A 267145-nucleotide genomic window follows, 5' to 3' on the forward strand; every position below is an offset into this window, starting at 1 on the left:
GGAACGAAATCCATTTAGATCGGAATGAGTCGAAGGCCTACTAGGCACCAGGCGCTGTGCGCCCCTGGCCTCCCTCTGCCCGGCGCTGTGTGGCTTTCGCGACAGGGCCCGCCGAGCACACCAGCCCCGTTCGCGGTGCCCCGGGCAGAGACTCGCGCCCGGCTCACCTGTTCCCGGGGGCGAGCTGCGTCCATCCCTCCCAGGACCTGCACCGCACGGGCTCCCTCTGCGTTCCTCTTTTACTTTTCCTGCCTCCGCTGGGATCGGTAAGTGACATTTTGTAGGGGGGGAGGCGGGGAGAAGGGCGGGGAAGGGGCCCGGCGGGGAGGGGCATCGGAGCGCTGTCGCCGAGTGTCGCGCCGCCCCCTGCACCCCGCGCCGGGGTGTGGGCGCGGCGCAGCGCGCGGCAGAGGGCCGGGCGCGTGGGGACGCGGGAGTGCGGGGTTCTCGGCTAGCCGCGCGGCGCCGGAGCTCGCTGGCCGCCTGAGCTCGGCCCGGAGCTCGGGGCACAGAGCCGCCGCCACCCGCCCCTGTGCGCGCCCGGCCATGGAGCCCTCGCACAAAGACGCCGAGACGGCGGCGGCGGCGGCGGCGGTGGCTGCGGCGGACCCCCGCGCCGCGTCCTCGTCCAGCGGGGTGGTGGTGCAGGTCCGCGAGAAGAAGGGCCCCCTGCGCGCCGCCATCCCCTACATGCCCTTCCCGGTGGCCGTCATCTGCCTCTTCCTCAACACCTTCGTGCCGGGATTGGGTAAGACGCGGCGGCGCTCGCGACCCCTGCGCCCCGGGGCCCCGCCGCGGAGGGCACGGGGGACGCCCTCGGGTGGCGCCCGCGCGCGCCGCGGCCCGCGCTCCCAGCGCCCCCAGGCGTGTGGCCGAGGCGTGCGGAGTGGGCGCCCGGGGGGAGGCGCTGCTCGGGGCTCCCTGACCCGCCCTTCATCTCCTCCCACCTGTGAGCGCGGTGGTCCGGCCCCAAGAGCCGGAACTTTGCCGGGGACCCCGGGGCCAGCGGGCGGCTCCACCGGCCCCCGCGAGGCTCCGCTCCAGACGCCCCGGAATCCTGCCCCTCGCGCGCCCTCCCAGGAGCCCCTTTCTTCTAGGGGCTGGGGGCCCAGCCAGGGGAGCGCGGCGGCGCGGAGCTCCCGGGCGTTAGAGAGGTCCGCCGAGCTCGGGAAGAGGGGCACCAGCCGGGCTTCGGAGACACCCCGCGAGCCCGCCTGCCTTCGCGGGGTGCGGACCGTGCGGGGGCGAGTGTCCTCCGCCTCCTTCCGGGGTGTCCGCGATTCCGCCAGCACACGGGGGAGGGGGGACGGTCTCCTCAGTTTGAATGCCTCTGGGTTTGGACCGCTCTCGGCCAGAGGTGACCCCATAGCTCCCTTCGGTTCTCAAGAAAGTGGGGAGCGCGCCGATGTAATTCTGTGTGGGACTCTGGCTGCCCGGAGGGGGCCCTGTTGCTTCCAGTGTCCCAAATTTTAAGAGTCCCATTACAGAGGCAGGGGTGCCCAAGGTTGCAGAGAGAAGTTTCCCTGATCCTCCCTCTCCTGACCCAGCCCCAAATCTCTGTCTGCGCGCCCTCCCCCAACTCCCGGCTTGCTTGCTTGCTTGGCACCCGCTGTTCTTGCCGGGAGGCCCCCCCGCACCCCAAGTGCGTGCGGGACTAGAGCGGTAGCCACCTCTGTGCCCTCCCCAGGAGAGAGCCTGCCCCCGCGCCAGCCAGTTGCCAGCGCCTGGCTCCAGGTTCTCGAGAACAGAGGTCAGCTGGAAGCCGTTTGCTGATTTACTATGGCCTTTCTCACGGCCTCGCGCTTAGCCGGCTCCCTGGGGCGCTGCGTGGCCGGGGTAGCGAAGGTCACGCCCATCCACGCGGGACGCGTTCACTTTCCTTCGGTGCTTGCTTCTGCTTGTGCCCTGGGCGGCTGCGGGGGCCGGGCCTGCAGATCTGTCTGAGCCGGAAGTTAGGTGGGCGGCAGCCGTGCTCCCCTCTGGCGGCGAGTCCAGCAGCCTGCCCCCTCCGCCCCCTCCCCCACCCCGGGGCCGTGTCACCAGGCCGGCTGTCCTCACAATTAGACGCCGCGGGGACAGCTAGCTGTTGTTAGTTTGCGTCAGAAATTCCCACCTGCTGGAGTACGAACGCCCCGCCTAGTCTCTCTGGGGACCTGAAGATCAAGGTCGGGGATGGGTCTTCATATCGGTTTTTTAAAAAAGCGAAGTAAAAGGCACCTTGAATGGTCTTTTGTAGAATCAGATGCATTGCGTTCCCATTTGGGAGGGGTCGCCCCAAGTTGCTGGGTGAGGGGATACCCCCCACGGCAGACCTATGCAGGAGGCAACAACTAGCTGCCCACCTCCACGCTGTACTGGCTTTCCCAGCCCTCTCCTCCTTGGGTTATGCCCCTGCCCCCGACATCCAGCTCTTTCTTCCCTCTTTGCACCTCTCTTTGTTAGATCAGAATCCTATGGGATTTTTCTAGGAAACCTTTCTGAGAAGCCAGGAGAAAATAAAGGGTAAATTAGCAAATGCAAAAGTAGTAAAACAGGTGAGCCAAGGGTGTACAGTTTTCTGAATTTTCAAGGACCGAATCCAGGCATTTTTTTTTTTCGTTTTATTTTGCTTGTCATTGTCTGGTTGGCAGGCACACAGCCCCCCCACCTCCATTCTGTACTCCCAGGGAGGGACTCCTGATCCTGGGTGGTGTTTCTCACCTGTAAGTCAAGGATGCCTGTCACTCTGGGCTGTGGAGGGGACGGAATGAAATGCTAGAAAGCTCAGCAGTTGGGCGAAGAGGCAGTGCTCCAGGGAGGGTGGGTTCCTCTTGTCCCTGGCCCTTCTGCCGGGCTGAGCACTGCCTCCCACCACTGGGTGTGCTGGTCGCTCTCCTGGACCTTGGCTTTGAGTCCTTGTGGATCTCTCTGCAGTGGAGCCCAGGGTGACAATGCAGGCCAGGCAAAACTTGCAGGTGTGTTTTGTTTTGTTGGTTTTTGTTGTTGTTGTTGTTGTTGGTTTTTTGTTTTATTTGTTCTCCATGAGCGGTATGAGTGGTCTCAGTACCTGGAAATCATCTTCTTGGCCTAGATCCCGTCTGTCAGGCTCTGCCAGGTCCTTGTGGCTTATCTGAAGCTCCCATGAAAACTGAATATTGATGTCAGGCTTTGCCCTTTGATGAAATGCAGCTTTTTTTCAATACATGTGCTCTCATTCATTCAACCAGCACAGAGCAACCACTACCTACCAGGCGCCGGGGCGTGAGGATGAGTAAGTCGGTCCAGGTGTCAGAGACGATTGGGAACATGGAGGCAAACTTTGTTTGGATTTGATAAAAGCTGTCAAGGCAGCAAGAACAGAGTGTTTGAGCACAGTTACTTCTTCCTAGAGGGACGTGAGGTCCAGAGAAAGCCTCCCAGAGGTGTCGGAGTAGGTGAGACCCTGCCCAGGGAGTCAGTCGCAGGGCCCCAAGCCCTTGCTATCCTCACTTTACTCCCTCTCTTCGAAAAACGGGTCAGACTTTTGGCCCCAAGATCGGTTCTTTTTTCTGGAAACTTGCTCCTCTGCAAGTCTTTTCCACATCTGCAAATCAAATGGGACAGAGTGGATGGGGTGGGGGGCGGCTGGAGGCAGGCGTGTGTTTCCTCTGACAGGTGTCTCAGGGTCATCTAGCGTGAGAAGCCCAGTTCTTACAATCCCTGGGGACTTGTCGATGTAAGTGACAGACAGTACTGTCACTCTGTTGAGGATGTTTCCTCTCCTGGGATTTCTCATTTATGGTCACTCTGACTCCTCATTGGAACAATACAAAAGAGACTTTAAAAACGGACGACAGTTGGGGTGCCTGGGTGGCTCAGTTGGTTAAGCATTCGACTCTTGGTTTCCTGGACTCAGGTCATGATCTCAGGGTCTTGAGATGGGCTTCTCTCTCCCTCTCCCTTTATCCCTCCCCCTGCCCGTGTGCACAGTGTACATATACTCTCTTTCAAACAAATCAGCAAATAAATCTTTAAAAGCACGGGTGGTGGTGAATAGTGTGGCCCTCCACGTCGTCTCACTCAGTGACACACTGTTGATACAGACCATGGTCAGTAACTTCACAGTCCAAAAAACAGGGCTTTTATAAGTTTATACACAATTCTTCACATATGTGATGAAAGTTAATTGTTATGCCCCAGAATGGCTGCAAAGTTTGTCTGTTGGGTTACAGACAAAATTATACTTTCATTCTTAAAAATTTTATCTTTATTGATTGACTTGGTGCAATGAAAATGTTGGTGACTCAGATGGCGACAGGGAAGTGATGGGGGGAGAGCTTCCCTTGACCGTTACCCATTCCTGCAGAATAATGTTAGCCGTAAATCGACTGTTGGATATTTATAAATATTTAGTCTATCTCTAATATACTGCCTACCCTTTGACACCCAACTAAAGTCTTGCTTCCATAGCAAAAGCATCATGGGATGGCTCAGTTGCTGTCTTTCCTCTAGCCCCGAGGCTCAAACTGCTGATGATTATTGCCCTATCTTGTGGCATCTATTGCTGACTTTTTTTTTTATTGTTTCAAGAGTTTATTTTTTGCCTCTGTAAATGTAAGTTCCTTGAAAACAGCAACCATTTTAAATTTCTCCTTGATATAGTATAGTATATGTGAATGAACATTGACCAGAATTATACTCCTGGAATAGGCATTGGAGATCATCTGGTCCAATGCCTTTATTTTATACGTAAGTGCGGTGCTCCCGAGTGTGCAAGGACCAAGGAAATTTACATCCTATTCAACCTTTTTAAGGAAGTTATTTAAGTATGCATTTCAGTAAAACCAGAGAGTAAACTAAGAGAGAAGATACGAGATCCAGGAAACAAGGGATCCAATTCAGGGCAGCCATGAAAATCAAGAATAAAATCATTCAGCAGGCCTAAGAGCAGTCAGTCTTCTTTAGAGTGGGAAGACGAAGGCCCCAGGAAAGACTTTTCTGAGAATGGTGTGAGAAGGGAACATTCCATAGAGCTGAGTATTATGCCAGAAATTAAACCTTTGATTTAAAAAAAAAAAAAAGGAAGGCAATTAGGAACAACAGCAGAGACAAAAGGCTCAATTAGATCAGAAGGTCAACAGACTTCAAAAAAGAAGAATAAAAATATTCCAAACAATAAATGGAATGAGAAAGGATTTGGAAGGTATTGGGGATATGGTGTAGAAAACATATGTTTCTTCCACCAACAATAAAAAAAAGGGAGGTAATGAGCAATTTCAGGGAGACCAAAAATTTTTCAGGGAAGGCATAGCTCAAATATGAAGCAGATCAAAATGTGGCCTGATATGGAGCAAATGCTGGAATATAAAAAAGGCTCTTTGAGGCGCAGAGAGTCTGTGTCATTGGAATGTGGTGCACAGTATGGGCTCTTAGCACCTCTTCGACTCCGCAGCAAAGAATATTTGCTTAGTCATAATAACATAAATGCTGCTCAGTGGTTTTCAGCTTTTAAAAGTAACCACAGACAAGGCGCTGAAGACTGCTTAATAATAGCTATAAAGGAAGATGTAAAGTTTTTCCATCTTGACAACATAAAAGGAAAACTATAGCTCGTAGAAGTTGGCAGGTAGATTGTGATAGCTTATTATTCTCTATTATTCACTGTCCTCCCTGAAAAGAGGATGGCACGTCCATGCCTGACGCTATGTGGCTTGCCATCCTTCTTGGGGAATGGAGATCCTTCCTTCCCTGCGCACTGATAACAGGCTTGGCCACGTGACTTGCTTTGGCCAGTTGGATGTGAGTGGCAGTGACCTAGGCCATGACGGAGCAGACACTTTAAGGGGCCTTGTGAGGTTCTGGCGTTGGTCTTCTCATGCTCTCATGAGAGTGGCAGGTCTCAGAGGGGGGCCGCTCTTCAGGCTGCTTCCCAGAATCAAAAGGGCATCAGAAACAGGGCACAGCACATCATAGGAATAAGAAATAAGCGTGAGTTGCCAAGATCTTGCAGCAGCTGGCATCGTTACCACCCTAGGGCGCCCTACAAAGCTGACTGACGCAGAGAGGATAGGGTAGAGGTGTGACTACTCTCCCTGTATAAAGTGGGGGGCGGTGTCAAGAGATGCTGTCAGTAGTTGGTAGACTGAGAAATAAAGGGTACCAGGGTGATCAGTGGATGAACCGAAATAGGGCTATGTTGGGACAGTGGGACAATCGTGGGACGATGACATACTGGGAGAATATTGGAACAAGAGCAGCGGGAAGTTGAGGGCTGATGTCAGTCAGCTAATCTTATATACCATAGCAGAAAGTCAATGCCTAATGTTGATAAAACATGAAAAAGCAATATAAGTATACTCCGGAGGTTGAAAAACATCAGAAGAATTCCCACTCTTTCTGACATCACCGTTGTTTCTTTGCCAACTGGTTCAGTCCCAGCAGTGTACGTCCGTGCTGACATTGTCCCCCCCACCCTTTTAAAAATAGCCTGTTCTGATCTTCCACCCCCTCCCACCACTGCTCTTTCCCTGCTCCCCCTACAGTACAGTTCCCTGCAGGAATTCCTGGATTGGCTGCCACCAATCCCGCTCCTCTCACTTTCTCTTGAACCCATTGTGGTCATTTTGCGTCCGTGGTCCGTCACTCACCTGAATTGTACTTTGCAGGATCCCAAGCTCCTCTGGGTTGCTAAATTCCGTGGCCAGGTCTCTATCTCCTTCTCCTGGAGCACTCTGTAGCGCCAGACACAGTCCCCACGCCCTCCTTGAAACACTCTCTTCCTCTGGCTTCTGGAACACTTCCCTCTCTTGGTTTTCTCTGTACCTCACAGCTCCTTCTCCGTCTCCCTTGCTCATCTTGGCAGCCTCCAAACTTGGGGATCCCTGGGGCACTTGGGGCTCTCAATCTTGGCCTTCTCTTTGACCTTGCTCTTCTTCCCGCCTACGCCGGCTCCTTTGATAGTGTCTCCTGGCTTTTAGTTGCATCTTTAGAATGACCACTCCCAAAGCCAGATCTCCAACTCGGACCTCCCCCTGGACTCCAGAGTCTTATATCCAACTGACTTCCCCACATCTCCAATTGGAAGCCACAAGGCATCCGACACTAAGTCATCTAAAACCAAGCTCCTGCTGTTCTTCCCCAGACCTGCTTCTCCCTTCTTTCCCCCCGCCCCTTGCAGCAAATGGCATCCATCCAGGAGCTCAGGCATAAACCCGGACTCATCCTTGACTCCTCTTTTTCTCACACCCCACGCCCAATCTGTCAGGAAACGCTCTTGGCTCTGCTTTCAAAATCTATTCAGTGTCTGACCACTTCTTACCACACTGCTTCTGCCTTGCTGGTCCAAGCCCCATCTTCTCCTGAATGGTTGCCATGGCCTCGTAACTGGTCTGCTCACCTTTATTGATGTTCCTAGTGGTCTCTCTTCAACATGGCCACCAGGGCTATCCTTTGAAATCACGAGTGAGTCAGATCTGGTCATTTTTTGAACTGGAAACCCTCCAACGGCTCAGCTCTGCTTCACCCAGAGCCAAAGCTCAAGGTTTTATCATAACCCACAAGGGCCTGGGCCAGAACTTTCCCAAAGAAAGGTAACATGAGCCACAGGTACAAGCTAAAATTTTCTGGTACCTATATCATAAAACTCTAAAAGGAACAGGTGAAATTAACTTTACCTAGTATATTTTATTTAACTCAATATCCCCAATAAATTTATCATCCAATGCATGTCAATCACAATTGTTAAGGACATGTTTAATATTTCTTTTTTACATACCATGTGTTCAAAGTCTTACAGCACATCTCAGTTTGGACCAGCCCCGTACCAGGGCCCGCAGCTCCAGAGCGTCCTCTGTCCACCGTCCTTCGGATTCACCTCCCGCTGCTCTCCCTCTTGCTCACTCTGTTCCAGCCCCATTGGCCTCTTTGCCATTCCTCGGATATTTTATTTTATTTGTTTATTTTTTAAGATTTTATTTGTTTACTTAAGGAAGAAAGAGAGAGCAGAGAGAGAGAACACACACGAGAGGTGGGGAGAGGCAGAGGGGGAGGGAGAAGCCGACTCCCCATCGAGCATGGATCCTGATGTGGGACTTGATCCCGGGACCCCAGGATCATGACCCAAGCCGAAGGCAGACACTTAACCAATTGAGCCACCCAGATGCCCCCATTTTAAGAGCCACCTTCGCACCTGTTCCTTCTGCCTGGCGGACTTGTCCCACAGATATCTATGTGGCTCACACATTCAGGACCTGCTACAATGCCGCGGTGTCACGGCGTTTTTTGTGTCAAGAAAGCCCACACGGCTGTTTTGTGGGTGCTGGGTCCCTCTTAACGTGCACCGCAGACAGAATGGCTTAAGCAACGGGAATTTATCTTCATGCTTCTGTAGACTGGACTGGCTTCTCCTGAGGCCTCTCTGCCTGGCTTATAGATGGCTGTCCTCTCCCTGTCTTCACTCTGTGCGTGCACATGTCTGTGTCCTAATTTCCCCTTCTTTTAAGGACACAATTCGTCCTGGGTTAGGGTCCACCCAAAGACCTCATTTTAACTTAATCACCTTTTTAAAGGTCGAATCTCCAGGCCCACCCAGAGACTCAGCTGGTTGGGTATTTGACTCTTGGTTTCTTCCACTCAGGTCATTATCTCGGGGTCATGAGATCAAGCCTCATGTCGGGCTCTCTGCTCAGGAGGGAGTCTGCTTGAGGTTCTCTCCCTCTGCCCTCCCCACCCAAATAAATAAAAGAATCTTAAAAAAAAAAAAAAAAAGATCTTATCTCCAAATACAGTCACAGTCTTTAGAGCTGGGGGTGAGGATTTCAGTCTGTGGTTTTGAGGGGACGCAGTTCAGTCCAGACACCTTCCTAGATGATCTTACTTAAGACGGCAGCTCTCCCCTTCCTCCCCACTCCTCCTCCCCCCACACGCCCTACCTTTCCCTACTTCCTTTTCCTCGAGAGCACTGTCGCTGTCAAACATAGTGTATATTTAACTAATTTTCTCTATTGTCTGTTTTTTGTTTGTTTGGCTGGTTTGGGTCTGTTTGTTCATCGCTGTATCTCTGCACCCTAGAACAGAGCCTCGTTCATGACGGGGGTTCCATAAATAGAAGTGCTTGCCTTCGGGAAAGCTGGACTCGGCAGGGAGAGCTCTGAGTATAGGGAACTGTTGCTTTCCCCTAAAAGCCCTTTTTCCCCTATTTGATTTTTAATTTATTTTTATTTTTATTTTTTTTAAGATTTTATTTATTTATTTGACAGAGAGAGAGATCACAAGTAGGCAGAGAGGCAGGCAGAGAGAGAGGAGGAAGCAGGCTCCCTGCGGAGCAGAGAGCCCGACGCGGGGCTCGATCCCAGGACCCTGAGATCATGACCCGAGCTGAAGGCAGCGGCTCAATCCACTGAGCCACCCAGGCGCCCCCCTATTTGATTTTTTAAAAACTGTGTATTACTTGTTTTTTTGTGGGAGGAGGGCTGGGATAAGAATCAATGCCACGGAAAGAGAAGGGGCTTTTATGTGTCACTGATAGGAATGTAAATTGGGACATCTTTTCTGGAAACCAGTTTGGCTTGATACTTTACGTATCAAGAGTCTTCAAATGTTCATACCCTTTAAGTCAGTAATTCCACTTGCAGGAACTCATCCTAAGAAAACAGTCAAAAACAGGCACAGAAAGTTAGGCATAAAGATATGCCACGGAGACTTATTTATAACATTGAAAATTATAAACAAACCTGGGCGCCTGGCTGGCTCAGTGGGCAGAGCGGGCGACTCTCCATCTCGGGGTCATGAGTTCGAGCCCCACGTGAGGCATAGAGATGACTATAAAAACGGTATTATAAACAAACCCAGATGACAACAGTAGAAGGATGGTAGAATGTTATTCACCCATTGAAATGGTGTTTACAAAGACTTTCTGATAAGGAACAGCAAGATGTAGGAGGAAATGAGAAAAACATAGTTTGAAATTGTGTGGTCTGTAGGATTTCACATCTTTTGCATTTTCTGGATTCTAGGGCACCTCTTTCCCCCAGGTGTGGATGTTTCTGAATGTGAAACTGCTATCAAGAGAAATGGTTTCTTTCTTTTTTTACTTTCTTTCCTAAGAAGCTGTCGCTGCATTCATGGTGTGTTTCCTGATCAGTGCAATCTCTTTAAAAATTTATTTTTAAATTATTATTATTATTACTTTAATAAAGATTTTATGTATTTATTTGACAGAGAGAGAGATCACAAACAGGCAGAGAGGCAGGCAGAGAGAGAGGAGGAAGCAGGCTCCCTGCGGAGCAGAGAGCCCAGATGGCTCCATCCCAGGACCCTGAGAACACGACCTGGGCTGAAGGCAGAGGCTTAACCTACTGAGCCACCCCGGCGCCCCTGATCAGTGCAATCTTAAAATCAAGCATGTACAAGATAGAAGACAGAGGGGTAGATAAATCCAGGGGACCCTGGGATGTTTACAGGTGGGGAGCGCCTGGGGGCTATTTTCTTCTTTATGCTTTTACGCATTTCCCGAATTTTCTAAAACGAACACAAAGAGTATTACTTTTGTAATTGGAAAAATGGAACCGGCGTTGTCTTCAGTGAACCTCCTTCCCGTAGGGCTCTGATGGTCTAATGCAAGTACGGACGTGTTCTCACAACGGTGACGTGCTGGGAGATGCCTGAGGCAGTGGGGTTCCTGCAGGATCATTAATAATCAGTGTCCACAGGGCGCCGTGTCAGGGGTGGCAACGGGGTCAGCACGTTGCCACTCTCAGAAGCCGAGTGACACCTGCTCGTACGTCTCCCGTGGGATGTGTCCTGCCGTGGCTTGGGCCAGGGGTGACCGGGTCACGTTCAGTAACAACAGCAGCATCCCTGTTTGCTCTGAGATGTTTTGCAAAGGATCAAGCTGCTGGAAGTGGTCAGCCAGCGGGTGCTACTAGGGAAGTCCGCGTTTCCAGTGAGTGTCACCGAGCGCTGAGCCAAGGAGAGTGACTTCCGAGCGCCTCTGGCAGGGCTGACCGGCTGACAGAGGGTGCGCTGTAGTAAATGGGTGTGTGAGTGTGGAGGAAGGGCCCCCCTCATGTGGTCACAGTGGTGAGGGAATGCTTTCCACCAGAACTGGCTGGCTGGGAAGTGAGCAATGGGCTGGACAGAACGACCTGGACGGCAGGGAACGGAGTAACATTTCCAGCAGTGGGTGAAGCCCCAAGTGTCATGGAAGCTGCGGGCAGTCTCCGAGTTGGCTCTGGTTCTCAAGAGCACAGAACTCTGAGCAGGTCCCCTCACCTATCTGAGCCTCTGTGTCTCGGATGGGAGCTAAGGACTCGTGCTTGGCCACCTCACAAGGTCATTGTGTTCTCTTAACCACTAGTTAGCATCGGCCGAATGTTCTTTGTTCCCAAGGTCGTTTCTAGGGGTGTTCTCTCAGTGCCCCCCCCCGCAGGGTGGGCAGGAGCCCCGGAAGCACTTCCTGGTCCCTCAGAGCCGAGATCTGGCTCACACGTCCTACATGCTGGGGGTGCCTCCCAAACCCAGGGCCCGAAGCCCCCCTCACTGCTGGGCTAGAGGCGGTGCGAGCAGGGACCAGTGAGGAGTGTGTGCATGTGTGTGCGTGTGTGTGTAGGTGTGTTGCACACACAAATGCTCTCCCAGGCTTTACCTTTACCTCCCGAGGCCCATGTGGGTGGCGCAGATCCTTGAGACCCTACCACTGGGGCCAGGCCTGTGCATTGGGCCTATAGTGTGGGAGCTTCCTGAGAGAATGGGGTGCGGGGACTCCGTGCCCCAGGCTGAGCCGAACTTACTGGGAACGGAGTTTCTAAGGGGACGCTAAGATGAAGGTGTGGGGACCATATTTTCTTACTCAAATGGCAGAACATAGGGATATACTGGGCATTTATTGAAATTCATTGGAGAGGCTGTTTTCTTGGCAGGAGGGGCTGACAGGAGACCAGGGCTGTTCTGGAAGCTGGACTGTGGGGCAGGCCCGGCCTGGGCGCTCTGAGGGAGCCGAGCTCCCCATGGGCTTTGGTCGTTGTTGACTGGGAAGCCTAACTCCTATGCCAGGAATAATGTGGTATTTGTGGAGAACAGCCTGTCCCAAGACTCCGCAAAGGAAATGGCCCAGCTCTCCCGGGGCCAGGGAGCTTCAGGGCAGTTCCAGTCTCCGCATTTTCCCCAAGAGGGCCCTCCTGCCACCCATGCCAATTGTCGTGGGTGCCTATTTGCTGTAATTGCCACTTGTCGAATTAAATGTGTGTGCGGGCCTTGCAGCGATCTGAGGAGGGACCGTGGCCTGGGGACCCATCAGCCTTTCCCATCACTGCCGTCGCACAACCAGTAGGCCGCCCTCGCTGTCGGGTGTGAACAGGACTTGCATGTGTCCCGTTCTGTGGTTTTTGGCGCTTTGACCGTCCTTTGTGCCTCCCCCGGCCCCGTCCTCCAGTCTTACTCCTGACTACCTTCTTGCAGATCCTGGGACGTGTGCCGTGACAAGAACACGTGAGTACAGGTGCCTTCAAGGAAGCTTCTGGCCTTGGTGCCTGGGGGCGGGGGTGCAGGAGCCTGTGTCTGGGTGGGCTGGACGCACGCATGCAGGCCGCCTGGAGGCTCCTGAAGGTGAGAAGCATCTGGAAGCCAGGAAGGAAGACAGACAGCGAGGCACCAGCACAGAAGCCAAACCCTGGGGGCTTTCCCAGGTGCAGAGACACCCTCCCTATGGGGACAGGCCGGCTCTGGCCGGGCCTGTGCATGTGACAGGTGTCCCCCTCGGGCCTGGCTGCAGGAGCCATGCGATGGACGCGGGCCCTCCCGGGTCATAGGGCAGTCAGTGTGGCCGGGGCTCAACGTTTCTGGGCCAACAGGGTCTTTGTCCCCAGATGACAGCTTTGCTCGCATCTCAGCTCTGACTGTTTGCTCTGCTGCGAAGCCTTCGGCAGCTCCCCGCTATCCACAGGCCCAGTTCCTACTCTACGCCGGGCCCTCGGGACCCAGGGAACTTTCCCTGCTCTCCCCCATGGTGTCCCTGTGCCTGGGACTGCCTCCCCCCATCGGGGGTAGCACCTGCCCGGCCGTCAAAGCCCACAAGGGATGGCCTCCTGACCCCTCTGTGAGGTGAGTCCCCCTTCCAGGACCGTCGGACCACTCAGGACGTTCCCCTTGCTCCCCGGAAATTCTGGGTCTTCTGTTGTTTTAATCTTTTATGAATATATATATTTTAAGTTTTATTTATTTAAGTCCTCTCTACACTGCATGTGGAGCTCAAACTCACAACCCCGAGATCAAGAGTCGCGCGCTCCTCTGACTGAGCTGGCCGGTGCCCCTCTGTCGTCTTAGTCTTACATGAACTGTTTGCTTGAGGGTCGGGGCCGTGCGTGACCTACCCTCTGCCTCGCCGGGTGCCTAGCACCCCCGTTGCATGCAAGCCAAGCTAAATACTTAGTGATTTCCGGTTGTAGAGGTGGAGTCCTTGTTCCTTGAACCTAGTGAACCCAAACCCAAGGGATGCAGGCTTTCGTGTCACTCTTCAGACTTCCCAGCTCAGAGGGAAGTGGGGGGCAGGGTTCTCAGGACTGTAGCTGGGATGGTGGGGGCTGTCTCTGAGGAGTTCTTGGGGTCCCGGCCACTCCAGGGAGGGACGTGGGGCAGAAGATGTTGGCTGCCCCCTCGCTGGGACGAGCACCTGCTCTGTGGGGAATTCACTGGGACAGTCATGAGCTTGCTGAGAAGAGCCGGGCCACCACCCGTCCCTTCAAGTGGTGTAGCTAATGGCTGAGAAGTTGTGGGGGGCAGGGACTGTGGAGATGATCAATCCCAGTAAACCGTTTTGATCAAGACTGGTTCTTGATCAAAATGGAATAGCCATCACATTAAGTCTGGGGGAAATTCTGATGGGGAGCAGGATATTTGCATGGTCTTAAAGTGCCTCCATAGAAGGTTTGTGACTTGCAAAGGGAAAAATCACGCAGTATCCTGACTGAGTAAACAGAATAACATGGCCTGGACCTTGAAAACATTACACCAGAGGAGGGAAGCCGGTCATGAAAGACCCCGCACCGCACGACTGCATTTATGTGGACAGAGGCGGAGAGCAGCTTGGCCGAGGAGTGTGGCTGGGAGCACAAGGGAGGGACTGCTGATGTCTAGGGGGGTTCTTCTGGGGTGGCGAAAATGTCCGGAAACTGGTTGTACTTGGTTGCACACATTATTAAATGGGTAAATGCTATGGGATGTGAATGATAATCCCAGTGAAGCAGTTTAAAGGTTGGCATCTCCGAGGTAGGACAGATGGACATTGCGTGGGATCTCCTGGGAGGAACACAGCATCCCAATCCAGGATGCATGGCCCAAGTCTATGAGGGAGGAACCAGAGGAGCCAGACTGAGGAGCAGTCCACAAAGTACCTGGCCGGTGTCCTTGAAAAGCATCATTGTCACGAAAGATTAAAAGAAGACTACACAAACTTGAAAACCAAATTGCAAAGCATAATCTTGGATTGGCTCCTATACTGGAGGAAAAAAGAATCCCAAGAAAGACATTGTTGAGACAGTTGGCAAAATTGGAATATGGGCTGTCGATTAGATAAATATCGTATCCATGTTATGATTTCCTGAAATCCGTCACGGTGCTATGGATAGGTAAAAACACAATTTTGTTGCTAGAAACACACCGAAGTGTTAAGAGGTGGAGAGCCGTGATGGACACAGCCTATTTACACAGGGTTCAGAAAAAATAAATAATAATATGGAAGAAAGAGAGGCGCCTGGGTGGCTCAGTCCGTTAAGCATCTGCCTTCGGCTCAGGTCATGATCTCAGGGTCCTGGGATCAAGCCCCACTTCGGGCTCTCTGCCCAGCAGGGAGCCTGCTTTCCTCCCTCTCTCTCTGCCTGCCTGTCTGCCTACTTGTGATCTCTCTCTGTCAAATAAATAAATAAAATCTTTAAAAAAAATAATAGGGAAGAAAGAGAATGACACGTGTAGCAAAGTATTAAGAATTGGTAATCTGCATAAAAGGTAGACAGGAGTTCCTGTATTATTTGTGAAAACTTTTCTGCAAGTGTGGAAGTATTTGAAAACAAAAATTATAAAATTATATAGTTAAAAGCCAGATACACTCAGACGTCTCAGACGTAGCGATTACAGCTAAATCCAAAGAACTGTAAGTTTTTTCTTATCAGTGAAGTTATGCTAGTTCTCACAAACTCTGGCCATTGGGGGCCACAGGGACAGAGTCGTGATGAGGTGGCATTGGTGTGCAGGGGCTGCAGGGCCCAGACCCCCAGAAGAGACTTTCCCCGGGACTCCTACCACTTAAACCCCAAGGTCACATAGAAGTTTACTGCAGCCCTTTGGGCACATGAGCGGTTCCTCTGGCCCATCAGTGCAGGCTCAGGTCTAACCGGGAAATAAGTTTCTGCCCCTCCTGGGAGATACAGTGAGCCCATAGCAAGCCTCCCTTGCCATGTCTGGTTGGGCCTAGACCCGCCGCCCATGCAGCCTGCCTCTGGGGTCGACCAGGAATCCAACGTTGCAGCTGGAGCTGGAACAGATCCCAGTGGTACAGATCTCTTTTGGAGAAGTCTTGTTTCTTGGTTATTCCTGTTCGACTTCTCCCTTTAGAGTCCAAGAATCATTTGTGGACCTCAAAGAAACCAACCTCAAACCAACCGCCAGCGAGCACGTCATGCCGTCACTCCAGGAGAGCATGGGAGAGCCCCTCCCTGGCCTTGGCTGCTCCCGGGGGACCTGTGGTTGAAATGCAAGTGGAATCCTTCCAGAAATCACTCTGTGGCCTGATTCAGAGGTGAAAAAAACCAAAAACAAACCCAAAACCATAACCATCTTAGGCCCCCAGAACTGGGGTTTTTAGAGGTTCAGAAAGGGGCCCGTGGAGGATGCACCGAGGCTCGCAGGTTGGGTGAGGCCAGGTTCAGTCAGTCCTGGTCTCACTGCCCGGAGTTGGACTCCGAGTCTGATACCTCCTGAGAAGAGGGGCCTCAGTGCTTGGGAATCGATGTGAACTGAAGGAAAAGCAGAGAAAAGCCACGGCTTTGGCAGGGACCCGATCGCTCGCGCCCTCTCTCGCATGGGACTGTTGTATGTCTTATCTTTCCTGCTAGCTCTCACTCTAGCCCGTGCAGCTGATGCGGAGGGGTGTTCTCGATCTCCCTGTATGGATTCTCAGGCATGCTTGGAGACTGACCAGAGCGGTCCTCGAAGGCAGACCAGGGGAAGACAGCGGTGAGCACCTGGGTCTCCCCAGTGCTGTTTCCATGTTTCATGTTCTGCTTGCGGTTCCCCACACCCCACCCCCAGCCATCAGGGGATCGGCATCAGCAGCAGTAGTGATTCTTAACACAAGTCTGAAGATCGTTAACCCCGACTGGAGGAGAGTGGCTGGAGTGTGCTTGGAAACCAAGTGTCTGTTCTTGTGAATCATCTGGTCTACCTGCTGCTCTCATTTTCGCTTTTCCCGTTCATCCTGTGGGTTGGTCTTTTCTCTCGGATGACACCTTCTCTGTGTGTCTTCCCCAACTGTTGGTCCAGTGCAGAGAGCACAGCAGGGTCCCAGCATACCTGCCGACTGATAATGAGCCTGGAAGGAGAGCGTGGGCTTCGCTGGGCTGAGAGCCGCTCTCCCGGCTTCTCTTCTGGCTCTGCCTCGTGGGCCGCCGTGGGCTCATGGGGCTCCCGTCCCTGTCTGGGCCCCGGTGTGTACCTGTGTGAAGCAGGGGTGCTTACCAGTCCTGCCTCCTTGTGTTGAGGTTATCAAAGACCAGGGCCGTAGGCACCCCCTACCTTTAAGTCAGGAGGTGAATGGAGGCTCCGCTCCAGGCCCTTGTCCAGCTGGCCCTGGCTGATGTCATGCTTTTAGGCTCTGAGGAGTGAGCCTTTCACTCTCCCCATGCCGCCCCCCGCCCCTAGACCTCTGTCAAAGCAACAGACCCTTCGTTAAGAGCCTGGGTCAAGCCGAGTTCCTGCCGGGACCCCTCTGGGTGCAGAGCTGGTTATTGTCAGCCCTCCCTTATGGGCCTGGGGGATCCCAACTCACAGGCTTGGCACCATGACTGTCCCCCACGCTCCATTTCCCTATAGAAGTTGGTTCTAGTGCAGTCTTCCTCCCGGAGGCTCTGGAACAGCTAGTACAGGGAACCAGAGCCTCCTGCAGGGTGAGGAGTGTGGGCGTCCAGCTTCCAAATGGCTCTCGTGCTTGTGACACGCCATGTTCCCGAGTGGGCTGGGGGCCGGGGCTGCGTGGGACTCCTCAGGCCCCCAGCGGGGGGTCCTCTTCCATGCGTCCTGTACCGTTTTCACGCTCTTGCCTCGCAATCACCCACGGCGCAGCGCTTGGTTCATGAAGCTGCAGGCTGACCTCGCCTCACAGGGAAGCCAGGCTCTGGAAGGTTCGCCGTCCTGGGAGTGCTCACGCCTCCTCGGCCTGGGCACCCCCCTTCTCTTGCCTTTCCCTCTGGACCACCACCCACTCTGCCCGCCCCCTTCCCCACGGTCTGCAGACATCCAGCTTGGAGGACTCGCTCCCCATCCATCAGGGATACTCGTGGCTCTGTCTCCAGCGTGATGATCATTTGGGAAGAGGGACCATCTGGCCACTGCTGGCACCGGGCGCGGCTACCCCTCTTTCCCTTCCTGAGATAAGCAGCAGTCACGGCAAGCCAATTACCACCTCTGTCCAGCATACATCCAGCTCCCTAAGACCCAGCGTTTTGCTTCTCGCCCCCTCTCCCCGCTTCCCTTCTGCTACCCACCCACCCCTTCGGAGCCTGGGACCTGGCAAAGAATGAAGCCCTCATTGCGTGGTTTGCTTTTTCTTCCTCTTTGCACAGAAAGAAACCCCAGTGTTCGGGTTGCTAAGGCCCCCAGTGATTCCTCGTTATGGAGAGTCCTCAAAACACACCTGTTACGTGTTAAGTCTTCACAAAAGACACCAAAAATGAGCGCACCGTCTCCCTGCAAGGAGCCCGCTTGCTAGCCACACCAGTTACGTTTTTCAAAAGCAGAGAGGTTCGAGTTGGGTTCTTCTGAATCTGGTTCTCTTCCCCCTCCTGTGTGACTTGTGTGCAGACTTCTGAGAAGCAGGTTTTATAATAGAGACTCAGCTGGGCTAAATCACAGTGGCAGAACCTTATGCAATGGCTAAAAACCTATGAGTTAAAAATGGAATAGTCTTGCGGAGTGGGGAAGGTAATAATATCAGGGATGTGAAAATAGAAAGTAAAAAATTAGTATTTCAGCAGCGCAGGTCTCTTACCCACATTTTTTTTCTGCACCCGGAGAGCTTGGTGTCATTTTCCAGAATAAATCCAAAGTGTGAGCTCTCACTAGAAAAATAAAACTTAGTTTTCACAGGTTCAACCCTCCATCCCCAGCGAATCCGGGGTCGAGAGCCCTTTCTCCTGACTTCTGGCCCTGAAGCCACAAGACACGTTTTGTGTTGGTTAGAATCTGTATGTTCACTAATGCTCATAGAGGAACAGATTTCAGATTTTTTATAAGTGGGTTTTGTTAATTTGCTATTTTAAAAATACTTGTGAGACCTTTACAGTTGCCATGGTGATGTAATTTCCATAAACATGATTTTTTTTTTTTTGTGGAGATTTTTTGCACATTGAAGGCTGAGGTTGATACGCAGTGTTGGGGGGGGGAAGTAGGTGGTGAATTTGGCAGGCATCCCATTGCTGCCTCCCTCAAATGCTGCAAGTCTGATCTCAGGGATCCAAGTCATGGCAGAGACCTAGACCCCTAATCACCACACCTGACACCTGAGGCTTCTGGGGGAGGGGGCCTGGTCTGGGGAGAAGGGGGCCAGCTGCCAGGTGGTGGGTCACGGGCACCTGCGTGGCCCATCAGTGGTCCAGCCCATGCCAGAGCGACCTGCACTCTCTCACCAAGCCTTGGAGAACCCGACCTTGGAGCTGCCCGAGGGGTAGTGGAGAGCCTGGAGATTCTTTCCCTTTGAACCAGAGTCATAAAAAAAAAAAAAAATCCATTTTAATTCACAATACCGCTAAAATGCTGAAGGTTTGCAATGGGAAATGAAAATGTGAAAAAATTTTAACTCTTAAGCAAGACAAGAAGACATCGAATAAGAAAGCATTGTTTGGTGCTCTAGAAGGCCAGTATTTGAGAAAAAGCAGGTGTAATCAGAAGAAGAGTTAGATGGTCCTAGTGGTCCCAAATTTCTTATCAATAAGACTAGACATTTGCTATGGCTCACGGAGAGGTTTCACATTAAACTTTATTTCTCAGAGAATGGAATATACAGAGAGATCAAGGGAGAAGCAGAACAAATAAGAGAGAAATTTGTAGTAACTAAGAACGTTTGGGGAGAGAAATGGCCAGAAAAAGGAATTGCAGGAGGAAGTGTGTCCGCCTGAGATGCCAGAACAGAGACTCCACTGTGTCGGGCCGGGCACTGGATGCCAGGCGCTGCCTGACTGAGCTGAGGGTTTGAATCATACGGAATCATGAATCATAAGGAATTATGAATTACTAGAAAGCCATTGTGTTGACTGTTTTTATTTAGGTAGTACCGTAAATTCGTACAGGGCCACCCAGAAGGGAATGTGCCAGACTCTCGGTGTGGTGGGTACCCATCTCCATCTCTGGAAAGCTGAACCGCAGTGTCCGGGAGAGGTTGGCTGTGTGCGTGTCAGCTGGATGCCCGGAATGTGCACTGAACGAGGGCACGTTCGGAAGTGTGCCAGGAAGGCTGCGCGATGCACAGTAGGCCCATGGACTGGCCCATCTGGAGAAGTGTGGCTGCATGGCAGCTGTCATCTTTGGGTTTATTTAGTGTGTCTCGTAAAAGGGGGAAGACGTGAACCCGGAGCGTGGGCTGACATTCTGTGCCTCTGGAGTAGTGGGGCTTGGGGTGGGGCCCCCTTGGAGGGGCAGGGGGTTCCGGGCCGTGCCCTACTGCGGACTCTGGGAGGTGAGCTGGCGCCTGCGCTGTGGGGTGTAGGTGGCTAGTGGGCCTGGATGGGAGAACGTGCTGCACAGCGGGCTCCCCAGGTGTTTTTGTTTGCCCTGAACTTGCCCGCAGGAATTTGGCATGGCACACTGCCGGGAAGTGGCTCACCATCCCAGCCAGAGTGGGGCTCAGCACCGCGCTGCACCAGCCTCTTCTGTAACACACACGTAATGTAAAGGGTTTTTTTTTTTTTTAATGCCTCAGTAGCAGGCAGCTTGGCTCTCGGCTATGGCTGGTGGGCGGTGAGGAGGAGAGGGAAGGCTCCTGCTGTGGTGGGAATGCAGCATCCCAGGACTGGTGCAGGGATAGGGGGGCTGGCGGTGGCCACCCCCCCCCTCGTTGGGTCCAGGGGTGGGGGTGGGGGGAGAGTTTTGCCCTCAGGGCGTGACCATCCAAGTTGCTCTGTGATGCTCCAGGATGCAGAGAGGCCAGGACCAGCCCCCGCTCCCCTCGTCTGGAGTGGGAAGATGTCATCCTTGGGGAGGAAACAGTGAGCAGAAGTACAGCCCCCTATCGCGCTGCCCAGAGGAGGGAACGTGGTGGGGAGAGGTCTCCTGTGGGTCCTTGAGCACAAAGGACTTTTGATGATGGGGAGCCAGGGACCCAGTGCTTCTCTGAATCCTGGTGACTCCTTGCTGGATAGAACTCACTTATTTTGCTGGGGGAATTCCTCCTAGATCCCACTCTACCACGGGAGAGCTGTGTGACCTTGGGCAAGTTACTTAAGCTCTCTGTGCCTCAGTTTCTTCATCTGCAAAACGGGGGCAATCCCAGGACCCGGCTCCCAGGGCTCCTGAAGATTAAAAGGGTTGTTACGTGGAAACGGCTTGGAATAGTGCCTGGAGCATAGTGAGGGTTACATGTCTTTTCCCAGCTCCAAAGGCATTGATTTTCGTCTCTCTCCTCTCCCCCACAGCGCAGTCTCCGGTAACCACATTCCACTCTTGTCACTGTGAGTTTGGCGCTTTTTTGATCACACACGTGAGATCACGCAGCATGTGTCTTACTGTGTCTGGCTTATATCATGTAGCCTCAAACCCTCAAGCTTCATTCATGTCGCAAATGGCAGAGTTTCATTCTGATTTTGAGGCAGAATAATATCGCACTGTGTGCACATGACATATTCTTTGTTCGTCCATTGACGGACAATTAGCTTGGCTAGGAGGCTGCACGGAATGGGGGGGCAGGTGTCTCTCTGAGACCGTGATTTCATTCCCTGTGGTTCTCTTTTTTGAGGACCCTCTGCGCTGTTTCCCAGAGCAGCTGCACCAGATTGCATTCCCACTGACAGCGCACCAGGGTCCCCTTCCTCCACGTCCTTGCCGCAACTGTCGTCTCCACTGGTTTTAGTGATGGCCATTCCGACAGGTATAAGGGGAGAGCTCCTTGAGGCTTTGGTTTACTTTTCCCTGGTGATTGGTGATGTCTCTGTACCTGTTGGCCACTTGTGCGTCTTCTCCGGAGAAATGTCCGTTCAGGTCCTCTGCCCATGTTTTATTTATTTATTTTTTTTCTGATTAAATACTATTCTTGTCTGAGAACATGTGTTGGGGTGGGGAAGCCTGGGGCCCTCCAGGGAGAGGAGCTGTGACCAGATTTGGTCTAAAGCATGTTTAACTTGGAACCACTCTGCAGAGAATGGCGAACCCAGGGGTTCCTAGAAATGCGGAAAGGACAGGACAGCCCAGGACAGGGCTGTGGCTCGCTGGTCCCTTGAGATGTGTCCACCTGTCAGAGCCCCTTTTGCCTACTCTGCCTGAGCAGTGGGCCTTCTGGGCCCCCCCTTTCCCAAGTACTCTCCCTGCTCAGAGTCTGTAGGTCGCCGTGGCCAGGACGGTGGCCCCCTTTCTGCCCACGGCTGTCACCCCGCGCTTTGACAGTTGCTCCTCTGGGTAATTAGAGCAGTTTGTCGGGTTTTCCTTGAGGCTCCAAATGAGACCTTTGGAGAACAATGGCGAGTTTAACCTAAGTGGCCCAAGAACAGGCAGAACGGAGCTGAGTGCGGAGGAATGTGCTTTTATGAGCTGTGTGTTTAAAGATCCATCTGGGATTTGTTTCTTAGCAACGGGGCTCATCTGGAGCACGCCGGCAGTGTCAGAACACCCAGCAATGCCCACAAGCACCACAGAAAATACAATAAAAATCTGGAGAGTAGGAGAGAAGATCTAAGCGGAGTGTCTCCAGCAGGAGAAAAAAACTCAGAATCTGAGCCGATGTCGTCGACACAAGTGTAGACCAGAGTGGTCTCGAGGGTGGGTGGATGGGAGGTTCCTAACCTACCTGCTAAGCCACCTGCCTCCGAGGGGCTCCCTTCCTCTCTGATCCGCATCTCACAGGGGCTCCTCCCCGGTCACGCCACCTTCTCTCCCTGGCACCCGGAACCTCCAAATGGCCTTCTAGGGTCTGAACTGGAGGAGTGGCTGGTTGGAGCCCCAGAGGCGATATCAGAGAGACCCAAATCTGGGGGCACCTGGGTGGCTCAATCGGTGAAACGTCCCACTCTTGATTGCAGTACTGGACAAGATCTCAGGGTCGTGGGATCGGGCCCCACGTCAGGCTCCACGCTCAGCGGGCAGTCTGCTTGTCCCTCTCCCTCTGCTCTTCCCGGGCTCACTCACTCGCTCTTGCTCTCTCTCAAATAAATAAATAAAATCTTAAAAAAAAAAACCAAACCCACCCAAATCCAGAGGTTCCGAACCTTGTTTTGGTGCCGTTAGACCCTTTAGCTGTCTGGGAAAGGCCCGACCCCTTCTCAGATTAGTAGATTCTTCATAATGCATTTTGAATGCCTCTAATATGGAGACTCACAAAGGAAACCAAAGATACTGAGAAATAATCTTCAAAATTATCAATAATTATTTTTAAAAGCTCCAGATTTTTATACTGAAACACTGTGCTTCTACTGTTAACATGTCAGATGGGAAGATGCAGCCGCGGGTCGAATCAGTGTCGTGACTTCGGGTAGAGATTCGTGCCTGTGATATTTTGGGAAATCTCCCCAGCCACACTGGGGTACGGGAGTATCTGTGATTTCTGTTAATGATGACGACCAGGCTCTACTCATATTCTAGCGGCTGTTGTCTTAATCTGTAATGAAAGGAAATGCGAACGCTGAGTTAGAGGTTAGTGTTTATGTACAGACGCGAAGCCCTTCACTCCCAGCTCATGGATGCCCGGAGGGTTGTGGACCCCGGGTCCACCCCAGAGAAGCTCTTCCCTCATGTGTCCTCCTGCTCCCCTCGTCTGTGTCCCCGAGGTCTGTTAACAAAGTTGCTTAAAAACCTGCATGGGGCATCTGGGTGGCTCAGTGGGTTAAAGCCTCTGCCTTTGGCTCGGTTCATGATCCCAGAGTCCTGGGATCGAGCCTCGCATCGGGCTCTCTGCTCGGCAGGGAGCCTGCTTCCCCCTCTCTGTCTGCCTGCCTCCCCGCCTACTTGTGATCTCTCTCCGTCAAATAAATAAATAAAATATTAAAAAAAAACAACAACCCTGCGTTGTCAGGGGGCACCTGGGTGGCTCAGTGGGTGGGGCGTCCGGCTCTGGTTCTCAGGTCCATGAGTTCAAGCCCTGCGTTGGGCATGGAGCCTGCTTAAAAAAACAAAAAACAAAACAAAAAAGTCCCCAAACCCTGTGTTATCAGAGCTGCTCTGTGGGCGTGGAGGGACAGACAGGCAGGACAGAGAGGCAGTGAGATGCTACTGAACAAACACAGCCAGTAACTAGCTGCTCCAGGGCACAGCAGTGCTGGGGCCGCTGGGAGGACCCGGCAGCACGGTCACCTTCCTCCACGGAGGGCCATTCACAGCACCCACGGATGTCCAGGGACAAGGTCACTGAAATGGCATTTAATCTTGGAAAAGAGTTTCTCGGGAAACACGAGCAGGGCCTTTCTTCCATCTGTTTTTCTCCTAACGTCCACTCTGTTCACTTAACAGCGTATAGCAGGTGTTTCATGAAGTTCCTTGGATGCGGTGGGCCCTTGGCGAGCTCTGGGCCCCCTGTGCTGTCCTCATGAAGCAGGGCTTCCATGGAAGCTGGGAGACCCGAGGTGGGGAGGTTACCCGTCCAGTGTGGCCAAGTGCTGGGCAGATGGGGAGATGGGAGGCAGAGCGGGTCAGGGAGCTTCATAGTATAAGGGTACAGGGGGCACCTGCGGAGGGCAGGCCTGCAGGGTTAGGGCACCCCAGCATTCCCACGGGTGTCTGCCACTAGGTAAGGTTCTTGTGAACCAGGTGCCCCGGCTGCCTGGCCCAGGGCACAGCCACCTGCAGGCTGCTGGGACAGCCCCTGACCCAAACCTTAAGTGTCCAGGTGCTCCCCTCCCTTCACTGAGTGGGAAGGTCACGGAACCCACGGTGTCACTTCTGCCACAATGGCGTTCTTCCATTTCACAGGACCAGGGTCACAAAACCTGAGAGCTGGAAGGGTTCTTGGGGAATGTGCCATCCAGGTGTCTGGTTTTACCGACATGGACCCCAAGGCTCGGGGGCAAGAGGGACTCTCCCAGGTCACAGGGCAGCATCAGAGCCAAGGTGAGAGCCAGCCGTGGGAGGGGACCACACCTTCCCCATCTTGCTCTGCCCCCACTCCCCAGGAAGCCAGCTGGAGGTTGTGCAGGTTCCCGGGTGGCATCATTTGCTTTATGTGCAACTTGCTGGGTTAGTCCAGCAACCACAACGGTTATCTGGGCAGTTCTGATACCGGTGGTCTGGAGGCCCCCACGGGTTAGTGAGCACATGCTGCCGCTTTCCCACACCAGGGCAGCAGCCCACCATCCCTGGCTCACCCTGTCTCACCTCGGCAGGTCACGTAATATCTTTGTGCCTCGGAACCTGATGCTAACAGTACCCACTTCACAGGCTTGTTGTCACATGAGGGTTAATACATACAGAGCTCTGGGAACAGACGGTGGTGGGCGATCATCTTTTTATTAGAAGATCAGGAAGCCAGCTCCACCGGCTGTATTGCTTCACTGAATGTATTGCTTCACTGACCTGGTGGATTTCAGGCCTTGCTGGATCCAGGCACTCAGGGATGTACTCAGGACTCAGTTTCTCTTCCCAGCTCTTGGACCATCTTCCTCTCCCCTATATTGTTTGAATTCTAGGTGGGCTGTTTCCACGTGGTGACTTCCGGGTACCCTGTGGTAACTCTGTCCTTTAAACTAGCAATTCCAGTGGAGAGAGGGCTTTCGCCCAGTTGGTCCAGTGAAACTTCTGGAACTGACCGGGCTTGAGTCGTGTGCCATCTCTGAGCTGGTCACTGTGGACCGGAGTGCTTGGATTGATCAGGCCTGTGGCATGAGCCCACCTTAGGAGTTAGGGGCCAAGGTCGGTCCTCCCCAAATTCTGTGGCTGGAGAGTGAGGGACAGGCAGACCCTGAAGGAAGCTACAGGTGTTGTTTCCAGAGTAAGGGAGACTGAGTGAAGTCAGCAGAAAGAACAGGTGACCAGACAGGGCAAAGGTCGTGGTGACCACACAGAAACACACATCTCGGGGAGCCGAAGGTGGGGAGCTTACTGTTGCCAGGAAGGGACATGGTGTTGGAGACATTTGTTCCTGACACAGTCCCAAGGCAGTCCTGAGGGGTTTTCTTGGGGAGCTACTCACGTCGCTTAATAGACTTGGGCCCATGAGTCTGGTTCCCGTCCCCGTCTCTACCCTGTGTGAGCAGCGGGCACCTTTCTGAGGGCAAAGGGGTGGGCCCTTGTGGAATTCCTTATCGACCAATCTAACGGTCCCTGGGGTGGATCTGGGCTGTGGCGGTGATAGGATTCCTGCACCCCAGAGAGGGTGGGAGTCAGGCTCCGGCACTGAGCCAACCAGGGAAACGGAACAGGGCTCAGGGCTAGGGATCGGGGCCCAAAGCCAAGGGCCTCACAAGCTCCCAGGGCAAGTTCTGTCCCATACTCGTGGGGGACAAGCAGACGGAGCAGGTGTGGATTGCTGCCCCCTTCCTTCTCATAACCGAGAGTTATGGAAAGTGTCCCTGATTAGCAGGGTGCAGGGCACAGGTGTGAGTTGTGTGGCTGGATCCCCATGTGCCTGGCCCCGTTGCAGGTGCTCTGTGGATGTTAACCCACTGGGTCATCACATCCGGCCTGTTGCTGGGGGCTGAACTGTGTCCCTCTGCAAATCCACACGTGGAGGCCTTCGCTCTCGAGGTCTGTATTTGGAGCCAGGGCTTTTGGGAGGTCAAGTGTAATGCGGTCCTAAGTATGGGGCTCTGATGTGATGGGATTTGTGCCCTTATAAGAAGAGACACCAGGAGCGCCTGGGTGGACAGTCAGCTGAGCATCCACCTCTTGGTTTCAGCTAAGGTCGTGATCTCATGGTCATGAGATCAAGCCCCGTGTGGGCTCTAGGATCAGCTCGGAGTCTGACCAAGATTCTCTCTCCCTCTGCCTTCCCTTCCACATGCTCTCTCTCTCAAACAAACAAACACATTTTTTGTTGTTTTTTTTTTTTGTTTTTTAAAGATTTTTATTTTTATTTGTCAGAGAGAGAGAGAAGTAGACAGAGGGAGAAGCAGGCTCCCTGCTGAGCAAGGAGCCCGATGTGGGACTTGGGGATTGTGAACTGAGCCGAAGGCAGCTGCCCAACCGACTGAGCCACTCAGGTGTCCCCAAATAAATACATGTTTAAAAAAGGAGAGACCCCAGAGATCTTGCTCAGAGCTCCTGCTCTGCTGGATGAGAACACAGAAGGTGTCTGCAAACCACGAGGAGGGCTCTCACCAGAAACCACAGCGGTTGGCGCCCTGGTCGCCGGCTTCCAGCTTCCAGAACCGCAAGCTATGGATGTCTGTTGTTCAAGCTGCCCTGTCTGTGGTGCTGGGTTCTGGCAGCACGAGTGGACACCTGTGAGGCAGGTCTTCGTGACTTCAGCCCTGTCGAGCGGGAGGAGAACCGGAGACGCTAAGTCCCTGATGGACCTGGTCCAGGCAGGAGGGGGTGGAGCCAGTGGACATAGCCTGGCAGCTGCCCCCCATCCCCCGGGCTGCCTCCTCCCCGCCCTGCATGAGGCAGCCACCTCCCGGGGTTTAGGCTTTGCAAGCAGAGCACCTGCAAGGCCTGGCACAGAGCAAGCCCGCAGAGACAGCGAGCTTTGTCGCTCAGCTCCACTGCACATGTAAGATAGGACACAAAGTGAAGGAGGGCTCAGTTAGAACCGCCCCCCACCAGCTGGAGGCAGAGAGCACCTACAAAGACAGACTGGCCTGGCCTGGCCAGGTTCTCCAGGTGGGTGATGTCAGAGGCGAGCGGAACACAGGTGAGCCGGTCCCCACCCCTGGTGGCTAGGCCCGGCTGCTATCTGGTGCTGGGGAGCTCCGTGGGTGTGGTGACACTCAGTGGGAGGAGCCAGGTGGCAGCAGGGAAGTGGGGGGGTGGCTGGGGGAAAATGCATGGGCCAGCCCCTGCCTGGACCGTGGCTGCTGGAGGAGGATGTGGGGGTGCTCCTGGGGGTCCAGCAGAGGACGAGATTTCATGGCACCACCTCCAAGAGGAAGAAATAGTCATTTCCACGTGAACTGTGCACCTTAAGCAACCATCCTCCTTTTTCAGCTGGCACTGGGTGGTGGGAGCCCACAGCCACTAGGCTTGCTACCAGAATATCAAAGGGAACCACACTCTGAACACAAATTGAGCCCGTCTCACTGCAGTCTTGCCCTAATAGGAAATGTCTGCTGGTGAGCTTCTCCCCAGAGTCTGCCTTGGCATCTGGCCCAGGGCCGAGTCCTGCCCGCCCCAGCTCCAGGGTGTGCTGCCCGGGATTGCAAAGCCCCAGAACTAAGTCTTCCTGCACCTAATGAACCCTGTTCTGAGAAATCTGTGGGCTGCGGCGGTGGCTCTGTCTGGCCCTGTCATTCCCTCCCTGGCTCAGCAATCAGGCGAGCACCAGGAGGAGCACTCCGTTCCCAGTGCCTCCCTGGCAGGGGGATGGATGGCTTGTCCTGACAGCAGGGCTCAGAAGGACCTCATTAAAGGTGGGGGACGCACTGTCTCCTGGAGCCGCTGGCCGGGGTGGCCGCAGAGTACAGTTAGAGGGACAGGGCTGGCCCTGTCCCTGCCCAGGGTGCCCACCCCCAGGCAGCCAGGAGCCCAGATTTGGCCTGCACACCCTCTGTTCCTATGCATTAGACCTCCTTAACCAGTTTGGCGTGCTGGTCAGGGAGGAGAAGGGGACTCTGTCATGACTCCAGAAGCTGCGGGAGAAGGGAGTTCAGTCGTGGGGAGATGGTGCGTGAGCAAGGCTCCCGCTGGCTGCTGCGTGGGGTGTGATCGTCGGGTCCAGACCTGCCTCTCCCTAAGGTTCCCGGTCACCGCTGAGTCAGCGGACGTCCCCAGGGGACGTTTCTTACTGTGAAGTACGTAATGAGAAACATACCGAGGTCAACATTTTCCAGTGCCCAACTCATGGCCTCGAGCACAGTACTGTGCGTTCATCATAGGGTGACTCTGAGCATCTGGTTTCCTGGGAGGCAGGAGGAGTGGGGGGATCTGCTTCCGGTTAAGCACCCGGGGGCGGGCACTAGGCGGAAGGTCGGCATGCTCTGCCCCACGCTGGCTTGGCCACGTGTCTCAAAACCGCACCTCTTGTGAGCGACGGGTGCAGACGCGGACGGGGGACCCAGTGATCATTCATGCTCAGAGGAAGGCCATGGGGAGAGGCTCTCTCTCTCCTTGTCCATCTGGATCGAGCCTCCCGGGCCTGCCACAGCCACCGGGGCACCAGCCTGAACTGAAAGCCCGTGCCCAGTGTCTGTAGCAGAGACCCAGAGAGCCCTGGCCCTTGGTGACCTGGTGATCTGCTTCCCGAGCCTGCTTCGGAATAATTCCGGACCTTTCATCGCTGGAGTTCATAAGCGCTTCGTCCCCGTTCAGCTAGTTTGGGTCGGCTTTGTGTCACTTCCAGCCCAAAGCAGCCTAAGAGAGAGCGTCTGTAAGTGTCACAGTCTTCCTTTCTGGGTCTTTGAGTTGTCTTTGGAAACAATGCATAGAAACAGGGGCAGTTTACGGGTCACAACAACAACACACACCTGTTATTCATTGTAAACACAGATAACGTGGCACAAATGACCATTTTTGTTTGATTCATCAACCAGTTACACTGAATATAGACACTGCTGTTCCTGGGACCTGGGGAAGGGGGAGGGGCGGTGTGCTGCATTCAGGAATGGCAGGTGCCTCTGTCCCCCTGCACCTGCTTTTCTGAGCCCCGTGGTGGTGGCCCAGGCTCGTCAGCAGGTGACGTGCCGAGTCTGAAATGCAGGGAGGGCCTGACTCCTCGCTAATCTCCCCTTTCGAGAGGAAGCTGGTGATGCTGGAGGTTTCAGCAGCTCCCCAGCCTCCAGAATCCCTGGACGCCCATCCCTACCAGCGATGCACAAGTCAAGGAACGTAAGGGAGAACAGAACTGCCTTTGAACGCCGTCGCCCTTGAAGGGGTGACTCACAAGTGGAATCGGTTCACATGTATGAGATGCACATTCATGGAGATGCTCTCGTCCCACATCTCTTGGTCCCAGCGGGGCTGCTGCTGCTCAGAGCAAGCCGAGCGCCCTCCGGACCTCTGCTATCTCGGTCAGCAGCTCCTAAGGATGAAAAGGCTAAATGGTTCCAAAAACGCACCCAAGGAGGGTGAAATTCACTTCTGGAAATGGCCAGAGACTTTTGCAGGCACAAGTCTGGAGAACAAAGTGGCGATCAAGCCGACTAATCGGACTTCTGTCCGGGGGGACCTGCGACCCCACCTCAAGTCGGCTTACTGATGTAGGTCCTGGGGCTGCCGTGCTGGGTTCGAGTTCTGCCCGCACCGCCTGAGGGGCTGCCGTCTGTGCGAAGGGGGTTCTGGTATCTTCGGTGATTTCTGGCATGTCACTGTGGGGGGCCAGTGATTTGGCCCCAAAGCCTCGGGGAACTCCCCTGATTTGTGCTCAGGTCTGTTCATGAGGGTCTGGGCACATGGTCCTCATGTTGTTTGTAGCCCTTCTGCACAGAGCTTTGGTGTCCTATTGTTAGGCTGTCTGTGTCCTGAGGGCTTCTGTCCCTTCTCGTCCCCGTCCCAGACCCAGCCAGGCCTCTGGGAGGGGGAAGAAGCTACTTGCCCAACGGTGCTGCCCCAGAGAAGCAGGGTCGTGCCCAGTCCAAGCATCCCATGCACTGGATTCTGTGGGACACCAACAGGAAGAACACCAGTAAGAATGACCCTGGACGCGGGGTGCTCTGAGAGGGGGAGAGATGGCTGAGGTCCTGCGTGTACGGCCGGGAGCCAGGACCGTGGCTCCGCGTTCCTCCACCACACGTCCCAAGGTCAGAAGGCGTGCAGGCAGCCTGCTGGTCTTGGCAGAACCTCAGCTCGTCCCTCACCTGCAGGGACTGGGAAGGGCAGATTGGTCTCCTTGGCCTGAGTGACCATCGGCTTCTCAGTGAGGGTGGGCCTCGAGGGTATCTGTACCTGTACCTGCTGCCCGCAGGAGGGGAGGCAGGTGGGGGGTGGCGCGGGAGCTCAGGGAGCGCATTGCCCACCGGGTACCACCATGTGACGCCCGAGAAGAGGGCAGCTCGTGCAGACCTGTAGACGCGCGGATCTTCCGGCCTCAGCCGATGCTCTGGCAATCTGGTCCTTAGAGAAGCCTCACCAAAGGCCTGCGTCCCCTGGTGCCTGGGATAGGGGGGAGGAGGGATGCAAACCCAATGTCTAGCGCAGTAGCAGCTGGCGTGCACACTTCCACAGGGCAAGCGGTACTGTTCTGAGCACTGCACACCCCCTAACGCTCAGGCCAACACAGAGAGCTGGAGGTTATTGCTCTCATTCTCAGCAGACCAAACCAAGCACAGAGAGGTTAAGTGACTTGTCCGAGGCCACACAGGACTCTGATAACGTGGCAGGGCGGGCTCAAACCCGAGCAGTCCGTGTTCAGAGTGGGTGTTCCTCTGGGCTGGACTGCCCCAGGAGACTCGTAGCTGGTGCAGAGTGTTGGCTACCTTCTTGGAACCACCCTCCACCAGGAATTGTCTTCATGCTGGTCCCACGAAGGGATTCTAGGAAATTAAGATTCATTAGGTGCTTGAATATCTTTGATGTGCCAGTTCTTCTTGTAGGCAGCTGGCGAGGGGCGCTTGGAGAGGAACAGATAAGGCTTGTGCGCTGGGGAGAGCAGATCGGCACATAGCTCGAAGGGATGATCTGAGCTGCCGGCTACTGGACTCCTAGCTGGAGCGCTTGGGCCACCAGCGACCAGCGTGTGCAGCGGGAGGGAGTATCAGAAGGGAGGATGGGGAGGATGGGGAGGATTGGGAGCCAGCCGGTGGGCAGGGAGAAGAGGAAACCAGCAACTTTGGCTGGGAATTGGTGGCGGGGTAGAAAGTGGGCCCTTGGGGAGGAATTGGGCTGATGGCTCACCGGCCCACCACCCCGCTAGGTGAGTCCTTCCTGTACCAGCCAGGCCTGGTTCCTTGGGTCTCTGAGAGGCTACAGTGGCCCAGAGCCTTGACCTGGACTTATGAGTGTGTGTGTCCCCCCACCCCCCGAAGCTGCCAGGATTTCTCTGGGATTCCACTGAAATCCCTCTGTTTTCCATTTCTAACTGCTGCCCACCCAGCCGCTCTCTTCTCCTCCCCCCACTTTCACATCTTCCCCGACGGGCATTGCTGCCCCAACCCCCTCCTGTGGCCCTTGGCCTAGTGCCCCCGCAGCCTCATTGGCCCCATGTCTACAGCTTCCTCCGGGAAGCTGTGGTCCCAGGGGCCTTGCCCTGGCCGGGGTCAGGTCCAAGCCGCCTGGATCTGGGGATGGAAGGCCTCTGTCGGGATAGTTGGTCATGATTCTGGGTCCTTTCCTGATGTAAATTTCTTGTTAAAAAGTAGGTTTATCAGATCTGTTCTGTTGTTTGTTTGTTAGGAAATCAGCAAGTGAATCTTTTTTTTTTTTAGATTTTATTTATTTAACAGAGAGAGATCACAAGTAGTCATAGAGGCAGGCAGAGAGAGGGGGTGGGGAAGCAGGTTCCCTGCTTAGCAGAGAGCCTGATGTGGGGCTCGATCTAAGGACCCTGAGATCATGACCTGAGCTGAAGGCAGAGGCTTAACCCACTCAGCCACCCAGGCGCCCTCAGCAAGTGAATCTTAAAAGGCTACCCCAGGCATGGCCCAGGGGACCCCTCTGGGGAAAGCCAGATCAGGTTTGTTCGGACCTTATTTTCTGGAAGGGTTCTCCAGGCGCAGTGTGGGTGCACCCGCAGAATCCCCAGTCCTCAGCTTCTCCTTCCCCCTTCCCGGCAGCCAGAGGTTTGGGGAAATGGGCCCTGTTGGTGCCTCAGTTGGCGTTGCTCCCCAAAACTTTGTGGCTTAAAATCACGATTGTCCATGGAGAAGTGCCTCCCCAACCCCAAAGAACACCGTAAAGCAGTTCCTCCTCTGTGGCTTGTTAGTCCAGCACCATGCCTCCAGAAGGGTCTTCAGGGACCCCCTATCCTTCTGCACAGCATGTGGTCCATGCAGTCTGCTGCACCCCAGCCAGTCTGTTGCCGCTTGAGGGCAGGAGGCTGGATGGGGGCGGGCAAGAAGACACCGGCTCTGTGTCCAGAAGTCACAGTGGCCCAGCATCCCTGTCCCAGGCTCTGGCTGGCGGTTGCGAGGGTCAAAGGCCATCTCCTGTGTGGCCCGGCAGCCCTGTGTTGGGAACATCGGATGCTTCCAGGACCCTTGCTTCCCTCTGTGAAGCGTGGCGTGCTCCCATGGCATGAGTGGCCACGGAAGGCCCACTTGGAGAAAGTCGTCCCAAGCCTGATCCTGCGAGCCGCCACAGGAAGCTGTCCCTGGCCCGGGAATGTGCGCTCTACCCTACTCTTCACCCCTCCACCCCCGGCACGGCGCGCCTCAGGGAAGGAGCAGGTGCCTGCCAGGCATGTGGGGAGTCCCCGACCAGACAGAGAGCAGCTGAGCACGAGCCTCACGGGCCTCCTGCCGCTCTCCCAGCTTCTTCCCTACTCCTTTGGGAGGCCTGATACCAGGGTGATGGGGCCACCCCCTCTGCCGCTGCCATCACGGGAGTCCTTTTCTGGCCTCAGCCTCCTCCCGGTCGCGTGGCCTCCAGCAGGTTGAGCTCAGACCGTCTGTGCAGACGAGACCCTGGCTTTTTCTGCTTGTTGGGGAAGGATGCCATCTGACTGTGGTCTTCTTGGAAGGTCAGAGACCTCTGCCACAGCCCTGGCATGGTCACATAGCATCATCCGTTTCCTCTCTCCTGTGACTGCTATGTGGCCTTTTCCGTGGCCACTGGGATGCCCTTGCTGGACTTGGCCCTTGACAGGTACCTGAAACTGTTTTAATGGAAGAGAGCACCTTGCTTTGAAACGAAAAGGACCAGCCGCCTGCAGCTCTGCCCGGCAAAGCAATTCTCACACACTCCCGTGCTTGCCCACAAACTTAGGAAGTGCTTGCCTGTCTTGCTGCGTGGCCCTCATTATCACTATTTTTCTGGCCATACAACGCCGTGGCATACGGGTAGGCACCGGGCCTTGGGCTCCATGAGGCCGACAGAGTGAAAACAGCATCATGGGCCCCAAACCACAATGATGACAGGCTTCGCTGGGATCTTTAGCTCATCTGACCCCCTGAATCCCTCCTTATCTCCAGGCTCTGCTCAGGCATCACCCCCTGGGGAAGACTTTCCGGACAGGGCTGCGACCCCCCTCGTGCACCCACGTAACCCTTGCTGAAGGCGCACTGTTTCTCAGGGCTACATGCACGATGTCAGTCTCAGGCCTGCCCCATGAGGCAGGCCGCAGATGGGGAAACTGAGGTCTAGACGAGTCCTGTCACTGGGCAAGGCCTCATGATGTTCCAACGCCAGGGCCCCCTTTTGCAAGCGCGGCAATATCCCCTCTCTGCCCCTCTCTCTCGGGGACTGCCCACAAGGCTTCGTGTTCCTTGGCCAACTCATCCCTCACTGCTCTGTGAGGTCCCTGAGGACTGGAATGCTGCCTTTTTGTTCCCAGTTCTTGGCATCCAGCAGGTGCCTCTTAAATGCCCCTGAACCCGAGGGAACCCGAATGGATGGAATGACTCAGAGGAGATTGTCAGGAAGAGCAGCTTTGTGCCCAGGAAGGCAGGTTTGGGCGGGTAAGGTCACAGTGGCTCCTCGCACAGGCTCAGTGCTGAGGACACAGTAGGCACGTCATAAATGACAGATGTGACTTGGAGGCTTGAATGATAGACGGAGGCTCAGCCATGAGCCCACGGGTCTTGGCCAAGCCCCCGTGGATAAAAAGCTCCCACGAAGGCCACGGGTGGCTGCAGGACCCGGGGATCCCTGCTTTCAGAGCCGCCTGTGGGTTCTTCATGTGGCAGGTTCCCCTGGCGTGGACCTCCAGGCGCCTGTGACCTTGGACCGAGCCCCTCTCTGTTTTCAATCTCAGTGTCTGCCCATCCATGGAAATTTCATCTTGTCAGGCTGCAGATTCTGAGCAGACGGGAACGTGTTATATCCCCTCCAACGCCTGTCCTCGGGCTGCCCTTGCCCACCTTCCACCTGACTGACCAGCCATTACTCCAGTCCTGCTAGAGAGTAGGGAGGACACAGCCCAGCCACCAAGGGCCTCAGCGCTCTTGTCCCTGCGCAGCCCCTTCTCCATGCCCTCCCCCTCTGGCATTTACACCCAGAATCTGCTGTGACCCAGCTCGGAGGTGGGGAACAGAGAATTCCATGCGTTAAATTTCTGCTCAGGTGCAACACCCTGGGGAGAGATCGGGGGGCCTCCCCGGGCGCCCTGAAAGAGACCTGAGTGTCCAGTTCTGCTGTGCATCGATATGGAGGTGTCAGCCACGGTGGAGAGCAGGGGAGCTTTGCCAACAAAGCACGGGGAAGCTGATGCAACCCAGGGCTATTAAAATTAATTATCAGCTCCCGTCAACCTAGCCTCCAGCAGGATAATCAGCCTGGTATCGCAGTGGTGGCTCGGAGAAGGACAGAGGGAGCTGGGTTCATGTTCTCTGTCCCCTGTAAGAAGGACGACAGACTGGTCTGCGGTAGCCAAGGGGGGGTCTGTGTGTTACTGCCTTTATGCCACAGGGCCTTTGCATTTGGGGATGCAAGGCCCACCCCCATGGCTACCATAGCCACTGAGGACTGTCATCCGCTGGGTCTCACCTTTAAGCCCCTGAGCCATCTGAAGGCTTCTGCCTGCATCCATTCCCCGAGCCCCTCAGTGTTCGCTGAGGCCCAGCGAAGCCTAGGCATCCGTGCCCCAAGCTGGTGCTTTCTGCCTCCGGGGTGGAAGGGGAGGGCCCTGGGCATGGAGTAGCCGCTGAGGCTACGGGCTGGGAGGCTCTTTCCCGCTGCCCTCCCCTTCCTCCCTGTGGAGGGGCGCAGGGCCCATTTTGCCACCCGCCATGAATTGTCTTCTTTGGAACCTGTGTTTGGAGAGAGTGAAGTCATTGTAAACTCACTTCCCCGTCTCGGAGTGATCAGAGATGGGTAGAACGGTCAGTAGTTGCCGCTGACCACAAGGGACAGCCTGGTCACCGCAGGGCAATGATGTCCTTCCAGCATGTGACCTCATTGAGGAGTGTGCTGTCGGGTTGTGGGAGACCGTCCACACACCCTTTTACCACCAGTCCAGCAGAGACAGGTCGAAGGCACGGGCAGATTCAGTCTCAGGAACTTTCAGTGTGGTCAGGAGGACAGGAGACCAGAACTGGCCGTGTTTTGCCCTCCGTTCCCCTGTCTCCGCTTTGCTAGTTTCCCATCGGGCAGATCGTGAGGCGCAGGCCAGTGCTGGGTCCACAGAACGCTTCCTGCCCCAGGACAAAGCCGTCCCCACTGACCTTCGCAGCCTTGAACCCTGGCAACCGTCCTTTGGCTCCCTTCACCCTTCACGACCCGCACTGGACTGCTCAATGCCCCTGCCTCTCTGCTTTGCCCGCCTTGACACTTGCTTGCACTCAGCTCTGCCTATGAAACGGGCAACGCCTTCCTACAGCGCATGCGAACGCGGGTGCCCCGGTCCTCCCTGTCCTGCCCCTTCCCAAGACCAGCCTCCAGGTGTGTGCGTGATGGAAGGACATGCAGAGAGCCCTGCGGAGGCCCGAGGCCTCATCTCCCGCAGCTCACACGGCCTCACCGAGGCCAGTATGCTTATGTTCAAACCACCCTTCACTTTCATCCAGAATCATGTGTGAACTTGTTGTCCTTCCCGCCTCCGGGGGAATTAGCTGACGTGATGACAAGCTGGGTGTCTAACGTGGTGCGTTAGAGTCTCAGGAAGCTGGTACCCGGCTTCTTATGCCCTCCAAGTTCTGAGATTTGGAACGTCTGAGGGCTGAGTGTGACCCGTGGGTGACCTTCTGTTCATTTCGTTCTGGCCTGGACTGGACGGCGGTCGGCCACGAGACCTCTGTCCTAAGGTGTAGTGTCTCCTCCCAAATCGGCTGTGAAATTGGGGTGAGCTGTCCTGCACATCTCCCCTGAGTTTCCTGAGGCTCAAGGTCAGGGTCTGCCCGAAAGCTGCACCACAGCCCTCCCTGGGAGTTGACGGAGAGTGTGCAGGTGACGAGCAGCGCGTTGGAGGGACAGCAGAGCCCGCTGCCTGCATCTGGGGGGCCATACCCCTCGAGACCCCAGTTCCAAACCTCGCACCTTCCACAGCTCCCAGAGGAGTCATGCGAGAAGCTGACCAGCTGGGGGCTTGTGAAGGAGGTTTCCAGAACCCCAGCCCTACCCACCCCCACTCTGCGCTCTGTCCCAATGGGGCAGAGCGGCCCCTCCTGCTGGGAGACCAGCAGGTGCTCCAGGGCGGTTTTCCTATTCTAGGGCAGGAGCTCCAGGGGGTAGAGGTGGACGGATCCTTGCCCTCCCCACTGCCTGTCCCTGGGGCCCGAGCCCTGAGCTCCTTGGGGATGCTGCCGGCCCAGCCACCTCAGGGGAGCCGTGGTGGCCAGAAGGGGTTTGTTCCAAAGCCCACGGGCATCTTTGCTGTGAGTCTGTGTGTGTGTTGTGTGGGGGGGTCCTCCTCAGGCCCTTCTTCTGTGGCATCACACAGGACGTGTGTGCGAGGCTTACGTCCGCGTCAAAGCTCCCGGTGCTGGAGTCCGTGCTGGTGTCACCCGCCTCGTGCCCGGTGGTGGTGGCCTGGCCTTGCTCTTCCCCCCGGAGAAGTATGCCCTGGGCCCAGTCCCCTGCCCCCGGCCTCTGCTCCGCGGGATGATCTCCCCGACCCAGCCCTGCGCAGTGGGGGTCGCCGTTGGGCAGCTCGAAGGGCCAGAATGGCACCTGGGGCTCCTGAGAAGGGGTGTGCCTCTGGTTCTGTATCTCTGAAGCCCCCTCCCCTTAAACCAGACGGTATGTGAGAGTCGGATGGGGTGAGCTTTCTTGCTTTAAACCAGGAATTCCTGGGTTGATCCCCGTGCCTTTGGGGGTCGAGGTGGGGCCTGAGACCTGCATTTTTAGAAACCCCAGTTCATCCTGATGCACAGATTGGTTTGGAAAATGGCGGTAAGCACCCTGCCCCGCCCATCAGATCCTCATCCTCCGGAGGCTGGGACTCCCTTCCCGCCACCCCCCCCCCCCAACTCAGTGACTTCCCAGCAGGTGTCCTGGCTTATGCTTATCGCATGTACTTTTTTTTTTTTTGAAAGTCGTCCTCACCCTTGTCCTGGAATCCACACACCTCATTGTCTCCCAAACCTCTGACCTCCTCCTTCCACCTTGGCACCCTTTCAGAACTCCTGCTGAGGCCACTCCTGGCCTGATGCAGTCAGGCTCCCACCCCCGTCCCTGCCACTGGCTGTCTCTGCAGAAGGGGTCAGTCCCCCGTCCCTGCCACTGGCTGTCTGCAGAAGGGGTCAGTCCCTGGCTTCTCTTCCCTGAGTCGGCCTCCTGTGTCTGGGACCACAAGCCTCACCCCTCTGACCTGTTCCTGCACCCTCGCGCCCTCGTCCCTTATACCCTCTCTGTCCTTGCTTACCCAAAGATCTTGATGTCCCCCTGGCTCTGGCCTTGACCTTTCTTCCTTGAATTCTGTGCCCTCCCGGGTGATTTCCATAGCCTGCAGCCCACCCTCCCAAGTTCCCATTCACGCTCTCCTGGCCCATGATCCCTGGGTTCCCCCCATTTCTTGGCTCTACCTTTAGGGTGTCGTGGGGGAAACCAGGAGCCCCCAGCTGTCAGGGCCCCCTTCCCCCACCTTCTGCGTCCTGCAGCTGGCCGCCCAGTCCTGGGGACCCTACCTGCTCTAACCATTTGTTCTAAAATTAAAATCCGACCGTGCAATTTCCCCATTGAATCCCTTCCCAGGAGCTGCCGTCACCTGGAGAGGGAAGCCTGACTCCATAGCAAGGCCCTTGGGGCCTTTCCGGTGTGACCATGGCCCACCTTGGCCCCATTCTTTTAATTTGTGAAGGTAGTTTATTTTCCTTTATTATATATGGATTAATTTGTTAGAGAGGAGGAGGGGCAGAAGGAGAGAGAGAATCCTGAGCAGGCTCCATATGCAGCTTCGAGCCCGATGCGGGACTCGATCTCACGACCCTGGAATCAGAACCTGAGCCAAAATCAAGTCAGATGCTTCACCGACGGAGCCACCTGCCCACCCCAATTTATTATTATTACTATTTTTTTTCCTCGCTCCTCTCTATGTGCCCAGCTGCCCTGTGCCACCCTCTGGGCCCCCAGACAGACTCGCTGGGTCGTGTCTGGGATCCTCTCCCTTTCTTTCTTCCCTGGACCATCTCTGTCTGCTTCCAGACCTTTCCCCACCATCACGTACTCTTCTGTGAAATTCTCCCCGAAACAACCAAACAGAATTTGTCACTGTTCCTTCCGTGACCCTGGGATGCCCGCTGGAGCCAAGCTCCCGAGCTGGGGGTGCCTCCCCCGCCACCGCCTGACCGGGCTCTGTCCTGGACTTGGCGTGGGCACAGGGTTGGTGCTCAGCGGGGGTAAATTAGAACTAACACGGGGCTGGCCAGGGCTCTTTATTTAGCCGGTAAGACTCATTTGTAACAATTAACACCTCTTCACATGCAAATGTGCTAAAATCATTCTTTAAATTTACTGCTGAAAAAATTAAAATGATTGTTTTTATAGTATAAACCCATGTACTCAGGCCTTACTTTCTATGGCACGTGTAATCTTATACAGCAAAAGGGACCCGTTACCAGCATTTCCTACTTAGTGAAATTATTGATCCTAATTAATAATTAATTGATGATTAGTTTATCGAAGTGAATGCGGCTGCTGGTAACATCTGTACATATACATGTTGTACACATCACTCAGCGTACGAGGTGCTCGTGTTTCTGTGTGCGTCCCAGAGTTACCCTGAGCATGTCCATGTGTGTGAAGGAAAGGGGTGACCAGAAGTCCCCCCAACTCACACCTGTAAGTGTGCCCCCCTTTCTTTCCCTCCCTCCCTCCTTCCCTCCCTCCCTTCGTTTTCTTTCTTTCTCTCTCTCCCTTCCTTCCTTCCTCCCTAATTTCCTTCCCTTCCCTTTCCTTCCTTCTTTCTTTTCCTTCCTTCCCTCCCTCCCTTCCTTCCTTTTTTTCTTCCTTCCCTCTCTTCCCTTCCTTCCAAAGATTTTATGTATTTGAGGGACATTGAGCGGGAGGGAGAGGGAGAGAGAATCTGAAGCAGACTCTGCTGAGCTCCGAGCCCGATGTGGGGCTCGATCCCATGACAGTGAGATCACAACCTGAGCTGAAACAGTCAGACGCTCAACCAACTGAGCCACCCAGGCACCCCGAGTTTGTCTCCTCTTTCAAACACACCGTGGACAGGCCCGTCTCCTCCCAGCAGACGGGCCTGGGTCTTTGCTGGCATCGCCATGTTGCAAGGCGCCATGTGTCCGCAGAGCGGCTGGTGTGCCGAGCTGTCCTCTCCCCTCCACAGGCGGACAGGTGCATGTAGACGCCCGGCGCCCTCTATTCAGTTTGGGGATTCTGGTGAGGGTCCGTCTTTTGACAGGAGACGGACCAGATGGCTTTGTAACTGAGAGCTCGGAGCTCAGGGACGGAGTTTCTCAGGCCCCCAGTGTCCGTCTACACTGCAGGCCGAGCCGTAGCCTTACCCGCAGAGATGGGCAATTCACGTGGTTCAGCCGAATGGACGCGGGAAGGCAGGCTGGCGTTCGGCCACAGGTCGGGGCCCCGCGGCTCCACGGCCTCCCAAGGACGACTCTGGCCGGAGGAGGTGGAGGTCCTCAGGGGTCTTTTGAAAGTCATGAAGGATGATGTTTCTTTACTTACGTATTTCATTTTTTTTTATTGTGGTAACATGCGCGTAACAAGAAATGGGCGCGAGGTCCACTCGCACTGTCCTGCCGCCACCTTCAACATCCATCTCCAGAATAATTCTGTCTTGCAAAACAGAAACTCTGTCCCCATGAAACTCTAGGTCCCCATCCCCCCCTCCAGCCCCTGGCCATCACCCTCCTACTCTCTGTCCCTATGAATGCGACCCCTCGGGCACCTCGCATAGACGGAATCATGAAGTATCGTTTTTGTGACTAGCTTCTTTCCCTTGGCATGATGTCCTTAAGGGTCATCCTGGCAGTAGCAGGGGTCAGGATCTCCTTCCTTTTTTGGGTTCAAGAACATTCCGGTGTGTGTATACACCATCTTTTGTTCATCCTCTCATCCACCTGTTGGCACTCGGGGTGCTCTCGTGCTTCAGCCGTTAGGAACGACACTGCTGTGAACGTGGGGCTTGCCGAGGCTCTGCTTTCCATTCTCTTGGGTACGGACCCGGAAGTGAGACTGCTGGGCTAGCTGGGATTCTATTTTTGAGTTTTTGAGGACCCTCCATACATTCTCCACAGCAGCTGAACTAATTTTCCTTGTTTTTTAGTGCAAGGGTCCAATATCCTGGCAGAAAAGCGTTCAGGCTGCTACACTGGACAGATCTGCCTCTACACCAAGGCCCGGCAGTGCGGCCCCATCATTTAGCCTCGCTCAGTCTGGGGCCGCCCAGCTCGTCACATGCTTTTTTAGTTTCTCCTTTTTAATGGTGTCAATCCTTGTGCACCTCATTTCCCACCACGCACGAGATCAGCAGAGGCGAAGGACGGAGGCACACACTTCCCCGGGGGCCCCAAGTCTCCTGTTTCCTCCCGTGGCCTCTCCCAAGCCCTGAGTCCACATCCCCTTGTTCCCCAGCTGCTGCTGGCTCATCCCTGACCCTTCCAACCCACTCGGCACACTGCTGACACCTGGCGTCACTTCTGTCACGTCTCTCTCTGGCTCCAAACACTGCCAGAGCTCCATTTCCCCCAGCTTAGGGGCGTGCACCTTCTCTGGGCATTCAGAGCCCCTGGCTAGTGCCCCAGCAGCCTGCCACCCCTGCCCAGGTCACTGGTCCTTCCCCCACAGCAACCTCCCTCTCCCCAGGGATGGAGGCTAGGTTCAAATACCAGCTCCATCATGCCCCCCTCTGCAAACCGGGGCACGCCTTGAGCCCCCTTCCTTCTCTGTCAGTGGGGATAAGGAGCTTCCTCACTCATCTAGGGGTTCCGCAGGGCAGGGACCGAGTCAGGCGTCTGGATGAGCCGCCAAGAGACCCCAGCCAGCCACAGCCCCCAGGAAGGAGGGTCCAGCCCTGCTCTGCGCCGCTGGCCGGGCTGTCCGTGGGTGTGAGAGGAGAACCACCTTTGGCTCCCAAGTCTCCCCACACTGTGCCAGTAACACGGAGGGGCCGCTTCCTCCGTGGTTCTCACACTTGAGTGGGCATTTGCATGGAGGGAGGAACTTTCCTAGAAATACAGATTCTCGCCCCCCACCCTTCCCGCCTGGTGATCTAAATTTGGATTAGGTGGCACTTGGGCATCTGCATTGTTTTCAGCTTTCCTGAGAAATCGTTGAGACCCATTGTGGTGAGAGGTAGAGGCGTGCAGCGTGATGGTTTGGCTGACGTCTGCTGTGAAGTGATCAGCACGGGAGGCTCTGCTAACATCCCGTTGCTCCTACAGATACGACACAAGGACACAAAGCCCTTGTCTCCATGTGGCGAGAACTCGGGATTTTACCGTCCCTCCAGTCCCACAGCAGGGTCGGCTGCGAGACACCCCCCAGTGCTTCTTTCCCTTGCACATGGGGTTTGGACCCTCTGACTCCCTCCTCCAGCTCTCCCACCCCCCTATAACCACACGTCTGATCTCTTTTCCTGAGTTTGTTGTTTTTGTTTGAGATCCCACGTATCAGTGAGATCCTGCAGTGTTTGCCTTTCTCCGTCTGGCTTATCTCACTTAGGGAGATGAAGGCATCATGTTGTCACGAGTGGTAGGGTTTCCTCGGTTTTTATGGCTGAATAATATTCCATTGTGCACACATGCACCACGATGTCTCTATCCATCCCTCCATCTGTAGACATGTCTTGGCTACTGTAAATAATGCTGCAGTGAACTTGGGGAACGGATATCTCTTTGAATTAATGTTTTCATTTTCCCCAGAATGGGATTGCTGGACCATATGGTCGTGTGTGTTTCATTTTTTGAGGACCCTTCATACTGTAAATGACTGCACCTATTTATAATCCCAGCAGCAGAGCACAAGGGTTCCTTTTCCTCTGCATCCTCGCCAACACTGGGTATCTCTCGTCTGTGTCTTTTGATCGTGACCATTCTGACGGGTGGGAGGTAACATCTCAGTTGTGGTTTTGATTGACATTTCCCTGATGATCAGTGATGTTGAGCATCTTCTTATGTGCCTGTTGGCCGTCTGGTGTCTTCTGTTCCGGCCCTTTGCCCATGTTTTAATTGGGTGGTTTTTCTGCTACTGAGTCTGATGTGTTCGCTCTGTATTTTGGAGATTAACCCGTTATCAAACGCAGGGTTTGCAGGTGTTTTCTCCCATTCCACGGGTTGTCTTTTCACTCTGTGGATGGTTTCCTTTGCTCTGCAGAAGGTTGTTCCACGTATTTATTTTTTGCTTCAGTTGCTTGAACTTTAGGTGTCACATCCGAGAAACCATCACCAGGACCCACGTCAGGGGAGTTTTGTGTCTGTGTTTCCTTCCAGGAATTCTGTGGTTTCACGTTTTACATTTAAGTCTTTGATCCATGTCGGGTTAATTTTTGTGCGTGGTGTTAGGTAGGGGTCCAGCTCCATTGCTTCCCATGTGAATATCCAGTTATCCCGGCACCACTGATCAAGAGACCATCTTCTCTCCTATTCAGCATCCTTGTCAAAGACTAGTTGACTGCACATCCCTGGGTTTATTTCCAGGCTCTCAGTTCTGTCCCACTGGTCTGTTTTTTTGCCAATACAATATTCATTTGCTTATTGTAGCTCTCTGTATATCTTTTAAAAATTATTTATTTGAGAGAGAGAGAGATCGAACGCACACAGGAGCTCTTCTGGGCAGACAGGGCTGTCTCATCCCTTGTCTGGGTGGGGGTAGGAGGCTGCTCCGGGCAACTCTCACTTCCCCAGACTCTCCATTTGGGAGGGACCAGGAGCTACCTTCAGCTTTGGCTGGGAATTCATCTCCCTGCCTCTGTGGACCAGGGAGACCTTCCACAGCAGGCACAGGCTTTGCCCTGGGGGTAATCAGCTTGCCTGCCTGCCTGCCTTCGCACATGTTCCTTCCTGCCCTCTGGTCACACGTGGCTGGGAGACCCTCTCTGGGAGACCGTCCCTGGGTGTCTGGTGTCTGACCCAGAGCGATTAGAATGGGGAGCCAGTGGCCTAGAGGGTGAGAACCTGTAAAGGAGGTGGTTGGGGGTGGGCTCTGGACTGGGGGGGGGGGTCAAGTGCTAGCTCTAGGGACAGTCTGTCCGGGAGCAGCACGGGAGACCGGTACGGACGGTGGGGACACCGACTAGCTTTTCTGCGGGGTGGCCACAGGGCTCAGAGCCCACGGAGGAGAGAGCCTGGCTCTAGGAAGATGTCAGTAAGTGCAGCACTGCAGGGATCTGGGAAGTCCTACTGGCTAAGGGACCTGGACACACATGCTACGTCGCTTTGCGGCTTGTGCCTATTCAGCAAATCTTGGGCCCCCTGCCCTCCCCTTGCAGGTCTGGGGTGTCTAGGGGAACCCCGTCAGAGATGGGTCTCTAAACACGGGCACCGGCCTGCGCCTTCTCCACCTTGCAGGAACCTGGGGTCTTTGCTCCTGTCCCTTTGCAATTAGCGAGTGTGCTGGGGGCCACTTCCTGAATTCGCCTCCGTGGGTGGCTTCCGTGTCACCCCAGGGACTCTGGTTCCTACCTCCCAGCTGCTAGACCTTTACAGCTTTTGCCACACAAGGTGGATGTCCTTCCCCCAGGCTGTTCACTGTCCTCACAGGGGGCTGCACCGTGGCTCCCTCGTGGCAGGGATGGCTTATCATGGCCCCAGGACTGTGCTGGGCCCCAGGACTGTGCTGGGCCCCAGGACTGTGCTGGGCCTGGGCCCACACATCCCAGGGCTGGTGCCTTGGCTCCCCCAGCGTGGGGACCAGAGGCGAGCCAGGTCTGAGTGGGAAGGAGTTGGACACGGGCCACCCCTCTCCTAGCTCTCCGGGGGTGGGGTTGGATAGTGGGGCCCCCCGGCTGGCCGGGAGCATACATGTGGCTGTTCCCCCCAGTGCACTCAGAAGGCTGTCCCCTCCGGCCTCTCACAGGCACGTTTGTCTCGGCCTTCGCGGTGCTGTGCGGAGCCCGCACTGACCTCCCGGACAGGCACGTATGCTGTGTCTTCTGGCTCAACATCGCAGCGGCCCTCATCCAGACCCTCACGGCCATCGTCATGGTGGGCTGGATCATGAGCATCTTCTGGGGCATGGACATGGTCATCCTCGCCAGTGAGTAGCCACCCGTGCGTCAGGGGCTGGGCTGGAGGAGGGGCAGGTGCTGGATGATCCGGGCCGTGTGGTCCTGCCAGGGGTAGCACCTTGCCGGGAGCTCTGCTCCTCCCCGGGGTCGGGCGCTCAGGAGGGCACACCTGTGTGCTGGTTACCAGAGTCTGCAGCTGCCTGGCAGAGGGGACCCTTCCCCTCTCCCTGACCTTGACCCCCCGCATGCCCAGCCCCATGCCTGCAGGAAGTCCTGAGCCCAAGGGTGTGAACGAGACAGGATAAAGCTTCTGATCAGCTCAAATACCTTGGGCATCCTCCTTGTCGAGGGAACAGCCCCGGATCACCCTGGGTAGCCGGGGTGCGGCCCGTGTGCCTGGTGGCCCCAGTTTCCAGAAAGAAGGAGAACCCACAAGGCCTCCCTGCCCACGGGAAGCCCTGTAACTGTGGGTTGTTGTGTTGTTGTGTTTGGTTTTTATAGCCAGACAGCACGGTTTTTCTCCTTCCTTTGACCTAAGTGTGGCTCCTTCTTGAGGGGACCTTCGCCCATCATTTAGCACAAACTTGAGTCAGACACAAAACTGTTTTGAGAAAGTGCCTAACGTTACAGAGCTCACCGGGCAGACATAACATCTGTGAAGTAACCTCGAGCTCTTAGAGCAGACACTGCACGTGGCCGGCATTTTCACACGTTCTGTCCACGCCGCCATGGACTCCCATGGACAGATACCGCATCCCCTCAGGCACCGTGTTGCCCTCTCTCCACGCTCCAGGCACCTCGTGGTGTCCTGTGCACCAAACCCCTCCTGGGCTGGCCTGTCATTGCCAGAGGGTGGGACAGAAGAGGCAGGATGGGAGTTATGGGCAATGAGCTAGAACGATCCAGAATGACCTGTAGCTGACTCCCTCTGGGTACAGGGTCCTCAGAGGAGGCAGGGCACACATAGCTGCCAGGGTCAGGCCAGGCCTCCGGTCAGTGACCAGTCAAGCCACAGGCCAGAAAAAAATGCAGGCCCCAGAGCCCAACTGGGGTCCTCTGGAGCCAGTTGATTGGGTAGACTGGCCACCTGGAAGCAGGGCATCCAGGAACAGAGGTCCGGGAGGCAGTGGCAGACCCTGGGAGGTAGGGACCAGCCAGAGGAACAGGAGGGGACCAGCAGGCCTGGCCAGGAGCTCCGGGGGTGGGTGGGCTGGCCCCGCGGAGGGCTAGGCTGCAGAGGGCTGCTCTCAGGGCAGGCACAGGGAGGCTCTCAGGGAGGACTGGGACCCTCGGAGGGGAGCAGGAGAAGAGTCAGAGACTCAGGCAGGCCTGCTATGGGCGCCTCACCCTGTGCCCGGGACCAGGGACTGCAGAGCCCGAGGCTTCCCCAGGGGCCTGTGCGATGGCCCGCTACCTCCTGACCCTTTCCCATTTGGGGCCTGGGAGCTTTGCTGTGGGACACGTGCTCGGCCGTAGTCAGAAGGCCTGACTCCGAACAAGGACTGACCCCTTTGACGGCTTCCTCCCGCGTGACCCCGGTGTCTGGCCAGGCACTTGGGCACCTGACGGAGGAGACTTTCCTCTCAAGTGGAACGCACCTGCGTCACCCAGCCCCCTTTCAGTGAATGGGCGCCTTGTTCCTAGAGCTTTCTGGTTGTTTTTATCTTGGTCTCCCTTAAAACCCAGGGGTTTTAAACACCACAGGGTCTGTATCTTAGAGATATCTGGAAGGGCCCCCCGATCAGGTCCTAGACTAGGAAGTGTGGACCCCGACAAGCAAGATGGGGCCTCTTCCTCTCTTTGCATCACCCCAGACAGTGGGCTCAGCTAGAAAGCCTGGCCCTGTGGTTGGTTCTGAGAGTGTAGCCAGGATGCTTGGTGTGAGAAGCCGGGTTCCCACCCTGCCCCAGGGCCCCGGGCCCTCACTATGGCCACTCAGCTTCTTGGATGTCTGCACGCTGGCTCCGAGGATGCTGGTTTTTTGCACCAGACTTTTCAGACTTGGCTGCAGGAGAAAACCCACTAAACCTCACCCTTGCCCATCGGCTGTGCCGCCTGCCGGACTCAGCCACCTATCTCGGCAGGGATGACTTGTTCCAGAAAATAAACCTGCCCTGGAAGGATGTGTAATCACTGCTCTTGAGAGGCGGCTGCAGGCTGGGGTGGCTCCGAGGGACGGTGGAGCACGCACGTGACTTTGCCAGGAGGTCCTACAAGGGACTCGTCTATCCTAACCGATAGTTGGATGGGGGCCATTCTTTCTGGTTCCACTCCAGCCCCTTGCTGCAAAAATGAAGGAAACCTCTCAGCTGGAACAGTAGAGGATGATTTAAAAAAATTTTTTTACTTACTTATTTGAGAGAGAGACAGACAGAGAGCACAAGCAGAGGGAGTGGCAGGCAGAGGGAGAGGGAGAAGCAGACTTCCCACTGAGCAGGGGGCTCTAGCCCAGGACCCCAGGATCATGACCTGAACGGAAGGCAGACACTTAACGACTGAGCCCCCCAGGCACCCCGAGGATGACCTTTGAGACAGCACTGGCCAGGGGGTCATCAACACATACACCGTCCAGAAGAGGGCGATCAGGGAATTCCAGACCTAAGCAGACGTTAAAGTCCTGGGACACAAGCAAGCCACTCTGTTGATAATAAAAACGAGCCCACCACAGTCTGTCCTGGTCGAGGGTAGAGAAATATGGGGTAGTTCCCCACGCTCTCAGCCCCATGTCCACCCCAACACGACACCGTCTGCTCACCCATCTGCGTGTTCTCCACACGGGACTTCGGCGCGTCTGCCAGTCCATCGGGGTATCTGCAGAAAGAAATCTGTTTGCCCCTGTCTGTCCCCAGCCATTAGGTTATATGTACAGGACTCCTGTCTCTATACGGGGTGACCACACAGAGCCCGGCTGGGGCCAGGAGGGAGAATCTCGACCTCCCGAGCATGTCCCGCAGCCATCCCCCTGAGGGTGCACCTAGCACACTGAGCCCCTTGGGGCCCGCGGCCGGCTTCTCCAGGCAGGTGGGGGTGAGCCCAGATCGAGGGTCAGCAGGTGGCCCCAGGGGAAGAGTGGGCTCCGCTGAGTTGTGGGGCTGCAGGCTGTGAGCCTGGGGTGGGGAGAGCTCTGGCCACATGCCCCTGCCCCAGCACCCACCTGCCGGTCCCTGGAGCCCCGGCAGAGTGCTTACGCATCCTGATGCTTTTTAGGCTTCCACCAGTCCCTCTGGTCTCTGTTTTCACCCTGTTTTCTTTTTCTCTTTTCCTCCTCTCCCTCCTGCGGCCTCACATCTCTGTGTTGCCCCCAAGTTTCCCAAGGTGAGTCTGCTGGTGGGCGCGGGGGCCCCCAGCCTGGGCTGCCGCCCCCCTGCGTGCCACCCCCCCCACGTTCACCCCAGCAGGCCGCTGGGCTTTTGTCTTGTTTTCGGTTTTTATCTATTTTCATTTATTTTTGTGCTTCTGTATATCCTCTTGGTGTTTTTGTTTGGTGGGATTTCTAGCTGCAGTGTGGAAAGTGTTGAAACGTAGACAGAAGTCTGGGGCCTAGCACCCTGAGCCCCTCGGGGCCTGTAGTGGCTTCAACAACACACGATCACTCCCGTGTCATCTGTGACGTCATCTTTTTTCTGCATTTCCCGCACATGATTTAGACTTAAAATTGGTGAATAACTTGGTAAATAATGAGAGAAAACAACCGTTAGGTCCTCAGAAACTCCTCTGGGGCTAAGTTGCCAGCTCTCAGTGGGGTGGGAGGCATTTCGCCAATCCCAAACTCATAACTTCATCCCTAAATGTTTCAGTGGCTCAGTTTCCCCAGTGGTCTTGTGACGGTCAACAGTGTTTTAAAGGCTCGGAGTCCTCGGTCATGTTTGTCTGTGTCCCAGACGTCCGGCTGATTGAACAGACACATGGTGACGGTGTTCTGTGTCCTGTCTTGCTGTTTGCCTTTCCGTCCTCCTTTCTGTCCGCACGTTCCAGGTGCCTGGCACTCGGGGATGGAGGCCCACCCGGCAGTCTCCTGGGCAGTGGTTTCGGGGCATGTTGATCACCGTTCCCCCCACCCCCCATCCCTGATGCCCTCCTGTCCCATAACCCCACTAAACCCAAAGTTCCACAGTTCTCCCTGCATCTTTCTGTTCCGGTTAAAAAGCCCATGCCCTCCAGAAAAGGTGGACCCTGAGTATAGCAGCCATTCACACCTTAGTGTGAATAAGATTTCATGACCCTATTGCAGTTTACAGGCACCTCCTGGAGAAATCCTGTAGGAAGTGCGCATCTCATTGTCTCTCCTCTGCTTCTTCCCCACAGGCTACAAGGAGCAGGGCATCCCACAGCAGCTGTGAGTCCGAAGGCACTGCCAAGAATTCCAGGGTGGTCCCATGAGGGCTGCGCCAGGCTGCGGCGGGCACCGGGACCTCACGTGCTCTTCTGCCAGCTCCCAGGGTTGGAGTGGAAGAGGGGGATTTAAAAAACATTATTTATTTTGAAAACGCATCTGCTGTCCTTGGCAGGCTGTGAGGCTGCCAGCCCCTCACCCTGCTCCAGAAAGACACAGGCCCCCAGAGCATCTCAGGTGGGGCGGAGGGTGGGGAGTGGTGGGCAGGATCGTGGACAGGGAGGCTGGGATGCTCGGCTTGCCCCTGCCCTGCATGGCTCCCTGCCCCCTACCAGGGTGCCCCAGAGCTGCCGGGCAGGGGCAGGATTCAGTGGACCCTTCCTCTGTGTCCCCAGCCCCTATCTGAGTGTTTGGTTTCCCTGGGGCCGTGCCAGGGCAGGAGTGAGCCAGGGCAGGAGTGAGCCTGGTGTGGAAAGGCCTGCTGTGCCCTCCGCCATCCCAGGGCTGCCTGGGGACGGGTCCCCAAAAGTCTCTCCTGGCCCTGCGCTCCCGTACTGCAGTCTACCATTCACTACCGTTCACTACTACCCCGCCTCCTCGCCACTGAAATCTCTGGGCCTGGGTGCGTTTTGACCTTTGTTTCCCTAGAAGGCGGCTGGCAACTCCATCCCTGGGCAAAATGGCTTGCCAGGTGTGCAGACACAGGCTCCCCAGTGCAGGTGTGGAGAGCACGGGCCTGCTGAGCCTTCACATTATACAGAATGCCACGCCTGGTCCATAATCCTCCTAAAATCCTTGGGGCTGGATGGGTCTCCAAGTTCAGAAAACGTGTATCTGAGACAGAGTAAGACCCATTTACCAGGCGTTTCCTAACACCTCCGCAGTCCGGGTCACCTCCCGACCGCCAAGCGCATGACTGGTTTTGCAGAGAACCCTGTGAAAAGTCAGACTAATTGGGATTAATAAAAACCATGAATAGCCTCAGCTTGCTTGGTTCAGGTCAGATCTTGGCCTAAATAAGTTACGGAAGAAAACTTAGCATTCGAGAGCTTTTGGGGATTTAGAATTGAAAAAAAAATTGTCTGGGGTGGTGGACTTGTTTCTGAAAATCCCTCTTGCAGGGCCTGGGACTCCTGCTGGGGTCATACAGAGATTCCTCCCTTTGCAAAGGAATGGTGGGGGCCTTCACAGCGCCTGCCTGCATGGTTGTTGGGGAGTTGGACCCTGGTGCGGGAGGGACTCACGGGAGGTGTTGGGGCCACTGCAGGTTGGGAATTGCTCTGAAGTGAAGCGAGAGGCCATCCAAAGTCACGGTGGATGTCTACACGTCTGTTTTCATTTGCTTCCTAACGTGGGAATGGCAAAACTGGGGGACTGGCCCAAAGCTGTTTACAGCACCCCTTAGACTCCCCGGGGGAGGGCTTTTCTTGTCTGTCAGAGACTCAGAGTGTGGCCAGGGCTGGCGAGGTGCCCTGACTGGCCTTTTCCCATCGCTGGATGGGTGTGCTTTTGGGGAGCCTGCCACTGGACAGGCCTCCTTGCTCCCCAAGCCCACTCACCTCCCCCGCTGGGCTTTCTGATTCTCATCCTGCCAGGGACGTGGGCCTTGGGCTCCCTGTGGGTTAGACAGCTCTCGGCCACCTTGGAGATCCAAATCCCCTGCCTGGAGCTCAGCTGCACTCTCTGAACAGCTGGCTGTGTCTTTCTTCCTGCCCCCCTTCCCTCCCGACCCCAGCTAGGCCTCTGCTGCTGCTGCTGCTTCTTTTGTGTTTGGAATCCGGTGCGTTTTCAAGGCGTGGGACCTGCTTTGGTTTCATCCAGAAAGCCAGAGCCTTTTAGAGTAAGAAGATGGCATCCCCTGGGCCCGGTAGACAGCAGGTGGCTGCTGGTGGTGCCCCGGGAGGCTGGTCCTTGTGGGAGCCTCCCCTGTAGCCAGGTTGGAGGAGCAGCACCCCGCTGCCCTCAGCCCCCACATGCTCGAAGGGACGACAGGGAGGGACCATGGGCCTCGGGCGCAGCCCCCGGGTTGGAAGCAAGGATCTTGAATTCCCCGCTTGGGACAGGGTGGCTGCTGAGGGGGACAGAAGAGAGAGCAACTTACGGGGCGTGCTTAGTGGTGATCCAGACCCGGGTGGGGGTTTCTTGAGTGAAACCCGGTGTGGGATGGGTAATACAGGGGTTTGTGGGCTCGGAAGGACGGCTCCCCTCGGCTGCCAGCTGCTTCCGAACTCAAGGGGAAGTCAGCCTCCGGAGGAAGCCCTTCCTGTGGAGCTGATGTGTGCGAGGTTGGGGGCACCCCGTCCTCTGAACCCCCAGTCTGTGAGAACAGCCACGTGGGGGAGCGGCTCGAGACAGCAGCTCTCTACATGAGACTGTGGCCTTGGTGTCACCGGCTGAGACGAGGGACAGGGGAGGTGAGGAAGGGCCCTGCAGAAGTGTGCCTTCCCTCTGCCGCCCCTGAACCACATGTCAGCCCCGACGACAAGGACAGCCTCCAGGTGTTGGGCCCTTGCCAGGCTCGCAGTGGCTCCTTGGCTATGACCCTTACCAACAATCCTGGCAGGGGGGACGTGAGTACTCAGAACTTCCAGAGGGCAGGGCTGAGGCGTTGGGAGAGCAAGGCCCCCGAACACACAGCTCACAGCCTGTGGCAAAGCCTTGCTGCAGAGGGGATGGGGCCTCTGGGCCAGAGGGGCCTCTGGATGGCCTTGCCCACGCGGGAGTAGCAGGTGACGGGAAAAGCCTCCTCAGCAAGGACTGGACGGCTCCACCACACGCCATCCTGGGAGGCCTGCCAACCCACAGCCCAGAGCAGCGGCTGGAGCGGGAGCGGACGGAGGAGTGCTCCTAGCCCTCTGAACCCCCACGTCCCAGAGGCTTGGCTGGGACTTCAGCCTTGTGCAGACGCCACAAGGACCGAGGAGCAGTGGGGAGCACGGGAACTCAAGAGGGTCGAGGAAGCCACATGATCCGAATTTCCCCAGGAAGGACAGGGACCTCAGGAAAACCGAGCACTGAGCCCCGAGGCCCCAGAGAAGGCCTTCCAGAGTGCTGAGGCGCTGGAGGAGGAAGCCCAGGGTCCACGGGGTGGTCCTTCCGTGCCAGCCCAGCTTTTTAAACCGCCCCCAAAATCTACTATGTTTTGTTTAGTGAACCCCATCCCTGCGCAGATGGGGGCGAGGTTGTGAAGGCCACTTGGGGGGTGGGGCGGGGCCAGCATGGGGCGGGGCCGATGTGGGGCCCCATCCTGCCCCCAGCCCAGAGGCCTTCCTGACCTGGAAGGTTTTCTCCGGTGGTGACGCGGGTTGTCTGGGCCTATGGAATTGGCTTAGGGAGGACTGACCTTAATGTGTCCCCTGGTTGGTGGCGCAGGCCCTTGTTGGTTCCTGTGGTTGGTTGGTTTGGGAGGCTTTCAACAGAAGGACTGGAGGCAGATGGGCATGCTCAGAGGTTCCCCAGCCGCGTTGACTGTCCCCCGAGACTGGGACCTCGTAGGGGCAGGGGCGCCGTGGGAGCTGCTCCCCATGAACCCGCCCGAGGCTGAACGGAGCCAGGGCTCCTTCTACTCAGGGGTCCCCCAGGCTGGCACCGGGTAGTTCTTGCAAGCGGGGCCCTGTGTTCCTTTGTGTGTGCAGCAAGCACTCAGCAGCCCTGCTTCGGCCTGAGGGGGGCTCCCAGGGGGCAGCGCTGGGGCCGCCTCACCTGCCCTTCCCGCCCGCGTAGGTGGAACAGCAAGGTGAGTGGAGGCAGGAGGCTGCTGTGTGAGGACAGGAGGCCGGGCTGTGGGAGGGGAGGCTGGGGGCTGCCTGAGCCGGTGGGTGTTGGTTGGGGTCCCGCGAGTCTCACCTGTTGGGCTCTGAGAACTTGCGAACGTCCGCGGGATCACGGAGGCATGCAAGCGCGGTGCCACTCGCCAATCTGCCCTAATCTAATCCCTGCGCTGATGGGGAGCCCCGCGCCCCAAACACTAGGACGAGTTCCAGCTCAGTGCTGTCTCTCCTCCTGTCTTGTGCCTCAGCTGGGCCATCTGTACGCCAGGCAGCCAATGCCGGTCCCATTTCTGTCAGAGCAGAGGCCTTGGAGGATGGCCCCAGGGCCCCGCAGAGGCAGAGGCTGAGGCCGAGGCCACAGGCCCCATGGACTGGGAAATGGCCACGCCGGAGCCAGGACTCTTTCTAGTGACAGACACTGCGCTCTCTCCCCTCCCGATCCTGTCACACCGGCAGGCGGATGACAGGGCCGTCTTTGCAGGTATCCTGAGTTTCCAGTACAAGTTATCTCTCTGGACTTAATCCCCAGTTCTGTCCCTGCCTGTCTGGATTTGCCACATGCCAGTCACACCTAGGCCAGGCCACTGGCACCCTAGGCAGGCAGAAGCACAGACAGATACACACTCCCTTACACATGTGTGTGTACTACCCCCCACCCCCGCCCCCAGCGCATGTTCACAGCCCCTCCAGCCGCTGGGTGAGGGCAGGACTCAGGGTTGGGACCCTGACATCCACAGAGGGTCCCCTCACACCGCCCAGGAGCCGTCCCTCCAGCGTGGACCCTGGCAGGTGGCACTTGTCCTCATCACCCAACACAGGGCCCAGATACACACAGTTCCCTTGATCCCAAAGGGCCCCTGTGCCTGGAGCCCTTCCTCCCACGGTCCATGGCTCCACATCCCCAGCCACCAAACCTGGCTGGCCTTCGTGGGAGGAATGACATGGGTCTCCCAGAGAGGAGGGGACCATGATCCCTTTCTGGGCTCTTCTGTGGCTGCAGATAGTCCTCCCCACCGTCCCCACCGTCCCCCCCCCCCGCCCCCCGCCCTGGCCTCAGGATATGAAGCAGTGAGGAGAGACAGGCAAGGTCACACCCACCCCACTTTCTGGGTGAGCATCTGGCTGGTGTCCCAACCAGGGAGCGGTCGGCGGTGGCCATAAGTGGCCAGGGCGTGCCATAGGAACACTTGGCTGGCCCTTTGCACGGGCTAAGGTACACGTGCCGTTGTAAATGGTGCCAAATTTTTGAAAACAAAGTACATGGGAAAAAAAAAAAACACTGATTCTGTGCATATTAGCTGAATTTATATTTGGATGAGTGTTGTGCTGTGATTTATAGTTTTTGATACGTGAGCGACTTTGGGTCTCTCTTCCTCCTGTTGAAAGAATCGCTGTCCATTTCTCTTGTTCTCTGCCAAGACCCTCTCCCAAACCTCCCAGGGCTTCCTCATTTTACCTCTGTCCAGAACCATGGGGGCCGCCCCCCACCCCCCGCCGCTGCTCCTGGAATCCTCGCCGGCCAAGGGGTTCTTCAGCCCATCCCAATGACTGGAGCCTCCCTCGGTTATACAAGAGGAAGAAATTCTCCAGCTGGGAACCTAGAGAAGTTTCCAGACTTGCAGTCTGGGGCCCAGGCCAGTCTGTGGCTTGGCCTTCCCCGCACCCTCAGAACCCAGCCCCCACCAGTCCTCCCCTCCCGACTGCCACTGCCCAGGTCCTCACAGTCCCTGGAGGTGCAGGTCAGGGTCCTGACCTCCCCGGTGCCCCACCAGCTTCAGAAGAACCCGCTCAAGCCCCGTGGTCATCCGTGTAATGGGAAACAGCATGCATGACCGTCTAAACCTGTGTGTACATATCTCCACGTACATATTTATATTCCGATTATAAATATACAAAGCATGGCATCTCGTTGGCATTCCAAGTTTGTGTTTTTTTAAATCCTGGAAATACGGCTTTAGGAACTTTTTCTTCCTTTCCCTCTTTTCTATGTAATAAACATTCATGTGACCTTTCCGGTGGCTTCTCAAAGCCCCCGCGTGCTCTTTTTTCCAGCTGGTTGGACCTTGACTTACGCCCTCTCTCTTGACATCTGCTTGTACAGGGTCTCAGCACGAAGGATGTCCTTCCCCGGGGTCTCCTGGGGACCCCACATTCGGCGATCAGATCCCTCTGCCGGTGCAAATCTGCCCACTCAGGCATTAGCCCCCCTGCCCCCGCCGGGTTTACCAGGAAGGCGGGGCAGAGTCTCCCTTCCAGCTCCACTGTGGACCAGCTGGGAGGGAAGCATGTGGAAGCCTTAGGACACAGTTAGGAGGACTTGCAAGGAGCAGATTGGCCATAACTGGCGGAGCTGATGGGAGCTGGGAGGGAGGTGCGGGGCTCGGTCCTCGGCCTGGCTGGCATTTGCTAACGGGCCAGGACCCGCAGAGTTTGTGGAATGTGTGGATGAAGACAGTGGCTAGATCAGATGAGCACAGGGGAGCTGAGAGCTCCTGACAGGAGGCGGTAATCCAACCAGATGAAATCTGTGAGCTGAGGAGATAGCCGCCCTGGGCCGTCCTCACGCCAGCGAGTCAGGGGCGCACTATGCCGCGTTCTAGAAGCCTCAGTCTGCAGAGAGGCACACCCCAGGGGGCCCTTCCTTGATCCAGAGACTCAGATCATGGTGGGAATGCTGTCTGACAAGGAATGCTTTCCGCAGGTTGTGTGGCCACAGAAGTGCCCCTTCCGGGGGGTGGGGGGCTGTTGGGCATCTAATCCCCAGAACCCCAGGCTCAGCGACAGGCTCGGGCCTGCCTGTCTCCTCCTGCGGGAGAGGTGCCGGGAGGGCCGCAGTTGGGTCCGTGGACCGGCCATGGCCTTCAGAGAAGACCCTCCAGCCGGGTGGCTGAAGGCTTCTAACACAGTGACAGAAGCCAGGGGTTACTGAGGAGAAGAGGGGAGCCCCAGAGAAAGGGGAGACAGCATGAGGGCCACTCGTGTGAAAGGGGTGCAGGTTCACAGCTCAGGGCGTCCGGATAGCCTGGGCCCAGGGCCCCTCAAGACAGACCTGCAGGCCCAGCAGGCCCTGTAGGGAGGGAGGGCCTCCAGAAGCTGGCTCTGTGGGGAGTTACCGGACCAGCAGGAGCCTGCAGCTGTCTTTCCCGGCAGAGCCGTGGGGATATTCAGGCAAAGAAACTTTCAAAACTAGGTGTGTCATTGGTGGAGGAAGTAAGCCCTTCGAGAACACTGGGATGCTGTCCATATCTCCTGAGGTTCTGGGTCAGGAAGGGGAGACCAGAGGGCAGGGCCTGGGGGTCTTGCCTCTGCTTTTGGCTTTGGTTTTGGGAAACCTCAAAACATATCCGGGATCTTTCGAAGAAGCAGAGGTAGGATGAGTGAGTGGATTTTGTCACCAAGAAATCAGTGTCACTGCGTTGAGCACCGGGGGTCCCCAGGATCTGCACCTGCTCTCACCCCCCCATTCAAATCCTGGCCCAGCTCAAGAACAGCACCCCTGGGGTACCCTCTCACCCCGGGGAGAGACAGACTGCTCTCACTTGCTCTACCCTCCACCCCTCTGCTCTGCTGGGGGGACGCCACCTGTCGCTCAACTCACCCCAACCCAGTCCAGCCAGTAGCTCGTCCGGCTCACTGAGTGAGCCTGCGAAGATGGACAGCATTCCTGAGACCTTGAGGATTGTCCTCCTCGGTCCTGGGGCTGTAGTTTATAAGCCTGAAGGTACCTCTAGCCAAGGTTCCTGCCTCTTGGAGACATAAGACAAGATACCAGCGTGCAGAGAGGTAGAGAAGGTCTCAGTCCTGCTTCCCCGAGGCCATTCTTCACCTTGCCCCTCCCACCACAAGCCCTCTGTGCTCCCCCCTTCCTATCTGCAAACTGGTTTAAAGGGAACTGCTCTTGCTAATAACAAAAAGCCCTAAAGCAATCTTTGCACATGACAAACATACCCACATGGGCACGCACCAGACCTGGGCACACGCACACTTGCTATCCACAGGTGACCCGTGAGGGACTGGGCCCTTAGACATTGCCAGCTTTCCTCCCCAGTCCTGGCCTCCCACCTTCCCTCTCCACCTGCCCCCTCCTGTAATGGGGCACAGTATTTAAAGAAAAAATTGTAGGGGCACCCGGCTGGCTCGGTTGGTGGCTCTTCATCTCCGGGTTGTGAGTTTGGGCCCTGCGATGACTTAAAAATAAACAAAACTTAAAAAAAAAAAAAAGAAAAAATTACATACATGCACAACGATGCAAATTAAAACTTTTTTTTTTCCATATAAAGAGTTCCAGAACAGGTTAGCACACATGTAGAAATCCTTTCTCCTCCCATTGCCCTGATGGCAGGCGTGGATGCCCAAGGAACATGCAGGGACAGTTGGGACCCCTGGAGCACGCTGGGAGTTGCTCTCTGGTTAGAACATTAGGAAGTCCCAGGACCAAGACAGAGCGTCCACTCTGAGCCCATGCCAAAACCGAACCCCGAGGTTGGCGTCGCAAAGCCCTTGGGGGTTTTTCCACCATCCTTGCCCCTTGGGGGGTCCTGCTGCCCAGCCCTGCTGGGCTGCCCACCAAGCAAGGCCCATGCTCCAAGTCTCTTCACAGAGGGAACCGGGGTTCTCAGACACGAAGCGTTCCCCCAGACGGTGCCAGGTCCTAGAATAGCTTTATTTCCCTTGTGCCACCTGGCCCTGCTCCAGGCACACTTCGCCGCACAGGAAAGGTGGAATTAGGAGCGGTCAGTTGCTAAATGAACACACCTGCCCCCTTCTCCCTAAAATGGAAACTATTTTCTGCAGAGTCCTCTCTGTACCTACTATAGAAACAGGATTTGTTTCCATTGGCTTCCTGCCAGTCCGAAGTGTTGGTTACTTAGCCATGCAAATAAGCGTGAGCTAACAGGCCTATGGGCTCAAAGAATTTTAGGTCTCAGAGAAGCCAGCCAGATAGAGAGAGAACATTTGGAAGAAGATGAACAGCCAAGCCTCAGGAAAGGTGGTGGAATTGGAGGCTGGACAGGTTTCCAAAACATCTCGCAATTTCATAGAGCTTTGCCCTGGCTTCCTTGTGAGACCCCAGGGGCGTCCTTCAATGGGGCCTCGTAGGGCCCCAGGTCATTCGGGGGCAGGGCTGGCAGCCCGCACGTGAGCTGCACCTTGCAGAGATGGGGAAAGCTGCGTGCGGGGCCTCAGTGCTGCCATGGCTCGGGGTCACCAACCTGCAAAGATTTCCCAGGGCCTGGAGCCGTGGAAATTGGGGTGGCTTGTGCTGTGGAGGGGGGCCACCCCGAGCGTTCAGTCAGAATCCATCTCAGCGTCTCTCTCCAGCCGACAGGAGTCTGGATTGGAGACTCCTGTGCCGGTGGAGAAGGGGACACCCTCCAGCCCGAGACTCGCCTCCCCAGATTGCTTTCAGATTCACTCCTTGCCAAGCATGCGCCCTCTCTATTCTCCTCCAGACCCAGGTGGTCCCCTGGATTTTGCAGAATTCGATTTGGTGAACTTGAGCTAGTAAATGTATCTTTTCCGCCACAATAGCCATATGTATTCATTAAAACTTTTGGAAGATTAAAAAAAGGAGTTGAAATAAAAGTGTATTGGCTGAAAATTACTTTCTAAATGGACGGCGGCTCGTCTGACGAACTACAAAATCTCAGGAGCATGGCGCCCCCTACCGTCTACCTTTTCTGTGAAATCCTCCACCATCTCCCAGGTAAATGGTCACAGATTTCCGTGAAAGTCCCCCAAGACTGGGGCTCCCCACCTTATTCCTCTGCTGGACGTGAAGAACTCTCAGAGACACGTTGCCTGGGCCATGCCCTACTTTACAGCCACTTGTACTTGTTAGTCTCTGCAGATCTCGCCAGAACTCAGGACGGAGGGTAAGACAGGGGTGCGGGAGGTGCTCTCTGTCCCCCTCAGGACAATCAGCCCTTCTGCCATCCACCTCCCCTTCTCTTCTGCTCAGGAAACACCTGTGGCCCTTCCCACCACCACTCAGGAGGCCTGGCCTCCAGACGTGTCCTGTTCTGATGGAGGAATCCCAGCATACACGTTTTGGTTGTCAAGGAGTGTGTGTGTCTGTGTGTGTAGGGGTGCACGTGGAGGGTCAGCACCCCGCACACTGGGGATGAGGAAAGGGGCCCGAGAGCTGAGCAGGAGTGTGGGAGGATATGGGGAGAACACTGCAGTGGCCGGGCCCCGCTCCTTCCGTACATAGGCACGGAGTTCTGATCCGAAAGTATGCCCGTAGAGAATGTTTGAAGACACAGAAAACAGTAACTAAGAGAGAAAGGAAAACAGCTCGCAGGACTCTGAAGTCGACTCTGTCACGGAATGGGGTACTGTGAGCACTGTCCCATGCGGGCTCCTGGGGACTCGCTCTGGGACTCCAGGCTGCCCATCTGGCCGCCCCCAATGTTCCCGTGGGGCTGTCCCCTCTAGCCGGCTGGCAGTTGGGAGCTGAGCTGTCCTGCCCCAGTGCCTGCCCCAGTCCCCGCCCCAGCCTACAGCGGCTCAGACTGGGTGTCCCCAGGTGTCCCTCCCCCCCATACAGCCACAGTCAGCACAGAGGGGCACCCACAAACCCCTTCACACCCTTGCAGCCCACGGCCCGACCTTGTGCTCTCTGGCCAAGTGTCCTCACTGGGTCTCACCCTCCCCCAGGCCACTGGCTGCCAGGGGGTTCCCCCGACATGCCACCTACTCGTGCCCTGCTGGGAGAGCCTTTGAGGATAGCTGCATGCCCCACCCTGGCGCCCTGGCCTGTGGCGGGGGGGCCCTGTCCACCGCTCCAGCCTCACATCCACAGGGACCCCTCACGGAGCCTCCTCTGATCACCTGTGGCGATGGCAAACCCTGCGTCCTACTGGTGCCTGCAGCATGTGATTCCCTCCATCCCCCAGCCCTTCTGGATAATTCTGGATAAATTGACCTTGGGGGACACCTACTCTGCAAAGCCTCTCTGAAGGGTCCTCGTCCCTCTTGGGGGTCAGGTGCCCTGCCCTGTGCTGCCACCCCCAACGTGACCCTCTTCCCAGCGCTGGGCACAAGCCCACTCACTTGTCCACCCATGCCAGCCTCACACTGGGGCTCTGATCCCGACTCTGGTTCTGCCAGCAGCATGACCTTGCTCACGTCTCTGAATTTACACCACACGGGGAATGGCACTAACCATATGCACACCCGCCAGTGGTGAGGGTTGGGAGGTACGGTATGTGCGCTGGCCGTCGGGGACTCTGATGTCATTGCCAAGGCCACTGTGTCCCTGCAGGACCGAGACACCACAGGCTGGGGGGAGCCAGGAAGGTGAGGGAACTTCTGGGGGATGTTCTGGGGCATTTCTGGGGGCCTGGACAAGGCCACCAAGCAACCTGTTCCGTGAATGAGCTCCCGCCCCTTTTCCTTTCCTCCCGGAAGGCTGTCCTGCTCAAGGCTGTCCAGAAGGGGGCCCTTTCCCCCACAGCCCCACAGCCGCCTCCGTGGGCGGCGGGCCTGACTTCCCTTCAGCACGTGTGCTCAGAAAGCATGACTAAAATTGGGCACTTGTTTTCCATTGAAGTAAAACAGGGCTGCTGCCGACAGCAAATTGTCCCAGCGAGATACTGTTTGCCCATGATTTGCAGAAACTATTTTTAAAATAACCCAAATACGTGTCGCCACATTGAAAACCACAGAACTGAGTGATGCACTCCCCCCACCCCCACACCCCCAAACCGCTTTACTCATTCACAAGTTTGGAAGGTTCGGGATGGAAGGTGGAGCTGGAAACAGTCTGCCATGTTAGTGCGCAACAGGGGTGGGCGCTGCCTTGTGTCCTGTGTGCCCCCCCTCCCCCCCCCCCCGCCCACCGCCACCCCATTCCCGTGCAGTGGGACTGTGTCTGGAGCAGAGCTGGCCACGTGAGGGTGTAGTGGAGCATCCTGCTCAGACGGGTAGGGGCCCCTGCATGAGCTGGCCATGGCAGAGCTCGCCCTTGGCCTTGGGCAACCAGTGGGAAGCCTGGAAGGGGCCCTCCCCAGAAACCAACCTGCCAGACCTTGAGCTTGGACATCCAGCTTCCAGAACTGTGAGAAAATAAATTTGTGCTGGGGGAAGTGCTTCCCATCTCATGTTTTTATTGTCAGTCTTATATCAGACTAGTTTTTTTCTTGTTGGAAAAAACCCAGAAGCCTTCACATCCAGCTGAAGTGTGAAATCTCTCTTCTTGCTGAATTTTCTGCTCCCGCCTCCCTGCTCAGGCCCATCTGTGCCTGGCGCACGAACCACCAGGGGCTGGCCTCGGCTGTGGTGGCAAAGAGAGAAAGGACATGCACATGTGTGTTGGTGTCTGTGAGAAGAGAAGGCAGCTTCTGTCTTTCCGTGGAAGGGTATGTGAGCTGGCCTGCAAACTGGCAGTTCTTGGGGGGTGTCAGGAGACAATAATGACTCTGCATGTCTGTGTGCAAGGGTCTCTGGGGGAAGGGAGGCTGCGGGGGGCTGTGCTCGCTTACCGGGTCACCTGAAGTCTAGAATAGACAGCGCTTCCCAGAGAGCTCCTGAGCCAGGCCACCACACCCCCAGCTCAAATCTCTGGGGCTGGTGGAATTCCAGGTCCTGCCTGTTGTGGGGACAAGAGCCAAAGCCTGGGCTCTGCAGCTCAGCCCTCACTCCCCTGAGGGCCATGCTCAGGACCAGCATGGCCTGGGCCTTGTCAGTTTTCTAGTCCCCGGGACTCATGGCTTGACCACAGGCCACTCCCAAAATGCTGCCATGCAGCCATGTGCCCACACCAACCCTGCTGCTCGGTGGGGAGACTCAGTTGCCTGGGGTCATGGAAAGGGCTTGAGTCTGTCGCTTACCAGCTGTGTGTTCTTTTTTTTTTTTTTTTTTAAGATTTTATTTATTTATTTGAAAGACAGAAATTACAAGTAGGCGGAGAGGCAGGCAGAGAGAGAGAGGAGGAAGCAAGCTCCCTGCTGAGCAGAAAGCCCGATGTGGGGCTCAATCCCAGGACCCTGGGATCATGACCTGAGCCGAAGGCAGAGGCTTTAACCCACTGAGCCACCCAGGCACCCCCCAGCTGTGTGTTCTTAAATAAGTTCCTCACCCTCTCTGTGTCTCTGCTTCCTCATGTACAAATGGGGTTAAACCAGCTCCAGAGTTCTTATAAAGATTGCACTAACAGTCATGAATCCCCTAGCATGGTGCCAGTTGGGGAGTCATTCTTTCCATGGCTGCGGTAGGCGTGAGGTAGGGATTGGAGGACTTTCCCGTAAAAGGGCAGACAGTGAGTATTTCAGGCCTTGCGTCCACGGGATGCCTGGGGCACCTACTCAGCTCTGACGTTGTGGTGTGAAAGCAGCTGTAGACTGTACATAAAAAATGTGCATGGCTGTTTCCAATAAAGATTTATTTACAAAAATAGTGGGCCATAGTTCTAAGGTGATGCCTTTCAGAAGTCTGGATCGTTAAGGGAGGGGGAAAAGGGGGACAGCTGCCAGGCTGGCCTCCGATGACAGAGACGCCCTTGCAGGGAGGGGGTTGGGGTGCGTTCCCCTACCAGGAAGGGCTGTGACAAACTAAGCATTCTTTTTTTTTTTTTTTAAGATTTTATTTATTTGACAGAGAGAGAGAGAGAGAGAGCACAAGCAGGCAGAGTGGCAGGCAGAGGGAGAAGCAGGCTCCCCACCAAGCAAGGAGCCTGATGCGGGACTTGATCCCAGGACCCCGGGGTCATGACCTGAGCCGAAGAAAGCTGCTTGACTGACTGAGCCACCCAGGTGTCCCAAACCAAGCATTCTTAAGTCAGGCCTGCCTACCACCTGGGGATCTATCCAGGGGCTGGTGGGGGAAGGGGGTGTCCAGGAGTCCCTGAATTCCTATATAACTTTGTGTGTATGCTTATGGGCATTTTTCTGGGAAAAAGGTTCATCGCTTCCTTTAAATTACCTGAGGAATATCATATCTATGATCTTCAAAGGTGAGAAACCACTGTGTCAAGCCAAGTGACTCCCCAGACTTCAGTGAAGACCCTCAGTGACCTTGGGGCCCTGCCACGGCTCAGAGGCAGGCTTGGGTCTCCTGGCTCCCCTCCCCTACCCCAGCAGGCTTCCCACCAACCGCCGGTTTTCAAGCTGGTTCTGGGAGGCTTTCCTGGGGGTCCCTGGTCTGGAGACAGCCCGGGCATGCCCCTGCCAACCCTGGGCAGAACTGCAGGGAGCTTCCTTATTTCCAGTTTCTCGTCCCTCCCCAGACCTTGCAGGTTGATGGGATCCCAGCTTCCTGCCCAACTGGGTAAGGGGGTGAGATCATCAGTCAGGGAAGTGCAAGGGACAGAATGGAGGACTGGCCAGCAGGGGCAGGATGGGCACTGCCCTCTGGTGTTTAGTGGAAAAGCCTGGTCAACCTTGGTTCCCAGAGCACCCCAGACCGGAGGAGCCCAGCAAAGGCCTGTGTTGTTCTCATGGTCAGGGCCTTGGCTGCTGCCCTCACCATCACCGCGCTGACCCACACGGGCACCCGAGTGGCAGTGCTGCCCGCCTGAGATGAGGTCCTGTGGACAGGGTAGCCAGTGGGAGGCAGAGCTGGGGGCGCTGGGAGAGTGGCTTACGCTTGCTGACCCTGCTCCTTGCTTTGTCCCAACCTTGTTCCACAAACCACCTTCCACCCCCACCATGCCGGGCCCCTTGGGATCATTTTCCCTGATAAAAGTCAGCTTTTACCTGGTTTCTAGGGAACCCAGGTTGAGCTGGTTGGTGCCAGAGGAGACCTGGAAAAGCAATAGGGTGACTGGCCATCAGGTTTCCTAGGGCTCGGGATGGTCCTAGCACAACTGCTCACCGTAGAGAGTAGAACCTTGGAGTGGGAGTTGGAAGTAAAAGGGTGGTATCCCCATACCCACGGCTCTCCTCTGACATTAATGGGAATGAGGTGCCATGGGAGGGGAGGTGTGGGCTAGCCTGTGGTCCCTGTGGCATCTTGTCTATGACTTAGCTCTGGAAGGGATTGCATTTCCCACTACAGCCGCAAGGGGCAGTCTTCTCGGGTCTGTGCAGTGCTGCTGCCCAAAATGCCACCGGAGATGCAACCAGGGCCCTCTGTTTACGGAGTCCATGAAATAAGAGTTTTGACCCCAGTTTCCTTCCCAGAGAGCCCAGTAGGTCCACAGAGCCGCCTATGGTTGGTGCCCTGGTTCCCAGGAGCATCACTGGTCTGGGTTTACCTGATGGGGCACAGACCTTCGATCCTCACCCGAGGAGAACAGACTGACACTTTCTAGGGATCCTGGTGAGAACCGCCACCACAGAGGGAGAGGAGCCCCACTCCCTCCCCTGCCCTGCTGGAGTGCCTTGTCCCCCCACCCCCACCCCAGACTACTGGGGGACCCGTGGGCGGCATACCCTGAGCTCTCCCTGGGCCAGCAGGCAGCCTGGCCGGGGGAGTTTGTCCAAAGCAAGCAGAAAGTCCTAAGACGCCATTAAGTGAGCGAGGACAACTCTTCCTCCCACAGTGAATGTCCACGTGCCCTGGCAATGCCCAGGCTCCCCTCCACCCCTCCGCCACGGCCTGGGGTCCTTTCTCTAGGGCTAGACCTCTGGGGATGTGGGGTCCACTCCAGGTTGGCAGGAGGAGGGGTGCAGAAGCTGAGAGGGCCTGGATGCCCCTGGTCCCACTGCTGACCGTGCTGGAGGAGACCAGGCTGCGAAGTCCTGGTTCAGGAAGAGAGGCAGGCCTGGGACACAGGTGTGCGGGGTTTCACATTGGAGGGGCTGGGGTGGGGGGCGGCGATCACCAAGCCCTGGGGTGGGGGGGCCGCAGAGGACAGAGCTGTGAGTAGAAGGGGGACTGGCGCTCACACCTTCCAGCAAGCATTTGCGGGGTGCTCTGCTGACCAGTCAGGGCAATGACAAGGTCTAGAGTAAGACCCAGAGGAGGGACGGCCGCAGGGGGCACAGGACCCAGGGGCCAGGGAGCCCACACCAGCCGTGAGTCTTTCTGCAGAAGGAAGGGCATCCCCGCACCCAACTGCCGTGGTCGCCGACGGTGCTCGAGGTCCCCGTCAGCAGGCATTGTCTAAGCACTTGTCTTGGGCCCGGCGAGACGCTGAAGAAACACCAAGTCCCTAGGGGTAAGCCCCCGCCTTCAGGGTGACATCCCTCTGGTGTGGAGAGTCTAAACCCCTTGGGTGGCTGCGAACACTGAGGAGGTGCGGGTGGGACCATCACTGTGGGAGACGGTGGCTGGGGTGTCTCGCTCTTGCCCCGGGCCCTCATCCCTCTCCAAGGGGCCAACATTGGAGCCAAGACTGTACTTTTTTCTGTTCAGGTTCTCCAGGAAGCAACCTGGAGGAGAGGCTTATTTCCTACTGCTTTCTGAAAGCAAGCAGCCCTTGCAATGAGAAGTGACAGGGGAGGTCAGGGAGGGCCAAGCCCCGTGCTGAGAGCCTGGGACCCAGGCAGGGCAAAGACAGGACAGGCTCTCTGCCTGAGAATGCTCGCCCAGCAGGAGCAAGTCAGAATCGGGTCTGCAACCAGGCAAAGTCTGGATCCAAATCTCTGCTCCCCATTTATTGCCCAGGTCCCTTGTTTGGCCTCAGTTTCCCCCTCTGCAAAGCAGACTGCAGAGCAATGTTGGTGGAGTGAACTGGGATCAAAGGGGACCACAGAGGCGAGGAGCCAGCCCCCTACCTTGCACAGAGCTCGTCTCCGCGTGCAATGGCCTCCCCGTGCCCCCTTGGGCGGCAGGGTGGGAGACGATCCTTTCTTGTGGTCATTCTGTGTCCTGAGTGACTGACTACATAGAGGTTTTGTGGACAAGGCTGAAAAAAATGGACCTGAAGCCTGTTTTAAAATCATTTGCAGATCGAAACGTTACCCAATCTGAGCCCCATTCCTGGGGGGATTCTTGGGGCCCCAGCGCGATCTTCCAGTTTCCAAAGAGCTCAGTCCCCCACCCACCCCGAGGCGCTCCTCCAGGGCTCTGGGCAGAAAGGACCGCAAGGAGGCCGGTACTGTGGTCTCTCGGGCCTTTATTCAGGAAGGTACAGAGCGACGCGGTCTGTTCGACTGGCACTGCGCTGGTGGGTGGTTTGTAACAGTTTTCTCCAAGGTGTCGCGGAGAAAGGGGTGCAGAGGGAAGGAGAACCCTCTGGGGAGTCGTCTCCTCTAGGAGAAAGGCACTGGGGGTGGGCAGAGAATCCTTGGCCTCTTCCCAAGCTGGCGGCTTGGGTTCTCTACACATGGGGGAGGTGTAGGGGACGGGGTGGACTGGATGCGGGCAAACTCAAAGCTAGATACAGCGAACAGGCGAAAGAGTCCATGGGCGGGGAGGAGGGGGGGCAGTGCTGTGTCCGGGCTCTTTCCACCGAGTGGGAAAAGAAGTTCAGGAAGAAGGCACAGCTTTAAATGACACACAGAATCCAGCCTCCCAGTCTTAGTGTTTTGTGCAATTAAAAAAAACTGGAAAAAATAAATATAACTTAAAAACTTCTTACACGACACTAAAGGCAAGAGAAACCTTCCACGAACACGTGAAGCATGCTGCTCTCCGAGAACCCGCACCCCCTCCCCGGGGGCACCGCGAGGACCGGGAGGGAAGGCCGCTCGTGCACCTGTGCGCATGCGCACGCGCCTTGCTCGGCCCGCCCTCCCACCACCTGCGTGGCCAGGATCCGAGGTGTCCCCGTGGGGACCAGGGCTGGGCAGGGCAGGGAAGGGTTCTCGGAAATTCCACTCAGGATCCATCTACTCCTTTAGGACAAGGAGGAGGCAGGGAAGGGGGCACGCCAGTTGGAGAGAAGCGGTGAGGGAGAGGAGAGCTACCTAGTACATACAGAACCCCAAGCCCTAAGGAAGAGAATAACACCACAAAGATACCACTTTCGCTGATAGAACATGCCCCAAAGCAACCTGTAGCCGACTTATCAGCAGTGCAGACCTCCTCTGATAAACACATCCCTTGCTTTTCAGAACGTTGTTCGCAAACAACTGGTGCCTGTTTAAAGTGCTTGGAAATTTTGTTCTCTTAAGTAGTTCAAGTTGGTCCCCTGCACTTCCTGTTCAGAGCATTCATTTGCTTTAGCACACTTTCTACACAGATCGAGGGCGACTTCTGGCCAGCCCAAAGTGCTGGGATCTGGAATCTGGAGGTCTGAATGGACGATGTCCCTCCCCCAGCAGACTGCCAAGGCACAGACCACCAGGCCCCTTCTGAGCCACAGGTGACTCCAGCTCCAGAGTGGTGCTCCTGCCTTCAGAGGGTCACATGCTGTCACGGGACCTCCTGCACTCAGCTGGGCGGGGGTGTGACCTTTAGCATACCCCACATAGGAGCTCACCACTGTTTTCAACAAAAGCCAGGAAGTTTAAAAGGGATTTCCTTTTTTAAAAAAATCTGTACTTAACATCCTCCTGCTACGCGCCCTCCGCCCCCACCAACCGTCACTCACCCAGCACGAAAAGGGGAAATGCTGGTGTCCTAGGGGGAGGTTGGAGGTCCCTCCAGAGACCCTGGGGTGACAGGGGGCAGCCCAGGAAACTTCTGGACTGGTCCCTCTGGAGGAACTGACCCCAGCACCTGCAGCCTGTCAGAACTCAATTCTGGGCCCCCCTGCACCTCCACGGGCGAAGGAGGTCACCTGGGGAGCGCAGCTCTGCATGGCCAGAGAGCTGATAGTTTTGTTCTTAGAAAGTCAGGCCAGTTTTACATTCTTCTCCATAAGAGAGACGTAACTTGCTTGAAAGTTAAAACACAGTTTAGGGGCTCCCCAGTCATGTTCAAGCAACCTGGAGACTCCAGGGAGAGATGCCACTCCCCGTCTCCCATCCCCTATGCTGGGGGTTGCCCGCACCACATTTGGGAAATGTGGGTCTAACCCCTTCAGGCACTAAGAGTTACTTTAGTGGGGAGAGGAGGCCAGTAAGCCAGGAACCTGCTTCCTCCCTTCCCAGCGCTGCCCCAGAGCCTGCCTGAACCTTCTGGGGGCCTGATGTCATGAAAGAAGCCCAGGGAGATGGTGGGGGTGTTTTTGTGAAGGGATGTACAGGGAGTGTGCTCTGTAGGTTCTGTCTTCTCCCTCCGGGGCTGGTTGTGTCCCAGCCCACCCCACCTGGGGCCCCTGACCTTGCCACTGCAAGGCAGGGAGCTGGAGGCACAAGTGGCTCTGGGGGGTTAGGGGACATCCCTGGAAGCTCAGGTGTGTGGAGGGTCCTCCGAACTCAGAGGGTGAGAATCAGATGGAAGAATACAGCTCCTGCCTGCCCCCTCCTGCGAAGGCCTGGGTCGGAGAACATCTCCTGACTCCCAGGTCAGGCCCAAAGCTGGAGGGTTTCAATACCAGATGGGTGGGGTGCCTATAGAAGGCCAACACCGTCTGTGTGCACCCCTGGGCTGCTAATGGCCGACACGCAGTTCCCAGTGGCTTGGTGCCCCAAGACCAGCAGCTCACAGCCAGGCACCTGCCCAAGCCCAGATTCTTACAACGCGCCCCCCCCCCCCCCCCAATCCCGGCCCCCAGCAGGGGGAGGATGGAACACACACAGGCTGAGCCTGGCAATGGCACTGACCGCACTGGCCACCAGGGGGCAGCAGGCCCCCGCAGGTGACCCATCTAGAGGCTGCAGCTGGCTCCTGGGTTAGTAACCACCAGTGAGTGCCACGGCTACCTGAGTCGGCTTCCAGACCTCAACCCACCAGAGCTGCCCTCCAGGCTGCCGAGCCTGGGTCTGGGCATTCCTCTTCTGCTGGGAGATCCTACGCACAGACAGATGTGGAAACCCCAGCTCCAAGCCCTTTATGAGGAAAGTGACCAGAAAATCTCTCATCTGCTCTTGGAACTCTCCATCTCGTCTCTACAAAGTGTCTTGTAGTGCAGTTCGGGAGGGTCGGCTCTGGGGCTCACACCCTGATAGACGCAAAGGGAAATGAAAGGAGAAAGGAAGCGGAGGAGTAGGAAGGGAGGGGGTGGCGATGCGGGTGCCGTGGGGCCTCAGGCGAGTGGATCGTCCTGGCACATTTCCGTCAGGATGTCGATGAGGTTGTTCAGGCCCGAGAGGTAGCCGTCCTCCCGGTTCCCCTCTTGCCAAGGCACGTTGTGCTGCAGGGTCTGGCCCTCAGGCAGGGGCGTGGTTTTCCCGAAGTCAATCATCCACACCTTGGCCTGCTCCTTCTGGTCATGGATGAAGAGAAGCGAGCTGCCGATGACCTGGGGGGAGAGGGCAGTGAACGGGGAGCGGGGGGTGGGGGGCAGCACTGGAGCCCCCAGAGCTCGCCCCCTGCAGCCAGAGTGCTGAGGAGCCCAGAGCTCGAAGCTCCATCCCACCCGGCAGAGCCCACCCAGGGTGGTGGAGAAGGGGGCAAAGGACGTCGGCCACCAGGACAGCCACCACCTTCCGTGTGGGCGGCGTCAGGGAGGACCTCTGGGGTGGCAGACCCTCGCCCCCACTATTCAGACCACGGCTAAAGCTTGGGGTCTCACCCTGTAATTCCTACCTCCCGATGGACCTGCCCAGTGCACACACAGCCCCCCAGGAAGGTGGCAGGGAGGCCCAGCAGGGCCTCTGGGGCTTGTCTCTGCTATGGCCCTACTCCGACAACCCTGGGCACCAAGGAGCCCTACCCTGCCCCCCCCCCCACCGCCTCTCCCCTGCCCTCCCTCTGGGCCAGGTCAGAGCAATTGCATGGAGTAAGGCACTTTCCCAAATACAAATCCATCCCCCACACCTTCCCCCAGGTCACTGTGTGGGGCCCAAGGAAGTAAGAGGGTGTGGGTAGAGGGTACGGGGTCCTTATAGCTCCCAGGACCAGGGTGGTGCAGTGCGGTCCCTCGGCCCAGTGGGCAGGTCCTGGGGTTCCGAGGTCCATGCATGGCCCGTGCCCTCTGGAGCAGGCAGGCAGGCTGAGGGGAAGGGAGGCTCCAGTGGGGCCACACAAAGACCTTTTACCGAGCTGGGGATCCACAGGTCCTGGGCGGGGCAGAGGACTTGCACACCCGGGGCCTCAGTGTGAAGGAGGGGAGGAAAGGGCAACTCGGGGAGAGCTAGGCCAGGGGCAGCTGCTCAGGGCAGAGCCCACCCTGTCTGCCCTCTGGGCACCCCAGTCCCTCCTCACGGGCAGTCCTACCCAGGCACCTGCCAGAGCCACCACGTGGGACAGGTGCACCCTGACCGAAGGACAAGTTAGGGATAAAATCGCAGGGCAAGCTGGGCTGTGTGCTCAGAAGCAGGGCCAGCCGTGTCACCTGCATCAAGATGCTGTGAGGCCTGGCAGGGCCTGCCCACCGTCCGGCCCCCAGGAAGCACCCACTGCCCGGGGTCCTGGGACCACCCATGTCCTGTTCCACCTGCTGCCCCCTGCTGCCTTCTCTATGGGGCGGGCTCAGGCTCAGGCTCAGGCTCAAGCTGAGGCTCCCTCCGTACAAGACCCAGAGAAGGGCTGCTTTCTGGAAGGAGATGCAAGGCTGTGGAGAGAGTGGGGTGCGTCTTCCCCATGGCAGTAACCGTTTCCGGGGAGTGGCGTGCATAGGCGTGTGCATGTGCACATGTGGGCATGCACACTCCAGGGGCCGGAGGCCTGGGATCTCTGACCCCACGATCCTGCAGACCCCCCAGGGAACCCTGTCTCGGGTGTCTGGGTTCCCTGGCTGCTGCCCCCGCAGACACGCAGACGTGGAAGCAGGAACAGGTGGAAAGTTCCAGCCAGGCTCCCAGGGTGGTGCCCAAAGATCTCTGGTGGTGATGGGTGGCTGCTCCGGCAGCTCCGGGGGCTTTGCCCTGAGACCTGGGGGCCTCTGCGATGGAAGTCTCGGGAGCCAGGAGGGGCAGGAAGCAGTGGGATGATGGATGACCACGGCCCTGAGGCAGGACAGCCCTGCGTGGTCTGTCCAGGGAGCCGGGGCAGACACATGTGGACGGGGCTCCTGCTGGCAGCGAGTGGCCTGATCCCGGGCAGCCTGCCTCTCTGGCTGCATGGTCCTAATATTTGCCCTCGGGTTTCCAGAACAAGCAGGCCCATGAGCATGGGAGGTGTGCTCAGCACTCAGATGGGCAGGCCCAAAGGTTGTAGCTACAACCCAGAGAAGGGAAGCCCGGTATTTACCTCGTGGCATTTGAAGAAGGGAGAAACTTCTAGAGTGGCCCGAATGTCTTTCAGCCTGTCCCGGTAGGCGATCTGGGGACAGAAAATGGCCAGAGTTCTAAACAGTTGGGGGTGAGGTGGCTTTTTGCCAGGTGTCAGAGCGGAAGGGACCTTCCGCCCTGAGCATTTATTCCAACCCCAGGCCCAGGCGAGGCGGGCAGCCCGACTCCTGGTGCCACGCTTTGTCCATCCCACACTCCTGTGCGAGCAGGAGGCCCCTGCTGAGCCGTGCAGCCCCTACGAGCTCTCACACAGTAGTGACATTCATTCTGGAAGGCCAGTAGTGTGGAGGCAGCCTCCAAACAGCCCGGCCACCATGGGGACTTCCAGAACACAAACCTCGTGCCGGTGACCTTCCGAAGGGAGAGTGGGGAGCCGCGCACATCTGCCAGGGGCCTCTCCGTGCAGCCCTTGGATGGAGACAGAGCTGCGCCGGCCCCTGGGGTGCCTGCCGTCCCCAGGGACTGCGGGGAAGCCTGATGTGTGCAGACTCCCACATCCCTCGACGCCCTCCAGCAGAATGCCCAGGCTTGGCACCACCAAGAGTGGGGCATGCGCTCTGTGGCAGGCAAACAGGGGCCTCGGGCCGTGGAGGAGCTCGGGGATGCACCCCATGCCCGAAGCCTCCTTGCCAGGGGCTCAGGGAAGCCTATCTGGTCTGCAAAGGAGGGAGGGAGACCCTCGAGTCCAGCCAGCTCGGAGTCTGCTCAGAGATAATGCTGTCCAGGTCCACCCCTGCTCAGAAGGAACCTATCCCCGGAGACTCCAGGGCCCATGTCCCCTAAGCGCCTGGGTCTGTCCCAGGGCACCTTTCCCGTGGGGTGCGGATGTTCAGTACACCCTACTTCTGCCTGGAGGGTCAAGGTCCTAACCCCGGAGGTCAGAGCCATGTGTCTAGCTTGTCTACTACTGCAGTGGCCTGCACGTGAGTTCCCACTCTGTGTTCTTCTAGCTGGGCCTTTGACCCTCTCAGTCCCTCACCTGTGAAGTGGGGACGAGAAAGTCTCCCCACCTCAGGGGACTGCCCTGCGGACCTGGTGAGCCCACAATGGTTGGCAGGCACTGAGACTATAGTGACAGCAATCCTTTCATGGGAGGGACCCGTCCCCAGCGCCATGAGGGAATGGCAAGGGAGAGACTGAGCCCACCGAGTGCCTCCAGTGACCCTCAAATGGGGCTGGCAACTGAGTCAACTTCCTCTGTACCTGCCCAGCGGGAGTTTGGGGCCGGCGTGTGGGCCTGGCGGTCCGGCTCGGTCCAGGGCTAGGCCAGCCTAGGGGGGCATGGGTGGTTCCTGTGTGGCCAACCCCTCCCGGGGTGGGGGGACTGACTTACCAGGATGTTGCGGTTCCCCTTTGTGAACTCTCGGAAGGCCTCGGTGACCTGCTCCCTCGTTTTGGTCTTCTTGAAGTCCCGGTTCACGGAGCCGTCCTCTTTCTGAGAAGGACAAGGACGCCCCCCAGGGGTATCAGCAGAGGGCCCGGAGGCTGGCAGGGTGCTCACCCACCTGGCAGCTCAAGGATGCCAGGCAGTTCACGGGGCTATGGAGACCCCATGGTGCCCAGGTGCTGGGGAGGGAGGCAGGCGCCCGCACTATCGCAGGGTCAGTGGAGGCCTGGGGTGTGCAGACTAGGAATGGAGGGGTGGGGCCGTGGGCAGCAGAGGCTGGATGAGAAGGACGGGTCTCCACTTCACTCGGGGCTTTGCCCTTGGAACCCGAGTGCCCGCGGGTCCCTGCTGTCCCTACAGAAGACAGGGGCTCCCAACCCCAAAGTCAGCTAAGTTCCCTTTGTAATGTGAGATCCTTTATCGCAGGTTCCCTGGAGGCCAAGATGCTGTCTCTGCTCCCTGGCCACCCCGGACAAGAGATGGCTCCCTCTTCTTAGCCTGGCGCTCTGTCTGTTCCAGGCTGTTCCAGTGACGTGCATGGAGCTTAGCTCCCCCAGGAGGAGCTCTGCTCTTGGGAACAAAGGCTGAGGAAGGATGGCTCCATGTGGAGTCACCACACTTGGGGGTCTGTGCACCATCAGGCCGGTTAGTGCAAAGTGGTCGCCTCGGAAAGGTTAAGCAGGACGCTGGGGCAGAGGGACAGCCAGCCAGGTGGACGGCCCGTCTCTGGGGGACCCTTTCCTGGAGCAGGGGAGGGGTGAGGCAGGGGAGGTGTTGGTGGGGACGCTGGCCGGACAGTGACCAGAGGTCGAACATCCAGCTGGAGAGGGAGAGATGAGGGATCGGGGGGTCGTTTCACACAAATAAGGAGAGAAAAATGAGCACTACGGGGAGGGGGATGAGCATGAAATTTGTAGCCAGTCTGAGGGCTGGTTGCAGAAAGGAAAGAAAATGCTTCTTTCAGAGGACAGGGGAAGGGCGAGTGGCTTTCTCACCCCAGAGCGGTGCCCAGGGGACCGTCTGCAGAGGTGCTCTCTGCCGTCAGGGGCTGGCGGGCTGGGGGCTTCCAGCCAGCCAACCCTGACACTGGAGCCCAGAGTGGGCCGAGGGTGGAAACCCAGCAGGGCAGTGGGGACCACGACCTGTGCACTCGCGACCCCACGGGGGCACACTGGAGCCGCTATCCCCTCCTCAGCTGGGCGCCTGCGGGCCTCACCTTGATGCCCTCGATCCTAAAGCCGAGGGTGGCCGTGGAGCTGATAGTCTCCCTCCACTGCATGTACCGCGGCTTGGTCACAGCCCGCTGGGCCTTCTCCTCCTCGGTCGGGGCGTCGGGGTCCACCTCGATCATCTTCTGGTACATGTCCTTGCGGAGGCTGGGCTTCTTCCGGGCCTTGGTGAGCTCCTCCTCCAGGTATGTCCTGCATGGTGAGGGGGTGATGAGGACCGCCGGCCGGACCGCAGCTCCAGCCTCACCCAAGGGCAGCTCTCAGCTTAGCCCAGGCAGGTTGCCAGAGGGGCACACACGCACTCAGGCTGGGAGACCGGGGCTGCCTAGGGAACGGGGTACCCCATGCCAGCCTCAATGGGGAAGCCTGGAGGAACCCAAGGTCCCGCCCTTCTAGGAAGGGTTTAGACGTCCTTGGCTCTCTCACCCCGCTCCTGAGTACGAAGGCCAGGCCAGAAGGTGGCCTCTGAAAGGCCCACAGTGGGGGAGGGGGAAGCCCAGGGGGAAGCACATGGCCGGTCCGGGGAGCCTGGGGGCCCCATGGCCAGTGTTCTATCGCAGACGTACTGGCTCAGCCTGCCTCGCCCACCCGTGCCCCCTCACACCGGAGCCCTCAGCCCGATGGGCCCCAGAAAACGTGGCCAACGCCTGCACACTGCCCTGCCCTCCACCTGTGCGGGCTGGGCCTGCGGGCTCAACTGGCAGGGGTCCCCGGAACCTGGTGGGATAATGGCAGCGGGGACAGGACTGGCTGAATCCCTCCCCCACCTTCGCCAGACGGAGGTGGACAGTCACCCCCACTGCACACGTAGGCGTACGCAGACGCACCCCTGCTCCCCAACCACACCCCTCTTCCCCGCCCCTGGCTCCATGGCTGCGCTGAGCTGCTGTGAGGGAGGTTTTCTGCGTGGGCCCCTTGTGGGTGGGGGTTGCCCACAAGGTGGGCGGCTGTGACCGAGGTCTGGCTCCCCCACCCCTGGGCGTCCCAGGCCCTGCTCAGCCACTGCCCGTCACATCTGCTCTGAGCGGGACCAGAACGGATGGCACATCCACTCGTGAGGTCTTTGAAGGACAAGGTTTCAGAAACCACTGTATCAGATACAAGAAAAGATCAAGTCCCCGGTGTGAACACGGGCCGGTCATTAAATGGCCTTCTGTTGTGCACACAGCCCATACGTGCACTCTCTCACACACACGCATGTGTGCACACTCACACCCACGCATACACACCCCACACACTCACACCCACTCACCCACACACTCACATGTGCACACTCACCTGCCCACCCATGCGTGCACTCACACCCCTCATGTGCACAGACCCCCATGCACACCTCCTTTTATGCACACCCTCATGCATGCACGCTCACCCCCCACCATGCAGGCAAACACACCCCCACGCACACCCTCCTTGCACACACACTCACATATCCCCGTGTATGCACACTCCGCTGGGCCTGCAGGGCCGGGCCAGTGATGTGTGGAGTCCCACTGGCCTATGTGTGGCCGTGTGTGCGTGCTGAGTGGCTGGAGCGGGCTAGGCATCCCCAGTGCTCCTGAGTGTCCTGTGGGGGCCTGCGGGGTGTGGGGGGGGCTCTACTTCTGAGAAGAGCTTTTATTAGTTCCTCAAGTGGGAAGCGGCCTCAGCTCTCAGTCTCCTCTGACTGGGGCTTTCCCCAAAGCAGACCCCATAGTCCCCCCAGGGTGGAATTGCTCACCCTCCGGCAGAGGAAATGGTTAGCAGCTGGACAGAGGGGCTCATGCTCCCTGACACTGGCCCCAGGGGAAGGCGACACTTCCATCTTACAGGGGGAAAAGAGGCCTGCTGCAGGGGGGACCCAACCATATGGAGGCCAGGACACCCCTCGGAAAGGCAGTGAGTCGTGGGGAACCCACAGCTTCCATGTTAAGGCCACCAATGGCTTCAAAAGCTATGGACGGTCCCAGTCTCCACCTGCCAGCCCCTGACTCGGATGTCAGAAGGGCGCTTCTGACTCTGCCTGGCAGGCCACACAACACACAGGACCACAGGGTCGCATCTGAGAAAACTCGCCAGAGCCACATGAGCCTATGTCCAGGTGGAACCCCAGCCCCACGAGGCCCCTGGTTTAGGACACTGCAGGGGCCCATGTCACCTGCTCCTTAGGCCCCCACCATGGCCAAGGCTGCCTTTGCTGATCAGCCAGCCCGCTTCTTCCCTGCAGCAAGTCTCCGCCTCTCAGGCCAGGGACTCAGGCCTCTTCCCTCTGGCAAGAACGGGCCACACTTTGGGAGTGGCCACAGACTGCTGGTCTTAGGGGAGGTGATGAGGTCAAGGATTCTGGATGGACAGAGCTGGGGAGGCAGCGCAGTCCCCGCAGAGACACAGGGCACCAAGGAGCCTGGTTTGGACATGCTGCCCTGCCTGCCCCTGCTGGGTCCCCTTCCCCTGTGGCATCAGTGACTCCTGCTCAGACTGGGCCATGACCCTGCCTTTGAGAGCAGGAATGCAGAGGGGCCCATCCCTGGCACCGTGAAGCAGGGAGGAAAAGCCGAGGCGGGACCCCTTCTGCCGAGATCCACCCCTCCCCTCCACGCGGACTCCGCTCCCACACCACGGCCTCCGCCTCGGGGCCGCCAATGGGGGACTAAGGGGACAGAAGGCAGCCTCAGGTGGAGAGGGCCCCTGTCCCCAGCAGCTTCCCGGGGAACAGACAGGTCCACAGGGCAGCCTTTCGGGACCCACTAGCCGCAGGTTCTTCCCTCAGGCTGTCCTTTTTTTGGCCACGGATGGAGTGAACTCATCAGAATATTTATGCGTCTTCCCTGGAGGGGGCCCATCCTGGTGTACGCTGGGAGGGCCTTCCTGGGACAGAATAAGACTCTGGGGGAAGAGCAGTGGCCACGTGGTGGTTGGAGGGACACTTTGTTTCCCCCCGTGGGCCAGAGCGGTGAGGGCCTCGGACAGAGGGAGGGAGGGAGGGTGGTCAGGGAAATGGAAGAGCGGAGTGGGTCCTGGACCTCTCCTGCCTTGGTCCCTGCCTGGGGACCACACAGAAGGAATGCAGGGTCTGACTTGTTGACAGTCCCAGGAAGGGTGAGGAGGGAAGGGAAATGGGGCTTCTTCCCTGGCCCCGGTCTCTATCACACGCAGACAGACACACCCGTCTTTTGCATTCTCCCCTTGTAAGAAATACATCTGCTTCCACCACCCAAAGCAAACACGGGCCCCAGCCCAGACCTGCTTCCCAGGGCCCAGTCAGGCTCCCGGACACCATGTAGCCACAGCCCTGCTTGCAGGACAGAAGGAGCCGCTCCGGGACTCCTGGGACAGAATGGTCCAAGTCTGAGAGGGACGAGGACACCATGCAGTCAAGACAGGGCCCAGGCAGCTGACGGCATGGTCTCGGGCCCTCTCTGCTCCTGGCTGCTCCTCTTGTCTCCTTCCCTCCCGAGTCCTCCCCTGGCTTGTCTCCCTGGGCAGACGCCAGGGCTTGGACCTGATTCCATGCACAGGCCCACGCGCCCCCTTGCAGCTTCTTACGTGGGGCCCCTGGAGCACTCCATGTCTGCCAAGGGAGCAGCTTCTGGGCTCCCCTTATACTCGAAGGGCAGGCGCATGTCTCTGCTGGCAAGCCAGCACGTTCCAATAACGGGCTCTCCCTACCCCCGCGTGTGGGCGCAGGAGTCACCAAGAAGGGCCTCTACCCCGGCCTCCCTATGCGGCCGCCCCCTTGCTACTCCGAGCAGCACCCCCCCCACCCCTGCTGCCCAGAGAGGCAGGCAGTTCTCTCTGCCTTCCCCAGGGTAGCTCAGCATGGAGCTGACCCATTCCCGGCCCCACAGCTATTGGCTCCAGAAAGGGGAGGAGGCTCTGAGGGGCAAAGCCAGGGTCCCATCCCCTCTGCACGCCATGTGACAGGGCCGGGGCAGGGATGGGTTCCCGTGGTCCCCGCGGACCGCAAGCCTGCCCCGCACATGCTGGGCTCACCTGACACCCATTTTGCAGTCCATCACGCAGGGCGAGTCGAAGGCGGCCAGCAGGTCGTCCATCTGGTTGTAGCGCTCTCCGTCCTTCACCACGTCCCCGTGGTAGGCGGGCACGAAGGGCTTTAGCACGTCGGCCATCAGCCGGTCTAGGCAGCGCTGTTCACACTCGCAGTGCTTCTTCAGAATCCTGCCGTTGGCTGCCGCCTTGAAGCTCCCTGTGGTGTGAGGGAGGAGACCCTTGGTTCCTGGCTCCCCACCCCCAGCCCACAGCCCCCTCAGGGAGGTCTCCTGGGGCTGCCCCCAGGGTCCCCGCTTGTAGACCTAGCCTTTCCGGGGGCGTGGACGCAGGTCCCGGCGGCCAGCCACACTGACTGCCAAGCAGGGCTGGTTCCCGGCTCCCCTGACCGCAGGCTCCTTGTCAGAAGAGGACCCCGGCGCGTGCCCCTGGAGGGCCCGCATCGTACCTCTGGTGTTCCCGTGACCACCCCCAGCCCATTGTTGGTCCTGCTTCTTGGGTGATGAAGCCGCCTCTGGTCTCAGGACGGAAGTCCTGGGAAGGCCGGCTTCAGTCTTGGGACAGGGACACTGGCTGAGAAGCGGGGGTCCGAGGCACTGCCCACCTGCGCAGTGCTCCTCAGTCACACTGTCAAGGAGTGTTTATTTAGGAAGGTGTCTGTCCAAGCACCTGGGGCTGGGCCCAGGTGTTGGGGACATAAAGGAAATGTCAGATCCCGTGCTGGTCTGTGGTCATGAAGGTCAAGTCTGGGGCAGCTGCCAAAACCTCCCCAGAGGACAATGCTCACCAAAGGCCCCCACCTGTGGACTGGCTGGCTCTTGGGCTCTGGGGTGACAAGTCCCTCCTCCCTGGTGGCTGGCAGGTGCCCTGGCCAGCTACACCTAGGACCCTCCTTTGTTTGTGGGGTGACCTGCCTGCACCTTCCCCACCTACAGGATGTGGGACAGAGACTGTGTTTCTGAGAACATTGTGACCCCAAGACTAAGGTGATTTGGGCATACAGTAGGCACTCAATGAAGCGCTCGGTGTGGCCTCTTTGTCCAAGCTGATGCAGGAGTGGTTGAGCTGCAGGACTGATGATGCCACAGGTTTTATTGATGCGTTCAGGCGGAGGACAGGCAGAGGGGGAGAGAAAGCCCGAAGATGACAGGGACAGAGGAAGGGGGGACGTGCATGTGTTTTGGGAAGGGGTGGCACGGGCTCTGGAGGGGGCAGCTGTCCCCAGGGCAGGGCTCAGGCCACACCCAGCAAGTCTGGCTGAGAATGCAGACTCTGGGTGCCTCCCAGGGGAGCTGGGTGTCCGGCAGGAAAGCTGTGGGGGGGAGGGGCATGCTGCTACCTGCGTGTCCTGCCAGCTGGATCCAAGGGTACTTCTTCTTGAAAGACATGACAAAGGGAGACCAGTGAACCATGTTTTTTATTTTCCTCCATGATTTGCTCTAGAAACAAGCACAGAAAAGTCTCCATTAGAAAGGGAACGAGTACTTTCCGGTTAGGATGAATTCAAAGCAAGGTAACTCGCTGCCAGTGGCCCCCAGAGGAGAAGTGGCACAACCTCGGGGCAGGTGCCCTTGGCGGCTCCGAGGACCTCACCTCTGTCACCCATGTGGTGTGTGCATCGTCAGAGAGAGCCTGGCAAGGCCTGCTACCCAGCAGAAGGCCCAGATGCAAGGGCACCTTTAGGGCAAGGGGTGACAGGTGCAGCGTGGGAGCAGGAGGACACATGTCCCCAGTCCAGCACCAACCCCCACTCCCTTCCACTTCTCCAGCAGGGGACAAACCCACCTTGTACCCTACCCTCCCTGCTCCTCTGGGGCCTCAGGCTCCTCCTCTGCCTAGTGGGGGGGGCAGCGGTCCCCCAGGCTCCTTGCACGGCTGGACCCTCCAGGACTCCGGGAAATGGCCTCGGCATCCCAGCAGGCAGAGGAGAGAGGGCTGTGTCAGCTCACACGGTACCTGTGGGTGCGGCAGCAGAGGCACTGTTTGCCTGCAACGGAGCTGAAGGGAGACTTTGCAGAGGGTCCCTGGGGAGAGCACCCTGCACCCCATGGCCGGGACACAGAGGGGCGAGTGTGCCTGCAAGTCCCTGCTCTTCAACGTACTTCTCCTTCTTGGGTGTCTCTCAGGTAGAACCTGCGTGTGCATGCACGCGTGCGTGTGTGTGTGTGTGCACGCCCGTGGGCAAGGAGCCGAGGGGCTCCTTGCACAAAAAGGAGAACTGACACTGATTTAGTGCCTTATTTTACTCTGCAAGAAGCATGCGGGGCCATCACTGTCCGGTCCACGGGTAGAACCGAACCCTGGGAGGTCAGTGATGAATGAAGCCGGCCCGCAAACCTCCATCTCACATGCCCGCCTCACAAAAGTCCTGTTCTGCCCCAGCAATCCATGTTTCTCCAGAAACACACAGCCCTGCGTTCACTTTGGGACAGAATCTGAGATAGAGTGGGGAAGACCACGGGAGCCAAGCACAGGCGTCCCTAGAGGATGCTGGGAACCTGCGCTGAACAGTGCCACAGGTCCCTGAGAAAGTGGGTCCCCAGCCAGCAAGACCACAGCACGAAGCTACGGGGGCTCCGGGGCTCCGCGCAGGGGCAGGAGAAGCTAGGAGCTCTGTGGCAGGGGCTGGGGGCGAGGAGGAGGACCCCCGCCTTGGCTGGGGGGACCCTGAAAATGAAATGTCCTGGTTCCCTGCCCCACAGCCGCCAGCTGTCACCCTGAGGACGGGGGCCGCATCCCTGCAGAGGCTGCAGGGTGGCCAAGGTGGATTCAAGGTTACATCAGCCGCGCCGGGGTTTTCTCTCTTTGCTGAGACTCAGCTGCTTCTGTCATCAGGCTTTCAAGTGAAAATCTGTTTAAGGAGAAGAATTCCTCCTTACTGAATCTGCCAGACACCCTCACCCCACCACCAAGACCTAGTCTATTCTTACGCCACGCCATGTGACAAAAGGGCCGGGCCTCCCCTGGCAAGGCTGATCTTCTAGATCCTTCTGATGGAGATCACCAAAGAAGGCTAAGGGAGGCAGAGGCGTGACTTATCTCAGCACCCAGAAGGCGGCACAGACAGCGCAGTGTGGGGGGGCAACGATGGAAAAACCTCCTTACCAGAGAGGAACCGGGCGGTGGCCTGATGGGCCCGTGGGGGAGACGCTGAGGTCGGCGCCAAGCCAGAGCACACAGCCAGCCACCATGCAGGGGACAGGGGTGTGACAGGTGCAGCGTGGGAGCAGGAGGACACGTGTCCCCCGTCTAAGGCTGACCTACCCCATGCCACTTTCCCACCAAGGGACAACTAAACCCACCCTGCGCCACCCCTCCCTGCCCCTCTGGGGCCTTAGAGTCCTCCTCTGCCTACTGAGGGAGGGGCGGCTGGACCCTCAAGGGCTGGCGTCCCCCACAGGCAGTATGGCACCTCGCATTATATCTGTAGGTGAAGTGGTGACAGACAACCCAGGGAGGACGGGTCCCATGGCTAGCGAGGGGCACGCCAAGATGGGTGGGTGCTGGGAAGGAAGGCCTTCGTGGAGGCTGTGACCGACAGAGGCAGGGTGGGGACAGACCTGCGGGAGAAGGCTCCTGCAGGCCCGTGGGCTGGAACCTGGGTCCGGAACAGCTGGGTCCAGCAGGGGCCGAGGGTGAGCGGCCGACACCAGCTCTGGAGACTGGGCCGGGAAGCTTGGAGCAGGGCAGCATGGTGGTGCAGGGGAGGTGGGTGGACCCGGGCCCAAATCCTGGCTTCGTCCCCTCCTCACTGACCGCCCTTGGACAAGCTCCTGACCTTCCTCACGACCCGCCCCCCCGACCTATCAGATGGGACCAGCACGTGGGTTCCCCTGATAGCAGGAGCAAAAGCCAGTCCATGAGGATGGGGTATGTGTGGGAGAGTCTGAGCCAGAGAGGAGGGGGCATTCGGGGCAGGGGGTCCTCAACAGTTCATGCTGAGCTCTTCTGCTCAGGCTCCTTCCCGGCATGAGGAAGCGTGCCTCTCCCATGAAAAGGGCCAAGGCCATGAGAGTCCTCCCATGCCGAGTCTGCCCAGGGCGGTCAAGGGCGGTGGAACATTCTTGCTTGTGGGTTTGCATGCCGGGGGCACCCAGGCGGTGCCGAATGCGACTAGCACCACCCAGAGAAAGCACGGGCAGGTGGCATTTGGGCCGGGAAAGGACTGTGCAGGTCACAGCTGTGGGAGCGCCGGGAGATGGCAGGAATCGGCCCACCCCTGACCCACTGGGGGGGGGTTCCCCAAGATGGGTCCCCTGGGCGGTCAAGGAGCCCCTCTGCTCAGGGTGAGTCTTTGGAGCCTCCTTTAGCAGAAGAGCCCAGAGCCTTCAGGAGACACACTGTGCCTGGGCACCCAAACCCCAGATACGTCCCAGATCTGACCGGGACTGGAGGGCTGCACTTGGGATGCTACTGGGAGCCCTTCACAGGAAAGGAAGAACCATGCAAGGCCCTCCCCGCAGAGCAGGTGCAGTGCCCCAGGGCAGGCTTTCGCCTGGATTTTGCGGCCAGCCGACCCAAGTGAGCTCTCTCAGGTAATGGTGCCGGTTTACCGAGGGGGATGATACCCCGTGACACAGATCCCTCGCGGACCAACCCCCCGGGGTCAAATAAGCATGATCTGGGTTTTGCTCTGTTTCCTGCATGAGTGCAGGGGAGCTGCTGCAGGCTGGACCTCACTCGGGGAGAGCTGGGGCCTCGCTCTATGCTCCGGCTGCAATTTAGGAGGAAAGGACCCCAAATCAGGAGGACAAGGGAGGGAAGAGGCCTGGAGATGTCTGATGTTTGGAAATCATTCCAGGGAGTTCCATCCCCTCGCACCTGACGGGCCAGGGAGAGTAAACGGGTCAGAGAATGTGGCGCAATTTGTAGGGGGAGGAAAAACCCTGAAAACAGACACCCACCCTCTTGGTGCCTGAGCCTGGCCCAGCCCAGCCCAGACGAGCCTTCTGCACCACAGCCAGCCCGTCCCAGCAGCTCAGACTTCGGGCACCCTGCATCACCGGCCGGCGGGAACCGGGATGTCTGGCACATGCGAAGCTGCTCTCTAGAGGTGGGGCCCACGTGGGGAGGACGCCTTCATTCAGCCTCCAAGTGCACAGGCTGCCCTAGCCCCAGAAGTGCCCGGAGCAGCCCAGAGCCCCCAAGCGCCCAGGGAGGACATGGTCCCCTAGCCAGCAGGGCCACAGGTCCCTGGCCCCAGCCTAGGGGAGGCAGCCTGTCTAGCATCTAATGCAAGCCTCCCCGGTAGGCTTGTGGCTCCTGGGGAAACGCCATTCTCTGACTACTCCCCCAGAGGTCCCACTTACGCCGCAGGAGAGCACTGCCTCTGAAAGATGGAAGGGCTAACCAGATCACCTCGGAGTCTGGCCTTTGTCTTCCGCGAAGCAGACAAGGAGGATGGAGCAAGGAGGGGAGGAGGGGGCAGGAACCCAGAGCAGGACTGGGTGGGGGGGAGGAGCCAGGCCACCCACACAGGACTAAGGACATGACATATGGAATTCCTTGTCTAGAACTTCGTAAGACTGTCAACATGGGGATGGCAGAGCCCGAAGCAAGCGTGGGGCCCCTTCAAGGTGCTTTGTGGCCACCCAGCTCTCCCACTGGGGAAGCTGTCTCTGCCTCCTGTGGGGGCCAGCTGCTCGGCCCGTCGGCGGGAGCAGGTGACCTGCTCGCCCTTGGCTTTTGACCATGGGCTGCTCTTCAGTGCTGGGGGGAGGGGAGGGCTCCACTGTACATGCCTGAGACTCTCTTTGGGGGCTCACAGCAGCCCCCCCGGAAAGGCCTGGCACAAGGGGCGAGGATGGTTACCAGTCAGCACTCCATTCATTCCCTCCTGCCTGTTCTTTGGGTCTGGCCTTGCTCTGTCCTCCTTGGTGGCCTCCTTCTCATGTGCTGGGAGGAGAGCGGACCTCATGGAGGTGTTCAAGCCCAGTGCCCAGCCTCCCTCACAGGAGCTGTCCAGGCCGGGGCCCTCTCGGGCCTGCTCCTCACAGCCAGCAACTGGGGTGGGGTGGGGAGAAAGGGGGTGCCACTGGAGGCAGACACTCCTTTTTCCAAGGACGGCTCGCGGGCTGCAGGACGTTCAGGCGGCCGGCACCCCCCAACCCCCATCCCTCTGTGGAAGTATGAGCGGCCGTTCACTAAATGTACTCTCCCCGGCCAGGGAGATCCTGCAGGCGAGCGGGGCTCCACACACTTCTCCCCACCCACCCACAGAAACCTGCAAGGGTGTCGGTCTCTGCCCTCAGGACTTCTCCCCAAGAATGACGGCGGAGGACTCCGCTAACCCAGCACAGATCGGACCCCCCTTGCCCTGGAAGCCTGCCCTCTGGGTGTTTCCAGAAGGCCCTCCCTGCGCACGCATGCACACCAGCTCTTAACTGGATGAGGGTGAGCCTCCTGAGAGACAGACCCCTGGCTCCTGGCCCCACCAGGCTTTCCCTTGCAGGGGGGTCCCTGAGCGGACACCCTGGTCAGCCTGGACTGCAGGCTGAGCCAAGCCCCACACGATTCCAGAGGAGGGAGACCAAATCTGATAGCACGCGAGAGGCTGGGTCTGCCCCCTCGGGCAGTGGTCAGAGCCCCCCGATGCCAACTGAGGTTCCCAGGTAGCTGTGGACCTTCCAGCCGCGGGAGCGAGCAAGCGTTTGAACCTGGGCCGTTTGCCCCCATCAGTGTTCTCATCTGCAAAGTGGGCTCGAGAACATGACATGTGCCCTGCCTGCCCACACAGGGTGGCGGGGAAGACCAAGGACGTGATAATACAGGTGTGCAGGTGCTCATGGGACAAGACAACCTCAGGCGTTCATTTTGCTTTTTCTTCTGTATCTTTTTTTTTTTTTTTTTTTGTAATTGAACTAGTTTTCACTCCAAGGCACAGCAGACGGGCAAGAACCCAGCTGGGCACTTCCAGCGGGTCAAATTGTTGCCAGGGGGCAAGGAGAGAAGCTAACTGTGACTCACTGCTCGAGAAGCTTCCCCCTGGGTACTCCCGGCCTGGGAGCTCCCAGCCTCAGGGGACAGCAGGAGCCGGCCAAGCCCAGGCACCGACACGAGGTTCTGGGTCAGAAAATCAGCAAAGCTGCCAAATCACCCCATTTCACATATGTAGAGTTCTGCCAGGTGCCCCAAAGTACAGCATTTGGGGGGTAAGCAGTGAGATTGCTGCGCATGTTTCATTTTCTAACAAAAAGGGTTTTATGGACTTTGTTAACTTTTTCCCACCGAATTGGTTCCCCCAATTTTCTGCTTTTTCCTCCAGCACTTCCCTTTTTATAGAAATAGTCTGGCCCATTGGCTAACTTTTCTTTTTAGATAATTATACAGAGTCTCCATTTGTTTTTGCTCTAAGGGTAAGATAGACGAGGAGAAATCTTGAAGACGTCAGAAAAGGGGCTCTTCTCTGGACCCTGGGATTCTCCAAGACAACACTCCCGGAGACTGGGGGTTGGGGCGTATGTGTGGGTGCACGCGTGTTAGCGAGCGGTCCTAACCCAGCCGGGCACATCACTGATGTCTCCTCCCTCACCACACTGACCCAGCCATGTCTGTTCTGTGCTGAAGGATAGGTGTTCAGAGAGGTTAAGGAACTTGCCCAAGGTCACACAGCTTCCTGGTTCCTGCCATTTAATTCAGAGGATTTTGTTTTGTTCCAGCCAACAGGCTAACTAGCACCCACCCCGTCCTCTCTGCCTGTTCTGGGCCTATCAGCTACTCCCCCAATTAACACAGCCTCAGACCAACAGCGAAGACTCTCGTCCCCAGAGCGACCTTGCAGACAGGCCCACTGGGCCTCATTCTGAGTGCATTCCCAGCACCACCTCCCTGACACACACTTAGGGAAGGCCTGCTTCACAAAGTCCTGAGAAGGGAGGGTGAGAGACCACCCCCACCCCACCAGGGAAGGGCCCTCTCTGCCTCAGTGCCTTTGTTCTGCTCTTGCAAAAGTCTGAGCAAAAGTCACTGAGGTGTCCATGTTTGGAAGAATGCTTTCTTTCTTCCTTCTTCTTTTGGTCTCTCTGAAACAGCAGTTGGGGTTTCCCTGGTGATCCTTCCCTCCTGCGCTGGGGAAAAGCCCGCACTGCTCCCAGGCCCAGGCCAGCCAACTTTGTTCATTGTATTCGCCCTGGCAGAGCCTCGGAGCAGGCAGCTGGCATGCCTGGGCAGGTAGGGGCCCTGGCCCGACGGCTCTCTCCTGGAGCCCCGCTTAGAAACCTGGCTGGGGCCCAAGTGAAAGCCATCCCCTCCAGCGGTGAGCTGTGTGCCTGCGGGTGGAGGGGGGTTGGTGAGGGAAGATCTTCCAAAACCAAGACCCTGAGCGTTGGAAAAATTAAGCCCAAGGACTTGGCAGGGCAGGTAGCACCAGCTAAAAATAAGAGTCCAGGCTTTAAGGCCAACCGCCATCCCCCACGTTAACAAACAAGAAAATTCCCCTAAAAACCAAACGCAAAAAGACTTGCAAAAAGACCTGAGGAAAGTTTTCTTTTATTCCCTCCTCCTCATGTGACCTGACGTTCTCCGGGCTAGGGGGTCAGAACACCTTCCCTGAGGTCATGGCGGGGTATGGCTCTTCCCGCCTGTCCTTCAGAGAAGCCGGCGATGGAGGGTGGATTAAGTACCCGGAGTGCGGAATGGGCGGCCGGACAGCAAGGACAGGCAGCCCTCTCTAGCCCCCCAGGCCTGCCACCTCGGCCGTTGCAAGGTGTGAGAGGTGGGAGCTGGCCCAGGGTTCTCCTGCTGAGGGTTGCTGAGCCCAGGCTCTGGGGTGGAGGGCCTGGTCGGGACCTCCAGCTCCTGCTTTAGAGTAGACGCTCCTGATGGGAGCTTGGCCCTGCTGACCCGTGTGCGGGGGCCTGCCCTGGCCACTCAGGGCCTTCCAGCACATTCTGGCCGAAGCCAGGAGAACCCTCAATGGCTGCCCAGCTCTGCGCCCCTGGTGAGCTCCCTCCTTCCCGTGGCAACGAGAGGCCCACTTTCTGGGCCCAGACTGGCACACAGGAGTCCTCGTCAGGGTGACTCTCCCAGATCTCAGCCAGGGGGCTGCCCTGGCCCAGCCAGCGAATGCCCCCTGCTGCCACAGGAGGGAGCGGGCCCCCAGGGACACATGGCCAGTCCCAGAAGCCTTTCTAGCCTCACATCTACACTCCTGCTCTCTGGCCCTCTCCCACCCTCTCTCATCCACTTGCTGGGGCCTGGAATTTTCCCAGAAGCATCTCCACATGGGATTTGGAAGAGCGCCCCCCTCCCCTTCACTCAGGTCAGTCCACCCGGCAAAGAAAGCTCTCCTAACAGTGCACATTCCAGACCCGCCCTCCTCCCCAGCTCCTAGCTTTGCAGGAGCTGGCATCCCAGGGACCTGCAATCTTGCCAACTCAGCCTTGGTTGGCTAGCCAGGGATGGAGGTACCCTTCGCTCAAAATGGAAATGTTCCTAACACTCCCTACCCGGCAGGGCCCATAAAGGCTCCATCTCTGGTCTGGAAGGTCACTAACTTGGCTCCTCCTTTCTCCTCCCTCCTGGGCTTCATCCTCTTAAGAACTAAAAATAATAATGGAGGGCTAGAGGAGACACAGAGGAGTGGGGAGAAGTGGGGGAGGGAGGGAGGAGGACACACAGAGGGAGACAGAGGAGGGAGGGAGGGGTAGAGGGAAACCTCTGAACGCACAGAGGCCTAGTGCACCTCTCACACCAGGAGCCAGGGGGCCTCCAGGCTGCGGGACCTTGGGGGCTGGGAACCAACAATAGGAGGAAACTGGGAGAGGCCAGGCCAGGAAGGGCCCTGGGGTGGGGGAGGGCAGCCTCCAGCAGCTGACCTCCCAGTGGACAAAGCTCACAGGACAGAAGAGCTCAGCTTTTCCTCTGGGAAAGGGCACCCAGGGCTCTGCCCAGCTGGCGGGGGGGGGGGGGGGGGGCACACCCCTGTGACACGCACCAGGGCCCTGCCCTCCCTCAGCCTCACCCGCCCTTCCCCAGAGACCTTATTTTCACTTTGGTAAAACGCAAAGACACAAAGCCCATTTACAGAGGGTGGAAATTTCCTGAAGTTCCTCGTGGCTCAGCAAGGAAGAGTAGGGCTACACAGCACCCCCCTCCCTGTGCCCCCTGGGGGAGCAGTTCCTCACGGTGGGGGGGCCAGCCTGGCCCCACATACCTGTTCCCACTTCTTCCCTGGCCTGGGTGCGCTGGAGGGCCTCAACCCCTCCCTCCCAGCTCCGGGAGACCAAGTGCAAGGCCCAGCAGGCCGCCCCCACGGCATGTGCACTGCGCCAGGAAAGGAATAAGCAGCTAATAGGTACTGAGTACGAGGGCCAGACGCCAGGCTCGGTAAGCGTCATGGAGGTGGGACACCAGTGCCTCGACGCACTGCACAGGGACTCTTGTTCCTGGGTGGGGACACAGCTTGTTCAGGTTCCACAGCAGGTGAGTGGCAAAGACAGGATCAGAACCCAGGCATCCTGGCTCCAGGGTCTGCGACCTCCCAGCTGCATGGAGCCAGGAGGAGACGCTGACATTCCTGGCTGGTGGCATCGGGTGGATCAGCAGCCTCTTGCCAGCTCAGGTGCAGAACAGGAAGCCCATCTGCCTGGCAGGACGGTTTTTAGGATGAGATGCCCCACGCGTAGCACAGGCCCCAGACCCAGCGTCCAGTAACCTAGTGATGTGATGACAGCATGCCTCCACGGGTCGGGTCTGGTCTCTGAGCCCCACAGGGGGTACCTCTCGGGGGGGGGGGGGGGGGGATAACACAACGGCAGGGGCTCCGTGCTGGCTCAGCAGACGTGAGCCGCACGGCCTGGGCCCTTCTCTTCTATCCCGCAGCATAGGCCTTTGGATCCCACCTCCCATGAGGGACATGCAGAGGGTGAAGGCCACGGCCGGCAGGAAGTGGGTCCCCACAACGGTCCCATTCCCTGCCTCAAAATGAACCCTGGGGGAGCTTGGGCCGGCCTTCGACAGACTTTCTGGAAGTTCAGAAGGCCCGGGAGCTGCTCCTTTGGAAGCCTGGTGCTGGAGACAGCAGGTGAGAGGCGGCCTGGCCTTCGAGCCACCAGCCTGTGTCCCCAGCGGACACTCTGCTCCCCGCCCTCCCTCCCCCAGGGACTATGGTCTAAAAGAAGTCTCTTTGCTCCTTCTGGAAGCCTCCACTAGGCAACAGAGCTCAGCTGCCCGTTTTTGTCCCGAACAGGGGTATGACATTTAGATGGCCAGGAGAATGCAGGGAGGTTTCTGTACAATGTTGAAGGATCTAAAAGGTCATCGTCTGTCCCTGCAGTCTCAGAAGTACAGTGCTGCTACCAACAGAGTCCTCCTGGCTTAGCGGCTCTCACACTCTCGGGAATTTGGAGATACCCTGAGATCGAAACTCTCTGGGTTATGAATCAGACACCACTAGACAGAGCAGAAGCTTTCCTCAACCTTCAGCTTGCTAAAAGGTGATCTCACTGGGGGCGCCTGTGGGGGCTCAGTAGGTTAAGTGTCTGCCTTCGGCTCAGGTTGTGATCCTGCAGTCCTGGGATCGAGCCCCACGTCGGGCTCCCTGCTCAGTGGGGGAGCCTGCTTCTCCCTGTCCCTCCGCTCGTGTTCTCTCTCTCTCTCTCAAATAAACATATAACATCTTTAAAGGTTGCCCTCTCTGGGCCAAGAATGTTCACAGACACAATACTGAGCTTCTAAGTAGCTTCTGAGCATCCAGAAAGTGCTCATAAGAGATTGGCAAAGGGGCTTAGTCTGGGCTAACTCCGAAGCCAGATTTTGGGAACGCCCACGTAAGGAATTTCTAACACGGAAACTTTTCAGGAAGAGCGCGAATACCACACGAGAACTTCCATGCAGGATCAAATATCGAGCTGTATTTAGGAAGTATTTCCAAGCAAGCAAGATGCGTTGGTACAATTCATATTTCTGACAGAGCCCACGGATTTGCCGGGGGTTAAGTGGTGGTCAGCAAACTGGAATGTGGGCTCGCAGAGATGATGGTCAGAAACCCAGAGCTTGTTTCCAAAGCAGCACCCAGCCCTGGATCCCTCCTTGAGTCCCCCAGCCTCCTGCTCCCTCCCGGAGCCCATCAGGACAGAGCTGGGCTCCTTGGAGCCACAGTGCATCTGTTCACGCATTCGTCACTGCAGCCACAGGAAACAGGTTGCTGAAAAGACGCAGCAGCGAACCCCCAAGTATGAGCCAGACTCATCAGCTCTCAGAACACGGCTGTCCCCCGGGTCATCTTGACGTCTGTGCTGGTACGCATGATTTTCATAAACAGACTGACTCATCGCCCTTCCCCATGTGTCTCTGTCAACTGGGCCCCGAGTGCTTACTGAGCACTTCCCCGGCAACCCGAGTCTGCGGGGAGAGGCAGGGAGTCCCCGGCCTCCCAGTGCCAGAGAAGCCCGAGCTCCAATCGTCCAATCGGAGGACAGACTTGGGAGGTCCTGCCTCCAATCCCTCCCCTGGAGGCCTGCATGGGCCAACAGCAGGGCGGGGGGCGGGGGGGGGGGCTCCCACCCTCCCCAAGCAGGGACACCCACAGCAGTTGGCTTCACTTTTTGCTTTAAGCTACAGTAAGTTTGCGTTTAGTTTATATGGAGATATAGCAGCTCGGATGGGTTTTCCCAAAGCTGCGGGGGCTCCTGCGTTCTCCCCCTGCATTACAGAGCAGAGGGCCAAGAAACACAGCCCTTGTACCCTAAGCTACACGACAGCCGCCTGCAGAAAGTTTCTATTTCTCTCAGATTCCTCTCTCCTTCCTCCTGACTTGCGGGCAATAAAGCATGATTTCAGAGACGTGAGTGGGTCATCTGAAACATCAATTCTGGAAGGCCAGAGGCTGATGACCAGGCTCTGAGTAAGTCCTTCCTGCCGAGGACTTTGGCCCCGAGCCCGAGGGGCTAGAGAGGCGCTTGGAGGACAGGCTGCTCCGGTCAGACGGGGTGCAGCCGCCCCATGCACCGGCCACAGGCAAGAGGCGGGAGCTGAGCAAGCGCAGAGAGCAACCCCGGTGTGACCCGCACCTGCCCTCCGCCGGGCGTCACGCGTGTCCTGGAGGAAGTCAGAGAGAGTGGCCTCCATGAGGTGGGAAATCTGAGCCACCAGGAAGGACTCTGTCCCACAGAGAGGGACTCCGGAGGCTCACCGGGGCCACAGACCTCTGGCAGGCTTGGCCCCTCAGAGGCCTCTGGGGATGGCCCACATTTAGGAACTGTGACATCGCTTCTAGGGAACAGGACCAGCTGGCTGGCTTCTTCCCCTTAACTTTCAAGGCTATTATTAGGGCACATCTGTCTCTGAGCGAGGTCACTAAGGAAAAACCCAATTTAAAAAAATATTTTCAAGCGGTCGTCATTTCAATCTTGGGAAAAGGAAGCAAGGCACTAAACCAGCGAAGAACCCCAGAATTCAGGGTGACCCAGGAGGAGAATGGAGAGTATGTGGCCTGGGAATGTGGGGGGCTGGGCTCTCTACGGAGCTCTTGGCCAGCAGGTCGTGAACGGACCGGCATCTTTGCAAACTCTTTCCTCCTTCCCTACCCAAGCCAGGTCCTCTCCTTGCCCCGCCTCGGGGAGTCGGGTCAAGTTCCCCTCAACCCTCAGTCAGACCCAGAGTACAGCCATTTAGCGACACGTGACCACATGATGTGGTCCAGAGATGCTAGCCAGTAATCATTTTCTTTGGCAACAATTTTTTTTTTAAATTAGTTGCTGACACACACAAATGAGGACATTTCACACAAAAACCCAGATCTCCAACCGTCTGCGCGATACATGGCCTACTGTCCTGTGGAGCATCCCTTACGAGCTAGACCTCAGAGGACACCTTGAGATGGGTCACCAGACCCTTTTCCCACGTTAGCACCTGCCCAGCGCCTGACAGCAGGTGCATCGACCCACTGGATTTAAAGGCAAAGAGGAAGGAGACGAGCCGGGGATGGTCTCAGGACCTCTGCTGGTCCTAAGTAGTCCATTCACCCGTCCTGTGAGTGTGGACAGACCCGTGACCCACGGCACTGAGCTCTGTTTCTCCATCTGCACAAAGAGAGGAAACGCACAGCACTGTCCATGCCTCAGACCTCACGGAGGATGACGCAGGAAAGCAAGGGGACACTCCGAACACCTGACTGTACCATATGCAAGGTAGGACACTGGCCATTCGGGGCTAAAGGATCCAAGAATAATGCCCGAGGAAAACTGGCCTCTCTGGTTAGAGGAGTCTGGGGAGAGGTGAGCGGGACAGTGGAAGCCCACGACGCAGCTCAGTGGTCACCGAAGGGAGCTGAAATAGAAGCCGGGACTTCTGAGCCACCCGAGCGTGCCACCACGGTTGGGACTTCATTGTCTGCTCGCCAGAGAAGTGGAACAACACTGAGTCACGGCTGAGCAGCGCAGGCCCTCACTGGCCTCTGCCCCCCCATCGGTAAGAGCAGAATTTAGAACCGGGGCGCCGGCCACTGGGGACTGCCAGCCGCGGCCCGGCCTGGGACGGGAGACATGATAGGGTCGAATTGGGCCGGGGAAGCCCCGCGTTACATCTTGGCCATAAAACTCGACACTCAATGCCAAGGGCAAACCGGAGGGTTCCATGCTTCTGAGTATCCATAGCCCAGCAGCCAATGCCACGGTTGACCCACGCCGCCAGGCAGGCTCTCTACACTTCAGCCTCGAAAACTTTCTAGAATTTAAATCTCAGCATGTCAATTCCTGCTTTAAACCTTTGCAGGTGGGGCGCCTGGGGGGCTCCGTTGGTAAAGCGTCTGCCTTTGGTTCAGGTTGTGATCCCTGGGTCCTGGGATCCAGTCCTACATTGGGGGGGGGGTCCCTGATCAGCGGGGAGCCTGCTTCTCCCCCTGCCTCTGCCTGCCTCTCTTGCTCTCTATCTCTCGTGAATAAACAAACAAACCAACCTTTGCTGGCTTCCCGAAAGCCTTCAGGATAAAGATCAGACTTCTACGGATGATCCCAGAGGGCTCTTGCCTGCCCTTCCAGGCACACCCCCCAACCCCCCGCCCATACTGAAGAAAAACCACCTGTTTGCCGAGACATATCAGACATTTAATGCTTCTGAGCCTTCTGGGCTGTTTGCTCTGGCAGAGATGCCTCACGGAACGTGCCCAGAGAAGAACTCTTCATCCTTCAAAACCCCACCCAGGCATCACCTCCTCCTTGCGCTTTCCTCAGACCTCACATCCTTTAGCCTGGTGCAGAAGCAAAGGGACCATATCCCCTCCATGGCCTCTGTGCCCCAGACCTCGCATGTCTGTGTGCTTCCCGTCCCAGAGTAGATTCACGTGACCGGGTTGTACCTCCGTGTCCTCTCCAGTGGAGGGAACCTGCCTTCATGGCATCAAACAGCTAGTCCACCCGAATCCCTTGGCCCCTGCACACTGCTTTCTTGGGCTCAGGAATCAACCAGTGCCTAGTAACTAAACCGCTGGGAGTCCCCCCCAGACTCACCCTGGTTGGGAAGGCAGAAGAGGAGACTCACCAGAATCCCCAGCCCAACCCCAGAGTCTGACTTAAGGTTGGGGGGATGGGGTGAGGAGGGTGTTCCTGAGCCAGGGAAGGAAGGTTCACTTTCGCCCGGAGGTTAAGAGCTTGAGGCAGTGGCCTCCAAGAGCCAGCACTTCTCTACTCTGTAGAGAGTGGGCAGCAGGGAGGAACGGGGCTTGGGCACACCAGGAAGACAGAGCCCCCCAAAAGGCATCCAGGGAGATACTCTGCATATCAGAGCAAGAAGCAGCTGGAGTTCGCACCCCCGTGCACCCAGACCACGGCTGAGCAGTCAAGACTCAGGTCTCCCCATACCCAGGCTCACGTTGGCCCCACAAACAGGCCACCTCCTTTCATGAGCCCTCCCTCCGGAGCTGCTGTGCCCTTTCCCTGCCCCAGGTCCCCAGCCCTCTCCTGACAGAAGCAGGCCCTGGGACTCTCTCCTGAAACCCCAGATCTGGTGGCTCAGCTGCCTCCTCTTTGCACTTTGCTGGCTGGGATGATTTGCACCCATTCAAATCCCGTAACGTGTACGGTATGGGGTTCCATGCTGTGTCCTGGGGAGCCACAGTCCGCGGGGCTGAGTAACTATACAAGAGGGTCAGGATCGTCAGTGACCTTACAGAGGCCCAGACATTGGGCCACAGAGACTTAGTTTCTTTGGGAGACGGGAACTAGATTAAGGAAGCCTTTGGGAAAAGGTGGTACTTAAGCTACACTGTGAAAGGGGAGGAAGAGGAGCGCGTACGTGCGTGCGTGCATGCGTGTGTGCGTGTGTGTGTGTGTAGTGGGGCAGGATTTTGGGCCTGGGGAAAAAAGCTTGAGCAAAAAAACAGAGAAACAAAAAAGGCCCATATAGAACAGCTCAGCTCAGCACCAAGCCCAAGGCCGTTAACCTCAGAGGCAAGCAGTAAAGAGAGCAAACAAAACTATAATGAAATGTTATCACCAGGAGCCGGCAACTGTGGACGAACACACGCCCACCTGCCTTCCCTTCCCGTCCCCCGAGCCTCCTGATTCTCTACATCTGCTGCATTAACTGTCTTATTTTAATAATACGTGTAAGTTTCAAATTCCCAGCTGTGTTAGCTATCCTTAATCACACCCACGCCACTCCCCAGAAGGTCCTTCAGGAGCTCTCAGGTGTGAAGTCAGCGTACACGGAGACTCCGTGCTTCAGGGCAAAGTCACAGGATTCGGAATCTGTCACAGGGGGCGCCCCACTCAGCACGGCTGGCATCCCCTCCAAAGTCCCCTCCGGAACGTCCAGAGCAGGCCAGAAATCGATGGTGGGAGCACAGAAAACAGACTGGGGCTCCCCTCTCTCTGGCCTGTTGGTCAAGGACACTCTTGCAGCTTTAGGGACGTTTAAAATTTCTCATCAGCAGCAATGTTGTATCAATCCCGGAGAAACAGAGGCAAGGACAGTAAGACAAGTTCCGGATTTACTGGGAAAGGGGCAATTGGCGAATTTCTGTCACGTTCATCTTCATGTTTAAGATGTCTTCTCTTTGTATTTCCCCTGCTTCCGTGGAAGGAAACTATTTAAAATTAAAATCAATAAGACATGCTCTGCAGTCCACTATAAAGGAAGACAGTCTGGCAAACCAGCTCTGTCCACCAAAGATGAACGGGCAGAGGAGATCAGGTCTTAGGAAGTCTGACAGATGTATTGGAGACTCAAAACAGAAAATATGCTTCCCACAGACCCATATATAAGCATGATTTCTCCCTCTCTCCTAAACATGCATTATGTATTTAACAAGTATTACACTAGGTGATGTAGGAAGTGTGGAATCACTATATTATATGCCCCCAAATAATATAAGCCTCTATATTAACTAGACTGGAATTACAATAAAATTCAATTAAAAAAATAACAAGTACTAAAAAAAAAAAAAAAAAAAAGGGACGCCTGGGTGGCTCAGTTGGTTGGACGACTGCCTTCGGCTCAGGTCATGATCCCGGACTTCCAGGATCGAGTCCCGCATCGGGCTCCCAGCTCCACAGGGAGTCTGCTTCTCCCTCTGACCTTCTCCTTGCTCGTGCTGTCTCTCACTGTCTCTCTCTCTCAAATAAATAAATAAATCTTAAAAAAAAAAATAACAAGTACTAGATCCATTACTACCCTCCCCCACCATATACAGTTGTTTTGTTTTTACCAGCATGATTAAATATACAAAATTCAACAGGAGAAAATTTCACTGTCTGCAATCCTTTTCTGGCCATCTTCATTATGTGATCTCTTGATTATTGCTGAAAATAATTTTGTCTTCCAAGAGAGAAGAGTGTTAGAAAAATCATCCACGCCAAGTGCCAGGTATGCAGGATAATACCACTGGTTCAGCATCCCGGACGAGGTGTCAGGTGGAGAACAGAAGGTGAGGCTTCGGGAAAGAAAACCCAGCCAATTTCCTAAACTGACAGCCGGGCTAGTCTCTAGGTAAATGGGCAGAAACGAGGGAGCACAGTACTAGAGCTTTCTCGGACTATCTAAAATGTAAAACTTCTAAAGATCAAAGGCAGGAAAAGCCAAATCAACTGGAGAAAGTATTTTATAAAATTTATTACTGTAGGAGGGTTAATATCTTTTGCACATAACTCAAGCGAATGGGTGAAAAAACCCCTCAGATGCCAAGAGATAAACTTGGCAACCTACACATAGTGAAAACAACGATGTGTTCTTTCCCTGTGAAATTAGCAAGAAACCAGAAAAATAGTAACAGGAGGGCTCGGGGGAGGAGGACACACAGGAATGGGCCAATACCTGCTGGTGACCCTCAGGAGGAAGCAGCCCAGGGATGTGTGTCGAAGGCCATCAAAATCCCCAAACCCTTCATGAGCTATTTTCCCTCTGGAAATCTACTTAAGGAACTATGGAAAAAGTTACAAGCACCAAGATGTTAACGATGCCATTGTTTATTTCACAATAGCATTGAAAATAGCCTGACGCCAACAATAGAGGAATGATCAAGTAAATCTCGGGCACATCCTTGGTCTGATCATTAAAGTCCTTAGCCTTAGAAAGACACATGGAAAAGTCTGCATAATATTCAGTGGGGAGAGGGGCGGGGAGAGTGGGAGGAAGCAGGATAGGCCATAAAACACGTACATAGTTAATTTTTTAAAAAGATTTTATTTTTAAGTCACCCAACACGGGGCTCAAACTCACAACCGTGAGACCAAGAGTCAGCACGCTCCACTGACTGAACCGGCCAGGCATGCCGGGCACCCCATCGGGGACATGCTTTTAAAAGGCTGGGAGGAGACATACCAATTTGTAAGAATAGCTATATTCGTGTGCATGTCTGCATACTATGTTTATACTAAGTTTGACAAAACTATTTGGTCTCTGGCTCTGATTTTTAAGCTATTTATTGTACTATACTGCACATAAATGGGTAAGCACCCTCAAATCTTTTTGAATTAAGACGGACTATATATTGACCGATTAATTAGTAATCAACAGAATCGTTATGTTTAGTTATGATGATAGGATTACAATGATAGACACCCTACATTGTCTGTACATCCGAAACATCTATAACATGGTTAGTTTCCTTTATACAATTCACGGAATATACATCCAAAAAAACAAAAACAAAAAAAAAAACAACAACAGGTGACGTGAATAAATTCCTGCCCCCTCCTAAATGTCCCTTCATCTGAGGGAGAAGCAGGGCTTTCTTCCCCTTTGTGCAGGTTCCATGAGGTCAGGACAGGACGCTGTTCCCGGAATGGAACTCCGCAATTCTAGGAGCCCAGGAACCTGAGCGGAGGGGGTAACAAAGCTGGCTTTGTCATGTGATGGCCGTCCCACTGTTCACAGAGCACCTGCAGGCCCCGGAGGGCTGAAAGGAATATGCAGAACCCTCCCACCGAGAAGACAAAACTGTGAGCTCCTCCAGGGCAGAGCCGGTGGGATTCATCCTTGTCCCCAGCTGCAAACACGGGGCAAGAGAGAGCTCAGTAAACGTATCTGCTAAGGGATCGCTGTCCTCACTGCTGGACCGAAGTACAGTGGGCACAGCAAAGTCCCTGACAGTCCTCCGCAGAAGGACAGACAAACATGGTCCATCATGGGGCAGCAAGCATTTCAAAGAGTCTCAGCTTTTCCCGATCAAGGGATTTTCCCGAACCCTATGCATGGGTGCGAATCTCTGCAAGGCCGTCTGGAGCCCTTGACACAGCCATAGGGCAACACGAAAGGCACTTCGTGTACACGATACGTGGCATATGTTTCGAATCTCTTGTCCTTTCCGCTCCATCCACTCTATCCGCACCAAGTAAGAGGCACGACAAGCCCGTGTACAATTTTGATTTCCAGCTCAGCTAGAGTTGTAGGGAGCTCCAGCTTCATCTGCCCAGCGAGCTCTGCCAGGCAGACTTAGAGACCTGCTTTTCTACTGTTCTGTTTAATGATGTGTACAGCTGAGGCACAGACACAAAGAGGGGCTTTACTTCCCGTTCTGGCTCAGTTATGGTGTCAGTCATGGTGTCAGGTGGAGAACAGAAGGGGAGGGGAAGGAAAACCCAGCCAATCTCCCAAGATGACCGCTGGGCTAATGTCCTGGGGCCACAGTCTCTACGTAAAAGAAATGAGGGAGCACAGAGTCAGAGGTGGGATCTCCACATGTGGCTCAGCTCCACTGCTCCCTCCAGCTCACTGGCCAGCCCCCCAAAGCCAGGGGCCCTCAGTTCTGGGCCACAAGAAGTTTGTCGTGTTGGAATCCAGGTTTTCAAAGGCTCTGAGCAACACGGTGGGGGGCTGGTGGTGGGGGGAGATTCAGAAATTCTTGTGACCCAAACCAGCCCTTATAAATAGGTCTTTAAAGCAATAAGGTATTTTTAAAAGATACCTAAAATTAACAGCCTCTCTTGCAACCTTTTTACTCCTCCTGACCCCCCACCCCACCCCGGCTTGGCTTTCAGTTTCTTTAGAATCCCTGTTTGCTTCCTTCTCCTCATTACCTGACCACCAAGTCCCGCTCTGCTCCCCTTGCTGCTTCCAGAAAACCCGCTGCAGTGTCCCCAGCGGGTCATGCCCAGGAGCCCACCGCGTCAGTGCTCAGTGGTTCATCCACATGCCTCTGGCCCCCCCACTCCCCCCCACCCCCAGTGAATGACTCGGTAGTCCGACTGACTTGACTCCAACCCAGCTCCCCGCCAAAATGAAGCAGGTTGACAAGACACCTTGGTGAAAACTGCACCTGTCCTCATTTCCAAGGGGGCACTGCAGGGTACCCTGAAGTCTTTTTTTTTTTAAGATTTTATTTATTTGACACACAGAGAGAGAGATCACAAGTAGGCAGAGCAGCAGGCAGAGAGAGAGAGGGGGAAGCAGGCTCCCCACGGAGCAGAGAGCCCGATACGGGACTCGATTCAGGACCCTGAGATCATGACCTGAGCTGAAGGCAGAGGCTTAACCCACTGAGCCACCCAGGCACCCCTACCCTGAAGTCTTTAAACCACAGAGACACAAGCCTGGTCCTTCAGAACCGTGTGTGTGTGTGTGTATGTGTGTGCGCACTTAAAGACAAGAGAAAAAAAAAGGAACCCAGTGAGGCACTCAGAAGGGAATACTCAGCTGTAGCCGGTGTTTACCACGTTCCACTGGGTGCTGAGGAGGATGTGGTTACTGTAACCCCAGGAGGGGAAACGCTCACTTGAAACAGGAAAATGGAACTCTTACAATTTTCCACTAGCGGCGTGCAAGAAGCCACCACACTTGGAAATGCTTGCACAAACACTCCCCAGAGCCAAGTGCCCAAGACTCAGTGCAATTACCCCCAAACCCCAAAGCACAGGGCAGGACCTGGACACAGCTCTGCTCTTTTCTCTTTTCCAGAGACATCTCAGCCCTTGGGAAAATGCTTAGCGTTGTTCCCCTCAGCCCGAGCCAGCGGAGGGGCCGCGAGCCTCTGGAAGGAAGGGTCAGAGGACCCAGGCTGGAGTCCCAGCCCAGCCATTTACTAGCTGTGGAAATTACTCAACCTTCCTGCTTCTGGGTTTTGACTTCCTCTCTACGAACGGTGATATTGTTAACCGCTCAGCTCACATCCTCGGTTGTTGTGAGAGTCATATGGAGGAATAAGGCATACGGTCGGGGGGTTCCAGAAAGCTTTCTCGAGGGCTGGCCTCTGGCTCCCCGCTCATCCCTCAGCTCCGTCTCCGCTGGACTGCTTCCCCAGCTCAGCCTGCTGAGCCTTCTTCATAATTCAGCCCACAGTTCTGCAGAACGGCCAGCCGCCTATAGCGTGTGCTCAGCGGAGTGTGAGCACGACCAGCGAGCAGCGGGGAGCACTCAGTGACACGGGCCCCCCGCTCCCACATGCTCTCCAATCCCAAGACCAACCAGCCTTCCCCTTCAATGACTAATTTGCCTGCTCGGAGGGTCAGGCCGGCTCTAGCTCTGAGTCATAGTTTCCATTTATTAAAATGAACATCTGGCTGCCTCCCTAATGCCTTGTGTACACAGGCTTCTGGCCCGCGCTCACCTGCGAGGCAGTCTGATGTCTAAGGCCATGGGGACAGTGTAATCACGGCCGCCCAGTGCTCTGACTCTGGCCCCTGACCCCGCATGACCTTGAGCAGCCTGCTCACCCTTCCCAGACCTTGGCTTCCTCATCTGTAACACAGGGATGACAACCAGACGGGCCCCGTCCGACTCCCAAGGTTACGGTCACAACCACAGGAGGAGGACCCAGCTGTGAAAATGCTTTGTAAGCCACAGACAAGGGCCAGGTGCCGGGTATCTTGCAAAAGTGCCTTAAGAATCAGCCCGGAACCTGAAGATATTTTAATCCATTCACGAATGGAGGTCCAACCTTGATTTAAAAAAAAAAATTAAGTTAGCCGCCCAGAGGCATTCTTAAACAATTTCTAAGTAAGTTTATCCAATCGAGTCACAAAAACAAGAGTGCTAAGTGCGCTTTCAGACTTTTTTTTAAATAGGGAAATTGTAATTCTTCCACTTTTCTTCCACTCATTTCTGTTAGAGTCTTGAAAAGGACGGATCGAGGCGTACTGTGTTGTGTTGTAGGTAGAGCTGAAATAAATGTGGTCTCGCAAGTCCTCTCTGTTTGCACTTTTTTGCCAGGAGCACCTCGGCAGCTCCTTGGCCGAATCTGCAAACCCTCCTTTCCTGGCCCCGGGGAGGGGGGGGGCGCTTTGGAAGCCCAGAGCTCTGTGTTCCTGAAGTCTCGAGGCCAAAGGCATCCCCATCATCCTTTCAGGAGGGTGTTACCCCGGGGGAGGGAGAGCAGGAGTTTCCAGGACACACAAAGGCCTATTCTGCTCACAAAGGATATTTACCAAGTCAGTCCCACAAGAGTTTGCCAGGATCCCGGTGCAAGAGCAGAACTGGGACGGCCTTCTGATTCACGGCCTGGCAGGTCTACCCTTGTCTATTATTAGCAGCCTAGGCAAGATGCCACCGGGCTGGGGAGAGACCTTTGTGTCAAGGTAGAGAAGGCAAGAAGAGGTATGTGTGCAGGAGAGAAGCAGGAGGAGCTGTCTGATGTTTCCTCCAGAGAGGGAGGAAGGGGGAGAAAGTGGGGTGGGGTGGGGCTTCCAGTAGTCACTCCTTTCTTCTCTAACCTCATTTGAACCTCAGACAAGCCCCCCCTCCCCCAGGACCAGAAACCCTGGAACTCAGCCCCACATCGCCAGTGGCTCGAGGAGGCCAAGGCGTGGGCTCCCACTGTGCCTTCTGGGCCCGGCTCCTCACGCGGTCGCCCGCCTGTCCACCCCGCTGGGCTCTGGCCCGCCCCGAGTCATTAGGAGGGAGGAGTAATGAGAAACAGTGGGAATGCCAAAGGAGCCCCTCCACACGGGGCAAAATCCAACCTACTACAGCCCAAATGTGCACCCCCACATTGCCACCGCCATTTACAGAGCACCTGCTAGGTACGCTGTCCTCTCTCCTTCACAGAAGGGGAGATATCATCCTCGAGTTACAGATGCGAAAACAATCCTGGGGCAGCTCAGCTGCCCAGGAAGAGAATGCGGCTGGCGGGGATTAAGAGGGACAGGGTGGAGGAGAGGGTGATTAGCGTCACCTGCGTACATGTCCCCGCGGGGTATCCCACGTGTGCACCTGCTAGCCCAGGCGTGTACAGGCATTACTCGAATACTTGGGAAAACATCAAATGAATTAAAAAAAAAAAAAAGACATGCTGCCAGTCAAGGGGTGGGTGTCTGTTTTTAAACGGATGGGTCCACCTCTACGCCTGTCCAAAGCGACATGGGGCATGGAAGCTGACAAAGGTTATTTAACTAACATTCTTCATACAAAAAATCTTGCAGAAGAACCAATCCCCCAGTAACCATTACTCAGCATGACAAAAACAGCCGCTAGAAAACAAAACTGAGAGAAATAAAATGAAAGTCTGCCATCACGTGGACTTTGGCCTGTGCATAGAAACCGATGCGTTGGTGCAAGACCCCAGACTCCCACTCCAGAGGGAGGAAAGTACAAGCCGTGGGCGGATGCCTGTGGAGAAGGGAAGGGGCCAAGCCCTCGTGGGAAACCAGCTAGCCGGGTTTCCTGGTTAGAACATGCAGACCTCAGGCGGGCTTGTGCCATCCATTTCCCCGTCTATAGAATGAGCTTGGGACACTGTGAGACCCCATTAGATGGTTTCTAGTTGTTTCTTTTCTTAAAATCAGTATCTGTCTATTCCAAAATGAGCTAGGCCGAGCTGAGGCTTTGGTCAGGTTTTCACATGGTCTCCACACCTCACAGTGCCCTGCTTCCAAGCTGCTATCCAGAAGGTTTCCCATGTGACCCGTGAGGTCTCCCAGGAAGTGATAACGAAGGAGTCAATCCTCCCAGCAAGAGACAGATGGCAGGCTCAGAGTGGATGCTGGAGAGAAGGGCATACCAGGGGGCAAGTCCCAGGGGGAAGTAATATTGACAGACCAACAATTTGGAAAGGTGGCTGCCCAGAGGACAGACCAGCAGGAGCGGGCCCACAGGCAGGCCAAGGTTCTAGGCCAACTTCTTCAGGGATCCCTCCATGTGTCCCAAAGAACTGGGTGCTTCTTCAAGACAGAGCCCTCTGCCTCTCCATGCATTGACTTGCTGGTGTTTCCGACTAACAGGGAAGGGGGCTGCCGGGGTAAGGGGGTCAGCATCTATTTAGAATTTTACAAGATGTCGCTTTGTTGCCATTTGTAAAAAGAGTTTAGAATGTACCAAAATTCCAAATAAAACTGTCCCTTTGTAATGTAACCTCTCCCCTTCTCTGCCTTGCTTATTATAAATTTCCAATCAGAAGGGGTGGTCTTATTCTGTACTCTTGGAGTTGGGGGAAGAGCCTGGCTTTGGGGAAGAGCCCGGGTTCCTCTGGGTCCCAGGTCTGCAGCCAATTCCGCACCCCCTAGCAAGTAATGTCACTTCTGAGCGTCAGTCCACAAAACGGAAGGATTAACCACATTAGCTCACAAATAATGGCTGGCCCAGAAATTCCGTGGTTTGGGATAGTCTCAAAAAAGGCTAAATTGTGGGGACTGACCCGCATTCAGATTTTGCTTCCCTTTTGAAGTGGTTTTTAGGGAGAAAGTGGATCGGAGAATGGAGCTTTTCTTCCTTATCAGAACGACACAAAAGAGTATACTTAAAACTGCATTTTGACATGAAGAATTTTTTCAGTGCTTAGAAAAAATGTCTAACAGAGAGTATAGGTGATTATTATTTCTTTATGGTTTTCTGGATTTATCCAATTATCTACAGTGGACATACAACGTGTTTTGAACAAACTCACGAGTTATTGTGTTAAATCATATTTTGCTGCGGAGAGAATGAAGGAGAGGCTGATTTCTGATTTCCGAAATCCCTGTCTTCATCAGTGTCAGGTGTTCGTGCTCCAACCAGAGGAGGGTTCATCGAATCGATGGCGGAGGTGAAAGGGACGTGCGGGAACCCCCAGATCTTGGTGCTTCCCACTGAGCTAGACACCTGGGCCCCGCGTCTGCGCCTGGGACCCGCTGACTCCGGGTACCCACCACCTCCTGGCCTACGCAGGTGTCTGGAGGCATCAGGACCCAGCTGGAGGGCCGCATTCCGAGCAGGGAGGACGCCCAGCCCCGCCCGCCACCTTTCCCCGAAGCGGGGCGGGGCGAAGCACGAGGAGCATTGCAGAGCTCAGGAAGGCGGGACGAAGCTGCGAACAGGGGGCGTAGCAAGTTCGGGGAGGCGTGGCGCGGCGCCGGGGGCGTGGCGAAGGACGGAGCGGAGAGTGAGGGGCGGGGCCCGCATCCTCGCGACCCCTGAGAGAGTGCTCTGCTTCTTGAGATGTAAGTGGCATTTCTTGAAATCTGAGAGGCAGCACCGACGTTTTAAATCCCTTTTGGCAGAGGTGGAACGAAGGTAGGAAAGCCTGAGGGCAGCCGAGTCCCGGCAGGAGGTACAGAAACTCTCCCTCGAAGAGACAGATGGTGGTTTTAGGGTCCTTGTCCAGGAATAGCAGGTGAGCGCGCTCCTGCAGACTGGACTTCACCATGAGCCACTGTGCTAAGTTACCCACGATTCTTTGGCGTTCAAAAGGAAGCAAGATCTCACACTTTGGGGCGGGAGGACAAAGGGGGCCCAGGCCCTTGAGCAACGACGTTGGTAAAGCGGCCAGCACCGTGCTAGGAACTCTCCCGAACAGGCTCAGCTTGGTTGAGATGCAGTCAAGCCCAAGAAAAGGCAGATGGAGGGAACCACTGTCCAAGAGGCATTTTTAGTGCCTTCTCTCCCTTGAGGATTCACGCTGCCCTCCTACCTTGAAACCTACTGGGCACCAGAGCTAGCCTGTCGGTGGGAGAAACAGAGAGGGAAGACGCTGCTCCTCGTGCTGGGTGAATGCAAGACCTCACCGCACCCACAACACACACACACACGTGTACACACACACACACCCCTTGCAAGTAGGCTAAGTGGGCATGTTCCTCCATAGCCTCAAGAAAAAATCCCCAGACAGAAAGTGGTCAGCCCAGGACTGAAGGTCTTGGACCTGTCACCAGAATTCGCCCAGGATGGCAGGATGATTTCATGCCTTGGTGGCCTCACAACTGAGCACCTTGATCCGAAAACTGACTGTCTGACTCCTCTCCCCACGTTAGACCAGGGGTCTAGTGAGAAGGTCTCCCATGGGCTGTTGCTGGTTCCCCGGCAGAAGCTGGCTGGTTTCTTCCCAGCCTGAGGATCGCGCTCTGGTCTAGACAGGGGCTTCTGCTGCTCAGGGGCACTCATTCACCATGGGGCTGGCTAGCACGTTTCCTACAGCAGCGCATATTGAAAATGGGAAGGAAAGGAAGGGGCAGGAATGCCCGTTGTGTTGGGCACACACGGTGTGCCTGGCACTGTGCCAGAGCTTGAATCCAAGCTGTCTTTACACCCCCATGGACAAGAGCGCAGAGCTGAAGTGTAGAAATGGATAAATCTGCAGCAAAGATCCAACCGAGGCCTCTGCCTGATGTCAAGCAGCCGTCCCCCAACTGCCTGCACCATGCAGAGGAACTCCACCATCAAGGTGAAAGATTTGATTTAAAAATTACGCAGGCTTTTATTTTAAAAACCAATTTGCATAGCTTTGCATTGTGTGCATATGGATCCGTGCTTTGTCCTTTCCCACCTGCAATATTTAAATGCCACAGCCTAGGCACTGAAAAAGGGTCAAGTGAGCACAGGGCTATTCGCAGACCATTTTTTGGCAAGCCTGCAGAACTCAGCTCTCTTGACGATACCTCACGTCCCTCTTCAAAACAACTGTCCGTATCCTAGCCTCTGTTGCCCAGGCCCGGGCTGGGAGTTCAGATGCCGCTTGGAAACTCACAGGAAGAAAGACACCATCAAATAAGAACTCATTGCAGAGCTATCTGGAAACAGTTTGTAGCCAGGTAGGCGGGCCACCCAGAAGGCTGGCTGAAGCCTCCCAGGCAGGTGCCATCATCTTCGTTACTGAAAGGAGCCACAGGAACACCACCAGCTAGAGACGGGCGGGTGCGCGCAGCAGTCTGGAACCTCCGCTACACACGAACGTCACCTGTGGGCTTTCCGACCGCTGCTCCCTGGGTCCCGCTCTCAGATATTCTCACTTAAGTGGTGGGGACTGCAATCTGGTGTAGGATTGGTGAAGGCCCCCACACTTCCACCCTTCCCAAGGTCCCACATATTTCCTAGGGGAGCATCACTGGGCTGGTGTTTGGTCACAGTGGCCCCAAAAGAACCAGGAAAAAGTGAGTAAACATTCAACAAGCCACGCAGGGTTCTTGAGAGCAGAGGAAGCCCCGAGGGACTGCTGTTGATTGGCAGTGACAGGCAAGGTAGCAAGGAAGAGCAAAGAAAAGTTTTTGGAGCCAAGGAAAGAGAAGTTTGAATCCCAGCTGTAGCACCTGGCCCCGTGTGTGACTGAGGCCAAGCTGCTGAAAGGTTCTGAGCCTTACTTTCTTCATCTGTAAAATGGGGACAATAAGATATCCCTCACGGGACTGTTTGAAGAACTAGCCATCCCAGGATGCTGCCTGGCACGTACTAGGTCCTTGGTGGATGCCGCCAAGGACTGTGAACAACCACATGCACTGGGGCTTAGCCCATGTTTGGTCTGAAGAGGAGGGAGGCCGAGGGCTACTGTGCCCTTTGGAGGGGACCCTGGGAGGGAGGGAGAGTCACACTTCCTTGGGGAGGAGCTGTGCAAACAACAGAAAGTCAGACGTGGTGTGGGAGATGGGCAGGGCAGGAATTCAGCCTGCACAACACTCCAGATGTGGTTCCCCACCCCCAGTCCCCTTTCCACGTCCAAAATCAGCCTCGGGAGGAGGTGCAGACTTAGAGGGAGAGTCCAAGTGCTTTCGGCCACAGCTCTACCTCCCAATGTGGGTGGTAATTAGACAGGATTGTGTCACCCCAAACAGCTCTGCCCAAGACAGGTCTGTCCACCCTGGGACTCACGCCCACACTCTCCCTTCCACTCAGCCCTAAGAGGCTCTGCTGGCAGCCTGGGCCCAGAGGGGCAGACACCACACGGCAGTCTGGCCCCTGTTCCCTACGAACACGGACAAATCTGGTGATAGAGCCAGAACTTGGGAATCTGTGACAGGTGTCCCAAGGCAGAGAGGATGGGGAATCCCAACTCTGGAACAGCAGCTCCGCGTTGGTGCTCCGAGCAGCCCCAGCACAAAAGACCCAGATGCCAATGTGTGACTCTTTCTCCTTTTCCTTCCTCTCTGTTCTCCTTTCACAGTGGTAGGCTTAGGGGATGCTCAAAAGAACCCAGTGAGGCAGGTGACGGCAGGGGCCGAGATGTCCCGACTCACGAATAAAAACACAGAGGCTCAGCAGATCTCCTGACTTGCTCAGGGTCACTGAATTCTCTGGAAGCAAAATGGGACTCGAATCCATATCTGCATGCCAAGAACTCATTGCTCTCCACCATGCTATGGCCCCTTGCCCTCTGCCCATTTCTCCCTTGCTTGTTGTGTGGTTTCCAAACTGGGAAATGGGGGGAAAGAGGGAGAGGTGACTGGTTGGATTCTCAGTTCTAAAAGTGTGCACCTGGGTCACACATCATTCCCTCTTTTCTGTGGCTCTCACTTACCCTCATAGGAGAAATGGCAAGCCACCTGGTCAGGGCCAGGGTGTAGGAGGACTACAGTTCAACCATCAAGCTCCTCACAAAGTCTATGCCCCCAAGGGCAGCTTTCATTTGAGCAACCTTCTTGCTGGAGGGTTTATACATCGCTGGTCCAAAGTGGAAAATGTTCCATTCCAGCCCCAGAAGGCACGGGGATCCTGTTGATACTCTGTGGTGTGCTGAAAAACCACCTGGCTTTCTGGTCTCTGGGAAATTTCTGAAAGAATAAAGGGACCCAGAGAGAGGTAGCCAGTCCTCACCTTTGGCAAAAGGTACTGGAGCCAGGGCTCTTAGGAACAGGACCAAGTGGAATGAAGGAGAACCAGCATTAGTGTTTCCCAGGAAGGGAACGTGGACGGAGAACAGCATCCCCCCGCATCTCCCCAAGGAAGTCATGGTGACAGAAAGTCCTGCTCATCTGTTGCCAGGTGCTGTGTGGCAGGCCTGCCTGGCACAAGGCTTCCGGGAGGCGGTGAGCCCCAGCCACGGAGCAGAACAGCCAGCCTGGAGACCCCCGTCCTCTCTCCGAAGCCTGTATGGACTGCCTGCATTTGGAGTCACAAAGCAGCCCACTGGCCAGCGAGCAGGGGAGGGGATGACAAAACGGAGCCAGTTCAGGTTTCCTACAGATTCAATCCGTACAAACCCGAAATCATTCCCGTCCCAGAACCGGGATCTGCATGAGCCCACCTCGGACAGAGAGTCCTTCTAGCCACAGAGGAAGCTGGAAGCTATCCTCCCCCGGGGACACAAGTGAATGCGGGAGGATGTTTGAAGAGCCTCATGCTCTTAAAAGGACATTGTCATAGGGCATTTCTTGTGCTCTTCCTGGAGCTTTCAGAAGGCAGGCATGGACCCAGAGAGAAGAAGACCCTGGCGCAGCTGTGGGGTCAGAGTCCAGAGGCCCCAGGGCTCCCGTGCCACCCACCAGGTCGCCCCACCTCCCGCCCTCCACCCCTACACGCGGAGGTGGGTGCAGAGGCAGCGCTGGAAGATAGGACTCAGCACCAGTCCTTCAATGGGAGCAGCGTCGTAAGAGGCGCACCCCCAAGTCCCTGTCCTCAGTGATCACCTCTCTATGCCTAGATTTGTTGATGTCACCTTCCAAACCTGACGTGTCCCCTTGTCATCCACAGGACATTTTCGTTTCCCAGGAGTGCTGCCCTCCAAAGTCCATTCGCGCTGTGCTCCATTCAGGACACCCGCTCTGGTCTGCCGGCCCCGGCTCCCCACCCCCTCCCCACGGCTACCCCACATCCCACTCACCACTTCCCGGTCCCGCCACATTGCCTTGGCTTTGGGCTGTGCGGTCTTTCCACCTGGAATCGTATTTCCTTCCCTGTCCAGCCACAGGAGTTCAAGCCCACACTGAACCCCCGGCTCGACTATCCCAGCTTCTGGGACACAGTCTGGGATGGCTGCTGGGGAGCCTCCCAGCCTGCCCAGGGCAGGAGTCACCCCTCCCTGACAGAGCCACACCGCCCTGCCCCTGCCACTCCCGGGGCCCCACCATCTGATTGCAGAGCTCCCCAATGGCTACACCCCCAGCTCCTCCACGGCAGGTCCTGGGGCTCGCTCGGCTGGAACGTTTAGCATGTGCAAAGTATTTAGATCACTGTCTGTAAAATGAACCAACGAAAAGTCAAAACACACTGCAGAAGCTAAAAAAAAAAAAAAAAAAAAAAAATCCCCTTCTGGCCATGAGGCTCTAGATCCGGGGAGTGGGGGCTTGCTTCTGAGCACAAGGAGCGCGAGGGGCTGGCAGGCAGCACGGGGGATGAGGTTCTCCCCAGGCAGATGAGCGCGGGGTGACGGGGGGCTGAGGATGGTGTTGGCAGTGGGCGAGGAGTGAGACGAGGATGGAGAGGCACCAGCGCCCCATGGGCAAGGCTGCTGCTTCGGGCCGAGGGAGCAGTCCGGCCATGTGCTCCAGGAGGCCCACGCGCACCCCTCACCAGAGAAATTCTGGAAAAACCAAGGGAGAGCCAGGCCACAGGCATCCTGACCGGTTTTGTCTGCGGGGATGGGGAGGCAGCAGAGACGGGCGACCAGGGGCCCAGTGTTCTCAGAAGCACCTGCCCTGGGATCAGCAGTGGACTCTGCCGGCTGAAGGTCTCCAATTCTCCAGCTGCTTGCAGAGTGTAATGTCATCTCCAGGCACCAGTGGTAGTGACTAGAAAGGGGGTCATGGTGAGTTATTCAGAGAAGGGGAAAATCCCTCCAGGTTCACAGAGACACAGTTACTGAACTCAGGGCCCCTAGAGCATCTCCGAGCCGGAGCTGGGGGTCCACTTCAGGCTCCAGGGAACTGGGGACAGATTCTCAAGGCTCAGCCCATCCAGGCCTCCTTCAGCTTGGCGCAGAAACACAGAGCTTCCGCACCGCCCCTCCTCACCCTCTGAGAGGCCCAAGCCTCCTCCAGCCTGCGGTGTGACGTGCCCTCCGCCCCAGCACAGACCGACGCCAACGTTAAACCTCGTTAAACGCATTGGCCAGGGAACTCTCCCAACCTCCCAATGCGAAAAGGCCATCTCCAGGGCGTGCGCCTTCTAACTAGCATTCCTTCTTGAAATGTAGCAGGTAGCTAGGCCCGGTGTCAGAAGAAGCCATCCCAAAGGGCCTGGATGTGTGTCCAGCCCTCCCGAGGCTTGTCCTGGGGGGTGCTGGTGGCAGGCGTACACGGCGACGCCTGTCTGCTGTGTGCCACAACAAGGTCCCCCTGAAGCAGCCAGCCTCGGGCTGGGGTGCCAGAGTGTGAACCCGCAGGGAGCAGGAAGGCTTGGATGCAAAAAGGAATGACCTAAAAAAGGAATCTCTCCGTAGCGTCATTTGCACGTGGGCTGAAGTTAAGCTCAGTGCAGAGCAAACCACACTCTGCTCCAGAAGGGAAGGCAGAAACCAGGGCAGGGTGCTGCCCCAGGCTTAGGCCACGGGCTGCAGAACCATGAGCTCTCTGTGAAGAGTGCTCATTCGGGTCCACGAGCATATAGCTCCCATTCTTGGATAAAAACAGACCTTTTACCCCATGCCCACACGGGGCTGCCAGAAGTGGACAGAAGAGAGGGGCCAGGAGGGCCTGGGGTCTCCTCCGCCACCAGCCCATCACTCCCAGCTGCCGGGTTTTTGTTCTCCCACTCAGCCACCAGCCTAGGGAGCAGACTGCCTGGCAGGCCTGGAACAGCTTTATGCGTGGAAGCCGCTGGCGCACGAGTGAGCTCAGAGTTCCCCGAAGATGCAGCCCCAGCAGATCCATGCACCCGGGGGGCCTGGACAGCTTGCCAGTCACTCCTCAGCTTCAAGGACCCCCTGTGTGTGGCCTCTGCTCAAGGCAATGCAGACCGAGGTCACAAGACAGTCCCCGCACCAGCCTGGGGCACTCACTGACTCCCACAGGCATCTGGGGACAAGGGAGAGTGGTCCCATGAAGCAGATGTCTGCCAGGACCAGCAGGACGTTTGTGCAATGACCTTTCCCCACCTCGTGTAACAAGAAACAGCAGAAAGCCCCCAACACCCTAAGCTTTCCCTTGGATAAACAGACCTAAAGTGGAGCCGTACCAGGTCTGGCCCAAGTCCAAGGCCAGGAAGGAAAAACACAGGCTCAGTGCTTCGGAGAGTCTTAAACTCTTCTAACAGCTCTAGGCAGTGAATCAGGGCCCCTCTGAAATGGCCACTGTAACAAAGACTCCTGCAGCCCTTGGGGGATCCCAGGCAAGAACGCACCCCCTGTCTGTGACAGGTGCACTGCGGTACAGAGCTACTCCTGGAAATCCCAGGTTCTGCCAGCCTAGTCCCACCTGTTTGCGATCCTCTGTAAGAGAAAGAGAAGAGCCCCCCTCCTTTGCCATATTTGATATAAGATGGTAATAAGCCACAAAGGGAAAAGAGGAATGCTCTTCCTCAGCAACCCAGTGCTAATGAAGCCCCCCACCAAGGGCAGCTGCCAGGGGGCCATGGTGCCACATGGGCCACGGAGCTGGTGTCCTGTTCCTTGTGCTGTAGCGCCCGTCCTGCCTAGGCTGGAGCTTTTAGGCAGGAACATCTCCCCTGCCTTTCCAGCTGATGTTCAGAAACCCACCCACAGGCCTCATCCTTGTCCTTCTCTCTGCCTGAGCCGCAGACTACCCACAGAGGCTGGGGTGATCCACCGGTCCAATCACAGACACACGCCCTCGAGTGGGCTGGGGGTGGGGTCCGGAAGGAAAGGTCTGAATGTGCTTTGCTTCCGCGAGCAACCATTAAATCCCCCCCATACCCAAGGCCTCCCTACTTCAGGGACATGTGCATTCCAGGCCCTGGCTCACGACCCCTGACCCCCCATTCTGCGCTCCCACCTCCTCGGGGCATGTTTCTGTGACTCGATCCAAACAGCCCTCTCCGAGCAGAGAGGTTTTGCTCTGTGAAGATTCCTAAAGCCATCGGGATAGGTTTTCTTGCCAAGACATCTGACAACTGGCCTATTTTTAAAGTTCCAACCAATAATCTTTTTAAAAACACAGCCAAGGAGACAACGACCAAAAAAGTAATGGGGCCAAGATGAGGTTTCTGTTTTCCAAACAAGCCAGAGTCTACCCATCTGAATATATAATAGTTTCCTCAAAGTGGGCCCCTTCAGAGGTCTTGCCCTCCGTCCACGGAGCTGTGTTTGCTCAATACAGGTTTGCAAAGTCCTGTAGAATAGCCTTTGGTTGGCACAGAGCCTTGAGCATAATGTTCCCAAGTGTTCAAGAGGCAGCCCTACTGGGGCGCCTGGGTGGCTCAGTGGGTTAAAGCCTCTGCCTTCGGCTCAGGTCATGATCTCAGGGTCCTGGGATCGAGTCCCGCATCGGGCTCTCTGCTCCGCAGGGAGCCTGCTTCCTCCTCTCTCTCTCTGCCTGCCTCTCTGCCTAGTTGTGATTTCTCTCTGTCAAATAAAAAAAAAAAAAAAAAAAAAGAGGCAGCCCTACTGTGTGCTGGGTTCCCTTTAAGCCCCGGTGGTCCAGAGTTCAACTGAACATGACCTTTCCCAGCAACGTGCTCCGGGCAGAGAAGGGAGGAGGAAAGAAACACTGGATTGGGCAGAGAAGGGAGGAGGAAAGAAACACTGGATTTTTTGAATATGCACTGATTGGCCTGTGGGCTTTCAATGCGTTGCTTTTGATACGCAGATGCACAAACGTCCTCTTCAACACAGAGGCTGAGAGGCCAAGGGGCTGAGCACTTAGCCAGAGTCACCCAAGTTGGAAATGACAGGGCTAGAGCTGGCCCGGGCTGCCGCCCCACCCTCAGCTGCCCACCTCAGCCGCCTTCCCGCCGATTGGATCAGGGGGGCTCTACCCACCTCTGGGACCCCGGGTAGGAGCGTTCCACGTGTGTGTCCTACTCTGAGTCTGACATCCAAGTGACTCCTGTTTACCCTTTCGTCAAGAGCCTTTCGCAAGCCAGGCGGCAGGCAGAGCTTCTCCAGGTACGAAACAGGCCTCTTCTGCCCTATTCACATCAACGTCGACAGATATGCCCCCAAACACATCTGCACGTACCTCACTTAGTCCTAAAGGAGATCGGCCGCCGAGACCAGTTCTTTTAGGAGCTGGAAGGCAGGAGCAGCCCAGGTGTCCTCGCATGGAAGAGGGGTGACCCGAGGGGTCCCACCCACACCCCAGAATATTACTCAGTCTCCAGGAGGAAGGAAGGGCCACTACTGCCACAACACGGGGGAACCTCGAGGCCTTTGGGCCAAAAGCAGTATAACCCATTGTAAAAATAGATCCCGCGTGATCCCACCGTGGGAGGCACGTGGAGTCAGTCACAGCGTCAGGAAGCAGAATGGTGGTTCTCGGCGGGGGAGGGAAGGGTGGCTGTTTCCCCTGGGGCTAGGGTTTCTGTGGGGGGAGACGACAAGGTCCTTGAGGTTGATGGTGGTCTGGGTTACACAATGGTGCGAACGCATGCAGTGCCACGGAAGCGCAGGTTAAAATGGCTAAAATGGTTAATTTTTTTTTTTTAAAGAATGTATTTATTTGACAGAGAGATAGAGAGCACAAGCAGGCAGAGTGGCAGGTAGAGAGAGAGGGAGACGCAGGCTCTCCACTGAGCAGGAGCCCGACGCGGGACTTGATCCCAGCACTCTGGGATCATGACCTGAGCTGAAGGCAGCCACTCAACCGACTGAGCCACCCAGGCGCCCTAAAACGGTTAATTTTAGGTTACGTATATTTTACGGTTATTAAAACCTAGCTTCTCTTTGGGGGGAAGGATGCATGTTCATGCCCCCAGAGTTACGGCAGACATTTTTGTAAGATCGATTTCATCTACTCTCTTCCCAGCCTCAGGCCATAAGCCCTCTGATGACCTTCAGAGGACCTTCAGGACCTGCAGGCTGTGGCTGGGCGGGTCTGGGGAGGGCTTGGTATGGGTGTGCTAAAACCAGCCCCAGGAAACCCCCAAGTGCTCGCGAATGCCTCAGCCTGGGCCTGAATCGAAGGCAGGAAGGGGAGGGCTTAGACTAGCAGACCGCCCCCCCACCCCCCCCACAAAGCAGCACCTTGCCTGGCGCCTTTGGCCTGATGCAGAGCAGAGCCAAGAATTCTAATGGAGGAGGATGAACAGACACCTGCTCACCTGAAGGCCAGTGTCTTCCGGAAAACTGCTCTCGAGAATGACTCAACATATAATAACTCCGTCACGCCAAGTGCCCTGTCTACACTGCCCCCTCTCTCCCCACCACGTCATTGTACTGAATGAGTTCAAGTTTCAAGGACCCCAAACCAAAAACAAAGCATGGAGCAGCGGGGGGGCCGCCCTAGCTCTCAGGGGCCCCCATCCTGAAGGCCTAGCTCCCCCTCCCCCACCGCCGGCCTCCGCAGCGCTAAGGTTCTGGGCTCTGGGGTATCATCAAAGCCCCAGTGGGTGACTAACCAAGAGCCAATGGGGAGCAGTAACAGCCCTGGGGAGACGAGGGTAAAAGGCCTGCAAGGGGATTAGTGCTCATTGAGGACCTACTGTGCGCAAGGCGCTATACCTTTACTCCTCACGGAGCCTTCACACCCTGGGATTGTCACATTTTTAAGAAGAAATTCAGCAGTATGCTACTGGGCAGAGAGCTAGGATCCCCCATGAGTCACCTGACCCCGAAATTTACACTCTTTCTAGGATGCTCAGTGGCCTCTCAGAATGAGCTGTTCTGGGGGTTTTTTGTTTGTTTGTTGTTTTGTTTTGTTGGTTTGGGGTTTTTTTGGGGGGTGGGGAATCCTGCTTGCTGGGCTCCCAAAGTTCTCCAAATTTTCCACAGACTGCGACCCAGACCAGTTTTCCATCTGGGTAAAAAGAACATGATCATGGCAGGGCTACGTCCCATCACGTGCGGTGGTGAGAAGAGATCTTACAAACACAAGTCCCAAAACCTCTTTAAATAAATAAGAAAGTGGAAATCACTTTTATAGGGGTAAGCTTCAGCAGAAAGCACTCTGGCTCCCCAGCCTGGAATCCTTAACATAAACCAGTGCAGATCCTCCCTGCCCTGCACCCAGCGGCCGAGGCTGGGTCGGCTTCTCCGAAGCCTGCGACCTCTGGCCTCGTCCAGGGCTCCCTGCGCTGGCCGTGTCTGCTTGCAGCCTCCTCAAACGGCCTCCTGGCTTACCCTCAGGAAAGAGAGCTGGAAATGCCTGTCGTTTAAGAGATTTATCCTTGACTTTATCCTTGACTATAGAGTTACCGAAGCCCAAAGTAGCCACGGAAATCTTTAGGTTTCAGGAATATGTTAACTTCTTTTTTTTTTTTTTTTAAAGATTTTATTTATTTGACAGACAAAGATCACAAGTAGGCAGAAAGGGAGAGAGAGGGAGGCAGGCTCCCTGCTGAGCAGAGAGCCCGACGCGGGGCTCGATCCCAGGACCCTGGGATCATGACCTGAGCTGAAGGCAGAGGCTCAACCCACTGAGCCACCCAGGTGCCCCATATGTTAACTTCTTTAATCGGAGGGAAGGAAAGGAAAGAAGGAGGAAGGGAAGGACGGAGGGAGGGAAGGAGGGAAGGGAGGAAGAAGGGAGAGAAGGAAGAAAGGAAGGAGGGGAGGAAGGAGGCAGAGAGGGAAGGAGGGAGAGAGGGAAGGAAAGAAGGAAGGAAACAGTCTCCATGCAAAAACCCTGTTTTATGTATTTTTATCAACATGAACACTCTTTTTCATGTCTCCTTTCCTCTTTTCCCAACGAGCATCAACAATCAGTAGACAATCCAGTCTCCACAGCTGGCTCCTGAGTCCACAGCTCTGGTCTTGACCCGGGCTGGGGCGGGGGAGCACAGCAGCAAAATCCCTGATGAGCTGATCCAGGCCCACCTGTCACAGCGCCTGGCTGGCTGCGGAACAAAGCAGCATCTAGTCCTGATTTGGGCGCCACTTCTGTGTGGGGACCTTGGAGCCCGTTGCAGTGACACCCCGCATCAGACTCTTCTGGGGACCTTCGGGGGCGGACAGCCCCAAGCCCTGTTTGCTCAGAAGGGGACTGAATGGGTGCTGGGCGTGGAGGTGGGAGATGCTGAGACTGGACAGCCTCAGGCTCCTGGGGCTCCTCCACCAACCCCCCACCCAGGGGCCTCACCTGAGCACACTGGGAGTGCAGAGATGACCCACGCTGAGAGGCACGGTGGCAGAGTTTAATTTCTGCACTCGAGAACCACTTCCTATGTAGGTCTAGAGACCTCTGCCTGCTCTCACCTGGCCTTTCACCGGGACCCACTGTAAGCAGGGATATCGCGAGATGCCTGTTATGCACCCCCAACACACACTCATGCACACTCATGCGCGCGCGCACACACACACACACACACACACACACACACACACACACACAGAAACTGGTAACCGAAATCTCGCAAACCAGGACATCGCACTGCTCTGTGCAAAGCGCCCTGAGAGGTCCATTCTGCGCCCCTGCATGATCGCCCACTGGCTATGTCCACAGGATTCTGACCCCACTACAGGGTCACGATCTGTGGTTTCACCACTGCTGCGAAGGCTCCTGCAGGCAGTCCCACCTTTCCGAGCTAACCTCGTGGACTGACAGCATGGGTCAGACCGAACGTACCCATCAGGGGGTTGGTTTCTAGCCCATTCCCCGGTTCTGGACAACCCCTACTTCCCCATAGAGCCCCACACTGGTGCTCTGAGAATTCACACCATCTGGAGGCCCTGTCCCCGTGGGTTCCCCTGGCACACACGGCTTGCTTTGTCTTCAAGCGCAGCCATGAAAGACCTCAACTGTGTGTTCCCAGAACCATTGACAGCAGCCTTTAAGACAGTGTGGAGGATGGGAGAAGGGTCAGAAAACTAAAGACAGGTAAATATTTGTCTCCTGCTTTTTGCTACATTGGACTCTGGAAGTTTCTGCTGGTTGGATTATAGAACAAGTGATTTGTGAACATTTACAGGGAAAAGCAGAAGTCACTGACAGTCTAAATGGGTTCAGTAAGGAAACGTCTCAACAAATCAACCTCATTTCTTCTCCTGCAGCAAGCTATAAAACCAGAGAGAATACCACGGGGAACGTGTTTGGATCTCGAGTTGCACGAGAAAACAGACATGATTCCTCATCGGAGTGGGGCTGCACAGTTTTGAAAGAATCTTAGCTACACTCTGGAGGTAGCTGATCCCAGACCGTTCGTTATGAGCCTTGCGGAATGCTTCTTGGAGGATCCCAGAAGGTTTCTTGCTGAGTCTAATCCTGGTCAACCTCTCTGTTGCTGACTCCTCTGACGGGTGAATGAACAGCTGAAGTACTGATTGGGGTGGAGAGCCTTTGATCATGACTGATATGAGGCCTCCACAGTTCTACCAAGGCCATTTGTGTAGCTCACCTCATTCCAGCCTCCCAAGGCAGACGGCCATGTCTCATCAAACTCAGGATCTCTCAGCGTCTGCCAGGTTGACATTCTGCAGGGAGGATTTCTTTGCTCCTCCGCCTACTGTAAAACGTTAGCATAGCTACACCCCTTGCCTCGCCCCACGAAATGCCAGCAGCGCTCCCCTTACAGCTGTGATGGAAAAAGAGGTCTCCAGACATTGTCAAATGCCCTGGGTGGGGGGCAAAATTACCCTGGTTGAAACCCAAGGGCTTGGTCGAGGTCCAGAGTTAAAAAGGTGCTGGGCCATTTTCTGAATCCAAGGCTCCCTTCTTCCTACGCTCTCAAAAAAGCTGGGAGGAACGATGAATAAGACGAATCGTAGAAACCAAGACTCACAATGATCTTGACTGAAGTGCCAGGCCAACATCAATAAGAAAAGAGCCCAAAGGTGCTGGTGTGGCAGCAGTTAGGGACGGCAGACTGCAGGGGAAGGGACGGGGGTCAGCCTCCAGCTCATGGGCAGCAGTCCTGGCATCTCCCTCCACCCCCAACCCAGCCCCTCCTTGCCCACGGCAGCCAACCCCCAGACACTTACATACCCCTCACTTCCCCTGGAGAGCCTGCCTCTGCCCCAGCCTTGCCCCGCCCTTTTGAGGAGGCCGCTGGGCAGTAAACTGGCAGACAGATGGCAGGAAGGAAGAGAGGCGACAGGGAGGGAGGGGTCTGGGGAGAAGCGTGGGCGGGGAGTGGAGAACCCCAGGCAGGGCCCACAACAGGGGGTGAGGCCCACAGGCACCCCAGGGAGGGTAAGGACGAAGTAAGGAAGAAGGCAGGGCAGAGGAAATGCAAAGGGGCCCAGACCAGGAAGAGGGGGACAGAAGGAAACAGAGCAGGGGGAGGGCTGGTCTCACCCCAGCCCCTGATTCTCATTCCCACCTATAGTGTTGCCCTCTCCCCTGCTCGTCCGGCTCCTCCTCCAGAGCAACCGCTGAGCCCGATACCCACCCAGGAACGTCCCACCTGGGAGCCTTTGGAATCCAATACACTTGGTTAAAATCCTGGCTCTACCTGTTAGTGGGATTTGGAGCCAATTATTTAATCTCTCAGAGCCCTAGTTTCCGTTTCTAGGAATGGAATACAATAATACCACCTTCCTAGTTCTGCTCATGGGATTAAATGAGAATTAGATCTGCTCTGGGCAAGTGTGCGCTGGTAGCATCAGTTACGACCGGAGGCCCCGGTGGGCCAACTGGGACCATGTGTCACTACCCTGAAAGCCAGTCCCCGCCTGGGACAAGGTGAAGGCTCAGAGAACGCAGGCCAGGCCCGGACTGTCTCTTCTCTTTCCCGAGGACACCATTTTCTCATTGGGAGCATACACTGCTACCATGTCTCAGGGTCCCTTTGGTGACAAAGGGGCCATTACAGATTCAGGGCCGGCAACGGCAATGAGAAAAATCCACAACACGAAAGGTTAACATCCGGTGAGGGCCCTGAAGAGTTTCTAAGTATTTGTCACACCGACTAAGGTCACAGAATCTCAGAGCTGAGACACCACAGAAACGAGGTGGCCTGGGCCTCCCCAGGAGGACTGAGTACTGTGGGTAGCTTCCCCACCTCCTTTGGGGGGGCTGGACACCCAGCCTGTGCCCTGTCCCCTGTGCCCACTCCCAGGAAGATATCCCAGGCATGGATCACACTCAGTGGTGCCAGTCTCCTACAGGAAGGATGGGGACAATGTCCCCAATTAAAGAGAGGACATATCCTGATGTTCGTTCACCCAGGCCTCCTGGGAACAAACCATACACTAAACAAACTGGTTCGCTCGAATTTGGAGGTGTTATTGTATGAGGGCAACTAAATACGGCCCATCAGACCAGAAGACCCAGGCAAATGCAACTCAAAGCTGGTAGGTCCAGGAACAAACCCAGTGAATTCGGGCTGCGTGCCCGTCACAACTTACTTAACCTTTTGGGATCTGTTTCCTGGTCTGATGGATGACGGAGATCGACGCAAGGCATGATGCATTTAGTCTTTGGCCAACAGTCAACAAACATGAGGTGTCTTTCCTCATGTTTGAGCATGCAATTTCCTCATGTTTGAGCAGCAAATCTGAAAACATCCCAAGTACACAGTGCAGAAAACATGAGAAAGAGCACGTCCCCCTTTCAGGCAAGTGAGCGCTGCAAAGGAGAGCTGGGTAGCTAGGGAAATGGTTTCCTCCTCTCGCCACCCCTCATCCTGAAGTCAGGTGGGTGGAATCCCTCTGCACCTGATTACCCAACTCAGCAAACCAGGGCTGCCATGAACACACCTGGAACCAGCCCATGCCCTGTGCCAGGGTGCTGAGCAAGGGCCAGGGGGGCGGTCTCCCGGGTGACCTCACACAGCCCTGGGGGGTTAGGACAGAAAGGTGACAGGCTCCCCACGCTGAGAACTCAAGAGGGAGAGTAACCCCCAAAACCAAGCCCCAAAGGGATGGCAGAATTTGCCAATATGGCCAGCCCCTGCTACGCGCTCCCCTGCAAAAGTGCCTTCCCTGCACCCACGAGAGCTAAAGCATCTCTCCAGAGATTGCTCCAGGGGAGGGTTCTCTGGCTCTCTGTCAGGGCAAGCAAGAAGTGCCTTCACCCCTGGCTGCGGAGGGGTCTCCGAGAGGCAGGAGTCCCCTCTCGGGGCAGCCCCAGGGGCGGGGCTCGGGAACGATGCTCTGCAGACCGATGCTCTGCAGACCGCGCACCCGTGACGCTAGCCAGGGACAGGCCAGCTCTGTGGGCTGAAAGCAACTTTGGGTTTGTCTGCACGATCGGCTGCTCAAATGGTGTTTTCTGTCCCCTAAATGTCACGGGGGTAACTGTCAAGGAGCCAGAGGGCCCATCTGCCTTGCCCACCAGCCAGAGCCCCCAGCATGGTGCCTGGCATATGGCGGGCAGCTGGGACATCTTGGCTGATGCAAAAGCTGAGAAAGGTCCTAGGCTCCTTAGGGCCCTTAAAGCAGTTACAGCTCCTTTCTGGAGTGAACACAGCTGACCCGAGGGCCCAGGGCACAGGGGACGAGAGCCTCCGCTAAACGCACGTGGGCTCACCTTGGCAGGGCCACCAGGTGGGAAGGTGCGTACCTCTGCATTTCCTTCTGCCTCTCCTGGATTCAGAGCGGGACCCAGCTAGACCTCGCCCGGAAAAGACAAGAGGCCTAGGGGACAGGCACTGCTCCCTCACAGGTGAATGGGTCATTACCAATCCATCAGCAGCTGGAGAAGAATGGCAAAGCAAGACTCTTCCTCCGGGAGGCCCAGCCCGCGAAGGAGCCACTGACTGAGGTCAGAGCAGGAAGAGGAAAAGCATCGTCGGCCGGCGGTTTTGGAAAGCAGCATCCCCGATGAGGCAGGCTTTCACTGCTCAGCTCTGGACCTGGCTTCTGCTCCGTCCTGCTGACTCAGGACTCACTCATCTGCCGACGGTCCGCAGCCAGAGCCCCAGGCTGCTGCCTTGTCCAGTCTGTCGCCCTTACTTGCTTCAGATGAAGAAGTCTAAGTTTGGCAGCCCAGGGAAGAGTTGGAAAGCCAGCATCAATCTGAAGTCGTCCGAAAGCTGCACTGGGAAAGGCCTAGGGAAGAGCGGACGGCCAGGAGCACTGCCTCCTGGTCTCCTCCGGCTCCGTGACCTCGGCACGGCCCTCCGGCCTCCTCTCCCTCCCACCATCCCCTATAAGGAACAGCCTTGGCTTTCTTCTTTTTAAAAAGACTTTATTTGAGAGAGAAAGAGAGAGAGAGAATGAGCAGGGGGGAGCAGAGGGAGAGGGAGAAGCAGGCTCCTTGCCGAGCAGGGAGCCCGCTGCAGAACTTGATCCCAGAATCCTGATCATGACCTGAGCTAAAGGCAAATGCTTCACCACCTGAGCCCCCCAGTCACCCCCACCCCTGGCTTTCTAACATGCTGATAGTAAGGACCCAAGAGACCAGGAGGGCAGGAAAATGTCAGCCAAAAGGCATGTACCCACGGGGCCATCTGTTGAGCAGTGTCCTGGTCAGAGTGGCAGGAGGGCACAACAGGACATTGGGAACAGGACCTGAGGTTCCCGGCACAGCCAGGGCCCTCGTGCACCACTGATGATGCCCACTCCAGAATCTAACAGTCTGCCCTAGGAGCTACGGTAGGGCACAGCACTTAAGGGCCCAGACTATGGCGCCAGGTGGCCCGTGTTCACGTTCTAGAATTTTCTCACACTTGAGAAGCTACTCAACCTGCCTCTGTTTCCTCACTTGCAAAAGAGCTATGTGAACAATGCTTCCCTCACAAGGCCTTTGTGAGGACTGCAGAAGCTACAATGTTTGAGCACTTAGCATGCTGCCCAGCATGTAATGGGCACTCAACAGTTAGCCGTTCTCATCTGTCAGCTCGGAGAGATGCCCTTGCTGGGAGACTCCCCACGGCACCTAGTGCAGCACAGCCTCGTTCGTGTAAAAACAAAACAATCAGTACCACTACCACGTGGGCGAGGCACTTTATACAGACCCAAGGCAGGACAGATTATCACAGAAGATGAGTATCTTGCCTAAAATGGTATTAGTAACTGCCCAGGCCAAGATTGAAACTCGGCCTCAGACTACAGAGCCTGACTCTTCTTCCCATCGGCTAACCTGTCCTGCCTGCTGAACACAACCTCCTCTGCACAGGGCGAGAGGGGGCCCATACAGCAGCCAAGCAAGAGAGAACGAACACAAAAGGAGAAGCTGAGGGGCGTCAGAAGAAATTCACTATCCTCTACAGGTCTGTGTCTTTCTTTGAACCTAGGTTTGTCACCTGCAGCTTCCCCATTGCCCCTGGGTGTTTTTTTTTATTTTTATTTTTTTAATTTTTAAAGATTGTATTTATTTATTTGAGAGAGAGAGATCACAAGTAGGCAAAGCAGCAGGCAGAGAGAGTGGGAAGCAAGCTCCCTGCTGAGCAGAGAGCCCGGTGTGGGGCTCCATCCCAGGACCCTGAGATCATGACCTTAGCCGAAGGCAGAGGGTTAACACACTGAGCCACCCAGGTGCGCTCCCCCCAACCCGGTTTTTAGATCACACAGGGCATCACAGGGTTGCACACAGCACCTTTGAGAAGACACAGTGAGGGAAACCACGGGACAGCGGGGCAGTGGGAAACCGGGATTGTGGATGTAGAAGGGGATAAGCCTTCTCGAGAAGCCCCAGCGGATTCGTCACGTGAACACACCTCCAAGAACCTCATACGTTCTTGGCACTCGGATCGGAAGCCAGTCTGTGCAGGCCTGCGAGGCTTCCTGCTAGATCTGCCCAACTCCCGATGCTGGAAGAAGGATCATTTCTGCCAACAGAAAGGACCAGCCCAACAGGACTCCTACCAGGCTCTGAATGCTCTACGGTCTTACTAGTGGCTCTACTTCAAAAAGTTGACTTTTCCCATTTTCTCCAAGGACCTCAGGTCTTAAGCTCCACAGATGTGGGTAGACTCGCTCAGTATAGGGTCCGTGTGGCCAGGATTAGTAGGGCTAGGGAGCCTTGCCAAAGCCCGCTGCTGGCTGGGCCTGAAACAAGCTCACCACAGGGGCCCTCCTGGACTCACCCGGTTGGGATGACAGGGCTCAATGTCACAACCCACTAAACCCTGCCACCCGACCTCACAGCATCAGCACTGAACACTCCTGAGCTCTGTTGAACAGTCAGTGCCAAATAGCCATTTCCGATCACCTCACCAACTGCTCCTTTTATCAGAAATCTTCCTCCCCCCTCTCCTCTAACACTCCCTGCACACCCAGCGAGGCTCAGAAAAGGCCGGAAATATCTGGGAGCAGAAGGAAACAAGAACACCGCACCTGGTGTACGTTTGGAAACTACTTCCAAACAGAAAGACCCAGGCGATGGGCCCCCCACTGCACCGCAGTGAGGCACCCCCAGAACCACCTTGACCTTCTCAGGGCCTCACGATCCGTCCCGCAAACAGGGAGGGCACCTGGCGTCGCCAGCCACACTCACAGGGAGACCACAGCCCAAGGGCCATCAGCGGACTCCCGGAAACCCAAGCGCTGCATTGGGGCCTGGGCAGGTGCCGGTGAAGCCCCCTGAGCGGGACCCTGCCCTCGGGAAGACTGGACAGGGGGCCTCGAGGAGGCTGGGTCACCGCAGCCAACGGGGAGCACATTTCGGGGGCGCATTTTCCTGTGACTGGCCCTTACCCCAGCCCCCGGTCTCAAGAGACCAGGTCTGGAACGACCTTACTCCTTTCTAACCACTCCCCGCGGAGCCCGCGTAGGGAGACGCTGAGAGGCCGTGTCCCTGCGAGAGGTGGTTTAATGTCACGACAGTAAAATCCCGCAGCCAAACATGCCCTGTTTCAGCAACTTCCACAGTGAGGTGTGACACAGAGCCGAGGGCTGAGCGGGCACGTCTGAGCCACGGGGAGCGGCCGCGAGGACGCCCTTAAGGGGCCGTCCCAAGTAGGGGCAGGTGCGAGCAGAACCCCCCGCCCGGCCTGCACCGCAGCCCCTGCCTCAGAGCAGCGGCCCTGCGGCCCTGCAGCCCTCCGCGGGTCGGGGTTTCCGGAGTCGGGGGACCCGGGCCAACCAGCGCCCTCAGGGCCTTCCGACCCGCGCGGTCCCCGCCCCTCCCCTTTCCCGCCACCCACGCGCGGAAGCCCAGCCCGCGCGGCGCCGCCTCCCGTCATGCTCGGCTGCGGGGGCGCGCGCCCGCGTGGTCACGTGACGGCCGCCGGCCGGCCGGTGGCGCGCGGTCACGTGACGGGCCTGGCCGCCGCCCCCTCCGGGGTCTGGGGGGCCGCGCAACAGTTTGTAGTGTGCCGCATAGATGTCTGTGGGGTCCCTGCCGTCGGTGGGCTAGTAGCCCCCTCGTTTCAGGCCATGTGGGCCGAATTACTCAACGAGTCCCCGGGTCCTTCCCAGTGCCTCTGAGTCCCGGGGCAGTGCGGGTGGTGGGTCCCGCTGCGAGCCCCAGTGAGGCCAGAGACGCGCACCCACAACCCTGATCCTGTCTCTTCGGGTCACACTGCCCTGCAACGGCCTTGGGCTGCAGATTTGCGTTGTGGGGGGTAGGAATAAGGCTTGCTCACTGCCTGTCCCGACCCCTCCCACACCCCCCATGATCTTGGGAGAAGCCCAGCTTAGGCTGAAGTCAACATTCTTTGCCGTGTAAAAAAAGAAGCCGGGAAACGAATGAGTAGAATAAACATTAACAGCACAAGCACCTCAGAAAAATCTGTTCAGCGTGCTCCAAGATACCAATGACCAATTATTAACTCCGCATACGTTAATTCTTTTAAAGATGATTGTGTCATCTGGGCTAGCCACACCCCAAGAGCCAGCAGAACTGGTCCAAGTGGTGCTCATATCCTTAGATGAGTGAAGCTGGAGGAAAAAACCCTGCTAGTTTTTTCCCCCCTGGGTCATTATGAAAATGTGAATGAAATTCATCTTCCTGGGAGGTTTTCTGGAGAAATGCAACATTGTGTCACTCTGGAGAAACAGAAAGGCTGTGACAAATGTCCTGGAGGCAAACAACAGGACCCGGGACAGAGTTCACACTGGCTTGAAACAAAACAGTGCATCCTTCTGGCAACCTTAACCTCCAGTCTTTTTTTTCAGAGACCGTTGGCTACTTAAACGTTCCCTCATGGATAGTCAGCAGCACAGTGTCCAGGCCAGTGTGAGGGCCTCGGCCTTTGCAGGCCACACGGGACAACTTGAGACTTATAGTTTCAACCTCACTTGAAACCTGGAGTTGGAATACATTTTCTTAAAGTTGACTCCTTTCGCACCGTGACCCAAACGTCTCATCAAACTTAGAGTCGGGAAGGAGAGCTACCAAGCAAGATTGTTTGCAGGGCTCTTAAAAAGAACCACAGCCTGACTCCTGCTTTGTCCAAAGTGTTCCATGTTCAGAGAAACAGCACACCACCAGTCACTATGGTAAAAGCAGACCCACAGGCTCCCTGCACACAGCAGAATCGATCCAAAATTTCACAGAAGATTGAGCAGCGAAGTCCTCTACTTCTCAGCCCACCTTTTACAGAAACCTGGCAGTGAGAGGGAGGGAAGAGATTTCACAAACAGAAAATTGGGGCTCACAACTCTGATTTTCTCCCCCTGCCTTCCCTGTCCTGTCAACTTCCTGAGTGAAATCCAAATATTCCGAAGCACGTCTGTGCCGATATGCGCACATCCCTCCGGCCTCCGACCAAAAAGACCTGTATCTGTGACTGCCTCCATCCCTATTCCAAGAGGCTGGGCTGGCCAGCATCCTCCAGCAACTGTGAAACGAGGCTGTGAGGTTTCTCTTGACCTTGAGAACAGATCTTTGAGTCGTCCTTGCAACTCCCTCTCAAACAGATCATTTCAGGAATTTGTAAAGTCCCTGGAATTGAAGCAAAGCCTCTTAACCAAGCCCAGAAGTGCTGGGAAAGCACTTTGATCAACCAGAAGAGATTTTCCGCCCTCTCTCCCAACTCCTGAGCACCGGTTCACTCACAAAACATCACCCTACTGGCCTGCTCTTATCTGGGTAGATGTTCCCCCTCCCCCTTTCTGTGACTCCAAGGTCAAAAAGCATTCACAAGCACCCCTCCCCCCGCCCCTACCCTCCCTGCCCCACAAACCCGAAAGATTTCAATTGTTTCAGTCAGAGGGGTTGCAAAATTTTAAAAAGTCAGGTTCAGGGATACAACGCACTATCACAAAGTTAAACTCAACCCTGAAAAATAACAAACAGCTAACAAATGACAAATACCTGATAGTGAAACCCTTTGGGGGCTGGACAGCTATTTCCTCCAAGTAAATACCAGTAGCTTCCTTTCCCCCGTTTCCATCCCTAGGTTCCTTGACTGGAAATTTTCTACAGCTTGCTGAAAGGGAGCTCAGAGATCAACAAGTCTTTGGGTTCTAAGCCCACGGACTGTAGCTGGAGTTGAGATGGGCTTTCAGCCACAGATGTCCTAAAAGAGCCCGCAGAATGGTCTGTGAAGTATGCATTTCTCTAGCGGGGAGGGTACACCACTCAACCACTTTCCAAAATGACACAAGAGCCGAAGGGGGTTTAAAACCACTGACCTGGTCTAGCTCTTGGGTTTCACAGAGGAGCCCCAGAAAGCTCCGTGGAGGGCTCCAGGTGACCGAGCAAATTATATGTCATCTCTAACGCTGGTGGGGGCCCGTGGGAGGAGGAGGACACCACAGGAGCCAACAGGCCTTTTCCCTTACTAATTACAAGGATTCCAAGAAGTTTCCAGCCGCCACTCTGTCTGGCTTTCAGGACCTGGGTGTGTCGGTCGCTGCCCTGCTGCCAAGGTGTGCAGATGGCCAGGAGACTGGGGGTGGCTGGATGTGGCCACGAGCCCACTAGCTGACAGCCAGGCACCTGCTTAGAGCCTGGTGCTTCCTGGGAATTCAAAAAGAGTTTTTTTTTTTTTTTTTTTTTTTTTTTTTTTTTCAGAAAACCTCTTCTGAGGGCAAGGCCCAGTCCAGTCCTCTAAGAACCCATCCCAAAGGTTGGTCCCTCAAAGACTAGCGTGTCCCTGCTTTCAGGCCAGCATCATTAAGACCAATTTCACAAGGGGCAAAAAAAGGTCTATCAGAGTTAAGTCAGAACGGAAACATGGCCACCAATAAAGCAAGATTTTAAGAGCAAACCACAGAACAGAAAAATATTTGTAAACAGCAGTCGAGAGCTTGCTCTATAAAAATGCTAGCAACTCACACCGTCGCTACCGGAGGGCAGTGGCTTGGTGGGAAGCCCCAGGAGTTTACACAGGAATTACAAGGCCGTCATTGCATGGAAGCATGGAGAGTCCCACTTGAAAACTTCAGAATTACACAAACTCGAAGGGACAATCAGACAGCAGCAGATACAGAGAAAGCCAGTGGTGCTGGAAGAATGACTTTGCGAATGGGCCCGTCGTTGGTCCAGTCTTTCTGGGGAGGATGGGGACACCAGGAGGCGGCTGCTCGTTGTTCCTGGGCACTAAGGACAACATCCCCAAGCGGAACACTTCTCAAGGAAGCAACCATGGGGAGAAGAGAAAGGTAACGTTTACTAAAATGCTAGTGGCTGCCCATGGCAACAGAGGACGTAACTGCAGCAGCAGAGGTTCAAGCCCCGGCTTGGCAATCAGACGGCACCTAGTTTCTGGATGCTCGTTTGCCTCCTCTGAAAACAGGCAGCTACAAGATCAGGAAAAGTAATCCATAGAAAACACTCAGAGCTGTGCCTGGCACATAAGTACTTGGTAAAAATTTGGTGCTGGGGTGCCCGGGGGGCTCAGTTGGTGAAGGGTTTGCCTTTGGCTCAGTTTGTGGTCCCAGGGTCCTAAGATCGAGCCCCACTTTGGGCTCCCTGCTCAGCGGGGGAGTCTGCTTCTCTCCCTCTCCCTCTGCGTGCACTCTCTCTCTCAAATAAATAAAATCTTAAAATAATAATTAAATAAAAAGAACGGAGGGGGGACAAAAATCAGTGCAACCCTCAGTCCTTTCTAGGACAAGGAGGGGGACGGAGGGAGGGATCTGATTTTGTTTGGGCGCTTCTATCTCCCCCAAGGGAACTCAGAAAATGTGTGTCCTGAGCTCCTGCTAAGTGCTAATGGTCTTAAATCATTCTCCTGCCTGAGGCTGACTCGGGCACAGCAAGACACAGGGATACCTGCCAGGGCATGCTCTGGGAAAGATGCTGAGACACAAGGAAGGGCCATCCCCTCCTCTTCCTCCACGGGATGGTCCAGTGTCCACACGGTCTAGACCAGTGGCGGCTGTCCTGCGAGCCCAAGAGCAGCTGAGGCAAAGGACATGGTCCCCTGAGTGACTCTGAGCAGCCCCGAATTACGCAGCACTGGGGTTGGGGGGGAACCTCTGCTGGGACTTACTCATGAAGGTGTAATAACACGTTTGCTTTGTTGTTCAAGATGGCAGAGTGGCGGTTTTCTGTTCTGTGCAGCTGGGTGCATCTTCACAAATAAGGCGGGGGTCCTAAGTGAGCCCCTCCAGTCTCTGGGCCTCACGAGTTCTGCCAGGACCCATCATCAGGTCCCATCCTGGGGGACAGCTGAGGGGCAGTGGAAGAAGGAAAGGCACCGTATGTCCCCACTATACCGGCCTAAGGACGACCTTGGATGGTATGGCGAGCCAGTAACAGCAATGGGCAGCAGGTCCCCGGACATCTGGCCCCCTCATAGGGCACCTCCTGACCCCCAGCCCTCCCAGTTCTGGAGTCCTCCATTTCACGAAGGCTGTGACAACCGCCCTTCAGAACGGGCTGCCGGGGAGAGCACGGGACACCCGGGGGAGTCTGAATTGAAGATGAACGATGAGGCCCTTCTGGGTACAAATGTGTCCCCTGTGGGAGGCTTTTGTGCCTCTGCTCCAGCTGTCACTCTCTGCCAGGTACCTGCCTAGGGATGAAGGCCCCCCTCGGCATCCAAGCTGCCCTGGGCCTGTGTAGCCTCGTGGGGTCTCCAATGTGTCAGAAGGGCTGGGATGAATTTGATAGCAATAAATAAGAAGTGGTTGATGCTGGAATTGAGAATGGGGGGTGGGCGTCCTTGGGACCCTGGCAGGTTAGGGAACCATGCACAGTGGCCCCTGACATCCAGTGTCCCCCAAGGTCTTAGATGAAGCAGAAGACCTGATGTTACCCTGACCTTACCCTGTCTACATGTGAAGCCCCCAAGACTGCCCACGAGCCACAAAACACGGCACTGGGGTTGGGGGTCCCTCACCCTCACCTGTCCCCCGACTGGGCTCAGTCTTTCTCCATGGTCCCCCAGGCAAAGGACAGGGTCTGTGTCATCTGCCTTGTATGGCACTATCCACCTGCTCACCAACAACCCCTGAATGGAGCTTGCCTGAGAGCCCAGCCTCGTTTCCTAGAACCTTGCTTTATGGTCCTGTCTGGGCTTCTTCTGGCATCCTGTGCCTCACCAGCCCCAGCCCACAGCTGGTCCACAGCAAGTACCTGCGAAGAAGCAGCTCACCGGCTACGGAAGATTCATGACCAACTGGCCCCCAAATGCAGCCAAGTCCTGGCGAAGGACAAATTTCCCTGCTCCCTGGCCACTGGCTCATAGGCTCCTGGAGAAGATGCTGTGCCAACAGGTGTGGCCAGGAAGGCGGCTGGGGCTGTCAGAACAGAAGGGACCCTCCTGTGGCGATCCCTTGTCGTCTCTTGCCTTTGTTCTGTCCAGAGACACAGGGAAAACTAACCAGACGCTGCAGGTGTGAACGAGCTCCAGGCGGAGCGAAAATGCAGGAAAGAGCAGGCGAGAGGGCCACGAGGGGCCGTCAAATAGAAATCTCTCTTCTGCAGGTTCTCACTCACCCTAATAGTGTTGCTCCTTTGCTATTTGATGCTTCTGGGTGAATGCAGACTCTCAAGGGACCCAGGGGCCTTACCCCATCCGGGACCCTGGCCAGGGGCAGGGCATCTCCCGCTTTCCGGCTGGAAACCTGGAGCGGGAATGACTGGAGGCTCAGGCTGTGGCTCTACCAGCCTGGGGTGGGGTCGGCCAGCATGTCTCACGTGGGACACCAGCAGCAGGGACTCCGGAAGCTCTCACCCGGGCCCCTGGTGAGGCAGCAGCAGCCGCTGGGCCAGCTGGGGCCCGAGCCCAGGGGCCTCCTTCCTGCTCCCCCCCGTGCCACTGGACTTCATTTACGAAACACACGTTCAGAGAATTATTAAGACTTTCAAGGAACGCCTGAGTGGCTCAGTGGGTTAAGCATCTGCCTTCGGCTCAGGTCATGATCTCTGGGTCCTGGGATGGAGCCCCACATTGGGCTCCCTGCTCAGTGGGGAGTCTGCTTCTCCCTCTGCTCCTGCTCCTTCTCCACCCTGTTTGTGCACTCTCTCTCTCCCTCTGACAAATAAATAAAAGAATCTTTAAAAAGAAAAAAAAAAAAAAAGAATTTCAAGACAGTGACCACACAGCATTAAACCCCAAATGTTTGGCCCTGGACGAGAGGGGCCCACATTGTGCTGGTCACACAGCAGGGAAACAGCCCAGATGTGACCTTGCTCATTAGGAAAGAAAGGAAGGAAAAGAAAGAAAAGGAAGGAAAGAAAGAAAACCAGCCCAAAACATTCTCCGGTGAACTGGTGGTGCTCCATTGCATAAAAAAATCAGGCCAACACTCTGTCCCAGGTGATAAGACATTGCTCAGTCTGACCTCGCCCACCTCCCCCCCCCCACCCCTTCAGGTCTCTCCACTCTGCCTGCTATCCCGCCAACGTAAAGACTTCCTCGCTATGGCTGTTAACCAGAAACTGCCTGCCCAGCCTGAGAGGGCGTCTGCAAATTCAGGGAGGGGGGCACAGTGATGACGCACAGGTGCTGGGCAGCCCCAGTACACAGCTCTCCTGCACCAAATGCCAACAACACCCCACTTGGGAAAACTGCATGAGAAACACTGACGCTTCACAGAGACCTACCCATGGGGATCTCCCCTTGCTTCTCAGGGAGGTGACAGAAATCTTTCAGGACTACCGTCCATCTTCTCTTCCAGCGCTGAGCTGAACCTACCCGGGTCTCTGCCACACGCCCCTTCCAACGCCTACCCCAGAGGCGAGAAGGGGAAGGTAGGGCTTCACCGTAGTCTCGGGCCACTCTGTCCCCATAGATCAGTTACCGGGAGTTTCCTCGTGGGAGGGTGGTGTTTTTCTAGAAAGTAGTGCCCCTCCCTCTTCCCAAGCAAGCCATGCGACGGGCCTTCCTGGGGGGTGGGAGGGATGTTCAGTCTCAAGTGCCCCCTGGCATGGCCCCGGGGGCCTGGGAGAAGGGCTTCAGGAAATTTCTGCGGTGATGTACAGTAAGCCGGCAGGGTGGAAATGTAGCAAGAGTGAGATAGTCGTCGTGGTTTTATATTTAGTACCTGTGTCTTCCGGAGACCTCAAAGCCCGGGGTAAGAGCAGGGTGAACAACCTTCCTGCCACCCCGGGGGTGGGCAAGGCTTGGGAGGCAGCCCTTCTCAGAGCCTGATGCTGGAAACTGGGGGGCCCTGGTGAGGTCCACAGCAGTCAGGATCCCTGCTCTCCCAGCTGCCATGGGCACAGTCCCAGCCCCAGGGGAAGTGAAGGGCAGGCGAGTGCTCGAGGCGGCCCCATGCAAAGTGGGCAGTGGGGAAAGAAGGTGAAGGAAGCCGAGCCACAATGCCACTTTGGGGACCTTCTTGACAGAAACAAATTCCCAGAGCGGGCACATTTGCAAGCAGTTCCTGCTCAGCTGAAGCTGTGTGCCCATTTTGCAGCTGAGAAAGCAAAGGTGTGCAAGGGACAGTGGTCTCGGTGGAGGGAGCACTGGTTTAGGAGGAGAAGCAGCTGGTCTCACTCTGGCTGCCCTGGCCCTGCATTCAGCCGTCACCTGTGCCCTTCAGCCCACCCATCTGTTCAGGTTCCTTCCCATTTTCCATTACCCGGTCCTGCTCAGCCTTTGGAACCTTCTAGAAGGACAAGATCGCTTTGCCGCCCTCAGAGTGAGAGAAGAACAGTACAGACTGGGGGTGTGGAAAATGCCAGGGAGCCGCGGCATCCTGGGTGCCCTGGGGTCCCCGATGGAGGAGGGTAGCTCACACAACCTGCTTGGGGCAGCAATCAACAAACCACAGGGAGGTCCGCTGCATACCTTTTCACCTCAGCCCTTCCCTGGGGGACACAGGCATCCACATCTAGGCCCACCCCCTACACACACGTATGCACATACCACGTGCACGGTCCAGCAAGCCCCACTGCGGGGAGACTCTGGACCCAGCTGGCTGCTCCAGGCTCCTCCCGTCTCTGGAATGCCCCTAACCTTCCAATTCCCAGACAGTGGCTTCCTAATTTCGTCTCCCTTTGAATCAAGGCCTGTGCCCACCCCCACCCCCACTTCTGTCCACCTCACTTGCCCTAGCTCCCTACACACCGTGGAGAAAACCGGTTCAGAAATTGAGTGGAAACCAGGTTTAGAGAGAGCGGGTCACTGTGGAGGGACATAGCCAACAGCTGGTATTTTTAGTTCTATTTTTCTAAGACTTCTGTGCCCCCTATCAAGGGGTGTCAAGGCCTGTGTCTTTCCCACAGGTTTCCGGTTTTATCCCATTTTAGATCCACCACAGCCAGGCTCTGTCTCTATCTCCACACTCCAGGGCCTGGGACCGAGTCACGGTCTGAATGAGTTTCCAAAGAGGAAGACGCTTCCTGGTTTTATAAGGAATTTGTTCAGGCCTTCTGAAAGCATCCTGAAGGGCGTCGGTGACGTCTGCTCACACCCAGTGTGTTCCAATATCTCAAAACAGCCCGTAAATTTATGGTTCACAAAGGACGCCATCTTGCTCAACCCTTGGCTGGGGTTGAAAGCCATTCTGTTTCCTACAGTAACAGCCAGGGAAAGCATCTGGGGTCTAAGTAACCACGGATGTCCTGATCCACGACTCCCTCCTTACAGACACAGCCCACTGCATCCAGGCCCTGTTTATTTGAACACTTTCTCCCACGCCCAACATCGTAACTCTAAGAACGAGGGCTCACGACCTGGTCCTAACCCATGAGGACCTCTTTGACTTATTTGGAAAATCAAACTGTTTTGGAATCCTGATGGTCCACTTTTCTCTTTTTGCTCAGCAGTTTGTCACTGAGCCTGGCAACAGGCCATTCATTCTTTGAAGCCAAGCTGGGAGTCTCTCAGAGCCAGGGCAAGTGGCCCACACTCCCATGGCTCAGGTACAGGCTTTGTACATCAGGGCTGTCCCCCCAGATATTTCTAGTTCTTCTCCTGGACACATGGTAGGACTCGATGCCCCCGTCCCCTTCAAGTTAAGTGAGGACACAACACTTGCTTGCCCAACACAATATGAGCAGAAGAGGGGCACCTGGGTGGCTCAGTTGGTTAAGCGTCTGCTTTCGGCTCAGGTCATGATCTCAGGGTCCTGGGATCGAGTCCTGTTTAGGCTCCCTGCTCAGTGGGGAGTTTGCTTTTCCCTCTGCCTCCCCCACCCCAGATCATGCTTTCTCTCTGTCTCTCAAATAAATGACTAAAATCCTTAAAAAAAAAAAAAAAAGGAAAGAAAAAAATATGAGCAGAAGAAATGTGCCACTTCTCTGAGCTGAAGCTCTCCGAGGCAGCACGTGAATCCCCATCTTCTCGCTCTCTCTGCTACAGCGACCAGCACTGCTCTGGATGGGGCTGCACCATCAGCTTGAGGCGCAGCCTGAGAATGCAGCTGACCCAGACCAGGCATGCAGTATGAGCCAGAAGTAAACCCCTATTGTTGGCAACCACTGACTGTGGGGCTGTTTCTCACTGCAGCAGAGCCTCGCCTGTCCTGACCGACACAGACCTGTGGCTGGAAGAATTCTCTAGCTGCTGGGAACTGGTTCATGGCTTGAAAGGAGGGAATGAGAAAACAACAAGAGGAGGGAAGTGGAGGGTCCACAGCAAACTACCTGCCATTCCATAAAACTGCCTTGTCTGTCCCGGTTTCGTGCCTGTGGAGGGGTCGGTCCTTTTACTCCGCAGAGAGTTCCCCTTTCTCTGCCCCAGTGAACTCTACCAAAATTCCATACAAACAGCAACTAGTCTGCCATTTCTCTTCCTGGCATCCCTGGAGAGAGAGGCCTCTGTCCTCTGTTTCCGGCAGCACCCTGGATGGGGTCCCTGGCTGGAGTCACCCCTCTGCACGCATGGACATGGTCCTGCAGCACCTGCCCCTGGAAGGCAGTATAGACTGCTCGTTATGGGACAAGCTCTAGAACCCCGGCTTTCGACCCATGACAATCTGCCCCTTGGGGCACCTCTGTCAATGTGTGGAGACACCTCTGGTTACCGCAATCAGGGGCAGAGGCTGCTGCTGAGGGAGGCCGTTAAACACCCTGCGGTGTGCAGAACAGCTCCCCCAAACCAAAACCTGTCTGGCCCCAAATGTCCACAGGCCACATTTGAGAAACTCTTTGTTACAGTTAAAAGGCCTGAGTTTGGGTTCTATTTGTTCTATTGCTGTGATTTTCGACATTTGCTTAACCCCTTGCTCAGCGCCTACCCGTCAGAGAGGCACCAGAGACGTGAGCTGTTGCAATCTGCCTCCTCCCCGAGCTGAGATTCCCAGGAGGCAGGAACTACCCTCCACTCACACACAGATCCCTACCTGCCTCCATAACCCAGATTCAGCCAGCACCCAGTACAGGTCCGTGGACTGTTCGAGTCAAGAGCTGACCCTTTCCTCAAAGCTGCCTGGTTGCAAGTTGTGGATAAAACCTTCCTCCTGGTCCCCAGAAGACCACGTCTGTACATTTAGCAAAAGCTCTGCTGGCTTGAGCATCCAGTATCTTCTAGTTCACTGCAAAGGACAAAGGCAATTTACAGTAACTCCCAGTTAACCAGAATATTTAAGAAATGAGACCGGCACACTCCACCCCGGAAGACTGCAGGTTCACGGGAAATAAATTTTATGACTGTGATGTTATCTACAGAAGTGACTTGAATCAGAATGAACGACTCCCCAAGCGCCGTAATGCATTTTATTTATTTGACCTCAAACCAAACAAAAATATCAAATCTTAATTCGAACCAGGACTGTAACAAGGGTGTTTTTTTCTTCCTCAAGACTATCGAACAAGTTCAAACCAGAATGAAACCTAGGCTTTCAGAAAGTACCAAACCAGAAAAAGATTCTGAACCAAACCATCATGTGATTCAGCTGCTTCTTTGATCTTGGGCCCCATCAAATGACTGCTGTGATGTGCCGGAATGTTCTAGTAGGCCACAGGGACTGGGTGGAAAGCCTGTGATCACCTACCTACATGAGACCATCTCCCCCACCCTGGCTCAGGGCCTCCTATAAAACTCCTCGCTTGTTCTCCACAAATCCCCTAAGCCCATGTGGAAAACAATTCCTTCTTTGGGACAGAGTGTCTGTACCAATTCACTGAAGGAGGGTTTGCAAATATTAGACTTCATTAGACCAAGGAAGAAACAGCCACGCCTTCTTGTTTTTTAGGAGTCACTAAAGGGACGATGAAGGATGAGCATTTCACACACCCCAGGTCTTTCTCAAGGCAGAAAAGCAAAGGCAAATACGTTCTCAAAGCAGACGAGACCACCCCCCCTCCACCCTGCTTCCCCATGGAGACGGAGACGGAACCTTCTAGCAGGCCCTCAAGCTGGCAGCCGCCCCATTAACACTCCAGGCCACTTCCTGCAGCCCCTCCCAGGTGGGAGGCGGAAGGCAGAAAACCAGCAACACAGCCCATCAGCCCAGAGTGCTGGGCTGTGACTCCGTGCTGGTTCCACAGGGGAATAGGGACTTCACTCACCACTGTTAGGAGCCGTTTGAAAGGATACATGCACTTTTTCTTTTCTGTTTCATGAGTATAAAAAGGGAAGCATTTCTGGGACCTTCAGCACGACTGTGTTGCAAAACTAAACCCCAAGGGCAGGCCAAGCTGAAGAGACCCAAGGGGAAGCTTAGAGGGGAGGCTGAGCCTCAGCCCCACGTTCTCTCCTCAGGGAGGCCGGGAGAGAGACCCGCAGGTGCCAGGGAGATGCTCCTTGCTGGTGCCTGCTGTTGCTTTGCTTCAGTGAAACAACCCCAGGGGTGGGGGCTGATCCTGAGCCCTGGGGCGGTGAGATGATGGTGTGAATGGGGGCCACTCAGAGGGGAGGCTGCTGGGGGTCACCACTCTGTTCTGAGGTCAGAGAAGTTGGGGGCAGGACAGGACCTTGGGGGTGACCACGTGCCCTCCCTGGGGTGGGAAGAGGCACAGCTCCCTCGACGGGGTGGGTGCAGGTGACGAAGGCACAAGGCTTTGCACACCCTGTCCGTGTTCTGCAGCATCTCTGGGGAATTTTTTTTTTTTTAGCCAGATCATTTCACCGAAGAGGATGTACCGGTGGCAGATATGCACACGAGAGGACGTTAGCCATCGGGGAGAAACCCATTAAAACCACAGGGAGGTAGCCCCACGCAGCTTCGGAGCAGCTAAAGTAGAAAACCATAGCCGCTGCATGCTGGCGTGATGCAGGGAACCCAGATCGCTGACACATGGTCGCTGGGAACTGCCGAGGCGTGGTCACTCTGGAAATGGTCTGGCAAACTCTTAAAAAACTGAGTAAGTTCGTGACGACCATATGGCCCAGCAGGTGCACTCATGGGCACCTATCACAGAGAAGCGAATGCCTACAGCCGCATAGGACCCTGGACGCGCATGTCCGTAATGGCCACACGGCGCACGCAGCACAGAGTCCCTTCCTAAGAGGGACGGTTGTGTCAGTGTCTCGGAGGAGCGTGGGGCGAGGCTGAGCCATCCTGGGGCACGGTGCTCACTCTGCTGGGGCCGGACTTGGCCCATGGTGGCCGCTCGCCACTCCTCAGACACCTTCTCCGTGCTCACAGAGGCCACCATCCCATGGTGACGCTGCAGCTCCCCAGTGTAAGTGCAGCCACGGCATCTGGAAGCTCACAACCTCAGACGCAGCTCTGCCCACCGAAGCCACGCTCTTCCGGCCGGGGAGGAACCCGGGGACGGCCACCTATGGCAGCGCCGGACCGCCTGTCCTGCCTACTGGCCCCGCTGGAACAGACCTTCTCTTCTTTGGTCGCCCCGTGTCTCCTAACAGAAGTGAAGTCCGCAGGCGGGAAGCGCCACGTGATGCTGCCTGTTCCAGCTTACGACAGGTGTTCACCTGTGTCAGTGAGAAGGATCTGGAATGCTGGGGTGCCCCGCCCCCGCTCCTCCATCAGGGGTCACTGCCTGGCTCTTGGCTTCTCTGCTTCCCTCCCCACCGGGCCTGGGAGCTCTAAGGCCGCTCCAGAAGCTCCCTTTTGCGGCCGTTCCATCAACTGAGTCTGTGTTTCTTGCACAAAGGCCCATTCATTGAAAAGGAAAAGAATCCTCTCTTAGTTTCACCTCTGAGAATAGAAAATTGATCTTGAACCAGACTGAATCATGACTCCAGGGCAGCGACGCGAAAGCCAACTCTCTCGCCCCACAGATGGAGTCTGTCCAAGGCACAGGCGACTGGACGTCCTCAGCCACCCATCTCTAAGGCTTCTGCTCAGACCTGTCCGTCTCCCTCCACACCTGACACAGCCAAGCCCCGATCCCCCTCCAGCCCAGGGCCCAGATCTGAACCGCGCCCTCCCCGTGCACTGGGCACCAGCCTCCTCTGTCCTTCTGGTGACAGACCACAGGTGGCAGGGAGGAAGAGCTGGGGGCCGAGGCCTGCCACTTACTAGCTGTGCTGGAGATCCGCAGTCCACTTGCCGTGGGAGAAGGAAAATAGAGACCTTATAGAAATTCAAATGAAGCAATTTATAGACCGAGCCTGGCACAGAACCGATAGGCCAGGAGTCATTGCTGCTCTTATTTTATTATTACTGTGTCCCTCAAGACAGCTCAGCACTTTTAACCACAGTCAGTTTACAATGAATTTGTAATAATGTTGTCACTCCCAGTGAATTTCCCAAGAAGTACCGAGAGCCACATTGCCTCCATCCTGTCCTTCATGGAGCCGTTTTTTTTTTTTTTTTAAAGTAGGCTCACGCCCAGCACGGAGCCCGACAAGAGGCTTGAACTCACGACCCTGAGATCAAGGCCTGAATCGAGATCAAGAGTCAGATGCTCCACAGAGCCACCCAGGAGCCCCAAAGTGACTGACTTTTTGAAACCTCTGTTGAGGACTCCCATTCTCTTCTCTAACACCTGGTCATGGGGTCACAGTGAACTATTTCCTGAGGTTCTTAAAAATCCTCTTTCCGAAGTCAGTGTCACGTGTCCCCAGAGGCCAGGCGGGAACACTCAGGGCACTTCCCTGTGGGCTAACCCATACAGACCCCAGGGCTCTCAGCTCTCTCCTGGGTGAGCCTCTCTTGCCTCCCCCCGCCCCTCCCTGCCCTGGGGATGTGGCCTTGGAGGCCACCGGAGGCAAAGGGGAAACCGAGGCCTGCAGTGGGGCAGGAGGTGGCTCTCCCAAGGTAGCAGAATCACTTTCGATGTGCCGTGTGAGACCGCAAGGCAAGCAGGGTCCCAGACGCTGCTCCATAAGGCTTCAGGCTGTGATGGAAATTAATTACGACGCCGTGTACATTTCCAGGTCGGGGCAATAAGGGAGCTACTATCCTGCACGCAGGCTCTGAGGTCAAGGCTGCCACAGGCTAACAAGCTCTTTCAGTGGTTCCATTCCTCCCAGACACCGGCCTCTGGATCCCTGCAAAAGCCAGGAATCTGGGGCTGGGGGAAGATGTAAGCCAGGCCAGAGACCCATTGTTCCAGAAGGGGACACAGTGCCTCTCGAAGGAGCTGACGGTTGAGTGCCTGGACACTGCCCAGAGGACTCACGGCCATCTTGGAACACATGGAGGTTCATGGGACCAACAGCAGGCAGGAAAGACGGGGATCCCAAGGGTTAGCCCAGCAGGCTGCCCACCCCACGCTATAGCCATGGGGGAAGGAAGGCTTTCCACATCCTGCGTTCAGTGTGGAGTGAAGCAAAAGCCCGTGTTCAGCAGGAGGGGTCCCTGGGACAGTGTCCATGCCTGGCCAAGGGACGGCCCATGCTACTCTGTGGGACCTGTCACCACAGAGCCCCAGCTCCCAGCAGAGCCCACACAGGGTCCCCCAGGCTTTGCCGGGGCTCCGACATGAGCTGGTACACTCAGGGTCTGTCCACCTGACCCCTCTACGCCACCATCTGCCACCCCAGCCCCAAGGAGCAGTCCAGCAGGCTCCGCACAGATCAGCCCGGACAACGGCCAAGAGCAGCCGTGTGACTTAGGAGGTGCCAGGAAGGCTGTCCTCCGCTCCCGTCGCAGGAGGGAGGCATAGTGCAGAGGGGCCACGAGACCCGCCAGCCTGGTCCTCAAGGCCTCAGAGGGGTCCATGGCAAAAGAAAGAGCCCACTGTGGCAAGCAGGTGCCCACCCCACTGGCAGAGAAGACACAGGGGAGGCCAAGTAAATCACTTTTGTTCAGAGACCTCCCAGGCCCCAGGAGCCGCAGCTGTACAGAGCAGGGGACAGAATAAAGAGAGACTGGTCCCAGGGGAGTAACCTGACACCCCCTGCCAGCAGCTGAATGCAGTGGGTTGTTTTTTCAACTTCAAGTTCTGAGCCCCTGAAAACAAAGCCAGGCCTCTCCCCCAGTGGAGAAATCTCTCTGGGAAAGTAAATCCCAATGCGTTTTGTCATCCTGCAGGAGCTGTACCTGGGATGGGGTTGGGTCCCCCCCACCTTAGCAGAGGTGACCCCCACCTACGCCTGCCCAATGCCGGGCCCACAGGCCGCACCTGTCACCGCATCTTCTCAACAAGCCATGAAGGCGCAGAGAAGTGAAGCACCCCCAGGGACAGACTCTGGGACTGAAGGAGGGTGTGAATTTGGATCTGCAGGCTCTCCTGCCCCTGCGTTCTATTTCTGTGCTCACCAGAGCAGCCCTCCCCACAACCTGACGGTGGTACTGTCCATCCCACCTTACAGACATTGAAATGGAGGGGCAGAAAGGAAGGCATTTCTCTTGGGTCACAAAGCTCACACTCAAGGCTCACACTCAAACCCGGGACTCTGCCCTGAGGCAACACTGGGGCTCCCCACGCCCCAGCCTGCCCCAGGGCCCTTGCTTAGATTCAAGTTCAGTAAACACAGACGTCCCTCCTTGCCAAGCTTTCCTGATCATGTTCCTCTGGTCAGTTGGGGTGGGGGTGGGTGGTCTCCTGAGGCCCCCTTCAAGGCACATTACCAGGTACTGCATTGGTCTTTGTGGAGTTCAGGGCAGGGTGTTAAGGCTTGGGGAGGGGGTGCAGGGGGCGTGTTCCCTCTTCCTTCCCAACCTCCTAGAACCTTTGGATCCAGAACAGTCCCTATGCTTGGTGCTCCTAACAGAGGTAGCAGCCTTCTCAAGGTATCACCCAGACTCCCTCTCCAGGGGCCAGTGCCCAAATTCAGGACCCTTCACGTGGCTGCTCAGCACACACAGAAGCCCCCTGCATGGGTCACACACCAACACCGACTCTACGTATTAGCTCCTCTTTAATGAACGTGCTCATATTCATGGCCACACACCTTGTTCTTGAGTTTCACAACTCTCAAGTTTATTGTTGGCATCGGCTCTGCCTCCCAGGTCAGGACCCCAGGGACAGGCAGAGCATCCACCAGGCCATTCTCTTCAGCACAGGTGTCTGCAGACAGAGCCCGAATGTGGCTGCCCAACCTCTGCACAGCTGGGACAAATGTCTGCTTCTCGGTATGGGTGGCCCCCTGTGTGCCCAGGTTTCCAGGTCTAGCCCAGGACCCAGCCATACTTAGGAAATGCCCAGTTCCTATCTGCTAATTATTGCATCTGCTCGAAAAATTCTAGCTTTTGCTGGATTCCCTCCTTTCACTTTCCAGAACACAGAAGAGAAAACCACTGCATGGTACTGGAAAAAAAATCGATGCCGCCGTTATGTACCCTCCAGCTCTAGACAGAGCACAGTTGCCTCTCAGTTATGCAGGAGCTCAGAGCCTGCAGATTCAGTGTGGGGAACACTGGGGAACACTGACCCCTGCCTCGCAGCCCCCTCCGCACCCACTCCGGCTTCTCGAACTTACATCCCATCTGCACCCCACCTGTGCACGGGACAGTGAGGCCCAGGGCAGGAAGCTTCTTCCGCCGTCCACTGTGGCCGAGATCCTGGCACAAGCAACGTCTTGGGTCAGTCACACCGACGTGGGGCATCTTGCACGCACATAGTGCCTGACCTTATACATCCTCTTTTGGGAAAGCGTTCAAAGCAGTGTCCTGGTGCTCACGATTAAAACTAGTTTAGGCGGGAGAGAATCCTCCTCTCTCAGAATGCTCTCCCTTGAGACTCGCAAAGACTACCTGAAGTAGGAAGGCTTTATCAATATACCCATTTCACAGATGAAGATCCCGCAGCCCAAAGAGGGCCAGTGTGGATCTGAGAGGCGCTGGCTCTTCTAGCACCCTGCACCCCCGAAGTGTGCCCAACAGTTTCCAGAGGAGGCCCTGCGCCGGCCACCTGCCGAATGACCTGGAATGAGCCAAGTGCTCGATGCTAATGAGCTAATGACCACTGTGATGGAGGTAGGGGAGGTGGAGGAGGCGAAGATACCAACTATATGGCATTCAAAACGTCTTAGACTAAAGTACCAACTACAGGGACCCTGGGGGCTCCCCTGGTTCAACTTCTGCCTTCGGCTCAGGTCACGATCTCAGGGTCCTGGGATGGAGCCCCGCATCGGGCTCCCTGCTCAGCGGGGAGCCTGCTTCTCCCTCTGCCCCTCCTCCCTCATGTGCGCGCGCCATGTGTGCGCTCTCTCTCAAATAAATAAAAATCTTAAAATAAAATACCAACTACAGGGCATTCGGACTGTCCTCCACATTAGCCATTTCTGTATCTGTGAGGATTTTCCAACAGTTTCTCAAACCCCAACCCCCCGGCAGCCCCATTTCCTACCCTCGGCTCAGCAGCCTGGGTGTGAGGCTTGGCGGTCCCAACAAGACGTCCTAGCCATTTCTCAAGCTACCAGCTGCGGTTGGATTTTCCACTTGACATTGTTAAGAGATCAAACTGTCTCTGACATTGTCATACACAGGCCTTTTCAGTTTCCTGCTGGCAGATTCAGGTTAGATAAGCATTTTAAGCATTAGAGAAGTGATACTCCCAAGTTCCTCTCCCTACCCCAACCGGGGCCCCCGTCTCCCCATCGTGAAGAGGTGCACTGTATTAGATCTGCTCTTTGGGGAGTGAACCTGTAAAAACACAACACAACCGGACACGCCCACGCATAGCAGAGGCTTAGACAAAGGCCAGCTCCCAGGCAACTCTGGAGGAAGCCCTTCACGGGAGATCCTGCAGACTCACACACTTGACGACTCAGTCATCAATTGCCATAGAGAAAAAGAAAACAAATTGAGCTGAGCCTGGAAAGAATGTCCGTGAACTTGGAAAAGCACTTGCTGGAAACTGCCTTGGGGGGGTGCAGTGACCTCCCCCTGGAACTGCCCAGGCCCCACCAGCTGGCAGCCTACCAAGAGAGACTGCAGATCTTGCTGGGGAATGGCCAGCCACCATATCCCTGCCCGCAGAGTAGGAAAGTGGTAAGCGCCAATCACAGAGGAGGTATTACAGCTTCTCCCTGGAAAACAGGACCATCGATTTATTTGTTCTGATTGGAAGTAGTGGGGGTGGGGGTGTGTGTGTGCAGAAGGCAGAGGACCCTTTAAAAGGGGTGAAGAAAGTAAACTGCTCTCGGAGCCCCCAATGCTGAAGGCACAAGTCTCTCATCCCTGCTCTCTGATGCACCGAAATCAACTTTACAAACGTGGGCAAAGGGAGAGCCCGTGGGAGGAGCTCCCCGGGCCTCGGTGGGGGTGTGTGTGTGCACCCCACGCCAATAACACACCTAAACACCTCTAAATTGGGCCGCCCCTAATCTTAGTCACCAGGTCAACGGAAATAATCTCCAGTCCTCTGTTCGAGACACTGTATCATTTCATTTTCCCTTTCCACCCGAACCTTACCACAAAAGTAAAATGCTAGATGAACAGGATAACTGTGACCTTCACGAGGGAGGCTCTTCTTGAGTTGAAAATTCTCCACCACCAGCCCAGGCCGGGTGAGGAGTTTTCCGACAGATTCCGAGGTGGGGTGGGGGTTACAGTCTATCTCCCCCCGCCCCATTAAGCTATACGTAAAGATGAACTGCAGAGGCTCGTTCTACATGCTTTCTGGTTCCTTGTAAAACTTAGCTGTTTTAGTGCAAAAGAGAAGCGAACGTTTCAGGAAATAAAAAATGTGTAGTATTGACAAGAGCCCTGCAGAGGAACCTTCTACAGAATGGCCCTCCACGAAGTGACATCAAGTCAATGAAACGCCCAAGTAAAGCTCAGCAGAGGGGAAAGATCTGACTTCTAACACCCAGCCCTGAATGGAACTGTCGAGAAACATGCCCGACCAGTTAGTCGGTCAAAGGCCTGCGTGCTGACTTAGGACAAGTCGCTCCTGGTCGGAGAAGGCTGCTGGGTCTGCTTTCCCGTGAGAGCACGGGCGTGGTCTCCCCCTGGAAATGCCCTGCAACGGGTGCGCATGTGGCGGAGCTGTTTGCCTGGTGTTCCCTGGATACTCCGCCCCTAGCGGACTCCCATCCTCGAGACCGAACCAGGGGCACCCACCCTAGGAACCAGAGATGGAAGGGGCAGCCGGCCTTGTGCCTGATGTCCCACAACATCCACTGCCTGTGATGGCTTCACAGCTGGCCCGGGGAATCCAGTTTTTGAGAAACTGATTGTATTCCAGCCTTTTTGGCTGCGGGAGAATCGTTTCCCAGGACTGGACTGGGACTCAAGCAACCCGAGGACTGCTAAAGAGCGTTTCTTGCAAGGGGCCCGGGGGATTTTCCAGGCAGACCTTGCCTCGCCAGTGCAAGCCCACCTCCACGACACCTACTGAGCCTCTCCCACGGACCAGGAGAGGTGCTGGGCACTCAGTGGCCCGTGAGGGCACACCTGCTCTTTCTACCTCCCGTGGGACCTGCAGGCCAGGGGCAGACGGGCACCGTCACCCCCAAGCCAGCGAGGTCACAAGGAGAAACCGTGAGCTGGCCTTCCTTGTTCTTTTTTCCCTTTCTTTGTTCTCCACCTTCTAGATGGTTCAGCATCTCCTTGGTGGGTAGATAAGGCAGCAGAGAGATATGGTCACTCATTCACTCATTCCTCCCTCCCCTTGACTAACCTTTCAAAAGCATGAGCTGTGTTTAAAGCCAAGGACGCTCTCCCAGGCGGAGTAAGGAGCTTATCCACTGATAAAGTTTTTCCGCGAAAAGAAGAATTGTAAACATGGGTCTTGTCACTGTATTGAACCTTCTCTGGCCTTGCGTTCCTTGTCTACAAAACGTGGGTGTTGGAGGAAATGAGCTTTAAAGCCTCTCCCAGACCCAACTTTGTATTACGCCAACTACATACACTGTAGAAAAGTTCTTGCTATTTTTTTAATAAGAACAGAGCCTTGGCTTATTAATGGGATCATATATATGCATGGTGTCTTTCACCGAGGAGACCCGAGTCGTCTTTATTTATATTTTTCACACGTTTTATCCATCTATTTGAGAATGAGAGATAGCATAAGCAGGGAGAAGGATCAGAGGGAGAGGGAGAAGCAGGCTCCCTGCTGAGCAGGGAGCCTGACCCGGGACTTGATCCCAGGACCCTGAGATCATAACCTGAGCCACACTAGACCAATGGAGCTACCCAGATGCCCCTATGTGAACTGTCCTTAAAATAATAGTTGTCTCCTGAAAAATAGCATGACCAGGGTTCCGGGAGGCCTGCAGTGGGACTCAAGGTTGGCATCAGAACTGTAGCAAGTTACGTGTGACTGGAAGGTCCTGGGACCAAGACAGTGGGTTCTTCGGACCACTGTGGGGTCTCCACCACCAGGTGCACTGGGGACACTGGTCTGAGGGACAGCTACGATGCTGGGTGCTCCTGCTCCCTGTGCGGAGACCACTGATAGCGCCAATGACCTCGACTCTCCAGTCAACAGTACCCCGACCCCGGAGAGGGCACACGCGGTCTCGGGAGAACAGGACATACAAAATCTCAACCACACAGTTGTTCAAACAGCAGTTGGCGCTCTACATGGCTTTCATAGGATGCAAGAGTTCACCTTTCGGTTGTGTTTGATTTCCTCAACAGTGTGCTCCCCGATTTGTGAAAAATACATCTTTCCCTGGGGCCAATTCTACCTGGCCAGGAAAAAATCCCTGCAATGCACACTCTGTCCTGGGTTTGAGGGTCGGCGTGCACGACCTGCCATGCTCAGATTCTGTCTCTTGTCAAAACTAGAGAACCTTCCACCCCGAAGGTGTGGCCACGACACAGGCTAGGAGTTCCTGAGTTAATTCGGAATCAGTTGCCTGCTGATTACCAGAAGTCTACGCAGTTTTCTCTACCAAGATCTAAAAGTCTTTCCATCAATTACTTTAAGATTCTGCCTTTAGCTAACTGCGTTGAAACCTGCCAAAATAAAGTAAGCGTTTTGAAATGTGATGTAACAAAGAACCCGTATTCTGGCAAAGGGAGGCAGATCGATTAATGGGTTGTAAGTAAAAGCACAAAATTAAATGTGCCCAGTTTGGGCCTCGGGTCTGAGAGGTTGCATGTTCCGACACCATGACGGGGACTTCACAATGCTGGGTTTTACTTCAAGTCTAGAATTTTACAACCACTGAGCTAAACAGACCTCCCCGAGATCATCTTCACGCAATACACACATTTTAAAAAGAGGAAACTGAGTCACAGAGGTTGTCCTTGGGTCTCTGTGCCTCTGAGTCTTGTTTTCCTTATCCCTAAACAGAGCAGGAGAATGTCTAAATCTCACCTAGACGGCTCAGGGTCCTCCCAGATGGCAAAAGTGAGGAGGCTGTGTCGGAAAGATCCTCTTCACGGACCGAGAGAAAAAAAGTGGGCCCTGGGGCACCTGGGTGGCTCAGTGGTTTCAGCCTCTGCCTTCGGCTCAGGTCATGGTCTCAGGGTCCTGGGATCGAGCCCCGCATCGAGCTCTCTGCTCAGTGGGGAGCCTGTTTCTCCCTCTCTCTCTGCCTGCCTCTCTGCCTACTTGTGACCTCTCTCTCTGTCAAATAAATAAATAAAATATTTAAAAAAAAAAAGTGGGCCCTGTCTCAAGCAAACAGCATGTATAACCTGAACCCCAAACCCCACCGGTCCAAGACTTCGAGATTCTCATCCAGAAAAGAATTCTCTGTTTAAATGCTCTCACCATGACGTCCATTTTTTGGTACATAACCCTCGAAGGCTTTTACATTTTCATTTGGTTTACCCAAAACAAGTGTTATACTTTTCAAAACCACATAAAACCGTTTTAACTTTTTTAAAAAAATTCTTCTTAAGTAGGCTCCACACCCAATGTAGGGCTCAAATTAATGACCCTGAGATCAAGAGTCATGTGCCCCATGGACAGAGCCTGCCAGGCACCCCCACGTAAAACCATTTTAAACTGTTTGAATTTTTTACTGCATGTATGAGTTAGTTTTTCACACACACACATACACACACACCACGAAACAAACACAGAACTGGTCACTATTTTTTTTTTTAAAGCAAAGGAAATGAAATTCCAAGGGCCCCTAAGAAATCGTAAGTACCAAGAAGGCCAGAATTCTGTATGATACTTCTTTATGGATTCCCCCAGGGAAGTAGGCCAGCATTTTGTTTTAGCCTCTGTACACATAACCGATAATGCAATTTTGAAGTAAATCAATAAAATCTATTTTTTAGGTAAGATGCATGCATATTTTAACAGACCCTTGACGCCTGGTGTTCCCAAGGCCCGCATACTCTTAATAGAGTGACAGAGGGAAGGCAAGAAGTGCTGATGGGATTTTTAGCTTCTTCAAGAATGACAAGCAAGAACACCAGCCTTACTCAAGTGCAATTCACTTCTATTCAGACTGCAGAGAGCAGTAAGTGTGAAGGTGTTTGAATTTAAGCCCCAGACGTAAGGCGTGCAATACAGTTGCTTCCGAGTGAATTTCGAACGTGTGAGCCTTTATAAACAGACAGGTGCAAAGCCTTGGAGCACTCGACTTCAGGGCCGGGCCTGTGTCAGGCTCATCAGGAGCAGAAAGCCGGAGGCACGGTGCGTGTGCGTGAGACTTCTGCACAGCTCTTGCATGTGGAAGCGGCGGGGTGGGATCGGGAGAGACCAGCCTTCCAACCACATTCCCTCCTGGTAAAAAAGCCACGGCTCATTTGCATCATCTAAATGGCTAAGTGATTTTCAGCGTGCAATCCCAAACAACTTCCTTTGCATTTTGTTTTTAACCACAGGGAGGGCTTCTGAATTCCGGTCCAAGGGCTGTGGGGCTTCCACCAGCGAGGAGCGGCAGGGGGACCCGAAAGCCGGGAGAGTGAACAAAGCAGCCTGTTTCAGGCTTCCCTGGGCTGTCACCTCTGCCCGCACAGTATCACCCACAGTCACTTCTCTGCGGGAGGAAAAAACGAGCTGCACAAGGCACAAAAGGTTTAACTCTGGGGAAAGGCAGGGCAGAAAAAAAAGAAAAAGAAAAAAAAAATCTCAGTGTGCGACTGAGGGCCAGGGATTGGTTGCATGCCTGGAAGGCTGAATGTGCAATTTCAAATCGGTAGGCGTGAGTGGGTGTGCAAGCGTGTGTGAGGGTGAGTGTGTGAGTGTGAGCACTTGAGTGCGAGCATTGTGAGTGCAAACACGTAAGAGTGAATGACTGTGAGTGATCGTGTATGAGCACGAACCCCAGGATGTGTGAGTGTGAGAATCTGAGTATGCACGTGAGCATGTGAGGCTTGTGAGCATGAACACGAGGGGGCAAGGTTGAATGCGACTGTGTGAGCAGGTAAGTGTGTCTAAGCGGTGTGAGCGTGAGCGGTGAAGGTGTGAGTGTGAGCACAAACAGGGGGAGTTGTGAGTGAGCACATGTGAGTGAAACAGCTGAGGGCATGTGTGAGTATAAGCATGTGTGAGCACGTGGAAGCATGACTGGGTGAGGGCATGTGTGTATGAGCGGGTGTGAGCGCGAACACGTGGGGGTGTGTGAGGGTGAGCACATGTGACTGTGGAACGGCTGAGGGTGTGTGAGTTTAAGCATGTGTGAGCACGTGGAAGCGTGACTGGGTGAGGGCATGTGCGTGTGAGCACGAACATGTGGGGCGTGTGTGAGGGTGAGCATGTGTGAGTGTGGAACGGCTGAGGGTATGTGTGAGCTCTGAGTGTGAACACGTGGGGGCACGTGTGCGTGTAAGCACGTGTGAGCACGGAGTGACTGAGGGTGTGTGCGTGTGAGCACGTGTGGGTGTGAACAGGCTGAGGACATGTGTGTGAACGCTGTGAGCATGAATGCGTGAGGGCGTGTGTGCATGTGAGCACTTGTGAGATTGAACGTGTGGGGGCACGTGTGAGTGTGAGCACGTGTGAGCCATGTGCGCATGAGCCAGTGAGGCCGCGCGTACCTGCAGCGCAGCCGCACGCACAGGAGCAGCCGGGTTGGAGAAGAGCAAGTGCGGCGGCAGGGGCGACCCTCAGCACCCCGCGCGGGTTGGTCTACAGAGCGCGCCGCGGCGTGCAGCCAGAAGACCGAGTCAATCAAGATGTCAGGCCTTCTGTAGACCAAATATCATTATCAGGTAATCAAGGGATTTTTGACCCAATGAGCAGAAGTTTTGGTGTCACAGATAAGGCTCCACTATAACAAGCTGTACAAGAAAAAGAAAACTTGGCTTATCATGCAAGCACTCAACCAACAGCCGAAAAGTCCCTAGGATCCCATAATTTCCACTTGGTTACCCACCCTTCCCCCACGCGCGCACCCCCTCTGCCTCACGTGACTCAGAGTGAAGCTGCCCGGGATTTTTCCCTGGCTCTACTCTGAGGGTGTTTGAAAACCTGTGTAAAGGGGCGAGGGAGAGTGGACAACAGGCAGGCCTCATTTCTTTGTTATTTTTATTTATTTTTAAACAAGGAGCTTGAACGCAGGACCCTGAGATCAGGACCTGAGCTGAGATCCAGAGCCAGAGGTTTCACCCGCTGAGCCCCCCAGGTGCCCCGCAGCCCTCATTTCTACCCGCAGACCTGAGAACATCGCTCAGCCATCTGGCCTCTCAATTGGCATCCCTCCAGCAAATGAAAAAAGAAAAAAAAAAAAAACCCAGCACCTGTCCTTATTGATCTCCCCTTTAACTGACTTCCAGACAACAGCCCTTTTCAAAGGTTGGGACACAGAAGCTGCTTTGAGAGACAGCCAATAGGAGCTGCTAATCCACCCCTAGAAAAGCCGAATGGAAAGCTGGAGAACGAGTTAAAGCCACTTGGCCGTGCCAGTGACGCGCCAGGGATTTAAAAGCAAACGGGATGAGTAGAACCGGGGACTGCCCTCTTCAGCAGGCCTGTAATTGTGGGCACGAAGGCAGAGAGACGTGAGCCACACCTGCATCTAGAAGCATGTCCATCCCATCCCAGGTGCACCGTTCCTCCCCCCACGCCGGTATGCCTGTGCCCACAGCCCTATCCCGTCACAAAACACCAGACTGATCAGGGCCAGATTTTGCATACACATTTGCCTCCCCTTCATCAGCAGAAAACAGAGTCTCATGAACAGGAATGCTCAGTGTTCAAAATTCAGACTGTGATTACTAAAGTGAGAGTCCGAGAGGGACAGGCTTTGAGGTCCAAAATACCTTCGAGAAGGATGCTAAGTAGAAACGTAAAGTTCTGAGCAGCTGCGGTTGGAGTTACTGCGGTAAGACGCATAGTATTTGATACTCAAGATGAAGTCAGAAGGCTACTTGCTGCAGTAAAATGCAGACTTTCCCCCAGCGTAGCACCAGAACCCCTCCCCTTGCACACTGAACTAGGAAATTCCCCGTACTCTGGAAAAGTAAGAGAAAGTCCAGACCTTTTCAGAAGTGTTAGCTTCAGCTCTTAACGTCTTCCGTAAGACACTCTGATTCTCCTAAGAGTGAAAACAGCTTGGGACTGAGATTAACTATGTAACAGAAATAAACTCCCATCTCCTGCCAGGGCCAGAGCAAGATGTCAGTATGACCAATCAAAACAAATGTGGCTCACGTGGCTGGGCTAGGGGTCCTGGGATCAAGCCCCATGTGCTATTCCCTGCTCAGTGGGAAGTCTGCTTCTCTCTCTCCCTCTGCTCCTACCTACCCCCTCCCCGCTCGTGTGCGTGCTCTCTCTCCCTTTCTCTCTCAAATAAAGAAAAAGTCTTAAAACAAATGCACTTGAAAACATACCTGGAATTACCTACACCAGCCAGCAAGCAGTTGCATCGGGAACTCTAGCTTGGGCAATATAACCAAATGTAACATTCTATTATTTTTGAAAACTGCATAACTCAAAGCATGGTTTTGTTTTAATTCATACCATCAAACTGTATCTAAGTTACACGGATCCCACAAATATCGTGCTGTCCTGTTCACCCAGGACACCCGGCCCCAGCACAGCCCCAGGATTTGGAGCCTGTCATAGAATCCCATGGCTTGTTTTCTTGGCCCATGAGTAGAAGCCGAGGTAATTCCATGACCTTGTCAGTCTTCTTCTGCCCCAAGGTATCACAGAATTGTATTTCACCTGATCAAAAGCTATACTCAGTAGCTCTGTTCATTATCTCCGGGGACTCGGGGAATTTCTGGTAACGTTCATGAACGTTGTCTCCCTGAGAAAGGAGTGGTGACCTGCCAGAAATGTACCTTAAATATTGTTTTTTAAGATGTACATAGAAGTCGCAAGTGAAGTGACTGACTCACTGTCCGAGCTACCGAATACACGGCCAGGGCTAGACCACCTCCCCAGCAAACACACCAGGAGAGGATGGTGAAGTTATGACCGGCCCAGGGCCCTGATTGGAGTCTTCGTGACTCAGGAGAGAGTAACACAACAGGGGCGTGCAAACGAGTTGACAGAAAATCTCAGAACGAAACTTACCACTCTGGGCTTCTGCTGGTCCAAGGTATGCAGGAAGGCAGAGTTGGGGTCCAAGCAGCGCTCGGGGTCACTGGAGATGTCCTCCTCCGAGTCTTCATAGGAGGAGGAGAAGCCGGTGGAGGAGGCAGATGAAGAGGACAGTTTCCTCAGGGGCAGGCTACCCTGAGGGCTCCCCTGGGCCTCCTCCAAGTTCCCGTCCTCCTGGGCACCCATGTCTGTGATGATGACAGCTGGTATACTGCTGGGGCTGCAGGCCTCTCTCGGGGAGGTCTTATCCTTCTGATCTGGGGAGAGCAGCTCCAGGCTGGGGTGGGCAGCTCTGTCCCGCTGGGGGCTTCCCCAAGTGCCCTCCGACTGCACCCCTGTGCCACACGTCCAGGCCAGCTGGGCTGCCTCCATGGGGCCCAGCCAAGCCCCAGAGCTCCCAGGCTGCACCCCCAGCCTGTCCGCAGGAAGGCACGGTGGTTCTTTCCGCTCTTTCACGGCTTCCCAGGAAGGCGAAGTCTCCAGCATTCCCCCAGAGGGAATTCCTGCCTTCACTTCCTGTGTCCCTGGTTGTGCTAAGCAACTGCCCCCAAGCAAGCCTTGCATTGTCAGAGACCCTTCATCCACTCCTCTGGAGCTCGGTGGAGGCTCCCTGACCATGGGGGCCCCACCCTGGGTCACCTCTGGCTTTACGGAGCCCAGGTCTAGAGGTAACCTGACCCGGTTGGGGCCCTCAGAAAGCTCCGAGCTTTGCGGATTCACAGTCCTGTCCTCTGGCCTTCTGTCTTCAGGCACCCCAGGGCCCCCCAGGCCACCAGGCAGATCTCCTTTCCCCACCTTCCCAGGGGTCTCTCCGTTTTGGGGCCCTTCCCTCTCTGGGACTGGGCTTGTCTCGCTGCCCAGAAGCTGCCCCTGTCTCTGCACCAGAGATTCCGGGGGGTACACACCACCGAGTTCTCGGGCCCTCTCAGGCCCCTCAGTGAGGTCAGGGTCGTGTGGATGGTGTGGCCCACTGGATGTGGCTCTCGCTGTCCCCTCTGTGGCTATCCCTAAGTTCACGTGGATCAGCCCCAGTGGGGAAGCTTGGCAGCTGCGCGTTTGGGAAGGCAGAGAGATGGTCTTGTCGATTTCCACAGCTCTGGGCAAGCAGTGGGGTCTGGCAGGGGTCCCCTTCTCCATTCTTGCAGAAGCCGCTGCACCTTGAGCCCCTGGTCCTGACCGGACGGCGGGGCCCGGGAAAGGTGCCACCCCCTCGTCGCCCTCTGAGAGGCACAGGCCCAGCGCCCTTCCTCTCCGGCGGGAGGAGCCGGCCTCTGCAGTCTCTGGACATTGCTCCCCCCACGACTTTGTCCTCCGTTCCTCACTCTGAGCCAGGGTCCTCCCTGGGGGCTGACTGCTGCTGCGGAGGGGGCAGGGAGAGGGAGAACGAGCCCTGCCCAGGCGCGGGCTGCGGGGCACTTGGACGGCGGAGCTCTGAGCCTGGATGTGCGCTTCGAACATATCCACTTTCTGGTTCACCTGCACATTCTGCAACTCGCGCTGTAGGATTCGCAGCTTCCTCTGGGTCTCCTCCGGCCCCGGAGGGGAGTGGGATCCTGCGGTCACCACCTGCTGCCGGTCCCCTCGAGCGCTGCCCGCCCAACTCGGGCTGCCCACGCTGCTGCTGCCGCCGCCGCTCAGCCTGCGCCGGCCGCCCCGCCAGCCCCCGGGGCTCCCGGGCTCCTCCGGAGACAACGACTCGGCGGGGGGAAAGAGGAAAGAGGCGCCTCTCCCGGGGCTGAAAACGCTGCCGGGGCTCAGCGCGGCCCTCCCCGGCGGCGGGGGCGTCTCGCTGCTGCTGGGCCGGGGGCCGCCGCTCTTCACCTGCTCGGCGCTATTCATGATCACCAGGCTGTTGAGGGCATAGCAGTACACAGCCATAGTACTGGGTCCGCCGCGCTGCCCGCCGCCGCGGCTCCCGAGCGGACTCCGCCGCCGGAGCCTCCTCCTCGCGCGGCTCCCGGCTCAGCCCCGGAGGCCCGGCGGCCGCGGCTGGGCGCGCCGAGGCGGTGGCATGGCCTGGGCTGCGGGCGGGGGGGCAACACCGAGGGCTCAGCCCCGGCCCAAAGCTCCATACACGACAGCGCCGCTGTGGAGACACAAGGAGGAGAGTCAGGACCCCGGAGGGCGGGGGAGGGGGGCGGTCGAGGAGGGGTGCCGGGGGTGGGGGGGAGTGGCGGGAGTAGGGGCGGGGCGGCCCGCTCGCGGACGCCGGGTCTGTCGGGGGTCCGGGGCCACTGGACCTCTCAGGACCGGAGTACGCTGCTCGGCGCGGACACCAGCGCAGCGGCGGGTGTGCGTTTCCCGTGTGCGCTCCCACCCCTCACCCCCAGGGTGTGATGCGCTTGGAGGTCCCTGCAGAGTCCAAAATCTAAGACTCCTCTTAAAGCCACGCGGCGGGCGGGGGCCCACGTACGGCTACTTGGTTCCTAAGTGTGCTGCGTGCGGGCGCGGCTGACTCGGATGTCCCCGAGGGTGCGGACACCGCATCCACCGTCTGCGAGTCTGCTCCGGCCGAGCAAACCCTGCTCTAAAGGGGAGGAAGGGCAGCCCGCCCCTGAGGCGCAGCATCTGCCGCTCCACCCTCTCTGGTCTCAGGGACCCTGGCGGGGGAAACCTGAGCGGGACCTGCCTCCCCAGCCGCTACCTGCGCGGGGCTGCGGGAGGACGCCTGCGCGCCGGCCGTTTACCTCCCCGTCCCGAGCTCGGGGTGGGTCCCTTGGCCTACCGAGGCCTGGGCGCGCGGCGGGGCCGCAGCCGAGGGATTTTTCAGCACTGGCCTTGTCGCCTGTCCCCAAACAAGTGTGTTTTGTGAGTGTGGGCGCGCCTGCGCGCGCCCGGAGCCGAGGCGCTGCACGTCCCCTGTACCGGAACCAGTATTCGTCGCCCTGTCGTCGCCCCCCGCGGAGGCGTGTGTGTGTGTGTGAGCGCGTACGGGGAGCCAAGCCTCCGCACCCCCTGTGCCCGAAGATGCGGATGCCTCTGAGGCACCAGGGGGCCCGCGCGCCTGCCGCCCGGCTCGGCACCCCGCCCCGGCCCGCGCTCCGAACGCCGGGCGCTGCGGCCGAGGGCCGGGCTTGTCCGCATCCTAGGCAGCCTCGCCCGGCGCCAGGCCAGCGGCTTTGCCGCCCGAGCCGGGGACGCCCGGCGCTCGCACGGAAGGCGGCGGGGCCGGCGGCCCGGAAGGCGAGCCGGTGGGACGCCCCGAACCCGTCCCTCCTCCCCTCCCCACGCCTCGGCTCCCGCCGCCCTCCCGGCTCACACTCCGTCCGCTTCCCCGCTTCCCACCTCTGCGTCTTTCTAGAACCCGGAACGCCCAGGTTGGCTCCGCGGCAGGGGAGGGGAGGGAGGGCTTGGAGGCGAGAGCAGTAAAAAAGCCGCCAAACTTACCTGCAATTTCTCAGCTGCCCGGACCCAAGCAGACTATATGGCCCAGGGACGCAGACCTCGTAAGAACAAGATGGCTTGAAAAGTGAAAAAGCTCAGGATCGACCTCCCCAGCGAGCTCTGGAAGACAAAAAAGGGGAGCGCGAACGCTGGGGGAGAGCTCCCGGGCTGGGGCCGGCGATCGCGCGGAGGCTCCGCCGGCCGGCCCCGCACGCCCTTCAGCGCCGTGCAGACACTACCCCTGTCAGTGTCTGCTCTGGCTACTTCAGTGTTTGTTCAATGTGCGATTTAAAAAAAAAAAAAAAAAAAATGGGGGGTGGGGTGGGGTGGGGTGGGGAGTAGGGAGGCGGGAGGAGGGAGAAAGGCGGGGGCTTGGGGGAGGAAAGCAGGAAGGAAGTTGTGAGCCCGTCTGGGGTTGAACTCAGCGGAACAAGTTTTTCTTTTCTTTCTTTCTTTTTTTTTTTTTCTATTGCTTGGCAAGACCGAGAAAGGGAAACACTTAAAAAAAAAAAAAAGTTTCCATTGTTAGCTAACAACAACAAAAAAAAGCCTTTTGACTTCTGCGGGTTAAAAGATATACGATCCATTTTCCACCCTTTCCCCGAGCCTTGCTGATGTCTTGCTTATTTTTGAAAAATGTTTTTAATAAAGTTTTGAGTGTGCATTTAGACAAAGCAAATCGTAGGGACGTTTTTAGCATTGAAGACTAGCTCAAATCCGATATCAATGTGATGTGTGTTCTCACACATATGCAAATTCAAAAAAGGTAGTTTGTGGGCACCCCCCCAACTCTGCAGATTTTAAATATGCATCACATAGTATTTTGGAAGATTGTTGGGCTGTGAGCTGTTGATGGTTTTGCAGAGCAATTACTAGTCGTAGAAACATGCCTGGACTTTGCAGGCTTCTCTTTTACTAAAGGTGCACAGCAAATGGGACGCTGACATAGTTTTGCATGTAATGCTCAGTTATTTTAAGAAAAAGGATAGTCCCGAAGCTAAGAAAGCCTGAGACGCTTTGCTCAGTCTCTTCTAGCTGGATCAGTTTTGAGAGCCATCAGCAAAAAAAAAAAAAAAAAGGGGGGGGGGGAGATAGGTGCATCAGTCAGGAATCCCAGGTGGGGAAGCCCAGCCCATTTGAGCTCTGGTGCCACTGGTGTGTTTTTCATAATTCCCTAAATCCTAAACCACAGCATTTAGTACAAAGAGGGAAAACACAGCTGCCAGGCTCAGGAGATTTAAAAATCTAGAACCCGAATTGGTCCTTATATTTCTATTAGCTAAAATTTAGATGGAAACTTTGACTTTGTTTGTAGCAAATGCCTCTCTTGCCTGTTTATGGAACAATACCGTTCCAGTGAGCAAAACAGCCTGCAGCTCAATCAGGGAAAGACTCGTGTCAAATCTGAAACCAAGAGATATTTTAGCTAAGAGCTTCTGGGAATCAGACGCTTCGAGTCCTTTCTAATTTTTTTCCAAATACGCCATGAAAGTATGGAGCCTTGTTACTCTCCCACCCACAGCTGGGCTAAATAAAAGGAACCTAGACTGTATTCAGGTGTTGACTTGGGATCTGGGCAGTTGCTAAGGCAGTGGTGCCAGGCCAACCCTTGACCCTAATTTGGTTCCATAGTGGCTAGTTCCTAAAGGATCTGCTAGTTCCCAGGAGACCCATTCTATGGGCTTGGTTCCTGACTATTCTACAAGAAGCAAACACCATGTCCAGTGTCATGGTGGAAGCAACAGGAGGACCAAGCAGTGCGCACTGTGAACGTGGAAATTTAGCTTCCCAGTCCCTGGGAAATCTCACTGTCACCTCACCGCTAGATATCATCAGTCTTTCCCAGAACTGAGAAATTCGGGCTTCCAGGACCTACAATTAGCCTGAAGAATTTTTGCTTGAGAGGGAGCCAACAGCTGGTCAGAGGTGGCACGCAGAAGGAATTCCTGCTTTGGGCTGGAGGTAGAGCCAAACAACAATTCTTCCGGTCCAAAATTCTAACTGTGCTACCAAGAGCATGAGGGACTGGGGAAAAGATGGAGCAAAACGCGTATCTGGAAGTCAGCATGGCTGGCTTGCTTCCCACAGCAGAATCTGGTTGTCTTCCACGATTTTAAATGAACGTAGGGGAGAAAAAAAACATACAGCAAGTCTTAGAAGTCACGCACTGTTCACATTGTAATCTTCAGAACAACCCTATGAGCTAGATACTATGATTATCCTTATTTTACACCTGAAGGAAGTAAGGCACAGTAATCTCATCCCACCCCCACCCCCCGCCAAATCCCATAGCTGGCAAGTTGCAAAGGCTTGAGTTCAAACCTGTGCAGTCGGGATCTAGCATCCGTGCTTGTGACTAATTTCTCCATATTCTGTACTAAAGACCCACCATTGTAGATATCGTTAGGGAAAGTTTGCCTAGCTGTCTGGGGTTTCCATCTTCCCACGTTTGAAATGGAATTTTATTTATTTATTTATTTGCATTCTTACTTATTTGTTTTATTTATTTATTTATTTATTTTATTAACATACAATGTATTATTTGTTTCAGGGGTACAGAAATGGAATTTTAGTATATGCGCTGCCGAAGTGAGCACCAGAAATGGAATTTTAAAAATCATAGCCATGAAACTAAGAACAGAAAGGCAATTTCATCAGTTTGACAAAGGGCATCTATGACAAAAACCTACAGCTAGCATATACTTAGTGGCGAAAGGCTGAACTGGCTTCATAGGACCAGGAGCAGGTAAGGGTGTCCATGCTTGCCGCTCCTATTCAGTACGGTACTGGGAGCCCTCTTCAGAGCAGTTAGATGAGAAACAGAAATAAAAGGCTTCAGATTGGAAAGAAAGAAGCAATATTCTAGGTACAGTTCATAACGATTGTCTATGCAGAAAATCCTATGGAGTCCACCCCAAAGCTTTAGGTGAGGTTAGCAAGTGTATTGGTTTTCTGGGGCTGTGGTAACAAAGTACCAGGGCCCGAGTGGTATAAACAAAGAAATGTACTGGTTCACAATCCTGGAAGCAAGAAGTCTGAATGAGGGTGGTGGCAAGTCTGGCTTCTTCTGAGGCCTCCATCCTTGGCCATCCTCTCTGTGTGTCCATGTCCCACTCTCCACTTCTGATGAGGCTGCCAGTCATATTGGATTAGGGCCCACTCAATTTTAACTAAATTACCTCTTTAAAGACCCTACCTCCAAATACAGAGACATTCTGAGGTACTAGGAATTAGAAGGTCAACACATTTTTTAAAAATTTCATTTATTTATTTGACAGAGAGATAGCACAAGGAGGCAGACCGGCAGGCAGAGGGAAAGGGAGAAGCAGGCTCTCCTCTGAGCAGGAAGCCTGACATGGGGCTCGACCCCAGGATCCTGGGATCATGACCTGAGCTGAAGGCAGTTGCTTAACCGACTGCGCCACCCAGGCATGCCGGGATGCATTAATTTCAACACATAAATTTTGAGGGCATATAATTCACCCAATAACAGCCAGGTTGCGGGATATAAGATCAATAGGTCAAAATCAATTGTAGGTCTATAGATTAGCTATGAATGATCAGAAATCAAAATTTAAAAGAATAATATTTATAATAGCTTCAGGAACTATGAAATACACAGGTGTCACCATAAGAGTAGGGGTGTAAGACAGTAGAATGAAATCTACAGAATACCACTGATGAAATTCAAATGGAAAGATACCCTGCGTGCATCAGCCAAAGACTCGGTATTGTTACGATGTCAGTTTTCCCCAAATTAGTCTGCAGAATCAGTACAATCCTGATCAATATCATTCCAGAGGATTTTTTTTAATTGTTGTAGAAACTGACAAGCTGATTTTAGGTTTCAGAGGGAAATACGAAGGATCTGGATTCACTGGAACAGCTTTGGAAAAAACCAGAGTGAAAGGACTTCCACTTTCAGATTTCAGGAATTACTATAAAGCTGTAATTACCAAGACAGCATGGTATTGGCATAAAGTTAGACAAATAGATAAACGTGACAGAATACACAGTCCAGAAATAGACGGATATGTATAGGGAGGATTGGTTTTTGATACAGGTACACAAAAGTGGAGAAAGGAATCTTTTGACAAATAGTGCTGTAACAACTGGATATCTCTATGAGATTCAATCCATATCTTGTATCATCTACAGAAATTGACTCAAATTGACTCACAGGTCTAAGTGTAAAACCTAAAACCATAAAACTTTTATAAGGAAACATAAGAGAAAATCTTTGGGACCTTAGTTGAACAAATATGTCTTGGATATGACATCAAAACATGTTCCTTAAAAAAAAAAAAAGCTGACAGGTTGGACTACATTAAAATTAGATGTTCTTCTGAAACCAACGAAAAGACAAGCTACAGAGTGGGAGACAATATATGCAAAGTGTATATTTTAAGATTTGTTTATTTATTTGAGAGAGAGAAAGAGAACAAACAGGGAAAGAGGTAGAGGGAGAGAGAATCCCTAAGCAGACTTCGCGGAGAGTCTCCAACCTCCACTCAAGGGCCCCAACCCAGGACCCTGAGATCATGACCTGAGCTGAAATAGAGAGTCAGCTGCGCAACTGATGGAGCCACCCACAATGCCCTGCAAAGTGTGCACTTTTGATTAAAGGTGTAGTATGTAGAATATATAAAGAACTCTTAAAACTCAATAATCAGAGAAGGTAAAAAATGGGCAGAAATTTGGGCTGACACTTTCTTTAAGGGCATATGAAAGTGGCAAATATGCATTGAAAAGATACTCAGCATCAGTAGTCAGCAGGGAAATGTGATTTAAACCACAACGAAATATCCTTACACACCTATTTGAAAAATGTATCTGGTTATGATGTAGGGGAAGTGAGTTCTCATATGCTGCTAATGGGAATATCAATGACATCGCCACTTTGGAACACAGATGGACAGTTTCTTCAAAAGCTAAACATACAGAGAGACCTGGGAGGCTCAGTCGGTTAAGCATCCAACTCTTGATTTTAGCTCAGGTCATGATCTTGGGGTTGTGAGATCAAGCCCCAAGTCTGGCTCTGAGCTCAGCAAGAGTCAGCTTGAGAGTCAGTCTCTCTCTCTCTCTCTCTCTGCCTCTGTTCCTTTCCCAACTTGCCTGTGTGCATGTGCGCTTTTTCTCTATCAAAATAAATAAAATCTTAAAAAAAAAAATAAAAAAGCTAAACAGATACTATTTCACTCCTAGGTATTTACTCTAGAGAAATGAAAGCATATGTCCAGGGGCCCCTGGCTGGCTCAGTCAGTAGAGTGTGCAACTCCCCATCTTGGGGTTGTAAGTTGAAGCCCCACACTGGGTGCAGAAATTACTTAAAAATAAAATCTTAAAAAAAAAAAAAGAATACAGACATATAAAGGTTTGTACACAAATATTCACAACAGCTTTATTTGGATTGGCCAAAAAGTGAGAAACAGCCCAAATGTCCATCAACACGTGAATGGATGAACAGACTGTGGTACCTCTATGCGGGGAATCCTACTTATCAACAGAAAGAAACCAGCCATCGACAGACACACAGCATGGATGAGTCTCAACAGGGTCACGTGAGTAAAAGAAGCTAGACAAAATGGAGCACCTCTGTACAATTCCGTCTGTAGAAAATTCTAGAAAACACCGGCAAATCTATAGTGATGGAAAGCAGATTGGGAGATGGGGAAGGCAGAGGGGCACAAGGAAACTTTGGGAGGTGATGCCAAGTTCACCATGTTGGTGGTGGGGGTGATTTCACAAGTGAAAACTATCAGATCCTACAGCGTTGAACGTGTGCACTTGATGGCATGTGAATTACAATTCGACCAGTATGGTTCTTAAAAAACATAGCTGCAGATAGGTACAGCCCTCCATTTGGCTGTTATGGGCCCTATTTTAGTACCAAGCACAGTGTCAGGCACAAAATGTTCTTAGTGGGTAAAATGTTAAATGCTTCATTCAGTGATGCTCTCATAAAATTTTATGGGCTAACTCTGCGTTCCACTTTCCCATCATCTGTAACTCTGTAAAACTATCTGATGCACTGTGTGATAATCTTCATCTCCCCACCTTTGTTCCCTTCCAGACAGTGAGCTCTTCAAGGAAAGGGCCCCAATCTATGTATCTCTCCAGCCTTAGGTTTTAGCCTCACACAGAGTCGATCTATATATGTTTATCAAATCAAAACAATAGATGAATCAAGCAATCAAATAATTGTGCAAAAAAACCCAAAAACCCAACAAAACGAACCAACCAAACAAACAAAACCAAGGAATCAGCACCACCAGGAAAGCAGCCCAAGGCCTGTCCACCATGGAGCTTGGCTGGTGGGAACAGGCAGGAGAAGGGTCTTCCCTTTACCTGTACTCCTTGCTTGAAATCTTAGTTCCAAAGTTCCCAAAAGCCCATTAGCCCAAGGCATGGCTGCGGCCGAGTTGTGTCCCTAAGAGAGGTCACCACACCTTCTCCCATCCACCACAGTCTGAACGTGACCAAGGCCACACACAAGGAAGGGTCCTCATATCGCCTTTCAGCCCGCCCGGCCCTCTGGAAACGTCTTTACTTTTCCCTCACCTTCCCCTTGATCTGGGTAAAGCAGCCAATAATTCATCCGTACCTTCATGTACTGGCCTGTTGAGTGTGAGCTCTGCATCAGTCCCGTGGGCTCCTAGGGATGGTGTGGTGAGGCCCCTCCCTGCCCCCAGCCCAGGGGGAGAACCCTGAGACCATTAAGAGCTGGCTGTGCCCTCCTGGGTGTTGCTGCCAAGGAGAGGTGAGGAAGGCAGCTCTGTTAGATCTGAGGTTCTTATAGGCTCCCCCATATACCACTGCTGTGTGTCCTGAGGCAAGTACCAGAAACTTTCTGAGCCCTGGTTTGGAGTTCTGTACATGGCAAGGATTATAACACCCAATGCACAGTGTTCTTATGAGGATCCAAGAGCAATGCACGGGTAAGCGCTCCAGAAGATACGCTTTCTTAAAAAGTAGTGCTCAACCCCTTAGCATCTCGTACCAAGAAAGATCCAAGACTTAGTGGATCTAAGAATCTGTCTAACGCGTGCAGGGATCCAATAAAACGCTGGTTCTACAATGAGCTTCCTCTGCACTCAGAGACCTCCCTTCCTATGTCAACACCACTCTTATCCCTGTCACCAGGTGGGGGGCTCTGGGGGCCCTCTGAGCATTTTCTCTCTGCTCTAACTTCCAAAACTCTGAAGTCTGATGACATCCAGATGGCTATGCCCACACTCATAAAACAACACAAGAGATGTCTGTTCACGGCCCGCAGGCCCTTCCAAGTGGGTCCGTCTGCCCTGCTCCCTAGTTAGAAATGCTGGTATCAAAGGGCCACTCTGGGCTTCTCGCTTATTAGGCTGGGGTGCACAGGGGTCCCACCGACAGCAAGCCACAGGCTGGCTGATGGCCAGGCTTGAAAACATGGGGGCTCTCCTGGGACTTGGGAGTCCTTACTCTAAGAACCCAGCAGAAAGATCAAGAGATCGGCCTTATAAACGGGAGTTGAGATGGAAGGACCAGGAATGAGCAAAGGGTGTCTGGGTGAGCACAGACATACACGGAACAGTCATGTCCCCACAAGAAAACCCACAGCAGCTGGAGCAGCCATGGGCCGGGAGAGGCAGAGTGTCACCTGACTTGCAGGGGGCCTCCCAGATCCCATTCCCAGGAGGCTGGCAGGCTCTGTGTCTGCCCCAGATTATGTGAGCTGCAGATGGGGTGTTTCTGTGAACAACCCTTCTCTTAGCCACTTAGTACCTTGCCTTACACATCAGTATTTTATTCACGAGTAAGTCCTTGGTGTTTAAAAAAATACTATGTTTAAAAAGATGACCTTATTATTTTTAAAAATATTTTATTTATTTATTTGACACAGAGAGACAGAGAGCACAAGCAGGGGGAGCAGCAGAAGGAGGAGAAGTAGGATCCCTGCCTAGCAGAGATCCCGCTGCGGGACTCCATCCCAGGACCCGGGGATCATGACTGAGCCGAAGGTAGACACTTAATAACTGAGCCACCCAGGCAAACCTTGGCATTATTTATTTTAAATGCATACACCCAGAGTCTTGCTGCCCTTTGCCACTACCAATCCATGACTGAATCTGGAAGGGCAAAAGGCAAATGGCAAATGTTATGCTTCTAGGTTGACATGAAGAAGAAAGACTTTCTTTTCTTTTTTTTTAAGAGAGAGCACATGAGTGAGCACAGGTGGTGGGACAGGCACAGGGGGAGAGAATCTCACGCGGACTCCATGCCGAACACAGAGCCTGCCTGACATGGGGCTCAATCTCACGACCCTGAGATCACAACCTGATATCAAGAGTCAATGTTTAACTGACTGAGCCACCCAGGAGCCAGGAAGAAAGATTTTATTGTAACACCCGCAGTCCTAGCTTGTGTCTTCCAGAGCACACACATAGTACTGGGGTTTCCCCCTATAATGCATATTCTTCGTTCATTCCTTCTTCTTACGTTTACTAAACACCCCCTCCTCATTACGTGCTCTGTTGGAATTTACCACTTTTTGTCTCCTTCCCTTGGAGGCAGGGAATAATAAAGTCTTACCCCAATTTGCATCTGCAGTGCCCGATGTAAAGAAGGCTGATAAATATTTCTTTTTCTCTTCTTTTAAAGATTTTATTTACTCATCTGACAGAGAGAGAGAGAGAGAGAGCGTGCACAAGGAGGGGGAGAGGCAGAGGGAGAAGGAGAAGCAGACTTCCCAGTGAGCCGAGATCCCAATGTGGAACTTGATCCCAGGACCCTGAGATCATGACCTTAGCTGAAGGAAGGAGAGTAACCGACTGAGCCCCCCAGGTGCCCCGATAAGTATTTCTTGAATGATTGATATCTGCAACTCAGGCAAGGGGAACAAGCAAAGGATTTTTTAAGTCTCCTAAATCCGGATGTTCAGACTGGGGCTGAGAAGGGGCCAACATGCTGACTGGAAACACACAAGATAACGAAAGGTGTCCTCCGTCCCCGTGTAGACACTGAAACAGTGCTCTCCTTTCAAACTGACTCCTCAACCACTCGGATAACAGATTTCTGCGCAGTTCTCCAAGCCCGGAGACCCCAAAAGCCATGGATCAGCCATTATCTGAACCAGTGATTTTTATGTACATACATTTTTTTTCATAGTCTGGAATCAACCATGAACTGATAAGAGAGATTGAAAAGATGTTCTCCTGCTTTTCGTATCTAAATGTGAACATGGCCAAGCCCAACCCTCGTGTGGAAACGTGGTGTCAACAGCTCCGTTAAACTGAAATCGAGTCACTCGTGGTTGAGAGGTTGGCTGCATGGTTTTCGCTGCACACGTCCATTCTCCAGGGATCCCCCCACCCCACATGCCGGGCCGTCTGTGACTTAAGGCTGGTCTTCCTGTAAGCTTAAACGGGGACAGGGTCAGGAACAGTATCTACATCCTTCCCTGCCTCCTTCTCTGGGTAACTGGATTTGGGTGACATCTGTGTCCCCCTCTCCACCTGGAACAAAAATAAGGGGTGAGAAAAAAACATTTTTTTTACAATTTTATTTTTAAGTCAACTGTACTCAACCTGGGGCTCGAACTCATGACCCCACGTGCAGGAGTCACATGCTCCACCGACTGAGCTGACCCTATGGCCCCTTCCATGAAATTGAGAAGCCGTTTTTTTCTGTGGTTTGAGTCTGTGGATACCAAGGCTTGAGTCTGAGCGGTCACAGTCGGCAATCCCAGGAGAGCCGGAAGGCTCAACTTTGAGTCAAGCCCGTCACATCATTTAATGTTTTAGGGACAGGAAGGAAGCGCAGTTCGTATGTTGGGTCTTTAAGAACAAAGTCTCAGGAGAGGTCACTCTGTGATGTTCTAGCACAGAGCAGGTGGCTCTCTCTAGCAGAAAGAGGAAGTCTCGGGTCCCCGGCCTGTCCCTCCCCGTGAAGGGACAGTATCAGCAACGTGAGATTCTATCTCCGGTGATTGCTGACCTCCCTGCCCTCACGCCTCGCGCATCTGCAGAGCTGGTCCTATGTGCCCGCGCCCTTGGACCCGCGGGAGCCTCCCTTCAGCCTTGGATATCGTTAGTAATGCCCTGCGTTTACTCATCAAGCCGCGTTTTCCAGGCAGAAAGAGCGGCGAAGAAAAGGACATGAAGAAGGAGACAAGTATATCAAGTTCTACAGAGAGAACTCAGCCTAGAAAGGGGCTGAGCTTAACAATGATTATAATTCAGTGTGACCCGTGGTGTGCCTGGCATTCAAGGCCCCAAGAGAGCGCAGTGGCAGGCTGCCCTGGGGCTCAGGGAGGAGGTGGGAGGGCTTCAGGAGAAGGGGCTCTAGAGGATGGGTAGGAACTCACCAGGCAAAGAAGAGAGACCCTCTTCTGGGCAGGGTCACCTGGGGCGCAAGCGCTCTGAACCAGGGGAGCAGCTGGGAGGGTGGCGGGTGGGAGGGGCTGGAGCACAGGGTGGGAGGGGTCAGCAGCAACGTCCCGAAGAGCCTGGTGTAGCAGTTTGGCTGAACTTAGCAGGGGGACACAGTTTGGATTTTTATTTAAAATGATAGGGAGTCACCCACAAGACTAAAGAGGAGAGCGACACAAGTGAATCAGAGTTTCAGAACGATCTCTCTGAGGCAGTGTGGGGGACGCATTGGATGGGGAGAGTCAGAGGCCTGTTCTCCAGGGCACCTGTGTTCCTGCTGGGCAGGCACTCCGAACGCCCCAGGGACACCACGCCTGGATCTCAGCGGCTGGCAGCTGATTGTCCATCGCCATAACAAGCCACCAGACATGAGGGGCTTAAAACAACAGGGATCTGAGATCTGTCCTCAGCTTGGCCCCTTGCTTCATCAAAGAACTTGTCTGCTAAGACTGTCCCAGGAGGGATGGCCACCTGCTCTGCTCTGGTCTGGCTGAGAAGCAAGACCCAGGTCCCACCCATGCCCCAGGAGAGGGGACCACACAGGGGGTGACCACCAGCAGGCTTAGCAGTGTCTCTCTCTACGGACTTAGACAGATCTTACACCGTCTCAGAATCACCCGGGAAAAATCAGATAGGGGACTTCTGGGCGGGGGGGAGGTCTGTGAGATCTGAGTTTATCTGTATCAATCCAGTGGTTATGGGGTTGCTTTCCTGGGCAGGGGCTCCCATACGAGGTTATCACTATGGTCCTATGAGAGGCTGAAGAGCTCGACTTTTCCTCTTCATCTTTTTATTCCTATTACTTATGAGGTCCTTGGGTTTCAAAGTCTGTGGTGGACACAGACTTGAACTCCTGCCCTGCCAGTTACAGCTGGGGCTGTTTGGAAGTGTGGTAGCTCGTCTGAGCATCACCAGCAGCCTCACTGGCAAAGCCGGGGTACAACTGCTTACCCTGTAGGCTCTCGAGGGCAGACAGAGAAGAAGGTAGCCTGGGCCTCACCCCGTGGAACTCCGCCAGTAACTCAGGCCTCGTTGTAGCCGAGGCCCATGGTGCAGAGCAAGGTGGACTTCAGGCCTTGTTCAGGGTCACGCACAAAGTGAGCCCTGCCGTGGCGGGCTGGGACCAAGGCTCTGGCATCACACCCAACAGCAAGGCTGCCATGGTGGGAAAGGTTGATGGTGAGCAAGCTAGGGTTTTGTGCGGCCACTGCTTCCCCAGAAGCTCCCTGTCCCAGCTTTCCCCAAGCGTCGCTGCATGTCCCCACCCCCAACCCCGCTGTGGGGGCTGGGACTCCTTGCAGCCCAGCATCACAGGGCACAGCCTTGTGCTGGACAGGACTCTTCACAGCCAGCCACAGAAACTGTGAGTTTTGCTCGCATGAGCCTAAAGCCAGGATAAAACGGTACAGGGCCTTGGCGAGCTCATTAAACCATGAGTAGCACCAGTCCACCAGGTTCGGGCAGTGCGGCAGGAAAGAGGGAGGCTCCCAGACCCAAACTGCCCTGAGGAACAGTCTAGCACCACACAACACACAATGGACATAGCTTGTCCTGCCACACCCCAGAGCGGGACTCGGCCACCAAGGCCACCTGCCCCGTCACCGCCGAGGCTCTCCATGGCCCTACCTCTGTGTCACGATCCTGTGCATGTGCCTGATAGGCTTCTTGTGTCTATGATACCTCGATAAAGGTTTGGTTTTTTTTTTAAGGTGTTATTTATTTATTTGAGAGAATGGGAGAGAGAGCACAAGCAGAGAGGGAGGGAGAGGGAGAAGCAGACTTCCCCATAGAGCTTGGAGCCTGACACAGGACTCGATCCCAGAACCCTGAGATGACGACCTGAGCTCAAGGCAGACGCTTAATGACTGAGCCCCCCAGACGCCCCTTTCCTCCCCTTTTTAACTGACAGCTGGCAAGAGATGCATTTTACTGAAGTAATAAATGCATGAACACGTTTCCTCAGAAATAAAATGAAGATGACAATGTGTCCTTCAGGACTCGTCATGATGGGTAGGTGAGATCACGCATCAAAGTTAGTCTATCCCCGAGTATTATAAGTGCATAAAAAAGAATGATTATTAGCTATAGAAAAATTGGTATTAATTCAGTAGTAAGTAGCCTTCCTGTGATTAGCGATTATAATTGTAATTTTCGTGACAATCAACTCTGAAGCCTTGGCTAGCTGACTGAAGGATAAGGATTCATAAAACAGGGGTGTCTGGGTGGCTCAGTCAGTGAAGCAGCTGCCTTTGGCTCAGGTCATGATCTTGGGGTCCTGGGATCGAGCCCAGCGTTGGACTCCCTGCTCAGTAGGGAGCCTGCTTCTCCCTCTCACTCTGTGTACACTTGTTCTCTCTCAAATAAATAAATAAAATGTAAATTAAAAAAAAAAAAGACTTCATAAAACAGGAACGCCTACCTGCCTCCTGGAGGAATGCTTCCTGGTTCAGATCTGCTCGGGCAATTCAGTAACAAAAGCCCCTTGGAGTCCAGGGCAACTCCGCTTGGCCCTAAATCCCCAGTGTCTCATTCCCGTGATGATGTCCTGCCTGGGAGGCCCAGGTCATGTGGCTTTGCACATCGCCCGCAGAGATGGGACTCGAACTCAGGATGAAGTCATCAAGTCAACGCTGAAATAAGTCCCAGGCTGTAGGACCGAGGGGGTGGGGCAGGGCTGGGGGTGGTAGGCTGGGAGGTCCCGGGAAGTCTGAGTCCCAAGCCAGGAGACAGCTGACTCCACTGGGGTCACCACGTGTGTTGACGTCACTGATTCCAGAGGGTGAAGTGTAAGCCTTCCTGGGATCTTCCCTCCCCGGACACTCAGCATTTCCTGCCTGCTGTTGTCTGCCTCTAGTATTAAAATGCCTAGTTCCTGCTGAGTTTTCAGAACCTCAAGTGACTCATACTGTGCCCTTGAGTGAGTGCAAAAAGAATCGAACCATTCCTGTTGCTAAAGGCAGTGGTTTCACATTTTTGAGATGATCTGAATCTGCATTTTCTTTCTTTACTTTGCAAACACTTGTGAGGGGCGAATAGTGGGGTAATAGAGAAGAAGGTGGGCCTGGAGGAAGTCAAATGGGGCACGAATGGGGCACACATCTGCATAGTTATTTTTTCTGTCTGGAAACATTTTCTGGGAGCTGGAACTTCATGGAATCTGATTTCTTTACCTCTGATCCCTCCCTCATTTTAATGCAGGTACGTGGTTCATTCCCCTGCCCCACTCTCTTATCTAACCCCCGTGCGTCCACCTTCACCCTAGCTGATGACACCCCAGATTCTGTCCAGCACTGTTCTTTCCTGAACGTCAGTCCTGTGACCAAGGTCATCCAGTGATATCAGACCCGGCAAGTTCAAGGTGAACCCAGCATCTTCTGCTCCTTCTCTCAATGAAGAACCTAATGACACCACTTGTTCATCCAAGCTAGAAACCCTAGGGTCTTCAGTTTACCTTGACGAATGGATTGTGCCTCTTATTCACTCCCCCTCCCCCACCTGGGATACATGCTCAGTTCTGCGCCCCCTCCCCAACACCGCCTCACCCCACCCTGGCTTCCAGGGTATGTCGAATCCACCCCCCATCTCTGCTGCCATCAGTCAGGCTCACATCATCCTTGCATAAACCCACGGTGACCGCCTCCTAATTGATTTCTTTACTTTTCTATCCATCCATCCATCTCTCCTACAAATATTTATTGAGCACCTACTATATGCCAAGCACTGTTTGAGGACTTGGGGACAAAAATGAACCAAACAGAAGTCTGGCCCCTGTGGAGTTTTTGTGATGTAGCCAGAAAACATGCCACAGATAAAGGACTTCTGAATGTGATGGCAGACTGGAACTTTCTTGTGGACTTTGTTCTGCGAATACGTCAAAAATGGCCCAAAGAGTAAGCCAAAAAAAAAAAAAAAAGTCATCAATGGCAATCAAATAAGGAATGAGGGACAGCTAGTACAATAAACATCACAGTTAACCAAGACAAGAAACAAGACGCTGGATGGAATAGAGAAAACATCCCCCCCCCCACCCCCACCACTCACCTCCTCTCTTGGGCTGGTGGTGGTGAGGTGGGTGGCTTGGCTCCTAGCCAAGTCCCTCCTCCCCTGGAAACTGTGGCACAGAATCTAGGTCCTGAGGATTCTCATGGATTCTGATGAGCACCCCAAAGCCCTGAGAAGCCGAGCATGTAGGTGTTTAAATGCATTTCATGTAGGTATTTATATGCATTTTCTCTGTGGACTGAGAGGTAGTAGGTACGGGAAGAAAGGGGTAAAATGCAGGGAATGCAGAGTGGGGCTGATTCGGACCACAGTGAAGGCTCCAGGGCAACCAGTCGAAACCTGCAGCAACCCAGAGGGGTAAATCCTGACACATCTCCAAAGTCACGGAGAGGGCAGACCTCAGCTTTCTAGGACAACACTCTGCCCTCTGAGCTTCCTGTTCCCCCCAGGCCCCCTGAAACCCTGCAATGATGCAGAGAGAAAAAACCAAACTGACCTCAGCTGCAAGAGGGAAGAGTCAAGAAGTCACCCGCCCTCCATCAGAGCCAATTAAACCAGTGAATGCGCCTTCCTGAGCGGGGTGCACATGGGAGGGGAAAGCAGCACAGCTATGAAAGTAGGCCACGGAGGGAAAGGGGGGATGCAGCCGGCAAAGGCCAGGCTCTCTGTGAGCAGACATCATAACTGAAGCATCAGAAGAAAATTCCAGAAGACAGGCATTTCTTTCTGCTCTACAGCTCAATGAGCACAGGAATCCAGTGAAACTGGGACTCAAAGATGAGGAGGGAAACAACAGGAGGAGAGGAGAAGGGAGATTTCAGATTTAAGGCAACAAATAAAGGACAAGGTCATTATAGGATTAAAATATCATTTCTGGATACAGAATTAAAGTATCAACTGAAAATAAGAACAGAAGAGATACTGTTGACATTTGAATTATGATGTCCGGGAGAAGCTCACAATCATCACAGTGAATGTAAATGAGAACAAGAAAGAAATCGATGTGGGACAGAAAAACAGGATTAAGCAGAAGGATAATTGATGGGCCTGAGTGGAGAGCCCTACACGCAGGACAAAGGTGTGTTCAAACTGCAGTCAGGTGAATGTCCTTGAAAGGAAGGGCTGTGTATACAAATGAGCGGGATAAACCATGTTCCAAGAAAATGTAAGGCAGAAATTAGTGGACTTTGGTGATAAAGAAAAAATTCTTCGGGATGCCTGGGTGATTCAGTCCATCCAGCGGTTGCCTTTGGCTCAGGTCTTGGTCCCAGGGTCCCGGGATCGAGTCCTGCGTCTGGCTCCCTGCTGAGCAGGGAGCCTGCTTCTCCCACTGTCCCCGCCCCTGCTTGTGCTCTCTCTCTCTTTGTCAAATAAAGAAATAAAATCTGTGTCAAATAAATAAATAAAATCTTAAAAACAAAATTTTCAAGCATCTTCACAGAAAAAGCAAACCACCCCAGGGGAGCAACAGCTGAGGGGACTCCCCTCCCACACGCAGCGACATTCCAGGCTGGGAGCTGGAGAGGCGGACCGAGCGGGGGGGGGGGAAGGCCATCCGTGGTCATTGGCTTGTTTGACCTCTAACTATCTGGCATTAGCTTGCAAACCTGAATGTGCACCTCGGCTGCAATCCTACGGATTTCACGCTTGGCTGTTTTATATATTCTACAAAAATGATTGCAATCATGCTGGAAGTCAGGCACAAGAATGTTCATAACAGCACTGCTCGTGATAGGAAAAATCCAGAAACAATCCAACTCTCAGCGGAATGGGTAAGAACATTGCAGCTTTTTCCAAATTCATACACTGGATTTGGGGCAGGGATGACAAAGGAACCACAGCCACACACATCGATGTCACCAAATCTCAAAAACGGGCCACATTCAGCATGTTAAAAAGCAAACAAAATTAGGTGGTGTATCCCTGGAGGAAATTTCATGGTAAATCTCAAAAGAACTAGGGCTGCGATATCCTGGGGGAACTGGGGTGGGAAGTTACCACTGGGAGGAGCGCAAGGAGAGCTTCACCAGTCCTAGCAATGCGCCAGGGACCCGCTGGGTAACGAGTTTTGTGTTGTATTGTGATGACTTACGATCTATACAGTATGCATACTTTTGCAGGTGTCAATATTTCCGGAGAATAAAGGGAACAACATTCTAAACATTTTTGAAGTTTTTTTTTTTAATCACCTAGGGAAAGCACTAAGAAAAAAAAATAGAGCACCATAAAGAAAGTGTGATCGAGGAATGATGGCTGGAGCAGGTGTTTGCAAAGGGCTCAGGGAATGCGGCACCCTTAGGTCTTCCTGAAAAACAAAACAAAACCAAACAAAAAACCCCTGCTTGTTATAAAATCAAACCTGTAGGGGAATGAATGAAATGAAGAACTTGAGAACAGGGAGATCACTGTAAGAAGACTTAGGGAGAATATCGAATCCATTTAAATGTAGAGTTGTTAAAAAGAAAAGAAAGGGATGGAATTATGGTGACCCAACAGAACATCCATGCTTTAAACCTGGACTGTGCGTTAAAAACAACAGTTGTAATTTTCTACTGTAAACCACGGATGAGCTTTCTTATCTGGCCATGTCGGAGGGACAGGTCTAGAAACAGTGGTCAACTTAAACAATTATAACAGTGGGCAAGCGGATAAGACACCTGTTCCCAGGAACTGGACCACCAGCGACATGGGGGTGAGGTCCTGGAGAGCTGGGACGCACACGGGTGACCCCATGTTCCCCCGGGGTTCCTTCTCCTGGGGACATCCTCTGAGCCCCAGCAAGGAGATGCAGAGACAGGGGGTCTTGCTGAGCTGGGTTGGAGGAAGCTCAGAGCTCAGGGCTGCTGGGGACCATGGAACTCATAGGGCAGGGATGAGGAGAGGAGGAGGACCCTGCTACCCAGGAGTCGAGGTGCCCGGCCCTCTGGCCGAGCAGGGTCTTGGACAGAGGGTGGACCTTAGGGGGAGGACCTGGCAGGGCGTGACCACCATGGGCTAAAAGCCACCCAGAGACCTCCGAGGTGGAGCAGGGCTGTGAGTAGCTGGCCCTCCCACCAGCCAGAGTGGAACGACCCTGCTGAGCACCTGCCCGCCCAGCTGGACCCCAGAAGGAAAGCAAGCAGAAAGAGAGGGTGATGTGGCCGTGAAAGCCACTGATGGTCTAACGTCTGACCTTGCCAAAGCAATATTGATTCCAAAGGCAAAACTTACATTGTTGTGAGGAGGCACAATGCTTTCATCATCAGACAGGAAGTGAACATCGTGGATGGAGCCTAGACCAGTGGTTCATCCAGCAGCAGCAAAAAGTGAAAGGTCTTTTTCTGCCTCAGGAATGCGTGTCGTGAAACGGAGATGGAACCTATTCCTAAAGGCACTGAATGCTTTCTCTTTTTAAATGACTTGTGTTTGGTATTTATTTTCTATGCACCATCCCTCCTTTCAATGTTCTCTACTACAAACATCTACTTGGGCAGAGATTTTTTTGTTATTGAAATATGTAATCTACAAGCACTGTATATTTCCTCTTAACAAAAATAAATTGTACATTTATTATCATATCTTTTTTAAAACAGCCAGCTTCTGAAGCATGGATTATAACCCTACCACAGAAACATGACCCAGTTTGTTATTACGTCACTCAGTAACATTTAAAAATGAGTAAATAAAGTGTTGTAAAAATATGGAATATGATTTTGGGAAAATCCCAAGAATTCCTGAGAATGATGACTTGTGCCTGCATCCCAAGCATTAATGCTACTTCTTTATCTGCTGAAACCCTGCGAGTTCTTCAAATTTCAGCCCAAGCATTCCCTCTTCTTTAAAATTTTCTGTACTTAAGATCAGCCAGAAATGTTCTATATTGGCCAAAGCTGATTATTGCGAGTATCTGAAATCCAATGTAATGTAGTTTAGGCAAAGGAGTGCTTTATTGGCTGTAGCTTCAGGTATAGCTTGATCCAGGGTTTTAGAATGCCATGATTCCCCCCCCCCCCCTCTCTCTCTGGTTTTTGTTTTTGTTTTTGTCTGTCTCTCTCCTTCCGTCCCAGCTTTTTCTCTGACATAGGTTCAGTTTCTCTCAACTTACAGTTAAAGATAGTCACTAGGAGCGCCAAGCATGCATTTTCCTTAAAACTCATGATCCTAGACTGAGAGAGAATGAATGCTTTTCTGGGAGGTTTGATAAAAGTCCTCAGTAGCTTTCTGATTGTCCCCATGTGTGCCATCTGCTCAGCCCTGACCCCAGTGATTGTCATCAGGGATGTGGATATTCTGATTGGCTGTAAATGGGTCACCTGCCCTCATCTGGGATCAGCCCTACCTGCCTAATGGAAGCGACGCGATCCTGGGTGTAGGGGAGCCATGGATGTCCACCAGACCTTCCAACCTTCTCTCCTTCCCTAGAAGGGATCAGCATCTCTCTGTCTACACCCCCATAACTGCTCCTCTGCCTGTATTATATTATCTCCCAGACTGTACTCTCATGCGCATGTCTGTCTCCTTTCCGTCCACTCCGCATCGTTTGGCTTTCCTCCTTTTGGCATTCCAGCATCTAGCGCGTGCCTGGCAAGCAGCAGGTGCTCAACAGCTCAAGTTCATTTTCTTGTCAGGCACCACCCATAGTTCTATATGAACTGCTTACTCTTCCCAGCCGTACTGTGAGGTAGGAATTATTAACTCCCATTTAAATATTTATAGAATAAGTGAATACAGATGAGTCATGGTTTAAAAAAGTTACAAACCAAACCTCATTAGAGAAGCCAAGGGCTGCCTATTGTCGTCCAGCAGACTCGGAGCTGTCAAAGGGATCCATTATCTTGTGGGCACTTCCCAGAAGGTAGCGAGTCGGACCGCAGAATGAGGCTGAGATGACCTCCACCGGAGAGGCTGGGCCGGGGCCAGCCACACGGGCCCAGAGGCAGAGGGTACTGGCTGCCAGTCACCTCTGCTGCCCATAACATCATAAAATATCTGAGCTCCCCCCGAGGCCAACAAACAAAAGAACAACTGCCTATTAGAGTAAGTCATCCTGACACTGGACCCAGTCCAAGACACACAGAAGGAATCCCGGTGGCAGATCCGCGGTGGAGTTACAAAGCCAGAGGGACCCGGACAATCACCCAGGACTATGCTTTTGTTTTCCAGATGAGGAAGTAGAGGCCCATAGAGGTTAAAGCAATCGTCCAAGGTCGCACAGCTGGTTAGTACAGAAACTAGAAGCTGGAAGCCGAGCCCGGGTCACTTTTTGTGCTCCCCAAGGCTCCACACACCCGAAGCTTTCCTTGGAGGTGCCGTGGCCCGGGCTTCAAGCCTGCATCCCTGGGCAGGCAGCCTCCATGCAGCATGCCTGGTTCCTTGTAGACATGCTCTGGAGGGGCCTTGGCTCTGCGACAGTCAGAGGTGGGAGCCCCAGGACACAGCTCCGTAGCATAGAGTGGGGGAGCACTGGGACCAGGACCTGGGCGAGGTCCCATTAGAGAGAGGTCCATGGCATTTCCTCCAGAGCAGGACGGCGGAGGGCATTCAGCTGATGTCTGGATCAGCAGGGCAGACGACCCTCCGTCTCCACCAGCCTCCCTGAGCCTCATCTCCTGCCCCCACCATGGCCATCACATATTCTGAACCCTTCCACTGCCTCTACCAGCAACCTGCTGGGGTGGCTTTTCCCAGCACTGAGATGACATTTAGCAGGTCATTGGGCATTTCCTGCATATCAACATGTCTGCCGGGTCGTCTGCTGCTTTCCTTGGATGTAGATACCCAAACACCCCAAAACCCTCAGTCTCCATAGGAACAGGCCCTCACCTGATGCGTGTGGGCCCCAGATGGTAGCACAAATGGAATCCCACGTGCGGTGCGTGTAAATCGCGAGAAGCGATAAATAACACCAGTGAACTCCTAGAGGAGTCACGTTCCACCCTCCTGTACTGATAGACTCATTTTTATAGCAACAACATTTTAAGATGTGTAAAGCTATTATTTTTACGTGACCACAAGTCAGCAGGATATCAAAGACTTCTAAATTTAATTATTGTAGGATATACCTGGTGTTTGGTGATGGGCTGGCAGTTTCCAGACAAGTAACAAAATAAAGACACACATAAATCGCATATTATCATAGTATTTATCTATGTAAATGGTATTTTTAAAAGATTTTTATTTATTTATTTTAGAGAGAGAGGGTGGGGCATGACCAAGGCAGAGGGAGAAAGAGAGAATGTCAAGCAGACTCCCTGCTGAGCTCGGAGCCCAATGTGGGGCTCGATCTCACGACCCTGAGATCATGACCTGAGCTGGAACTGAGAGTCGGACCCTTAACCAACTAAGCCACCCAGGCACCCCTCCATATAAATTGTTTTTATTGTCTTCATTTTAGCAACATTATTCATTATAATTGTAATTAGATATTCACATAATTTGTTTTCCAAACAGTAATGATCTAAAGAGTTCATCATAAGAGCAATTACATTCGAAGAACACAGAATTTTAATGTTTTCACAATAGTATAAAGAAAACATAAAATTAAAACGGCATGTTTTTAAAAAAAATTGTTTGTCTTTTAAAATATTTAAACTTAGGGGTGCCTGGCTGACTCAGTCAGTAGAGTGCGCGACTCTTCATCTCTGGGTCGTGAGTTGAAGCCCCACATTGGGCACGGAGCCTACTTAAAAAGCTAAATAAATAAAATAAAAAAGAAATCTCTTTTAAAAAAAATAGAAAATGAAAAAATAAAATATTGAAACTTCCCTATTAAAAGTAGATGCCAAACTATAAATTATAATTCATGTATATAAAAGTTTTGATTAAACTCATTTAAGCAAAAATAAAATTATCAACTCTTGAAAATTTAATTAAATCGTATTACAACTTTCTATCAAAATAAAACCTTTTGCTAGTTCATATACTATGAAAGTTCAGTGTCTCACTTCACACCAGCCGTGGGGACCCCACCCGTTGGATCCTCCTTATTTGTGATTCTGTGTTTAGGAATTCAGCCACCTGCTACCATTTTTGGAAGCTCCTGATCAATTCTTGGTGCTTCCCGGGGGATTTGCAGACACACTCCATGTGGGGAAGCCTTTGCTTGCCTGACAACACGCGTTCCAAGCTGAGGTTGGACAAGATGGCCCTCGCCTCCTTGTTTCACCTCTCACGTGGGGGAAACAAGTGTCCTCCCTGTGCTGTCTTAGGTCCACGTTTATCAATCTCTGTGTTTTTCTGGGGCGGCTTTGTGGTCAGAAGTGACCCCCAAGCGCAGGGCAGTCTGCCGTCCGGTGATCCCGAGCCCAGAAGGCTATGAGATACCTGCAGAGGAAAGGGGTGTGTTCGATACACTTCGTTCAGGCACAAGTTCAACGTCCGTGAAACAAGCATGTATTGAATGAGGGGTCTGTATACAGAGACACACGTAAAACAAGGTTACGTACTCACCGGCTGACAAAGACACTGTGAGCAGAGGTGCACAGGAATCGGACCCTGTTTTTCCTGTAGGAACAGCATTCAGTGTCGCTCACTCAGTGCTTGTGGGGATTTTACAGAACCTGAACCCTGCAAGTCATGAGGACTGCCTGTGTGTATGGATTTACGAGTCGTTTAATGCTGCAGAGTGTTCCACGGCTGGGTCACGTAGCTGTGGCCAACACTGCCTCCAGGGCCATGCCAGGGAGGCCATGGTCCGTGGGGGTCCTCCCAACACATGCTGCTTCTCCGCTCGCAAGCGCATCCCACCCATGCCGGGAAGAGGGCTGAGCCCCTTAACTCATTTGTGTCTGACCCACAGTCTTCCACGGCTCAGATCTGTCCCCAGGGTTGGCTGTGACCCAGCCCACAAGCCCGTGGCATTCAGACGCAGTCACCATGTGTTTTGAAAATACAGGGCGAAGGGGCGCCTGGGTGGCTCAGTGGATTAAGCTGCTGCCTTCGGCTCAGGTCATGATCTCAGGGTCCTGGGATCGAGCCCCGCATCGGGCTCTCTGCTCCGCAGGGAGCCTGCTTCCTCCTCTCTCTCTGCCTGCCTCTCTGCCTACTTGTGATCTCTGTCTGTCAAATAAATAAATAAAATCTTTAAAAAAAAAAAAAATACAGGGCGAGAGGAGTGGAGAGGCCTTTCTCTGGGGCCTGACCATTGTCAGTCAACACGAGGGATGTTTAGGGTTACAGATCCCACCACGTCAGTCCTGAGCTCCAGAGCCCAGTGACAAGCGTCGGTGTGTTGTTGGACGTGCTGCGCTGTGTGTGCACACGTGTTCGGGGCAGAGAGAGCACGGCCTGGGGACTGTCTTCCGCGGTGGCCTGCAGCTCGGCGGGGAGCACCCAGATGACGTGGGTCCCCATCTGTCACCACAGCCCAGCACCATCAGCTTGGAGGCTCCGGCAGGGCAGGAGACGTCCTCCGAGAGTTTCTCCAGAAGAGTGTGTTTGTGTTTGCAGTCCCCTTTTTGTGCGAGGAAGTTCGTTTATTGTTTGGGAGCAGGGACAGCAGATGTTTTTTTCTGGTCTTCCAACCAATGGATTTTAAAACCTAGAGTATTCTTTTCCTTCCTTCCCTTCCCTTCCCTTCCCTTTCCTTCCTTCCTTCCTTCCTTCCTTCCTTCCTTCCTTCCTTCCTTCCTTCCTTCCTCTCTTTCTTTATTTCTTTCGAGAAAATATGCCTTGCCTGGCCCATAGTCCCTTATGCCATCTCTTTGCCCCAGATTCTAGATGAGGATTGTTAGGGAATACTAACGTTTTTCCAGGAGGTGTTACCCTGCTGCTCTCTTTCTCCTCATTCTTTCCTCATTTGCCTTTTTGCTTTGTATTTCCATCTTTCAGGGCTTGGCATCCAGAACTGCTGGCTGCCAGCTGTGGGCTTTGGAAAGTCCCCGTGCACCTCTGTTCTACATTTACACAGTGGGATGCTCGTGCCCAGCCCGTGGCTTGTGTGACAGCAAAGGCCTACCTCTCTGTGCCACGTTGGTGCAGGTGGAACTGAGCACGGAGTCGCACTTCCTCGGCACACGTTCCTCTCTATCAAAAGAATGTGCTGGAACCTGGAGCCCTTCTCAGGGTGACAAAGCAAGGAATCACTAGAGATTAGTGTTGCTTTCGTGTGATCGTTGATTTCGTGGGCCTCCGGGCAGAGCGGGGAGAGACCAATGGACCAATGCTGACGCGAGGGCTGCTCGCACTCCTGAACTAAGATAGTTAGTTCTCACGGGGCTATGCAGTAAAGATGAAACATACGAGCTTATGAACAAAGGAACATGGATCTTGATCTAATAGCTTCTCCAGGTTTGGGGTCTGCCTCACTCCGCCTGGGGTGTCCCTGTCCATTTGCACTGGCAGACATGGGGAGCAAGGGCAGCGTCCTGGGGTGACCAGACCTTGGGGTGGATGGGGGACTGAGACCTGATGTGTGCAGGGCAGGGGGAACACCCTGGGAGCTAGGGGGATCCCACCCAGGGGTTGCAGGGGTGAGGTTGAGGTTTAGTGGGAGAAACGGGAAGAAGGAAGCTGGGGGTGTGTGGGCGAGAACCTGAGACAGGCTGGGGATAGGGGTTTACCAGAAGGGTGGATGGGAGCTGGAGAACTAGGCTTGGGACTACCCAGGTAGGGCACCCACCCCACCCAGGAGCCATCCACTTCGGTCCCCAGCCGTCATCAGCAGGCACAGGGGTTATTGCTTTCCAGATCCCTGACACCCATCCATGTCCCCCAGGACACTTGCAGCCCACCTCTGACTGACCCTGTGACTTAGTGTCTCTCCCCTACGATGCTAAGTTCTGAGCAAGATACCTTTAATACCAAGCAGGTCCTGGTGCACCCTGTCCCCTGACCTATGAAGGGACTCCTCCATCTAACACACCTGGTTTTGGCAGAGACTTACTGAGCTCCCCCTCCCTGCCAAGGGTCAGGTCATAGCTCCTGTTCTCAAGAAGCTTGCATTTAGAGGGAGAGAGAGAAACCACCAGGCACACTGCACATCGGGAGACAGATGGGATGAGCAAGGGTCACCGCCTTGGGGCAGGCGCCTCCCAGGAGGGATCTGAGCCAAGCCCCAGAGTAGGGAGAACAGTGTGGCCAAGGCATCTGCTCCTTCTGATCGGAAGGGCATGGTCTCAGGTACTGACTCCCACAAATTGGCTGCTTAGAGCCCTTGGCGGAGAGGAATTTCTAGACTGAATCACAGCTTGCTGGAAGAGTGTGGGTTGGAAGGGATGAGTCAGGGGCCGGGTGGCAGGACGCCACCTGTGAAATGACAGGCCTGTCTTCGGGGTATGGGCGGATACGAGGGAAGACCTCCTTCTGACGCAGCAGATGCACGTGACCATGGCCAAGTCTGAGAGCTGTCAGTATCAGCCCCGTCGGAACCACACAGTTTACTTCTCCTGGAAGGGAATGAATGCATAATACAACTTATGTATATCACACAGGTGTATTATTTATTTATTATTTATTATAAGGGACTGGAAGGGCTCACATGAAGATGAAGGCTGGGCAGTTCCAAGATCTGCAGTCAGCAAGTTGAAGATCCAGGGAAGCTAATGGTATAATTCCAACCAAGGCCAAAGACCTGAGAAGCAAGAAAGACTATGGTATATGTTTCAGTTAGGTTCTGAGTCCAGGGCAGCAGAAGACACATGTCCTAGTTCGAAGACACAAAGAGAGTCAACCAACTCAGCCTTTTATCATATTTAGGCCTTCAACTGATTAGATGAGGCCCACCTAGCCTGGGGAGAGCCATCTGCTTTACAGAGTCTACCAACTCAAATGTCAACCTCATCCGGAAGCATTCAGAGACACGCCTAGAATAATGTTTAGTCAGATGTCTGGGCACTCCGTGGCCCTCTGACTTGACATATAAAATTTACCATCGAATTGTCTCTGCTTCCTAAAGTCATCTCCTAAATAAGCCACACGTAAGCCTATACTTTGAGCTCTGCTTTTTGGGGCCACCCAAACTAAATGGACAGGGTTTTCGCCAACATTGATGCCAACTAAGACTTACATAAGTCTTGGAGGACAACGGAGAGTCTTCTGTCATGTGGAAAAGTCCACACATATTAGAATACATAACATCCCTAGCACCTGCAAGCGAAGTGCCAGGAATGTGCACCATCCCCAATCACTGTGACAACCGAAAGAGCCCTGTACATTTCCAAAATGCCCCAAAGGGCGGTACCACCCAAGCTATCCCCCAGATTGAAAACCGTGTGTCTGAAGGAAGTGACCTTCAGAAATGGCTTAATCAGAGTTCCTGATGTATTTTCTAGTCTTCCCTCAGCTCCACTCTCCCTGGTGCCTGCCTAATCCTCACCCTTTTCTTTTTCTTGGAGGCAAGTCGGCTGCAGCTGTTTTAGGGGTGTATCCACACCCTACAGAGGCCAGAAGGAGTGAGAGTGGTCTGTTCCCACATTTCCAGCAAGACTCCGGAGACCCACCCTGGCTGGGTCAGACAAAGCTACATATATGGCTCTCCTCATGGCTTAGTGGGAGTATGGAATTTTTTTTTTTAAAGATTTTATTTATTTGACAGAGAGAGACAGCCAGAGAGGGAACACAAGCAGGGGGAGTGGGAGAGGAAGAAGCAGGCTTCCTGCTGAGCAGGGAGCCCGATGTGGGGCTCGATTCCTGTACCTGGGATCACAAACTGAGCTGAGGGCAGACACTTAATGACTAAGCCACCCAGGTGCCCAGGAGTACAGAATTTTTGATGGGACTTGGGAGGGCCATTCATGGTCCATTTGGAGCAAGAGCTGGGGATGGGGTCCCTCGCTCTGAAGCCCATGGGGTGTGGCGGGTGATGCCTGGATAAAAATTTGAGCATTGTCAGGAAGGAAAAAGACACAACTGGGGAGCCAGTAAAGTTGCCCAACTGAGAACAGCAACATGGGCTGTTCCTGTGACTGTGGGCTGGGGATATGTGTGTGTAGATAAGAGACCCCTTCATTTAACGAATTTCACTGGTCGCCCCTCATCCATGTCTACCAGGCATGGTCCCTGTGACACCTTCACTTCCGTCTTCACTCACCATCAACTGACGATGTCTGCACAGTCCTCCTGGTGACTGTCTTCCTCACCCGGACTCAGCAACGGACACTCTGGTCTATACATCAGTCTCCGTGCGGCAGATTAGTGTGACTTGGTCCCTGGAAGAACAGGCACCCTCATGGTGAGTGACAGTAGATTCCAGAGTCTGACCTGTGGCAAATCTTAGTCTGAGTTTGCAAATGAAGGAACTGAGTCTCAGAGGGGCTCCGTGGCTATGCTGGGGCACCTGGCCAATGGGCGAGCGGCCAAGAGTTGGACCCTGTCTCTCTTTCCAGTAGCAACATCACACAGGCTGGACTCTGAGGCTGCAAAGTTCCCTTCTCATCAAAGGAATAGTCCTCCACATTCACGTAAGCGACTGCAGTAATCACACCAGGGCAGAGGTCAACAACGCAGGTGCCACCCCCTCCCCATGTCTTCTCTTATCACCCGAGTGTTTCATCTCTCCTTCAGAACCCCTTCTGGGGCTCCGTCAGTTGACCATCCCGCTCTTGATTTCGGCTTGGGTCATGATCTCAGGGCCATGAGTTCGAGCCCTTTGCCTGGCTCTGCACTCACTGGGGAATCTGCTTGAGATTCTATCTCTCCTTTTGTCCCTTCCCTGCCCCCTCAAATAAATAAATAAATCTTAAGGGAAAAAAAAAAGTTACTCTGTCCTTCTCTCCCCCATGTGTCAGCACAAGGCAAGGGCTAGGATGCAGGAGGGACATTGGGTCTCTTCCAAAGACCAAATAAGGGGCGGGCCCTAAGAACGGCCATAAACCCCACAAGGTGTTGTTAATTTAAACAACGTGAAGGCCGTGGTAGGGAGGGTTTCTTGGCCACCCCTGGAGCCTGGATGACTCCCCACGGGAAAGGCAGGGAGTGGGTGCTGCTTGCCTCTGTTTTTTGGGCACTGTTGTCAGCCACACGACCTCTCCATAATAGGGAAGAGCAGGGCAGCTCTCTGGGGGAGTTTGGATTCCTGGGGCCGGAAAAGAGCAAACGGTGTTTCTTTGGTCTGCGACATGTCAGCCTGAGGCTTTTCATTCCCCTGTCCCCACCCCCAGCCCTGGCGTTTTGGACTTTAAGCTTGAAATGCATGAAAATTTATCTTGCATCTGGACGCGGCTGAGACAATTCCCAGCACCTTCTTAAGGATGAGATGAACAGGAAGCCACAGCAAACGGAATCAAAATTTCCACTGGATGGGCAGCCGAGCTTCTGGAGAATAAGGGAGAAATCCAAACTCTGCCTTGTGGGAACCTGAGGTCTGGGGTGGGGGGTCTGGTGTTGGGGCCAGGGCACAGGCTGTTGGTGCCCGTGCAGTCACTGCCGGCCGCTGCTCTGGGCAAGGAGCAGGAGGCAAGGGGGCTGGGGTGGCTCGGAGTCCTGTGGCCTCCATATCATGAAGGTGCTCGGCCATGGGTTTCATTCCTCACTTGCCAGTTTTTAATTCTGTAGAGGTCTCGGTTTTGAGAGGCTCAGAGCACTGGTTTTGGCTTAGGGCGAGCCTAGAGGGACAGGTCACAGCCGGTGGCTGCCATAGGCATGGGTACTACTTGACGAAGACCAGGTCATCTGGGGCTAGCTTCCCTGGGTGGTCAGGGCGTGCTTCCAAGCCCTCAATAGGAATGACACATGGGCTGGGTCAGCCTCCCCTTCTTCTCCTACTTGCCAGAGTCCCCCTACTTGGAACGTGCTTGGTGGTGTGTGTGTCTTTGGGGGAGCTCTGGTATCCTCCCTGAAGTAAAGTTGAAAGTTTATATAAATCACCATATTGTTGGAAAGTTTTCTAAAACTCCACCCATTCATTGCCCACTGTGGGAACCAGAATATCTTGGCTGAAATTGGCTTTTTCCAAGGATTGGAGGAGACCACCCTGTGTGGATTAATGAGTGTCTCTCATACCCAGGCCATGCTTGCTTCATCTCTCTCAATGCAGACCATTGGTTTCCCTCTCCTCCTCCATGTCTCCAGACCCAGGGTCCTTCCCACGGGCAAGCCTGGGCTCCTCTGTATCCTTCCAAGTTGATTCCTTCCATGTGAACATGGGAAGGCCAGGAAAAAGACTCCAGCCAAGGAGAGAGGCTTCCTGCCTCTGAATGGAGGTGAGTCTTCTATGCTACCTTCTAAAAGCAAGTTGCAAGCATATAGCGGGGGTGGGAGGGGGTAGAGATGCAAAATATTCTCTCTTTTCTCCAGGACACGCGACTGAATACACAATCCTTCCTCCCTTGCAGCTAGCAGGCTCAGGTGAGGAAGATCTTGAGAAGAAGTACTCTGTGAGGCTCCTGCGGGACATCGAGAGAAAAGGCAATCCTCCCCAGGGCTTTTCTCTCTTGCCATCAGCTGGGCAGTTGGAATTTGCGGCCAGCAAGCTTTGGCGTGCAGATGACACGCAGTGTCCCTGGGATGACAGAGTAATGACTCGGAAGGAACCTGGGTCTCTGAATGACCAGGCAGAGCAAAGCAGCCCACCCACCTACCTGGAACTGTATAGGACAGGGGTTTAGATGCACGTGTTCTTTTCTTTTCTTTTTTAAGTATTTCACTAATTTTTAAATCAGACAGGGAGCACAAACATGGGGGGATGGCAGGCAGAGGGAGAAGCAGGCTCTCTGTTGTGCAAGGAGCCCAATGCAGGACTTGATTCCAGGACCCTAGGATCTTGACCTGAGCTGAAGGCAGCTGCTTAACTGACTAAGCCACCCAGGCAGCCCTAAACATGTGTTCTTTTTTTTTTTTTTTTTTTTTTTTTAAGATTTTATTTATTCATTTGACAGAGAGATCACAAGTAGGCAGAGAGGCAGGCAGAGAGAGAGGAGGAAGCAGGCTCCTTGCGGAGCAGAGAGCCCGATGTGGGACTCGATCCCAGGACCCTGAGATCATGACCTGAGCCGAAGGCAGCGGCTTAATCCACTGAGCCACCCAGGCGCCCCCAACATGTGTGTTCTTAAAGCCACTGCCCTTGGGGTCTCTTTATTATAGGCCACCACCCTGCTAATGCAAAGACGAAGCTCTGCTCCCCTTCCTGTGAGGCACAGGCTCGGACCTGTAGGCAGCAACTCTTTGGTAGAGATTTTTTGCTTTTGTTTCCAGGGCAAAAGGAATGAGCTGCCTAGCAGAAAAGGTTGCGAAGGATTCAAAAGTGCTTGATCACATTCAATTCATTCCTTTCTTCCACTAACATGGCCTAAGCATCTCTGATAGGCAACGTGCCGCTGGCCTCCCATTCCAGACATTCTCTGCCCTCCCTACACCCACCACATCCAGGAAACCTCCTTCCCAAGTCTCCAGGAAGGGGACCCACAGAGATGAAATGTGAATTCCTGGCCAGATGCTTTGATGTGTAGGAGAAGATGCAGAAAGAGGGTGGTGTGCTTGGGTCACGGAAAACATTCTCTGTCCTTGCGGACCAGGCTCATTCTGGCTCTTACACACTCACAATTGTTTGCTTCCCTTTATTCACCACCAGATTGATTCCTGACGCAAAAATCTCCCTCCTACCCGGTCTCTGTCTTCCACTGTGACTGTTGTCAATGGTCACTGTTTAGCAGGGGCTAGATCTGGTCAGAAGGCCTGGCTCATGCCCTGACCCTTAACACTTCCCAGCCAGGGCCCCTGACTTCTCATCGCCGGCACTCAGGTTCCTTGTGTATAACATGGGGATAAGCTTCTCCATCCTGATTGTCTCACAAAGTTGTTGTAAAGTGGAGACGCAAACGTGAAGTGGTTATGAGGTTTTCTGAACGCTCCCAGGGGGAGCCCAAGGCGCTCTCAAGCTGAGGGTGATGCAGGATGGGCATGGTGACCCCAGGTGAACCTCTGCTCCTATCTGTGAGAACTTGTCTGTAAATTTCCAGATTGGCAAATATTTCCTTTTACAGGGACCTTGATGAAAGCAAAGGGACTGGCCCAGAGGTCCATCGACAGATGCATAAACAAACTGGATTACTTTCACAGGATAGAATATTTTTCAGCCGTAAGAGGGAGGTACGAACACACTCTATAATGTGGACAGACCTCGAAAACATGGTAAGTGAAAGAAGCCAAACGCAGAAGATCACATATTGTTTGACTCCATTTACATGAAACACTTGGAAGAGGTAAATCCATACGGACTTAACACAGATTGGTGGTTGCCAGGGGCTGGGAGGAATCCACTCAGGCGCCCAATTTGTTTGTGCAATTTAAAAGAAAACATTAGGTGGGATGTCTCCTTTAAAGATGAGTTAATGCACTGGTAAGAAATTGTATTCATTCAGAAGAGCTTTAGAAGTCCATGCAGGTGTGGTGCTTATAAAAATGAAGATGTCCCTTCCCAGAGAGGATTCATGGATACAATTACCCTCCTGTGATACTAGAAGCCTTCACGGGCACCCGGATGGCTCAGTCGGTTAAATGTCTGCCTTTGGCTCAGATCATGATCATGATCTTGGGGTCCTGGGATTAAGCCTCGGGTTGGGGGTTCTCAACTCGGCAGGGAGCCTGCTTCTTTCTCTTCTTCTACTATCCCTTCCCTGCTTGTGCTCTCTCCCTCTCCCATAAATAAATAAAATCTTAAAAAAAAAAAAAAGAAGCCTTCACAAAGCTATATGGAGACAACAGCTCTAGGAAATGTGGATGGAGCCTACCTGGAAGAAGGAAGAATTTTATAGAGATGTCACTGGAGCGAACCTTCATTCCAGCCAACTGGTCTACCCATTTCCTTCATTTCTCTGGTCCTTGTAGTCATTCCTTTGCCTTTCATCTTGACCCTTAACCGTACCCTTCTTCCAAGGACTGTAGTAGCTCCCTCTTCCAAGTCACCTATCACTTGCTGATGGCACCGTTCTTGTGGCACGTGTCCTACGCAGCTTGCCTGCTCACAGATATCGTCCCTATTACATCATCACCTTTCCTGAGGACAGGCTCTGCTATTCTACACCTTTCAGTAGCCACAGTATCCTAAAAAGGTGTGCTGTTAAGAGTTATCAGACTGTACACGTTTTCTGACTCCATCAACAATTCAAAGGACACGCCAGAAGAAATCTTTGCTGTTTGGTTTTTAAAATTCTCAAGATATAAGAGTCACTCTTATAAATGAGGAGTGGGTGGGCACAAAGCCAGGCTACTCATAAATGCTCTTTGAAGGAGATCAAAGTAGGCAAAAGAAGTGGCTGAAAAATTAGTTTCAATGGTCATCAATTTCATTGGCTGTGTCAAAACCGGAAACTCTGAATAAAATGTGTTTCCACCAGTTCAGTCTTATTTAAATACTCGAGGTAAGATCAGGCACTAAAGGAGTCATCATCTAGGCTTGAAATGATTCTTTCTCTAGAATGAGAGTGATTTCTGAAAACTCTTCAGATAAACAACGCCATTTTCAATTTGTCATCAGAGAGCCTTGCTTCATTAGTATGCTTCAGACCTGGTGGCAAGTCCCAGAAGCCCAGAATAACAGCAGCGTCAGTAAACTTGAAACTTGCTTCCACCTCCCATGACACAGTCTGGAGGTAGCTGTCCAGGGCTGGTGTAGCCCTCCACACCATCAGGGCCCTGGGTCTTCCATCCTGTTGGGCTGCCATCTTGGCTTCCATCCCCAAGGCCCAACGTAGCTACTGGGGCACCAGCCATTTTGTCTGCAATCCCAGAAGAAGGAAGAAGGAAGACAGAAAGGAAGATAGATTCCCTCTTTTCAAGGGCTCTTTGAGGAAATCACAAACACCATGTCTACAACATGATGTTTGTCAGAATGAGCTGGGAAGTGTCATGTCCATTTCAGGCAATAGCATGACGAGTTAAATAGGGATTTCTGTCACCCCCCACCCTTTTTTTGGTGTCTTGGACCATTTTGGCAGGCTAATAAATCCTGTGTACCCTTCTCAGAATGTTTTTAAAGGAATAAAATAAAATAGGTAAGGTTACAAAAGAATCCAGTTGAAATATGGTCCTAACGACAAGTTCTCAGAGGGCTGTAGACCCGAAGTTGAGAAGGCCTTCTGCAACATAGGAAAAATAAGCTGGTTATCAGCATCTGACACCTGGCAAGATCCTACAGAAGACCCTATGGAATGGTTTCACATACTCTGTCGGTGATCCTTGAGCCCCCGACTTTCAACCCCAGGTTAAGCTTAGCTGTGTGTTGTACAGTGTGATGGACACAGAGGAGCCAGCTTTTCCTCTTGGTCATTCCCTGGCTCACACCAACACCTGCCAAATGGAAGTGTTCAACCTAAAAGAATGGATAGTTGCTCAGGAAAGGGCAGGCTGCCAGAGGTCGCAGGAGGGGTCCAAGGGGCTCCGGAGAAGACGGCTTAGGGGAAGTGCCTGGCCAGGAGAGGCTCAGGTCTGAGCTGATTGCATGTAGAGAATTACTGTTAGTTCTGCAAACTAAAGGCATTAAAAGAAAAGTCTCTGTGTGCATAGGTTGATACGCAAAAATCTTCATAATGGTCTAGAAATGGTCTTCGCATTTCTGATAGTGGTGGTTCTTACTTCTGGGGAATTGGAAGGGGTGATAATTCGAGGGACTGGAGTTTTATGTGTCGTGTTTTATGTCCTTGAAAATAAAAAGAGGCTAGAGACAAATATGACAACATGCAAATAATTGAGAGTATAACTTTTTCTTATATCATTCTTTGGGTCTTTTCTTCCCCTCTGTGTTTCTAAACATTTCTCTAGGTTAAAAATAGTAGTCACTGATTTAAAAAGCTTAAATATATTTTTACTCTGATCTAGATACTATTGAACTTACCAATTACATTCTTGCTGCGCCTTCTCTGAAGTTCTATAATTACCTCTGAGAGGCGGGTCTGTCCACATTCCCCTGAGGCATGCCACCATGGTGCTTTCCTCAAATTCTTTCCTTAGTCTGGAGCCTGCTCTCGTCCCCTCCCTGCCCGGCCATTGTCCAGCTTCCTCTCAGGAGGCCCAGCCCCTTTGATTCCTCCCTCAAGGGAATTCCAGGAATCCCACTTACTTTCGCAGATCCATAGGACTCTGAATTTAACTTGCCTTTCCCAGGGCCTCCCTGAAGGCCCAGATCCTCGTATACATATACTTGTATACTCTTATACTCGGCATAGAAGTAAGGGTGGTGACTCCCATTCCCATACCTTGCCCAGGGAAGACATGACTAATCAACCACATCACTTTTTCCCACTGAACTTGGACATGGCCTACGACTCCCCTCACAAGTCCAGTTGTGAACCTCGGGCCCATAGACCAAGCCCCTTTCCACTCCTGCCCCTGCGTCTCTTGTAGCTTCCAAAGTACCAGTGCTGTTCCCAGAAGAGACTCAGAGGGTACCAGTGGTATCCTGAAAACCCAGAAGTTATAGAGACTTCAGGCAAGTCGTTTTGAGGAAACGTCCTATCTCACTTTAGCCATACACTGGTGACTGACTTGGGGGCTTGGAAGCGTCAAGGCCTGATCCAGACAGGGCCTTGGCAAAGTCCAGAAAGGATAATAGGGCAAGAGATGAACAGAGCCCCAAACGCCTCTATGCCAACTAGGGCCGCTTGGCCACCAGGCTGCAGGGGCAGAAGCTCAAGGCCAGAGGCCTGCTGTTACCACCACCAGGAAGTGGAATGACAAGCCTACCCAGAGCTCTCTAAGGCCTTGGGAGAACTCAGACCTGGTGGGAGGATGAGGATAGAGAATGGCTTCTCTGGATGCCTGAGAGACAGCAAGAGGCGGTAGGGGATGCAAGCCTAGGAAGGCATCCTAAGGCTGACGCCCTTGAAAATCTCCTTTTGGGGGCACCTGGGGGACTCAGTTGGTGAAGCAACTGCTTAAGGCTCAAGTCATGATCTTGAGGTCCTGGGATTGAGCCCCATGCCGGGCTCCCTGCTTGGTGGGGAGTCTGCTTCTCCCCACTCATGCTCTCTCTCAAATAAATTTTAAAAATCTTTAAAAGAAAAGAAAAGAAAAGAAAATCTCCTTCTGTCTCTAAGAAACACCAGAGTCCCGAAGAAAATATGCCAACGCGTTGCGTTGAACTGTTTTCATGATGAGGTCGTTGAGCGGGTTTTGCCCCAGCCTTTTAGGCTTTTTTCCTTTTTCTTTTTTTGGGGGGGAGAGGGAGGGGCAGGGGGAGAGAATCTTAAGCAGGATCCACGCCCAGCTCAGAGCCCAATGCAGCGCTTGGTCTCACCACCCTGAGATCATGACCTGAGCCAAAATCAGGAGTCCTACACTTAACCATCTCAGCCATCTGGGCACCCCATTTTATCCCACTTTTCCAAAATCCCTGTAATGACCATATTTTATTTCCATGGTCAAAAACTGAAAGAGAATAGAAAAGAAGAAGAAGAAAGCAAAAAGACCCCAGAGGGACACGCACGGGTCTTTTTAGAAAGCAGTAGTAACTCAACCTTCGGAATCAGAGAACGGAGAAGCATACCATGTCACCCACGAAGAGAGTGGGTATTTGCAAAACTGGAAGCACACAGAATCTTCCTTTATCAGAGAGCCCGGCATGGTGAGACTGGTCACGTGCTCATCAAGAAGTCATCTACTCATTCGTCCGTTCATTCAGTAATCTTCTGTGCAGAGCCTACCAAGTGTGGGTGATACAGGAGAGAGGTAGGGACACTCTTACCCTGGGGGCAGAGTTGGGGACAAGGGTCCACAGACTCTAGTCAATCACCCACGCATGGATACTGCATTACCCTGGGGGCCGCCTGCCGGGGGGAGAGGCTGTGAGCCCAGGGAAGGTGCATGAGAGCCTGGAAGGAGGCGAGGTCCCCTGGGGGTCAGCCCGCTGCTGCATGGGTTGGGTGGTGACAGGGCCTCCTCCCAGCCTGCGCCTGCCCAGGTTGAGCTGCTGCACTGCCCACTGCCACGCCCCCCCCCCCCCCTGCCTGCTCTCCATGCCCAGGACCTCCCTAACACACTGCTGCTCCCTGTTGCTGGCTGTCTCGACATTCGAGAACTCTGTCCAGCCTGCCTGACCCTGGGGCTGCTCACCGGCAGGACAAATTCTTAAGACTTGGCTCTTCTGACCCTCCTGGGGCACTCTCAGAGAGCAGAGCTCAGGTGAGATTTCAGTCCCCGTTCTGCTTTCCTGTTTTATCACCACAAGGAGACCACGTGCCTCTCCAGCGGGAGCTCAAGCGTTTCCTTTGCTAATCGCCATGGAGCCGGCTCAGCGCAACACCTTGCTGGGGATGGACAGCGCTGACGGACTGAGTCTTAAGCGACAGGAACGTCTGGGTTCCCCATGTTCAGCCTCCTCATCTGCTCTATGGTCTTGGAAAGCTCTCCAAAGAGCTCCATTTCTTCATCTGCAAAAGGGGAGGAAGAGCCAGGCGCTTCCTGTGCTGACAAGACCTTCCTCCCTCGGTGTTCAGGAGCCCCCGAGCTCCCCGAGACCCTGCAAGACCGGAGAAGCAGCTGGGGCCGCCTGCTGGGAGGAGGGTACCTCTCGCCAGGGCGGCCCTTAGTTTTTTGCAAGAGCCGCCTCCTTCCTGGGCCCCAGCCTCCTGTGGTGAACTGAAGCTCACAGAAGAAGGCTGACCCGACCGCACAGCCCCGACCTGAACACCACAAGCCGTGGTGGATTTTCCAGGGCAGCCCTGATTTGGGCTCATTGGTCTCACTGTCTGAATATGATACCGTTGACCACATGGTGCAGTTTGGGGCTCCAAGCCTCATCAGCTGCGTGTTGGGGGTCCCAAGGCGAAGGTTCGAGTGAAGGCCTGCACAGCCCCGTGTTGCCCTCTGTGACCTGTACCATTCCTGCAGCTCCACCATTCCCGCCGTGACGCTGTCAGCCTGGGCCTTCCCTCACGCCATCCCTACACTCATTGGGCCACTGTGTCCATGGCAGGATCGTTGGGGTCTCTGGACACCAGGACCCTCGCCGTCTAATTCCTTAGGGACTCTGGCAGGGGGATCTTCAGGCCTTGGTCACTTGGTGGGAAGCAGAGTTGGGGGAGGGGGCAGTTTGGGGGCTGACGGGGCTTGGAAGGGTACACTGAGGTCATCAGGACAGGGGCTGGACGCAGGCAGAAGCCAGGAGGAGCCCCTTTCCCTCCGGCTGTGTGTGGGCGGATAGAAACAGGAAGCAGAGATGTGACCGGGTTTGGAGACACCAGAGCTGAGTGTGACTTGTGCTCAGGCTGCCCGGCTACCGGCTCTTCCCAGAGGCCCATTTCTCATCTCTGAATGAAGCTAACATCTGCACAGGTTCCGGTGCAGAGCAGAAGCCCCTAGCCCTTCCTGAGTTGGGTGGCCTGGTTCTGCATGCAACAGACTGGGCCTTGGAGCCTTGCCCATCCAAGGCAGCTTTGTGGGCAGCTCGATGGGGCCCCGAAGAAGGGCCCCAGCCACCATACCGGAGATGCGCGATGGAGACACACAGAGGGGACTCCAGGCTGAGTGGTGTCGGGCATGTGGCTGAGGGCACCTGTGGGGCAGCAGAATTGGGGCCAGAGAGAGGTATGCAGAGGGCTGGAAGCTGGGTGGTGGGAAGGCCCCACGGGGGACGCGCCTGCAGGCACGTAGAGTCACTCAGGCAGGACCCAGCCGGAGCATGGCTGCCTCTGCGGGGTCCCGAATGGCACCCCGATTCTCCCTGTGTCCCCGATGTCCAGACACCATAGACCCTGTGCGTCTGTGTCTCTGATACATCCTTACAATCATTCTCCCTGGCCCTGGGCAAACAGCATGGGTCTCTACCCTGTGCAACCTGGAAAAGTCAGAGCAAGGGCCTGCTTTAAGGATTATTATGAAAAACAATCAAAATGGTACATAGAAAACCACCCACTCGAGGGAAGTGGTCAGCGAAGGGTGGCCGCTCTGGCCGGGGGACAGAGTGCAGTGCCCATTGCAGATCCCAGAAGCCCCTGCAGCCCTGGGCAGAGAGTGGCTTCCCACCAGTGAGCCCGGCCACATGGACCTGACCTCCCTCTCCTGCTCTGTCTCCCCCAGAGACTTCACAGCCTTACCAACAGCACTTTAGAAATGAAATACGATTACACTGTGCCAGTCCCAGTATGGGGCGCGTTTTTAGGCCCTGGACAGATGCCCACACGCTGGATTTCTGGTCCATTTTAATGAGGACATCTGCAGAGAATACTTGACAAGAAATGAGGGCAGTCCTGAATTTCCCAGAACACATGGGCTAAAGTCCTCTGGGTCGTCCCTGACCTTGGCCTCTTGGGGAGGGTGGACAAGGTGGGAAGAAGGGATGGCCCCATTCCAGGGTCCCAGGTCTACACAGCTCGAAGAGGGATTGTGTGGGCAGCCGATTGTCTTGTGATGCTTACCAATTGGGTTCCCTTTGTCTGGTAGATTTTCACAGCAGCACATGTTCCTAACGTCTGCCAGGATCTCTTCCACCCTGAGAAGGTCAACACTGGGCTTGGTGGTTCAGCTCAGCTGTATGGAGGAGGAAACAGGGTCAGAGTGATCCGCAGGTGCTGGAGGCAGGATTCGAACTCAGATCTGCTTGCTCCCACCCCATTACGCCCCAGCGTGACTGCCGAAGAAGCAAAACCTCGGATGTTAGCGGGCCCAGGGCAGGGGCGCCTCCCAGGCATGACCCCATCTTCACATCACACAGACTCACTTAGAACCTGAAGGTGGAAAATGGAAAAAGGCCAAATCGGTCTGGGAATAGGTGGGGAGAGGAAGCAGGGGGAGGGGGCAGCGGGTTGAGAGTGCTCTCTGCTGCGTCATTAGGAGAGAGGAAAGGGGTGCTCCTCTCATTTTTCTTAACACGAGCAACACAGGAAGAAAACCGTTCGTTATCACACTGCACACTTGAGCGAGCGAGCAGAAACACAGCAGTTCTTGTGAAGAAATCTTTGCAAGAGAAGCAACAAGGGTAGTCAATAGTTATTTTTTTTTTTCTTTTCTAAGAAATCCTAAATGGGCTCTAGTGAGTGAAAGCATGTTTGAGGGACTTTCTTTTACTTGAGATCCTCCTAAGCACGCACAACGAGCTGTCAGCCTCTCAGGGCAGAGAGCCTGTTGGCTCATTCGCAGATCCCACTGCCTCCGGGAGGTCTTGGCATACAGTGGGAGGATCATAAGTGCTCGGTGCACGGAAGTGCCACTGATTACACACCAGGCTGCAACAGCTTGTAGGGGCATTGAGGTCCCAAATAGGCACACATCAGAACGATCTTAAAAACAGGCCCCAGAGGTGACTTGTTGTTATACAGGTCCTCTGGGGTGAGAGATGAGTCTTCTCTACCTTCAGATCCCTAAGGCTTAGCCAGGGGCCTGCAGTGGGTGCTCCGTAAATGTTGCTCGGTGAATAAAAGCATGGAGGGAGGAAGAGAGAACACTCTGGAAAATAGGGAATTTCCTTTTTGAGTTTTTGTCTCATACTCTGCCTGATACGTGTCCACAGGTGGCATTCAAAGTCCGGGTTCTATTTTCGGTCAACAGCCAAGTGCCTCCACTCTTCACTGTGTCCTGGACCCTCAGGGCAGGAGGCACTTGGGGCGGCTTTAGAGGTATCTGGGAGCACCACCGTCAGGGCACTCTGCGTGTCCTGACGCTGCTGTGAGCTAAGTACAGGGCTCTGAGCCACGTGCCGAAGGCACACAGGCCGCATTCTGTCTACCGGGAACTTAGTTACTCAGCGAGTTCACGTTTCAGACCACAGTCACTGCTAGTAAGCCAGCTTGGCGGGCAGGTGGGGAGAGCACGCTCCCGTTCCCCACTGCAGCCACGGGCCCGGCGGTCGGCAGTCTCAGGGGATACTGTGGAGTCCTCTCACAGGCAAGGAAAGGACTGGAAGGCAGCTTAAATGCCACAGGATTTCTCCTGTAGGCAACCTGAACTTCTCTTCCAGGACAACCCCTACTTGGATTCTCACTCAAGTCCTACTGACAATTTACAAACTGTTTGTGACCTGGGAGGGAAGAAACGAATGTTGACTCTACTTATGTTGCTCTGTTTTCAATGTTATAAGGGGAGAATTAAGAAAAATAGATACTTCAAAACACATGGCAACCTGGGACCCACCATGATGAGGCAGATGAGGGGGCGTCAGGGTTCACGAGGACATTCCTGTGGGTCACAGAGCACAGCAAATGCCCAGTGTGAGAGCTGAGCCATGAAAAGTAGGCAAAGTGAACCAAACATTTTTGAAAGGTCTCTATCTGTTTGGGGTAAAGTTGCAAAAAACAGCATAATCCGACAGCATTTTTACTAGCTGAGGTGAAGTATCTTCCAGATTTTCTGATGCTCAAGCTTGTAGCTGCGGTCAGTTCTCCCCATCAGTGCAGTGGTGGCCAGCAGCATCTGTCTCGCCCTCAGTGCCCTGCTCATCCCCGGGGTGTGTTCCCCAGGGAAGCAGCCCCGCAGAGACCCCTAATTAGAACCCACCTTCTGAACCAGTCTTTTCATGGACCCCTTCTGGTTGTCTGTGGGGCAGGGGGAGGTTGTAGGAACAGGTCCTGTAGGAAGTGTGGGTTACTCTGCTGTTAGAATAAATTCTTGTTTAAAAGTAAAATCAGGGGCCTCCTGGGGGGCTCAGTCAGTGAAGTGTCTGCTTAAGCCTCAGGTCATGATGCCGGGGTCCTGGGATCAAGTCCCATGTGATCAGGCTCCCTGCTCAGCCAGAAATCCCATTCTCCCTTTTGCTCCCCCTTTCGTGTGCACGCTCTCTCTCTCAAATAAATAAATAAAATCTAAAAAAAAAAAAAAAAAAGTAAAATCAGTAGCAACCTGGGAGGGAAACCAAGATAGAGAGAGCCTCACGGAAGCAGAGGGTGGAAGGGGGGTCTTGGATTCCTTCCCCCTGCTTGCCGGTTGTGGCATTGGGGCGCCCAGGAACAAACTCCATCACCTCCCACCTCCAGGATGGCACAGACTCCCAGGGGGCGGAGCATGTGAGTCTAGCTTCGGGGAGAAGCGGAAGATCCTGAGGAGGTGGGGCAAGATGTCCCTGGCAGGTGAGTGGCTGGGACCACAAATGTCTCCTGCTGCTCCCAAGCTTCAGACACTGCTGGAAAGGCTGGAGGCTGAGCCCCGTCCACACCTTTCTGTCCATAGTTCCACACGCCTCTGTGGATGCCTGCCTGCATCCCAAGACCGACAGATCTGGACAGTGGCTCTAGGGGGTCGTCGTAGGGGTACAGAGCTACCCCTCTAGGGACACTCACCAGGACTGGTAGACACAAGAAGTTCCCGGTTATCTTCCGCCTGGTAATCTCGCTGGATTCTGTAGACTTTGAATATTTTAACCAGAACCACAACACAGTGACTAATTCATATCTGCTGGCTGAGAAGGAAGGCGTGTCTGTGGTGGCTGTTGCTGCACTCGCCAGGCTCCCCGGTGCCCCTTCACCAGTGCCCAGCACCAGCACCAGCACTTGGATGGTTACAGGACCCCCTGGCCGGTGCCTTGTGAGTGCTCTGCTGTCACTGTCTTGAAATTCCGAATACGTTTTAGGAGACGAGTCCTCATATGTTCACTTGGTCGCAGGCTCTGCAAATTCCACAGCCTTAATCTGGGGAGTGGACGGGTCTCCTCAGAGCCTCCTGGGGGAGGCTGTGGAAGAAGAGGCCAGGGCCACAGCTGGTGCTGTCGGGGTGCGGGAGGCCGTCCCCGGGGCTGGATGCGGGTTTGACAGGAAAGTCTTTTGGAAGCCATGAAGTACGTAAGAGCCAGGTGTCACATTTATTACTGGTTACTGACCCATGCGTTGGTCAAGTCCTTCAAATATTTATTGAGCATCTTAGTGTGCCAGGCACTGTCGAAGGTGCAGAGGACAAAGCCCCAGCCTGCAGGCAACTTCCCTTCTAGTAAGGAGGCAGAAAGCCAGCGAGAACAGGAGTGTGTAATTCGTAAGAATGCTCTTGCGCTTCGTAATAAACAGAAGCAGGCCGGCCGCAGGGGCAAGCTCACCTGGGACCTTGAGAAGGAACCTGGCTGCTCAAGTTCTCGTCCAGAGACAGGCCCTTGGTCCTGGGAGCCTTAGGAAGGGATGCGGGGTGAGCGTGGGCTGACTGCCCTGTGGCCATGCGGCTGGCTCTTCCTGCTTCCAGAAGCTTCTGCTGGCCACTTACTCCCCCTGGGGCGGCTAGGTCTCACTGGGACAGGCCTGCAGGAGTTGTGGGGGACTCCGGGCACCTGGGCTAGGCCATCTTTCTCCTCCTTGACTGTGTATATACTAGCTCAGCCAGATCAGGCCTTGACCACTCAACAGAGCCACTGTTGGAGTATTCTGGGAAGATATATTTATGGCAGACTCTTGCTTCCTTCTGTTTTATGTATGACATTTCCCCAAAAGGAAAAAAAAAAGTTGGAATGACTACCATCATTATTCATTCCTTGCTTTTATTTTCCACCCCAGAACCATCTGTCATCAGAAAACAGTTTACTTTACACCTCTTGGGCTGGTTTCCACATCCAGAGGACACAGGACAGGGGATGGTGGTGACCCCAGGATGCCCCTCCTGCAAGGGGTTGGGGGGAGGGCGGGAGGAGCGGGAGGGCCGTGAATCATCAGCCCCAAGGTCACTCAGGAGAGAGCTCAGCTGAGCGCTCACAGAGGAAGACTAGGGAGTGTGGAGACCATGGTAGACGGACCCCCGGGATGGTGAGACGTAATGGGACAGGCTTCCCCTCCTGCGTCCCCTGTCCCCTGTCCCACTCCTTGATCCACTCAACTGGGTGAAAATGCAGTGAAGTTCTTTCATGGTGGACGCATCATCCATGACATGGGGGCGGGGGAAGTGTCTGTGGTGAAAGCTGGCACAACATTGAGGTTCTTCATCTTAAAGTTTATGCGGTCCCTGGTGGACTGAAAGGCACATACCCTCTTGCCTTAGCAAATCTCCCATGAGGACAAGGTGGGACTCCCACCCCGACCCCCCACACCTGAGGCTGCTGAGGGAGGCCTGAGGGGCAGATAGGGCTGGGGAAATGCAGCCACGTCCTGATACACTCACTATGCCATGTCAGATGTCCAGCCACTGGAGAAACCTCCGGGTTTCTGGGTTGATGCTGAGCTGAGGATCTTGGTTCTTCGTTTAAACTTGGCTGAACCTGACCACAATTCGTTGAGCTACAATTTCAGGAAACCCGGACTGAGGGAATTTCAGTCCCAGCAACTGGAACCCATGCTGTCTTCACACGGTCCCTCGGACTCGACGGCCTGGGCTCTTCCCTGGTGGCGGGGGAGGGGGGACTGTCACTGACGAGGAGCTCCCGGGGGGGCATCAGAACAGAGTCACACGGCCAGATCTGCTCTTCTTGAAGGATCGCACCGGGTGTGTGTGGGAGGTGGGATCCGATGTGGAATTGGATCGGGGACATTGGTGGGAGCTGCCGTGTCCCCCTAAAATTCAGATGCTGCAAACCTCACCCACAATGGTGTTTGGAGGCGGGGCCTTTAGGAGGTGAGTAGTCTTGAGAGGGGGCCCGCATGCTGGGATTAGTGCCCATGGGAAAGGGACCGCGGAGAGCTCCCTCACCCCTTCAGCTACATGAGGCCGCTGCAGGAAGAGCCATCTGTGAACTGCGGAATAACTCTCAGCACACTCCAGATCTGCCAACAACTTGCTCATGGACTTCCAGCCTTCAGAATAGTGAGAAATAAATTTCTCCTGTTTATACTGTAAGCCACTCTGTCTATGCTGTTGTCACAGCAGCCAGAACGGACCACGTCAGGGGTCCACTGGTGTAACCCAGATGGGAGGCGGTGACATCTGGCAGCAGCCAAGGGATGAAGGGTGTGGGCATGGGGAGCTCCTAGGAAACATGCAGGGAACAGAAGCTGAGCAAGGAAGCGAAAATCCCACTCTGGTGAAGTTGCCATGTCAATTGCCCTTTCTTCATGTTTCTTTTCAAGCGTGGGAAGGACCAGCCCTCCACTACCGTTAGCGCAAACCCCTGGTCTCTCTCCGCCCTTCCCTGACTCCGCCCTGGAGGACAGCACACACTGGTCCATACTCCAAGGTTTAGGGGAGCTGGCATCTGCCAGTCTCGCCATATGGAGCCTGCCCTGGTCCAGGGCTGACTAGAGTGGGGAACTCCTCGCTTCCAGGATAAGCCACATTCTCCCATATCAGCTTTATGCATAACAGAGATGGCAATTTGACATCCATATGTCTTATTCCTCACTTTTGATCTCTTAATTTGTTCAGAAGCTGGATGAGGAAAACAAGCTTGTAGTTTATGGCCTCCCTCAGACCCCATATTTAATCTAAGCGATGCTTTGGTCCTAATTCCCAACCTCTGCTAAACTGGGTTGAGCCAAGTACAGAATTTCTTTGGCCGAGCCTAGAGATTAATGTTCTTTGATTCCCCTAGATCCCAACTCCCTACTTAAAGCGGAAAACTTTAGCTCGAGGCAAACCCTCAGGGAAGCCTCAGGAGGCAAAGAGAGGTAGAACATGTTTGCCCCATGAAGGATCAGGAACATTCTCAAGATGGACCCCACAAGGCATCATGGTCCAGTCGGTGTCTGGGAAACCAATGCATTAGACCAACATGATTTCTCCTTGTCAAGAAGTGAGCAGAGGGGCCATCATTTGGAGGAGGGACAAGGAGGGACTTGAGGCCACCCTCTCCCCCGGGAAATGGGAAGGTGAGGGAGACCCATGGAAAGTGGTGGAAGCAGTTGAGGGCAGGGGATGAGATGGGGATCTGGGAGGAATCTCGAGGTTCCCTGGTTTGGGAGCCTGAGCAAATGGATGTGCCATTCATGAGAGGAGACAGCCACTGAGGACATGTCAGGGCTGGGCCAGGAGGGCTGCTCCCCTGCACATTCTGGAAGTGGGTATGGTGCATGCCCTTGTTCCAGAGGCTGGAGAGTGGCTGAAGCTAACCAAACAGAAGAGATCAATAAAGCTGAGTCAATTGAAGCAGTAAAAAGCTGGACGTCTGATTGATTTCATAGCTATTCAGGGAACACCGCTGGGTCACATGGGGTGCTCCGGCCTGAAGGGACACCGAGTGATTAACAAAGCAGATCTGGGCCTACCCTTGGGAGCTGACCAGGGTTTCTCCGGGTCTGTCTTGCATGCTGGCTCCTTTGAGGCTCGAGAGTAGAAAAAAAGAATTCTCTTTTTCAGGAGACACTTGGTGCCAGCTTGCTATTGATACAAGTCTTAGGGAGGCGAGCGGGGAGCCACGTCCAGCGACAAGAAATTTCTCAATCAGCTGGAAATGGAAAGTCTAAGTGGGGTCCTTTTTGTCTCCTTTTGCATGATTAAAAACCTTTAGTATAAATCTGTATATATTTGTATATCTCCACCGGGGGGTAGATAAAAGGGCCATATCCAGGGCTTCACTCCCAAATGCTAAATAAATGTCGACTTACCTGTTTCTTTCCCCCACCTGTGTCTCCATGAGCACCAGCAGGGCTCAGTGCCCTTATTCCCTGTGTGACTGCATGGAAGGGTCTTACCTGGGGACTCACCTCGTTTGGGGAGGAAAGCACCCAACCACTACTGCTCTTCCTCAAGACATCTCACTTTGCACAGCCTGTTTCCACATCTAGACTCAACGGGCTGGCCCGGCTCAGCCGTCTCCGCCCCGGACTGTGCATCAGAATTCCCTGGGGAGCTTTAAAAACCCAGCCTTGGGGTTCCAGGTCTGGAGACTCTTGATTGACTGAGTCTGGGTCTAATGAAAAGCCCTTCTCCGCCGGCAGTTCTGGGGCAGCAGGAAGCCGGGCTGAAGCCAGGTAACAACAGCCTATCCATACCGGATAGAGAAGGTAGGCCTGTAAAGGGCGAGGCTGAGGACCCCGCTATGACTTTCAGCAGGGGGATCAGGACAGCTGTTTGCTTTGGCCTTGGAGAAGGGCCAGGGTGCCCTCCAGCGCCCGAGCGAGAACGAGCGCGAGACAACAGGAAGCCCCGGCTTCCTCCTTCTGGCATCTGAGGAAATAAGTCAGGCCCACCCACCCACCAGGGATGCTCTGGGTACATGAGCCCCGGTGAGTCCCCCCAAGGATCAGATGCACCTGTCTGGGTGACAGGGTCTCTAGTTGGGGGTTTCCAGCGTCGGAAGCCTTGGAATAAAGGTCGTTGTAAGGACTCAGGACAGTAGTCACTCCAGAGGGCTTGTACGTAAGATTTCTCTGCCCCGCCCATGACTGTGCTCTGGCGGGAAGCAGGTGCTTCCTGCTGCTCCCCACGTTGCCTTTTCTGCAGCCTTCCCGACACCAGCTCCCATCTTCCTGGCCCTCTGCACACGCTGCCAGGGCCCATTTCTGGATTCAGGCTCAGTCAAGGGAGAAAGCTGGTCTGTCCTCTGTGGCTGGAGATCTTGCCCCAACACGCCGGTCTCCAGGGGCAAGGCCATGGATCTTCCTTAGGAGCCCAGCCCTGGTGCAGGGATTGGGGATGGGTGACAAGCAACAGCTGGAGCTGTAAAGAGGTCTTTGCAGTCTGCCCTGGGCTGGGTGTTGGAGCCAGGCACAGCCCGAGGAGCACGGAACACGACCCATTCAGAATTCCCGTTGAGAACTGCATACACAGCGATCCAAGCCTTGCCCGGCGTTTGGAGGCTCACTCCTGGTGTCTGGCGCGCTCCGGGCGTAATGGTGCAGCTCCGCGGACGCCAGGAAGCACATCTAGCTCTCACACTCCTGGGAGACCAAACCTAGGGACAGGGGAACACAGCTAGTTCCAGAAAACCTGGGGTGCCCAGCAGGTTAGCAGAGGCTAACAGCGAGTGTTTTGGGGTGCTCTGTCTGTCACCCTGGAACTTCTCCAAAGAGTGGCCTGCCCTCGCCTCCTGTAGCAGCTCTGTCCCTCGCCTGCTGGCTTGGCGGGGTGTCGCCACCCCTGAAAGGCAACCCAGCTCTGGCTCCAGGTCCAGGGGGCTCCCAAGTGCTGTTTGACCAGGACACAGGAGTCTCTCTACGAGGGGGTCATGGGAAGAAGCATGAAGCGATTCCAGAGTCTCTGGTCAGTTTCTGGGGCCATTTCTCAAGTGTCATCGGCCAGAGCTGCTCCGAGGGGTCATGCGGTGGTGCTGACCAAGGCTCTCCCGGAGGCAGGCGGGGAGCTCCCTCCTCCTCCCACAGATGGAAACGCTGGGAGGTCATTTGACACCACCCCCCAACACTGCTGATTTCCAGCTGACCACTGAAGACCGAAAACGCATTCCAGGTCGGCTTTAGCCATCACCAGGGAAACTGCCTAGTGACCGTGTCAGCAGCTTGAGGTAGGGCTCTGCCTAACGCTGCCTGTCTGAGGGCTTGCTGAGCCGCTCAGCGGGAGACGACCTTGAGCCACTTCGCTTGCTGTTTCAAGCGTCCTGAGGGCAATGCCCATGCAGAGTGGGGGCGGTGAGGGACTTAGGGGGCCCGGACGGGTTCCGGCAGGCGCCCCAGTGCTGGGGACCAGGCCTGCAGCCCGTGAGAGGCCTCCCCGCCTCCTCAGCTTCTGTGGGGGGTCAACTTAGTGGCCACTTCATGAACCCGCCGTCCCTGATGAAGGCCGCACAGCCAAGGGACAGAGCACATTTACCTCCGTGCCCCTGACCCTCTCCCTACTGCTTTGTTTTCACGTTCAAATGTTCACCTGTGGTCAATACCAGGAGCTCACGGTCTCTTTTCCTAAGGATAGAATTTCCAGAGTGAAAAAAGGGGGGTCAACGGATATAAGGAATTTTTCTGACACTTGGCAATAAACGTTCCAAAGTATGTGTGCGACTTTACGTCACCATCGCTGTGTGAAGAGAACCCACATCCCCCTGGTTCCGCTGGGTATTCTTATTCTAAAAGTATTTTCCTGCAGCACGTGGGGGGCTCAGTCAGTTAAGAGTCCAACTCTTGATTTCGGTTCAGGTCATGAGCTCAGGGTCGTGAGCTCGAGCACCAAGTGGGGCTCCACACTGAGCATGGAATCTGCTTGGGATTCTCTCTCTCCCTCTGCCCCTTACCCTCCCTGCACATTCTCTCTCTCTTTCAAAAAGAAAAAAAAAAAAGATTTAACATGTTAGGATGGGGCCTTAGCTTTTCTTCCCTATACCTGCTGCACTTTCTCTGGTCTTCCCCATCACGTTAGGGGGTACCACATTCCACCCGAGCTCAGAGCCTGAGTCCTTCTGGATTTCTCTTTTCTCCTAATCCCACAAAGCTCATCCCCAGCCAGGGTCCCTCCCCTGGCCCTTCCCAACCACCCGATCTGGGCGAGGGCTCCCCTGCCCCAGTCACTCTTCATCATGTGGCACCGTATTTGCATCCCCATAGTGGCTTGTTACCATCAGAAATGCCCTCGTTAGTTTGTAAATTTGTTTTTTATCATCGGTCCCTTCTCTAGATTCTGAAGCCTGGAGTGTAAGCTCCCAGAGGTCAGGTAACCATGTCTGTTGGTCCGTCACTCATGCCCAGTGCCTGGAGCAGTGTCTGTTCTTTAGTGTGAGTTCAGTGAATGAGTGAACAACTTGCCCCCGTAAGTCTATTTATTTTATATTGTTAAGATTCCATTTATTTATTTTAGAGAGTGAGAGAGCACAGGAGCGGGAGGGAGAGGCAGAGGGAGAGAGAGAGAGAGAATCCTAAGCAGACTCCCAGCTGAGCCTACAGCCCAGTGCAGGGCTTGATCCCACCACCCTGAGATCATGACATGAGCCAAAATCAAGAGTTGGACTCTCAGCTGGGGTGAGCCACCCAGGCGGCCCAGTTAAAACTATTTGAATTTACGCAGGAGACCTCAGATGGGAGATTCGAGCATTGGCTTTGGGGGCGCATTTCCACCCCTTTCTGTCTGATCTTGAGCAAGTTATTCAACATCTCTCTGTCTTGGTTTACTCACCTTTAAAAATGAGAACAATGGGACCATTTTCATAGGATTGGAAGATATAGGAGACAGTGTGGACCAAGTGCTTAAAAACAGAGACTTAGAGGGGCGCCTGGGCGGCTCAGTGGGTTAAGCTTCTGCCTTTGGCTCAGGTCATGATCTCAGGGTCCTGGGATGGAGCCCCACATCAGGCTCTCTGCTCAGCGTGGAGCCTGCTTCCCTCTCCCCACTGACTGCCTCTCTACCTACTTGTGATCTCTCTCTCTTTCTGTTAAATAAATAAATAAATAGTCTTAAAAAAAAGAATAGAGACTTAGATAAAAAAAGTCTCAGCGAATGTCAACCCTGGTCAACATTTCTTTATGATGTTCCCATGTGGTTTCCAGGCTTAGTAGTTATGCCTTCTTTTCATTAAAGCCTTAATAGCTATCCAATTATATTTTATTTTAGTTTCCATGATATACTTTTAAAAATTACTTTGAAAAATGTTTACTTTTTGGCACCTGGGTGGCTCAGCTCGTTAAAGCCTCTGCCTTCAGCTGTGGTCATGACCCCCGGGGCTCTCTGCTTGGAGGAGAGTCTGCTTCTCCCTCTCTCTGCCCCTCTACCCCCTCACCACTGGTGCTCTCCAATAAATAAATAAGATCTTTAAAAAATGAAAAATAAAAGACATTTGCTCTTGAATTCATATGGAGCTTACTTTGGTGTATTAAACGAAGCGAACCTCCGAACGCTCTTGGAGGCATTTGTTGGTTCATCTGTCCCATTTGCTGGGCTTTCTGTAGCACTCATTCAATGGGCACAAAGGACGGGACATCTTTCCTGGCTGCCAGGTCTGGTCCCCTGATCCCTCGTGGGGTTGCGCTGTCGCGCCGTGCACATCAGACCTCCAAACCTTGCTCGCGTCCACAAGGCTCAGGCATCCCCCCCAAATTTCAGACACGTTACGTCCATTTTGGACGCGTGTTTGTTCTGGTTCCAGTCCCTCCCAAGACTGCTTGCCCATCTTCCCCTTAGCTTCCCTGAGACACCAGTTTATCCTGATCTCTCTCTTCTTCACTTGAGCCAATTCAAACAGGTTTCTGTAACTTGTGACCGGAAGAGTCCCAAAGTAAACTCCACCCTAATGATGGCCTGAGGAACATCCCCAGACAATGAGGCTGCGTTCCTAAGCGATGTGGAGATTAAAATGCAGTCTCTAACATGTCATCGGAAAGTTAGCCGCCCCTGGGGTCAGCGAAGGACAGGAAAGCCTTCAGGCCATGCGCGCATCAAACCACACCCTCCCACCCCTCTGGCACCTTGAAGGCAGTGGGTGCTCCAACCCTGTGCTTCGCGTCAGATGAATTCAGAAAGGCAGCTAGTTGTCTCTGACCTGCTCAGCTGAGCAACAGACTGGGGTTGAAACCCCAAAAATAATGTGCGTGCAAGTCCTTGCAAAAATCATATTCAACATATTTGAATGTGTTTAATGTGTTTCAGGATCTGAAACACTTTGAAAATATCAATATGGCTTCTGAGCCTATAAAGGGGATGAGCATAGAGATCGCCCTACAGCCGCCCTTGAGCCTAGCTGGTCCTCCACCTCTTGTTTGGTTTTAGAAATTCTTGACAGTAGCTTGGTTTTGCTGAGTAGTTTATTCTCGTTTTTTGGGGGGGAGGGTAGGGTGTTTGTTTCTTAGACGCTAAGTATAGGAAGGAAAGTCTATCACAGGATGTGTGTTCTGGATTCTTGTTATGATTGGTTTGCTGTCCTAGAGACAGCAAGAGAAGCAAGGAAAGGGAAAGGATGGACTTATATGAAAGAGCAGAGAATGTGTGGCGGGACTCCCCAGGCAAAGGGAGGGAAGAGTGACTCAGCCTGACGCTCCATCTAGGCAGGAAAACCCTCCGAGTTTGCGCACTTCCCATCAGCCCTGCACCTGCTGGGATCTTGTGGCTGGCGCGGACTCTGTACAGTCACATGGTGTCCCCAGCACAGGACACCCTGGGGCCTTTTTCCTACTCAGTCAGATGCCAGAGGGTGTGGCCATCTTCCAGTTACAGACAGAGCCGACAGCAGCCACCCCGCCCTCATTTGTGCTGCACTTAAAACACGTCACTTAAAGCACGTCAAAATGCTTGCACACAACAAAGAGATCCAACCTAAGCAGGGGGTCAAGTCCTTTTGATTTATCCCAAACGGCACAAAACAACTTAGAAAATGAAAACTCTGACCTCTTAACCCCCCTCTTTGTGCTGTGCCCACATTTACTGCTGTACTGTGCCCTGCCCTTCTTTCTTTGTCTTTGCCACTCATCTGCCATGCTTCTTATAGGAAGACTCCTGGGGTTACCACATCTCCAATCTTTCCCCTTCCTCTACCTCCTGGGAGGTGACACCAGGTGATACTAGGGACACCCACTCCATGCATGCAGAGGGAACGTGACCTCCCCCCTCCACCGAAGATGGGCTCAGACCATTATAAACACTGAAACACCGAGCTAGGAGGGGAGAAGGAACCTTCTGCCTCCACCTCTGGTGGGGCTCCTGGTTAGTGGACAGGTTGGGTGAAACAGGGGTGGTCTAGTTTGGCTCTCCTTGCTCTCTACTAGCAGCAGATGCTGACGTTTATCAGGAAGCGCTGGTCCCCTGGTTTTTACCATGTGGTTATTCAAACATTCGGAGCAACAATTTACATATGACCCAGGAGCAATCCTCCCCAATTCAAATGAGTTACTGCTAGAGGACATCTTTTTTCCATAACCTGGAGATTTGGTTGAAAATGATCGGGTCTTCCAGGAAAGAAAGGGCACGTGATCAGCTTAGGTGGGTGCCTGAAGCCCGCCTTGCCCCTATGGTTTAATGGTCCGTGAAGGCCAAGTCCTCCACAGGCCAGATCATTCATCTCCAGAGTAAATTTCCCATGCCTCTCTCTGGTGCCTGATGCCCTGGGAATTATCTGAGTGGATTGACCATACCTGCTAAAGACCTCAGCACTGGTCTTGGGCTCCCTGACTCTCATGGGCCTGTGGATATCCGGATTACTCAGGAGAAATGGATTGATTTTCACAAACACTTTTGTGAATAACTATGGCATATCATGCACCATGCCAGGCCTTGAACATGCTTTCATGAGGGCATGACTTTCCAACAGCAGTCCTGAAGACATTAGCTAGGTACTGCTCATCTTATAAATCATGCCAACAGTTTAGCAACTCCAGGCAATAAAGGTTTATTATTGTTCATGGCTCTGTGTGTTGGCTGGGCTCAGCTGGGCAGCTCTTCTGTTCTGGGTTGGGTTGGCTGAGGTCACGTGCTGCAGTTGGCTAGCAACTTGGCTGGGCCTGGAACATCCAAGATGGCTTCACTCACATGTCAGACACCTGTGCTGGGGTGCCTGGAAGGGCAGCAAGCTGGTGGGGCCTGCCCCTCGCCCCCTTCTATGGCTTTCCTTAAGCTACCTCACATACATTTGAAAGCCCTTCCTTCTTCCTGACACCAGACAGTAGTTGAGAGAAGCCCTACGCAGAGAGCTATTCCTCCAAGTAAAGGAAATCACGCTTTTCCTTTGTTTTCTTTCACACTTGGGGTTTTTGTTTAATTATTTTTTTAAATTAACATAAAATGTATTATTTGCTTCAGGTCTGTGAATCATCAGTCTTACACCATTCACAGCACTCACCATAGTGCATACCCTCCCCCGATACCCATAACCCAGCTACCCCATCTCTCTGCCTCCCACCCCCCCAGCAACCCTTAGTTTGTTTCCTGAGATTAAGAGTCTCTTATGGTTTGTCTTCCTCCCCAGTCCCACCTTGTTTCATTTTTTCCCTCCCTTCCTCTCATGCCCCCCACCTTGCCTCTCAAATTCCTCATATCAGAGAGATCATATGATAATTGTCTTTCTCTGATTGACTTATTTTGCTTAGTATAATGCCCTCCAGTTCCATCCATGGCATTGCAAATGGCAAGATTTCATTTTTTATGTTGCATAGTATTCCATTTTATATATATACTACATCTTCTTTATCCATTCATCTGTTGATGGACATCTTGGTTCTTTCCATAGTTTGGCTATTGTGGACATTGCTGCTATAAACATTCAGGTGGACGTGCCCCTTAGGATCCCTGCATTTGCATCTTTAGGGTGAACACCCAGTAACATGATTGCTGGGTCATAGGGTAGCTCTATTTTCAACTTTTTGAGGAATCTCCATACAGTTTTCCAAGTGGCTGAACCAGCTTGCATTCCAACCAACAGTGTAGGAGGGTTCCCCTTTCTCTGCATCCTCTCCAACATCTGTCACTTCCTGACTTGTTGATTTTAGCCATTCTGACTGGTGTGAGGTGGTATCTCACTGTGGTTTTGATTTGTATTTCCCTGATTCCGAGTGATGCAGAGCACTTTTTCATGTATCTGTTGACATCTGGATGTCTTCTTTGGAGAAATGTCTGTTCATGTCTTCTGCCCATTTCTTGATTGGATTATTTGTTCTTTGGGTATTGAGTTTGATAAGTTCTTTATAGATTTTGGATACTAGCTCTTTATCTGATATGTTGTTTGCAAATATCTTCTCCCATTCTGTTAGTTGTCTTTTGGTTTTGTTGACTGTTTCCTTTGCTGTACAAAAGCTTTAGATCTTGATGAAGTCCCAGTGGTTCATTTTTGCCCTTGATTCCCTTCCCTTTGGTGATGTTTCTAGAAAGAAGTTGCTGCAGCTGAGGTCGAAGAGGTTGCTGCCTCTGTTCTCCTCAAGGATTTTGATGGATTTCTGTCTCACATTGAGGTCTTTCATCCATTTTGAGTCTATTTTTGTGTGTGGTGTAACGAAATGGTCCACTTCCATTCTTCTGCATGTGGCTGTCCAATTTTCCCATCACCGTTTGTTGAAGAGACTTTTTTTCCATTGGACATTCCTTCCTGCTTTATCAAAGATTAGTTGGCCATAGAATTGAGGGTCCATTTCTGGCTTATCTATTCTGTTCCATTGATCTATGTGTCTATTTTTGTGCCAGTACCATACTGTCTTGATGATTACAACTTTGTAATAGAGCTGAAGTCTGGAACTGTGATGCTGCCAACTTTGATTATCTTTTTCAACATTCCTCTGGCTCTTCAGGGTCTTTTCTGGTTCCATATACATTTTAAGATTATTTCTTCAATTTCTTTGGAAAAAGTTGATGGTATTTTGATAGGGATTGCATTAAATGTGTAGATTGCTCTGGAGAGCATAGACATATTCATAATATTTGTTCTTCCAATCCATGAGCATGGAACATTTTTCCATTTCTTTGTGTGTTCCTCAATTTCTTTCATGAGAACTTAATAGTTTTCTGAGTACAGATTCTTTGCCTCATTGGTTAGATTTATTCCTAAGTATCTTATGGTTTTCGGTGCAATTTTAAAAGGGATCAACTCCTTAATTTCTCTTTCTTCTGTCTTGCTGTTGGTGTATAGAAATGCAACTGATTTCTGTGCATTGATTTTCTATCCTGACACATTACTGAATTCCTGTATGAGTTCTAGCAGTTTTGGAGTGGAGTCTTTTGTGTTTTCCACATAAAGTATCATATCATCTGTGAAGAGTGAGCGTTTGCCTTCTTTGATGATTCAGGTGCCTTTTATTTCTCTTTGTGCTCTGATTGCTGAGACTTCTAGTACTATATTGAATAGTAGTTGTGAAAGTGGACATCCCTGCCATGTTCCTGACCTTAGCAGAAAAGCTCTCAATATTTCCCCAATGAGAAATATATTTGCTGTGAGTTTTTGATAGGTGGCTTTGATGATATTGAAGGATGACCCCACTATCCCTACACTGTGAAGAGTTTTGATGAGGAAAGGATGCTGTACTTTGTCAAATGCTTTTTCAGAATCTATCAAGAATATCATATGGTTCTTGTTATTTCTTTTATTAATGTATTGTATCACATTGATTGATTTGTGGATGTTGAACCAACCTTGCAGCCCAAGAATAAATCCCACTTGGTTGTGGTGAATAATCCTTTTAATGTACTGTTGGGTCCTATTGGCTAGTATTTTGGTGAGAATTTTGCATCCATGTTCATCAGAGATATTGGTCTGTAATTCTCCTTTTCAATGGGGCCTTTGTCTGGTTTTGGGATCAAGGTCATGTTGGCCTTATAAAATGAATTTGGACATTTTTCTTCCATTTATATTTTTTGGAACAGTTTCAGGAGAATAAGTATTAATTCTTCTTTAAATGTTTAGTAGAATTCCCCTGGGAAGCCATCTGGCCCTGGGCTCTTGTTTGTTGGGAGATTTTTGATGACTGCTTCAATCTCCTTACTGGTTATGGGTCTGTTCAGGTTTTTTATTTCTTCCTGGCTCAGTTTTGGTAGTTTATATGTCTCTAGGAATGCATCCATTTCTTCCAGATTGTCAAATTTGCTGGCATGTAGTTGCTCATATATGTTCTTATAATTGTTTGTATTTCTTTGGTGCTAGTTGTGATTTATCCTCTTTAATTCATGATTTTATTAATTTGGGTCCTTTCTCTTTTCTTTTTGATATGTCGGGCCAGGAGTTTATCAATCTTAATAATTCTTTCAAAGAACCAGCTCCTAGTTTTGTTGATCTGTTCTACTGTTCTTTTGGTTTCTATTTCATTGATTTCTGCTCTGATCTTTATGATTTCTCTTCTTCTGCTGGGTTTAGACTTTATTTACTGTTCCTTCTCTAGCTCCTTTAGGAGTAGGGTTAGGTTGTGTATTTGAGACCTTTCTTATTTCTCGAGAAAGGCCTGTATTGCTATATACTTTCCTCTCAGGACTGCCTTTGTGGCATCCCAAAGATTTTGGACAGCTGTGTTTTCATTTTCATTTGTTTACATGAATTTTTAAAATTTCCCTTTAATTTCCTGGTTGACCCATTCATTTTTTTAAAGATTTTTTCAAAAAATTATTTATTTGACAGACAGAGATCACAAATAGGCAGAGAGGCAGGCAGAGAGAGAGGGGGAAGCAGGCTCCCCACTGAGCAGAGAGCCCGATGCGGGGCTTGACCCAGGACCCTGAGATCATGACCTGAGCCAAAGGCAGGGACTTTAACCCGCCGAGCCACCCAGGCGCCCTGACCCATTCATTCTTTAGTAGGATGCTCTTTAGCTTCCATGTATTTGAGTTCTTTCCAACTTTCCTCTTCTGAATGAGTTCTAGCTTCAGAGCATTGTGGTCTGAAAATTTGCAGGGAATGATCCCAATCTTTTGGTACCAGTTGAGACCTGATTTGTGACCCAGGAGGTGAACTAATCTGTAAAATGTTCCGTGTGCACTAGTGAAGATTGTGTATTCTCTTGGTTTGGGATAGAATGTTCTGAATAGATCTGTGATGTCCATCTGATCCAGTGTGTCATTTAAAGCCTTTATTTCCTTGTTGATCTTTTGCTTAGATGATCTGTCCATTTCAGTGAGGGGAGTGTTAAAGTCTCCTACTATTATTCTATTATTGTCAATGTATTTCTTTGATTTTATTATTAATTGGTTTATATAATTGGCGGCTCCCAAGTTAGGGGTATAGATATTTAAAATTGTTAGATCTTCTTGTTGGACAGACACTTTAATTATAATATAGTGTCCTTCCTCATCTCTTATTATATTATTTGGATTAGAATCTAATTTATCTGATATAAGAATTGCCATCCCAGCTTTCTTTAGATGTTCATTAACATGGTAAGTTGTTTCCCACTCCCTCACTTTAAATCTGGAGGTGTCTTTGGATCTAATATGAGTTTCATGCAGATAGCATATTGATGGGTCTTGTTTTTTTATCCATTCAGTACCCCGTGTCTTTTGACTGGGGCATTTAGCCCACTTACATTCAAGGTAACTATTGAGAGGTATGAATTTAGTGCCATTGTATTGCCTGTAAGGTGACTGTTAGTATATATTGTCTCTGTTCTTTATGGTCTGTTACTTTTAGGCTCTCTCTCTGCTTAGAGGACTCCATTCAATATTTCCTATAGGACTGATTTGGTGACCACAAATTCTGTGAGTTTCTGTTTGTCCTGGAAGCTTTTTATTTCTTCTTCTATTTTCAATGACAGCCTCGTTGGATATAGGATTCTTGGCTGCATATTTTTCTCATTTAGTGCTCTGAATATATCATGCCAGTCCTTTCTGGGTTGCCAGGTCTCTGTGGATAGGTCTGCTGCCAATCTAATATTTCTACCATTGTAGGTTATAAACCTCTTGTCCTGAGCTGCTTTCAGGATTTTCTATTTGTCTCTGAGACTTGTAAGTTTTACCATTAGATGATGGGATGTTGACCTATTTTTATTGATTTTGAAAGGGGTTCTCTGCATCTCCTGAATTTTGATGCTTGTTTTCTTCCCTAAATTGGAGAAGTTCTCTGCTATAATTTGCTCCAATATACCTTCTGCCCCTCTCTTTCTTCTTCTGGGATCCCAGTTATTCTAATATTGTTTCATCTTATAGCATCACTTATCTCTCAAATTCTCCCCTCATGATCCAGTAGTTATTTATCTCTGCTTTTCTCAGTTTCTTTTTTCTCTATCATTTGGCCTTTTATATCACTAATTCTCTCTTCTGCTTCATTTATCCTAGCAGTAAGAGCCTGCATTTTCCATTGTACTTCATTAATAGCTTTTTAAATTTCAACTTGGTTAGATTTTAGTTCTTTTATTTCTCCAGAAAGGGATTTTATTTCTCTAGAAAGGGATTCTCTAGTATCTTCTATGCTTTTTTCCAGTCCAGCTCAAATCCTTATATTCATCATTCTAAACTCTAGTTCTGACATCTTACTAGTGTCCATATTGATTAGGTCCCTAGCAGTTGGTACTGTTTCTTATTCTTTTCCTTTTTTTTGAGGTGAATTTTTCTGCCTTGTCATTTTGTCCAGAGAAGAGCAGAAAAATGAGAAAACAAAATGCTAAGAGGGTAACTGTGACCCCAGAAAAATATATACTTATGAAATCAGAAGAGACCCAAAACTGGGGGGGAGAAGAACGGAGAAACAAAAAATATGTATATATATGATTAGGCTGGTGAATAGAACAGAACTACACACTTGATTTTGGGTGTATTTTGGCCTGTTAGAAGAAACTGCCTCCCAAAATTTTAAAGGAAGAAAAACTTACATATATACAAAAATAAGGGTAAACACAATGAAGGGATGGAATATGAATATAAAGATGAAAATTTAAAAATATTTTAAAAAAGGAATTGATAAGGGGCACCTGGGTGGCTCAGTGGGTTAAGCCTCTGCCTTCAGCGCAGGTCATGATCTCAGGGTCCTGGGATCAAGCCCTGCATTGGGCTCTCTGCACAGTGAGGAGCCTGCTTCCCTTTTTCTCTGCCTGCCTCTCTGCCTACTTATGATCTCTCTCTCTCTGTTAAATAAATAAATAAAATCTTTATTAAAAAGGGATTGATAAGATAAGAAGTTGAAAAAATAACAAAAAAATAAAGAGAGAATGTGATCAGGCTGGAGACTAGAACAAAGCCATATGCTAAATTTAGGGTATATTTTGGTCTGTTAGAAGAAACCATCTCCCAAAATTTTAAAGAAAGAAAAACTTATATGTATATAAAAATAAAGTTAAATACAATGAAGGGATAGACTATGACTATAAAAATGAAAATTAAAAAATATTTTTAAAAAGGTATTTATAAGATAAAATAGTTAAAATAGGTTAAAACAAGAAAGAGAAAAAATTTTAAAAATAGAAAAAAATAATGAAAGTTAAAAAAATTTAACTTTGAGGGGCACCTGGGTGGCTCAGTGGGTTAAAGCCTCTGCCTTTGGCTCAGGTCATGATCCCAGGGTCCTGGGATCGAGCCCCACATCGGGCTCTTTGTTCCGCAGGGAGCCTGCTTCCTCCTCTCTCTCTGCCTGCCTCTTTGCCTAGTTGTGATTTCTCTCTGTCAAATAAATAAAATATTTAAAAAAAAATTTAACTTTGAAAGACTAAAGAACCATGGGGAAAAAAGCCAAGAATTCTATGTGCTGTATTCCCCTAGCACTGGTGTTTTGTCATTCTTATATATCAGTATACCTGGTCTTGGCTGGTTTTTCTTGCTGATCTTCTGTGGGAGAGGCCTGTTGCTGTGATTCTCAAATGTCTTTGCCCAAGGTGGAATTCCGCCATCCTTGCCAGGGGTTGGTCTAAGTAATCTGCTCAGATTCGCTCTTGGAGCTTTTGTTCCCTGAAGGCTTTATGTACTGCTTTGGAGAATGGGAATGAAAATGGCGGCCTCCCAATCTCCTGCCTGGAGGAACTGAGAGCTCAGGGCCCCCTCCTCAGTGCTCCTTCGGAGAAAAGCAGTCAATCCCTCCTGTCTCCCTGGTCTCCAGCCGCACTCAGAGCTCAACTGCCCTGTGATCAAGCATTTCTATCTCCGGTGCACGGCCCTGTTCAGAGTCTCCAAACCCAGCATATTCCTGCAGTGCACTCTCCTGTGGCTCCTCCAAGTGGAGGAAGGAGGGGGTCTCTCCACATCTGTCACTTGTGGGGTCCCTGCTAGAAGGGCAGGAGCCCGATCGTACCAGGGATCATGGTTTAAGATAACTCTGAGCTGAGAGCACACTCTTTGGCTCCCACTTTGCAGTTGGCTTCCCCACTCCAATACTTGGGGCCTTTGCCACACTCAGACCCCCCGTTCTTTCTGTGACCCTGAGGGACCTAAGACCACACTGTCCCAGAGAAAGTTCCATCTTCCCCCCAACCCCCGCTTATCCTCTGAAGCAATGTCCCTCTGTGGACCAGACTTCTAAAAGTTCTGATTCTGGGGTGCCTGGGTGGCTCAGTGTGTAAAAACCTCTGCCTTTGGCTCAGGTCATGATCCCAGGGTCCGGGGATTGAGCCCCGCATCAGGCTCTCTGCTCAGTGGGGAGCCTGCTTCCTCCTCTGTCTCTCTGCCTGTCTGTCTGCCTACTTGTGATCTCTGTCAAATAAATAAATAAATACATAATCTTTAAAAAATTAAAAAATAGATAATGAGTTCAATTTTATAAAAGTTCTGATTTTGTGCTCTGCTGCTTTACCACTTGCCCCTCCCCCTGCAGTCTCTTCCTATAAATCACCTCAGATTCACTTCTCCACATGTCCTGCTTCCAGAAAGGGTTGCTTTTCTGTTCATAGAATTGCTGCTATTCTTCTCTTTGATCTCCTGTTGAGTTTGTAGGTGTTCAGAGTGGTTTGATAACTATCTAGCTGAATTCCTGGGACCAGATGAAACATAGGTCTCCTACTCCTGTCATTTTGCTCCTCCTAAAGTCAATATGGTTTTGATTTGAATTTCCCTGATGGCTAGTGTTGTGGAGCATTTTTTCATGTGTCTGTTAGCCATTTGTATGTCTTTTTTGGAGAAGTGTCTGTTTATGTTTTCTGCCCATTTCTTGACTTAATTATTTGTTTTTTGGGTGTTGAGGTTGATAAGTTCTTCATAGGTCTTGGATACCAGCCCTTTATCTGTAACGTCATTTGCAAATGATCTTCTCCCCTTCCATGGGTTGCCTCTTAGTTTTGTTGATTTTTTTCCTTTGCTGTTCAGAGACTTTTTTCTTGGTGAAGTCCCAAAAGTTCGTTTTTGTTTTTGTTATCCTTGCTTTTAGAGATGTGTCTTGAAAGAAGTTATTGTGGCCAATGTCGAAGAGGTGACTGCCTATGTTCTCCTCTAGGATTTTGATGGATTCCTGTCTCATAGTGAGGTCTTACATCCATTTGGAGTTTATCTTTGTGTAAGGTATAAGAGAATGGTCCAATTTTATTTTTCTGCATGTGGCTGTCCAATTTTCCCAGCACCATTTATTGAGGAGACTGTCTTTTTTTCCATTGGATATTCATTCCTGATTTGTCAAAGATTGGTTGACCACAGAGTTGAGGGTCCATTCCTGGGTTCTCTATTCTGTTCCATTGATCTGTGCATCTGTGCAATACCATGCTCTCTTGATGCTCACAGCTTTGTGATATAGCTTGAAGTCAGGCATTTTGATGCCCCAGCTTTGGTTTCATTTTTCAACATTGTCCTGCATTGTGGGATCTTTTCTGGTTCTTTGAAAGATCTTTGAAAGCTCTTTGAAAATGCCAGTAGTATTTGGATCAGGATGGCATTGAAAGCATAGATTGCTCTGGGCAGCATAGACATTTTAACAATGTTTATTCTTCCAATCCATGAGCATGGAATATTTTTCCATCTCTTTGTGTCTTCCTCAATTTCTTTCATAAGTGTTCTATAGTTTCTAGAGGATACATCCTTTACCTCTTTGCTTAGGTTTATTCCTAGGTATCTTATGGTTTTTGGTGCTACTGTAAATGGAATCAATTTCCTAATTTCTCTTTCTACAGTTACATTGTTAGTGTATAGAAAAGCAACTGATTTCTGTGCATTGATTTTATATCCTGCCACATTACTGAATTGTTGTATGAGTTCTAGTAATTTGGGGGTGGAGTCTTTTGGGTTTTCCACATATAGTATCATGTAATCTGCAAAGAGAGAGAGTTTGACTTCTTCTTCATCAATTTGAATGCCTTTTATTTCTTGTTGTTGTCTGACTGTTGACACTAGGACTTCTAGTACTATGTTGAGCAATAGTGGTGAGAGTGGGCATCCTTTTGTGTTCCTGACCTTACAGTAAAAGCTCTCAGCTTTTCCACACTGAGAATGATATTTGCTGTGGGCTTTTCATAGATGGCTTTTATGAAATTGAGGAATGTTCCTCTATCCCTACACTCTGAAGAGTTTTTTTTAATATTTTATTTTTTATTATTTATTTGACAGAGAGAGATCACAAGTAGGAAGAGAGGCAGGTAGAGAGAGAAGAAGGGAAGTAGGCTCCCTGCTGAGTAAGAGCCTGATGCGGGGCTCAATCCCAGGACCCTGGAATCATGACCCAAGCCAAAGGTAGAGGCTTTAACCTACGGAGCCACCCAGGCGCCCCACTCTGAAGAGTTTTAATCAGGAAAGGATGCTGTATTTTGTCAAATGTTTTTTTCTCCATCAATTGAGAGGATCATTTCTTTTATTTATTTATTTATTTATTTATTTTAAAGATTTTATTTATTTATTTGACTGACAGAGATCACAAGTAGGCAGAGAGGCAGGCAGAGAGTGAGAGGGAGAAGAGGCTCCCCACTGAGCAGAAAGCCTGACGTGGGGCTCGATCCCAGGACCCTGAGATCATGACCTGAGCGGAAGGCAGAGGCTTTAACCCACTGAGCCACCCAGGCGCCCCTACTTCATTACCTTTTGATCTGTTTTCTTCCAAGTCAGAAGTAAGCTCTGAAATAATCTTTTCAGCTGGGCTCTGCCTTCTGCTCACGGTCCTCCAATCAAGCCCTGAATGGGGGGGGGGGGTCTCTGCTCAGCGGGGAGTCTGCTCTCCTCTCAGTGGGGGGTCTGGTGCTCTCTTGGCCATCTCCCTGCTTGTGCTCCCCCCCCCAATGACCCGAGCTGAAAGCAGAGGCTTTACCCACTGAGCCACCCAGGTGCCCTGGATCATTTCTTTTATTAATGTACTCTATCATGTTGATTGGTTTGTAAATGTTGAACCAACCTTCCATCCCAGGAATAAATTCCACTGACTGTGATGGATAATCCTTTTAATATACAATTGGATCTATTTGACTAGGGTCTTGTTGAGTATTTTGGCATCCATGTTCATCAGGGATATTGGTCTGTAATTCTCCTTTTTGATGGGGTCTTTGTCTGGTTTGGGGATCAAGGTAATGCTGGCCTCACAGAACAAGTTTGGAAGTTTTCCTTCTGTTTCTATTTTTTTGAAACAGCTTCAGAAGGATAGGTATTATTCCTAATAATACCTGGGAATCCATCTGGCCCTGAGCTCTCATTTTTGGGGAGGGTTTTGATTACTACTTCAATGTCAATGATTATTATTATTATTGTCAATGTTTATTGGTCTATTTAGATTGTTGATTTCTTCCTGTTTCAGTCTTGGTAGCTTACAAGTTTCCAGGGAGGGATCCATTTCTTCCAGATTGCTTAATTTATTGGCATATAGTTGCTGATAATAATTTCTAATAATTGTTTCTATTTCCTTGGTGTTAGTCATGATCTCTCCCTTTTCATTTATGATTTTACTGATTTGGGCCCTTTCTCTTTTCTTTTGGATAAGTCTGGCCAGAGGTTTATTGATCTTACAAACTCTTCTAAAGAACCACCTTCCCATTTTGTTAATCTGCTCTACTGTTTTTCTGGTTTCTATTTCATTGATCTCTGCTCTATTATTTCTATTCTCCTGCTTGGTTTAGGTTTTATTTGCTGTTCTTTCTCCAGTTCCTTTAGGTGTAAGATTAGTTTGTGCAGTTGGGATTTTTCCACTTTTTTTGAGTGAGGCTTGGATGGCTATGTATTTCCCCTTTAGGGCTCCCTTTGCAGTATCCCATAGGATTTGGACAGATTTGTTTTCGTTCTCATTAGTTTCCATGAATTGTTTAAGTTCTCCATTGGTTTCCCGGTTGACTGAACATTCTTGAGCAGGATGGTCTTTAGCTTCCAAGTGTTTGAATTTCTTCCAGAATTTTTCTTGTGATTAAGTTCCAGTTTCAAATCACTGTGATCTGAAAATATGCAGAAAATAATCTCAGTTATTTGGTATCAGTTGAGACCTGCTTTGTGATCCAGTCCGTGGTCTATTCTGGAGAAAGTTATGTGTGTATTTGAGAAGAAAGAGTATTCTGTTTGTTAGGGTGGAATTGTCTGTGTATATCTATGAAGTCCAACTGTTCCAAGGTGTCATTCAAATCTCTCATTTTTTTAAATCTTCTGCTTAGATGATCTGCCTGTTGCTGAGAGTGGAATGTTGAGGTCTCATACTGTTAATGCCTTATTATCAATATGATTCTTTATTTTGGTTAACACTTGGCTTATGTAGTTGACTGCTCCCATATTGGGAGCATAGATATCTACAATTGTTAGGTCTTCTTATTGGATATACCCTTTAAGTATGATATAGTGTCCCTATGTTTCTTTAGTTTAAAATCTACTTTGTCTGATAGAAGAATTGCTATTCCAGATTTCTTTTGAGGTCTATTGACATGAAAAATTATTCTCCATCCCCTCACTTTCAGTCTGGATGTATCTTTAGGTTCAAAATGAGTCTCTTGTAGACAGCATATGGATGAGCCTTGTCTTTTTAATCCATCCAATCTGTAACCCTGTGCCATTTCATGGGAGCATTTAGGCCATTCACGTTGAGAGGTACTATTGGAAGGTATGATTTTAGTGTCATCATATTGCCTGTGAAGTTGTTCCAATAGATTGTCTCTGTAAATATCTTGTCTGTATTAGCCTGGGAGGGGTCTTTCTTCTTTTACAGAATCCCCCCTTAGTATTTCTTTCAGGGCTGGCCTCCTGGTCACATATTCTTTCAGTTTCTGCTGGTTCTGGAAGGTCCTTGTCTCTCCATCCATTCTGAATGACAGTCTTGCTGGATAAAGTATCCTTGGCTGCATGTTCTTCTCATTTAGTATCCTAAATACGTCTTGCCAGCCTTTTTTGGCTTACCAGATGTCTGTGGACAGATCTGATGTTATTCTGATGTTTCTCCCTCTGTATGTAAGACATCAATCCCCCCAGCTGCTTTCTGGATTGCTTTCTTGGTTCTAAGATTTGCAAGTTTTCCATTTTGAATTCCAATAGTGTATTTGTAGATAATTTTGGATTTTCTATATACACCTTCATATTTTCTGTGAATAGTCACTATTATCCCCTCAATTCTTATTCTTTTTGTTTCTCTTGCCTTATAACACTTGGTAGATTCTGCAATGCAATGTTGACTAGAGTAGCATTGTTTGAAGATTTTAATTTACCTTTCTCAATATCTGATAGAAAAAGCAGATGAAACACTGGTAACAAATGTGACCTAATTGACATACATGGAACATTACATATTAAGTACAGAATACATTATTTTCAAATGGTCCTAGGATATTTACCCAAGTAGATGAAATGCTGGGCCATGAATCAAGTCTACACATTTAAAAAGCCTGAAGTTAACTAGATTATATTCTTAGACCACAAGGTAATTGAGCCATAGTCATAATGAAAAGAAAAAGAAAGGAAGTCCCTCAATGTTTGAAAATTAAATGTAACTTTGATGCATATCCTAACGGTCAGAGAGGAAATCACAAGGGAAATTCTCAATCTTTCCTACATCAGAGCTCACAGACAATGGCACTCTATCTGTGAAAAGCACTATAATTAGCTAGACAGGAATTGAACCTTAAGTCAGAGTTCTGCCTGCTCCAGCCACACCTGGCAGCCTTAGCCTGTGGTCCCCCCACAGCTGCCCTTTCTGGGGGTCCTGAGCTAAGGGGGACAACATGGCCATATGGAAATGGGAAGCTCCACACCCTTAGTGATGACAGCGCTATTGTATTACCCTCACCAGCCCAACAGCATGTATTGACACAATAGCAGATTCTTGACATTCCTTAAGGTTTAAAAATCATCTTGTGAGTCATCTATTAGAAATATGGATTCAATCAGAAAACAAAAAGAAATAAAAGGTATTCAAATTAACAAAGAAGTCAAACTCTCTCTCTTTGCAGATGACTTGATAGTTTATATGGAAAACCCAAAGACTCCACCTCCAAACTACTAGAATTCATACAGCAACTCAGTAATGTGGAAGGATAGAAAATTAATACGCAGAAATCAGTTGCTTTCTTATACACTATCAATGAAAATTCAGAAAGGGAAATTAGAGAATCGATTCCATTTACTATAGCACCAAGAACCATAAGATACCTGGGAATAAACCTAACTAAAGAGGTAAAGGAGATGTACTCAAGGAACTATAGAACACTCATGAAAAAAGTTGAAGAAGACACAAAAAGATGAAAAAACATTCCATGCTCATGGATCTGAAGAATAAACACTGTTAAAATGTCTATACTGCCCAGAGCAATCTATACTTTCAATGCCATCCCAAACAAAATTCCACCAGAATTTTTCAAAGTGCTGCAACAAACAATCCTAAAATTTGTATGGAACCAGAAAAGACCCAAATTGCTAAGGAAATGCTGAAAAAGAAAAACAAAACTGGGGGCATCACGTTGCCTGATTTCAAGCTTTACAACAAAGCTGTGATCACCAAGATGGCATGGTACTAGCACAGAAACGGACACATAGACCAGTGGAACAGAGTGGAGAGTCCAGATATGAACCCGCAACTCTATGGTCAAATAACCTTCAACAAAGCAGGAAAAAATATCCAGTGGAAAAAAGACAGTCTCCTCAATAAATGGTGCTGGGAAAATTGGACTGCTATGTGTAGATGAATGAAACTTGGACCATTCTCTTACACCAACACAAAGATAAACTCAAAATGGATAGAAGACCTCAACGTGGGGCAGGAATCTATCAAAATCCTAGAGGAGAACATAGGCAGTAACCTCTTCGACATCGGCCACAGCAACTTCTTTCAAGACACGTCTCCAAAGGCAAAGGAAACAAAAGCGAAAATGAACTTTTGGGACTTCATCAAGATCAAAAGCTTCTGCACAGCAAAGGAAACAGAAAACAAAATAAAGAGGCAACCCATGCGAGAATGGTTGAAGATATTTGCAAATGACTATACAGAGAAAAGGTTGATATCCAAGATCTATAAAGAATTCCTCAAACTCAACTTTCAAAAAACAGATAATCACGCCAAAGTGGTAGGAGTGGGCATCTTTATCTTGTTCTTGCTGATAGTGGAAAAGTTTTCAGCATTTCACCTTTGAGTATAATGTCAGCTGTGGGCTTTTCATATAGGGCCTTTATTTGGTTGAGGTATGTTCCCTCAATCCCCAGACAGTTTAGAGTCTTTATCATAAAATGCGTATTGAACCATATCAATTGTTCTTTCTGCATCTGTTGTAAGAATCCTAGGATTTTTATCTTTTATTTTGTTAAGGTGGTTCATCCCATTGGTGGGTGTGCAGACGTGGAGTCATCCTTGCATTCCTGGAATAAATCTCACTGGATCATGTTGTGTGATTTTCCTGATGGATTGTTGAATTCATGTTGCCAATAATTTGTTGAGGAATTTTGCATTTCTGTTCATGAGGGATATTGGCCTTTCCTTTTCTTGTAGCATCCTTGTCTTGTTTTGGTAGCAGGGTAATGCTGCCTTTATAAAATGAGTTTGGACATATGCCCTTCTCTCCTTTTAAAAAAAAAAAACCAGTTTGACAAGGGTTGGTATTAATTCTTTTACTCTCTGGTTGAACTCCTCACTGAAACTGTCTGGTCTTGGGCATTTGTTTGTTGGGAGGATTTGATATCAAATCAATCTTTTTACTAGTGATCATCTGTTCAGGCTTTTTTTCCCTTCATGGTTCATTCTAGGTCATTGTTAGGAACTTACCCATTTCTTCCAGCTGTCCAAGGTATTGGCCTCTACTTGCTCATAGTAGTCTCTTGTGATCCTTTGTGTTTTTGTGATATTCATTGTAAAAGCTCATGTTTCTTTCTTTCTTTTAAGCTTTTCACAATTTTAAATTTAAATTCAGTTGGCCAAGGTATAGTTTCTGATGTAATGGTCAGTGATTCATTCATTGCATATAACACCCAGGGCTCATCACCACATGTCCCCTCCTTAATACCCATCACCCAACTACTCTGCCACCCAACCTACCTGTGCTCCAGTTTGTTTCCCATGATTAAGAGTCTCTTATGGTTTGTCTCCCTCTCTGATTTCTTCCCATTTAGTTTTCCCTCCCTTCCCCTGTGGTCCTCCGTACTATTCCTTACATTCTACATATGCACAAAACCATATGATTATTGTCGTTCTCTGCTTGACTTATTTCATTTAGCATAACCCCTCCGGTTCCATCCATGTTGATGCAAATGGTGGGCATTCATCCCTTCTGATGGCTGAGTAATAGTCTGTGGTATGTACGTACCACATCTTCTTTATCCATTTCTCTGTTGAAGGACATCTCAGCTCCTTCCACAGTTTGGCTTTTGTGGACATTGATGCTGTGAACATTGGGCAGCATGTGCACCTTCTTCTCACTGCATCTGTATCTTTGGGGTAAATGCCCAGGAGTGCAATTGCTGGGTCATAGGGCAGCTCCATTTTTAACTTTTTGAGGAACCTCTATGCTGTTTTCCAGACTGACTGCACTGGCTTGCATTCCCACCAACAGCGTAAGAGGGTTCCCCCTTCTCCACATCCTTGTCAATACTTGTTGTTCCCTGTCTTGTTAATTTTAGCCATTCTAACTGCTGGAAGGTGCTATCTCATTATGGTTTTGAATTCACTGATGACAAGTGATGTGGAGCATTTTTTCATGGCCTGTTGGCCATTTGTGTGTCTTCTTTGGAGAAGTGTCTCTTCCTGTCTTCTGCCCATTTCCTGAGTGGATTCTTTGTTTCCTGGGTGTTGAGTTTGAGAAGTTCTTTGTAGATCTTAGATACCAGACCTTTATCTGTAATGCCATTTGCAAATATCTTCTCCCATTCTGTGGGTCGCCTTTTAGTTTCATTAATTGATTCTTTTGCTGTGCAGAAGATTTTTACCTTGATGGAGTCCCAATAGTTCATTTTTCCTTTTGTTTCCCTGGCTTTTAGAGGCATGTCTTGCAAGAAGTTGCAGTGCCCAAGGTCAAAGAGGTTGTTGCCTGTGTTCTCCTCTAGGATTCTGATGTGAGACAGGAATCAATTATCCTTCTTTCCTGATTGTATTCGAGCCCTTTCACTTTCCTGGTGAGTCTAGCTAAAAGTTTGTCAGTTTTGTGTATCTTTCCAAAAAAGTCAGGTCATATTTTCACTGATCTTTTGTCTTTTATTCACCATTGGATTTATTTCCACATTCCATTTTGTTATTTCCTTAAATCTACTGATTTCTGGCTTTTTCCCCCCCACTTCTTTCCCATGTAAAATTAGGTTGGTTATTGGAGAGCTTTTGAGTGGATTGATGAGGACCTGAATTTCTATGAACTTACCCCTTAGAGCTGCTTTTGCTACATCCCATAACTTTTAATAGGTTCTCTTTTTCATTTGTCTTAAGGTACTTTAAAATTTTCTTTTGATTTCTTCTTCGACCGTTGGTTGTTAACTAGCACGTTGTTAAATTTCCATGTTTTTGACTGTCCCATATTCTTGTGACTGATTTCTGCTTTCATACTATTGTGGTTGGACAAGATTTGAACCAGAGCATGAAGGGAACATTCAGTTTAGTTTCTTGGGGTATTTTCTGAGGGCAGACCATGACTTCCATGGGGACAGAGGAAGGTTTTGTGAGACTGGAGGGGGTGGTGATCAACCCTTGTTAGAATTACTGACTCCTGCCATGCAGGCGGTGTACCACCATTCACACTGTAGTCCTGATGCACTTGTACTTCCTTAGAAACATTTTGTAGGAGATGCAGGGTGGCCTTCTCTAACAGAAGGGTGCCGTGTGGGTTCATGGTCAGCAACAAGGATGTACGGTTAACTGGAGTATCAGAACCCAACTTTCTGTAGGAAGTGACAGAAACGGGGCATGGTGAGTCTCAGGACAATAGCCGAGGTCTCAAGTGACCCACTGGGCATTGGTGGTGGGTTGGGGTGGGGGGGCTGTGGATCTGTCCCCAGAACCTGTGGAACTCAGGGAAACCCTCCTGTCTGTTGAGTTGTGTGGAGCCAGGTAGACAGTCATCTCTGGCCAGGCACAAGGGTCACACTGGACCGCCACCAGAGGAAACCTGCTGGGTTTCCACAAAAACTGATCTGGATCTGGTGTCTGTGATTCTAGCAGCAGCACGGGCAGAGGAGGGCGGTGGTGGTGCACACTTCCTAGGGTTGTGTTCAGGACTTGTCTGGGGCCCACTGAAGTGAACCGTGCCTGGCACAGAAGGCGCCCAGTCATTGTAGCTGTGGGCACTGTGCCCGTGGCACTTGCATGCCAGGGACTCCCATGCTGCCACCTCCTACTTTTCATCATCTTCATGGATGGGCCTCTTGCCCTGTGGCCCCCCGGGGTATTGCCCTCCCTCATCTGGCCCTCATCCTCTGCCTTGCGCAACCTGACGCCAGGGCAGTCTTCTGGAGAGGCAGCGCTGTCCGTCCCCTGATGGAACACTTCCATTGATCCCCTGCGAGATGAGGCTGATGTGCCACCCTGGAAGGGAGCTGCGGGTCCCCAATTAGGAAAGCCACATCTTCCTTTTCAGCCTGGCCTGCCCTCCCCTCAGTCCTCCTCAGGGAAGCTGTCCCCACTTCCTGAGAGGACAGCTCTGACCTTAAAAACAATATTGTTTTCTCTTTCTCCATGCCTTAGTTCATCCATGGCATGGCTTTCGACCCTCTCAGCGGGTTTTCAGTGGTCCTGCAGGGCTGTCTGCTCAGAGAGGGGATGACCTCAGAGGGGCAGCCTTCCCTGCCACCTCCCTCAGCATGTCCCTGAGCCCTGGGGCCAGCGGCCCCACTGAGTGTTGAGGGACATGAGACAGCCCATCCTGAGCCCAGGCTGTGTCAGCTGCGTAGACTGATGTGTGCCGGGAGCAGTGGGCAGCTGGCATGAGCCAAGTGCGGGCAGTTTCTCTTTCTTATTTCTTCCCCCCTCCCTCCCAGAGGAATGCTCAGAGCAGCCTCCATGCCTCCACATCTCGAGATCCCTTGACCTGTGCCTCCTGCATTCAGCTGGAGTTTCACTGGTTTCCCGTTGCTTCTGTCTCCTGTACCTGGACCCATGGCAGTTCCTGGATCAGGGGAGGGATCGTGCCCTTGTCTGTACCTGACCCTCTTCCTATCCTACACTGAACCCACCCTCCTTTGTGTCTTCCACAGATGTGCTTGGAAGTAAGCTCGTCCACAGGAAATCTAGTAGCCAAATGGATCCAAGTAATAATCACTGAATTAGCGATCCGGGGTAGAGAACAAACCTTCCATGAAACCTGTCCCACACTCTGTGAGTATCTCATACTAAAACAGAAACAAAAATAGCTTTCTGGATTGTGATGTGGCTTCTATCTCTACTTACACTCTCTTGAGTGCACAGGTGCTGATCCTGGACGGACAGGGACCATGGCTCCTGTGGACTAGGATTAACAGGGAAAATAGAGGAATTCAGTGAAATTTGAATTCAAGGCATAGAGTGAATATATATTGTCAAAGAAATACTCCCAAGCAGGGCATATGAATGTTGTGTGCCAAAGCTTTTTCAAATAAATTTTTCAATTTTCAAAAGAAAACTTTTCAAAGAAAAATCTTTTTTATTGTTTATTTTAATTCCAGTCGAGTTAACATGTTATATTAGTTTCAGGTGTACAATAGCGTGAGTCAGTAATTCTCTATATCATTCAGTGCTCATCAAGAAAAGTGGGCTCTCAGTCCCCTTCATCTGTTTCACTCATCCCTCCACCCACCTCCACTTTGGTAACCATCAGCTTGTACTCTATTGTTAAGAATCTGTATTTTGGTTTGTCTCTTTTTCTCCCTTATTTATGTATGTTTGTTCTCTTCAATTCTACACGAGAATGACATCATATGGTATTGTCTTTCTCTGACTGACTGATTTCACTTAGGATAATCCTCTCTAGATCCATCCGTGTGGCTGCAAATGGCTAGATTTCATTCTTTTTATGGCTGAATAATATTCCACTGTGTGTGTGTGTGTGTGTGTGTGTACATATCTCTCATCTCATTTATCACTTTATCAACAGACACTTGGGTTGCCCCCATATTGTGGCCTTGTAAATAAGCTGCAAGAAACACAGGGGTTCATGTACCTTTTTGAGTTATTGTTTTTGTATGCTTTGGGTAAACACCCAGCAGTGTGGTTGCTGGATCCTAGGGTAGCTCTATTTGTAACGTCTGGAGAACCCTCCATACTGTTTTTCCAGAGTGGCCACAGCGGGTTGCTTTTCCACCAACAGTGCACAAGGGTCCCCCTTTCCCACTTCCTCCCAGCACCTGTTCCTTGTGCTGTTGATGGGAGCCATTCTGACAGTATGTGGTAATATCTCATTATACCTCTGATTTGCATTTTTCTGAGCTTGGGTCATGGTGAACATCTTTTCATGGGACCGTTGGCCATCCGTATTTCTTCTTTGGAGAAATGTCTGTTCATGTCTGCTGACTACTTTTTAACTTGATTATTTGTTTTTTGGGTGTTGAGTTGTATCCATTCATACATTTTGGACACTATCCCTTTATTGCATGGGACATTTGCAAATATCTTCTCCTTTTCAGTGGTTGTCTTATTATTATTATTTCTTATAGTTTTCTGCTGTGTGGAAACTTTTTATTTTGATGTAGTCCCAGTAGTTTGTTTTTGCTTTGATTTCCTTTGCCTCAGGAGACAGTCTAGAAAAATGTTGCTTTGGTCCATGTCAGAAAGGCACTGTCTGTGACCTCTTGTAGGATTTTTAAGGTTTCAAGTCTTCCACTGAGGTCTTGAAACTGTTTTGCGTTTATGTGTCTGTATGGTATAAGGAAGCAGAATAACTGCATTCTTCTGTGCATAGCTGTCCGGTTTTCCCAGCACCATTTGTTGTAGAGACTGTCCTTTTCCTTTTCAATATTCTTGCCTGCTTTGTGAAAGATTAATTTGCCACACAATTGTGGGTTTGTATCTGAGCTTCTATCCTGTTCCCTTGGTCGCTGTGTGTATTTTTGTGCCAGGACCATACTGGCACAAAAAGAGATGACTACATATCCCTTTTTTAAAAAATAGAGAATTTCTTAAATTATTATTATTTTTTAAAGATTTTATTTACTTATTTGACAGAGAGATCACAAGTAGGCAGAGAGGCAGGCAGAGAGAGAGGGGGAAGCAGGCTCCTTGCTGAGCAGAGAGCCCGATGCGGGGCTGGATCCCAGGACCCTGAAATCATGACTTGAGCCAAAGGCAGAGGCTTAACCCACTGAGCCACCCAGGTGCCCCAGGATGACTACATCTTTGTAGTATAATTTGAAATCTGGAATTGTGACTCCTCCAGCTTTGTTTTTCTTCTCAACATTGTGTTGCCTGTTCAGTATCTTTGGTGGTTCCATACAACTTTTTAGGAGTGTTTGCTTGAGTTCTTTCTGTTTAACTTAAATTCAATGAGCCAACTTATAGTACATCATTAGTTTCGGACGTAGTATTCAATAATAGATGAGGTGTGTATAACACCCAGTTCTCATTATATCACGTGCTCTCCTTAATGCCCACCACCCAGTTACCCCATCCCCCATCTACCTCTCCCCCAGCAACCCTCAGTTTGTTTGTGTAATGAAAAGTCTCTCGTGTTTTTTCTCCCTCTCTGATGACTTTCCACTCAGTTTTCCCTCCCTTCCCCTGTGATCCTCTGTGGCGTTTCTTCCATTTCACATATGAGTGAACCCATGTGTCAATTGCCCTTCTCTGATAGACTTATTTCACTCAGCATAATACCCTCCAGTTCCATCCAGGTGGATGTGATGGTTAGTCTTCATCCTCTCTGATGGCTGAATAATATTCTGTTGTAAATATGAACCACATCTTCTTTATCCATTCTTCTGTCCACGGACTTCTGGGCTCTTTCCATAGTTTGGCTAGAGTGGATATTGCTGCAAGGAACATTGGGAGGGGGGAAGATGCCACTACTTTTCACTCAATTTGTACCTTTGGGGTAAATACCTAGTAGTGCAATTCCTGGGTCATAGGGTACCTCTATTTTTAAGTTCTTGAAGAAACTGGATAACATTTGGCAGAGTGGCTGTACGAGCCTGCATTCCCACCAGCAGTGTAAGAGTGTTCCCTTTGACCACATCCTCGCCAACATTTGTTGTTCCTGCCTTGATAATTTTAGCCATGCCAGCTGTTGTAAGGTGGTATTTCATTGTGGTTTTGTTTGTATTTCCCTGATGCCTAGTGGTGTGGAGCACTTTTTCGTGTGTCTCTTGGTTGCTTGTATGTCCTTTTGGTAGAAAGTGTATTCATGTTTTCACCTATGTCTTAAGTTAGGATAGGGGTAGTCCCAGGAGCATGGAAAGTATGATCTGCTTAGGTATGGAGACCTCCAGAGACATCTGAATTGAGGGCTAGAGTTAAGGAGAGTATCAGGCTCAGGCTTTGCATTCAGTCAGGTATGAAAGTACAAATAAGCAGGGATTGGTTCAAGATTTTGTTCAGATTTCTCCTGCTCTAAATCCCTTCTGGAATTCCAAAAGGCATGATTTCTGACTTTGTTGTAGGATGAGCCCTCTGATTCACTCAGGTGTCCCCATTCCCTGGGGATTTGGAGCCAGGTCTCTGGGTGTGGTCCTTTAAAAAGCCAACCTAGGGTTAGGGTTAGGGTCTAAGATCATGGCAGGTTTAATCAGCCAGCTGTGTGCAAGACTCCCAGAGGTCTGGGTTGAGGGTCAGGGTGAGTGTCAGGCTCCAGGATTGTGTCCAGCGGGCCACTGAATGTGGGAGTGGCCTCAGGTAGGCATGCACATTTCTCCTCCTCTGTACTAGTTCTGGAGTTCCAAATGGCATGGTTTCCTTCAGGATGGCAGGTGGAGTCCTCTGGAATTTCTCAGGTGTCCCCAGTCCCTCAGGCTTTGGCACCAGGCCTCTGGAGACAGACCCTTCTGAGCCCAACCTAGGGTCAGGGTTGGAGTCAGGTTTAGGGTCAGAGTTTAGGGTCACGGGTTAGGGTTAGGGGGTAGAGGCAGGAATAGGTTTAGGGGTTTGCTAGGGCTCATTTATTTGCCCTTTAATACAAGTTGTCCATATTTAAATAAGACATTTTTTCTTAGAGTATTTTACAGTGAGTAAAAGTTAGCATGTAACCCAAATAGTTACAGAGAAGAACCAAATGTTCCAAAGCAACACTTAGGACATTCTTGGCATTTATGTTTTATGGTCAAAATAATTAAAAATTGAGTTGCTTTGTCACTCTTCTCCCAGATGGATTCTCTTGCTCTTTCTGGTCTTGACTGAAAAGCATCTTCTCAGTGGGCTCCCTTAATGGGCCTCTCTGAGTAGGATGGTTCTCTTAGCTCTTCGCCTGCATTCCTTCCTATCGTGGATCCATTGATTACATCCCATGCTCTTTGCAAGCTCACAGGTGGGGCTAGAGATATACATTTGAACTAAGTAGATACTCCATAAATATTTATTAATTGAATAAGTATGACTTTCTGTTTAAGCAAAAATATCCATGTTTTGTCAGTGTATTTTTTTTTACCATTTCAGAATATATTTGGAGAAATCTACTGCTCCATGAATATACATCTATCAAGGCTGTGACTTATTAAGTCCTGTGTCTTGCTTCCCCGAGCTAGCTAGAGCGCTCTGGACCCATGCATGACCCCATGTCATCTGCCAAATGTGATGCGAACACCACCTCTTTCCTTAGCTTTTCTAATCTTTCTCTACCCTCTGTCAGCATGTGGGTTTCCCACAAACCATAATCTTTGAAGACAAACTCTGAGATGGCCTCTGGCTTAGGACTGACTCCATTGACATCACGCTCTCAGTGTCAGAGGTTTCTGTGGCACTGACATGACCTTTGTTCCAGAATATGTCCCATGAAGAGTCCCAGGAGAGTCCAGGAGTTTAGGAAAGATACATGGGTGACTGCAGCTCTAGCTAAATCCACTCTGGGTGGCTGCTGGAGGCCAACTCCCAGCTCAGTCTGGCTCTTTCGCTGATTTCCAACATGACTTAGGAGAGTCACTTTCTCAGAGCGTTAGGCTCATCATTTCTAAAATTAGGAAATGTTTTTCGATTAATTGATTCATTCAAGACTATGGAATGAACTCCTAGGAAATTCTGGGCAGTCTCCAAGATGAATTCTATCTCAGCAGTTCTGACTTCCATCCTCCCTGTTCCTATGGAGTTCCCCCATTGGACACAATGGCTGTTCCATGGAAATTCTCCAGGGCAACACTGGACTGGCAAGTGTCTTCAGGGTGTGCCCCAGGCCATCTGATGTGGCTGAGGGGCCATGAGCAATTCTGAACCCAAACCAAAGTTTTGGCTGTGCTGCCTTCCTTGCACACAAATAGCAGTGCCTGGCTCAGGCCTTCACTGCAACCACTGAGCCGGCTCAGTGAGGACTTTGCCTAGGACACTAGCCCCGTGACACTGTGAAGGCACTCGAAGTCCACAGGGAAGTCATGCAATGCAACAGGCGATTCTACATCAGGGTAGATGATACAAAGTATCATTTCACAGCAAACATGACCAAAAACCATTTAAATGACAGAAAAGCAAGTAGTTAAATGTACTCTATACGATGGCAGTGATGGGAAAAGTGAGTGATGGGGTCAGAAAGGGGAATGGGAGTTTCAAGAAGCAGGCTGGAGTCCTCAGCGGGTAGGGGGTGTCTCGTAGAGGAAGAGACCAGGAGGCTTGTCATGGGTTCCAACAGTGCAGCATCAGGGTGTGCTCTCTGCCTGACCTACGACCCCCAGGGGCATTGGGGCATTCTAGCTCCAGAGGATCTACAGACTGCAATGGGCCTGAGCAGAGCCTCTATGGTCTGTCTTCTCGGTTCCTGGCTGTGACTCCTTCTCTGCTTCTGGAAGCTGTTGATTCTCCTTTTGTTTTCCTCTGAGCTGCACTATTTTGTGTGGATTCAGGGCTGTTAGTTGACACAAATTCTTCCTGAAAAGAAGTGGAATAAAAGTCACCCTTGTTTCCTAAGTAGACCTGAATAGAGTCGATAGTAATAGCCTTTCCCCAGGCCCCTGGGTCTTCATCTGCTCACCAACTCCGAGATTTTGAAAACATCTATTTTAATAGGTTGAAAGAATGACTTTGGTTTTTCATAATCTGTAAAATGATCTGTAAACATTGAATGAACAAGGTTTGACAGGATGAAGGAAGAATTGGCTTTAGAGTGGGGTTTGCGCCAGTGTTTACTCACTGTTGCCCCCATATGGCCACTCTCCAGACAGCACATTGCTAAATGTGTTCCAACTTAGCAGATTCAAGGGAGAATAAGACAGAAGGTTGGTCTCTGAATTCCATAGCTCCTAAAAACCATCCTCTACTTTATGAGTGATATTCTAAATCTAGTATATCTTAACTAGATATTAGGGTTAGGGTCAGGGTCAAGTTGCATACATTAACTGTGAACAGCTTTTTGTACGTCCATCTTACCTGTCTAAAGTGTTTTTAAAAAGTAAAGTGGGAGAGGATATAGTCACCGAAGCATTGAGCACATTACCTATCCTGGGAAATAGGTAACTAAACACAATTATTGTTTCATTGTAGCTGAGGACCAGGAGCTGGTCCTACAGGTACTTGGCAGGTAGCATCTGTGGCCAGCTGCCCATTTCCCCCGGACACCCACACCCAGCTCTGCACATCCTCTGCTCTGCTCAAGGGCAGCAAACAGACGGATCAGGTGCAGGTGGGACTCCCTCTGGTCAGGCATGGCTCGCTTCCGACAGGTAGAGAAGTGGGCCAGCTCACATGCACCTGACGTGTTCTTTTGCTTCCTTGCTATCTGCCTCCCCTTTCTGTCATCCTGGTCCTGAACCTTTAGTTCCTGTGAGAACTTGGGTTTTCAGATTTCTGTTGACATTTCAAAGTGTAGATCTGTGTTGCCTTTGTTCCCCGTCGTTGGGTCGGAGATGAAGGCGGGGAAAGTCATCACACTCTGAAAGCAACAAAAAGAAATATCAAGTGTGCTCCGCCCCCAGCACCTCAGGCTTGAAAGCAATGGCAAACTACGTACTTCATGTTCTAAACCATCAGCTTTAGGGACTCATAGATACATGTGAAATGAAATTATACTGAAGGAAATCTCGTTACTGAGCTTTTGCCTTTCAGAAGAGACTTTAGGGACACCGTCCCTCGCCTGCCCTGTCATTTCCAGTCTGGCCAATGCCCGGTCACCCTGACACATGTAGCCACAGAAGGGCAGAACTGTGACATCCTCCTGGAGCACCCCTGGTCCCCCTGCCTCCCGGTCTGGTCAACTCTACATGTCCCCAGTCCTCCTGAGTGTCCTCTGTCATGGTCCTTGTCACACAAGGCTGTCATTTGTTGTCTCGATCCTCCTTTCTGCTTGGAGTAGATCTCTCTCACACATGCCTGGCTGGATGACAGGTGGATGAAAGGTTTTGGCATCTTTTGTCCTGGAGAAGCAGGCATCCTTCAAAACTCTGATGGGCAGGGGAGTCTCTGTCCCTCCGTGTGTCCCCACCTCACTGGAATCTAGTGCCCAGGACAAGCGATTTGGGAGTCCTCCCTGATGAGGTTTGTTCTATGAAGGGGGTTTCCTTCTGAGATCAATATGGAACCACACTGTGTGGACGTTCCTGTGGACAGAAAGCATACACTGTACTGTATTCTCCTTGCACACTGTGGCTAACAAGGAGGAAACACACGCTCACACTCACAAGTTCACACTTAACACCTCCATCTCTGAGCTTCACTACCCTGTAAACAACAGTGAATTCCCCTTGGACTGCAGACATGTAGACATGCCATTCAAGGTGTCAATAGAGGAGGATGGAGATGGAGTTCTCCATCTTCCATTCCAAAAGGATGGAAGTTCTTGCCTCTGGGGTGAAGAAATTAGATTTGACCCAGAAGGAACTATGTTCTTCTCAAAGAAGTGACATGCTCCTAGGATCTTTGAGACCAGGGATCGGCACAGACTTTTCTGTAAAGTCTTCTGTAAAGATTTTCAGTTATGTGTTGCAGTCCCTGTGGCCTCTCTGACCAGGACTCCACTCTTGCACTGTGGCTTGAAAGCAGCCACAGACCGTCCATAACTAATGTTCCAGCCGCACTTGATTGACAGAAGACAGGGGGAGGTTCCATTTGGCCCATGGGTGCTAGTTTCCCACACCCCAGATCTGCAACATGAGGGATGATGGGGGAGAGGGCTCTTCTTTTCCAGTGACAGAGTGGGAGTACACCGGGATCTATCCTGCCTGACCCTGGTCCCTCCACCTGAAAGGGAAAAAAAAAAAAGATGATAGTGAGATTGGCCAAGAGTTAAGGCCTCAGGAATTCCTCTGCCTTTCTCTGTAGGCCTTGAGCTTCCCACAAAATGTTGTCTGTGGTTGAATTTCATGTAAGTATTGTTTGACTGAGTATGTCCCCATTGCCTGGCAGGTTTATCTTGTGGGTAATATATCACACAGATGGTCATCTTGTTCAGGCCAAGACCATGAGCACATGGTCCCGAGTTAGCAGAGGAGAGTTAGCAGAGGATCTAGCAAGTGCAGGCCTTAGGACGAGTCCAATTCAGCCACAAGCAATGTTATGGAGCACCTGGCTTCGTGGGCCCTCTGTGGCACTGGCACGGTCCTGGCCAAGCCACTTCTGCAGTTGTGATGGAAAAGCCCGTGGCCTGGGTGGTCCACCCCATGCTTGGCTCTGCAGGCTGGGACCCAAGATTCCTGCCACCTCATTGGCTGGGACCAGGTCACATGCCCATGGATGAGCCAATCCCTGGAGCTAGGGAGTGAAGCCATGGAGACTGACACAGGTTGTTAGGACCTCTGTTGTAATGACTTTCCTAATTCCAAGTGGTGGCAAGATCTTCTGAGATGCATCTGTTAATAAAACAAATATTAATTTCTGATAGTAAGTGGGTCCAAGGTGCTTGCTTAGCACCTAGCTCCTCAGTCTCAGCACCTCGGTACTACTGTACTGCTCTGCAGAGACAATGATTGAGAATGAGCAAGGTGGGTGGAAACTGGTCTGGAGTGCACAAGGGAAGGGTGTGTGTGTGTAGGGAATTGGGGGTAATAGCTCTGGTTAAGCTGTAGCTCCAACTTATCTAGCTTCAAGAAGGTGCGGGGAATCCATGGTATTATGCCGTCCATCATTTAGCAGATGAAAAACATGCCTTTTGCATGGAGTATGGTAAGACTCGTTCCAAGTGTTCTCTAGTTGGTACGGAAGTTGGGGAGAGCAGCACCCTCCATCTGCTAGGACAGCCATGAGAGGCTGAGTGCTCTCAAGAAGGTGTCTGGCTTTTGCAGGGCTCACTGTGAGCCTGCACACAGGACTGACGAGGACAGTCACAGTTTTGTTCTGAGGATGGAGTATTGGGAGAATGCGGTGCCCTGTGTAATCCTGGGAAGAGGACAGCTCTGGAGGCCACTGTACAGTTACTTCGTGGGAGTGGGGGTGATCTGCAGCAACCGCTTCGTGAGATGTCTATCCTTTATTGTTCTGGGTGTGGCTTCTGTGACTGTGTCCTAATGGCTGGGATTTCCAAGGAGTGGGATTTTTGGCTTCACTGTAAGAGTTGGTCCACCAGGAGTGGGCAAGTCCTGTTCTGCTGCTGACACATGTGTCTCTAGCGCTTGGAATGTGTATTACAAGCCTAGAGATCAATGGTGAGGTGGTTACAGTGGTCAGCAGGCTACTGCTGTTGATGATTTTTATGGGTGAATTCCACAGGATGAGAGGTTAGATCTTATGGTTAGGGATCCTTATTAAGTGCCCATAAAGGGTGCTTTTTCTGAGTTTCATATTTGATATATATATATATTTTTTACCTCTAATAACCCTCCTTGTTCTTGGTATTCCAATGAGCAGTGCATTACAATACTGCCTGCATTTTACCCTTGTGTTGATGAGGATTTGAGAAAGGAAAATGTTGTCAGTGCTTCCACAAACTGTGCACCAGAACAGCCAAATACTAAAATTTTATTTTTTAAAATTTTTAAAAGATTTTATTAATTTATTTGGCAGACAGAGATCACAAGTAGGCAGAGAGGCAGACAGAGAGAGAGGGGAAGCAGGCTCCCCGCTGAGCAGAGAGCCTAATGTGGGGCTGGATCCCAGGACCCTGGGATCATGACCTGAGCTGAAGGCAGAGGCTTTAACCCACTGAGCCACCCAGGTGCCCCTAAAATTTTATTTTTGACACAAAGTAAGAAGTATCCTTCTGGGATTCTTAGTTTAAACCAGGGGAAGGGGCCCTCTTTTGGTACTAGTAAAGAGTACCATAGGCCTTCTTAAGGAACATTATCAGATTCTATTGGAAACTTGGTCTTTACTATTGTGGAAGAATCAGGAGTCGACCAGTTATTCATCTCCTGTTTCATTTTCCATGAACAGTTCTGCAATATTTGCTTTCACACCTCTACCATTGTGAAGTCATCCCAATGTCGACAGCAGCTTCCCCTTCTCTGCCAAGGGTTTGTTTGAGCCAAGACAAAAGTGAATTGTGGGTAACTGGGAGATTCTAGGGTCAGAATGTTGTCGATAGGGAGTTACTGAGATCTTAAATTCGAAACAAGCTCCTGACGCCCAGACAAAACACGTTTCAGATATAGAAACTTCAGATAGAAATTTTGTGTCCATGATGACAACTGAAGAAAATGTGTCATCTCTAAACCTAACCTTAACCCCTAACTTGAATGCTCCAACCTAACCTGACCTTAAAGCCCAAACTGGAACCCTGAATCCCAACCCTGAAATTGAACCTGAAGCTTGGATTCTGAACCTGAGCTCTGGATCCATGCCCTGAACCACGAAGCCAAACCCTAAACCAGAACTCTGAGTTATGAACCCTGAACCCAAACCCAAAATTTGACCTTGAACTTTATCCCAGAAGCCCTGAGTCTTAAACCCTAAATCATAAACCTAAAGCCCTTAACTCTAACTGTTCCCTTGCCCTTCACTGTAAATCCTCACCCTGACCCTAAACCCAAAGCCTGATTGAAACCTGAAACTGAACCCAAATTCAAACCCTTTACCGCACTTTGCATATGAATTCACCACTGATGGATATCTGCAGTTCTACCTTTTGATTCTTGTGAACACTGTTTGGGTTGGGGGTTAGGGCCAAGCTTGAGAGCAGGCTGAGTTCAGAGTGTGAGTCCGTGTCAGGGCCAGGGTCATATTTGGTGCCACATTTTGGGTAAGGGACTGTTGTCATTCCATATTGTTTCAAATTCATTGTTCCTTAGCTAATTTTGGAGAAGTTGGGGAATATTGGGTTCCATGCAGCTTGAATTTCCAGAATGAAATAGCTTCAGCTGGACCCTGGGAGGGAGCAGGTGCTTCCATTGAAGGGTGAGCTCCCCTCGTCCTGCACTGCCCTCCCCTGTCTGCAGAGGGCGCAGGACCCCTCCCCCCCCCCCCCAGCTCCCGCCCAGAGCCTGGCCTGTGCAGCCTCAGCTGGGACGCGAGCCCCGCCTCCTCAGGACCTGCTGTGGAGGCTTCTGGAGTAGTGAGGCCGCTCCCACGCTAACAGGACTAGCTGGGGAGGATGTGGGGCCACATCCACACTGACAGGACCCGCTGTGAAGGATGTGGGGCCGCATTCACACTGACAGGAGTCTAGCCCCCTCAGGACGGGCCTCTGGAGGAGAAGGTGAGGAGAAGTCGCTTGAGCGGGGACTGGTGAGAGGAGCATGTTCTCAGGACCCCACAGAGGAAGGGCTCACTGTGTAGACACTGGGGCTTCGGTGGTTGTTTGTGGTGACGTGGCCTCCCACGATGCTGTGCACGGGACTGTGGGGTCTCCCCTTTCTGGGCTTGGATGCGCGCTCTGGGTCCCACGTCTGTGTTTGTGCGCACACGGATTTTGTTCCTGGGGCTCCTCAGTCTGCAGTCAGGGAGCGGCCACCTGGCTCGGTGCTCATCCTCCCCCCGCCTCTGCCCTGCAGGGTCCTTCCCACATCCACACCTGTTTCAAGGTTGTTCTGGTGTCTGGAAGTTCGAGAGCAACAACACAGACCCTGTAGACGGCTCTGGGGAGAATAGGTGTTTTCCCAGTGTTGGTTCTTCCCTGAGCACAGAGTGTCTTCCCGTCTCCGTGGGTCTCCCTCCATGTCTGTCATCGGTGTGTCACGGCCATCAGTGGACAGATCGGTCCCCTCCTAGGTTCAGGGGACTCCTAGGTGTCTTGTTGCTTTGGATGCAGTTGTGAATGAGATTGTTCTCCATAGTCTCTCTCTGATGGTTCCTTCCCAGCACGTCGAAATGCAATTGATTTGCGTATATTGATTTTGTTCCTTGCAAGTTTCTTGAGTTTATTAGTTCTGTTCGCCTTAAACTCAAACGGCAGTTATTTGACCAGTAAAATGGGTTTATTGGGGAAGAGCAGAGAATGGCAATCTGGGCTGAGTAAGCTATGGTCACATCACAGGCAAGTGCAAGAAACAGAGGAGAGGACCTTTATTTCATGGAGGAGGAGGAAGTTAGGAGGGATGCCTGGAAGGAAAGTCCCCTGGAGAAAGGCAGGGGTTCGGGGTGATGGAGGATTCTCACAGGTTGAGCTGCAGGGATGGTGATTTCTTGTAGGAGATGAACCCTCCCGCTTCCCCTGTGGAGCCTGGAAAAGATTAGTCTCTCCTGTGGGGGACTGTAATGTGGGGTCTGCAATGGACACTGAGTGCCAGGGGGCCCCTTCCAGCCTCCCCATCTGGGGTCCCAAGTCGACTTTAGTGAGGCTTCCCTTCCTGCTTTTTCATAGTTCTAACCAGCTTGTGGTGAAGCGTTGTGGACAACTGGAATTCCAAATCCCACTGCTTCTACTGCCCCAGAGACATGGGGGCCTCGATTTAAACCTCCCACGAGTCTCCTGCTAACATGTGGCCTCCCTCAAGGGCGAGTGGCCTCTCCACGGTGGGTGAACTGGATCTGGGGAGGGCTTGGCCTCCACCCTGAAGTCAGACATCCTCTCTGCTTCTGTGATGTTGTTGTAACATCACATTTAACATCTAACGTGGACATTTGGAAGAGTCATTTACTCTGCGGTGATTTCAAATCTGCTGTAACTTGTCACAGCCGCACAAATACACTTCCTTTCCACACTCAGACTCCCCAGCTGCCCTTTCTTTACCACATTTTCTGTGTCACATGGGCTACTTCAGTGCATTTTACCCCAAACAGGAACGCTGTCCCGCGGAACCACCAGGTAACCCCAAGTGAGGAAATCATGACAGTTCCCACATTTGAACACAGACCACAGGCCCACTTCAGCAGTCACCACCGGCCAGACAGTCTGAGATGTCTTCTCCATTCATCCATTCATCCTGGAACTTCTTCCAGGACTTTCCCTTATTTGGGTAACCTTGATAGACCTAAGGAGCATAGACAGCTCCAGTCTGAGTGGGATTCTGTATGGCTTGTGTCACTGGGGCTGTTTTCAGTGTCCGTCCATGTTGTGACATGCATCAGTTCTTCATTCACTTTTTCATGGTGACTAAGCATAAGAACATTGACCCCTTAAAACACTTCAGGTAGACAGTTCTCTGGCCTTAGCTGAGTTCCCACGGTTGTACATCATCCTCCAGAACTTTTTCATTCTCCCCAAGGGAGACTGTATGCATGAAACACCAACTCCCCATTGTCCTTTCCCCTCAGCCCCCTGCAGCCATATCCAACTTTGTGTCCCAGACACGTCACCCAAGTGGACTCATACAGTATCTGTCCTTCCATGACTGGCTGATTTCACTCAGCATAATGACTTCCAGGTTCAATCTGTGTTCTAGCCTGTGTCAGAACTCCCTTTGTTTTTAAGGCTGAATCATGTTCCATGGTGTATAAACCACATTTTGTGTATCCATTCATCTGTCAGTAGACACTTGGATGGCTTCCACCTTTTGGCTGTTGTGAGAAATGCTGCTCTGAATAAGGGTACTTCTACTTTCAATTTTGGGGGACATATAGGCTGCCGTGGAATTCTGTGTTTAGTATTTTAAGGAACCACCATATTTTTTCCCCACAAATGAACCATTTTATTTCATTCCTTCATAGGCAGGCAGAACAAGATTGCCATTTATGGATTTTCCTCATTTTGTTTATCCTTTTCCCCGTGGATGGACACTTGCATAGTTTCTGGGTTTTGACTATTGTGAACACTGCTGCTATGAATGTTCCTGTACATTTCTGTTTGTTTGTTTGAACCAATGTTTTCAATTTGGGGGATATATATCTAGGAGCACAATTGTTGAACCATATGGTAATTTTGCTTTGATCTATTTGAGTAAATGCCAAACTATTTTATAAGTAGACTGCACCATTTTTCACAAGCGAGGTTTAAGGATTTCAGTTTCTCAAGATCCTTTTGTTATTTTTAGTTTTCTTGATCATAGTGATTCTACTTGTGTAAAATGACATCTAACTCATTTAAAACTTCATGTCCCAGAAAGACTAATGATGTTTAACACCTATTCATGTGCTATTCGCCATTTGTATGATTTCTCTGGAGAAGGGTCTAGACAAGTCCTTTGTCCATTTAAAAAATGGGGTTGTCTTTTTGTTAGGGAGTTGTAAAAGCTCTTTACATATTCTGGGCAACAGCCTCTTATTAGATAAATAATGTACAAATATTTCCTTCCCTTCTGGGGGCTGTCTTTTCACTTTCTGGATAGTATCTTCTGATGCACATATTTTGTTTTGTTTTGTTTACATTTCTTTTTAAAAAGTGAGTGAGAGAGAGTGTGCAAGTGGACAGGGGCAGAGGGAGAAGGAAAGAGAATCTTAAGCAGGGCCCACACTCAGTGTGGAGCCTAACTTTGGGCTTGATCTCACAACCCTGAGATCATGATCTGAGCCAAAATTAAGAGTGAGATGGTAAACCAACTGAGCCACCCAGGTGCCCAGGACAGATTTTAAATTTTTTTAAAGATTTTATTTATTTATTTTTTGAGAGAGACAGTGAGAGAGTGCGTGAGAGGGGAGAAGGTCAGAGGAAGAAGCAGACTCCTGGAGCTGGGAGCCCGATGTGGGACTTAATCCCAGGACTCTGGGATTATGACCCGAGCCAAAGGCAGTTGCTTAACCAACTGAGCCACCAGGTGCTCCCCCAGATTTTTAATTTTAAGGATATTATTTTATCTATTTTTTTCCTTTCCCCTCTTATGCTTTGGTGTCAGATCTAAAAGCATTGCTAAATCCAAGGTTATCAAGATTTATCCCCCATTTGTTTTTTCTTGAGTTTATAACTTTACCTCTTACGTTTAAACCTCTAACTTATTTTGAATTAATGTTTATATGTGATGTGAGGTAAGGGTCCAGTTCCATTCCTGTACATGGATAGCCAATTGTCTAGCACCCTTTGTTGAAAAGACCATTCTGTCCCCTGAATGAAATGTTGTCCACCCTTGTCAAAATTCAGTGGACCATAGATGAAGGGGTTTATTTCTGGGCTCTCAGTTAAATCCCACTGATCTGTATGCATACTTTAAAATTTTATTTATTTAAAAATTTAAAAATTTAAATTCAATTAATTAACATATAATGTATTTGTTTTCAGGGTGTATGCATACCTTTATGACAGTATCACAATGTTTTATTTATTTATTAAATAAATTTATTTATTTATTAAATAAATTTATTAAATTTATTTATTAAATAAATTTATTTATTTACTGTTGCTTTGTATTAAGATATGAACTTTGGAAGTATGACCTTTCACCTTTGATTTCCTTTTTCAAGATGATTTTGGGTTATCTTGTGGTCCCTTAAAATTCCATATGATTGTTATGATTGGCTTGTGCATTTCTTCCCAAAGGCCTTTGTGAAATTTCTTGGGAATACATTGAATTTCCACATTGCATTGAATACTGTTGCCATCTTATCAATGGTATGTCATTTCATCACCATGGGGTGTCCTCAGATTTATTTAGGTTTCCCTTTCTTTCAGCAATGTTTTGTAATTTTCAGTGTACAAGATGTACACCTTGATTACATCTGTTCCTAATAGTTTGTCAATGTTGATGTTCCCTAAAATGGAAGTGTTTTCCTGAATTCCTTTTTGGATGATTCATTGCTAGTGTATACAAATAAGAGAGATTTTTGCGTATTGAGATTTTGTCCTATAACTTTGCAGAATCAGGAAACTGGCTGTAATCATGTTTTGTTGATTCTGCAGGAAGCTCTCTATAGAAGATGATGCTATCGCTGGTCTCTGAATAGCCCTTATTCTACTGTTTCCTTTCACATGTGGATTGCTTATGTCTAGCCTTCTTGTTCTGGGTAGAACTTTCAGTACAATACTGAGCAAGGAGTGAAAGCCAGAATGATGGACTTATTTGTGATTTCAGAGTAACTGTCAGTCCTCAAAACTGAGCATGATGTTTGATCAGGGTTAGGGTGGGGCTAGGGTTAGGGTCTCCCTGTCCTCCGCTGTACAGAGCCCATTCTTCTCCAGTAACAAGCAGAGTGATCTTTTCAGAACATAACCTTTGAGGCTCTCTGTGACCCACTCCCCAGCTGCCTGTTCTCTCCAGCCTCACCTCTCCCACCATACCCCACCCCCACCCCTGTGGGCCTGCCAGGTGTGTGGTCATCCCACATGGGCCTCAGGCCTGACTCGAAGTCTTTGCCTTCTCTCTGTCCTCTCCCAGGAGCACTCTTCTCTCCCCCTGCTTCATGTCTTGCTTGTTCCCCCATTGGCTGGACCTGGACTTGCCCCTTGGTGACCTGACTCATGTCTGCTGGGTGTTTGTGGCCTTGTTGCCTATTTAAATGTAGTGCCCCTTTCCCTGTGTGAGCGATTTACTAAGCTGCCAGATATGGAGCAGGCACAGAGAAGTAGCCTTAGCTCCTATGTGGAAAAAATCAGTCTCAGGGCACCTGGGTGGCTCAGTCATTAAGCATCTGCCTTCAGCTCAGGTCATAATCCTGGGTCCTGGGATCAAGCCCCACCATGTTGGGCTCCCTGCTCAGCAGGGCTCATGCTTCTCCCTCTCCCATTTGCCCTGCTTGTGTTCCCTCTCTAGCTCTCTCTCTCTGACAAATCAATAAATAAAACCTTAAAAAAATCAGTCTCAGTGGGGCTCACCACCCTTGCTGACAGTCCCCTCAGAGAGACAAGACTTCCAGCTTCTGGGGGGCCAGGGACCTGGAAGCTTATACTCTTGGATTCATGTCTGGGGCCTAAGCAAGCCCCCTCTACTTCCTGCAGTCCTCTTTCACCTTCCATGCCCATGGGCTGGACCTGATTCCTGATCTGGGGGAGTTTGAGGGTGACCATTCCTAGGAATAGAGTGGTTGACTGATGGACCCTAGTAGCCTTTACAGGAGGACCCCATGGGTGTGGAGACAGCTCTTTGGGGGCCAGTGACAGCCCACCCAAGGCAAAGTGGGGAGGAGGCCAGCGCTGCTGATTCTAGCCAGTCTACGGGCCACAGAAAGGAGGGCTGTGCCCCAAAGTGCTCCATTCCTGGCAGGTGGGGACAGGACCTGCAGGGGGTCGGCCAGGGGAGGGCACCTGCAGGGTTTGCCTGGGAGCTTGGCACAGGGGAGCGTTCCCGGATCCACCATGCTGACTGTGGGGTTGGTTTCCCACCTCTGAATCCTGACTCCCCTTTGTATGATGGGATGCTGATGACCCCCATCTGTGGGAGCAGAAGGTAGGGAGGTCTCATGAGCATACTTGCTCGGGACAGGCTGGGAGAGTGGCTGTTGCTTAAAGTAGTGCAGGGCCTGCCCCCTTGAAGAAGGTTCACACGTCCATGGCCCCCAGCTCTGGGGTCCTACTACCAGCCTCTGACAGTGACCTTCCTCCCACCTTGTCCCTCATCCCTGTAGACAGGTGGTCTTCCTGCAGAGGGCACAGAAGCCCATCATGGTGGGACACAAGGTCACCTACTAGGTCCTCACTGACCAGTGGGCTGCCGGGCCTGTGTGCCCCCCCCCCCCCGCCCTGGGAGGGCTGGAGGGTGGTGGTCCTCGAGGTCCCCAGCACCCTGCACTGGCAGGTTGTGTCCATGCAGCTCATGACAATGGTCAGCCACTTCTGTGAGCAGTGCTTCCTCCGTGAGATGGATGACCAGGTGTGTGCAGATGTGGACATCAAGTTCTGGATCATGTGGGTATGGAGATCCTGTCCTCCCTCTTTGGCACCCTGCACCCCAGTTTCTACTGGGTGATCCATGAAGACTTCAGCTACCAGCAACGGCCACAGTCCCAGGCCCACATCCCAGGGACCAGGGCAACACTGACTACATGGGGGCCTTTTTGGGGGGGTTAGTGGTGGAGGTTCACTGACTGACCTTGGATTATCGCCAGGTGATGGGGGTCAACCTGGCCAAAGGGATCAAGGTTGTGTGGTGTGATGAGAGCCACTTGAACATGTGCCTGCTGGACCACAAGCCCACCAAGGTGCTATCCCCGGAGGACCTGTGGGACCTGTGGCGGTTGGGCTGCCCGCCCCCAACCCTTCATGAAGAAGCTGATTCGTGACCACGCCCAAGAATCACCAGGACATCCAGGACTCATGAGGGGCTGTCCCAGGAGGATCTTTGGGACCTGCGGCTCCTGGGCTTTCCCCTGGAGGACCTGTGGGACCCATGGTGGCTGGGCTGCCCTGCCCTGCTTCATGAAGAAGCCAAGATTCGTGACGATGCCCAAGAATCACCAGGACATCCGGGACGCAGAGGGGCTGTCCCGTCTCCATCAGGGGGCGCTGTCCTGAGCAGAGCTGTCAGAGCAAGTTCCTACTTCTGTCCCCTCGAGGGAGACTGTGGAGCCCAGCACTGCCCACATGGGCATGTCCAGGGCCCCCAGCTGCACCCACACACAGGAGGCTTGCCTGGGGACACAAGGTCCTCTCTTTGTGGTCACTACATTCTGATAACTTCTGGGTCAATTGCAGCTGTGGAGCGCTCCAGTTTTATGTCAGGCGTTTTTCTGTGTCAATGCTGAGCAACCATCTCTAAAAAGAACAATTGAGGGAAAAGGTTTTCTTCCTGGTTCTAGACAGACACCGCCTGGTGGGGCTGGGTGGGGTCCTGCAGCAGCTGTGGACACATGATGGCCTCTGGCCAGGTCTTCCCTCCCGGTTCCTGCATCTTGCCACGGCCATGGGGCTTCAGAGTCAGGGATGCGCCGAGCTACCTCTCAGACCTCTAGTCTCCTGACCGCCAGAGGCCTTGGCCATGACCAGTAGCTCAGCCTCCAGGTGCACGGAGCCCTCTGGGTTATGTATGGTTTCTGCCTTGGTTTTATTTTTATTTTTTAAATTAATTTTTATAATTTAAATTCATTAGTCAACATATAGTACATCAGTAGATTCTAATGTAGTGCTCAGTGATTCATTAGTTGCGTATAACACCCAGTGCTCATCATAACATGTGCCCTCCTTAATACCTGTCACCCAGCTACCCCATCACCCCACCCCCTCCCTTCTGTAACCCTCAGTTTGGTTCCCAGAGCCCAGAGTCTCTCATGGTTTGTCTCCCTCTCTGATTTCTTCCCACTCAGTTTTCCCTCCCTTCCCCTGTGGTCCTCTGCTCTATACCTTATGTTCCACATATGAGTGAAACCATAGGATAATTGACTTTCTCTGCTTGACTTACTTCATTCAACATAATATCCTCCAGTTCCATCCATGTCGAGGCAAATGATGGGTATTCATCCTTTCTGATGGCTGAGTAATGTTCCATCGTATATATGAACCACATCTTTTTTATCCATTCATCTGTTGAAGGACATCTAGGCTCTTTCCACAATTTGGCTCTTGTGGCCATTGCTGCTATGAACATTGGGGTGCAGATGGCCCTTCTTTTCACTACATCTGTATCATTGGGGTAAATACCCAGTAGTGCGATTGCTGGGTCATAGGGCAGCTCCATTTTTAACTTTTTGAGGAACCTCCATGCTGTTTTCCAGAGTGGTTGCACCAGCTTGCATTCCTACCAACAGGGTAAGAAGGTTCCCTTTTCTCCACAAACTCGCCCACAGTTGTTTTTTCCTGTCTTGTTAATTTTAGCCATTCTAACTGCTGGAAGGTGGTATTTATTAGAGTTTTAATTTGCATTTCTCTCATGTTGAGGGATGTTTAGCACTTTTTTATGTGTCTATTGGCCATTTGGACGTCTTTTTTGGAGAAATGTCTGTTCATGACTTCTGCTTATTTCTTGATTGGATTATTTGTTCTGTGGGTGTTGAGTTTGATAAGTTATTTCTAGATTTTGGATACTAGCCCTTTATCTGATGTGTTATTTGCAAATATCTTCTCTCATTCTGTCGGTTGTCTTTTGGTTTTGTTGACTGTTTCCTTTGCTCTGCAAAAGATTTCTATCTTGATGAAGTCCCACCAGTTCATTTTTTTTTTAAAGATTTTATTTATTTATTTGACAGATAGAGATCACAAGTAGGGAGAGAGGCAGGCAGAGAGAGAGAGAGGAGGAAGCAGGCTCCCTGCCAAGCAGAGAGCCCGACGCGGGGCTCGATCCCAGGACCCTGGGATCATGACCTGAGCGAAAGGCAGAGGCTTTAACCCACTGAGCCACCCAGGCGCCCCCACCACCAGTTCATTTTTGCCCTTGCTTCCCTTGCCTTTGGAGATGTGTCTAGCAAGAAATTGCTGTGGCCAAGGTCAAAGAGGTTGCTGCCTGTGTTCTTCTCAAGGATTTGGATGAATTCCTCTCTCACCTTGAGGTCTTTCATCCATTTGGTGTCTATTTTTGTGTATCATATAAGGAAATGGTCCAGCATCATTCTTCTGCCTGTGACTGTACTGTGTTCCCGGCACCATTTATTGAAGAGACTGTCTTTTTTCCACTGGATGTTCTTTCCTGCTTTGTCAAAGATTAGTTGACCATAGAGTTGAGGGTCCATTTCTGGGCTCTCTATTCTGTTCCACTGATCTATTTGCTGTTTTTGTGCCGGTACCGTACTGTCTTGACCACTGCTTTATAATACAGCTTATGGTCACCTGCCTTGGTTTTAAATGGCTATTTCTGTGCTGGTGTTTGTGAAATGTGAGCACTCACTCAGTCTGGATGCACATCCCATTGGGATTCCTCAGTGCCTACTGGTAGGTCTGCACTTGTGCCCTCATCTGCCTGCACTGTGTCTTAGCAAGCATTCACTGAGTGCCAACTGTGAGCTCAGTCACCAACAAGGTGCAGAGCATGAGAGTGAGAACAAAGATACAGGGTCTCTGCCCTCCTGGGACTTGCGATGGCCCATCCTCCTAACTCACCCCATCCCCCTGACTCACTTCTTTCCTATTGTGGTGTAATTGACATACAACGGATACCGTTAAGCATGTTTCAGGGTCTGATTCAGTGGCAATAAATACGCTAACTGTTCTTCACCCACCACCACCATCCATCACCGCCGCTACTTCATCATCACAAGCTGAACTTCTACCCATGAGACCCAAAGCCCTCATTCCCCCTCCCCAGCCCTGTCACCTAGCATCTGCTTCCACCTCTATGAGCTGGAGTGCTCTCTGTTCCTCACAAGTGGGGTCCTCCAGGGTCAGTTGTTTAGGGACTAGCTTATTTCATGTAGCACAATGGGCTCAAGTTCTGTCCCCATGAGCCTGGACATGACCCACTTTCCCCCTAAAGGAATGGCTCAGCTTCTCCTGTCTAAGCCAAGCCCTCTCAATCCCCTCTGCTCCCCTCATCTTCCTCCTCAGCCTGAAGATGATTCCAACCAATATGCAGCTTTGAAGACCAGTTCTGTCCAAATGCCAGGAACATACCTCAAGGGTCTCGGCCTCACCTACCCCATCTGTCCTGTCCACACTGGGTGCCTGCACCACCACCCCCACCAGTTGGCCACTTTCTCCTCTCACAGATGTCCCCATCTCAGTAGAGAGAAACACCAAATCCAGACACTTGGAATCTCTGTGACTTGTTGCTTTCCACCAACTCTCCCAGTAGTGAGGTGGCTACTGGAGGACATTCGATGTTCAAACCATTTAAAGGCATATGTGAGTCTCTGCTGCCTAGGGCAATGGATAAGAGTTGGAGCAAATAGAAACCAAGCAGAATCACTGGAAGAAAGGCTGAGTGATGAGGAGCTTTAGAGAAGAAGGGCCTGGAAGCTCTGACCTATTCCCGAGCCCTCTGGGACACTGCATGTGTGGGCTGGGTGCCTGCTCAGGGCCGACTGAGAAGGCTCTAGGCTCGGCCCTCTGGTGATTGTCAGACTCGGCAAGTAGGAAGTGAAGGCCAAGGCAGAGTGCTAAGAGGCCTGGCTGGTGATGAAGGTGTATCCCGACACCCACACATCCAGAGCCCTCCTCGCCATCTGCAAAGACTGGAAGGTTTTTTGTTGTTGTGTTGTGTTTTGTTTTTCAGAAAGAGGGCAGTTTCCAGATGTTTAAGGAAATCTCACCCAGTCGATGGCTGACCACTACATTCACAGACCAGACCCTTCTGTGACCACACATGACGAGGGATACAGGTTTGACAAAATCAGTTCAGAAGTGTCACTAAGTGTCACTAAGCCAACAGCAGAACTGCAGTGAGAGGAGCAGCGGCAGTGAACCCTGGGGAGGGGAAGAACTGGTATTAGACTTGCTACACTGCACTATTCACAGTGTCCCAGATCCAAAGGCAGAGAGATGAGTGGTGGTGACACAGGAAAGGAATGTATTTCGGTGCAGCCGACACTGGAAGGCTGGGGACTGGCATGGGCTCGAGGTGCTGAAAACACTCCTGGGCTTTTATATAAGGAAGATCTAGGACAAAAGTCAGGGGCAGGTGCAGGAGGTCAGTAAAGTTCTGGTTAATCATTGTCTTGGGGTCCATCATGTGGGGTATTGCTGGTGTCAGGCAGTGGTTATTGCTTGAGGGGTCGTTTTGGTGCCCACCAGGTCTTTGACTTGAGTTAACGGATGAGCCCGAAGGAGGGACGTCATCAGTTAGGAAGTACAGACGAAGTGGAGGTGGGTGAAGACGTCTTTCACTCTGAGAGCAGGGGAACTCCGAGCCTCTGCTATACACCTTGCCCGCTCATTGCTACCAGCTGCCTGGTCCTGAACTCTGTCCTTTTATTGAACTGGTCATCTAGTAAATAACGTGTTTCTCTGTGTTCCATGAGCCACTTGAGAGACTATTCGAACCTGAGGAGGAGGTTGTGGAGCCCAACATCTGTAGCCCATAGCTCAGAAACACGGGTGACCTCTCTGCCCAGCCACTGGCTGGCCACTAAGTTAACAGCACAGGGATCCAGGGACCACACACAGCAAAGAACACAGGCTGGAAAAAGTTCAGAAAAGTCACTGAGCAACAGTAGCAACTACAAGAGCAGCTATAATGAAGCCTGGGGGCAGGGAAGGTCTGATATTCAGGATGTTTCCATTATAATATTCATCATCACGCCCTGGACTTGTCAGTGGGGCCATGTCCCCCCACTGGGGGTCAGGTAGCTTCCTACATGTTCTACATGCCTCTTGTTGGCTCCCCCAGCTGTGCACAGCCCTGTGCTGCTTCCCAGCAGGGGGCAGTTTTAACCAAGGTCAGGAAGATGGGATGGATTTTCCTGACTTCACCTGCCACCAACACCCCTCCCCGCAAACCCAGAGCTGCAAGAGAGGAAAGTTTTCTTCAGCTCCTCTTAAGGTCCCTGGCTGGGTCTGGAAATTGACAAAGACAGATGAACAGGAGGAAAGCAGGCAAAGTGTATTGATTTTTTCGGTGGGAGCCTCACAAGAACATGGAGAACAGCAGAGGCGATTGGAGCAGACAGATCTATGTTTTAGGTGAAGAAGCAATCCATGCATGAAGCATTGAGAGACACAGGGTTTTGCCCTAGGGCTGGTAAACGGTAAACAAGTAACTGGGAAGATAAAGGTTAGTTTAACCAGGTTTGTTCCTACAGCCTTTGTGGCCCTAAATTCCTTGACTCTGGTGATAAGCAGGTCCTCCCTGCGGTCTGGGGAGAGACAGTGCCACAGGGGAGCAATCTGACCTGCTTCAGGGAAGAAGGGCTGATGGGTCGGGATCAGAGGGACCCTCCTGCTTCTGCTGTATGCATAATTCTTTCAGTTTCTATATTTAATTTGCCAAGGTGCCAAGTTTGGGGTAGTGTGCCCTGACTGTCACTGGCCTGGTGCTGTATTCCGTCTCTTCCTAGCATCCAGGACATTGAATGTGCTGCTGTGGAGACCTCCTAGCCCTGGGGCAGCCCCTTGTCCAGGGGAGGGCTGCCTACAAATTCCCACAGGGTGCCCTGTTGCTAAGGGTGGCCACCCCTCCTTAGGGATATTGGGTGAAAGTGTGCAGATCTTACTTCAAGAAACTGACTTCATTTCCTGCAAATGTCTACCTGGTAGTGGGATCATACAGGAGTTCTATTTTTAGTATTTGGGGGAAACCCCATACTTTTCCCAGCATGGCTATGCCAACCAAGGTCAATTCTGGATAATTTTACCTATGAACCAGAGATTTTTCAAGATCCTCTCCAGCAGAGAACATGAGGAGATCATTATCAAGGCCTTGCATAGTACACTAACGAAGGAACAAAGCAGTAACTCAGAAACTATTGAAATGAAGAACTGCTTCTCCTTCTTCCACTTCTGGCCAGTATGCTGGTCTGTGGCTCGATCCCACCTCAGGCAGCTGGAAGGTTGACCTTCCAGGTCAGCTGCCACTGAGATGGTGGCTATTTCCAGAAATTCTTCAGGGTGTGGCTGGGTTTCCCCATCCGTGCACAGATCAAGTTGGCGACCTCTGGCAGTGGAGCCACGGGTCCTCCAGGCATGGTCCCTCCCCCAGCCCCCAGCGGAGCCATCACACTGCGGGTTTAGGGGGACGGGAGCTTCCCCTAGGCAAAACCACCTGAGATTCCCACTGACCCTACCCAACTTTTAGATGCTCCTCAGTTACTCCTGTGCCTCTGGTGTCTTCCTGGAACCCCGACCTGGCTGTTTTCGGACAGCTCGTCCAGCGGAACCCTCACTTTCTAGGAGGGGGATTAATTGAAATCCGCAGGGTGTCCTGCTGCCCCACCTGGATCGCTGTTTGAAGGGACATGGTCTGGGCTATCTGAGGACGCAAGACTGTGGATCTGTGGTCTGGAGGGCTTCTGAGCAGAGCTGGTGGGATGGGAGGGCTGCAAGGCACAGAGGCAGGTTTCCAGAAAGCGGTCTTGGGTCCCTGGCATCCTACCGTTTTTGAATCAAAGCCCTAAGACCTTTTAAATGTCAGCAATGTTACAGCATGGGCCAGAAAGTCACATGTCTCTGTGTGCCCAACACCACCTCAACTATTGGCCATTTCTTGCACTTGAGCTGAGTACCAAGGAGTGGGAGTCAGGGCTTGGGGGAGGTCCTGGGCCAGACTTAGTGTTTGGGGACACAGGCCTTCCAGGCAAGCTTGTGCTGAGCCTGAGGAGAGGGCCTGTGTGGAGATCCCAGCTGCAGACACTGCTGTCCGCTTATACCCCCTCAGTCTGCCCCAGTGTACCTGCTGCTGGGGGAGCGCCTGCTCCCTCCTCTCTGCCTGAGGGCTCTCCTGCACAGCCGTGCCCCTCCCCTGCCAGTCACTTCCAGCCTGCAGCCTGGGAAGGTAGATACTGGATGACCTCCAGTCCTGGGGACACAACCAGCATGGGTGGGACATGGTCTGCCAGCAGGCCTGAGCACCAGACCCCCACGGTGCTCATTCTCCTCCTGGGGGCTCACTGTGCCATGATCTCCCTCAAGCTCCTGGGCCCAACTCCTCTTCTGCTCAGGCACCTCTCTTGGCCCAGGCTCCACACGCTGGGACTGGGAGTGGGTTTTCTGGACCTTCTGGACTCGCACTTCCATTCCCTTTACATGGGCACAGTCTGACTTCACAGACTCGTCAGAGGAGATCCAGCAGGAAGATGCAGGCCACTTTAACGGAGAAGCCAGGTGACCCCAGAGGGAGCGCACAGGCCTTGCACAAAACAGGGCTTGTGGAGCCCAGTGTGGGATGTGGGCAGCTAGCCAAGGAGCATGGGGAATCCTGGCCAGGGTGGCCCTGGTAGGGGGAGAGGAGATCACAGAAAAGGCAGGAGACAAGGAAGAGGACAGGACAGAGCTTCCCAAGAGGCCGATGGAAGGATCAGAGCCTCACATAGATCCTTGGGAAAACTTGGAGGCCCTGGAGATAGATGATGGCTGAAACACTGTCATTTGGTCAGAAAAGTGTCACAAACCCCCAGTTAATGCTGGGTGATTTACTCTTTGCTGCTTCTAGGAGTCAGGGCGTATGGGCCATTAGCACTCATGTTGCATGAAGTTGAGGATATATTTACTTTTCATCACTTTTCAGGACTAGATTTTTCTAGAGGAAGTGCTAAGCATGGGTCTCTCCATTATTTTCTTTGTGCAACTGGCCTCTGTTTTCAGGAGCAGATTCCTGGTGCTCATCACCACTGCTAGCCCTGAGGACTGCCCCTGTCACCTCCCACAGTAGACATGACCACGGGGGTTGAGGGGTGCTCACTGATGAAGTCCCAGTGCTCAGTATGGAGCAGGGGCCCCAAATCTGCTGAATGAAGGAGGACATGAGAGAAGGAGGAAGGAGAGAGAGGGTAAGGAGGGAGGAAAGGAAAGGAGAAAGGGAGGGGAAGGAGGGACGGATAAATGGGAAGGAGGCAGGGAGAGAGTGAGGGAGAAAGGGAGGGGAGAGAAAGAGGATGGCAGGGCAGGATGGAGGGATGATGAGAGGGAAGGAGGAGAAGGAGGGAGGAGGGATGGGAGGGAGGATGAGAAGGAGAGAGGGGAAGGAGGGAACAGGGATGGGAGGGACGCAGGGAGGGTGATGGAGTGGGGGAGGAAGGGAGGGGTGGAGGGGAAGGAGAGAGGGGGTAATGAATGAGAGAGTGAATAAATGAGGGAGGGAGGAAGGGAAACCACAAAGCCAGGTGCATACATCAGGAGCCATTATCTGGGGTGAAGTCCAAGGGCATCACAACCTGGGCCCTGGATGGTGGCTCAGGGCACATCCATCTGTCTTCCCAGTGCTGACCGTCTTTCTCCTTGGCCCTCTGTCACCCTGGATCCTCTCCACCTCCTCAAACAATTCTGAATATTCCGAGGAGCAGGGTGGCAGGAGGTGGGTCTCAGGAGGGGCTTCCTGGATCCTGTTTCTCAGATGACACTGTGACAGTAGCTACAGGACATTCTATCATGAGGACTGGGACCATGGGTCCCATCCATCTCCTTGAGCATTAGCGTTGTTCCATACCCTGCTCTCTCCACCACTGTTGTGCTGAACACTCCTGACAATACATCTGTGAAAAATCATGCCAGAGTTTCTGGGGCTGAGTCCAAGACTGAGCACTGCTAGGTGAGGGGTGCCCCTAAGGCCTGGGATGGGTGCTGCTCACTGTTCTCCCAGACAGGGGTGCCCGTCACCCTTCTCTCCAGGGGACCTGCATTGGACCTCTGCTTCCTCACATTCTCCTAGAGCTGCCGGTCCCAGACCAGACACCTGCCGGTGTGAGGGTGACCAGTGCTGCCTCCATAGGGTTTCCTTTGCCAGAGTCCTTACCTGGGAGCTCCCACGTCTGACACATACTCTCCACATGCCTATCCTCCCTCATGGACTTGCATGTGTTTGGTCTCTGTCCCTGTGAGACCCTGTGACTTGGAGCCTGGTTTGGAGCGGAGTCAGGTGAAACTTTTCTCTGGCTTTGGGTTGCAAGCGATGCGCTTGCCCTCTTTAGTGTGTCTTCCAGCTTTTTGCATCTCCCTGGTTTCTGTATGGGCCACAGGAGGAACCAGCTCTGTTCTGTCTGGGGTCAGGCTGTTGTGTCCCAGCAGAAACAGGGATCTTGACCCTGAGACTCTGCTCATAATTCCTTAAGGGGCCCTCTATGATTACATCTCATCTGTAATCCATTGGGCATTTCAATATCAAATAAGGGAAATTCTATGTCAAATAAACAGAAAAAAATGAGTCCCCTTTGAAAATAGGTGGGCAGACACAAAGACACAAATTGTGTGATTCCACGTACAGAAACATCCTGAACAGGTAAAGGAACACAGAGAGAAAGCAGCTTAGGGGTTGCAAGAGGCCGGGCTGGAGGAGAAATGGGCAGGGAGGGCTTTGGGCACAGGGTCTCCTTTGGGGAAGGAGGTACCCTGCAGCGAGGTTCTGTGGTATGGTGGCACAGCCTTGGGAATGTGCTTAACGCTCATAACGTTTCAAGTGAAAACAAGTAATTTTATTTAAAACCAAGGATAAACAGTATACAGAACACGGAAATATAAAATAGCAGGTAATATGTACCAGAGAGAAAGAATATACAGGTAGGGGATGAAGCATTCCTGCGGGCCGTCAGGGTTGGGGGGTAAAACAAGGGATAATTGTATGAGGAGTGGGGCTGTGGGCTCTGGATGTGGCTCTGGGAGCCCCACAGGAGCAGGAGTAGGGGCAGGGCTTGGGACAGGGGTAGGGACAGGAGTCGGACAGATGCAAGAGCAGGAGCAGTGGCGGGGGCAGGGGAAGAGGGAGTGGCTGTGGCAGGGACAGGGGCAGAAACCAGAGCAGGGGCTGGGGCAGGGGCAGGGGCAGGAGCAGGAACTGTATGTAGCAGGAGCAGGGGCTGGGGCAGGGGCAGGTGCCAGCTCTTCAGGGAAAGTCAGGCTCTCCGTGGGCAGGTGCCTGGTCCCCTGCTGGCTCCTGGTCTCCTGCTGAAGTCTCTCCAGGGACCACCCCCACTCTGGAGCTGCAGATGAAGTTGGGGCTGGCTCTGGTTCTTCAGAACTAGACCCAAGTATCCAGGCCCCCACATTCCAGAGACAGCCCCCTGCCCAGCTCATTTCATTGGAGATCCTTGAATGAAGAACATGTTTGCGTTCCTTTGGAGAGAAAGAACTCAGCCCAGGGCCTCCCACAGAAGCTACAGCCAGGAAGGAACCCTCACTGGGACATTGCCCCAACTGCAGTCCACCCGCTGGGTGCCCTGAGCCCAGTTCTTGCTCCTGGCCTCACACCAGCTTCTGGGGTCTCCTGCCTGTGGGATCTAGACACCCACATACACCCAACCCCGGCCTTCTCACCCTTGGGCTTGGCCTCCGTGGGCTCTGAGTCCTGGACCACAGTCCGGTGTGGTATCACCAGGGACAGTGGCCTGGGCAGTATCAGAGGTCTTCCCAGGCAATCCCCAGTCCCTGTTCCTGGAGAACCCCCTATGGTCATGGTCACTCCCTGTGTCAGGGAGATGGAGCAGGTGTCTGCCAGCCTCCTGTTTCATCATCCCTGGTGTTCTGCAAAGACGGACCAGTAGCTGGCCTGGACGCATCACAGCCCTGCCTGGCCATCCTCACTGTCCTCCTGCCTGGTCCCCCTGCTGTTCCCAGATCAGACACAGAGCTGTGCATACATAGCCCCACACCTGAGACAGGGACCCATACCTGCAGGATGCAAGATAAACCCTGGGGAGAAGCTTGCAGCCCCCCACAACTTGTCCCACTCAGCCAGCCTTGATCTGGGGTGTGAATGTGACCTGCCCACTGGGCATCTGACCCATCATCAACCTGCTCTTGAATTGGGTGGGTGCACCCCACATGAGCCTTCTGTACACACACACACGGGGAGGGGACCTGGGGCTGCACAGGTCAGATCAGAACGTATGGTGCTGGGGGCTGGCTCTGGGTCTTATGGTGTCACCTTCCTGTATTTCTGGCCAAATAGCCACAGATGTCGGGGAGCCCTGACACGATATCACCAGCAAGGAAAAATGTTTGCAGGGTATGATTTCCTCTGCCTGCAGCCTCTGGACTTTGGGATGCGACACACAAGCATGTTCTTTGTTCAAGGATCTCCAGTGAAATGAGCTGGGCAGAGGGCTGTCTCTGGAATGTGGGTGCCTGGTTACCTGGGTCCCAAATTCTGTTGGGCTCTGTTGTCAGGAAAACTGAGGTCACCACTGCCTGGGGTCTGTTTACCAGACTTTTTCCTCACACCAGAGCCCTCCAAGGGCCCCCCTCTCTCAGGTGCTCAATGCCCACCTTCTACCCCATGCCCCAGTGACACCCCCACAGCCCAACCACAGTCCCTGTGAGGCCTGGGTGCAGCCAGTGTCCCCGGTGTGAGGACACAGAGCTGGGTTCAGACCGGGTTCCTTCTTGTGTGCAGGGCTGTGACCCTGGACAGACCCTGTGCCTCCCAGGGCCTCCCCAGGCTCCCCATCTACACAGTGGGGTCTTTGGCTTTACTTCTAAGGACACCATCAGGGGTAGGACCTCTACCTATGTTCCATACCTGCTATCACAGGAGGCTGCTACACGCACATGGCAATGCAAGGATGAGTGGGGGGTTGGGCGGGGCATAGAACACAGCTCAAAGGGGCCTGGATCTGCTCTGGGGTGCAGGCAAAGCCACCCTCCTCCTGCCTGTCTCCCAGCCCCCATGGGAAGGTTGCAGTGAACTGATTCTGACCTTGTCCTCTTATGACACAAAATTCCAGGTGCTCCCATTAGGTTTAGGCCCAGGTCCCAGGGCCTCTTCTGTGCCCATGTGCTGGGCAGTCCCCACAGTGGTTCCTGGCATTTCCAAATCCTAGTCACACATCCCTGTGGGATTCTCACCCCTCCAGGTGGATGGCCTGTGTGACTGCACTCTAAGAAATAGAATGGAGCAAAATGATGGGATGTTGTTTCCAACCTGATTGAAGAAAATCTGTGACTTCTCCGGGTTCCCTCTCTTGTGTTCATTCTCTGTCTTCTCTGTGTGTCTCTGTGTCTCACCCAGGAACAGGACCTGGGGGCTCTGGGGGCAATGTGAGAAACCTCAGAAGCCTCCCTTGTCCCTGTTTCTCTCTCCTATCCTGGTGCTTGGTTCCTTCCTAAGACTTCCTCCCCCTCACCAGAGCACTGACTCTGGAACCTCTTTCAAATGGGGGCCCTGAAGCTGCAACGAGTGTCCTGACCTTGGTCCCCAGACCAGTGGCCCAGTGCTCTGCCACGTTCTGCAAACCAGGTCACCAGGACCCCAAGCCCTAGGCTATCCTCTGCTCAGAAGGACCTCAAGAGAGTACAAAGCATTTTCCTAGGACTGGGAGCCTAATGGGTCAGGGATGGAGATCCAAGGCCAACAGACTTTTCTACAAGCCTGTGGGACCCTAGGGACACCCCATCTCTACAGCCCAATTTACAGAAGAGTAAACTGAGGCCTTTTGCACTGTAGCCCTGTCTCGACTTGGGGGGTTATTGCTTCCTACTTCCAGTAGCCCAGGTGGTGACGGACACCAGACCCCATTCTCTGTCCTCTACCAGTGCCTTGGCAACCCCCCTGGGCCTTTTGGGGATCCCCTGGCCATCAGTCTGGCCTGTCTCCCCTCCCCATGCTATGGATCTGGGTTCTTGCCAAGGGTCCTGATGCCCCAGCCCCATTGCCCAGCTGTCTCCAACAAATTGCCCCCATCAAAATGGCTACCTAGGCAAAATGGAGTCACTCTGGCTAAGCAGGCCCAGGCAGGCCTTAGGGGTTTAGCAGGTTTTAACGTGGAGTCGGCTCCAACAAGACCATTTGAGTATGATACAGTGTCCTTCCTCATCTCTTATTACAGTCTTTGGCTTAAAATCTAATTGATCTGACATAAGGATTGCCATCCCAGCGTTCTTTGGATGTCCATTAGCATGGTAAATTGTTTTCCACTCCCCTCACTTTAAATCTGGAGGTGGCTTTGGGTCTAAAATGAGTTTCTTGTAGACAGCATATTAATGGGTTTTGCTTTTTTTTAAAATCCATTCTGATACCCTGTGTCTTTTGATTGGGGGCATTTAGCCCATTTACATTCAGGGTAACTGTTGAGAGATATGAATTTAGTGCCGTTGTATTGCCTATAAGGTGACTGTTACTGTATATTGTCTCTGTTCCTTTCTGGTCTACTACTTTTAGGCTCTCTCTTTGCTTAGAGGACCCCTTTCAATATTTCCTGTAGAGCTGGTTTGGTGTTTACAAATTCTTTGTTTTTGTTTGTCTTGGAAGCTTTTTCTCTCTCCTTCTATTTTCAAGGATAGCCTAGCTGGATATAGCATTCTTGGCTGCATGTCTTTCTCATTTCGTGCTCTGACTATATCATACCAGTTCTTTCTGGCCTGCCAGGTCTCTGTGGATAAGTCTGCTGCCAATCTAATATTTTTACCACTGTATGTTACAGACTTTTTGTCCCGGGCTGCTTTCAGGATTTTCTATTTGTCACTAAGACTTTTAAGTTTTACTATTAGATGACGGGGTGTGGACCTATTCTTATTGATTTTGAGGGGAATTCTCTGCACCTCCTGGATTTTGATGCTTGTTCTCTTTGACATATTAGGGAAATTCTCTACAATAATTTGCTCCAATATACCTTCTGCTCCCCTCTCTCTTTCTTCTTCTTCTGGAATCCCAATTATTCTAATATTGTTTCATTTTATGGTATCACTTATCTCTCGAATTCTCCCCTCATGGTCCAGTAGTTGTTTGTCTCTTTTTTGCTCAGCTTCTTTATTCTCTGTATTTGGTCTTCTGTATCACTAATTCTCTCTTCTGCTTCATTTGTCCTAGCAGTAAGAGCCTCCATTTTTTATTGCACCTCACTAATAGCTTTTTTGATTTCAGATTGGTTAGATTTTAGTTCTTTTATTTCTCCAGAAAGGGCTTTTATTTCTCCAGAGAGGGTTTCTCTAATATCTTTCATGCCTTTTTTGAGCCCAGCTAGCACCTTGAGAATCATCATTCTGAACCGTAGATCTGACATATTACCAATGTCTGTATTGATTAGTCCCTAGCCTTTGGTACTGCCTCTTGTTCTTTTTGTGGTGAGTTTCTCTGCCTTGTCATTTTATCCAGATAAGAATATACGAACAAGAGGGGCACCTGGGTGGCTCAGTGGGTTAAAGCCTCTGCCTTCAGCTCAGGTCATGATGTCCCAGGGTCCTGGGATCGAGCCCCGCATCGGGCTCTCTGCTCAGCGGGGAGCCTGCTTTCCCCCTCTCTCTGCCTGCCTCTCTGCCTACTTGTGATCTCTGTCTGTCAAATAAATAAATAATATCTTTTTAAAAAAAATATATGAACAAGAGAATAAAATACTAAAAGGATGGCAAAGACACCAGAAAAACGTGCGTTAACCTGATCAGAAGAGACCCCAAATTGTGGGGAGAAGAAAGGGTTAAAAAGTTTAAAAAATTTTTTTCAATTAAAAAAATAATATAAAAATATATATATTATATATACATACATACATACATATATATGTATGTATATTAATTAGACTGGTGAATATAACAGAGCCACCCACTTGATCTGGGGTGTATTTTGGTCTCTTAGAAGAAACTACCTCCCCAAATTTTAAAATACAAGATAAGGGTAAACAAAAATATAAAAATAAGGGTAAACATGATGAAGGGATGGAATATGACTGAAATATGAAAATTTTTAAAAATTCTAAAAGAGTTGATCAGATAAGTTGGTTGGGAAAAGAAAGAAAAAGAAAGTGGAGAGAATTTGTTCAGGATGGAGGCTAGAAAAAAGCCCTGTGCTAGACTTGGGGTATATTTTGATCTATTAGAAGAAGTTGTATCCCAAATTTTTTAGAAGAAAAAACCCAATATGTATACCAAAAATAAAGTTATGTACAACGAAGGATAAAATATGACTATAATAAAGGTTTTGGGGGCAGGAAAGGTATTGTTAAGATAAACTAGTTAAAAAACATTAAAAGAGGAAATAGCAAAAGTTTTAAAAATTAGAATAAGAAAAAAATTTTAAATTTAATTAACTTAGCAAGATTAAAGAATCATGGGGAGAAAGCCATGAATTCCATACTTTTCTTTCCCCTCCTCTGGAATTCCGCTGTTCTCCTTGACCAGTGAGCTTGGTCTTGGCTGGATGTTCTTGCTGATCTTCTGGGGGAGGGGCCTGTTGTAGTGATTCTCAAGTGTCTTTGCCTGAGGCGGAATTGTATTGCCCTGGCCTGGGGCTGGGCTAAGTAATCCGCTTGGGTTTGCTCTTGGGAGCTTTGTTCCCTGAACACTTTCCATAGAGCTCTGGAGGACAGGAATGAAAATGGTGGCCCCCCAATCTCTGGCCTAGAGGAGCCAAAAGCTCAGGGCCCCACTCCTCAGTGCACCCTCGGAGAAAAACAATCTCTCCCGTCTCCCTGGTCTCTGGCCGTGCTCCAATCTCACCTGGCCTGTGACTGAGCGTTTCTATCTCTGGCACACAGCCCCATTTGGAGTATCCAAACCCAGCAGATTCCTGCTGCTCTGCCCTTCCAGGGTGGGTCTTCCCAGATCTGCCACTTGTGGGGTCCCTGCTCAAAAAGCAGTGGCCTATGTCACAGATCACAATTTAAGGTAACCCTGAGTTGAGAGCTCACTCCTCTGCTCTGTCTCTGTAGCCGGCTTCACTGCTATAATACCTGTAAGCTCTGCTACACTCAGACACCCCCGATCCCTCTGTGACCTCGCGGGACCTGAGACCACAGTGTCCCCATGCACGCTCCACCCCCACTTAGCTTCTGGAGTGATATCCCTCAGTGGAGCAGACTTTCAAAAGTTCTGATTTTGTGCTCTGTTGCTCTGCTGCTTGTCAGGAGCCAGGCCCTCCCCCCGCACTCTATCTTCCTGTCACTTTGGATTCACTTCTCCGAACATACTATCTTTCAGAAAGCGGTTGATTTTCTGTTTCTAGAATTGCTGCTCTTCTCTTCAATCTCCTGTTGGATTTGTAACTGTTCGAAATGGTTTGATAACTGTCTAACTGAACTCCCGCGACCTGATGTCATCTCAGCCTGCTATTCCTCTGCCATTTTGACTCCTCCCCCTGTCTTGTTAATTTTAGCCCTTCTAACAGCTGGAAGGTGGTATCAAATTATGGTTTTGAATTCACTGATGACAAGTGATGTGGAGCATTTTTTCATGGTCTGTTGGCCATTTGTGTGTCTTCTTTGGAGAAGTGTCTCTTCCTCCCTTCTGCCCATTTCCTGAGTGGATTCTTTGTTTCCTGGGTGTTGAATTTGAGAAGTTCTTTGTAGATCTTGGATACCAGACCTTTATCTATAATGGCATTGGCAAATATCTTCTCCCATTCTGTAGGTTGCCTTTATTTTTGTTAATTGATTCCTTTGCTATGCAGAAGATTTTTACTTTGATGGAGTCCCAATAGTTCATTTTTGCTTTTGTTTTCCTGGCCTTTAGAGACATGTCTTGCATGTCTCTAAAGAAGTTGCAGTGCTCAAGGATGAAGAGGTTGTTGCCTGTGTTCTCCTCTAGGATTCTGATGTGAGACAGGAATCAATTATCCTTCCTTCCTGATTGTATTTGAGCCGTCTCTCTATCTTGGTGAGTCTAGCTATAAGTTTGTCAGTTTTGTGTATCTTTCCAAAAAAGGCAGCTTGTATTTTCATTGATCTTTTCTCTTTGTAGTCTCCATTGCATTTATTTCCACGTTCCAATTTTGTTATTTCCTTATATCTGATTTGTGGCTTTTTAAAATTTTCCACTTCTTTCCCATTAAAATTAGGTTGGTTATTGTAAAGCTTTCAGGTGGACTGATGAACTTCCTCCTCAGAGCTACTTTTGCTGCATAACTTTTAATAGGTTTTCTTTTTCATTTCTCTCCAGGTACATTTAAATTTTCTTTTGATTTCTTCTTTGACCATTGGTTGTTAACTAGCACGTTGTTAAATTTCCATGTGTTTTTGACTGTCCCATATTCTTGTGACTGATTTCTACTTTCATACTATTGTGGTTGGACAAGATTTGAACCAGAGCATGAAGGGAACATTCAGTTTAGTTTCTTGGGGTATTTTCTGAGGGCAGACCATGACTTCCATGGGGACAGAAGAAGGTTTTGTGAGACTGGAGGGGGTGGTGATCAACCCTTGTTAGGATTACTGACTCCTACCATGCAGGCTGTGTACCACCATTCACACTGTCGTCCTGATGGACTTGGACTTTGTTAGAAACATTCTGTAGGAGATGCAAGGGTGGCCTTCTCTAACAGAAAGTTGCCATGTGGGTTCAAGTGACTCTACATCACACTAGATGATGCAGGGTAATTTCACAATAAACATGACCAAAAAACATTTAAATGACAGAATAGTACGTAGTTAAACATAATCTCTACTATGGCAGTGATAGGAAATGAGAACGATGGGGTCAGAAAAGGGAATGGGAGTTCCGAGAAGCAGGTTGGAGTAGTCTGGGGTTAGGGGGTGTCTCGTGGAGGAAGAGACCAGGAGGCTTGTCATGGGTTCCAACAGTGCAGTATCAGGGTGTGCTCTCTGCCTGATCCAAGACCCCCAGGGGCATTGGGGCATTCTAGTTCCAGAGGATCTACAAACTGCAAATTGGCCTGAGCAGAGCCTCCATGGTCTGTCTACTCGGTTCCTGGGTGTGATTCCTTCCCTCCTTCTGGAAGTTGTTGATTCACCTTTTGTTTCCTCTGAGCTACACTATTTTGTGTGGATTCAGGGCTGTTAGTTGACACAAATTCTTCCTGAAAAGAAGTGGAACAGAAGTCACCCTTGTTTCCTAAGTGGACCTGAATAGAGTCAATAGTAATAGCCTTTTCCCAGGCCCCTGGGCCGCCTTCTGCTCACCAACTCCAAGATTTCTGAAAACATCTATTTTAACAGGTTGAAAGAATGACTTTGGCTTTTAAAAAGTTCAACAAGGGGAGCCTGGGTGGCTCAGTGGGTTAAAGACTCTGCCTTTGACTCAGGTCATGATCCTAGGGTTCTGGGATAGAGCCCCATGTTGGGCTCTCTGCTCAGCAGGGAGCCTGTTTCCCCTTCTCTGTCTGACTGCTTGTGATCTCTGTGTGCCAAATAAATAAATAATTTTTTTAAAAATAAAGAAATAAAAAGTTCAACAAATTCACACTTTTCATAATCTGTAAAATGATTTGTAAACAGTGAATGAACAAGGTTTGACAGGATGAAGGAAGAATTGGCTTTAGAGTGGGGTTTGCGTCAGTGTTTACTCACTGTTACCCCCGTGTGGCCACTCTCCAGACAGCACATTGCCGAATGTGTTTAAAATTAGAAGATTCAAGGAAGAATAAGACAAAAGGTTGGTCCCTAAATTCCTTAGCTCCTAAAAACCATCCTCTACCTTATGAGCAATATTATAAATTGAGTATATCTTAACTAGATATTAGGGTTAGGGTCAGGGTCAAGTTGCATACATTAACTGTGAACAGCTTTTTGTACGTCCATCTTACCTGTCTAAAGTGTTTTTAAAAAGTAAAGTGGGAGAGGATATAGTCACCGAAGCATTGAGCACATTACCTATCCTGGGAAATAGGTAACTAAACACAATTATTGTTTCATTGTAGCTGAGGACCAGGAGCTGGTCCTACAGGTACTTGGCAGGTAGCATCTGTGGCCAGCTGCCCATTTCCCCCGGACACCCACACCCAGCTCTGCACATCCTCTGCTCTGCTCAAGGGCAGCAAACAGACGGATCAGGTGCAGGTGGGACTCCCTCTGGTCAGGCATGGCTCGCTTCCGACAGGTAGAGAAGTGGGCCAGCTCACATGCACCTGACGTGTTCTTTTGCTTCCTTGCTATCTGCCTCCCCTTTCTGTCATCCTGGTCCTGAACCTTTAGTTCCTGTGAGAACTTGGGTTTTCAGATTTCTGTTGACATTTCAAAGTGTAGATCTGTGTTGCCTTTGTTCCCCGTCGTTGGGTCGGAGATGAAGGCGGGGAAAGTCATCACACTCTGAAAGCAACAAAAAGAAATATCAAGTGTGCTCCGCCCCCAGCACCTCAGGCTTGAAAGCAATGGCAAACTACGTACTTCATGTTCTAAACCATCAGCTTTAGGGACTCATAGATACATGTGAAATGAAATTATACTGAAGGAAATCTCGTTACTGAGCTTTTGCCTTTCAGAAGAGACTTTAGGGACACCGTCCCTCGCCTGCCCTGTCATTTCCAGTCTGGCCAATGCCCGGTCACCCTGACACATGTAGCCACAGAAGGGCAGAACTGTGACATCCTCCTGGAGCACCCCTGGTCCCCCTGCCTCCCAGTCTGGTCAACTCTACATGTCCCCAGTCCTCCTGAGTGTCCTCTGTCATGGTCCTTGTCACACAAGGCTGTCATTTGTTGTCTCGATCCTCCTTTCTGCTTGGAGTAGATCTCTCTCACACATGCCTGGCTGGATGACAGGTGGATGAAAGGTTTTGGCATCTTTTGTCCTGGAGAAGCAGGCATCCTTCAAAACTCTGATGGGCAGGGGAGTCTCTGTCCCTCCGTGTGTCCCCACCTCACTGGAATCTAGTGCCCAGGACAAGCGATTTGGGAGTCCTCCCTGATGAGGTTTGTTCTATGAAGGGGGTTTCCTTCTGAGATCAATATGGAACCACACTGTGTGGACGTTCCTGTGGACAGAAAGCATACACTGTACTGTATTCTCCTTGCACACTGTGGCTAACAAGGAGGAAACACACGCTCACACTCACAAGTTCACACTTAACACCTCCATCTCTGAGCTTCACTACCCTGTAAACAACAGTGAATTCCCCTTGGACTGCAGACATGTAGACATGCCATTCAAGGTGTCAATAGAGGAGGATGGAGATGGAGTTCTCCATCTTCCATTCCAAAAGGATGGAAGTTCTTGCCTCTGGGGTGAAGAAATTAGATTTGACCCAGAAGGAACTATGTTCTTCTCAAAGAAGTGACATGCTCCTAGGATCTTTGAGACCAGGGATCGGCACAGACTTTTCTGTAAAGTCTTCTGTAAAGATTTTCAGTTATGTGTTGCAGTCCCTGTGGCCTCTCTGACCAGGACTCCACTCTTGCACTGTGGCTTGAAAGCAGCCACAGACCGTCCATAACTAATGTTCCAGCCGCACTTGATTGACAGAAAGACAGGGGGAGGTTCCATTTGGCCCATGGGTGCTAGTTTCCCACACCCCAGATCTGCAACATGAGGGATGATGGGGGAGAGGGCTCTTCTTTTCCAGTGACAGAGTGGGAGTACACTGGGATCTATCCTGCCTGACCCTGGTCCCTCCACCTGAAAGGAAAAAAAAAAAAAAAAAAAGATGATAGTGAGATTGGCCAAGAGTTAAGGCCTCAGGAATTCCTCTGCCTTTCTCTGTAGGCCTTGAGCTTCCCACAAAATGTTGTCTGTGGTTGAATTTCATGTAAGTATTGTTTGGCTGAGTATGTCCCCATTGCCTGGCAGGTTTATCTTGTGGGTAATATACCACACAGATGGTCATCTTGTTCAGGCCAAGACCATGAGCACATGGTCCTGAGTTGGCAGAGGAGAGTTAGCAGAGGATCTAGCAAGTGCAGGCCTTAGGACGAGTCCAGTTCAGCCACAAGCAATGTTATGGAGCACCTGGCTTCGTGGGCCCTCTGTGGCACTGGCACGGTCCTGGCCAAGCCACTTCTGCAGTTGTGATGGAAAAGCCCGTGGCCTGGGTGGTCCACCCCATGCTTGGCTCTGCAGGCTGGGACCCAAGATTCCTGCCACCTCATTGGCTGGGACCAGGTCACATGCCCATGGATGAGCCAATCCCTGGAGCTAGGGAGTGAAGCCATGGAGACTGACACAGGTTGTTAGGACCTCTGTTGTAATGACTTTCCTAATTCCAAGTGGTGGCAAGATCTTCTGAGATGCATCTGTTAATAAAACAAATATTAATTTCTGATAGTAAGTGGGTCCAAAGTGCTTGCTTAGCACCTAGCTCCTCAGTCTCAGCACCTCGGTACTACTGTACTGCTCTGCAGAGACAATGACTGAGAATGAGCAAGGTGGATGGAAACTGGTCTGGAGTGCACAAGGGAAGGGTGTGTGTGTGTAGGGAATTGGGGGTAATAGCTCTGGTTAAGCTGTAGCTCCAACTTATCTAGCTTCAAGAAGGTGCGGGGAATCCATGGTATTATGCCGTCCATCATTTAGCAGATGAAAAACATGCCTTTTGCATGGAGTATGGTAAGACTCGTTCCAAGTGTTCTCTAGTTGGTACGGAAGTTGGGGAGAGCAGCACCCTCCATCTGCTAGGACAGCCATGAGAGGCTGAGTGCTCTCAAGAAGGTGTCTGGCTTTCGCAGGGCTCACTGTGAGCCTGCACACAGGACTGACGAGGACAGTCACAGTTTTGTTCTGAGGATGGAGTATTGGGAGAATGTGGTGCCCTGTGTAATCCTGGGAAGAGGACAGCTCTGGAGGCCACTGTACAGTTACTTCGTGGGAGTGGGAGTGATCTGCAGCAACCGCTTCGTGAGATGTCTATCCTTTATTGTTCTGGGTGTGGCTTCTGTGACTGTGTCCTAATGGCTGGGATTTCCAAGGAGTGGGATTTTTGGCTTCACTGTAAGAGTTGGTCCACCAGGAGTGGGCAAGTCCTGTTCTGCTGCTGACACGTGTGTCTCTAGCGCTTGGAGTGTGTATTACAAGCCTAGAGATCAATGGTGAGGTGGTTACAGTTGTCAGCAGGCTACTGCTGTTGATGATTTTTATGGGTGAATTCCATAGGATGAGAGGTTAGATCTTATGGTTAGGGATCCTCATTAAGTGCCCATAAAGGGTGCTTTTTTTGATTTTCATATTAGATATTTTTTTCTTACTTCTAATAGCCCTCCTTATACTTGGTATTCCAATGAGCAGTACATACAACATTGCTTGCATCTTACCCCTGTGTTGATGAGGATTTGAGAAAATAAAATGTTGTCAGTGCTTCCACAAACTGTACACTGGAACAGCCAAATAATAAAATTTTATTTTTGACACAAAGTAAAAAGTATCCTGTTGGGATTCTTAGTTTAAGCCAGGACAGGAGGTCCTCTTTTGGTACTGGTAAAGAGTACCATAGGCCTTCCTAGGGAACATTATCAGATTTTATTGGAAACTTGGTCTTTATTATTGTGGAAGAATCAGGAGTCAACCAGTTATTCATCTCCTGTTTCATTTTCCATGAACAGTTCCGCAATATTTGGTTTCACACCTCTACCACTGTGAAGTCATCCCAATGTCGACAGCAGCTTCCCCTTCTCTGCCAAGGGTTTGTTTGAGCCAAGACAAAAGTGAATTGTGGGTAACTGGGAGACCCTAGGATCAGAATGCTGTCGATAGGGAGTTACTGAGATCTTAAATTCTTTTTTTTTTTTAAAGATTTTTATTTATTTATTTGACAGACAGAGATCACAAGTAGGCGGAGAGGCAGGCAGAGAGAGAGGAGGGAAGCAGGCTCTCCTGCTAGGACCCTGAGATCATGACCTGAGCCGAAGGCAGAGGCTTTAACCCAATGAGCCACCCAGGCGCCCGAGATCTTAAATTGTAAACAAGCTCCTGATGCCCAGATGAAATACATTTCAGATTTAGAAAGTTCAGATGAAATTTTGTGTCCATGATGACAACTGAAGAAAATGTGTCATCCCTAAACCTAACCTTAACCCCTAACTTGAATGCGCCAACCTAACTACTGACCTTAAAGCCCAAACTGGAACCCTGAATCCCAAACCTGAAATTGAACCTGAAGCTTGGACTCTGAACCTGAGCCCTGGATACATGCCCTGAACCATGAACCCAAACCCTAAGCCAGAATTCTGAGTCATGAACCCTGAACCCAAATCCCAGCATGAACCCAAACCCCAAATTTGACCTTGAACTTTATCCCAGAAGCCCTGAGTCTTAAACCCTAAGTCATAAACCCAAAGCCGTAAACTCTGTTCCCTTGCCCCTCCACTGCAAATCCTTACCCTGGTGCTAAACTCAAAGCCTGATCCAGAACTCTGATTGAAACCTGAAACCAAACCCAAATTCAAACCATTTACCACACTTTGTTTATGCATTCACCACTGATGGATATCTGCAGTTTCTACCTTTTGATTCTTGTGAACACTGTTTGGGTTGGGCGGGAGGGTTAGGTTCTTGGATTGAGGTCAGGGCCAAGCTTGAGAGCAACTTGAGGTCAGTGTGAGTCTGCGTCAGGACCATGGTCAGGTTTGTTGCCACTGTTTGGTGCAGGGACTGTTGTCATTCCATATTGTTTCAAATTCATTGTTCCTTAGCTAATTTTGGAGAAGTTGGGGAATATTGGGCTCCATGCAGCTTGAATTTCCAGAATGAAATGGCTTCAGCTGGACCCTGGGATGGAGCAAGCGCTTCCACTGAACGGTGAGCTCCCCTCGACCTGCTCTTGCCTCTCCTGCCTGCAGAGGGCGCAGGACCTCAGCTTCCGCCCTGAGCCTGGCCTGTGCAGCTGCAGCTGGGACAGGAGCCCAACCTCCTCAGGATCTGTGGTGAAGACTTCTGGAGGATGTGAGGCCGCTCCCACACTGACAGGTCAAGCTGGGGAGGATGTGGGTCCACATCCACACTGACAGGACCCTCTGTGGAGGACGTGGGGCCGCGTCCACACTGACAGCCATCCAGTCCCCTTAGGACCTGCCTCTGGAGGTGAGAAGTCGCCTGAGCGGGAACTGGCGAGGGGGTGCGTGTTCTCAGGACCCCATGGAGGAATGGCGCACTGTGTAGACACTGGGGTTTCCATCATTTTGTGTGTGGTGACGTGGCCACCCATGATGCTGTGCACGGGACTGTGGGGTCTCCCCTTTCTGGGCTTGGATGCGCGCTCTGGGTCCCACCTCTGTGTTTGTGCACACACGGATTTTGTTCCTGGGGCTCCTCAGTCTGCAGTCAGGGAGCGGCCACCTGGCTCGGTGCTCATCCTCCCCCCGCCTCTGCCCTGCAGGGTCCTTCCCACATCCACACCTGTTTCAAGGTTGTTCTGGTGTCTGGAAGTTCGAGAGCAACAACACAGACCCTGTAGACGGCTCTGGGGAGAATAGGTGTTTTCCCAGTGTTGGTTCTTCCCTGAGCACAGAGTGTCTTCCCGTCTCCGTGGGTCTCCCTCCATGTCTGTCATCGATGTGTCACGGCCGTCAGTGGACAGATCGGTCCCCTCCTAGGTTCAGGGGACTCCTAGGTGTCTTGTTCCTTTGGATGCAGTTGTGAATGAGATTGTTCTCCATAGTCTCTCTCTGATGGTTCCTTCCCAGCACGTCGAAATGCAATTGATTTGCGTATATTGATTTTGTTCCTTGCAAGTTTCTTGAGTTTATTAGTTCTGTTCGCCTTAAACTCAAACGGCAGTTATTTGACCAGTAAAATGGGCTTATTGGAGAAGAGCAGAGAATGGCAATCTGGGCTGAGTAAGCTATGGTCACATCACAGGCAAGTGCAAGAAACAGAGGAGAGGACCTTTATTTCATGGAGGAGGAGGAAGTTGGGAGGGATGCCTGGAAGGAAAGTCCCCTGGAGAAAGGCAGGGGTTCGGGGTGATGGAGGATTCTCACAGGTTGAGCTGCAGGGATGGTGATTTCTTGTAGGAGATAAACCTTCCCTCTTCCTGTGGGGCCTGGAAAAGATTAGTCTCTCCTGTGGGGGACTGTAATGTGGGGTCTGCAATGGACACTGAGTGCCAGGGGGCCCCTTCCAGCCTCCCCGTCTGGTGTCCCAAGTCGACTTTAGTGAGGCTTCCCTTCCTGCTTTTTCATAGTTCTAACCAGCTTGTGGTGAAGCGTTGTGGACAACTGGAATTCCAAATCCCACTGCTTCTACTGCCCCAGAGACGGGGGTGGGAGGGAGGATTTAAACCTCCCACGAGTCTCCTGCTAACATGTGGCCTCCTACAAGGGCAAGCAGTTCATCTACAGTGGGTGAACTGCATCTGGGAGGGCTTGGCCTCCATCCCAGAGTCTGACATCCTGCCTCTGTGACATTGTGCTAACGTGGATGTTTGGAAGAGTCATTTACTCTGCGGTGATTTCAAATTTGCATTAACTTATCACAGCAGCACAAATACACTTCCTCTCCACACTCAAGACTCCCCAGCTGTCGTTTCTTACCACGTTTGCCACTTAATACGGACTAATTCTGTTAGGGTCCATGATCAAAGGAACGAGACTGACACAAAGCAAAAATCAAGCAAAGCTTTATTTCACACCAAGCATTGAAAATCAAACCGACTGGTCGGGGCCATTTCTTACGAAGAGGCGACAACGACGAGGATGCTGCTCCTGACGACAAAGAGGCGATGACGACAAGGACGACAACCCCGACGACACAGACTCTGCTCCCCATGACGCCACTCTGACAAGGCCATTCCCCAGACGAGGCCGCTCTGGACGAGGCCGCACGCCGACGAGGCCGCTCCCCGGAATGACGCCACGGCGAGGCCGGTCGTGGCAGCACTG

The 267145-nt window shown here is 52.6% G+C and overlaps 2 protein-coding genes and 1 pseudogene across 3 annotated transcripts; 2 read left to right on the forward strand and 1 right to left on the reverse strand.

The window, feature by feature from the left end:
- Positions 1-370: 370 nt before the first annotated feature.
- On the forward strand, positions 371-54795 carry STUM (stum, mechanosensory transduction mediator homolog). 2 transcript variants are annotated; one of them, XM_045983411.1, is made up of 4 exons: positions 373-748; positions 44530-44709; positions 47987-47995; positions 48986-54795. In XM_045983411.1, exons 1-4 carry the CDS (start codon positions 547-549, stop codon positions 49018-49020), a joined length of 426 nt encoding a protein of 141 aa, XP_045839367.1. In that variant the 5' UTR covers positions 373-546; the 3' UTR covers positions 49021-54795. The 2 variants fall into 2 exon arrangements, with proteins under 2 accessions (XP_045839368.1, XP_045839367.1); XM_045983412.1 differs by lacking the exon at positions 47987-47995 and having other exon boundaries at positions 371-748.
- A 10974-nt stretch (positions 54796-65769) lies between these two features.
- On the reverse strand, positions 65770-153551 carry ITPKB (inositol-trisphosphate 3-kinase B). The gene is made up of 8 exons (XM_045982815.1): positions 153297-153551; positions 149883-151995; positions 78833-78932; positions 77479-77692; positions 73497-73701; positions 72227-72328; positions 70853-70924; positions 65770-68960 (listed from the first exon to the last, which is right to left on the reverse strand). The coding sequence occupies exons 2-8, from the start codon at positions 151785-151787 to the stop codon at positions 68745-68747; spliced, it is 2814 nt and encodes a 937-aa protein (XP_045838771.1). The 5' UTR covers positions 151788-151995; positions 153297-153551; the 3' UTR covers positions 65770-68744.
- LOC123927611 lies at positions 152877-241686 on the forward strand (annotated as a pseudogene).
- Positions 241687-267145: the final 25459 nt, after the last annotated feature.

This window comes from Meles meles, chromosome 17 (genome assembly GCF_922984935.1).
Source record: "Meles meles chromosome 17, mMelMel3.1 paternal haplotype, whole genome shotgun sequence".
NCBI lineage: Eukaryota > Metazoa > Chordata > Mammalia > Carnivora > Mustelidae > Meles > Meles meles.

Bases quoted from the DNA above. Each gene is read 5' to 3' on its own strand.
- STUM (XM_045983411.1), top strand. From the start codon at position 547: ATGGAGCCCTCGCACAAAGACGCCGAGACGGCGGCGGCGGCGGCGGCG. The intron at 749-44,529 runs GTAAGACGCGGC...GGCCTCTCACAG, and splicing joins CACCTTCGTGCCGGGATTGG to GCACGTTTGTCTCGGCCTTC.
- ITPKB (XM_045982815.1), bottom strand. From the start codon at position 151,787: ATGGCTGTGTACTGCTATGCCCTCAACAGCCTGGTGATCATGAATAGC. The intron at 78,933-149,882 runs GTAAGTTTCGTT...GCTTGTTTCTAG, and splicing joins ACCAGCAGAAGCCCAGAGTG to AGCAAATCATGGAGGAAAAT. The intron at 73,702-77,478 runs GTGAGCCCAGCA...CTCACCATGCAG, and splicing joins GACTGCAAAATGGGTGTCAG to GACATACCTGGAGGAGGAGC.